The sequence below is a fragment of the Orcinus orca genome, chromosome 1, assembly GCF_937001465.1.
Source record: "Orcinus orca chromosome 1, mOrcOrc1.1, whole genome shotgun sequence".
Taxonomy (NCBI): domain Eukaryota; kingdom Metazoa; phylum Chordata; class Mammalia; order Artiodactyla; family Delphinidae; genus Orcinus; species Orcinus orca.
Window position 1 is genome coordinate 133,880,378 of NC_064559.1, and position 288,358 is coordinate 134,168,735.

General features: G+C 41.0%; 2 protein-coding genes and 1 long non-coding RNA gene across 5 annotated transcripts; 1 reads left to right on the top strand and 2 right to left on the bottom strand.

Annotated features, from left to right (window-relative positions):
* The first annotated feature begins 11,455 nt into the window (after nucleotides 1–11,455).
* LOC117202292 (uncharacterized) lies at nucleotides 11,456–64,093 on the top strand. Its single transcript, XR_007479075.1, has 5 exons — nucleotides 11,456–11,533; nucleotides 45,363–45,466; nucleotides 52,083–52,906; nucleotides 53,730–53,942; nucleotides 60,023–64,093. It is a non-coding gene; the product is annotated as an uncharacterized LOC117202292 (long non-coding RNA).
* Nucleotides 64,094–65,255: 1,162 nt separating this feature from the next.
* Nucleotides 65,256–156,159, bottom strand: LRRC8C (leucine rich repeat containing 8 VRAC subunit C). Its single transcript, XM_004263004.3, has 3 exons — nucleotides 155,925–156,159; nucleotides 98,814–98,955; nucleotides 65,256–71,815 (listed from the first exon to the last, which is right to left on the bottom strand). The coding sequence occupies exons 2-3, from the start codon at nucleotides 98,949–98,951 to the stop codon at nucleotides 69,545–69,547; spliced, it is 2,409 nt and encodes an 802-aa protein (XP_004263052.1). The 5' UTR covers nucleotides 98,952–98,955; nucleotides 155,925–156,159; the 3' UTR covers nucleotides 65,256–69,544.
* A 31,366-nt stretch (nucleotides 156,160–187,525) lies between these two features.
* Nucleotides 187,526–262,443, bottom strand: LRRC8B (leucine rich repeat containing 8 VRAC subunit B). 3 transcript variants are annotated; one of them, XM_004263003.3, is made up of 6 exons: nucleotides 262,273–262,439; nucleotides 227,524–227,632; nucleotides 222,515–222,570; nucleotides 211,952–212,054; nucleotides 207,294–209,458; nucleotides 187,526–191,739 (listed from the first exon to the last, which is right to left on the bottom strand). In XM_004263003.3, exons 5-6 carry the CDS (start codon nucleotides 209,430–209,432, stop codon nucleotides 191,467–191,469), a joined length of 2,412 nt encoding a protein of 803 aa, XP_004263051.1. In that variant the 5' UTR covers nucleotides 209,433–209,458; nucleotides 211,952–212,054; nucleotides 222,515–222,570; nucleotides 227,524–227,632; nucleotides 262,273–262,439; the 3' UTR covers nucleotides 187,526–191,466. The 3 variants fall into 3 exon arrangements, with proteins under 3 accessions (XP_004263051.1, XP_033288196.1, XP_033288199.1); XM_033432305.2 differs by lacking the exon at nucleotides 187,526–191,739 and adding an exon at nucleotides 191,746–193,326 and having other exon boundaries at nucleotides 262,273–262,443; XM_033432308.2 differs by lacking the exons at nucleotides 187,526–191,739; nucleotides 227,524–227,632 and adding an exon at nucleotides 191,746–193,326 and having other exon boundaries at nucleotides 262,273–262,443.
* Nucleotides 262,444–288,358: the final 25,915 nt, after the last annotated feature.

Below are 288,358 nucleotides of genomic sequence, written 5' to 3' on the forward strand. Positions count from 1 at the left end.
GGCTGGAATGGAAGGGCAAGATTGTAGAATAACAAAGATTTAGCTAAACAATTTCTAAGGAATTCTGCAAATGAAAGACATTTAATTAAACAATAGGACATTATTATTAAATGGTCTTCAGCAGGAAACGCCCCACTGCGGTGGAAATGCTACTGCAAGGATGGTTAATAGTAAAATACTTTTGCATTTATGACTTTGGACATCTCACTTACTTTCACTGAAACTCGATTTCTTCATCTATAAAGTAGAGATAGTAATACCTACCTTTCAGGGTTGTGAGGATTGTATGTGACAAATCAATCCTATTCTGGACCAGGGCTATATTGAAACAATAACGAAAACTAAAACCAAACACACACAACTCTTATTAATCCATTGTTGTCGCTTATGATGTCTGATCCCATGATAATTACTGTAGCTGTTCACTGTTTATTTCCTCTCTTCTTGTGTGTTGTATGCTCGTCTCTAGCTGCTCAGGTCTTTCTGGGAATCCATATAGCTAGCCTTCTCGTGGTGCGCCCTCTAGTGCTGGATTCTGTAATGACAGTCTTAGAACTGAGGATAAAGTCGTCTAATCTTACAATAAACTGTTCCTTAAAGCTAATATAACCTACATAAAAATACATCTTTAGTAGGATGCTTCGCACTGACGCCAAAGTAAAATTACTTTGTAATTTTATGGCTGTAATATCAACGACCGATTAAGGATTTTCTGCTCAAAACAAAATCTCTTAGCAAATACTGCGGAGTTGAAGATAGAACCAAAGATACAAAATTTCTCCATCCTGAGGCTTCCCCTTCATGCTTCCAAAGCAACGGAAAAACCTTTCCTTCAAATACGTCTTCTACTGATTATTTTACTTAAAAAGTTTCCTTTTTTGAAAGAGTGGAAATATCACTAACTTGGGAACATCAGCAGTCTGACGTGTCATGCTGATTCTGTTGTTGGCTAACTGGGTGACCTTGGCTAAGCAACTCTCCTTCTCTGGATCTTAGCTTCTGCAAATGTAAAATGAGAGATGTAGACTCCACTATCCCTCAGGGCTCTCCTAGCATGTGGCTCTTTGCCTATGTAGAGAGGCTGTGCAGGGAGTGGATATCGCGCAGGCTAGGAGTCAGAGACCTACGTTCTATCCCTGTTCCAGGATTTACCAGCTCTAGGACCTGGGCCAACCATTTAACCTGTCTGGACCTCTTTACCACACTGGACCCTGTTGCTCCCAGAGCTGGCACCAGTTTGCCCAGCACTGAAAAGCAAAATGTTAGGACTAGTGGCAGGACAGATACTGCTTATCATGGGGTCCTTGGCCCAGACTGTGGTCACCATATTGTGTCCTTTAACAAAACAAAGACAAAACTGGAATCCCAGTGAAAGACTATAAGCCCACCACCAGGACAAAAAGCTGTGGGCTCTGGCAGGTACTTCTGGGGCCAAGTGATGATGCTTAATTTTTTTTTTTTTTTTTTTTTTGCGGTACGTGGGCCTCTCACTGCTGTGGCCTCTCCCATTGTGGAGCACAGGCTCTGGATGCGCAGGCTCAGCGGCCATGGCTCACGGGCCCAGCCGCTCCGCGGCATGTGGGATCTTCCCGGACTGGGGCACGAACCCGTGTTCCCTGCATCGGCAGGAGGACTCTCAACCACTGCGCCACCAGGGAAGCCCAAATTTTTTATTTTTTTTAACATCTTTATCAGAGTATAATTGCTTTACAATGGTGTGTTAGTTTCTGCTTTATAACAAAGGATGATGCTTTAAATAGGCTTGTTCTCTGATTTCTCCAGCCATCTTGGGTAGAGGAGATTTACGTAAACCACCTAGGAAAATGCCTCGTGGGAGCTAGCTGGCCTTATTTGTCAACAGTATTCAGAGGGCTGAAGGGAGAGGCGCCTTCCACATCAACGAGGCAGCTTCACGTCAGCATTATTTCCCTGAATTTTGAAAAACAGCTTCTGTCTTCAGGCTGTGTGACCGAAAGGGAGATGCCAGGTTGCAAAACAATTCTGATAAGAGAGGCTCCGTGCCTCCCTCCACTTCCTCTGGGGCACCATCGCCCCCCTGGCTACCGAGGAGTCCCAGGAAGGCAGCGGGGAGCACGTGGGCAGACAGGTGCGGAGAGTCTGCTAGTGCTGAGGGAGCTGGCTCATTCCTCCCACATTGCTCTTGTTTTAAAAATTGAGACTCCTGCCAGCAATATATTTAGCATGATGTGCATAGCCACGCAGCTGTAAAGTTGACACCCCGTGGGATGAGGAAGCGGAAAAGCCATGGCTAGGCTTTCCCTCAGTGCCCTCCCTTCACAAAGGAAATCAGGGCTTCTTTGCACACTGCCCCAGATAAGTCAATTGAAGTGGGCACGTCTGCTTTCTGCAACGCTCCTCGCTTTGTTTGCAGTATCCCAGGAGATGGGTTGGAGAGAATGGGGAAAGGAGATTGTCACTGAAAGGGCCCTCGTTCTGCATTTCTAAGTCCCTTGCTCCTATGATTAGGAAATCAAACACTTTATAACAATTCAGTGCCTACCAAAATCTTATTTCTCAAAAATAAGAAAGAAGCCCCTTCATTAAAGAGTCCATGTTTTCTGCAGAGACAGACTGAAATCAGAAAACCTAGATTAAAGCCCACCTCAGTCACTTATTAGCTGTGCAAGCTGGGGCAAATCCTTAAGGGCTATAAATAAAGAAAATATATCCTATCTTCACTATTGAGCTCAGAGAGTGGTTATAAGAATGAAAATTAAAACGTGAGGGCTTCCCTGGTGGCACAGTGGTTGAGAGTCCGCCTGCCGATGCAGGGGACACGGGTTTGTGCCCCAGTCCGGGAAGATCCCACATGCCGCGGAGCGGCTGGGCCCGTGAGCCATGGCCGCTGAGCCTGCGCATCCAGAGCCTGTGCTCCACAATGGGAGAGGCCACAGCAGTGAGAGGCCCACGTACCGCAAAAAAAAAAAAAAAGAAAAAAAGAAAAACCTGATAAGGTTTACACAAAGGATCTGGCAACTGGAAGGGATATTTAGGTGTGCCTGCCTGGCCCCTGGTTCATACTCATAAAATACCTGTGGAATTGGCTGCTAGAGGGAGATATGTGGGATGTCAGGTATGAAGCAAGCAAAACTGATGGGGGGAGGTATTTGGGGCTTTGTCTTGGCTTACTCCCTTCAGTCCTTTATTTAGTCTGTCCACACATGAAAATGGCTTCAACTCCCTTCAGCCGTACTATCCCCACCAAACAGCTATCCACAAATGGTACACAGTGGACCTGATTCTCCAGTCCCATCGCAGCAGCCTGGGCCCATCCACATGTGACTGACCATGTGCCCCATGGCTCGTTTGTAATGTCACTCAACATCTATTTTCATACACTAGGAGGCCAGTGCAACAGCCTCCTATAGACCTAAAGGAAAAGAATATCCAGGTGCATATAATCACCTCACTGGGTCCCTTCTAGGCCACAGCTGGATTACGTTTACCGAACTCGAGTAGAGCTGCTCAGATGTGCATGGAAACACCTGGGGAGCTTGCACAATGTGAATCTGATCCAGAAGGTCTGGAGCGGGAACTGCCAATCAGCCCTCAGGGGGTGCTGGTGCTGGTAGCCCTCAGAGCAGACTTGGACTGTCGAGGACGTAGAGGACTATCAAGGACAGAATCATCTCTGCCTCACAACCCTGTTTGCTGCGGTTGACCCACAGTTGTAAGCCTACCCTCTTGAATTCAACCCCAATAAGACGTGGGGCTTCCTCTCCTCCAGCTCAGTGGCCGGTGCCCTCTGTCATGGGCAGGTGTTCTCTTGCCCATGGACTCTTTCTCATATGGGCTGCTCTGAGACTCTTTGGAGACCCAGTTCCTGGGTTCTCTCACTTGCACTTTCTGAATTCCATGACCTACTCACAGATTGGCTGCTTGAAGCTCCCCTTTTAGCCTCTGTTCTTGGGAGTTGAACTCTGTTGGAATTCCTTTAGGAATGGCCCTTTGGGGCAAAATCTCTTTAAGGAGGTTCCAGGTCAGCTCACAATGCACACTCCCAAACTGCACTTCTCTTTCAAGGTAAACACGCACCTTTGCCCTGTTGTCCGTGGAGTGAACTTGCTGCCCAGACGGCACCCTCTGCACTGTTGCCACAGGCAGCCTCCCTCAGACGCCTGCCCTTCCTTTTAGATTTCTCAGGCCTGGGGCAGTTACCCGTCCACGCCCCACCTCCAGGGACACATTTCAATTGCTTCAGAAGGTCTCCCTGAAGCCCGCCATCTCTTCTGCATTGTGGGGATTTGGGGTGAACCACACACCATCCACTGACCAAATCCTCCTCCTGCACTTCCCAGCTTCGCTCTCAGACCCCCCAGCCTCTCTCAGGCTGAGGCTGGGTAGTCAGCTAAGGTCTCAAACCAGTTCTTACCTCCTTCTTTGCAAGTCCTGCACAGTTGAGCTAGCAACCCACTCTGGAAAAGGGGAGCACTTGCCACCTACTCTCCTGTGTCCTCAAAGGCCAACCCAGGACTCTCTGCGACTGTGGCCTTTGATACTCTGACAGTCATGGAAGGAGGGTTTGGGACCCCAAAGCGTTGTTTTTGACAGAATAAAATGCAGTCCTTGCTCCCTAAGCTCCATAGGTGTTTGAAAATTATCTGTTCAAGTTCTTCTCCAAGCTATTTGACATAGCTTGACTGGGTCACTCCACTCACTTCCCAGCTTGGGAGAAGCTGAGGGAGCCCTGGGTGGGGGGGGCAGTGGGCAGCATCTCTGAAAGTTAGACTATAAGAGCCCCAAGGGCAGGGACTCATCTGTCCCCTTCATGGTGCCAGTGCCCTGTCTGGCACATACGGGTGCTCATGGAATATCTGGGGAATGAATGACTGGTCACTAGGAATGTTGGTGGCCAGGTCAACCCATTTCTCTGTGATGATGGTCCTTCCTGGGTCCTGGATTTTTTAGAGCAGTTCCTAATTAAAATATGTCCAAATTTGGGATTTGGAAATTATGGTGACTATTTCAGGAAGGGACATGTTCAGCTTGGATCCTCTTTGAGCCCTCCTATGAAGGTACCACTCCACCCCCCTGGAAGGCAGTGTAGCCCAGGAAGCCCTGGGCCTTAGACAGCAGGAGGGGCTCTGGGGACATTCAGAAGTTGGTCTCTACCGGACACAGTGGCTGAATGGGTGTTGAGTGAAACAGAGGGCGGAGTCCATGACTATTATAATTATTTTGTAAACTGTACCAGGTATTAGTCCCAATGCATTTTGATGGCTTTTGAAATGATTAATGAAAGAACCGGCTTCTACATTTATAAATTTATTTCACCAAAATATCAGGAAAAATCTAAAAGTGAATTGTATGACTTGATGCCAATTTGCCTCTTTTGTCTGGGGTCTGGGATAATGAATGCTTGGTGAGATTACCTATTTCCCCCCTCACCCCCAGAAATCACGCATCCAAAATTCATTAAGAAGAGATGTGTTGGGCTTCCCTGGTGGCGCAGTGGTTGAGAGTCTGCCTGCCGATGCAGGGGACACGGGTTCGTGCCCCGGTCCGGGAAGATCCCACGTGCTGCGGAGCCGCCGGGCCTGTGAGCCATGGCCACTGAGCCTGCGCGTCCGGAGCCTGTGCTCCGCAGTGAGAGAGGCCACAGCAGTGAGAGGCCTGCATATCGCAAAAAAAAAGAAGAGATGTGTTTATAGGCATCACCGACTCTAACCCTGTAAAAAACTAGGGAGAATTAACTAATTTCCATGGAATTAACCTACTCACCAGGGGAGATTGGCCGACTGTTCTAGCATACTGTAACACCTACCAAGCCCTGTATAGGTAACATACCTATCGTATCCAGCTATTTCTATCAGCTATTTGTGCTGCAAACCCAAAATTTAGTGGCTCAAAACAGCGAGCATTTATTATCTCAGTTTCCATAGGTCGCAAACTGGGAGTGACTTACCAAGGGGGTTCTGGCACATGTCATGTCTTATGAGGCAGACCTGATGTCTACCAGGGCTGCGGTTACCTGGAGGTCTAATTGAGGCTGGAGGATTTACTTGCATGTTCACCTCGGTTGCCAGCTGGCTACTGACTGGAGGCCCTTTGTAATGATTAAAATGTAATATTTACAGTTTTATTATATTTGTAGATAATTTTATCCCACTAGGTACTTCTCTTTCCTAAAGTCTAGAATTACTGTCATATGGGAGACTGTGACATTTTTTAACATTAAAAAAGAATTTTTGTACTGAAGTTCCTGGCACATAATAGATGCTCGCTAAATATTTGTTTGACCGGATTAAATCAAATGTAGGGCACCACCGAATAAGACGATCAATTTGGTCTCTGCCCACTCTAAAAACTTATGCATTCTTTACTTTAACTCTGAGGCAATTTACCAGTTTGAGTTTTACTGTAACCCATCACCCCTCCATAATTAAAACCGGCTCTGGTCCACCGCATCATTTCCTAAATACTGGGAGACTTTCTGTTTCACATACACATAATGGCACTGCCCTCTTAGTATTCATATCTTCAAAATCCCTTACTGGAAATAATCTTCCCCTTTTGTATAAATGAAGTAGGTGGAATTTACACTCTACCCTTTGAAGGTTTTGCATTATAAATTCATTCAGGAACACGGATTATGTATACTTGTGAGGGTAAAATTAGGAGACAATGTGGCACATCCCCAGAAGGGGGGTGGGGATTTCCAAGGTTCTTCACAAACCCCCCAACCTTTATTATTTTATGCTGTATAAGGTTATTAAGTTCTAAAATTTTTTATCAAAAATATGAAACAAAATATGTTGCTGGTAGGGTAAAGAAGCTTCTGGTGCTCCCCTCATCCATCTGAGATCAGTCCCGGGAGGAGGGATGTTTCTATAGATTGGTCACGTTCCTGTCCAACTTGCAGAGATATTCTTGAGCCACGCTTTCGAAGGCTCAGGGCATGGGAGGCGGAGCTAAAGTAAGACTTCCGTCTTTGGGGATGGTTTTCCTCCGGAGGGGAAAGGAAGAAGGAGGCGTTGTGGCTGCTTCATATCATTCTCTGTTGTTTCTTCCCTCTCCGTCTTTCCCCTCTGTCTGGGTAAGTCAGAAGGGCAGGGCTGAGTTCATCTGAGGGCTGGGGCTGGCTGCCCGGAACGACTCTGTTCCGGGCATTGGTACCCACGCAGGCTCACAGCTTTCTTCTTCTTGGCCCTCTTTCCTGATTGTCGTGGCTTAGTTTTGCCCTACCACCCAGTGCTGGGATGGAGGGGCTGAGGCTCGGGTGGTGCCTAGACTAGGAGGGTCAAATAGGCTGTGGGACCAGTTTTATTTCTAGGCTCTGGGCCACTTGACCTGGCTCCGCCCAGCCTGTTAGCGGAGTACAAAGCCGAGTTTCCAAGCCATGTACATGTCGGCCTCCAGAACTTCTCACAGGGTTAGCAACAAGCGGAGGATGAGATCGAAGTGTTCTGATCTTGTCTCCAGGCCGTCTGTTTTTGTTTACAACAATATGTCATGTTATTTAAGAGGAGAATTTTAGGTAGAGAACATGGGAAATGGACATTAATTCAGACTGTTCTGACTTTGCGTTTATAATACAGGAGGTTGTTCTGAAATGTAACAAACCACAAATTTAAAGTTAGAACACTGGGGTTCAAACCCCACTACATCCTATTGGCTAAGATATTTAGCCTCTGTTTTCTTGGAAGTGTGTGTGTTATATATACAACTTATAGGAGAGTTAGGAGTGAATGGGCTATCATATATATGTTACACAAATAGTAGTAGATGCTTGGTAAACACTTCTTGAATTTCTGTGATAGTTCAAATACATTTTACTGAATTTAAAATTTTGAGATTATTTCTTCTGAGTGTTTTCAAAGACTTACTTGCTAAATTCATAGCATTCTTTTATTTTCAAAGCAAGGGATAAAAAACTTATGCTTCTCAATATGCAGTCTATTTTGGGAATCAGCAATTACTTCTTTTTTTTTTTTCTTGCGGTATGCGGGCCTCTCACCGCTGTGACCTCTCCCCTTGCGGAGCACAGGCTCCGGACGCGCAGACCCAGTGGCTATACTCCGGACGCGCAGGCCCAGTGGCCGTGGCCCACGGGCCCAGCCGCTCCGCGGCATGTGGGATCTTCCCGGACCGGGGCACAAGCCCGCGTCGCCTGCATCGGCAGACGGACTCTCAACCACTGTGCCACCAGGGAAGTCCCAGCAATTACTTCTTATATTCAAAGACTTGTATGCTTCTGACACACTACTATTTTGAACTATAGCTTTTGTCATTTAATTAGTCTCATTTAATTTATTACATTATGTTGATGCTAATTATGCATATTTTACCTAAAAGGATTAAAAACACTTCACAAAAATATTTCCCACATTTTGTGCTTTCATTCTACAAATAGATATTAGTGACTTTAACCTAGTTTTCTCTATTATTCTCATTGAGGGACATTTTCTTACACAGAATCAACTTAGTATGTAGCCAAGTTTTAAAATAAACAATTGAGAATTTTATTTTGTTCTTGCAGTAACGTAATGGCAACACCACAGGCAAAATGAGTCAGATCCAGTGATTTGTCCAAGGGCACACAGTTAATAAGTGGGAGAAAGTTAGTAGCCAAATCTGGGCAGCCTGACCTTAAAGCCTGAACTCTGACCAGCACACGACTCAGTCTCCTAATTGATGTCTTAGCCACAGTGATCGCCATGAACCCGAAGTGTCTTCAGAGGTCCCGGCTTCAACTACTCTGTCTCTTTAGTTCATGATGATGCTCTAACTTGTCAAACTGTGTGTTCCATATTCTGGTAAAATTTTAACATAGGTGGCAACCACGTGTTTATTGAACAGACACTTACGTTGTGCTTACTAGTCTAACCGCTCTGTTAAAATTAACTTAATCCTTATCACAGCTGTATAAGCTATTACCATGTCACCTCCATTTTATACATGAGGCAGTTGAAGAACAGAGAGGTTAAGCAACTTAAGCGAGGTTGCAGAACTAATAAATGGTAAATGGTAGACCTGGGATTCAAACCCAGGCCACCTGGCTAGTAACCATTATGCCACATTGCCTCTACACTTGCGATAACAGTCAATGGAACACTGCTCATATGCTCAGCACTCAATTAGGGAGATATAGACAAAGACTTTACCCTTCAGTTGCACACAAATTACAATAATAAATAGTTGTTCAGAGAAGGGTAAAGTTCAGGCAGGCTAGAGCAGGCTCTGAATGTATGGCAGACGCTGCTATTGTCTATGTTATCTTCAGGCTCTTCCTCTTCCTTTCTAACCAAAGGCCAGTTTTGTTTAGGATAACAATGTGCCCAGTAAGAGGTGGCCATGCAATCAAGTTCTGGCCAATGAGATGACAGAGGAAGTCTGCTGGGTGGGGCTTCCTGGAAAGCTATTATTTTCTGGATACAAAGGTTCAGATTCAGCTGACAGGCACCTTTGACTTTTTGCCCTTGTCCTTGCCCTTTCTTTTTCCCTGGGACCCAAATACAATACCTGGAGTGGAGCAGCTATCCTACAACCATGAGGACTAAAGCCAAGTGCTAAGGATGGCAGACAAGGAAGTTAGAAGCAGCTTGCTCCTTGATTTCTTTAAGCAGCTGTAGCAGTCCTGGACTTCTTGATGTGTGAGAAAAAAATAAACCCTTACATGATTAAAGCAATATAGTCGAGTTTCTGTTACAAGCAATTGAATGAAATCCTAACTTATACAGAAAACTTCAGGAATAGAAGAGTATCCATTTAAGCTTTGACGGTCAGGAATATTCAGCTAGGTTGGGGAAAAAAAGAAGCGTACCAGGTGTGGAGTGTGTCCTACCCAATGACAAGGAAGCAGAACCAGCACAGTGGGTTCAGGGGAAGGTGGGAAACCAGCAGGTCTGGGAAGAGCATGGCTAACACATCTCTGTAGCACCTGAAGAAGATCAAGAATGGTAAAGGAGCTGATGTATGAAATAGCATGGAAGGGGCTGAGACTCAGTGAGAGATGAGCGTTGGGCCACGTCATGGATTTGGAACTAAGAGTTTGGACCTTATGAATACAGAAGTGGGAAGCATCGGAGTTTGGGGCAAGGATATGATATTAAAGAGCCTGCATACATGTGTTCTATAAATGCTATTGGATCTTCGCACAGTCAGTCCACAAATAGTTTTGAGCATTCTACTATGTGCCAGTCACTGTTCTAAGCCCAGGGTGAGAGATCAAGATTCTGGAAGATGATGTAAGTTCAATTTCTGGGTCCCTAAACAAATATTTTAGAAAAGGGGTCCCATTATTCCTTTTTGTTTTGTTTTGTTTTGTTTTAATTAATTAATTTTTTTTCTTATTAGTCATCCATTTTATACACATCAGTGTATGCATGTCAATCCCAATCGCCCAATTCATCACACCACCACCACCACCACCCCCCGCTGCTTTCCCCTCTTGGTGTCCGTACATTTGTTCTCTACTTCTGTGTCTCAATTTCTGCTCTGCAAACTGGTTCATCTGTACCATTTTCTAGGTTCCACATATATGCGTTACCATCATTCCTTCTTAAAATGATAAAACATGGAGTGTTTTGAGTGGGACTGGCTGAGTTCAAATCCTGGCTTTGTCACTTGACATCTCTGTGCCTCAGTTTCCTCAGCTGCATTATGCATCTAATAAAAGTACTTGCCACTTTGCTTAATTATGAGGATTCCATGAGGCAGGACTGACTCAGTGCTCCCTGTCTAAAGGCTGTCCTAGCTTCCCATTGTTCAGTCCCCCAGTCATGGAGCATCCCTGACTCCTCTTCTTGCATCAGCAAATTCTATTGGATTTAACTTCAAAATATCTCCAGAATCCCATTGTGTCGTAGCACGTTCACTGCTGTCACCTGGTCGTGGCCACCTTCATCTCTGCAGTGGTTACTTGGTGCCCGTTCTTTCCAGATGTCCTCTTTAGGACTAGCGTGCCCATCCTCCACCCGCTGGTTATCGGTTGTTGAAAGCACAACCTGCTTCACTCAAAACTTACACACTCTTCCAAGGGGCAGCACTGGGAATACATTAGTGTTACATGGCAAGGGGGAAGACGGGTCACTAATCAACTGACCTTCAGATGGGGAGATCACCCTGATCATTCAGGTGGACCCAGTGTAATCACAAGGGTCCCTATAAATGAAAGAGGGGGAGAAGTCAGTCATTGAAGGAGATGCGACAACAGGAATAGAGGTAGGAGTGATGGGATTGCTGGAATTGGATTCTCCCCTAGAGCCTCCAGAAGGGTGGCAGGCTGTGAGATAATAAATTTGTCTTGTCTTAAGTCACTGTGTTTGTAGTACATGTTACCGCAGGCACAGGAAATTCATGTGATTTTGGACAACTCTGAAGGGCCATCCCAGCTCCAAGAGCTTCCCCTAGGAGTGGCTGAAGCCTCAGTTGCCACCATCTTGCAGGCTGGCTTCTCCCTCTGCCCTTATCTGCCTTCTTTGTGTCTTTACAGGTGTATTTCCCAAGCACACACCCCGAAAGCCTTCTGCATGCAATTCTCCATCTCAGATTTGTGTCCAAGGAACCCAAGGTAAGACAGTCTCTCACATGAATTGTTGTAATGCTCCCTGCATGGTCTCCATGCTTATACCCTTAACTCTCTGCTGCAGGCTCTTCTCAACATAGTAGACACAATGACTCTGTGAAAACATAAATTAGATCAAGACACTCCATGGCTTTCCTTTTCTCTGGGAGTAGAGGTCAGATCCCGTGAAGTAACCGAAAGGTCCTTTCATAATCTTCCCAACCATCCTGACAATTCCTCCTCTGCGTCATCTCCCATGACTCTCCCCCTTGTTCACTCCACTCCAGCCACACGGGCATCCTTGCTCTTTTTGAACCTGCCGGGCAAACTCCTGCCCTAAGACTTCTGCATTAACTCTTTTCTCTGCTCAATGCCACTTTTCCAGTGGGGCCCCTGATCACTCTATTTAAAATAGCAGTTGCCCTTCATCCTACTCTGGTACTCCCTATCCCTCTTACCTGCATTATTTTCTCTCTGGGCCCTAGAACTTTCTAATGTACTATATAATTTATTTATTTTTGTTTATTGTTTTTGTCCTCCTGCTAGACTATACCATCTATGAAGACGAGTATTTTGTTTATTTACTGTTATGTCCCCAGTGCTCAGGACTGTGGCTGGCAAATAGCGGTCACTCATAAAAATCTGTTTGATGAATAAATGAATAAATGCAGGTACCGTATTTAGAACAGTGTCTGGCACATAGTAAATGCTTAATAAGTATTAGCTATTACTTTTTGCTGGTAGAGAAGGGGTCATGAGATTCCTGGCATTTCAGAGACAACTTATACTGGTATTTGATCCTATGATCCTGCAGGAAGAGGAAGATAAATCACATACACATGTTGATCAGGACCTTCATTTCCTTGCTTCTATGTGTGTGATCTAACCCCGGGCTGAGCTGTAGTCTCTTTAGAATAGACTTGAAAGCAAAAGTCTGAGTCTCTCACGTGGACGGAGGAGGTGACCAAGGATGCGAGAAAAAGGTGTGGGCTGGAGTTCTTTTTGGAACCACAATTTGGGCCCAGGGAACAGAGGTCAGGAGAAGTCTCATCTGGCTTGAGGTCAGGCCTGATCCATCCCAGGACCTCTTTGGGAAATGGTGAAAGTTCCGCAGTTATACTGAGACAGGAAGGCTGACGGCAGTTTATACTGATTCTAAACTATTTATTGGAAGGACTGCCCTGTTTTAATGAGATTTCTGTGAAGAAAGAGTCCAAAGGTCTATTTCATATCCTTGTTCATGAGCCTTATCCTTTCTTGAACTGTGTGCTGTCAGCCCAAGGTACTAGCCAAAGGTGAGGTCCTTTCTTTTCGTAGGTTTTGGGGAAAGAGGCTCAGAAATGTACTTTGAGATGGGAAGGAGCCAGAGTATATGCATGTAAATGTGTAAGATATCCTGAATCCTAGGGAAATACACACTCACCTTTAAAAAATATCTATTCTGCTTCATATATAGATTTGTATTAAACTATAGAAGAACAGCATAGTTAATTCTGCCATCTGTTGGTTGAGCATTTCGAAGAAAAGCTCTTGTGTATGAGGTACTTAAAATCGTTGAGTCCTTGACTCCAAAATACAAATAATGCCTAAACTCTCAGGGACAGGAGGGGATTTGTCCTATTTTAAAGATCTTGTGCGATAGACGCTATAACTTTTGTTGCTGGTTCAATCTCAAATTAGACAATGTCTTGGAATGTCTTAATAGCATTGAAGCTCATTTAAATGCTATTTTGATCCCTATTGATCATATTAGCACCTAATCAGTTGCTAACCCTGGAAATTGCATGTTTGAGATATATATGAAGGAACTCCTGTAATTTTTTTTCCAAAATAAGGTTAATTCCTAATTCTTTAATAGTCTTTTTTTTTTAAAGAGATGGGATGGGGGAGCTTTCCTGATATTCGTATCATGTTCAAATCATGTCAAAGTGCTTCAGGTTTCCACACCTATCACACAGTGCTTGCTTATTAAAAGTTGAATTCCTAATTCCTTTAAAAATTAACCCATCTTTAAATATCTCTTCTAAATATTCAGAGGGCAAAACATGATATAGACAATAATATGCACATAGAGGATTCCTTTTAGCCCTTGAATAACATACATCTTTGTTGTATTTCTGTTGATGGGAAGTATGAGCTCTATCTCACATCCTTGTGTCTTGAAAACTTTTGAAATAACACACATTGTTGAGGTAAGGTTTTCACTTAGAAAGTTATCGTTCTTTTTTCATTGCACTTTTATTTAGTGATTTATTTTCCATCTTGTCTCAGGACAAGATGAATTGGACCAAATATGCAACCTCATACCTCCATTCTTACTGTATGTATTTCATCTTGGTTTTGGTAGGCCACATTATTAACCTAATTTTGAATGAAAGCCTAATCTTCTAAGGTGTGATGGTCCTGTCCAGGGCTGCCTGCCCATACTACCTGCCTGTCACACTTCACCCTTGTAGTCATGGCTCATTATGTCCCTGCTCTGTTGACATGGACAGATGATTGATATTTCTAGCCATCTGAGTCCACATCTAAATGATTTTTAAAATCTAATTTCTTCAAACGTCATGTATTATAGAGCTGTGTCCACATCTTCAGATACTTTGCTGAAAGGAATAGTCAGTGAACAAATTGCAGTCAAGTGCTCTCCCTTCCTGCCTTCTCAAGTTCACCCCCGAGTCCGCGTTAACGTGACGCATGCTTGAACTTCCACTCGTATTTTTAAAAAATTCTGCATCATCCTTTTCAATCCTGCTTCTTGGTATCTAAAGTGTCTCAGCAACATCTTCAAGCAATAATCAAGGGCATAGTTTCCCAAAACTATAGCATTCAAAGCATCCTGCTTGGTTGTTTGCTGATTTTTTCCAGGTAACCTCTTTTTATTTTATTTTATTTTTATTAATTAATTTATTTTTTTGGTACACGGGCCTCTCACTGTTGTGGCCTCGCCCGTTGTGGAGCACAGGGTCCAGACGCGCAGGCTCAGCGGCCATGGCTCACGGGCCCAGCCGCTCCGCGGCATGTGGGATCTTCCCGGACCGGGGCATGAATCCGTGTCCCCTGCATCGGCAGGCGGACTCTCAACCACTGTGCCACCAGGGAATCCCCTCTTTTTATTTTAGGAATATAACAGGAATCCAGAGCTAATGATTTATTGCCCTTCTATCTTCAACATAACACTTCCTACCATAAGCACATTTCTAAGACTCTGTGACAGTCTTAAGGAGCCTCTATTTGCTGCGGATACTCTATCAGCTATTGTTTTTAAGCTTCCCAAAGAAGGCAGAGCATTTCTGAGAGTTAATTCAGACCATGTCCTGATGGGAAACACCACCAAGATCATGTACTAACATGAACCCTGTGAACCTATTAGCCAGAGATTGAATTTTTTAAATTGAGGTATAACATACAAACAGTAAAGTGCAAGAGTCTTGTATAAAGTTGATGAATTATACACGCTCACACCCGATGTAGCCACTGCCTAGATCAAGACATAGATTTGTTCCAACATCCCAGGAGGTTTTCTTGTCTTCTTCAGCCCTCCCTCTTCCCAGTTAATACCCCACTCCGGGTAACCATGCATCTGACTTCCATCACCATAGATTAGTTTTGTCTGTCCTCTAACTGCATAATAAATGGAGCCACACAGTATATGTGCTTTAGTGTCTGGCTTCTTCCTCATCAGTATATCAGTGAGATCATTCATGCAGTGGGACTGCATTTTTCTTTCTTTCTTTTTTTTCCTATTGCTGTGTCTTATTCTGCTGTATCAATGTTCCACAGTTTGTCCATTCTACTACTGATGGACATTTGGATTGTTTACAGCTTTGGATGATTGCGAATAAAGCTGCTTAGTCGGGCTTCCCTGGTGGTGCAGTGGTTGAGAGTCCGCCTGCCGATGCAGGGGACACGGGTTTGTGCCCCGGTCCGGGAAGATCCCACATGCCGCGGAGCGGCTGGGCCCGTGAGCCATGGCCGCTGAGCCTGCGTGTCTGGAGCCTGTGCTCCGCAATGGGAGAGGCCACAAAGTGAGAGGCCCACGTACTGCAAAAACAAAAAAACAAACAACAAAAAAAAGCTGCTTAGTCAGAGATTTTTTACATGTAAAAGAACACTTAGCCACACACAAATTCTGGTATTTGGACACTCCTTTATGTGATGATAGACACTGAGAAGAAAACCAGATCAAGAACCCTAGGATGCTTTTTGTAAGACACTGAAAATCTATGTGTCATTCAGGTTGAAATCAACTGTAAGAGCGCAGGCAACAAAAGGAAAAAAAAGATAAATTGGACTCTATCAGCTTCATGGACATTTGTGCACCAAAAGGTACATCAAGAAAGCAAAAATGCAACCTACTGAATGGGAGTAAAATATTTGCAAATCATTTATCAGGTGAGATTAATATCTAGAATATATAAAGAATACCAAAATCTCAACAACAAATAAATAACTCAATTCAAAAAATGAGCAAAAATATTTGAATAGACATTTCTCCAAAGAAGATACACAAATGGCCAATAAGCCCATGAAAAAATGTTCAACATCATTAGACATCAGAGAAATGCAAATCAAAACCCCACTGAGATACCACTTCACAACTACTTGGATAGCTGTAATTTTATTTAAAAAGAAAAGAAAAAAAAGGAAAATGGAGAAAATGGAAACCTCATGCACTACTGGTACAAATGTAAAAATGATGCAGCTGCTGTGGCAAACACTTTGACAGTTTCTTGAAAGGATGAACATAGAACTATCATATGACCCAGCAATTTCAGTCCTAGGTAAAACACCCCAAAGAATTTAAAGCAGGGACTTGCACAGCTATTTGTACAACAATGTTCATAGGAGTGTTATTGACAATAAGCAAAAGGTGAAAACAACCAAAGTGTCCGTCGACAGATGAATGGCTAAACACATATGGTATATACATAAAATGGAATATTGCTCAGCCATAAAAAGAATTGAATTTTGATATATACTACAACATGGATGAAACTTGAAAACATTATGATTAATGAAATAAGCCAGACACAGAAGGACATCTATTGTACGATTCCACTTATGAGGTACTTAGAATGGGCAAATTCACAGAGACAGAAAGTATTATTAGAGGTTACTAACAACCTCTAACAGGTTAGGCAGAAAGGAGAAGTTATTGTTTACTGAGTAGAGAGATGTTTTTGGAGGGGGGGATGATTAGAAACTCTTGGCTGTAGATAGTGGATGGTTATTCAACGTTGTGAATGAATTTAACTCCACCCAACTGTATACTTAAAAATCGTTAAAATGATAAATAATACATTACGTATATTTTACCACAATAAATAAATCAACTGTAAGTATAAACAGTATTTCTTTGGTATTCAATCATTCGACACATTCTTATTAGAGAGTATTAGTGTTAGGCACTTGCAGAAAGAAAGATGAATCAGACATAATGTATTAGCTTCCCATTGCTGTTGTAGCAAATTGCCACAAACTTAGTGGCTTAAAGCAACATACATTTATTATCTTACAGTTCTGTAGGTCAGAAACTCAAAATGAGTCTCAGTGGGAATAAAATCAAGGTACAGCAGAGCTGTGTTCCTTCTGAAGGCTCTAGTGGAGAACCAGTTTCCTTGCTGTTTCCAACTACTGGAGGCTGCCTGTGTTCCTTGGCTACGGGTCCCCTTCCAGCTTCAATGAAAAGCAATTGCAGCACTTTAACGCTGCTTTTGTTATCACACCTTCTCTGTCTCTGACTGTCCTGCCTCCCTCTTTCATTTATGTGGATCCTTGTGCTTACATTGGGCCCATCTCCGTCTCTACAGCTGATTAGCAACCTTAGTTCCATGTGCAGCTTTAATTCTCCCTTTCCATGTAGCCTATCGTATTCATAGATTACAGGGATGGGGGACTGGGATTGTCATCTTTGGGGGGTCGTTATTCTGCTCACCGCACATACCTTCCTGACTGCAAAGATTAGCAGGGGAGATACAACAGTAAAATAAGTCATGAATGGTGCAGCCGAAGTGCTCTGAATTTAGGGTGAGAAAGATTATTCCAGCTGAGAGAGAGAATCTATAAACTCTTCTTAGAGACTATATAGAAATAATACCAGGGTGCCCTCTATGTCAAGGACTTTGGGGTTCGCACAGCTTCGTGGCATATGTGAGCTACATTCCACATCTAACGGCCAGGCACGATCATAAGAAAGCAGCTGGTCAGTCAATGCCAGAGGGTGATCCGCAGTGGCCACCCAGCGGCAGGATTCAGGTGGGTCAGCTGGGGGACAGGACAGCTGTGTTGCCGCTGCTTGACAAGCAAGGCTGCCGGGACCATTAAGTCTCAGTGTGATCCACAAGTGACTCTTGCCCATGGTACCTGCTGGTAAGCCAGAAACTCAGAGAAATGTGAATTCTGGCACTAGTGTCAAAAGTAAGTGTGAGACAGACATAGAGAACAGACTTGTGGTTGCCAAGGGGGAGAGGGTTGGGGAGGGATGGAGTGGGAGTTTGGGATCAGCAGATGCAAGCTATTATATACAGAATGGATAAATAACAAAGTCCTACTATATAGCACAGGGAACTATATTCAATATCCTGTGATAAACCATAATGGAAAAGAATTTTATAAAATGTATATATATATATATATATATATATGTATAACTGAATCACTTTTCTGTACAGCAGAAATTAACACAACATTGTAAACCTATACTTTAATTAAAAAAAATATGGCTAGGTTAGGTGGGCCAATCTAACCAAATGCTTTTATATCTCAAAAAAAAAAAAAAATCAATGTGAGAGACCTAGAAATAAACGGCAGCCTGGCCCTGTGATTCTCTTACACACAGTGTGGCTACAATTTGGGTTGCATACCAGTGTTTGCATTTGCTCTGGATTAGCCACGAAGTGACCTCACCAGCATTTTCATATAAATGGCTGCAAATAGAAGTCAGCAAGACCCACTGTATCTTTTTGTTTGTTTGTTTTGTTTGTTTTTGCTGTATGCGGGCCTCTCACTGTTGTGGCCTCTCCCATTGCAGAGCACAGGCTCCGGACACCCAGGCCCAGCGGCCGTGGCTCACGGGCCCAGCCGCTCTGCGGCATGTGGGATCTTCCCGGCCCGGGGCACGAACCCGTGTCCCCTGCAGCAGCAGGCGGACTCTCAACCACTACGCCACCAGGGAAGCCCCACTCTATCTTTTGATGTAGGATTTTTCTTAAAAATGACATCTTTGTATCCTCACAGTAGCACCCAAAAAGCACTTTAAACTCACAGGGAGGTGGGCTGGGAAACACTTCTCTCTCCAGGTGCAAAAGTGACGCATTCTGTGCCCCCAAGACACAGCATCACAGAACAACTCTACTAAACATCCAGGCATATAGAGCTGTGGCCACTACAGGATCCCTTCCCAACCAGTGTGCTTCGGTTTTGTCCTCCATGTTTGTCAGGGAATAAATTAATCCACCGGAGGCATAATATGTGCTCAATAAATGTTTAATAAATGCATGAAATGGGAATAAGCAAGTGACTTCAAGTACCTAAAATTCTTAACCCAGATCTAGGTTGTGGTTCTGAAGGATCACACCTCTGTGATCATACCCATTTCCTTGCAATGACCTCATGTCTACACACATCGTTGTTTAGTCAGTTTAACAGACTTTGTTGCCAGTCTGTGTGAACTCCAATTAGAAAATCACATTTAAGGATATTAGAAAAAAATGTATTTAAAGTTTGTCTTATAAAAACAAGAAAATTTTCATTAGCCTCTTTGCCTTGGTTAAAGGAAAACATTGTTGGACCTCTGCAGCCTTGCTTGTATCCTACCTCCAAGGGCACATCTGACCCACCAGATGAAGCTGGCTGCCCAGGGCCCAGGAGTTTTTGCCCTTTCTCTCCTCTACTCAGTGACATCAAGGAATAATAATAACCTGTTTCATCTGTGTGCCTCAAGGTCTGCAAGGCCCAGAGTATTTCACTGTTTACCGTGAGAGGATGTTTGGGAGAGTTGCTTGTGAATCTCTAGACATGGCCAAGGTGCCACCCCAGACTCATGATCCCCTTATAACTGGAATGTATTCAAGGATGCGTGAAGTCCTCAGGAAATCAGATGCCCCATCTTTGTTTAGCTCTGGCATAACCTTTTATGTCACTTTCTCTTTCTTTTTTCTTCTATCTCCTTCCTTCCATGTATTTATTAATTCAACAACTATTATTGAGCACCTACAGTGTGCAAGGGGGTGATTAGGAACTGAAGATTCAGCTGGGAATAAGACAATGGTCTTTGCTTTCATGGTTTTAACGTACTAGCGAGAGGGTAGGGTCATGAACAAGGGAACTGATTAATTAATGAATGAAATATGCTCAGATTATAGGTATTAGGAAGGCAGTTAAAGAGGGTGCTGTGATAGAGAATCATGTGGGGAAAGTGTGTTCTTTCTTATGTATTGAAATGTGTGTAAATAGACAATTGTCTGCAAGTGTGTGAATAACACTGAACCAGCCTTTTTGTGGCAGCTCCTAGGGGAGAAAGCTTAGGTTAGTCCTCCTGGTAAAGGAAGAAAATGAAAACTTAAAAGGCCAGGGCAATTCATCTTGTGAGGAACTCAGAGAGTAAGGGACATCCATCTTGTTTATCATAGTGTGTCCAGTGTACAGCAGCATGCTGGCATACAGAAAATGCTCCAAAAAAGTAATAATTGGTGGAAAAACCAACCGACCCTGCAAAACATATGTTTATAAGACCAGTTCTTTCTTTTGTCCTAGGTAGAAGGAAATCCAGCAGTCTTGAGTGATTTCCAGACACCTGTCCATACATGGCAGACTTTGATGGCTTTAGGCAGGACCTTCTGGGAAGGCACTTAGTGAAAAGTACCATACGTTCAGGGATGCATGGAGAACTTTCTTCACAGCCTCATACAGGAGGTCAAACCATAGGAGGACACCTCCTGGAATTATCAAGACATTGATGCTGGCAGATTGGATGTTTGGATAAGGATTATCTCTTGGGACCAGATTGCTATTTACCAGAAGAAAATGAACACTCTTGGCCCACTCTGGGAAGGGTTCATTAGGAAAACACAATACCCAATTCTAGCATTTACCCTCTAGTAATTTATTTAATTGCGCACACATCAGTTTCTCACTCCAATAGACCATAAACTTCTCTTGTGGCAAACTAAAAAGTCTGACAGGAAGAAGGGCTCAAGTCTTGTCTTGAAGCTGTATTTTCATAATAAGCATGTGTTTTGAGATTACAGGTTTTACATGAATAAAAATAGCATTTTCACTCTTTTCATTAGATTTCACACTTTTTTTTTACTATCATCGTCATCGCGTGACTCGGTAGCTTTGAGGTGACTGCTGAAGATTATGGTCAGGCCAACTCCTGGTGCCCCCTACGTATAACTTATTTTATTTATTTATTTTTGGCTGTGTTGGGTCTTCGTTGCTGCACGTGGGCTTTCTTTAGTTGTGGCGAGCGGGGGCTACTCTTCGCTGTGGTGCGCGGACTTCTCATTGCGGTGGCTTCTCTTGTTGCCGAGCACGGGCTCTAGGCACCCAGGCTTCAGTAGTTGTGGCTCGCGGGCTCTAGAGCACAGGCTCAGTAGTTGTGGCACACAGGCTTAGTTGCTCCGCAGCATGTGGCATCTTCCTGGACCAGGGCTCGAACCTGCGTCCCCTGCATTGGCAAGCGGATTCTTAACCACTGCGCCACCAGGGAAGCCCCCCACAAGTCTTTTTCTTGTTGATTTCTTAAATCCCCAATGTTTAGCATATAGTAAATAATTGTTGCCTTGAGCTTAAACAGAATAAAGAAGAGAGAATAAAGAAGTAATTTAAAAAAAAGAAAACATAGTTATACAAGTGTTAATCTTATTCCTCAATACTTGTATTTGAATGTGTTTCCCATCATTAGTTATTTTTGGCATTCCCAATGTGATCTACAAGAAGCTGCAACAGGATAATCATACTGAATTCAAAAAAATTCACCTCATGCCGTCTCCAATAGAGTGTACTGGAGACCACAGGGGAGAGTAGAGAGGCATATTGTCTTAGAACATTTAAATTTAATATTTAAATATTCATTTAAGTGTGTGAACAACAAAGATACCCTACCGGCTGGACGCACGTCAGACATTTATACCTACTGTCCCAATCCTCCCTCTCCCACCCAAACCGATTGACCCCCCGAAAGCCCCCGAGCCCGGGGAATCTCTAGAGATAAACTGTCATGAAAACCCCATAAGCTTTCCTTCCCCAGGACATGGCATTAGCGAAGTGATCTCAGCTAAAACAATTATCACTGGGCTACTGCCAACAGAGAATATTGTATTCCCGGCTTAATAATAATACAAAAAAGAAAATGTAAGTTGAATCCAAATGAAATATAATTCTATCTGCTTTTTATCCAAGTGATTTCGGTGGACAGAGAGTAGGGGCTCTGCTGAGAGCAAATTAAATGAGTCCTGGGATACATCACAGTGGCTTTTAGAGGGAAGGAAGGTCACACCCCCTCCCCAAAGGCAAGTCTCTGAATGTCTGAAAAGAGAGGGAGGTGAGGGTGGATTGAAGCCCTGCCTTACTGATATTCCTCCCCAGAGGAGTTGTTCTTCCCTTGGAAAATCACTGCTGTAAGCAATGGGGAGCGACAGAAGATTCTTGAGTAGGTGAGTGGCAGGACCAAAGTAGCATTTAGGAAGCTGAATAAATATTAGTTGAATGAATGAATGATTCAGATTAAGGGCAAGACAGAGACATGAATTTGGCTACTTCTGAATATGGATTTTAATAAAGGATTTAGAAAAAAGGATTAGAAAATAATAGCCAATCAATACCATAATTATAGTTTTAGGTTACTTGTAGCTTTCTATCTGCTTATTCTTAGGTTAATGTAACAAAGGTGTTAAAACAGATCTGACTTGTGGAGGTGCTAAAATGCAGCTCTACTTTTGTTTTTACTGATGACGTTTATTTGGTGTGGCCCTCTTTTCCTGTCCTGGATAAACACGATTCACCTATAGGTGATAGACTGTCAGTCCTGTGGTCATTTTAAGTCACAAACACGGCCTAAGACACATGAGAACACACAGCTCTGGGAATAATTAAAACCCTGAATTCTATTTAATGTCAAATCTTGCTTTCCCTGGCCCACATTTGGCTGGCAGCCCACATTTCCCCTTTATTTCTCTTTTCTTTCTTCTCCTTCCTCATTAGGCATACTCCTAGGGTTGGAACACAGAGAAAGGGAAGATGAGAACAGGAAATGATCTTCTGCTGTATCTGCAGTTCCTTGGCTTTGTGCTGAGTTAGGCTCATGTTTAAAGCTGACATTCTCTTGAGGGCACTTTCGGATTCTCTGGAGATGTGTTTGTTGATGCCCCTTTTTCAGCTGGATGCCCACCCTCTTCTCTGAGGACCCATCCACACACTGCTGGGGTCCCATTGCCCTTTCTAGGATGGCAGACTCTTGATCCTGGGGACTCTGCACTGGGAAAACACTTGTACTACTGCTGGAGGGGGTTGAAGTAATTTCCTAGACAAAGTGGCTAGTTGCCTTGACGCCATCATCCCCAACACACTTTCTCTCCTACCCTTCATATTTTCTGGGGCAGAAGTTAGCCCTCAGCTCACTGTGTCTCCCAAGTTTCAGACAACACCTGCCAGACTCTCAAAGTGGCCATGTTGAACACCTCCAAGGCTTGACCTCCTTTATTTCTTCAGGGGATGAGAGGTTTTGAGGTTCTTAGGACAAATTTCTCCAAAGTAATCCTTCTCTCTAGAATCTTTCCTCTTGCTTCCCATTCTCCCAAAACCTTTTATACTTTTGAAATGCAAAAGAAGCCCCTGCATAAATATCCTGAATTTTTAAATCAAACCTCAGATTTCTTTTAAGAGTCTTCTTGTGGCAGTCTGTGTCATATATACCTTGGTACCTGAGAGCTATAACATCAGTCCCGCTGGAGAAATTGAGGTGAGAATTGTTCTATTTAATATCAAGTTACATTCACATTCTATACAGCAGCTTTAATTCCACTCACTTAATAGTCTTGTCCTTTCAAAGTCTGAAGTTGAAAGAACTTCCAGAGTACTCAGACAAACTGGTAAATGATATCTGCAATCTTTTTTCATTCGTAATTCATTAATTTATTAAACATAAAAATTAAAAGCAGAGTGGGCTGCTACTTTTCACCTAATAGGTTAATAAATATTAAAAAGTATGGTAAAACTTAGTAATGATGTGAAAAAACGTTCACAAACTGTTAGTGGGAGTAAACACTAACGCAAAATTTTGGAAGGTAATTTATTAACATACATCCAAATTTAAAATGCAATCTCTATTGATTGCAACCATTGCCTGACCTTCAGAGACAGCTCTGGGTTGTGTAGAAGATTTTACAATTTGAGGGGCACTCTTTAAGAAAGAGAATGAAAAATGAGGAATACAAAATTGGATATGAAAGCAAATATTTAGTTAGAATGGGAAAAAAATTTACAACGAATTACAAATTTTAAAATGCTGACTGATACCAGAAACAAAAAAATCCAGAAAAATTACATGATGCTTTTGTGAATAAATTATCTTATACATATACTTCTAGAATTTCTTTTGAATTTTGATATGATTCAAGAATTCTGAATAAATATAGAAAATGATCTGAAATTAAGGCATGCACAGGAATAATTAAAATGTGTTAAAACACTTCTACATTGCATTATGCTACTTGATTATATAATCACATTATTTTTATATTACATACATTGATTTGTTTATAAATATGTATAGTGATTTTGTCCCTGGGTTGTCTCTTTAAGTTCTTAATCTCCATCAATGGAAAATTTTTCATCTCTTTTTGTCTAAAAGTGCTGATTCTCTTCAGGATGTGATGTGATCCAATATGTTGGATGTATAAAATATGTAACCAAACAAATAGACATGGTCACCATGGGATTCGCACTGGTTTGTACCCTACAAACCCAGGAATTCTGATAACTTCTATTTTATAAGATTTACACCAAAAAAGAAAAAATATATTGTGGGTTTATAATTGCATACATTGCTTATCAAGTATATTCATGGCAGGACAGAACTTTTGCCTAGCCATCTGTGAGAATCAAATACTCTGCTTATAATTGTACATATCTGAAGATTGGCAGAACTTTCTCAGACTAGCTTCTGCTTCACACTTTTGAAAACTCGTTTCTCCATCAATACCTACATACTTCCAATGCCTGGTGAATAGATCACATGCATGTCCCAGTATGGCCTCTGGCATTGCCAAAGTAGGCAGTGGGGATATTGCCTGAAGCCATCCCTGCACCAGAGTAGCTAGCAATAACTTAACTAGATATGAAAGTGAACCGCATAAATATAACCTTCTTAACATAAACCCTATGTGTCTTCAACTCAACTTCCCCTTAGCTGAATCCCAAGCAGCCTGTGGTCTAACACCAACCTACAGAAGAGCGAGTGTAACAGAGGGTAAGTTGGAGAGGAAAGAGACTGAGGCCCTAAATGACTGTGGCTAAAATAACTTTCACATTTTACAAAAGCATGTGATCATGTGAACACATTGCTTGGGCCCCAAACAGGGCCTAGAAAGGGGCCTGAGCCCATGAGGGGCCTAGATAACTTCAAGGTCAATCTGCCTTGCCAACCAGGAAGTTACCCTTTTTGGATGAGCCTTCTATTCACAGCACACTTAAATTTACAAGGTTGGTGCACCAGGGTGTTTGTCGCAAATGCAGGTTAGTTAGGTTTACAGTTGGCTAACCTCCAACAAGAGTCAGCAATTGAGTAGAATTTTCCTAAGTCTTTATTTCCTAGCCTCAAGGGCTGAGGCAAGTTACTGACCTCATTATGGTGATCATATACCATTGAAAGGTGTTTGACTTAGAAAATGAAGGTATTGATATTTTGGTAGACTAGCAAGAAGGAGGCTCATGGAAGGACCATGAAAGGGGTGGGTTGTGCTCAGACACTGGGAAAATTAAAGAGAGCGTGGGAAGATGCCTTGATGATCGGTTTAAGGACTCTCTTTTGTACCCTTTATAAGGGAATAGTCAGGAGTGATTTCAGCTGGAAGTAACAGAATAAACTAACAGCGGCTTAAATAATCAAGATGCTTAATTAACTCTTAGAATAAAAAATCTGAAGATAGGTGACCTTATAATTCTGCTATTTTGGGACTCTGGGTCATTGTCTCTGTGATTCTCATGGTCAAAATATGGTTGTCACAGCTCCATGAATCATTCATCCAAAGGCAGAAAACTGGGGACAGCGAGAGAGAGTGTGTGCGTTTCTCCTTTTAGCAAGGAGGAAAAATCTTTCTAAACAGTTTCCCATCAGAATTCCTCTTTAGGTCTCATTGGCCAAAAATGGGCACATGGGCACCTCTGGGAGAAGAGGGAATTGGGAAAGTGGGTGTCTGGCAAAGGGTCATGGGAGTTCCATGTTTGACTTAGTCATGCTTCATCTTTCTGGGCTGAACATATGGTTTCCCTGAACAAAAATATGGATTCTAGTAGGAAGAAAATGGGAATTTCTATTTGGAGAAAATTAATGTTACATGCAGTTGGAACTTTTGTGTTGAGTATCATAAAACTATCCTTTGCTTAATAATTATTAAACTAACATGAATTGAGAACGTAACATGAATACAAACTATCAGTTATTTAGTCAATACTCTGTGCCAGGAATGGGCGCTAGCTGTTAGATATATGTTATCTGCAACTAGCCCAGCCCTGCAAGATGAATATTTTTATTATTATTTTCAGAGAGATTAGGTTACCTCCCCATTGGGGAAATAAGTAGCTCTATTTGACCTTTATCATTAAAGTCCTTGCCTTTCTTGAACTTCAAACGAATTAAATCATATAAAATGTTCTCTTTTGTTTCTGATTTCTCCTGCTCAATATTAGGCTTGCAATTCATTCATGTTGGAAAGGGTATCAGTAATTCATATTTTTATTACTGTGTATTATTCCATTATTTGAAAATATCACAATTTATTTACCCATTGTACTGTAGATAGATATTTGGGTTGTTTCTAGTTTGGAGATATTCTGAATAAAGTTGCTATTAACGTTCTTAATGTGTGTCTTTTGGAAAGCCCTCCTTTCTGTTGGATTTATATCCAGGAGTAGCACAGGGTATTTTTAGCTTTAGTAGATACTCTTTAAATCTTTAAAAGATTTCCAAAGTGGTCGTACCAGGTTACACTCCCACAGCAATTGATGAGAGAACCATCTACCAGTGTTTGTTTGGTTTTGTTATATAGAAGGTGGTAAGAGGAAAAGTTGGGCAAGATAAAGGGGATTGTTGGCACTGGGGGAAGTGGGGCAGTTTGAAATTTTAAATACAGTGGTTAGGATAAGCTTTCTTTTTTCTTTTTCTTTCCTTTTTGAGAAGGTGATGTTCGAGAAAAGTCACAAAGGAGGTAAGGGAGTGATCAATGCAGGCATATGGAAAATGTCCTGGACAGAGGGAAGAGCAAGTGCAAAGGCTGTAAATAAATGCCTGGTGCCTGCAAGTCAAAGCAACAGGTCAATGTGGAAGAAGCCAAGTGAGTGAGGGGGAAAGCAGTAGAAGGTAATATAAGCGAGGCGGATAGAGCCAGAGCCGGCAGGGTCTAGTAGAAATAGGGAGGACTTGGGCTTTTACTCTGAGTGAAATGGGGAGTCACAACAGGGTTTTGAGCAGATGAGTGACATAACTGACTTACATTTTGAAGAGATTGTTCTGACTGCTGGGTTGAGAATAGACTGTAGGGTGGGAGCAGTAAGCTGTTGCAGGAGGTGACAGTGGCCTGGACCAGATGGTGACAAAGACATGTCAAAACTGGTCACATTCTGGATATATTTTGAAGGTAGAGCCATTGTTATTCTTGGCATCACCAGCTTTAGTATTAGCAATGCTATGATAATAATAATAATCATTTTCAGCCTCTTACTATGTCCCTACTCTCTGTTTTATTATCCTCATAAACTAAAGCTCGAAGACATTAAGCAACACCCCTAAGAACACACATTTCATAAGAGATAGTCCAGGGGTTCAGTCTTAGCTCTAGCAGATTTCAAAGCTCTTAAAACTGCTTTATCACCTGTTTCTGGTTTCCTTTCTGCCTAGCCCACTCAGTGCCTTATACATAATAGGTGATCAGTATCTTTATATTGAATTAATTAATGACACCATTCACTTTTTCCTTTACTTGCTGAGATTAAACTATACGTTTGCTTCTGAGGTTTTTTAAAAAATGTTGTTTTACATTATATTTATGTACAGTATGTTTTGGTATATAGTTCTATGAGTTTTCACACATGCATAGATTTGTACAACCACTACCACAATCAGGATATTTCCATCACCCCTCCCCGTAAATTCTCTTATGCTGCATCTTAGTCAAACCCTACCCTCACTCCTAATTCCTGGCAAACGCTGATCTCTTCTTTGTCTTTATAGACTATAAACATTAGGGCACAGGTTTTTGTATGAGTGGTAGTGTGCATTTTGCATTTTTCTAGGGTAAAAACCTAGGCTGGGGCTTCCCTGGTGGCGCAGTGGTTGCGAGTCCACCTGCCGATGCAGGGGACACGGTTTCGTGCCCCGGTCCGGGAGGATCCTACATGCCGCGGAGCAGCTGGGCCCGTGAGCCATGGCCGCTGAGCCTGCGTGTCCGGAGCCTGTGCTCCGCAACGGGAGAGGCTACAATAGTGAGAGGCCCGTGTACCGCAAAGCAAACAAACAAACAAACAACCTAGGCTGGGTTTGTTGGTTCATACGCTTATTGTTTGTTTAACTTTTTTTTTTTTTGCGGTATGTGGGCCTCTCACTGTTGTGGCCTCTCCTGTTGCGGAGCACAGGCTCCGGACGTGCAGGCTCAACCGCCATGGCTCACGGGCCCAGCTGCTCCGCGGCATGTAGGATCCTCCCGGACCGGGGCGAACCCGTGTCCCCTGCATCGGCAGGTGGACTCTCAACCACTGCGCCACCAGGGAAGCCCTGTTTGTTTAACTTTATAAGAAACCGCCAAACTGTTTTCTAAAGTGGCTGTACCAGCATTTTAGTTGTGAATAAGCACGGCATAAGCATACTTTAAAAAAATTTACCCCCTGCCCTTCTAGACCCAGATAGCTTTACGTTTGGAGACTGTGTTATTGTGATGTAACTTAAATATAAATTTAAAAACTTGCTTGCAGGATTTTGTGGCCAACAAGGAATTCCTTATGAAAGAGGCCTAAGCTTTACTTTTCTTTCAGGGATGTTGTAGAAGTTAGACAATCATCATGAGATGATGAATGGAAAATTGCCTCAAGATATAAGAACATACATTAATATTATTACTAAAGATGCCGTCACTCAATTAAATGAAGGCAGTGTTTACTAAGTAGCTAATATAGTGAAGGTATTATGTTAGAAATGGTCTATGGAGAATATAAGTATAAAACAGAGGTCTTATCCTCATGGCATTTATACTCTGGTTAAGGAGACAAGTAAAATGTAAAAGAATTTTAAATAACTGATTCCAGTAACACAAGAGTATGCATTACAAGGATTTATTTAACTTTTCAAAATGGTTGTACAGACAATAAAAATATCATACTTATCTATTAAACATCCATATGTATATTTATGTATATGGTGAACTGTTGCAAAGTATATAAGTTTCCTCTTACAGTACATATTGTGTGAGGTTGACAGGTCCAATACTATCGTATCCGTACCTAAGCAGGTGAGGAGATTTGAGCTGGGTTTGGGAGAACAGTGGAGTCTTGGTATTAGAGAGGAGGGAGAGGACGTTCCAGACAAATCGAGTGTCAAGAGCCAAAGTGCAGAGTTAAAAAGCGCAAGGCATGTGCGGGCCCCGTAAGTGAACCAGTTGGCTTGTTAGCAGGTGAGTGGTAATTGAACACTCACTATGTGCCAATCACTGGGCTGAATCCGATACACGGGCTATCTCACTTAAATAGCTCCTCAACAGCTTCGTAAAGAAACAAAGAATTTAGATCCTTTTATACAGTTACAAAGCTAATAAGTTGTAGACTTGGGGCTCTAACCCAGATAGTCTGATTCTAATTCTTCACCTCGACATTATGCTGTAGCTTAAGGCTAGAAAGGAAAGTCGAGGCCAGATTATGGAGGGCTGAGATGTTGGAACTTTATACCCGGAGGACTTGTGACTCTCCATCTTTTCGCCACTTCTGTACGTTTGAGGGATAGGACACCTGGAGGCACTGCTCCTCAGTAAGTGGTTCAGTAGGAGCACGGTTTGGGGGAAGAGCATCCACGTCGCCAGCCTCCGTGTGGACTTGCTACTCACCTGTCCTGAGAGGGTGAGATGCCTCTCCAGGAAGGGCATCTCCCTTTTGAGGATCAGCGCTTTGGACAATGGGGAGGCGAGGAAGACTCTCAAACACAGAACACAGAAGGTAGCAGTGAACGTCTGGAAAAAGAATTTGGCAGCAAGGTGTGTAAAGAATTAGACACAAGCAACGGAGGCAGAGAATCCAGGGAAGAGACTACTGCAGCATGATTCAGCCTGCGTGATGAGGCCACAGCTGGGCTGGAGGCACGGGAGAGCTGTTGGGAAGGGCAGACTGATAGGACTTGGTGCCCAGGGGGATTTGAGGGCGATGGAGATGGAGGAGGTAGGCTCTAAACATTTTATTACTGTGCTTCCTTCCTGTGTCTTCCAGGAGAGCTGACTAGCCTCGGCACAGAGTCCCTGGGCCCTCAAAGACTATTGCCACATCGGCCATGGCCACTAGAGGGCTACCCGGCCTCGTCTGCTTTCACCCAGGGAGGGCAGCTCTGCTGTTTAAAATCCAAGCTAGGCTGGCCCCAGAATGCTTCGGGGGAGCTGGGGTTTAGAGCAGTTGATCTCCATTGACACAGAAACTTGGAAGGTCTCCCACTCGATTGACAATGGCTGGAAACTGGGCCTAAGATGTAGCGATGAATTACAGAGCGCAGGCTCTTCGGGACCAGGAGGCGGGGAGGAGGAAACAGCTGCCTACAAAACCCCGGCTGGGCTGCAGCCCTTGGCTTGTCCTGGCCCCAGGGGCCTGAGGCTCCAGAGATTCTGAATCCCTGCCTGCCGTGGTCTCTCAACTGGGCCAGCAGTTGTTATGTTCCTCTCCTTATCCCAGGTTTGAAGTGTGTGTGAGTGTGTACACGTGTGGATGCATATGCATGCGTGTGTGTATATAAGTGAGTACGTGTGTGCATGTGTGTACACATGTGGGTGCAGATATGTGAGTGTACGTCTGTATATGCTTGTGAGAGTGGGTGCCTGTGAGCGTGCTTGCATGTGTGCCTGCCCTGCAGGCGGAATGTTAATGTCCGTTGCTTGGCTTTAGCCCAAAAGAGAAACAAATAATGAGGTGAATGGAAGTAAGCTGGAGTCTGGGCTTCAGCACTAATTAGCTGCTATCAGTTTTGACAAAGAGGGCAGACAATAGCCACACATGAGCAAAGGATGGAAAACGCAGGGACCAGGGTTGTACAGGGGGCTGGGAGGCCACCCAGCAGTCTCCTTGGGCAGGCAAGGCCGTCTCAGAAGGCCAGGTGGCTGGGTCAGGCGGGTGGATCCTTCCTGCCCTTCGGTGCAGATAAGTGCGTGACCCCAGCATCTCTTCCGGCTGGTCTTGCTCTTACTAAGTGCCACTTCACTTTCTGATGGGCTGACAGTTACCCACGTCACCCTCCCCTGGGCGGTTTTCTCCTTCTCTTTGTCAAGCTGGCCCCTGTCCACATTTCCCAGAGATGTGGTCACAGCCTTCTTACTCACCAGCTGCTTAGATGGCCCTGGCTTTGACCTGTGTCTGCACCTAGTCATGTTGTTTTGTCCTTAGGCTCCCTGTGGAGGGTTGGAAGCAGAATGGTAAAGGCAGAAGCGCAGACTATTTAGTCGATTGCTGAGAAGTCGATTGCTCCTTAATTTCTAGACCTGCGTATGTGCTTATGTGCAAGTGGGTGGGAAAAACGGTGGTAGAAGGTGACGTCAGACCCCCACCCCACAGGCAAGTCTTCACTCGTCAGCAATAGCTGGGGGCCCTGTCCGTGGGTTTCCCACAGGCCCAACTCCCATGGGCTTCAAAGACACGGGTTCAGCTGGGGGATGAGTGTCCCCCAGGTTGCCAAAGTGCCTGCCCTGCCTTCAGAGAACAAGGTCTCTCCTGGGCCCTCACAAGCCCATGTCTCAGGGGATACCAGGCCCCTTGAGCGGGACTACGAGAAATTTTTCCAAATCTCTCCATACACAGCAAGTTCTCCTCACACTTGTACACTTGAGTGTGTGTGTGGTGGTGAGGAAGGGGTGACTGGGAGGGTACACATCATCATTTCATTCACACCCTAGTAAATCTAGAGAGCTCGCTTCTTAGAAATTATTCATAACACCTCTGTTTGTTGTTTGTCTTCAAATATTCCCTGTTCTTTGTTTGGCCTCTTCAGGGCACAAGTGGCCCAGTCCCAGTCGGTTTTCTTTCTAATGTGATTCTTCCTTTATAGTTTGCTAGAACGAACAGCAGTGGGAATTCTCAAATTATAGTAAGAAAAAAAAAAAATCTCCTGAAGAGATTGTTTTAAATGCAGCTTTCTCAGGCCCTGTCCAAATCTATAGAATCAGGCTCAGGAATTTGCATTTTACCAAGCTCTCCCCTGTTACTCCCTACCCCAAGATCCAAAGTCCGGTGGTCCACAGAACATATGCTGTAAAACATGATGCTGGGGTTTCCCTGGTAGCCCAGTGGTTAAGAATCCGCCTGCCAATGCAGGGTTTGAGCCCTGGTCTGGGAAGATCCCACATGCTGCAGAGCAACTAAGCTCATGTGCCACAACTACTGAGCCTGCACTCTAGAGCCCACGAGCCACAACTACTGAGCCCGCAAGCCACAACTACTGAGCCCATGAACCACAACTACTGAGCCCACCTGCCACAGCTACTGAAGCCCATGCGCCTAGAGCCTGTGCTGCACAAGAAGAGAAGCCACCGCAGTGAGAAGCCCATGCACCGCAATGAAGAGTAGCCCCTGCTCACCGTAGCTAGAGAAGGCCCGCATGCAGCAGTGAAGATCCAACACAGCCAAAAATAAATAAATTAATAAATTAATTAAAACAAAACAAAACAACAACAAAAAAACATGGTGCTGAAGGATGTACCTTTTTTTTCCTAAATGTTGAGTTTTGAGAGTTCTATATATATTCTAGACCCAAAGCCTTTGTCAGATATGTTTTTTCCCAGGCCGTAATTTGTCTTTTCATTCTTTTTATAGGATCTTTCGCAGAACAAAATTTAAAATTTTTATTAAGTCCAATTTATACATTTTTCCTATTATGGATCATGCTTTGGTGTCAAGTCTAAAAATTCTGCCTAGTCCTAGGTCAAGAAGATATTCTTCTGTGTTCTTTTCTAGAAGTCTTATAGTTTTGTGTTTATATCTAAGACCATGATCAATTTTGAGTTAATTTTGTATAAGGTGTGAGGTTTAAGCCCAATCGCTCCTGCACTGCTTACTGAAAAGGCTATTTCTCCTCCAATGGATTGCTTTTACTCCTTTGTCAAAAATTAATGGGGGATATTTGTGTGGATCTATATCTGGATTCTCTATTCTGTTCCACTGATGTATGTGCCTCTTCCTTCCACTAGCAATACATTGTCTCCATACTGCAGTTATATATCAGACCCTAACATTGAGAAGAGTGATTCTCCCACTTTATTCTTGTTTTTCAAAATTGCTTTGGCTATTCTAGGCCCTTTCTCTTTTTCTTTCCTATATAAATTTTAGAAGAAACTCATCTAGGCCTATAAGGAAACTTGCTGAGATTTAGATAGGAATTGCATTAATATCGATCAGTTTTAAAATGGGACTATTTTTTTTCTTGCAGCAGAAGATTTTTAAAAAGCAGCTCTAAAGTCTTACCTGGTTAAAGTTATATTTTTACTTCCAGGCAATACAATCTATTTTTTTGGTTACAGAGAAGAAACTCTATGTGGAAAAGTTGGGGGGCTGTAGTTGGTATAAGATTTGCTATTAAACGGTGTTCTATCCTAGAATCCTGGAAGCTAAGCAGACTAGTAAGTGTTCAGAATGAGCTTCCCCGAAATGTGTCACTTTTATGTGAGAATCATTTTGTGCTCAAGGCAATTGAGACCCTGGTAGTTCAAGAGAAACCACTACCCCTCCCTTAGCTACCTAGAAGAATTTAAATTGGGGATGTTCCCCAGAAAAGAGTCATTACCAGAGATAAATTTTATTGACGTGGCGCCATCTGTGTGGCAGAGCAAATATCTAATTACCAAACATCTGCTCTTCCTCCTATTGTCCTTTGAATAACCTTCCTGTCCTTGGAAGCACCAGGCCCCTATCCCATTCCTTAGCTCAGGATGACATACATACCTCATTTTGTCTTTCTGTCTTCGAACCTCTTAAAGTACGTGAGGTTTCTGACCCTGCCATGTAGGTGGGGTTCCCATACATATGAAATTAAGTTTTTCTCTTGTTAATCTGCCTCATGTCACTTTAATTCTTAGACCAGCCAGAAGAACCTAGAAGGGTAGAGGGAAGATTTCTTCCTCCTCAACAGACTCAATGCTTTCAATTGGCTTCTTCAGGGCCCATTGTAGCTTAATTCATACATTGTTTTAGGAAAACAGAATAGAGATGTCTGAAGAGAAGTGGGTTATACTTCTTGAGTCTGTGAGAACCAAGTGTTTCCTTCCGCAAAATTGATCCTCCTCTCTACTTTGCCAGAGAAGGAAGATTGAGTGGACTTGAGGGATTATTGGAAGTAAACCTCCTACCAGCACCATCAGGAGCTGTTCTGAGGGCAGGGGAAGAAGTCGTGGTGGTGCACTAAAGGGAAGCTTTGTTGAAGGCCTTCCAACCTCCCCTCACTGCTCTTGTCTCCTCTTGTGTTTTCTTCATACTTCTTATCCATGAGGGAACCAGCTCTCAGCAACAGATCCTCCTGTCTTTACACCCTTTTCTTCAGTGTTAACACATCCTCCTAGTCACAACTTTAGTTCTCCAATCTGTTGTCTTATTTTTAGGCAGTGACCCAGATACTTGGCATGTTAACCTTCATTTTAGTTAACACCAGATGAAGCAATCTCAGTTCCCCTTCTGTCCTCATCCAAAAGTTGGCCCCAAACTAGTTCAACAAAATCTCTGATGTCTTTCTGGGCTGGGCTAAGCAATGTGTGCTCCTTTCGTGATATGATTTATACTGGCTCTGTGATGGGCACCACATCACATAGCTGCAAGCATTGCTAGGGAAGCATTTGATAAGAATGACTACTTATTCAAAATTTGCCCTCAGATTGTGGGAATGACTACGGATGACAGTTTTGGGGCATCCGCAGATGCTTTAAGGGGTTCTTTAACTCTGAATTTTATAGAGGCAATCAAAAGATTTGTTGAGAATGACTAACCTTACATGTGAAATGAGAACTGTATCCAGTTAACTGAACAGTTAATTATATCAGTTAATATTTAAATGTGGTATCAACACAATAAGCTTCAGGTGGCATCAGGTATGTTGTAACTTAAAATGCCTCTATCTTAGGGAATTAATGACAGCTTTAGATCTGGCTAAAGGAATGACTTTATCCGAGCTCGAAGACCTCTTTCCCTGCTCCTTCCCCCATTATCCTTATTCTATATTGCTTACCCATCCTCTCATATGTCCTCTGCCATGTTCCATTGGAATGGTTCTTTTTGGATGCAAACTGTAGCTGATGTGGTCATTGGGTCCAGTGTCCCCCAAGAGCTCACTCATGGTGACAGGCATGTCCAGGGCCTGAGGGCTGGAACCCAAAGGAGACAAGGGTGGAGTGTTGCTGAGCTAACCAAGCATCTATGTCCTCTCTATTTTCTCTCCTTGGACCGTGAGAGCACACAGCTGCCTTGCTTGGGACTACAAGCTCTGGTGCAGGGCCTGGGGCTATGGAAACAATAACACCCACGGGACTAAGCCATCACTTCTTTTCTTTGCTACGTTCACTTCCATCACCAGAGCAAAAACCACAGTCATCCTCTTCCCCCACCATTTCTGCCCAATCAATCACCTCTTCCTAGGCTCACCACACTCTCTCTCCTTACTTGCCCAAGGAAGAGGGGGTCTCTGTTGGGATGCACAGAGGGTCCTGAGTTTCTAGTGACACTACTCTGTCCTTCCTTGCCCCAAGCTCCTTCTGCTGATTGCAGAGAGTTCTCAGTTTGCAGGGGCTGTTTCTTTCAGTTCTGCTCTCTGCAGAAACTGGCCCAGCTGCTATTTGGGGGATGGTATCTCCCGCTGAGGTCTGCATGGACTCTGTCCCTGTAGGCTACAGGGATGAGAGTGATTTTTTTGTTTTTTTTAACATCTTTATTGGAGTATAATTGCTTTACAATGGTGTGTTAGTTTCTGCTTTATAACAAAGTGAATCAGTTATACATATACATATGTTCCCATATCTCTTCCCTCTTGTATCTCCCTCCCTCCCACCCTCCCTATCCCACCCCTCCAGGTGGTCACAAAGCACCGAGCTGACCTCCCTGTGCTGTGCGGCTGCTTCCCACTAGCTATCTATTTTACGTTTGAGAGTGGTTTTTAAGTCCTTGGCTTTTTGGTAGGAAGTGAGACGCTTTCACATTGAGTATAAGCTAAAACAGGTTTTCCCCCTCTGAACTGAGATCCTTGATACTTCCTGTGTTTGCAATAACAAACAGCCCTCCTAGCTGCTCCCGGAAATGGATTTGACTGTTTAACCCCTTCAGGCTCACCACGCAGGTGGGGCTCGGAGAGTGGGAGCTGGGGTGCTACCCTTTCAAGTAGGCTCCATCTACAGAGCACTTCCTATAACTCCCTTCCTGCTTTTGTAATCTTGGCAGGACAGAGCTGCCACCATTGCTCTTTGCCAAGCACTGTCTCTGCTCAGCGCCTCCTGTGCCCTCTCTACTTTCCCTCTTCCTTATAAAATCCTGCTGCCTGTTGAGGCTTCTCTCCCTGTATTTACAGCTGTCTGATCAGCTGGTAATTTACTTTCAATCAGTGCCAGATTGCGTTTCTCAGATTTGTATCTCTTTCATTTAGTGAGGAGCTTATTGCCTTTTTCCTTTTTACCATTCGTTTTACGTATTAGCTGCCATGTTGTGCTGATTAACAGTCCCTTAAGTATGAAGGTATATCCTGCCAGTTCAAGGGCACATTTGTCCAAAGCTAGGTCAGACTTACATCACAGCAGGTTCAGATGCCTGGGAATGGAGTAGAGTCTTTCCTAACCAGTCTTATGGCTCATGCCTTAAATCTTTCAGTTATCAGTGTCAAATCTAGATTTCTAGAAGCTTTCTATTATTTAATTCCAGCCAGGAATCATTTTCCTTGCAGGCTGCCTGTCAGGACCATCCTGAATCCTTAGAGGTGGGGGAAGGATGGTGGAGCCGTGTCTAGGTGTTCTGTCCCTAAGACTTGAGCCATACCCGGTTATAGAGGCTGCCTGATAAAGTCTGAAAAACTGTAGGCCAATAGCAAGGAGATTATTCTTGTGGCTCGTGAAGCTGGCTGAGTCAAGCGGAAGAGGAACTGGGGCAGGTGAGGGCAGATAGTCAACTGAGTGAAGGACAGATGGGCTGAGGGTCAACTGAGTCCCATCCACCCAGACTTTCCCCTGAAGCGCACCTTGGGCTGCTTCACTGGACAGGGGATGTGTCCTTAAATGACTGACATTAGTAATCTGTTGGTCTTTCTGCTTTTCTGAGAAAGACTCGCTTACTGGGACAGGATCAGGGCTGGAGCCCTTGACCCCTGCCCACCCTTAGCACTCCCTCCCTTTGTTTGACTCATCCCCAAGGGTATTCTAGGATTTCTCTAGAAGAGGGGCTTGCTGGTGACCATCTGCTTGAAGCAGGTAGGTAGGGTGATGGTTGATAGGAAACCTGTTACAAAGCTGCCCGGCATGGTGGGCAAACTTCTTATCCTTGTGAGAAAGGGTGGGAGAAAAGAGCAGCTCTGGAGGCAGACTGCCCAAGTTCAAGTCCCAGGAGCGCCACTTAGCTCTGTGATCCTGGACAAGGGTCGTAACCTTTATGTGCCTCAGTTTCCCCCCATATGAATGAAGGATAATAATTTGGGAGATCTGTCACTGGACTAGGGCCTGGAGAGGGGAAGGACTGGCAAAGGTGTGAGGGAAGAGCAGGCCCCCACCTAGATCTGTTCAGGGAAGGGGCACCTGGGGACACCAGGCAGCACAGGAGCCCACTGGGGGCCCTGGATCCTGGCTGAGGTTAGCAGCAGATGTGGGTCTGTCAGTTCTCGAGTGTTGTGCTAAGGCCCTGGGGCCAGGAAGGAGACTAAACTATACAAAGTGAGTTAGGCCCTCCCTGCTTCTCATGCCTCAGGATTACCTCTATGGCTTCATGAAAGTCAGATCTGAGGCCCCATCTTGGAGTTACTGAGATGAACATATCTGGAGGTTAACCTTCAATCTGAAGATCTTTACTGGGATGACCACAGGCTCTGATGGGAGGAGCTAGAGTCAGCAGAACCAGGGGAAATGAGGTGGAGCTCACGTTGGAATCAGCCTGCAAACTCTCACATCTCTGGACTGATTCTGACTGTATTCGTTTGCTAGGGCTGCTGTAACAAATTCGCACCAACTGGGTGACTTAACACAGTAGAAATTTGTTGTCTAACGGTTCTGGAGGCTAGAAGTCTACGATCAAGGTGTGGACAGGCTTGGTTCCTCCTGAGGCCTGGGAGGAAGACTCTGTCTCATGCCTCTTCCTTGATCCTGGTGCTTTGCTCCCAATCTTTGGTGTTCATGGGCTTGTGATATATCGCCCCATCTCTGCTTTCATGTTCACGTAGTGTTCTCTCTGTTGTGTGTCTGTCTCTGGGTCCAAACTTCTCCTCTTTATTGGAGTTAAAGATGCCATCATTATAGATTATGACCTCCTTTTTTTTTGGCCGCAGCATGCGGTGTGTGGGATCTTAGCTCCCCGACCAGCGGAACCCTTGCCCCCTGCATTGAGAGCATGGAGTCCCAACCACTGGACCTCCAGGGAAGTCCCATATGACCTCATTTTAACTTGATTTTCTCTATAAAGACCTTATTTCCAAAAAATATTACATTCTCAGGTACTGGGGCTTAGGGCTTCAGCACATCTTTTTTGGGGGAGAAAGAATTCAACCCATGATACTGACCAGGTGGGAACTGGATGGAGGATAGTAGAAGGTGAGTGGGAATCGTCTGAGAGCCCAAAATTGCTCAGGAAGGACATCTTGGCTCCTTCTGACATGCTTTCAAAACTCAAAATAACACTTGAAAATTTTTGAAAAAGAGAAAGAAAAACTCACAGTTATATCAAGAGATCCAATCTTGAGAGATAAGTAACTTTCAAAAAAAATTCTGATAACACAAGTGGAGGTGATCCTGAAGAAAGGAATGATTGTGTCTGCAAAGAGAGCTCTTTGGTGAGTTCTTATTGTAAAGGGTCGTGGGCAGAGGAGCACATAATCGAGAACAGATATAACCCGCAAAAGAAAACTGAGAGTGAAATGCATCTTACAAAAATACTTAGGGTGTTAAAATGGACTTTGTTACACAGGTGTAGAGCAAGGAGAACAAATGAGGCAGAGGTGATGGATGGTAACTAAACTTACTGTGATCATTTCACTACATATATATATATCCAATTATTGTGTTGTGTACCTTAAACTTATATAATGTTCTATGTCAAGTGTATCAATAAAACTGGAAAAGAAAAGAAAATGTTAATTGAGTAACTTAAAAAATGAGAAAGTGATTTTTGTTTTCAATAAATGAACTTTATCACAAAAAGTACCAAATGTAGAAGAGACACTGCATGGGGCAGAGGATATATGTCAGCAGATGATAATAGGCAGGTGTCTATTTTGTTCTGAATTCTTTAATAGAAAGAATACATCTGAAATTGTAAAGGCAGTTCAAAGATGGGCAAAAGGAAACATCCAAATATAGATGAGCTGACAGAAAGAAATCACATAGCTGTCTTAAATGAGTTCAAAAATTTACCCTAGACTAGGGGTTGGCAAATTTTCTTCTGTAAACGTGATATTTTAGGCTTCGTGGGCCATGTGGTCTAGGTTGCAATTACTCAAGTCTGCTTTTGTAGTGTGAAAGCAGCCACCGATAATTTGGAAATGAATAGGTGTGGCTGTGTTCTAATGAGACTTTATTTATAAAAACAGGCAGCTAGCCAGAATTGGGCTGGGCTGTAGTTTGTAGATCCCTGCACTGAAGCAATGACAACCCCAGAAAATGAAAAGAATTATTGTAGGTCATCTCTGAGGAAGCTTAAGGAAAGAGGAATCATCCAGAATCTGGAGAAGGGCCGAAAACAAAAAGGGGAGATTATTTTTCTTTTTAATTGAAGTATAGTTGATTTATAATGTTGTGTTAATTTCCGCTGTACAGAAAAGCGATTCAGTGATATATATATATATATATATATATATATACACACACACACACATTTTTTAAAAAAATTTTAATTAATTAATTAATTTATTTTTGCTGTGTTGGGTCTTCATTTCTGTGCATGGGTTTTCTCTAGTTGGGGCAAGTGGGGACCACTCCTCATCGCGGTGCACGGGCCTCTCACTATCGCGACCTCTCTTGTTGCGGAGCACAGGCTCCAGACGCACAGGCTCAGTAATAGTGGCTCACGGGGCTAGCTGCTCCGCAGCATGTGAGATCTTCCCAGACCAGAGCTCGAACCCATGTCCCCTGCATTGGCAGGCAGATTCTCAACCACTGCGCCACCAGGGAAGCCCCACACTCTTTTTAATACTCTTTCCCATTATTGTTTATCACAGGATATTGAATATAGTTCCCTGTGCTGTACAGTAGGACTTTGTTGTTTGTCCATCCTGTATATAATAGTTTGCATCTGCTGACCCCAAACTCCCAGTCCATCCCTCCCCCACCCGCACTCCCCCTTGGCCACCACATGTCTGTGCTCTATTTCTGTGAGTCTTTTTCTGTTTCATAGGTAGCTTCATTTGTGTCATATTTTAGATTCCACATATATGTGATATCATATGGTATTTATGTTTCTCTTTCTGACTTACTTCACATAGTATGATAATCTCTAGTCCCATCCATGTTGCTGCAAATGGCATTCTTTCTTTCTTTTTTTATGGCTGAGTAATATTCCATTGTATATATGTACCACATCTTCTTTATGCATTCCTCTGTTGATGGACATTTGGGTTATTTCCATGTCTTGGCTATTGTGAATAGCACTGCTGTGAACACAGGGGTGCATGTATCTTTTTGAATTAGAGTTCTGTCTGGATATATGCCCAGGAGTGGGATTGCTGAATCATATGATAATTCTATTTTTAGGTTTTTTGAGGAACCCCCATACTGTTTTCCATAGTGGCTGCACCAACTTACATTCCCACACCAACAGTGTAGGAGGGTTAAGGGGAGATTTAAAACCTGCGATCCACTTAGCGTCACACTTACTTCTGACACATTTTCAGAACAAATTATTAGATAATCCTATTCAACAAATGTTATTTGAACACCTACTTTGCACTGTTCTAAGTTCTCAGGGATAAACACAACAGGCATGGTTTTTGCCCTCAAAGAATTTTTTTAGTCTCAAAAAGAGAGAAAGTGCTTTTGTAAGAAGTGATTGCCGGGGTATTGAATGTCCTGAAAGGGGAAGAGCAAAGGGCAAATGGTTTAAGTGAGGGGATCTAACTTGGTTTAGGGGGTCAGGGGAGGCCTCCCTGAGAAAATTGAAATTTAAAGTTTGAGGAATTAGCCAGGAAAAGGGGACAAAGTAAGAAAGCATTCTAAACATAAGAAGGAGCTTGTGCAAAAGCCCAGCTTTGGAAAGAGTCCTCAAGGCAGTGAAGGAAACCAAAAGGGGTACAAGTGGCCAGAGGACCGATGAGAGAGAATGGGCAGGACCAGCCAGAGTGGTACGCAAGAGCAGGTTCAGGGCTATGGATTTGGTCATTTCCCTGGTACACCAGTCTAGCAACACTGGCAAATGTGGAAATGAAGTGATTATGACAGAACTGTGCTTTTCTTCAGCTCATAGTGGCTCCCAAAATCATCACCCCCTTTCCAGATGCCCTTGAGCCAGCCTCTTAGCTGTTCTTCCCACTTCCGGTCTCAGTTCCCTCCAGTTCGCTCCCCATTAGATACATCTCTAAAATTCAAATCTGATTATATCACAGCCACGCTTAAAAACCTTCAGTGGATTAACTACCATGGTCCTTGGGACTTTAGTGTAGATGGATATAATGACATTTAATTTACTCTTTTTAATGTCTTTGGGTGATAAATCCAATTTGTAGTTGGATGTAGAGTCTTTAATGGAATTCACATAAGCTCCCCCTGTAGTTATGACATCTAGAACTTGTGGCCTACAAGGTCTCTGTGTCAGGGGAACGTAAGAATAAAAGAATCATACTGGCTCTTAAATGACTTGGCCCAGAAGTGACATCACCTTCATTCACAGTCCATTGGCCACAGGAAGTCACATGGCCCCAACCCAATTACAAAAGAGTCTGGGAAAAGCAGGGGAGTACATGGCATATTTGGTGAGAACTGTCTTTGCCACAGTGTGTTATTGAGTTTATATCTGTCATAAAACATGGATGGTTAGGTAATATGCCTGATAAGAGAATTAATATTCAAAAATATCTCAACTGGGTAGAAGGATAAATCTAAACTAACAAAAAGATATTTAGGAGGATTCAGTATAAAATCTTATACCTAGGTGAAAGGTTGGACTTGATGACCACTAATATCCCCTTCTATGTCCAGATTCTATGACTGTCTCATTTATATATGTCACTGTTCACAGGATGAGCAATAACTAGAAAGTTTTAAATGATTCTTTTCAATGGTAATGCTCATCTAAGAATGCCACCATTCAATAAGCCACATGTATGTATCGATGTTTCTGCTCCTTGATTTTGTCCCTGAACTACCTTCAGCAGAGCATGGGTGGCTCTTGGAGCAGTGGAGATGAACTAATGCTTCTTCATTTACCTTCTTTTGTCTGGTGTCCCATATGACCAAAGGGAGCCTGTGAAGTATACAGCCAGATATAGAGAGGAAGAGGGAAGCAGCATTCATCATGCAATGATGCAGTGCTGATGGCCCATGTGGCCAAACCGTGGCTTTGGCCTCTTTGGCCCTCTGAGTGAACCAAGATTCAATGCTGTTTGAGGGCTTGCAGGGAGGAGAATAGGGCCACAGTTGTGTTGACCCCCAAATAATTCAATTCCAGTGGAAAATAGCAGAAGACTAGGACCCTGGCCCACAGAAATTCCTCCATGGTGATCTTATTTTTTAAAAAAAACCCATATCTGACCACATCACTCCACCAATACTCTCCAACTGTCCTTATAATAATATCCAAACTCTAGATCATGGCTTAAATGGTCTGATTCTTGCCCCTCACTCCAACTTCATCTCATATACTTGTTCTAATATTTATTTCTTGAGGGTAGAAACCTTTTCTTGTGCCCTGTTGCATCGACAATGTTGAGAACAGCACTTGGCATATACTTTAATAACTATCTGTTAAATAAATGAATCCAGATTTGACTTCCAAAGAACTTGACTGAATTCATGTAATGGAACCTCTCATCACTAAATTCTTAAGAATAATCCTTTTTTAGAAATTCCATCCCCATATCTGCATCATGCTTTGGAAATGAAAAGCATTAGTTTAATGAATGAGGGGATAGCTGAAGGAGTGAAGAATAATATTGAATATCATGTCCAGTTCAAACTCCTTGGGGGAATTTGGTTGGGAGGATGGAATTACCCAAGTTGGACTGTGCCCAGTGCACCAGGCTTAAGTTATTGGATAAGAGTACATTAGAAAAATGAATTTTGGCAGCCAACAAAATATTCTCTTTATGTGGAAGTAAGTGACCTTGGATTTAGTTTCTTTTAAAGACTGGTTTTCTCTGGCAGGGGCAAGAGATGATACCTTGAAGGAGCCAGGATTCTGTAATGACAGGGGCAGTACCAGGAAACTTGGGGGTGGTTGTCCTGCGTCCATTTCTCAGCATCCATGAGAGTAGGAATGTGATGGTCCAAATCTGCTTCTTGTTTTGCCAGTATTTGGTCTCTTCATCTGGAGAATCACCCATGATTGTAGCTGACTGTATTCCAAGATTCGTGAACCGTGGCACCTGAATCAGATACCTATGGATAAAAAGAAACCATTTATTTATTCCTTTCTTCTTTCTCTCTTCTTACTGCCCTGTTTAACTGTCCCAAATTGTCAGCAAATGAGTCAAGTGTTCAGCGTTTTTTTTCACAGAGACTGAGTTTGGAAAAGCTGATACAGTCCATCATACTGTTTCTCAGCGAGTTTACCGTGACATTCTGGGATTTTGAAAAGACATCTTTTCTGTGTCAAGCCATCCTAGGGTAGCTTATACTCCTTTGTTCATTTTTGGCAAGACAGATGGAGGACAGGGCAGTAACACAGCAGGATGAAAGGGAGAGAGTGGCGGGATGAAGGGTGTAGACACGGACGTTGGCAGTGGAGGGTGCGGATGAGGCAGAGGGTAAAACAGCAGGGAGGGCTGAGCGACCTCCTTGTCTGAACTGCTCCATATTCCGGCATGTCCCTAAAACTGGAAAAGAACTTAAACAGTGGAGGCCTTCTCTGAGGTATTTACAGTCTTTGCTAATAATGTCATAAATAATCACCTTTATCGTGAAACTAAATAGAGTATGTAATGCCAGTCATGGTGGGGTTTGGAGGAAAACACCCCAAAACACCTCCCCTACCAGCCTGGTCTGGTGCCTACAAGCTCTGCTCCCATCCTTTCTTTGCGCAAAAGCCCTGTCTCTCAAAGCCCCTGTGAAAATGCTGGCATTCTTCCTGGGAGGGGAGGGAGGTCAGCTGACTGGAATGGGGTCGGTGTTATTTGGCTGTCGGCTAAGAATTCAAGAGATTGTAGCTAGAGAGTTTGGAATGGGGGCGGGGAGGTGGGGTGGCAGCTGCAATTGCTTTCACACTGGAGAGCTCTGGGGTGGCAAGAGCAACAATAAAAGACACCTGTTTGGGGCCAACAAGGTGAGTCAGAAGATTAGTGGCAACAGGTGTGAGCTACAAGAGGCCCATTGCTTTGCTTCTCCCCTTCAGATCTCCCACAAGAATATCTCCTGTGGCCACTCTGATGGGACACGTGCAGGGAAGGGAACTCTGGGAAATGCAGTTCTGCCTCACCAAGTGGACACTTATCAAGTCAGCCCGCCAGGCCAGCTGCTTCCACATCCTGCAGACTTTCCATGACACCACATCGCCCCTCTCCAAATGGCCTTCTAAGTTATTTGTTCATTCTTCCTAGTTCAGCCTGGTTTAAGTATTGATACCACAGGCCTCGAGCAGGGTTAGTGCTGGGGGCAGCATGGAGGCGAAAGACTCGGAGGTTAGTGTCTTCTCGGGGAGATCCAAGCACAGATGAAACTCCAGCTGCAAAGGAAAAGGGTCTCATCCTTGGGGTGCATAGAGTAGGGGTCAGGCATTTTGTTTTTCATTACCCCTAGCCCTCCAATACCTCCTTCTCACATAGCCAGCCACCAGGTGCACTTATGCAGTTTCTGTCCTGCACAAAAATGTCCGACCAAGGAGGAATATAGCCCTACTTCTCTCATTGTGTTCACAAGTGCTTCAGCCTTGAGGGATAAAAAATGTTTCCGATCCAAGGCCCTGAAGGAGGCACATTTTTACAGTTTGCACAAAGGCACTGGATGTGTAGCTGCGCCCCTTGAGTCACCTGCCTGTAGCTGTCTCACATTTTTTTTTTTTTTCTTTTCATTTGGGAAAGCCGAGCCAGTGTGGTGCGCCTGGACTTCACAGATTGCCCTCATCAGATGAGCTCAGCTCCTGGCCTTCCTGTCTGGAGCCTGAGTGCACCTCCAGGTGAGGAAGGTAAGAACTGAGAGGAGGAAAGTCCTCCCAAAGCATCGGTACAATGATACCTTCATTATGATTTTGAAGAGTTTCTCCTTTTCTTTTTGAGGATCAGCAGAGCATTTCAATCAGAAACTGAGCTTGATAGAGGAGGATTTGGGGTGTGTGTGTGTGTAGGAAGTGAGGCGATAGAAGCACATTTTCAAAGAACCAACTTCCCATCAAGATGAGGGGCAGACTGTTGACTGATTTTAGCTACATACAGTCTGTGAGCTCATAGAATAGGAATGTGCCTTATCAGGATAGCTTAGTACCTGATAGCTTAGTATCTACTGAGGATGCTTCTTTCTTTCCTGCTGCCTGTCATGGCTCAGACCCACCTGCTTTAGCACTTCCAGCCTTTTGCTCTGATGTCCCTCTGAGCTTTTGCTTTGGCCCTTATAGCCTGGCACACTCCTGGTGGTGCTATTATGGGATGGCTAACTGGAGCTGGTTTTGGACAAGTCTTCATATTTCCTTTTAAGCATCAAATGAAATACTGAAAGTATGTAATGCTTGTGATTAAAATTGTAGTGGAAAGTACAACTGGCCCACAGCAGATTCTGCTCTAAGAATCTAAAAGAGATAAAGTAGTCGGCTAAAGAGCAGACGTACATTGTTCTCGAGGCTTTCTGATGTAGACGCATGAATCATCATTACGTGGTGGGCACTTTGTGCTATTTAGGGGTCCAGGTCTGGAGCCATTCACATACTCGCATCTGTAGACCCAACCCCAAGTAAAACTATGCCATTTAGGAAGTCTGTTCTTCTGTTCCTGGAATTCTTTTTATCTGCATCCCTTTCTATCCTCTCTGGAACTTCATAATTCTTTACTCTTTTTTGCAACGTGGAAAAATACAAATAATCATAGTTAGTTAATGTGTGTCACATACTTGGCATGTACAAGGCATTGTGCTAGCACTTTACATAAATTGAATGCTATTATCCAATAAATATTTATATAGGACTTATTATATATTAGAAGATGTTCCAGGTGCTCGGGATATGGAATAAAGCAGACAAAAATCCCTTCTGGGGCTTCCCTGGTGGCTCAGTGGTTGAGAGTCCGCCTGCCGATGCAGGGGACACGGGTTCATGCCCTGGTCCGGGAAGATCCCACATGCCGCGGAGCGGCTGTGCCCGTGAGCCATGGCCGCTGAGCCTGCGCGTCCGGAGTGCGTGCTCTGCAACGGGAGAGGCCACAGCAGTGAGATGCCCGTGTACCGCAAAAAAAGAAAAAATCCCTTCTGTATGGAATTTACATTCCAAAGGGAGATAAAGAGAATTTAAAGAGGAAACTATATGATAAAGGTGATGATAAATGCATTGTAGAAAAATAAAATGAGGAAGCGTACTAGGAAGTGTCGGTGAGCGTTGGGGAGCAGACAGTGTGGCTATTTTAAGTAGGGCGGATGGCAACACTAAAAGCTGATCTGCGTGACAGCTCTGTAAGACAGATAATACTGCTATCCTCATTTCACAGATGACACTGAGGCTTAGAATATAAAAACTTTTTCTCAAGAGTAGATCTACCCGCTCTTCTTCCGCCAGAGTCTATCTCTCCCAGAAGCATTTGCTATAACTTCCTTCCTAGCTGTAGAATGCAAAGCAATTGTACACAGTTGAGGAATTATATCAGCAGCGGCTATGCCAAAAGTGTGAGAAAGAGATGTTCCGTTTCTTGTGGCTCCTACAATCACGATGGTTTAGCTGACTTGCTTACCTTGTCTCCCTCTTGAGATAGAACAGACCTCTCTGCGTGATGCTCGGCAGGGTTCTATGGCCATAGAACTAAGACTTCAAAAACAAAAAAATCTCAGCCAATTTTAAAAAATAGACTTTCTTATTTAGAGCAGTTTTAGGTTTGCAGCAAAATTGAGCGGAAAGTACGGAGAGTTCCCACACCCTGCCCCCATTCCCACCCTGCCAGCCTCCCCCACTATTGACATCTGCCTAGTCTTTTATTTACAAGGGTAACTTCTTCCCTGTCCTGTTCCTTTCTCATGTATTGAATCTTGGCTGCAGGTTCAAATACTATCACTCACTGGGTGCCGAGGCCCCGATTCACACCTGGGCTGCCCCATGCATCAGGGGCCAGCTGTTCTCTCTCTTCGCAAGGAGGACGCAGTGCAGGCAGAGGAGGTCAGAAGGACATGCAGGAAACGCGGACGGACAGATGGCTGCGTTCCTGAGTGCTTGCAGGGCCGCGAGCTGCTGCAGGTCTGAGGCCATCCCCGCCTCATAGCCCTGTCAGTTCCACCAACCTTCTCCTCCCCGGCCAAGGTTGTGCAATTTTCTAGGAATTTCTCAGCCCTGGGTTTCCCCTTTTGCTTTTCAGTTTCTCATTGTGAGTCAGCTCATCTTGCCCTCCAGACTTGCCTAAAAACTCCATATTGGATGTTGAGCGGTGAATAAATTCCTGCCTGCTGCCACGTGCTGAGTCACCAGGGACTCCTTACTGACTCCTGGCTGCCTTTTGGGCTGGGGGGCTTGCCCTAGGGCTGAGAGGAAGCAGCGGGCAGCCGGATAACCACACCTTCAGGCAGAGGCACTTCTGAGACGCCCTCCTCCATCCTCCGGGTGAAAATGTGTCATCAGCCAGGCGGGTGGGAGAGGTGCGTGGGCTGGCGTCGGGGGGGTGGGGGTGGGGTGGGGGTGGTGGGGGTGGTGGGGGGGTAGGGTGGGGGGGGGTGACATCATGCCCGATCTTTCCTGCCAGATTGGAGGGGAGGTCATGCGTAAGCTTGACTTTTGAGGGAAAAGGAGGTGGAGTCATTGATGAGTTTCTGTACTTGAGAGTCAAGGGATGAGGTCACATCTGGGTTTGTCTTCTTTGGAAGAGTGAGGTCATGCTGCTGTTTCCCCTATTTTGGGTCCTGGAGTGAGGAGACAGGGTACACTGTGCTAGGATTTGCCTTCTTTAAGAGGCTGGGGAGGTTAGGAAGCTGCAGTGCCTTCACAGGGAAGAGCTTGCTTCTCTCTGGGAAGGTGCCTGAGGAAGCAGCCCTCTGGGGCAGCACAGTGTTGGAGAGCTCTGCTGTTCTGCTCGGGAACACCCAAGGCCACACTATGATTTTCATAGGCCCCTTCCTCCATGAAAAAGAAATTAAGAATTTTCTTTTATGAGTGTGTTGGTGTAGAGATGAATAGAATCCAGACTGGAATCATTATCACATATGCCTTATATTCATTTTCTTCTGATTTTAAAAGAAAATGAAAACATTCTCGTGGGTCTCTAAAAGGTTTCATGGGCCTTAGGCTCTCTCTGCCTAATGGATAAATTAGCCCTGAGGTTAGGGGTCTCCTCTTCTTCAGAAAGGAATCTGGGGCTGGAGCAAAACACACAGGGCACCGTCAGCTCCCCACCCTCACTTTGCCTGACTGAGATGCTCTGCCGGGACCTGGGCTATGAGACCGCACAGAACGCAGCCTGTCTTCTTGTGCAGACAGGGACTGAGCAGAAGCAGAGTGGTCCACCAGGCAACAGGCTTGCTTAAGAGGACTGACGTCCAGTGAACTGCCCTTACGCTAAGTACATAATTCATCCAAGAGCAGATACTAGTCATCTCCTCAGGCAAAGGCAGAGATCCACGGGGGCAGGATTTGGAAATTCGTGTCAGGTGATCAGTGTTGAGGAAGCCATGTAAGGTAGGAGTGATCACATACTGTATTCACATTCATTCATTCAACAAATGTTTATTGAACATCAGCTATGTGCTAAGCATGAGGCCTTGGGGGTTACAAGTTCTGACACTCATGGAACTTTCATAAATATTATACCCTGTACATTCTCCAAGGCATCTATTATAGCCACAGATAAGTGGGGATAAAGGGGAGGGAGAAAACCATTAAGTTGTGAGAAGCCATGTCACCTACTACCTGCCAGCGGCCTGATGTGCGTTGTCCCTTGATCCTCCTCACCACCCCATGAAGCACAAACGTAAAGGTACGTGCATGCCTCTGGTTGAGATACGTGCAGCGTCACTATGGGTGCCACACCTGAAGTGTGATTGCCTGCCCCAGACACACTCAGCAACTGGGCACAGCAGCCAGTAGAACATGGAATGAGAGGTCTGCTGGGCAGGAAAGTTCTGCAAATGGAAGTCAAGTTTCAAGGAGCAAACCTAGCTGGGGTCAAAATCCTGGGATGTACAGAACAGGAATCTCAGATCAGCCAGTCTCCTTCAGGCGGGCACCAATGATCTGGGCACACGCAGTTCTGGAAGCAGGGAGTCAGAAACCACGGCCCTGGAGGCCTGGACCCAAGCGAGGTGAACACCAGTCCTACAGAGGGAGCTGTCTGCTCCTGACTTGTTTTTGCCATGTGCTGGTGTGTGTGTGTGTGTGTGTGTGTGTGTGTGTGTGTGTGAACATCAACTGGGGCACAGGGAACTGGATTCCAGGTATTCACAGGAGCCAGGAATCTAGCAGTTTCTGGATGAACCCTGTTGCCTCCTGAGGCAGGGTTAGATTATTGTGTTGACCTCTCAAAAATGTGAAATTGCTCGTTCGTTTTACACTGCCATAGCATCTACTGATTGAAATGATCGAAAATGTACTTAAAAATAATACAAACAGGTATTTTCCTTCACAGGCTTCTTCTACTGTCCTTGTTTTTCTCTTATATACTGAGACTCACGTATAACCCAGTCCTGCCCCACCTAGGCTTGGTCACATAATAGTAACTCAACGGAATAATATGCTGAGACCCATAGTTGCTATCATCTGTCCATTAACTAACCTCTATTTCTGCTTCTAAGCCCAAACCCCATTACCCACCCAAGTCACTTTAGAAATAGATTATTTTTTCTTCTTTCCCCTCTAAGTATCTGACCAAACCAAGAGCATGTGAGTCTTTGGATGAGATCCAGTCTTCCCAATCTGTATGGTCTTCCCTCCCTCCCTCTCTCCCTCCCTTCATTCCTCCTTCCTTCCTTCCTCCCTCCCTCCCACCCTTCCCCCCTTCCTTCCTTCCTTCCCTCCTTTCCTCCCTTCCTTCAGAGTAGTAAGTAGAGTACATAGAACGTAATTTAATCTGTTTTAGTTGATAACGAAAATCCTTCTGGAAATTCAGATTCACCATTAGGAATTATTTTCATTGGATAGAATGGTGAATATTCATGTATGAAGCCTATAGACTAGTCTGAATTGATAAATCCTTGAGAAATGTCCTGAAAGTTGGTGATGAGCAACCCTCAATTTATAGTCACTTTTTTTGTGATTTCCCATTTTCTCCTAAAAATCAAAGGCAGACGAATTTCTGATTAACTGAAGTTTCTGGTTATTTGGTCTCTGGTTAAAGCTTTCTTTGCCACTTTCTTCTTGTCTTTTCCTGATACATCTGGGTTAAAATATTAGGAAGACCCTAACAAAGGAAAAGCCCTGCTCTTTATAAACCATCCACATATTTGTCTGCAAGATCATCTTCATGTTCATAATTATCTCTAGTTGAAAACATTTTATCTTGATTAATTAAAGCACTTCTGCTGCTACCAACAGCAGGGAAGAGTCTCTGGAAAGGACTACAAAGTCACTTGGCCTCTCTAAAACCTCTACTGTCCACAAGTCTAGACAAGCACGTGTCTACCACCACTTTAATATTTTATCTAGCATAGCAGAATTGTGGCAATTACATACTTTCAATTGCTTCTGTCTCACTTGAACTCTACCCACATAATTAACAACCTCAACTTTTAAAAAATGCTTTTCTGTTTTAAATTCCATATATTTTCATTGTAGAAAATTATAAAATACAGAGAAACATAAAGAAAAGTACAAAGATCACCCTTAATCATACTACTAAGTGATAAACATTAACATTTTGGTGAATACCCCTCAAGTATTTTTTTTATTGACACAATTTTTTATATTCAACTTAAATCTTACATTTTAATAGGGATTTGTTATTTTTCCACTAAAAAATATATCACAGATATTTGTTCCATGAAGGTAAGTATTCATATACAACGTGACGTTTAATGGCTATGTAGTGTCCAGTTGTGTAGATGTATCATGATTTAGTTAATAAATCTATTGGGAACCACAATTAGGTTGTTGTCATTTGTTTTTTTCACTGTTGTATGTAATAGAGACATAGACAGCCTTGTACATAGATCTTTGCAAGAAATCCCAATTACTTCCTTATGGCAAATTCCCAGAAATGGAAGAGTTGGCTGACAGGGCTTAAACATTTTCAAGTCTTTTGCTAAAATACTGCCAACCTTGTCTGCAGAAAGAATGTACCAATACTAGTGAGGCTGAACACTGTTTTACATGTTTAATTGGCCATTTGTATGCGAGCCTTAGGGAATGGTTCATTAATGCCATCTACTCAATTTCCTAATGTGATGGCTATCTTTTACTTATTGGTTTGTAGGTGAGCTAATTGTTATGTAGTTTCCACTGTCAGATCATTTCCAAAAATAAATTTTATGGCAATGTTTGTTTTATACACTTCTTTTTTGTCACCTTCTCTAAGAAGGTTATGGAAAGTGAATGCATGTTAAAAACCCGCCAGATTACTTTGCTTCCAAATTTGCAAGTAATGTTTCTCCTAAGTCTACGCATATAATTATTCTGTTTTGAAATTTTGCAGTGACTCCTTTTCACCTTCAGGATGAAAATGAAACTCACCAGAAAAAAGCAACATACCTGATCTAGCAGCAGATTTCTTCTGGAGCTGTGCTGTTCAATACACACTAGATCTGATGTTAAGCATTCTCATCACACACAAAAAAGAATAACAGAGTGCAGGAGGAAACTATTAGAGATGATTGATATGTCTGTGGCATAGACTGTGGTGATGAGTTCACAGCTATACACTTATCTCCAAACTTATCAAGCTGTATACATCAATTATGCACAGCTTTTTGTATGTCAATCATACCTTAATAAAGTGGTTTAAAAACACAGTAGCCACTAGCCACATGTGGCTACTTAAATTTTAAAAATGAAACAAAATTAAAATTTCTGTTCCTCACCTGCTCGACAGCCACACATAGTGAGTGGCTAACTTTTTGAATAGCGCCGATATAAAACTTTTCCATCACCACAAATGGTTCTGGACACAACTGATCAACAGTTTTAGCTTTTTCCAGTTCCTGTATCTGCTCTCTTCTATACCTCCTAGCCTCAACGTAGAATGCCCTTCTCCTTTTCTTTGTCTGATTCCCACATACCCTGCAGATCAACTTTCACCTACTCTGGAGAAGTGTCTCCTAACCACTCATGTCTCCAGCCTGGATTGCATGCCCTTCTGTGGCCCATTGGAGCCCTGGGCATAGAATGCCCACTACAGTCAACTGCAGATGTCGGTTCACTGGTCCTTGTCCTCTAGCAGCTCGCCGAAGGAAGAGTATGTCTTCAACTTCTGATTCCCCAGGACCCAGCTTTGTTTCTGAAAAATGGACAAAGCTTAGTGTATGTTGAATAAATGGTCTGCCCATCATTTGCCCCCATCCTGTACAAATGCAGTGGTTTATTCTTAAAAATTCTCAAGAACTAAAACGTATACCAAAAGAAGTAGTTAAGGAACAATGTATTTATTTTAGGAATACAGTTATTAACTGTAATAAAGTAATGAAATCCATGGGCATGCTTTATGAACCGCTTCATAAAAGATAGTTACAATAGCAATACTATAACCTTTCTCCTGATAGAGATATAGACATATTACCTTTATACTTCAACAAATATACATCATTGGAATAATTACAAACCATTTCCTCTTAATAATTCTCATAAAACATAAAAGCTTTTCTGTTATCCTTAGTCTTCCCGAATCTCTCTGGGTTCTTCATCTCCTGTTCCTTCTAAAGTGACAGAATATTGCTTGAGAATGTACATTTGTGAGCACCAGGTCCAGTGTACTTTTTAATCTTTTAATTTAAAAAATCACAATTCATATATATTTCTTAGAGAAAAAAATAAAGTACTGATACAGGTAAAAACTAAAGGATAACTCACTCATAATCCCATCACCAGATGACAACCTCTGCTTGCATCTGACATATAATTTCCTTTGCTTTTTCTCTATGAACAGATTGGTTTTTGTTTCTTGCAAAAGTGAGATCATACTGACCTTAGATTTTAATTTTTTCAATTAACACATCATAAATAAGTTTATCAAGAAATATGTCTGTAACATTATTTTAAATGTCTATCTAGTATTTAAAATAACACTGTCCGCTTTTGGGAAGCTTAGATCGTTTCCAATCTTTTTTTTTTTTCTTCTTGTTAATAGTGCTGTGACGGCTCTCCTTCTGACTAAATGCTTTCCAGGGATCTATAGATCTGAATGTGTTCTCCTCCAAGGCAGAAACGAGGAAGGACCTTCTTTTGGGGCTGTAGAGAGAAGAGGTGATTACAAACCCGCCCAGGCCAACCCAGAAACAAACCAACCAAATTAATGGGTCAGTGGACCACTGTTGGTGGATTCCCTAGAAAACCGTCTGAGGTAAAGCTTACCTGCTAATGCTTCTCTGGGAGGTGCAATGGCAAGGTCGTGAAAATGAGGGAAAAAGAAAAGCAAGGCAGGGAAGGAGGAAAGCAAGTACTTGCTAACGAGTTGGTCACAGCTTCATGGTAAAGCACAGCTGGCTTCTTGGTGACATGGGACAGCTCTGGCAGGGCATAACAAACAACCGAGCCTCGGAATGGTCCATAGCAGGGAGGATCCCTGGGTCTCCTTTCTCTCTTTGGTTCAAGTAAACCCCGCCGGCATGAACTCCCCCTCACTTCCAGGTTCTGTCACCTGGTCAGCTCTGGACAGCGGTCACTATGGGGCGGTGTTTCCTCTAGGTCTGAAAGTGGTTGGACGAGCAAGGGACTCCCTGGGTGTAGTCAGGGTGAGCATGGGTTACAGAGATGCTTCCACCATGGCAGGCTCACGGGGTCCTGGCAGAACCTGAGCCTCACCCTGAGAGAGGCAGGAAGTGCAAATAAACTAAGAAGTGGTACCAGCAGAGGAGGCGGATAACCTCTGGCTTTTCAACCTGTAGCTTTCCCAGTAGGCCTATGGTTTTGAGAAAAAAGGGATTCTGCAGAGAGCTAGCCACGTGAAACACCAAGTCCCATTCCCCCCAGGAGGTAGGACAGGAATGCAGCATTGTGAAGAATGGGGAAAGGAAATTCAATTCTGTGGGCAGGAAAGCTCCACCTTTCCTCTGGGGACAGAAAAAGAGCAAGAGGTCAGACGGGGACACTCGGCTGAGTCCAACCACGTTCTCCTCTGCATCTTCTGGTCTGGACCATCCAGCCCACGTGACTCAAGCCAGCAGCCAGGCTCAGCCAGGAGCCGGCTTCGGAGAGGGTGGGCAGATGCAAACTGTACACCTTGTTGTGCCCTGAGACCCACAGCACCTCCAAATGAGCAACCCCAAACCACAAGGGGCAGAGGCAGAGGGGGGAGGTTTTGACTCGAGAATGACACTAAGAGTTCAGTTTAATTGAGTGGTTTCCTTTATGACTTTCCAGACTCTAAACAAGGCAAGTTTCCCACAATCAGCTGGTCTATTAAAAAAATGGCAGCAAAGGAAGAAACTAGGGTGTGAAAGAAGAGGAAGAGGCAGGGACAAAGGAGAATGAGTCTGGGTGGTTTTCCTGAGGTCTCCCATGCCAAGGACAAGTTAAAGCAACACATTACTGTTTATGAGTCTCATTATGCAAGGCCAAGTTTGCTCTGGGCATTGTCAGTCTGCCCACACTTGGCTTCTCCTTGCAGCCTTTGGTTTTCTTCAAGACCAACCAGATGGTAGTTTTTTCTTTTTACAAGGATTTGAAAACAGAGAGGAAGGTCTCAGACAGCCTCTGTAAGATTATCCAGGCTTGGAAAGTAACTGAGGATAGGCTTAAATTCCTTCCTGTTTCCCACTGCCTGAAGGATAAACCAAAGAGCTCTCTGGTGTTGGTGGCATATCCAAGGCACCCTCAAGCTGATCTATCCATCCTCACTTCCCATGCATTTCAATGGCTCTTGATCCTTCCCTGCCCCTAAGACCTCCAATGACAACATGGGCCTCTCAGGCCTCTGTGCCCGCTCAAAAAATCTCTTTCCCCACAGTGCTATCAATTCTTCCTGGGCGTCACCTGCATCAGGACTCGGCTCAGGTTCACCTCCTGAAACCCTTCCTGTCATCAGGTGAGTCTGACTGCATCCTCCCTGTGCCCATGTGTAGTGTGAATGGACATCTAGGTGAGCTCTTGGAACACACTGTAGCTATTGGAGACACGGCTGTCATTTCCTACTACATTATGAACTATTTAAACACAGGAATCATATTCATTTTTGAACTTTCAGCATCTAGAACAGTGTCTGGCACCTGGAATGTGCTCAGAAAATGCTGGTTGGTGGAGAAAGCGCCTGTGTTTCCAGCGTAGTACAGTTGGTCCTGTGGATACAGAGGGCTGACTGTTCTACACTATTTTATATAAGGGACTTGAGCGTCCATGGATTTTGGTAACTGCACAGGAGTCCTGGAGCTGTGATAGGAAAATCAAAATGGCACCAGTGTTGCTAAGAGAACTCTCTAAATGGAGCTGGGAGGCCACTAAGGAAGTGTGACTTGTACACATCTCGCCCGCATAGAATCTGAACTTTTGACCACTTATTGTCTTAAATGCAGGCACCCAGAACAACTGCCAGAAACTCACGATGCTTACCCGACCCTTACCTTAAAACAACTGGTGACAGCCTAGCCTTAAGGACAAATATTTCTTTTCTTTTGTCAGAGTACAGCCTCATGGCTTTTGCCTTTATAAGCCCCTGACTCTTTCTTTTCCCTGGAACACTTTTTTGGCTTTACCTGAATCTGTCTCCCAAAATGCAATTTTTCAGACCCCAAATCAACATTTTTCCTATTTGTAGCCTTCTGGGCTTTTTTGGTCCACAGAACCAGTCCCCTACAGATATCTAGGGACGACTTAACTGCATTTACACGTCTGCTACACCACTCATCATGCTGCCCAATGGTAACTGCTTACCTGTGGCTCTTCCTGGGATGCTTCAGCTCCTTGAGGGCAAAGATAATGCCTTTGAGACGATGCCTAGCACATTCTAGGTACTAAATAAGTGTTGACTTTAGGAAAATGTGCAGTATTGTAGGCTACTTTTTACATTATCCAGAGCTCAGTACATAGTCATAATAACACCAGCAAATTTCTTGAGTGCAAGCATTGAGCTAAGCACGTCTTACACATTACACAACTAATCATCACAACAGCCTTTAAGATGGGTACCCCTCCCCCACCACCCTCCATTGTATGATGAGGAGACTATGACTCAAGGAACTAAGTGATTTGCTCTAATATACACATCCGGACAGTGGCAGAGATGAGATGTAAACTCTGGTTTGAATTCAGATGCTATGAGGCAGCCAGCATTTGGGCTCTAGCCCTTCCTCTCCATATCTCCAGTTACCTTTCAGCACCTGAACTTCCAAGAAAAGGGAACAAGCCTTCCTTCCCGAATTCTACCCACTTCTCCTCACAGCCCCCACTAACTGCTCTCCATATAGCTAACCAGCCACTTGGTTGATTGCATTATTACTACATTGTCATTCCATTTTACTTTCTGGCTATCAAACTTTAGGTTGTATCATAGAGACGTTGAAAATAGCTATGACTTGTGGCTGAGGGTGCAAGAATGGAATACTATGCAGCCATAAAAAGGAATGAAATAATGCCATTTGCAGCAACATGGTTGGACCTAGAGATTATCACACTAAGTGAAGTAAGTCAGCCAGAGAAAGACAAATACCATATGATATCACTTATATGTGGAATCTAAAATATGACACAAATGAACATATTTACAAAACAGAAACAGGCTCGCAGATATAAAGAACAGACTTGTGGTTGCCAAGGGGGAGGGGGAGTTGGGGAGGGATGAATTGGGAGTCTGGGATGAGCAGATGCAAATTACTATATACAGAATGGATAAACAACAAGGTCCTACCGTACAGCACAGGGAACTATAGTCAATATCTTGTGATAAACCATCCTGTGATGAAAGAACATGAAAAAGAATGTATATATATGCATAACTGAATCACTTTGCTGTATAGCAGAAATTAACAAAACATTATAAATCAGCTATACTTCAATAAAATAAAGAAAAAGAAGAAATTTACAACTAGTAAGGACAGACTTGGTACCAGCATTAGGATATATAACATCTTAGTACTTCCTGAGAAGCGCCAAAATATGGATATCTTTAACATACGCAGAGGCCAGAGAGTTTACATTAACTTTCCCAAAGTCATACATCAGGTAAATGGTGAGTGAGGATTTGAATTCACGTTGGATTCCAGGGCCTGTATTGGAAATGCAGGTCAGGCCTAGATTGTGGTAGATCTTGAAAGGAAGTCTAAGACTGTATTAAGAAGACAGCGAGAAGGTTTTTGAACAGAGGAGCAATAAGATCAGAGCTACACTTTGGAAAACTAGTCTAGTAATGGAGAAAAGAAAGTGAGGGTGGAGGGACCAGAGGTCTGTGGGGAGACCGTTTAGGAGGCTGTTGCCACCACTAGTTATGCTTAGATGAGCTTTGCTCTCAGACACATTAAGGTGTGTCTTGAGATGACAGGACAAGTGGAAATGCCCAGAAGCTAGCTGGAGGTGAGAGGCAGAAGAGAAGTGGTAATCAGAGGCGGAGATCTGGGAGTGGCTACAGAAAGGCTGCAGACAAAGCCCTGAAAGTGAATGAGGTCACTCGTGGCTGGGCTAAGAAGGAAGGGGGCCAGAGGAGTGAGGATTAAGCTTGGAGATTTGGCATTTTCAGAGCGAAGGAGAAAGGCAGGATATTTTGAAGACAGGAGGAACAGTCAGAGAGGTGCAGCTCAGAGCAACGACTTGTAACAAACTGGCTGATAAGACAACTTAACAGACATGAGAACTCCTCTTACGGGATGGAAGTGTGTTGAGAAAAACTGTGATAAGCTGCCAGGGTGACAGGGGTGAGAGCGAGGATGTAGATAGCGGGAGAACGTTAAACTACCCGGTGCTGGAAGTGAGGAACTTGAGATTAGGGCTGTGGTGGAGCAAAGACCAGAGGGCTGGGGAGAGGGAACGATGGGTGTGGGGAGGGGGGAGGGGGAGGGGTGATAAGGGAGGTAGAGGGGATGGCCAAATCTCTTCGTAGACCGGCTGAAGGGCTGTTACAAAATTAGGGCCCTAAAGTGGCTTTCATGAATGCTCTGCATCTCTCCAAACCTTCGTTAAAATCTGAAATGCACCAAAGCCTGGTGTGTGCACTGGGGGAAATAAAGGAAAGTGCAGATTGTCTTTCAGGGATAGAACAGGGATCAAACAGGGGGAACAGTGAGTATGAGTGGAAGACATTCTATAGAAACAGAGGTTCAGAGCCAGTGGCCTGAATCCATAACCATACCAGAAATTTGTGAACTTTGGGGAGGACACTGGACTTCCAAAGGGCATGGAATGGGGGAATAGCCAATTTCATCTAAATCTTGAGACATTCAGACTCCAGCTGACACCTGTGGTACAACCTTATGGTGGAAGACATGCCCTTCAATAGTTATTCCTTCTGAATGAACTAAATATGCTGGTGGATTTTAGAGAGTGAACATGAGCGAGGAGAGCCCTCAGGGAACTGGTTTGGAGATTAAGTAGGATGCAGGGAGAACACAGATCTTAAGGCAGCATTACATAGACAGCTCACATCAGCTGTAGCAGGCAGGCTGCCCAGCTGTGAGTCATTAGTTTAAATTGTCTGCTGGAGAACATCTCTGGGACTTTTCTGGTCCATTTGCTCATGAGTAATTGTTTCCTAGAAAACTTTTCCAGCCCCCAAATGTTCTTCCTGAGCTAGAAGGATAGGACCTAACAGATAAGGCTGCTGCAAGCAAGGGGTCAGAGGCTTCAGAGATCTGTTCTTGCTGCCTGTCCTGCAGTCACTGTGAGGGTTTGTCAGGAAGGGAGCTAGGGAAGGAGATAGCTTCTGTGCCTGGAAAAAACGGAAGCTGAGGAACTTGGCTAAGGGACCACGCAGGGCTCTGCACTTTTCCCCACAGACACTGATAAGACTTTTCCTCTTATTAATCTGTGTAAGTAACAGACCCAGGGTGTATGCCTGTTTGTGTCCACATGCATCCCTGAGCAACTGAGGAAATTTTGGCTAACACTGGGAGAAACATATGATAATCAAATAAAATTTCTGAAAGCACCTTACTTATACCCTGTCAAAAAGTTGACGATTTTTAAGATGTGATTCAATAAAATGATATGATGGCTTTCTTCCAGTTATTTCATAATAGTTATTCTACCAGGCTCTCCCAGCTTGCCCAAAGAAATTAGGAACAAAAGGAGTGAAGAAAAGACTAGCTTTCTCAATTCTCTGGTTTTTTACAGTAATCACCAGATATGCTGAAAGATTGTATGAAGTTTGTGAGTGTACTTGGCCTTTATGGATTTTGTGTTTCTTAGCTACAATTGCTCGTGAACATCAGTTATGGAGAGGTGCTGCCCAGTGGTTGAAGAGGATGGTGTATATAGTGTGACAGATGATATTTTTCACAGGTGCCTCAACACTATCTCCGGCTCCACATATGCTTCTTACAATGTGACACGGACACTCGTCCCATTGAAAGGTGGGGGTCCGTGTCCCCTCTCCTCTGCCCTTGAACTGGACAAGATTTATGGCTATTTCAACCAATGGCAGAAGTGATATCATAAAGTGTGAGGCAGTGTACTTTCTGGCTGTTGGAATAGTCGCTTCGGAACCCTAAGCTATCATCTAAGATCTCTGACTACCCTGAAGCTGACATCCTGTGAGGAAGCCCAGGCCGTATGGAGAGGCCCATCTGAGGTTCCAGCCAACAGCGAGAATCAAATGCCAGACATGGGAGTGAAGATGTCTCCAGAAGATTCTAGCTTCCAGTCACCGAGTCTTCCCAACTGAGGTCCCAGACATCATGGAGCAGAGATAAGCTGCCTTTGCTGTGCCCTTTCCGAATTCCCTATCCACAGAATCTGGGAGTGTAATAAAATAATTGTTTCACCCTATTAAGTTTGGGGTGGTTTGTTACAAGGCAATAGTAATTGGTACAGATATGAAACCAGGAGCCCTATGTGGTCCCCAAGTCCTCCTGAGATAGAGATCTGGGAGTGGCTACTTTGTGGAAGAGTTAGAGCTTCTTGGAATACTATTTGAAAACCTCTGGACTAACCAAGGGCTCCAAATTCTGTGTTTCTAAGAAACCTGGAATTTAATAGCTTTATCAAGAAAGAGAATTGTCTCGTTCAGTGTTATGAACTGAATTGTGTCCCCCCAAAAGATGAAGTCCTAACCCCCAGTACCTGTGAATGTGAACTTATTTGGAAATAAGGTATTTGCAGACTATCGACTTAAGATGGCAGCATCAGGGTGAGCTCTGATCCAATATTCTGTATCCTTATAAAAAGGAGAAGTTTGGACACAGAGACAACACACACAGAGATAACGCCATATGAAGATGAAGGTAGAGATTGGGTGCTGCATCTATCAGCCAACGATTACCAAAGATTGCCAACAAACCATAGACTATGGAACAGATTCTCCCTCACAGCCCTCAGAAGGAACCAACCCTGCTTTCACTTTGATCTACAACTGTGAGACAATAATTTTGTTTGTTTAAGCCACCCAGTATGTGGTAGTTTGTCACGGCAGCTCTGGGAAAATAATACATTCGAGAACCAGTTTGAACAGGAGTGATAGCCCTTTATAGCTCCAAGGTCCTCAGCTAATGCAAGTTAGGCCTCTTGATTCATTCAGCAATATCTTTTCAAGGTCCATCTCATAGAAGTCACAATGGGAAGCACTTTAGAAAAATACAAAGATAAATTAAGTCTTGGTTTCCACAATCATTGGAACACCAACTCTGGAAGGAGAGATATGGTAAGTCCTAAAATAACCATAGTACAAGTGATAAGGGCCCTAGATAATGAGGCATGTAGAAAGTGTTAAGAGAAATTCTAAATAAGCCTTAAAATTCTTTTAAAAAGTCTCAGTGATCTTAGTATAAGTAGAGCCAAAATTAGATTTGGATGGACAGAGTTGAAGGTAGAAGGGGCATTTCTATGAATGTCTAACACTCAGTGGGTCCCTGGCTAATTGATTAAAGTACATAGGTAAAGTATAACTCCTTTATTGTCAGGTCTATTTAAAGCATTTATAGAGTCCTAGATACATTTTTGGATAATGATTGTTTCCTCCCTGTACACATAAGAAAAAAATGTGTATGAGTCTAAACATTTTAAAACAACCTAGAATGCAACTTCTGTCTTACAAGCATTTACTACAAGGTTTTAGAGTCAACTTTCAGGCATTTTTGATGCAAGTTCTTTTTTTTTTTTTTTTTTAGTTTTTATTGGAGTATAGTTGATTTACAATGTTGTGTTAGTTTCAAGTGTACAGCAAAGTGACTCAGTTATACATATATCCACTCTTTTATTTAGATTCTTTTCCCATATAGGTCATTACAGAATACTGAGTTGAGTTCCCTGTGCTGTACAGTAGGTTCTTATTAGTTATCTATTTTATATATAACAGTGTGTATATGTCAATCCCAATCTCCCAATTTATCCCTTCCTCCATCTATCCCCTGATGCAAGTTCTTGATCAGATTTATAATTAAAGCTCTCAATAGTCACTACTAGTGTCTTTTTAAAAAATTATTTTTGTTTTATTATATCAGTTTCTGAGTTAGGAAAAGTTATTTGAAAATAATGGTCTAGTTAGTTTTCCATACTTGAGATTTGATTGTTTTCACATTGTTGGTAGAACTGAAGGGCAACAAATCAGCCTGAAGTTTAGAAAGTGCACTGAGCATCCTTTATCAGGAGGTTCCCCGTTGACTCACACCTCTACTCCCCATACTACCCCACAAGAAACAAAAGCCTTATGTAATATAAATCAGGTATTTAATCCCTCTGACATTTTTCATATTTCCCATTTGAAACCAATTCAGTTTCTTTAAGAGGTTATCTGGACTTAAACTATTTATGTAGCTAAATGTTTTGACTGAGTAGTTTTGACTGAAGCTGAATCTCTAGTTTTCAATTTCACAAGCAGAAACTCATTTTAAACACTTCCTCACTTCTCGTAATAACCTAGAATGGAAAATAATCTTAAATTTATATATATATATATAAATTACTTTCCTGTACACATGAAGCTAACACTACAACGTAAATCAACTATACTTCAATTAAAAAAAAAGCAAAGGGGAAAAATACTAAAGTTAGGGCAGTCAACATCCTGTTTTTGTTTCTGGATGCATAAAACAACCAAACCTGTTAGCCTGCTGATACTGTTAAGGCTTAGAATGTGACTCCCAAGAAAATATGCAAGTTGCATCACCAGAGGCTAGAACCTGGGGAGAATTAAGAAGAAACCCTGAATAAATAATAAGTCCTGAATAAAGTCTTCCTTACCATTCTAACAAGTATCAGATTAATTTTTTCTTTAACACCACTTAGAGGTCATTAAGGTACATGGCCTCAGGTTTTTGTTGAGATTGGCTACATCATAAAGTATTTTTCATAGAGCAATTTAAATCATTAAGAAATATAATTTATACATACAACTCAATGGGCATAAATGGAACACATCAACTATTTCATAAACTTGTGGACATTTATTTCTCAAACTTACAATGATTGTAGCTTCACATTTTGCATTGATTTTATCTATACTTGGACTGAATCAGCCTGAGATGTTGAAAGCTGTTCAAATGTTACTTAGAGTTTTTTTTTTTTTTTTTTTGCGGTATGCGGGCCTCTCACTGTTGTGGCCTCTCCCGTTGCGGAGCACAGGCTCCGGACGCACAGGCTCAGCGGCCATGGCTCACGGGCCCAGCCGCTCCGCAGCATGTGGGATCTTCCCGGACCGGGGCACGAACCCGTGTCCCCTGCATCGGCAGGCGGACTCTCAACCACTGCGCCACCAGGGAAGCCCCTAGAGTATGATTTTAACAAACTTATTCCACATAATCTATGTGAAATTAAAATGGAATCCCAAGAACCTTGTAATTCAGATTGAAGAAATGCAGTTTTTTCCTATACCAAAATCTCTGCTGAATAGTTGATTTTTTTTTCTTAGAAGAACTATGGAGGAGATATAAAATGCAAAACTTGCATGTTGCCTCTTTGTGTCACTTTCCCCAAGATCTGTATTACATGAAACTAATAAGAATGGAACTAAATACTTTTTTAATGGTGCTGTCTAAATGTAACCTGAGTTGAAATAAAATTAATTCCACAACAAGGACCTACTGTATAGCACAGAGAATTATATTCAATATCTTGTAATAACCTATAACATAAAAGAATCTGAAAAAGAATATATCTGTATATATTTATATCTGTATATCTGAATCACTTTGCTATATACCTGAAACTATCACATTGTATATTAACTATTCTTCAATTAAAAAAATTAATTCCATAAGTGTTTAAAAAAATAAAGTCCATCTTCTAATTGTTCCCAAACTTTACAAAAGAAGAATCCCTGAATCAAAATAATCAGAATGGTCATTTCCGTTCAGATGTTTGGTAGTAAAATCTTTGTCTAATGTTGTGTTTTTTATGCAAAATCTCCAAACTCTGAAAATACTTCATCACTTATGGTATGCCTGATCACAAAAATGTTTACTTGTACCTTGCTTTGTTCAAAAATGTTTAAATATGAGATCTAAAGTATAGCCTGTATTCAAAGATTTACACACAAAAATAATGTAGCTTGTGAAGAGCTTTTCACTTTTTCCTACGTGGATATTTAGGATTACATTCAAATGTACATTCAGAAATACGCACGCCTTATGCTATGGCTATTTAAGTATCCCACTGAGTCTAAAATTGGTTTTAGTGACTACCCTCTTCATATACTTCTCCATCCAAATCAAAGTGCTTATCTTATATCTTGCTAGGCAACAATAATGAATAACTGAATCAATCTAGTTAATTTCAGTGTTTATCTCAATATTCTGTACAAATGAAAGGACTGGAAGATGGGGCAGTAGAAGGTGGCAGTGGACAAGAGACTTTTTCTTATGTGCATATTACACTGAAATCACCAGATGTCTCTAATCTGCTGCCCATCTCAGTTCTTGTCTCCATAGTTTCTCCAGAGCTCTCACATACTCCCTCCTAAGTTTCTGATACACACATTCGCAAGGCCTCTCTCACCACACTCACAATCTTTCCTCAACAGTTCTTCTCCAAAGGATTATCAGTAAAATAACTGAGTCACAAATAACTATGGAAAAATATGTAAAGTGACAATTTAGCTTCGAAATTTACCCATCACAATTTTCTTATGCATAAGTGGTACATAAAGTTTTCTTATAAAGGGCTTCCCTAAGCCTGGGGTGTATGTGTTTAACTAGGGGAGGCCTTCTGGTTGTACAGAACCATTCTGATTTCTTTAATGACAATCATTACCATAAAAGTATTTACTGAAAGCTGGGCTGGACAGCCATTGTACAATCTGATTTGGCAAATGCACAGAAACTGCACTCCAGATTACACAGCAAGGCACTAATTACCCAAATGAAACTCCAGGGGCACCTTGGGGAGATGCAGTACAGAGAATTAAGGAAGGAAATAATTAGTCACAATTGCAGAAACTAGCTAAATACAAAGTGAAAGAATGCATGCAGCCTATTTCCTGCAGAGTACAGGAAGCCTTAATAACAGAATATGCAAAAATACAAGAGAAATCCAAAAGAGAAACATGATTTCTACAAATGAATAAGAAAGGGACCAATCTCAATTTTAAATTACAAAAATGACTTTATTTTCTGTTCCTATGTACTACATAGCCAAATAACCTTAAGACATTGTATCATGAGTTTACACTGTGACAAATCAACTTTCAAGCATTTTCTTGACAGTCTTAGAGGTTTTGCCAGCATTTGACACAATCTGAACACATAAAGCGAGAGAAAACAAGCAGTAGAAGGAAAACTAAGTGACCACGTAAGGCATTGAGTTTCAACCCTAGTAAAAATGTTCATTAAACAGGCAGAATCGTATGGGAGAGGGAATGGTATTCAGCAGAAAGCAAATTTATTCCACATCCGAAACCACACATAGGGACTGTTATTTAACATGGCCGAGAAATTAAGTTGTTCGAAGTTATATACCCCTTTTTAAGGTCTTCTAAATAAAAAAAATTCCTTGGGGTGGGAGGCGACCCTCTTCCCTCACCCCAAAAGGAATTCAAGGATGTTACCTTTATCAGTGAAAGGCTCTGGGAAGATGGAGTAAGAGTGGACAGCTAGTTTGGAAGGATGGTATGTAATTGTATTAGAAGCATGTCACTGAGGCCTAAATCTGAAAAATCAATGGCACGTCTGGTCGAGACTGTCCAGGCTTTCTTACAATGTATCTGAATAGACAAGAAAAAAAGTGAGAAAATCTTACCGACCCTTGAGGCATTCCCCTCACTAATAACTGTGCTGTTTTGCTATGGAACCCTATGTACCCTGAGTTCTTGAGATCCTACCAAAAATGTGAATTGCTTGAATGGCATTATCACATTCAGGATTTATAGGAGAATGTAAATTGAATCTTACTTTAGTCTCTAAACACAAATGGAAATTGTTTTGAGGTTTATCTTATCTATTCACTACTACATATTGCTGACAGTTTTCATAAAGATGGATCATGAGTGTTCACTGTTTTAGTAAATATATCATTACTACTGATCAGGTGTTTGGTATGAAATTAGATTAGAGAGTAAAATACTCCTTAAAAAATGGACTTTTCTTAGAATTAGGAACATAAACAACAGCAAAACCCTTGGGGGAAATGATAACAAGAGATGTAAAGATTTTTTCTTCTCTTTCTTATAACAGAAATCATAAGATAGCATATTGCAGAAATGTGGACTTTCCTCATCCCAAGTAACCCAAGGAAGATTCCAGGTTGCTTAAGCCCCTCTCTATAAAGATGGCTTCAGAGGCAGATAAGGAGGCACCTCTAAATGACCAAAGTATTCACAGCAGGCTCATGTCCCAAGCCTTTCTGAAAAAGCAGTGCCTGCACACAGGATGCCATGGAAATTGTTAGAACTCATTACAATAGCTACATCGGAAACCTAAGGCAGAGAAAGTGGGTGAATGAACAATCAGAAAATTTACCAGTGTAAATAACAGGTTTCACTGTATCAAGAACATTTATATTAAAAGTGTTGTATTAAAAACAAAACAAAGTGAAAACCCAACATATAACTAGTTTTCTGAGATGTGGTCTTCTTAGGTGAGTTCCACTGGGATATACTTAGATGCTCTGTTTCAACCAGATCATCTCCGGACAACTGTCTGTTCTACACTTAACCATTAAAACTAACCAAAAAGCATACTCACTATGGGTGTCCAATAGCCATAGGATTTAAGAGTACATATGATGCTTTTATATTTACATAAGCTGTTTCTCATGAGTCTTATAGAAGTTGGAGAAATAGAGCTAGTTGTTCCTTTTTAGCAAGAGCACTTGTAAAAATACGAAAAGGATTGGGTTAATACCCCTTTTAACACTGAGTTGATTCATTAAAGAACTTTAGAAAAGTCAGCAGTTCATTTACCTGAGTTTCCCAGTTAAAGGCTAAAGAGTAATTTAATGCTTTTCACTTAAGAATGTGAACAAAAATATACAATATTAAAAAGGGTCAGGGTCAGAAAATTTAGACTCAAGATGAAGTTTGAACATTTTGAATTTTTATAAAATCTAACAGAAACATCTATGAATTTTCCTTCCTAGTTAAACCATAAAGTCATAGAACTATACTGATTTACTGGATGTTATTTAGAACTTAGGTTAGGGGTCAGCCTGTGAAATCATTAAGAAAGCGAATCAAATTCTTTTGGCATTTTGAGCAAATTGTCACAAAGACTAATTATTAGTTACTTCAGTTATGAACACATATGAGATTATGCGTTAACACCAGATAAAGATTTCAGCATAAATATGATTTTTAACCTGAATAGGTCCCTTTTAAGGGGGATACAGAAAACAACTATAAATTTTATCCAGAAAAATAGTGCACCTAGTGTTTTACCAGTAGTTATCAAAGCTCACCTTGCAACAGGGTCATGCTCAGCCATGGACAACCTTCCAGGTTTGTTTGTTTGTTTAAAACAGGTAGCGCTATGTTTCTAAATATAACACATCATTCATAATCAGGATCCTACCAACATTCTAGAATTGAATATTTTATCCTACAAGAAATATAACCATGTTACTATTTTAAACATTTTGTTTCAATTCCAGGGCAAAATAAACCAGCTATACAAAATCACCATTGTAACACTTAAACACAGAGCAGAGACAGCAAAGCATTTTGGTCTACATGATTCAATTATTAAATAAATGAAAAGCATCTCTTCCCCAAATCCTTTACCCCACGAAGTATCATAACATTTAAAACACAGTTGAGGTACATATATCTGCTGAGTAGTTCCCATAGCTGTGTTCCATGTATGACTCAAAGTAGCATTAAACAAAGTCACCAGGATCAAGGGGTAGATTTTAAAAGCAGCATCTTGAAACCCCAAACCATCTTTCTATTTTTCTTCGTTAAGTCACAAAACTTCCTTAGGTCAGACTAGGGTTCCGAAAACAGTGTGAATTTGGAGCATAAAACAAAATTCCCATGATAGGTAGCACTGGTCCTGGATTGAGGGCACAAATAGTGCTTTCATTTTCCTGTTCTATACAGCTTAATAGTCAGTGAAAACTTGTGCCCAAGACCCATACTATGTTGGATGTTTAAGTACAGAGATAAATAAAACTTGGCTAACCACCAGGCAAAAATTATTTCTATCTACTTAGCAATTTATTCACACTTAAAAAAGAAAAAAAAAAGGAACAGAACCATTTTAGATGAGATACTTTTTTTTAAGCCAAAGAGAGCAGACTTTCTGTGCTTGCATCACCAGCATTTGCAGCAAGGACAGGCTTGAGGGAGATAGATTTATATACGTACATATACGTGGATTATTTCGTGTAACAGGCAGAATTTGAACAGAGATCCCCACTTCCACACTACCCAGAGGAACCAGCGTGCCTGCCTGGAGTGCATCAGCTCTTTAGCAGAGTGCTTTAGTAGCACATTTTTTTTTCTTCCATCGGATGTATTCACATATCAAGATATCAAAGATGATTAAGTTACTAAAAAACAGGCTTCTGATTTTTAAATTTAATTACCTATTTTAATTAAAATAAATTAGCATTTCTAAGGTTGTTCACCAGTACTACATACAATATTGATATTAAACGGGAGGAACCTCTGTATTTCCTTTTCAATGATATTTTTTAAATGTTGGTAAAAATGTAAATCAGTTAAATTATAAATGACCAATTCAAGCAAGCTGACCACGGGAGATTATTGTCTTTACTCACTTACAAAATCCTTGCCTAAGGATAAATAACTGTCAGGTATGTGAAAGAACAGAATTTAGGGTTCTGTTGGAGGCAAGGGGAAATTTCGCAAATAATAGTCTATGACAATGCCCTTATGTGAGTTTACACTCCAGAGAAGTGTTTTCTATAGAATGAAATACTTGGCCAATGGAGAAGGCAGCTGGAATTAAAATAACTAGCACAGATTCCTTGGTACACATACAATGAAAACAAAAATAAGGACCCTGTACAGGTGTAAACAAGCTAAAAATGACCTTGGCAAAATATCTTCATGGATTTAAAAAACACCAAAAGCATGCAACTTAAAGTTCCCTTCCCTTCACAAGAATGAACTGAAAAACCAAAACAAACAAAACAACCAAAACAAAAAAACAGACGGAACCATCTGTTTCTGTCAGTAGAAAACAGTAATAGATACATTAGGTTCCAGGACAAATAAAACTTTAAAATATTAATATTGAAAAAATACAATTAACTTTTTATTAAAAATACATACTCCTTACTCAGTCTTTGTGTACATTTTGTTTTGTGTGAAAAAGAAGAAAATAATAAAATAGGAAAGGCATTAAGACTACCTAATTATTTATACTGTATTTGGTAGAAGCATGTTTCAGTCAAACTTTAAACAAAAATAAGTTATTCTGTTTTCATTTGCTCCCGGACATCAGAAGGCAGGGTTTCAAACAGAGCATCTTCTACAACTAAACCAGCTCGCTTCAGAGCCCGACAGTCGCCCAGTTCGGGAGGGAGAATTTCAAAGTGATTGCCTTTGACATCTAAATAGGAGAGAAATAGTAAATTTCCAATTTTTGGTGAAAGTACTGATAGGCTGTTTTTCCCAATCTTCAGAGTTTTGAGTTTCTTACAGAAATAGAGTTCATCTGGAAGGCTCTCCACTTTGTTACAAGTGATGGAAAAATACTGTAAACTTTGTAGAACTCCGATCTCAGGCGGGATAAATCTAATGTCATTGTAGGACAAGTCCAGGTATCGGATCTTGTTGCATAGGAAGAGGTGGGAAGGCAGCACCTCTATTTTATTGTGACTAAAGAAGAGGCGCTCCAGGCTGGTGAGTTTCTTTATGTGCTCTGGGATGTAGGTGATGCTGTTATGCCACAGTTTTAGCACTGTCAACTTTCTCAAGTGCTGGAAGCTAATGATCTCCTCTATAGATTTCAGATTATTTTCCTTGAGGTCCAATTCCTGGAGGCTCAGCAGGCTGAACACGGCGTGAGGAATGCGCTCCAGGTCACAGTGGACCAGCTCCAGCTCTGTCAGGTTGGTCATCTTCTTCAGATTGTTAAGCATCACCAGCTTGGTGCCATCGTTGTGTATGCACATCTTCTGGAGATGGCTGGAAACATCAACCACTGCCTGTGGGATTTTGGAAACATTGCTTTTGATAGAGAGAATTTTAAGGCTTTTGAGATCCCGCAGAGACTCAAGGGTGATATTTTTGGAAATATCGTGACTTAGAGAGCCAACCAGGTAGAGCTCCTCCAGGTTCCGGAGGCCATACATCCAGGGGGGCAGCTCCCTCATATCATCAAACTTGACGCTCAAGACCTTGAGGTTCTCCTTCAGGAAGGAGAGCGCCGCGCTGTGGATTTTGACCGAGCACTGGTGCAGAGAGAGCTCCTGGAGATTGTCTAGCTGTGCGATGGTGGCTGGTATCATGACATTCTTAATGATTTCAAGTTTTAGAGACTGCAACTCCGTGATTTCAAAAACAGTGTCTGGAAGGCCAGAGAGCATGATGAGAGGCAATTCCAGGCGGTTATGGGCATTCGTCTGCAGCTTCTGCCTCAGTTTATCCGGAGTCCACTCGTTGTTTAAGTTCAGCTGCTTTAATTTGTTTTCACTCACTTCAGATAGGAACACTGCAAATCTCTTGGAATACAGAGGGTCGTACTGATCTATCATATGAAGCATAAAAGCAAAGTCATTTTTCACGTCTGGAATATCATCAATTCCAGTTTCCTGCCGGACGTACTCAAAAGAGTACTCCCTCAGAGAACGGTAGAACAGCCAGTATAAGGTATAAAGGCACGTCAATCCGTAGATACTTACAAAGCACAAGTAGCAAAAGGAGAGTTTCGAGAACAAGTGTGCCATGGTGTGATTGCAGGAAAAGTTCTTATATCCAGTCATGTCCTGAATGTCAACATTGCAGTCCACTGTAAATTGGACTTTGGAAACCAGGGCGCTATTATATGCAATGATGATTAGGAATTTTATAACCTTAAGTACAGTCTGACGAACATACATGGCGTATAATATATCACCTTCTTCTACGTGCAGCCTGAACTTCTTCACCTTCTCAAATAAAGCCTTCGCTTGCTCACCCTCCTTCTTATCTAGAGCCCCTGCAGTGGATTTGTCAACCACAAACTTCTCAGGAATTGACTTTAAAGACTGAGAGTTGACCAGGCCGCCTTCCGGACCAGACGGGGTGGCGTTGGACCTGCTCACGTTCTTCCTGTTGTCCTTTTCTTCTGAGTCCTCCCCAGACACTTCAGATAAAGCCCGTGTGGTCCAGGGAGAGTCAAAACACTTCCCCAGGATCGAGATGAAATGTTCTATTTTGGAGCTGGAACCGGGGAATTTGAACCAAAAGTTGCTACAGAGCATGAAGACCAGGGTATGGATGAGGACAAGGTAAGGGAAATACTTGGCGTACCAGTGGAGGGCTCGCTCATAGCACATCTGGTTAATGAAGCTGTACTGCTGAAGGTCCAAATCTGTCTTCAGTCCTTTCATTTCCACAGTGACTGGGTTAGTGGGAGACGGTTTCGGTGGAGGCAGTGGGGTGGTACTGGCCACTGCTTGAGAGACATTCGAAACGGAAGACTGGTTCTGAGAAGCCTGCACTCTTTTTGGAAGGCAGATTATCTTGTCTTGCATGACCTGAAACAAAGAAAGAATATTTTCAAATTATATTACTCAAAGAGCTTTCATAATGTCATTAGTGCGAAGAAAGCAGCAATACCATCCAATAAATGTCCATTTCCTTTGCCTGGAGAATACAATGTTCAATTCCAGCACCGAGATTTTTATTCTTAGCCCACATGTTGGAAAAATGAATTGTATCGATATATCTTTGTTCACCATGTCTAACTCAGGACACAAAACGCAGCAGTTTTTTAGGACACAGAACGATTCAAAACAAAATAAATAGTTAAAGAACATTCATGTATTTAAAAAAATTTGCATTTCTTCTCTCACTGAAGCCTGGGAGAATCAGTCATTGGTCTGGGAAATACATCTTCTTATCAGACTCAGTCTTGAATTGGATGGCTCCCAAGACTGATATTAGTTTCTGTACGAGAAGCATTAAAAGGAGGAAATACGGGAGAAATTCCCGTCTTTATTGTTTCCTCTTTTCTTTCTATCCATATCTTAGACATGCATAGATGAACGTGAATGGCTTTAATAAAATGGGAATTTACTAAGCTTTTGTAAAAACTATTTCTTCAGAGAGAGATGAAAAAACACAGAAATGTTCGATAGTAAAATAGTTATGTCTAAACTTGCTGCTTTTCACACAAAATATTACATCAACTTCTATCCCTCTACCAATGCTTCAATTTGTTGAAAAGAATATTAAGCCCTAAGAATGTCCAGTAGTCTCATAAGATTGCAGTTTGGGTAAGAGAGAACACATTCTTTCTGAAGATGAGGGAGGATGAGGCAAAATACTCCTTGAATCAACCTGGAGGAATCATCCCCAGGAAGAAGTACACGTAAGTGGAATCATCTGGACAATAAGCAAACAGTTCAGAGAAAGAATAATAACCAAGAAATTGATGGTAATAACATGGAACTGATAATGCAGGGGAAGTCTATTTGTACCTTATTAGGTCAAATGGCTGAAAATCCATAGAGTATCATGATTTTGCAACAGCAAAGCTCTTTATGTTGATTCTAGAAGTAGAAACTGACTCTATTACAAAGTAGACTGCTATGGCATAAGAATATGACCATAACCTGGTGACATGGGAGATATAGCCCCATAGAGAAAAGTATTTACAAGGTTTGACAATGCAGTGGAGCACCCAACCCTTAGTTGAGTGTCTGATACATAGGAGACCATCAGTATTTGCTGAGAAAGTGAATGAATCTAGAACTGACACTAGTCCTTCCAATTCAGAGTTGCATAGGTCTGGGTGTAGATCACACGTCTCCTAGGGATGAAGATAAGGATGGTGATTATAGTGATGACAGCAACAAACTTTCTGTTGTATTTAATATGCAATCCTGTTCCAATAATGTCATGGGTATTAATTATTTTAATTGTCACCTTCACCTGATAAGGCAGGCACTCCTTTTATCCCAATTTCACAGATGAGGAGACCAAGCCACAGAAAGGTTAAGTAACTCGCTTAATGTTATCAAGCCCAGGCCACCTGGACCCAGAGCCCACATTCTTATTTTATTTTATTGAATTTCTAGGATTAAACCAAAAAGATCTCAATTTGACTTTATCCTAAGTAACAAATTACCTTATATAAATTATACATATTTTAGGGAAAAGCTTATCTCTCCCCATATCCTATGCAGATAACAATGAAAGAATGAGGTTAGGGGAAGAGAGGAAGTTTCATTTATAAAGATTTATAAAGGCTCCAGCCTAAAAGATATAGCAGGGGGCTACTACTTACTATGTAAATCAAAAGAAGGCAGGGAAGAAAAACAAATGTAATTGCATTCAGAGGGTTCAGTGGCTACAGAGGTGTGAGAATGTTTGAGAATGCCTTCAAACATTTTAATCACTTACCTGATGTTAAACATGCCCACGTTTGTGGGCATATATATGTCTACTTATAATTATACCCATAAAGTATTGCCAATCCATATGTCAAATATTAGAAAACTTAATTATTTTTCCTTTAAGTTTAAAATAAACATAAAGCTTTCATTTTAATCTCATCTCAATGGGGCATCCTTTATATTTCTTGGAGGTCAAGCACTCTACCTTGGTAGTAAATAGTAAGAGAATAGTAAGAGAAAGTCTTGACAGATGCCGGATTATCCTGAAGAAATATCAAAGAGAAAAAGTAAGAAAGTCAGTGTTTGGGGCCATATTCTAGATGTTTTCTCATTCGTGGTCTCATTTAATGCCCCCAATAATCTGTGAAGTAGGCATAAGGTAGGGGCTAGAGACCAGCATGGAAAGAAATGCTTCCCCAGCACCTTCTCCAAGAGTGACACCTTTGAGCTAGTATGTTAATATGACATTGTTAATGGTGTGATGAAAATAGAGACGAGCTAGAAGGTAAAAAGGCAGGCACCTTCTGGAGGTGCTACATCCCTGCCAAGCAACCAGGTGGCCCCATTACTGCCCCCTGCCCAGCCCTTCTCCAGGCTTGCTCCTCATGGGGAAAGACGATAAACCTCTGGAGCTTGGCTGCTACAGAGGATTTCAGGTTATGTCCTGCACCAGGGTGCCCAGCTGAGGGGCAAGTGTGGGCTGAAATCCTGCTTCTGCCCCCCTCGGTCAGTTGTTCACCCTCATGGGATGTCTTTTTATATTCTGCACAAAGGTACCTGACTGGCTCCAATCTGCCACGCTAGAGAGGTAGGTCATCTTCTCCCCATTCTACAGAAGAACCCAACTAAAGTTCAGAGAAGTTCAATCACTTGCCCACGTTCACGTAGCTAGGAAACAGCAGAGCAGACTAGTATATTTCCACCATTCCAGATAGTCTCCGCATTCCTCCGAGTTTCTGCTACGATGGCTTTAAGAGAACAGCCCAACGTAGGAGGGGAACACGTAGACAATCTCCAGAAGTTCCTCTCCGCCTTCTGATGTCATATTTCTTTCAATCTTCACAAAGATGTAATTTTTAAAATGTGCCTATTTAAATCCCAGGAAGGTAGAGACAGTGCTCTATTTTCCAGAAGCTGTTAACTACTCAGAAATGGGCACAGAGTAGAAAAAGATGCTGGAATTTAGTCACCACGAACAATTGCTGCTCATGCTGCCAAGAGAACACATCCTAAGAAGACTCCAGCAGAGACACAGCTCATAGTTGAAGTCCCAAAGAATGTGATGGCCGGTTGTCTATCCAGGACTACGAAAAGGAAGAGGGCAGGTTACGGAGTCCAACAGTAAAGAGTGTGAGGACTTAAACAGTGAAATAGCCACAGGAGAGAGGAAGGAAGTTATCTTCCATGGTTAATAGAAACTTTGCAACACTGAGAAGAACTGGGAGAAACATCAATATTTTCAAAGGTAGAGTAAAAAAGAGAAAGAAGACAGAAAAAAATAAGGCAGATAGGTTTCTTTTAAAAAAAGAAAAGGGTAAAGGGTGTTTCTGGGGGATATCTGTAAATAGCAGCTTGTAAGAACCTGAAAGTTTCTGCTTCACCTTTTCTGCTCTTTTGAGAAGCTTGTCTAATTAAACCTATACCTCACTTCTTTTTGCCTTTACCCAGAAATTTAAAGATTAAAGTACAAAACAAGCCTTAAGGAAAGGCTGCAAAACAAATTGCAAAGGCATAATGGTAGGGTTCCAGGCTGCCGGTGCAGGGCTAAAGGAGAATGCTTGGGGTAAGACCAGGGAGAAAGCCGCCGCCCACATCCCATCCTACAAACCATCGAGGCTCAGACCATCACCACCAGCTCATACACACACATGTCATTATGACGAGGAATCCCATCCTTTTCTTCTAGGGACAGCCCTCAGACTGCCTTTGGACGAAAAAGCATTGAGACTAGAGATACACAGAGTCTTTATATAGGGGGAGGGCGAGAAAGAGGGGAAAGAAATGAGGGTAGGGGGAAGAGAAAAAAATTTAAAAAGCAAGATGAACAAGAGAATCTGATCCACAACATAGCAAGGTGAGAACGTTACTCTCCTAAAAGCAGATACGAGAATAATTCTTTAAAAAAAATTTTTTTTTTTTTGATGTGGACCATTTTTAAAGTCTTTATTGAATTTGTTACAACATTGCTTCTGTTTTATGTTTTGGTTTTTTGGCCACTGAGGCATGTGGGATCTTAGCTCCCCAACCAGGTGTCAAACCCACAGCCCCTGCATTGGAAGGCGAAGTCTTAACCACTGGACCACCAGGGAAGTCCTCCATGAGAATAATTCTTGAACGAAATCATCTACTTTAAAGAAAATATCTCAGTTTGGGAATGAGGAAGATAGGGATATAGAAGGAGGTGAGTCACTGAGGGCAAAGGTCAGGTGAAGCCAGGCAACAAAGATGCTAACCGCCCCCCACCCCCACCCCGCGCTGTATTGGGATGAACAGGCTTGGAGGTAGGAGGAGTGAGTCAGCAGAGCAGAGAGGGGCTAGAATCGAAGGAAATAGCTCAAGCAACATGGTAGGAGGCTGGGGTGTACACTCATTATTTCTATTTTGAGATGTAAATACCTTTCACTCTTCCCTAAACCTTTGGTAAAATCTGCTAAATGCACACATACACCTATTATGAATGAATTTTGTGGAAATCACAGCAAAAAAAGGACTAAATTTCATGCTTGGATCAAAACTGAACAGACAAGGAGAGTTTGCCTGGGATGCTAAAAATCTATAAACTGTTTCCATGGAAGCAGGAACTGGGACCATGAGAACCTAATTCTTCTATGAGTCCGTCAGAACTTAGGCCACGGACTGGAATTTGATCCAATATCCTCTAGGTCCTACGGAGCAGCTGACATCCAGTAACATAAGTATATAAAATGCTCCTCAAGACTTTACAGTGAAAGTTCCTAGAGGAATAAAAAATATACATGTAAAATTGTTCCATGTCTGTCATAATATCTAGGTAATATCTCTGGAAAAGAAACACAAGGGTTGCAGTGATTGGAGAAATGGGCTCACTAAAGTTGGATTCATGAATTCCCATTTGCAAATTATTTTGAGATAACACCACAGCTGTTTTTGAAAAAAAATTCTAAGGTCAATGAAATCAACTGAATTTCTTGCTTTTACTTTCTACAGGGGGATGTCTTTCAAGAGAAACGAAGTAAAATTCAAACTTCTTTAAAAAAGGAAGCAACCCATCCAAACGATGCCCTGAAACGCTGCTCAGATCTAGGAAAAGAAATCAAATATTTTAAATTGTAATTATCACATTTATACTAGCAAAGAGATGCATTTTTAAGTAGAGTATGTACACTCTTGATCACATATTGAAATACCTCGCATGGTCAATGTAAACTTAGGGCCTTTTAATAGTAATCGTCACAGTTTTAAATCATTAATGTTCGTCTACATCTTTGATTGTTTATCTTTGATGATGGTTATTTGATTCTCAGTCCCTTTGTTAGAATCATAACACCCATTATTATAAGGGAAAACTAAGATCTACTTAATTTAGGCAGTTTCCAGAAAAGGACTGCGGTGAGAAGCAGCAGGGAACAGTGGTAACATGTTGAAACAGTTTCACATTTGCATGAATGAGACACCAAAGGGCTGAGGTTCAAACCAAGCCAAACCAAACCAAACCACTTAGCTTCAGAGAAACGGCTTGATATAACAAAAAGAGAGCAACATAAATAAAGGCCAGCTTATCTGTTACATGAGGGAGACATAAATGACATCGATGGCGGTGGTGTAGGATGTGTAGAACACAAGTGCTGAGTAGTTCTGCGTGTGCCTCAGGAAAAGTCAACCATTGTGGAGGCTCTGCTGTACGTCAGATATGTTAGAGATACCAAGAGCAATGTGCCCTTCCAGGTCAAGCACAGGAGAAAGACAACTGAATCAGTCATGAGTGTTGCAAGTGCTCAAATTCATGCTCGTCTTTCACAATGAACTTTATAATCAACTTTATAGTCTAGATCCAGAAAAAAAAAAACAAACTTGGTGGTATTTTTATTGGGATTACATTACATTTATAAATTAATTTAAGAAGCACTGACATCTTTATGGTGTTGATTCTTCCTCTCCATGGTGTGTGTTTCCACTTGTTCAATCTAATTTTCTGTTTCCCAAGAGTGTTTCATAGCTTTCCCCAAATAGATTTTGGACATTTATTGTTAAGTTATGCTTAAACATTTTATTTTTTGCTATTATAAATCTTTTTTAAAAAACACATGTTTAGCACAGAAGGGAGCATCCTCCCTTCACCTTTCCTACTCCCTTGCCATTCCTTAGGAAGCCCTGATAAGCTTCGTGCGCACTCTTCTGGATCTATATCTGTGCATTTACAGAAACATGACATATAAACACATGGGATCTTCCTACATGAGTTGTTCTTGCACCTTGAGTTTTTCACTCTCATAGTATGTCTTGGAGACCTTAACACATCGGCACATAGGGATCTACTTCATTCTAAGGGCCATATTATTACATGGTGTGGATGTGCTATAATTTATTAAAAACATTCCAACGACGATGTGCATTTAGGCAATTTATTAAAAACATTCCAACAACAGTGCCAGTCTCAAAAAAGTACATGCTGCCTGATTTTACATGGCATTCTGCAAATCAGGCCAGAGAACAGATCAGTGGTTGCCAGAGGTTCACTGCAAAGGTTCAGAACCAGGGAATTCCTTGGGGTGTTGAGATTCTTTTGTATCCTGCGTGGTGTTACAAGAATTTATGCATGTTTTAAAATTTAAATAGATACCTTGTTTTGATAAAGAGTGCATTTTAGAAATGCTGTCTAATATTAACAGAGCTCCACTGGCTTTTTTCTGTTTTTTAAATATCCTTCTTTAATCTCTATTTTGCACCTTTGTCTGTGATTTTGTTTTATTTTTTTAGGTGTCTGTTTTATGTATTTTTAAAAAAATCTAAACGAATCACCTCTTTCTCTTACAACTGAATTTAATCTATTACATTATTTTGCTAACCTCACTCATATTGGGATATTTACTGATATTTGGATTTATTTCCATAATTTTATTTTATTTTATTTTTTAACATGTTCATTGGAGTATAATTGCTTTACCATGGTGTGCTGTATAACAAAGTGAATCAGCTATACATATACATATATCCCCATATCCCCTCCCTCTTGCGCCTCCCTCTCCATATTTTTATTTCTATATATACCATTTCTTCCTTCTTCCTGTTTTCTGTTGCATTGATAACATCTTCCACATCTCCTGTTTTCCATCCTGCTTCAGTTGGTTGGGAAGGTGAAGATTAAATTTCTGTAATAAAGGTTATCTATAATTTCTCAAAACATATACACTTAAAGCTTTTCAGAATCCCTACCTCCCCTTCCAAGCATGTTTTAACTAGCCGCTGAACCATCCCGTTTTGTTGCTCCCAGAGTTTGTTTTAGCTTTCCTTTGAAACACACAATTAAAAAAAAATAATCTGTAGTTGCTTGTGATTATTTACATATTTATCATGTGCTCACCAATTTTCTTAGATCCTTTATCTTGCCCCTGGGTTCCTTTTCCTTTTGATTAAAGTATCTCCCTTAATAATTCTCTAGGGTAGCTTTGAAGATTTTACCTTTAACCCCAGATCTTCTATAGTTTCACTTTAATTTTAAGTGTATGTAGATGAACACTGCTTGGTATCTGTAGCTAAGGATTTGACTTTCTTCAATTTTGGAAAACTTTAGCAAAATCTCCTTAAATAATTGTTTCAAAACTTGCTTCATCATTTCTTCCATTTGTTTCTGCAATTCCTATTAGATGTACGTTAGAGTCTCTCAACTGATCTTCCACGGGTGTGTGTTTGTGCTTTTTAATACCTGTCTCTCTCTGTGCTGGCCTCTGGGTAACTCGGAACTCTTATCTAATTCATTACATCTTTCTACAACTGAGTACAGTGTCATTATTCTACCTATTGATATTTTAAAGTTCAGTGGCTTTTTTATTTCCATGATTTCTAAATTTTTTATATCCATTTGATCTTATGTCATATCTACCTACTTTTTAATGTTATTTCTTTGACCACTCTAAATCTATTTTTTCTGCTTTTTATTTTATTTTTTTTTGAACTTTTTTTTTTTTTTTTGGTACGCGGGCCTCTCACTGTTGTGACCTCTCCCGTTGCGGAGCACGGGCTCCGGACGCGCAGGCCCAGCGGCCATGGCTCACGGGCCCAGCCGCTCCGCGGCATGTGTGATCTTCCCGGACCGGGGCATGAACCCGTGTCCCCTGCATCGGCAGGCGGACTCTCAACCACTGCGCCACCAGGGAAGCCCTTTTCTGAACTTTTTAAAGTAAATGTATTTATTTTAACTTCACTGCTTGTTTTAAAACTTAGTTTCATCTCAAGTGGAGAGTATCAATATTCCAACTGTCAGTTTTGCTGAGAGTTTCTTAGCATAATTTTCTTCACGTGTTCTGGGTGGTAGGCTTGTTCTGAGATTGTTTTCTCTTGCGCACTCTTTTGTGGTTTCCTGCACCCAGCTCCCCAGTCCACCATTAGGGCTCGTCATGGTGTTTTGATGTTCTACTGTGATATCAGGATCTCACAGTTCCAGTCAGGGAGACATGGGCAGGCTGACTCAGTTCCTGGTTGGGAGGCACCCCAGATGCACGGTTTCCTCTGAAGTACCAGATCCAGCGGCCAGTTAATTGCCATTCTTTTTAGCTTCCTTTTGGGAGTGAGGACCTTTGGCTCCAAACAGTGACCAGGCTCCGGTCTCTTATCTTGCTTGGTGCATTTTTAGTTCCTTTACTGGCAGGAGCTGAGCTCCTGGCCGCTACTGCCTGCGTTTGGATGACAGCCCAGCTGTTGCTTCAGCCCCACTCAGTATTCCATTTGTGCTCCACAGAAGTGTTTATCTTGTTTTTGAGTCCATGTATGCATTTTTGGTACCTCCTTTTATATTTTATCATGGCTATACCCGTTGAACACGGGGAGTGTTTTCAAGCATAACTCTTGCTTTACTATCTTTTCATAAGAGAGAGACAGTGTGCTGTAATATAAAACTAGTCTCAAGACTACCATTATGAAGAATCAACATTGCTTGGGTAGCGCCAAACAAGGCAAACCTGCAATGTCAAATTCCTCTCCCCACAAGAAAAGGCTGGATTTCTTTATACATCTCCCCCTAACAGCATATGAGAGTACTTATTTTCCTACAACCTCAACAATTAAGTACAATATTTTTTCTATGAACTGTAACCCCCAAATTATTTCTCTGGTTTAGACTTTAAATCTTAGTTATGACTCTATTATCACTGAAAGGAGTGAGAAAACTTGCTGCATATGGTGAAACAGCAGGCGTCGTTCCAATATGTTAATGTGTGACCCAGGGGTATTCTTTAGATTGTGATCTGTTCGTTTAAAAGATGGTGCTTTAACTTGGTTATGGCAAGTTGGATACAGACATGTAGACTGGAGCCACAAAGTGGCAGGTGGGCCAACAGGAAGGTGATTATCTTTTACCCTCCCTCCACTCCATAGATTCAAATACAACTGGTTCCAAAGGGTTGCACCCTGAAGCTGATTGTCCAGATTTGTCCCCAGTCTGATAGAACAAAACAAGCTATCTCTGCTGATCTGAGAGTGACCTAGCAAGAAACAGATCCCAAAGACCTATTCCCCAGGGCTTGTTCGGAGAGATACTAAGGACAGACTATCCATATAGTCTAAAACTATAAGGACAGTTTATAACTTATTGAATATCTACTTTATGCTAACCATTATAGGAAAATCAAGGAGGCATAACTAACGTTCTAAAACTTACTGAATATCTACTTTATTGAATGTCTACTAAAACTTATTGAATATTTACTTTATGCTAACCATTATAGGAAAATCAAGGAGGCATAACTAAAAGCACTTACAGTCTCGTTGGAGAGACATAAATAGCCACATGAAAAGTCAAACAACAGTGCATGCAAGGCTGTATATATACCATGTGAATGATGTGGTAAATGAAATAAAAGCTAAGGCTTGCAGTGAGCAGAGAAGGATTCATGCAGTAGGAGCAACTTCATTTGGGCCTTGAAGCTGCTGGACTTGGATAGGTTTTGCGGGGAGGGTAAGGTCAGAACCTTGTGGGTTCCAGAGACAGGAGGCAAAGGGCTGCATTTGGGAAGAACAAGGAATAAGATTAAAAAGATGGGACCTCCCTGGCTGTCCAGTGGTTAGGATTCCGAGCTTCCACTGCAGAGGGTGCAGGTTCGACCCTTGGAAGGGGAACTAGGATCCTGCATACTGCACAGCGTGGCCAAAAAATTTTTTTTTAAATAAATAAATAAAAAGATGGACTGTTGCTCTTCCTTTCTGAGGTAGACCCATTTCTCCTGGGAAAAGAGATGGAGATACAAGGGAAGGGAATTAACTTTCATGTCACTAAGTTATCAGTTAATGTACAAACTAATTATGTTCTCTCAGAAATAAGATGCTAGAAGACAAAGCATCTATCCTCAAGAGATGTGAGATTTACCTTCATCAGTGATAGGATTAACTCTGAGAATGCAGAATCTGTTTTAAGGCTAACTACTGAAAATATTTTAAGTACCAAGAAATCTTGTTGAGAAAGAAGGAACTGAAAAGGCAGGGAAGATGGTTTTAAAAGGGCGAAGATTTAAGTGATTTCATTCTCAGCAAATGTCATATTCAAAAGGCTTACTATTCTCCAAGTCCAATACATGTGTATTTGGGGGCAATCACCACTGGAGCGCAAAAACAGGCATCCATGATCACCACACACACTGCATCACTCTCACTAACACAAACGAGTCCTTGTCTCCAGGGGAAATGGAAAAGCATAACTGCAAGGGTGTGGCATCATTTCCTGCCTGCTGTGCACATGGTATCTTTCTTCTTTAATGACAATGTTTAAAACTCATGTGTTGGTCAGGAAATAACACCCTGCGTATGGAGGAAGTTTAGACCCAGAGAGTAAAGAGAGAAAGAGAGCGAGCAGTCTAGAGATAATTGACAAACTTTCAGATGTTTATTAATAAACACAAGGGCTGAGTAAAAAGTCTGTTTTTATTGGTTGCTCATTTCCTCAATAGCAACAGGAAAAGGAGAGGCACAAGATCATACCCTGGCACCTCTGGGGCATGAAGGCAATGTCCTAGGGAAAAAAATCGAAGGGGTTGGAGGGGTGAGCTGATTAAAACTTAGATTTTTGAATTAACGAATTCTCTTGGTGATAAGGTATAACAACACTACACTTGCTATAGGATTCATCTGTACATGATTAAAAACCAGACATCAAGCAAATCTTCTCTAGTGAAGCATCATCAGAAATTTCTCTGCTTGAGGAACATAAAATGCCACCAGTCTGGTGGAAGAATTAAACATTGAAAAAGTTAAAGCATAATTACCCGAGTCATTACTATACATTAACAGAACAAAAGTATACAGTTAACTGGAGCAGTTTTTAAGTACTGATTTTCCCTCTATCGTAGTACCTGTGGAAACACAGTGTAATTGGCTATTATCATTTTACCTCCTAGACCAATAAGCTCTCTAAAGGCAAGCTCCAACCTTGTTGACGTTGCCGGGCACAAAGTAAGTATGTACTAAATATGAGGTGAATAAACACACACTGTGCCCCCTCCCCAAAGGAAAACAAACGACAACAACGGCAAGTACACACATGTATAAAATCAGATGCCAGTGGACATCTGGAAAAATTTGCCTTAGCTACCTTCCTCTGAGATGAAACAGCTCACTTCACACAACCTCCAAATTGCCAAGTGACGTCAGCCTAGTGATTCCTAAAGCCGGAGCTAAGTGCTGACTCATTGAAGGTACACAAAGAGAGTGCCAGATTTGGGAGGCACAACCTATTCATTTCATTTCCAAGTGAAAGAAGAAACCATCACACCTACTTTAGGATCCTGTGTGCATTTTGATACCTCTCTTAATAAAGGCAATTCTCCTACCACTATGAATATACAGACACTGACTTTTCGAGGGTAAGGATGACTATACATACTATGAATGTTCATTTTTTTTAAACCCTTGGTTAGCCTGAGACTTTCCAGCCATCAAGGATGCTTTCGTTTCCTGTAGCTTGTATTTTAGTTGTATCTATGTTATGTTTTCTTCCCCTTTCTTTTGAGAAAAGCTTCTCCAGGACACAAAAAAAGAAAAATGAGGGAGTGGATGAGATTCAAAACTGTTTTCATTTTGCTTCATGGCATTTTCCCATAAGCCAAGTAGACTAATGAATTATTTAATCCATGGCAATTTTTTTTTTTTTTTTTTTGCGGTACGCGGGCCTCTCACTGTTGTGGCCTCTCCCGTTGTGGACCACAGGCTCCGGACACGCAGGCCCAGCGGCCATGGCTCACGGGCCCAGCCGCTCCGCGGCATGTGGGATCTTCCCGCACCGGGGCACGAACCCGTGTCCCCTGCATCGGCAGGCGGACTCTCAACCACTGCGCCACCAGGGAAGCCCAATCCATGGCAATATAAGATCTAAGTGGAAAGCATCCATTTCAAAGTCAAACCATGCAAGAAAATTCAGTGCATATACAAAAACTATGGATAAACATTAGGAACATATTGTTAGTGATTCATAACCAAGACAATTTGTTTCTGGTGCTTAAAATTTTGAAATATTTATAATTATGCTCTTGAAATAAGAAAAAGCTCTGAAGCAACCCCCAGGGACTGAAACCATAGTTCTGTACTCAACTGACTTATCTCTGGACACCCTGCAGTTCACTGATAAATCTGTGAGCAGTAGTAAGATAAAAGAAATTGGGAGAGTCCCGGAGAAACATAAATCCTCTGGACTATCCACACCAATGTACAAACAGCACAAAGATACAGAATTCTAACCCTGGAATCATACAAATAAAAAAGTATCAAAAGAATCTTTTTAAAAAAAGATCATTTATTTTAGAAATTTTCTATAGTAATCAAAGAATAATTTGCTCTAGTACTCGGCAAGTGAATGATGTCAACTGCCAGGTTGTGGTAGCTGTACCTTGTTATGACAAGAAGACTTGTAGGAAAGGTAAGAGTCATGACAATTTGTCATTTAGGTGTGGTGGACGGTAGGAGAATTTTTTTCCCAGCCATTATGCTTTTTGGAAGTTAAGCTATCCTGGACTGCAGAAATACCATTAATTTGGTTCCACACATTCCAAGCGAACAGATCTTTTACCATATAAGGTGAATTTCAGTTATGGATTTTTCCTTTTTTCTGACTCATCTAGATGGCTGATCTCTGGGCAGGACTCAAGACTCTTCTTTGTTCCTCCTTACTTCTTTCTAGAAGGAGGGCTAGTAGACATGGCAACATTTAAGGAGTAGTATTAAACCTTGGTGCTCATAAGGGGTTAAGGCTCTGAGTTCAAGCAGGGGATCTCTTGGGATTAGTTTGTTTGGAGTCTCTTTTTAGAGCTCCTCTTAGAAGCCATCACTTTGAAGTCTCTCTTCTTCCTTGAAGTTGATGTGATAGGGTGGGTCTGGAGCTGCCCCTCTCTTGGAAGTGGATTATACCCTCGGAGGGCCAGGGGAGGATAGCTCACATAAGCTCTCCTCTTGGCTTTAGGGAGAATCAATAGTCAATTTCCTCCTCCCCACCCCTTCCTCACCCTGTCTCTTCCTTGCCCAGGTTCCCCTTTTCTTCATCTGGGCAAACAGAGATTAAAGTACAGGGAAAGAGGGTAAGGAGGCTTCCTGTGCTTCCTCCAGCTTCTGGTCCAGGTCTTGAGCACTTAGGCAGAGGAAGTCCTTGTGACTTAACCGAGTTCTGGCCTAGCTCACCAGGAGAGTGATCGTGAGGTTTGGGGCCAGAGCTTAGTTTTCATTAAATGTGCTTTTGCCTGTCTTGTCCTCTGTCTATATAGCTCCTGCAGATCCTCGGGGAGAGGAAGGCAGATAGCTGTGGGAGGGAAGAATTGGGCATGTGGACCTTGATCTCAGACTTCTCTCAATCAGAGGCCCAACTCATCACACCTGTGACATATGGAAATGCCCCAGATGAAGAGAAGGCATTTGAAGTCTGTAGTTTAAAAGACTAAAAATAATAAATTTCTATTTTACCATCATTTTTTTTTCTTATCTGTGAAGTGGAAATGATGCCAAGCCTCCTCCTTTAATAAAACTGGCTCAGAAAGGCCATGTATTTTACCCAAAATCACATGGCAGAGTCCATGCTTTCTGCTTGAAGCTCTGGGGAAAGATTTAACTCTTCTCTTTAATTTACTTGACCTAGCTGAAGTTATAAAAATTAACCAAGATTTTATATTTCCGCTGAGCATATGAGGTTCCTTACAAGGTAAAATGATGATGTAGCTGATGGCCTGCTTATTAGACAAAGATTTGTGGCGGATACTGCAGAATTTCTAAAAATATTAAGTTAAGAAACTGACCAGTACAATGATACACAAAAGTGATTCAGAAAGGGATCTCTACAACATTGTCTCGTCATGCATTAGGTATTTTCTGAGTCCAGTATCCAGCACCAACATTTTAAAACTTAACATCAACATCCCAAAACATAAGCTAATGTATTGGAATTTAAGATTACACAGCCTTAGCTTTAGGTATCGGTGCAAAGAATCTCACTAGCTCTTAAGACTAATATACCTTGAGTAGGGAGATGCCAACTCAAATTTAAAGTAGCTAACTCTAATATTGCCAGTTAACATAGTTTATTTCTTAGGAGGGCTAAAGATTTAAACTTGCTATTACATGATGAACAGTCATGTGTACATTTAAAAGCCTTTACTCCTTTATTCTTAGAAATAAAGTGCTGTTACATCTAAAAAGCTGAAAGTCTTATTTGCTAGACACGTCCATGTGGACATTTGCCCCACAAGTCTTATTCTTTGTAACACACCACAACACATTTTTTTTTTCAGGAATATAATTTAAACCATCCTACCTAGAATATCAAGAAACGTGATTTCCCCAGGTAGACTTAACTATCCTTCCTCTTTTGCAGCTATTGCAATATATGGTCATTGCAATATGAACACACACACACACACACACACACACACACACACACACACACCCCGCAGCAATTATCTTCTGTTTTAGAAGGATGTATGTGAATGTCCATCTTTGCAACAGTTTAAACAACTTCAGGTCCAAGACCAAGTTTTGTGTTGTCAGAACTTAGCACAGTGCCTATAACATCGCATACTGAATAAACTGGTACAATGAATGAATGTGTTATTTTGCTTCTCCAACTATTCCTTAAGCTCCTTTGGGGCAGAGATGGAGCCTTAAATTATTTTTTATTCCCAATAATACCTAACAGTGCTGGGAACCTAGTCAACATTCAATAAATATGCACTGATTTATCTGCAGTTTCATAGCAAAAATTTCATTAAACAGAACACTTCTTGCTATCACCAAATACACTCAAGTAGAAACTAGATATTAATCCATCAAGGAACTATAAAAGATTTCTATACTGGATGAGAACTTATACTAAATCACCTCTAAATTCTTTTCCAATTCTGAAATTCTATTATTTTTATTTTTAAAAGACATTTAACTAGTGCAGGATTATAACCTTCTTAGATTAGAATAAACAAATATCATGAAAATATCACCATGACTCAGAAACCACTAAATTTTAAACGAATTTTTAAAAATCTCCAAAAGACTAAAGTATACTAAATAGTTAATGAACATTAGCAAGCCCTCAAAAGTTCATTTGAAAACTCATTGTTTAGAAAGAAGAAACCATTTTCCCACAAAACAACATGGAGGTTTTTAGACTCTCAGGGCAGTACATAAAATCTATTCCATGGGTACAAGATCAAGTACTAATACTGTTACAGAACTCAATCAACACTCATAATGTGGTTTATTTGGGGATGCCCGAAATATTCTTCTCCATACGACATCTGTATGAATGGGCAATCATCTGGGTAAGAAAAACCTGGTTTTCACCATGGCATTCAACTTTATTATAAAACAACCACATATGGCCAAAACATAAATTCTCAGTTCTGTAAAAATATACTTCATTGGTCTCACTGAAATGATTCTGTAACTTGCTCTACTGAGGTGCCTCAATGTCTATCGTTTCTTAAGTTTCTCTGTCACAACAGCATGATTTTTTTTTATACACAGATTTTGGCTGTAGTTTTCTAACATGTGAGGGCATATAACATATACAAGTCAGGAATTGTTGATCTATTATTGGCACATTTTTGCGGTACATCCTCAAAGGACTTTTTCTTTCAAGTTTATTGCTCAAGCATAAGGGCCTGTCTCCCTTCTCTGGCACTAGGTTTATGCTAATTATTCTAGAGAGGATGCTCCTAGTATTCCTGTCCAGCTCTGCAGAGTGCTGTGGTTAATCTCTGATGCTACTAAAGAGAGATCATTTGCTGCTGGCCGCTTTTTCTACTTTTTGCAGGGGAGATCTGATTTTTATCACCTTGTCGTTAATTATCCCACACAAAGCTTTCCTCCATCAGTTTATGATCCAGTTTTAAATGACAGTTTGTACAATTGTTTTTATTATTAAAAGAGTCAATGAATTCTTAGAGCTGCTGAAGCACATTGATGCATTCACTCAACACACATTTCTTGAGCGTTAGGTCTAAGACATAAAGGTGGGTACAAAGATGTCTCACACACAGATCCTGCCTTTTAGCAACCTGAAGTCTTGAATGGGCCATGAGATATGTTCTTAACATTTGCTTCCACACACTGTGGTTAGTTAAGTGTCAACAAAGAGGTAATACTAATTGTTTTGGTAGTTCATAAGGTCCCAGGTTCCAGATACCGCAGGATTAAATTCTTTTTCTTAACTCTGGCAAGTCTGAAGCTTAAATCTCAGAAGGCTGACATTTGCAGTAATGCTCAATTTAGGTCAATACTGACTTCAAGTCTTACACAGTGGATCCTAGCAAGAAAACACTGCAAGGGGCTACACTCCCCCGTGCTGTCTCTATATCTGCCACACTGGCCTCTTGTGATTCCTTTGCCTGGAATGTTCTTCTCCCAGATACCCACATACCTCCCTCTCTCAGTTCCTTTAGTTCTGCTCCAATGTGACTTTTTCAGAGAGGACAACCCTACTTAAAGTAGGACCCCTGTCCCTCTCTCTCCTTACACTGCTTTTTCCTTACAAAGCACTTACATCTGACATTATATTTTAAATGTATCTTTATTTTTTTGGCAGGGCCTTGTCATTTTTATCACTGCCTAACCCCATTGCCTGGAACTATTTATTATATGTTAAAGACAAATGCACATGGTTCTCTCTGAGGACACAGGGATTCTCCTTGTAGCCTCCCCTCCACCAGGCTATTCACTCTCTACAATGGGCATCTGCAATAATAGGAATCTCACTACCTAACATGACATTTTCAGAAAGTTGTTAACTTTTTGAAAGTTGAGTTTGTATTGAGCGAAAATCTTCTTTCCTAAAACTTCTGCTGTTGGTTCTATTTGGTGTTCTAGGACACGTGGAATCAGTTTAAAACATCTACACTTTCCACATGGCGGCTCTCTGAGCATCTCCTGTCTGTTCTCATAGTCCCATCAATCTTCTCAACTTTAGGCTATATATACCTTCAGCCAGGTCTCATATAAGGGTTTCTGGTCTCTCTTTTATGCTGGTCACAATCTCTTAAGTTATGGTGTAAAATACCCAGAAATTAGCACAGTATCTTTGTAATTCAAAGGTCTCAGTCCCTTTCCACAGCCGTTAAATGCTCACTGTACATTAGCACATGCCAAAAATGTCTCATCCACTTTTCCTCACTCACTCATCCCTTCATTCCACAGAATGAACTCTGGTGAGCACTTACACATGACCCACAGGACTGCTATTGTCTTTCATTCTGGGGATGTGGGAATGAACCCTACAGACGAGGCCTGGCCTTATAAAGTTTCTATCCCTAACAATTAGAGGTAATTCTTCCAACTAGAGGTTTGTTTTTGAAACAGAGGGATGCTAAATCTTAGAGCTAACAATTTACCCACTTGTGAAATCTAGAGTTAGGAAATTTCCTGCTTGTGAAATAGAATATTTGCACAGAGATTTATAAATTTACAACAGGAAAAGGGATGAGAATTAGATGGAGCTTCTGAAGAAATTAGTTCATATAGTCAAAGTGTTTTGTTGTGTGTGCGGTGGGATTGGGGACCCTCGGGGCAGAGGGCTGAACTCTCCATATTTCTCAAGGTACAGTATGTTATCAGGTCCTGCAAAGCCCCTCCCTCCCCATCTCCTTCATCTCCTCTTCCTCCTCTCTGTTTCTTTTCTTTCCTTTTATCACCTTACACCATTCTATTCCTCTTCACCACCATAAGTGAGCACTCTTCAAATAAATTTTGGTATATGTTCACCAAGTTGCTTTTTCTTAAAAAAAAATCTAACTAGACTTTTCTTAATATTGCTTTGAATTTATAAACTAATTTGTGAGGACTGAACATCTTTGTAATATCAAGTTTGTGCCATCCAAAGACATACAATGTCTTTCCATTTATTCAAATTGTCTTATATGTCATTGACTAGGCATTTAAAAGTTTTTAAGTTCTTGTGTATTCTTTTTTTTTTTTTTACTTTATAAACTTATTTATTTATTTATTTTTGGCTGCGTTGGGTCTTTGTTGCTGTGCACGGGCTTTCTCTACTTGCGGTGAGCGGGGGCTACTCTTCGTTGTGTGCGCGGGCTTCTCACTGCGGTGGTTTCTCTTGTTGCGGAGAGTGGGCTCTAGGTGCGTGGGCTTCAGTAGTTGGGGTGCGCAGGCTCAGTAGCTGTGGCCCGTGGGCTCTAGAGCTCAGGCTCAGTAGCTGTGGCACACAGGCTTAGTTGCTCCACGGCATGTGGGATCTTCTCAGACCAGGGCTCGAACCCGTGTCCCCTGCATTGGCAGGGGGATTCTTAACCACTGTGCCACCAGGGAAGTCTTTGTGTATTCTTGATTAGCTTAATTCCTAGGTATCTGATAGTTTTTGTTGCCATTCTGAGTGGTATCTTATTTTTTGTTAAATCTTTTAGTGGGTATGTATCTTTCTAGTAGGGAGTGTTTTATTTCATAGTTTAAAAATTAGACACAAAACAATAACACTAGATTTAAAGAAAAACTATATGAAGGCCAGATGTCCCAAAACAATAGGAATTATAAAATAATAAAAATGCAGGATTTTACAAGAAAACAGTAGTATAGGGGACAAAGGAGCAGCACTCATTATTTATATTAAATAGAAGACTCCAGATATAACCTAGAAACTTACTAGCCTTGTAATTAAAATGTAGAACCAGTGTTGGCCTAATCCTTAGCACAGGGTCACTGTATGGCTGGGAGGATCCAGATGTGGTCAGTGTTCTCAGTGAAATGGGAAAGAAGGGCCGTGGAGAGGAACCAGGCGAGGACAGAAGAATCCAAGTGGATCTGTTCGCCTGATAGGATGAGAGGATCGGGGAGGGTCTCCAAATCAGGGGTCCTGATTAGAAATACAAGATTATCTCCCTCCATATCATGATAAACCCACTTAATAGAGATTTTTAAACATGGATTTTGGTACAGGATCCACAACAGAGACTAAATATACAGTAAATCTCATTTGCTTCACATAGGAAAAAAATCCAGTACTCTGTCAGTGCTTTATTATTGGAGGGAAAAGATGTATTATTAAACAATCAATGGCAACATGGTCATAACAATCCATAACAGTGAAATAAAAGGAAATGTTCCCCATTCACTGACTGGCATTGGACGGCATCCGATGATCTAAGAAAAGCATTTAGATTCATGCCCTGTGTTAAACCCAAGCAAGTGAGGTGAAAGGCACTCATATATTATTCTTGTGGCCAGGAATTCACTGCACATTAAGTTGTCAAGGTGATAGATGACAAGAAATAAAGTTCTAGGGAAGAAAAAAGTATTAGTTTGAATAAACCACCATAACAAGGAAGTCCTAACTGAGGCATATTTTTGTTACTAGATGTAACAGGGATTCTGAAGTAGTGTTTCTCTCACAGCATCTACCGCCATCCCTACAGAGATGCGAAAGGTTTTCTTTAAAATTATGTTCACCATCAAATGATTTTTGTTTCATATTCTCCAAAGACTGAAGTAGAATATTGACATGTCGTGGGTACACAGAAACTTTATAAAACATATCGTAGACGAGGTCTTCATTTTGAGCCTACCCATTGGTGCTATCTGCTGTTTCATTAGCATTCTGAATTTCACCTTAAACAATAGGCTAATCTAATTACGAATTTCTGAGTCTCCATCTGTAAATTCAGATATGGCTAAAGAAAAAGATCTACTAGAGATCCCGGTTAGTATGGGACAGAGGACTGGGGGAGAGAGGTATTATAGAAGCAAGGATTCAGGGTACATTATCAAAATGAACTACTCTGAAATCCCTCTGCGGTCTATAATTTTTACCACCTGTGCTTTCCAGTGAACTGCCTGTGAGCATTATCGGCTGAAGGCCATGTGCCATGGCGTTGATGCTGATGGTTCTAAATCAGAGAAGCAGTTGAGTATGTACCAAAAATAAAAGTGGGGATTAACTCCAACCAAGCAGCTCAGATGCACCAACTCTTGTCCAGTGTGATCCTGCTGGTGCCAGCCAGTTTGCTCCTGGTGACTGGCTTAGTCCACAAGGAATTTTTTTTTTGGTAGGTGGTTTCAAGTCATTGAAATCATTCCCTTGGCTTGCCCCCCCTCCCCACCCAATTCAGAAAGCAGGAAATGTCTTTCCTGTGTAGCAGTCACAGAGCAGTCCCCTAGGGTTTTCAGGGGGCTTGTCTTCCAGTTCCTGCTTCTGGTTTCTAACTGTTAACTCTATATTTGGTAATGGCCTGACGATGGGCTGTTGTGGATTTGGTCATCATAAGATAACCTGGAGTCACGGAGCAGAGATCTAAAGCAATCTTATTTTTCCAGGAAGCAACGTGTTGACCTTTCAGGATTTCGTCTATTTTATTGAGTGTTTTGAGTAGTTGAATAATGTTGTTTATTTATAGCACAAGATTGGGTGTTTACGCTATGGGTCCTTGAGGGTCTGTGACTGTACAGAAATAGGATACGTACACTCTCCTGGTTTACAATGAGTTTATATTTGTTTCTTTGTTTCTTTCTGATGTAATCTAAGGAATGCTCTTTATGCATGCTCTTATCCCATGGCAGCCTTGAAAATAGCTACTTGCTCAGAAACGAATAAATATTTGTCAGATGAGTAAGACAAGTGTTGACTTTAATCATTTTACATCAGGGCAAGAAAGAATCAACATCCCATTGATAGTCGATGACTTCCTCCTTCCCCCAGTATCTTTAAAGCTACATAGTGTTAAACCTATAGGCACACAATCTTTTAGGAATAAAGAGATAATGAAATAGTGTTTGCCATTGGAAGAAGCCATTTAGAAAATAGTCCAAAACGATTGGATTCCTAGTTTACCACCAGAGTGCTCTTCTAACCCTACTTAGATTTTGCTTTGTCGTGTTTTCAAACCCCAAGCGTTAACTTGTTTTGTAAGTAAGATCAGAATGACTGCACTTTCATTTCACAAAAGGAAAATCAAGGCATAAAAACATATTTTGATTATTGTAAGATCACCTTTGAAATGGGAAAGGATTTTGAGCTTCACAGAGAACCTTTTGTTTATGAAGTTATCAGTCATTAAACCAATTTCAGAGGATTATCATAAGAGAGCTAAAATAAGAGATTAAATTCTCCCCCTTGGAAACATTACTTTCATTTGTAATATGAATACTGAGTGGTTTTACTTTCTTCAGTAATTTATATCTTATTTCTTTTCTCTTCAATGTTCACTATAGGTTGGAAGTTTTTTTTTTTAATAGCAGGTGTATAGTGAATAATCTTTTAGAGAATCTAAGCTGTAATTCAGAAAATCAATTCTTTTTATAACTTTCTATTTTAGTCATTTTGCACTTGTTTTTATACTTAAAATCCTGTTTTATGAGCCAAAATTTGGCCACAGGATCTGTGCAACTGTAATGATTCCATAATATCCCACAGCAGGGTGCACAGGGGTGAAAGCCACATGCTGGAGAACTGACCTGAGATCTGAACCCTCGCTGCATCCCTCTTGGCTTTGGGGGCATTACGTAACCTTTCAGACGAGAATTCTCACCTGAAAGATGGGACTAACCTACTCCCCAAGGGTCCTTCTGGGAGCTAAATAAAGTACATAAGGATTCTACACACAGGTAGCACAGGTTCCTTACCAGTATCACTCGATGCGAGTGCTATTAGCATCCTGGATTCTGTGGGAATGCCCCACCCAGTGCAGGATGCCCCCGAAAATGCCATGAGGACCCATAATGAGGGCTTTGTGAAATGATCACACTAAATCTATTGCTTATGCTGATTTTTTCTTCCATTCCTCTTTTTTAAAAATGTATATTTTGGAGTTGTATACTCATTCTTTGAGAATTAGCTCAAATTCACCTCCTGAAGTCCCTAACTTCCAGTAGCTGAGATGACATCATATTTAATGCTCTTGAAATCTATCACCATAAAAGCGCTTACACACCAAATGGCACTGCTTCTGTATTTGTACAGTCTGTAGACTATTAGCAGTCTGACGGCAGGGGCTGTACTGTATTTCTCTTTCAGTGTTTCGAGCACCCCACATAATGCCTGACATATCTCGGGTGCTTAGGGATGTTTGTTGAACAAATGGTCCATCCCATATGAATTCTGAGCCTGGTAACCTTCATGTTCTGATGGAATCTTCCTTTGGGGTATTTCACATTTTTTAGAATCCTGACATCTCAGACTACACTTCCTGTACCCAACTGGCGTCCATATTCTTCTTAAAGGCTGTAAGGATAAAACAGGCCTGTGTGTGAAGTGTCCAGATTAGGTCACCCATCTGAGGAGCAGGTACTCAGCGTGCTGGGCAGGGTGCTAAGTGGGATGCTTCTGTGCAGCAGAGAGACATGACGGGGGCTGTGCTCCAGGAAGAGGGTTCTGACCAGGGCTCAGGAAGAGATGCTTAAGTTGTTCTTGAATCCCCTTCTGAACTCACTGTGGCCACATCCCTAAATGATGTTCATCATAGACATTTCCATAGGTCCACACTACCATTGTCATTTATTTTGTTCCAAGTTAGCTACTAGTTCTTATAGATACTCTGTGTGGTTTCTCTTTTCTGCATTTCATCCTGCTATGAAATAAGTAAACAAGAGAAACGACTACATACTCCAATATAAAATTAAAAATTAAAAAAAAAAAAAGGAGAAACGACTCCTGTGCTTGTTCATAAGCAAGTCCTGTGGCAGTGCTGGTGCTGTGCGTGGCACAGTAATAAAGACAGACATAGAGTTCTCCTGCAGATCTATGTCACCTCCCTCTGCTATTTCCCAAACTTACCACTCCAAAATTCGCCCTTCTCTACTACCTACCTTGTTGCCACATCCTGCTACCTCCCTTACCTCACAATCGCTCAGCAGATGTGTCACTTACTATTTCACAGAAGCTACAAGGCACACACTCCCATCTTACTGTGCCTCTCCTCTCCTGCAATAAAATGCATCTGTAGCCATCGTTACTATTCTTGTGGAAGGTACACCCTCCACCCAAATCAAGGATAATCCCACCTGGATCCTGGATCCATCACATCCTTCCTCCTGACCATTCTTCTCTTACCCTGGACTACCGGGTCTTATATCCAACTGCTCACTTCTCCACTTGGATATCTAACATATTTCAAACTCAACAGGCTCAAAAACAAACTTTTTCCAAGTGGCTCAGGCCCCAAAATCTTAAGAGTCATTCTTGATTTCTCTTTTTCTCTCATACATATCACTCACGCTCAGTTCAATCTTCTAGCAAGTCTTAATGTTTTTTCCTTCCAAATATATCCAGAACCACGGCTTCAGTCCTGGTCCAAGCCATCTGATTCATATCTTCCCTGGATTATTGCACTAGCCTTCTCAGTAATCTCCCTGCTTCAGCTCTTGCCCCCCCCCCCATACTGTATTCTCAACACCTAGAGTGGTCTTGTCAAAACCTAAGTCAGATAATGCCAACCCTCCAAACATGTCCCACCCTTGTCAGAGCAAGGACAGAACCTTTACAGGGGCCTCCAGGCCCTACATGATCCGGCAGCTGTTACCTCTCAGGCCTCATTCTTCTACCACTCTTCTCCTCACTCTGCTGTAGCCCACTGGCCACCTGGCTTTTCCCTCAACATGCGAGGAATACCCATGCTTCAGGCCTGCGACATCACCAGGGGTCTTCCTAGGATCATCTCAACATTCAAACTTATAGTATTATCATAAACCTCATTTGGTAACAGAATCATTGGAAAGAAACAGGATTGGAGTCACAGCTTGTCAGCCAGGCAGCATCAGACTCTCTCCCTTTGGGGGAATCTTCACAACTGCCTGTGTGGTGGTCCACACCGCTGCCCAGGAGCTAGTCTCTCCCTAAGCTTCTCCACGATCGTCTCAGATGCAAGAAAAAGAGATCCACTGTAGGCAGATTCCGGATTTACTCTGGCTTTGATGCCTTATGCTCCAAAGGAGCCAATAGCTCTTGTAACTCAGTAGATACACCTTCCATATATCAAGGGACATGCCCAGTTACAAGTGTCACCACAGTCACAGAAATCCCATCTATGGCTTCCTACCAGGCGCTTATCATTCTCCCAGCCCAGATGCAGTTGACCAATCAGCAGCCATTTATGCCATAAGCAATGTTGCCTAGTAACACAGTTAACATTCTACCTTTATCAGGCTCCCAGGGAAGCTGAGCTAGAAAGCTGAGAAAGCCAAATGTCAAATTCTCCTGCAGAAGGGGAGGGGTCCTGTGACTGCTTTGTTCATCGTGTCTCTTACTCTTTCTGTTCCCTCTGTCTGGATGGCTCCTCCTGGGACATCTGCAAGGCCCGCTTCCGTGACATCTGCAAGGCCCGCTGCCGCACCGACTTCAGTTCCCTCCTCAAAAGTCACCTCCCAGTGAGGCCACCCTATTTGAGAACCACAACTCTTAATCTCACCTGCTGTGATCTCCTACCATCCTCGTATGCTTTATTTTCTTTTTCATTGTCCTTATTACCTTCTAACATATATAATTTACCAACTGATTTTGCTTATTTTGCTTGTTTTTTCCCCCACAGAATTTAAGTTCTTTAAGGCTGGGGTATTTGTCTTTTATTTCTTTCCTCCGGCACTGATAATGCTTGGCCCCTAGAACAGTGCCTGGCACACAGTAGATTCTTCAACAACTATTTGTTTTATTTATGAATGAATTAATGCCCTTTCTCTCTTTCAAACTCTAGTTTTTCATTGGCATCCTTTTGTTTGGTGGGGGGAGGAGGGCAAGATATTTTCAGCCCACAAATAAAAAGCAGCATGGTGTTAGGGATTAAGGATAGGGACTTTGGGGCCAAACTGCTTGGACTTCAGTAAGGGTTTTGCTACTCACCTTGGAAGTTTCTCTAATCTCTCTGTGCCTTAGTTTTGCATCTATAAACGGGGATGATAATAGTATATCCTAGGGTTGGCATGAGGATGAAATGATTTAAAACATGTGTAAAGTGTTCAGAAGAGTGCCTGACACGTAGGAAGCACTAGATGTTAACTATTATTAAAATCAACATTAAAAAGGTCTTTATTTCTCCTCTGCACCACTTCTAGCTATTTCCCTCTCTCCTGGCTCTCCTTCCTCTCAGATGATCTACTTGAAAGTTCCATAAGCCTTTAACTCCAATTCACTTTTCCAACCAGTGACACTAAGATTTCTAATGCCCTATTTACTGCTTTTCTCCCCTTAGCCCGTGAGTTAGTTGAACCACCTGCCATCACTGACCACACCTGAGCCCCTCCTCTCTCTTGGTTTCCCCCCATCCTTATGGCTGCCCCTACTCAGCCTTCTCCAGAGGAGTCTCCTTTTCATTCATTCACTCTTTACTGTTATTCCTGACATCATCTCACCAACCACATTCTCCTGGGGTGACTCCATTCCCGGGCATGGCTTCAACTCTCATGCTGATGACACCCAAAGGGTGTCAATCCTAATGACTGTTTCCTAGAGACGTCATGTCCTTTCTCATAACCATGACTTGGAGCTTTCCTTCCTCTTCCTGGCACTTTCTTCATCCCCAGCTCCCTTTTCCTGACTGGTTCTCAAGTTTTAATATACCATTTCTCTTGTTCCTCTCCTTTGGACTTGCATAGAGCTTTTCAGAAAAAAAAAAAAAAACAACTCTAGCACAGTATAACCTTTTCTGTTGTTTGTTTATTTAGTTTCCCCCTAGAAATGAACTGCTTACAGGTATATATGTCCTCAAAGTATGGTGCCTGATACATAGGTTTGCAAAAAATCTGGATTCAATATATGAATATACAGTATCTATATAGAACAATTTATGATTCAGGTACAATTTAACTCAGAACTAAGCATTGGGTAAGATAATATCTCATCAAAATGTCAGTCCTCCCAGAAAATCTTATCAGGGGTAAATATAAGAGATAAAGAAAAACATTCCATTTTAACAATATAAATGGCACTCTGGCTATACATAATATATTTTGCTATATTCTATATTTTGCTGTGGGTATAAAACCAACTTTGAAAGATAAAGGGCTCCCTTTGATGTTTGTGACATCAAATATTACTTGACTATAGTCAACTGCTCTTTGAGCTCTGTTAAATCTTACAAGTACCGTATTTATCTAATTAGGAAAGTTTGGGAAATCAGGCTTCAGGCTCCCTGCCATGATTACAAACACCATGCATAAGTACAGAAGAGCAACTAATACATACATGGTTAAAAATCACACACTCTTTTTAAAGAGGTTTCAACGGCTTAGAGACTTGCTCTGGCTCTGTTTTTTTTTTTTTTTTTTTTTTCGGTACGCGGGCCTCTCACTGTTGTGGCCTCTCCCGTTGCGGAGCACAGGCTCCGGACACGCAGGCTCAGCGGCCATGGTTCACGGGCCCAGCCAATCCGCGGCATGTGGGATCTTCCCGGACCGGGGCACGAACTCGCGTCCCCTGCATCGGCAGGCGGACTCTCAACCACTGCGCCACCAGGGAAGCCCCTGGCTCTGTTTTGACATGAGTCTAGGGACCTACCTGCAAAGTGCATCCGAACACACCGATCATCAGCATGGCCACGGACAAGTAATCGGTAAATACATCCCACCATGGCTTCAGAACCCGGAAGGCAGGCTGCTGCTCAGAGAACTGCCGGAACTCTGTCACCGGAATCATGTTTCTGAGAAAAGAGAGATTACTGGTGAATTAATTTATCCTTATGCACAACATACTGCATTGTTAACAGCATTTGAAATTCTGCTTCAACTCGTCGGATTCAGTGGTCGGAATCAGTCCAGGAGCTGTCACAGCACCTCAGAGTTTGAACAAGCTATTGAGAAATCCACCAATTGAGGATAAGGAGCCCCATGTCGAAAAATCAAGTACCTTTGCTAACTCTTGTCTAACCAGTGGGTGCCCTTTAGCTCCACATGGACCAGAGAGAGCATGACCAGAGCCACCCGTTATTTCCTGGTCTCCCTTCCCCTAAACGGAGCACAAAGATGGCAGAAAGAGCAGAGCCCATCCTTTAAAATGTTTCTGCTATTTATCTTATCATCTTGGGTTTTTGCTTCAAACTATTTTTTTAAGTGTATCCTCAGCATTGGTTTGTATTAATTATTTACTAAGCCCTATTTGTGAAGCCTTTTGCTTGCTCCCTGGGGAAGGCAAACGACTTTGCCACTGGTCCTCTTCTTGTAAAAGGGACAATCTCATTGTGGGGAGGAGGTGTTGGGGAGAACTTCAATTTTTTTTTTTGCCCTCCCTCTTTTTTTGGTTCCTGTGCTTTTGACTTGATTTTTTTCTCTATTTCCTAAATTTCACTGTGAACCTCAAACTTATCCTCTGACAGTTTTCTCTGGAAACACCAACTCTATCTAAATGACAGAGGATAAATGAATAAGGTGCACTGAGGCTCTGGGAAAAGGGGAAAAGAGACACATCCTTTTCTTAGCCTGTGTTGTCCTTTCTTATCGCTCAGTCCCACTGCCTGTATTATGATCTAAGACTTGAAGGTAACCATCCAGCTACAGGGAGAAGGAATATTCTTTCCTTATCTCATGGCAAGGAATAAGGGTGGCCAGTGAGGGCCAAAAAGACAGTTTCTCTCCCTTTTGCCATCTTTGGATCCAATAATCTTGCTCTTTCCACCTGCCCTTGTTATTTAGTCTGATTAAAGGCAGGGAAAAGCTACATTTGGTGCTCATTCTTCCAAGCCTTTTTGTTTCCTGGATCTTCTCTTCCCTAATAGTGAATTAAAGGCTGTACAATAAACAGCCTAAAGAAAACCAGAGCCTCTTCTTTGAGTTCACTGCTGTTTATCTTTGGAAACTATTATAATGTGTTCCATTCCATCTCACTGCTTTATCTGACTTTTTCTTAAGCAGTCTTCCTTAACATGACGTTGAAAATTCAACCGCTTCATGCTGCTTTCACCTATGACCTACCTACTCGACATCTTTGCAGCATTTGATATGATTGCCTCATTTTATTGAAACACAACTTTCCTTTTCTTCTTTTTTTTTTTAATGTTTATTTATTTTTGGCTGCGCCAGGTCTTAGTTGTGGCACTCGGGCTTTTCGTTGTTGTGGCATGAGGACTTCTTAGTTGTGGCACGCAAACTCTTAGTTGCAGCATGCACGCAGGATCTAGTTCTCCAACCAGGGATGGAACCAGGGTCCCCTGCATTGGGAGTGCGGAGTCCTACCCACTGGACCACCATGAAAAGTCCCAAAACACAACTTTCTTAACTCTACTTTGTTACCACCACTGGGCTGGAAGTTTCTTGAAGGGGGAAAACCTATATGTTATGCATATGTGTGTTCTCAAAACATATGTTGCAGGCAAGCCACCCAAGCTAAATGAAAAACTTCACTTATTCCTAGTGTTATTAGCATTTCAGACTAGTCCAAAGTTTGATTTTCCTGACCTTTCACGACCTTTTTCTTCTCAATGGATCATTATAATCTCATGGCCCCAAATGTTTTCTCGTCACAGCTATCCAGTGGCGGTCACAGACAGGCACGAACTCATCTTAACTTCCACATTCTGCCTAAAAGCTACTGTCTTGTTCTATTTTGCACCTCTACCACTTACCACAGTGCCTGGAAAACAAGAGGCCCTGAACAACTGTCTGTTAAATTGATGGGTGAATTCGGATGCTTGTTCGTGGAGCAATGCTCACTCAATCAGATTGGGGGGGGACCCTAGCCAGCTACAGTGACAGCACTAACAAGTATGGTGCCTGTGCTGTAGTCTACATCCTTTGATAGATTTAGTTATTGTCTCCTTCATGATAACTTCCTGTACATCTTGGAGGGAATTGGGCTTGTTCTTTGAAGCAAGGAACAATTTCAGGAATAAAATATACCAATGTGTATTTTATTGAGAGCTGCGTTCTCAAACTTTTTGACCTCAGGATCCTTTCATGTTCTAAAATGTAGTGAGGAGGACCTCAAAGAGCACTTTTTAGGTGGGTGATACCTATCAATACTGGCCACATGAGAAATTAAAACCAAGAAATTTCAAAAATATATATTAACTCACTTAAAAATAACAAAACCATTACAAGTTAACATAAATTGTTATTACAAAAAATAACTATATTCTCCAACACAAAAACAATTAATGAGAATAATAGCATTGTTTTATATTTTTGTAAATCTCTTTAAAAGCTGGCTTAATAGAATATAGCTGGATTCTCATATCTGCTTATTCAATCTGCTGAGATTTTTTTTTTTTTTTTTTTGCTGTACGCGGGCCTCTCACTGTTGTGGCTTCTCCCGTTGTGCAGCACAGGATCCAGACGCGCAGGCTCAGCGGCCATGGCTCACGGGCCCAGCCGCTCCGCGGCATGTGGGATCTTCCCGGACCGAGGCACGAACCCGTGTCCTCTGTATCAGCAGGTGGACTCTCAACCACTGCGTCACCAGGGAAGCCCGAGATATGTTGTTTTGATTGAAATTTATGAATCAAATATATGTGCAGTTAGCAAAAGGAGGACTTTCTTAACAGACTTTTTATATAATTGGGGATATTAACTTTTGATAATATATCAAACTAACCTGGTTAGTTGCAATATGGAATCTGAAAACTATATCAATGAACTTTTCAAACTCCTTGATGTTAAAACTCATTCGTCAGGGAGGACCTTCAAGATGGTGGAGAAGTAAGACATGGAGATCACCTTCCCCCCCACAACTACATCAAAAATACATCTACATGTGGAACCACTCCTATAGAACACCTACTGAACGCTGGCAGAAGACCTCAGACTTCCCAAAAGGCAAGAAACTCCACAAGTACCTGGGTACGGAAAAAGAAAAAAGGAAAAACAGAGACAAAAAATAGGGACAGGACCTGCACCAGTGGGAAGGAGCTGTGAAGAAGGAAAGGTTTCCACACACTAGGAAGCTCCTTCGCGGGCGGAGACTGCGGGTGGCGGAGGGGGACAGCTTCGGAGCCACGGAGGAGAGCACAGCAACAGGGGTGCGGAGGGCAAAGCGAAGAGATTCCCGCACAGAGGATCGGTGCCGACCGGCACTCACCAGCCTGAGAGGCTTGTCTGCTCACCCGCCGGGGTGGGCGGGGCTGGGAGCTGAGGCTCGGGCTTCGGTTGGAGCGCAGGGAGAGGGCTGGGGTTGGCAGCGTAAACACAGCCTGCAGGGGGCTAGTGCGCTACAGCTAGCAGGGAGGGAGTCCGGGAGAAAGTCTGGACTTACAGAAGAGGCAAGAGACCATTGTTTCCGGGTTCGCGAGGAGAGGGGATTAAAAGCGCCACTTGAAGGCGCAACAGAAACGGGTGCGAGCCGCGGCTAGCAGCCGGGACCCCACAGACGGGCATGAGATGCTAAGGCCGCTGCTGCCGCCACCAAGAAGCCTGTGTGCGAGCACAGGTCACTATCCACACCTCCCCTCCTGGGAGCCTGTGCAGCCCGCCACTGCAGGGTCCCGTGATCCAGGGACAACTTCCCCGGGAGAACGCACGGCGCGCCTCAGGCTGGTGCAACGTCACAGTGGCCTCTGCCGCCGCAGGCCCGCCCCGCAATCCGTACCCCTCCCTCCCCCCGGCTTGAGTGAGCCAGAGCCCCCGAATCAGCGGCTCCTTTAACTCCGTCCTGTCTGAGCGAAGAACAGACGCCCTCAGGCGACCTACACGCAGAGGCGTGGCCAAATCCAAAGCTGAGCCCCAGGAGCTGTGCGGAAAAAGAAGAGAAAGGGAAATCTCTCCCAGCAGCCTCAGAAGCAGCGGATTAAATCTCCACAATCAGCTTCATGTACCCTGCATCTGTGGAATACCTGAATAGACAACGAATCATCCCAAATTGAGGAGGTGGACTTTGGGAGCAACTGTAGACTTGGGGTTTGCTGTCTGCGACTTATTTGTTTCTAATTTTTATGTTTATCTCAGTATAGATTTTAGCACTTGTTATCATTGGTGGATTTGTTTATTGGTTTGGTTGTTCTCTTCTTTTTTTTATTTATTTAAATAATTTTTTCATCTATTATTATTCTCTTTTTCATTCTTTTTTTCTCCCTTTTTTCTGAGCCGTGTGGCTGACAGGGTCTTGGTGCTCTGACCTGGTGTCAGGCCTGAGCCTCTGAGGTGGGAGAGCTGAGTTAATGACATTGGACCACCAGTGACCTCCCAGCGCCACGTAATATAAATCAGCGAGAGCTCTCGCACAGATCTCCATCTCAATGGTAAGACCAAGCTCCACCCAACTGCCAGCAAGCTCCAGTGCTGGACGCCCCACGCCAATCAACTAGCAAGACAGGAGCACAACCCTGCCCATTAGCAGAGAGGCTGCCTAAAGCCATACTCAGTTCACAGACACCCCGAAACACACCACCGGATGCGGCCCTGCCCACAAGAAAGACAAGATCCAGCCCTACCCACCAGAACAGAGGCACCAGTCCCCTCTACCAGGAAGCCTACACAAGCCACTGAACCAACCTCAGCCACTGGGGGGCAGACACCAAAAACAACGGAAACTAGGAACCTGCAGCCTGCGAAAAGGAGACCCCAAACACAGGAAATTAAACGAAATGAGAAAACAGAGAAATATGCAGCAGACGAAGGAGCAAGGTAAAAACCCACCAGACCAAACAAATGAAGAGGCAATAGGCAGTTTACCTGAAAAAGAATTCAGAATAATGGTAGTAAAGATGATCCAAATTCTTGGAAATAGAATAGACAAAATGCAAGAAACATTCAACAAGGACCTAGAAGAGCTAAAGAGGAAACAAGCAACAATGAACAACACAATAAATGAAATTAAAAATACTCTAGATGGGATCAATACCAGAATAACTGAGGCAGAAGAATGGATAAGTGACCTGGAAGATAAAATAATGGAAATAACTATTGCAGAGCAGAATAAAGAAAAAAGAATGAAAAGAATTGAGAACAGTCTCAGAACTCTGGGACAACATTAAATGCACCAACATTCAAATTATAGGGGTCCCAGAAGAAGAAGAGAAAAAGAAAGGGTCTGAGAAAATATTTGAAGAGATTATGGTTGAAAACTTCCCTAACATGGGAAAGGAAATAGTCAATCAAGCCCAAGAAGGGCAAAGAGTCCCATACAGGATAAACACAAAGAGAAACATAACAAGACACATATTAATCAAACTATCAAAAATTAAATAAAAGAAAAAATATTAAAAGCAGCAAGGGAAAAGCAACAAATAACATACAGGGGAAACCCCATAAGGTTAACAGCTGATCTTTCAGCAGAAACTCTGCAAGCTAGAAGGGAGTGGCAGGACATATTTAAAGTGATGAAAGGGAAAAACATACAACCAAGATTACTCTACCCAGCAAGGATCTCATTCAGATTCGATGGAGAAATTAAAACCTTTACAGACAAGCAAAAGCTAAGAGAATTCAGCACCACCAAACCAGCTTTACAACAAATGCTAAAGGAACTTCTCTAAGCAGGAAACACAAGAGAAGGAAGAGACATACAAAAACAAACTCAAAACAATTAAGAAAATGGTAATAGGAACATACAAATTGATAATTACTTAAATGTAAATGGATTAAATGCTGCAACCACATGACACAGACTGGCTGAATGGATACAAAAACAAGACCCGTATATATGCTGTCTACAAGAGACCCACTTCAGACCTAGGGACACATACAGACTGAAAGTGATGGGATGGAGAAAGATATTCCATGCAAATGGAAATCAGAAGAAAGCTGGAGTAGCAATTCTCGTATCAGACAAAATAGACTATAAGATAAAGACTATTACAAGAGACAAAGAAGGACACTACATAATGATCAAGGGATCAATCCAGAAGAAGATAGAACAATGGTAAATATTTATGCACCCAACATAGGAGCACCACAATACATAAGGCAAATGCTAACAGCCATAAAAGGGGAAATCGACAGTAACACAATCATAATAGGGGACTTTAACACCCCACTTTCACCAATGGACAGATCATCCAAAATGGAAATAAATAAGGAAACACAAGCTTTAAATGATACATTAAACAAGATGGAGCTAATTGATATTTATAGGACATTCCATCCAAAAACAACAGAATACACATTTTTCTGAAGTGCTCATGGAACATTCTCCAGGATAGATCATATCCTGAGTCACAAATCAAGCCTTGGTAAATTTAAGAAAATTGAAATCGTATCAAGTATCTTTTCTGACCACAACGCTGTGAGACTAGATATCAATTACAGGAAAAAACTGTAAAAAATACAAACACATGGAGGCTAAACAATATGCTACTAAATAACCAAGAGATCACTGAAGAAATTAAAGAGGAAATAAAAAAATACCTCGAAACAATAACAATGAAAACACGATGACTCAAAACCTATGGGATGCAGCAAAAGCAGTTCTAAGAGGGAAGTTTAGAGCAAAACAATCCTACCTCAAGAAACAAGAAACATCTCAAATCAACAACCTAACCTTACACCTAAAGCAATCAGAGAAAGAAGAACAAAAAAAACCCGAAGTTAGCAGAAGGAAAGAAATCATAAAGATCAGATCAGAAATAAATGAAACAGAAATGAAGGAAGCAATAGCAAAGATCAGTAAAACTAAAAGCTGGTTCTTTGAGAAGTTAAACAAAATTGATAAACCATTAGCCAGACTTACCAAGAAATAAAAGCGAGAAAACTCAAATCAACAGAATTAGAAATGAAAAAGGAGAAGTAAAAACTGACACTGCAGAAATACAAAGGATCATGAGATATTACTATAAGCAACTATATGCCAATAAAATGGACAACGTGGAAGAAATGGATAAATTCTTAGAAAATCAAAACCTTCCAAGACTGAACCAAGAAGATATAGAAAATATAAACAGACAAATCACAAGCACTGAAGTTGAAAGTGTGATTAAAAATCTTCCAACAAACAAAAGCCCAGGAGCAGACAGATTCACAGGCGAATTCTATCAAACATTTAGAGAGGAGCTAACACCTATCTTTCTCAAACTCATGCAAAATATAGCAGAGGGAGGAACATTCCCAAACTCATTCTACAAGGCCACGATCACCCTGATATCAAAACCAGACTAAGATGTCACAAAAAAAGAAAATTACAGGCCAATATCACTGATGAACATAGATGTAAAAATCCTCAACAAAGTACTAGAAAACAGAATCCAACAGCACATTAAAAGGATCCTACACCATGATCAAGTGAGGTTTATCCCAGGAATGCAAGGTTTCTTCAAGATATGCAAGTCAATCAATGTGATACACCATATTAACAAATTGAAGGATAGAAACCATATGATAATCTGAATAGATGCAGAAAAAGCTTTCGACAAATTTCAACACCCATTTATGATAAAAACCCTCCAGAAAGTAGGCATAGAGGGAACTTACCTCAACATAATAAAGACTATATATGAGAAACCCACAGCCAACATCGTTCTCAATGGGGAAAAAAACCATTTCTAAGATCAAGGAAAAGACAAGGTTGCCCACTCTCACTGCTGTTATTCAACATATTTCTGGAAGTTTTAGCCACAGCAATCAAAGGAGAAAGAGAAATAAAAGGAATCCAAATCAGAAAAGAAGAAGTAAAATTGTCATTGTTTGCAGATGACATGATACTATACATAGAGAATGGTAAAGATGCTACCAGAAAACTACTAGAGCTAATCGATGTATTTGGTAAAGTAGCAGCATACTAAATTAATGCACAGAAATGTCTTGCATTCCTATACACTAATGATGAAAAATTTGAAAGAGAAATTAAGGAAACACTCCCATTTACCACTGCAACAAAAAGAATAAAATACCTAGGAATAAACCTACCTAAGGAGACAAACTACCCGTACACAGAAAACTATAAGACAGTGATGAAGAAATTAGAAACGACACAAACATGTTCTTGGATTGGAAGAATCAACATTGTGAAAATGATTATACTACACAAAACAATCTACATATTCAATGCAATCTCTATCAAACTACCAATGGCATTCTTCACAGAACTAGAACAAAAAATTGCACAATTTTTATGGAAACACAAAAGACCCCGAATAGCCAAAGCAATCTTAAGAAAGAAAAACGGAGCTGGAGGAATCAGGCTCCCAGACTTCAGACTATACTACAAAGCTACAGTAATCAACACAGTATGGTACTGGCACAAAAACTGAAATATAGATCAATGGAACAGGATAGAAAGCCCAGATAAACCCACACACATATGGTCACCGTATCTTTGATAAACGATGCAAGAATATACAATGGAGAAAAGACAGCCTCTTCAATAAGTGGTGCTGGGAAAATTGGACAGCTACCTGTGAAAGAATGAAATTAGAACACTCCCTAACATAGTATACAAAAATAAACTCAAAATGGATAAAGACCTAAATGTAAGGCCAGACACTATCAAAGTCTTAGAGGAAAACATAGGCAGAACACTTTATTACATAAATCAGAGCAAAATCCCTTTTACCCACCTCCTAGAGTAATGGAAATAACAACAAAAATAAACAAATGGGACCTAATGAAACTTAAAAGCCTTTGCACAGCAAAGGAAACCATAAACAAGATGGAAAGACAACCTTCAGAATGGGAGAAAATATTTGCAAATGAAGCAACTGCCAAAGGATTAATCTCCAAAATATACAAGCAGCTCATGCAGCTCAATATCAAAAAAACAAATAACCCAATCCAAAAATGGGCAGAAGACCTAAATAGACATTTCTCCAAAGAAGATATACAGATTGCCAACAAACATAAGAAAGGATGTTCAACATCACTAATCATTAGAGAAATGCAAATCAAAACTACAATGAGGTATCACCTCACACCAATCAGTATGGCCATCATCAAAAAATCTACAAACAGGGGGCTTCCCTGGTGGCGCAGTGGTTGAGAGTCTGCCTCCCGATGCAGGGGACATGGGTTCGTGCCCCGGTCGGGGAAGATCCCACATGCCGCGGAGCGGCTAGGCCCGTGAGCCATGGCCGCTGAGCCTGTGCGTCCGGAGCCTGTGCTCTGCAACGGGAGAGCCCACAACAGTGAGAGGCCCGCGTACTGCAAAAAAAAAAAAAAGTCTACAAACAATAAATGCTGGAGAGGGTGTGGAGAAAAGGGAACCCTCTGGCACTGTTGGTGGGAATGTTAATTGATACAGCCACTATGGAGAACAGTATGGAGGTTCCTTAAAAAACTAAAAATAGAACTACCATACGACCCAGCAATCCCACTCCTGGGTATATACCCTGAGAAAACCATAATTCAAAAGGAATCATGTACCACAATGTTCATTGCAGCTCTATTTACAGTAGCCAGGATATGGAAGCAACCTAAGTGTCCATCGACAGATGAATGGATAAAGAAGATGGGTCACATATATACTATGGAATATTACTTAGCCATAAAAAAAAACCGAAATTGAACTATTTGCAGTGAGGTGGAAGGACCTAGAGTCTGTCATACAGGGTGAAGTAAGTCAGAAAAACAAATACCATATGCTAACACCTATATATGGAATCTAAAAAAAAGGTTCTCATGAACCTAGGGGCAGGACAGTAATAAAGACGGAGACCTAGAAAATGGACTTGAGGACATGGGGAGAGGGAAGGGTAAGCTGGGACGAAGTGAGAGAGTAGCATTGACATATATACACTACCAAATGTAAAACAAATAGCTAGTGGGAAGCAGCTGCATAGCACAAAGAGATCAGTTCGGTGCTTTGTGACCACCTAGAGGGGTGGGATAGGGAGAGTGGGAGGGAGATGCAAGAGGGAGGGGATATGGGGATATATGTATACATATGGCTGATTCACTGTTATACAGCAGAAGCTAACAGAACATTGTAAAGCAATGATACTCCAATAAGGATGTTAAAAAAAAAAAACTCATTCGTCTATCTTTCACTTTGAATGGATCTTTTATCTGTACATGATTTGGTAAAAACATGTGTTGGTCATCTGGAAAATACTGGATCACTTAGTTATGGAGATCTTCCAAATGTTACAAATCATACCTAAAAATCACATTCATTAATATCACTACTGCTTTCATCAGAAAATTTTTTAAGTAATTGGAGGCTATCCAACTCATGGTGGTGGACACAAATTTTCCAAAATTCTATTCCTCACTTGAAAGTTTGAATTTTATTTGTGGCAGCAAATATTATCAGTTGTTTGCCTTGAGATGTCAAGTTCGCTTCAATCATTTTGAGAAAGTATCTTCCACATAGTCAAGTCTGAATAATCAGTTGTTTTATTCAATTAAAAATGGTATGTTATGATAAAGTGGCTAATTCAACTTTCAACTCCAATAAGGATTTCCCTTGAGACACCCACTGTACTTTGAATTCAGCAGAAGTGCTTTATGTATTCTTCCCTTTCATCACACTGTATATTATTACAATACGTAGTCAAAGGTCGAGAGCTATTAAAATAATAATTTTTACTGATTCAATGAGGACATTAGATGAAATTGGCTTTTTTCTTCCTTTAAGTTGTAAAAGTGTGCCAATGAAGAATACTGTACAGTAGAATTTGGTGCCTCTATTTTGATTCACGCTAAGATGACTTACCCACCATTGTTTTTGTACCATCAGTGAAAAAGGCAAAAAAATATCTTAGCATTAAAAATTAGTTTTGATCTTGTGGACCCCCTAAAAATGTTTAGGTGACTGGTGTTCCATGAGTCACACTTTGAGAACCACTGAGGTAGAGGCTCACTGTTCCTTCCTTTATCTATGGCTCACCTTGAAAAAGCAAAGGCCTGGGCACTTAATCATGAGATTCTCCGAGTCCTTGGCTGAGTTGTTTCATTGGCATCATTCTCTTAATATGGAAAATAAGGACAAACTGAGGAATCTAAGAAACTTAAGTATTATCTACTGCTTCCTAATACTGGTACAGCCTAGTTAAGACGGACTGTCAGAGAAACAAACAGTCAAGATGAAACAGACTTTCAGCATTATAACTCTACTCAATGTACTTAACCTCTTTTGGGTAAGTGTGTGTATGTGCTCGTGTATGTACATGCCCTTATATGTAGGTACATATATAATACATATAAATGTATGCAGACATACGTATAATACACACACAGATGTATAATACACATACACATAGACTTTATTGTTTTTACATATCACAAGGCTCAAAGCCAATATCCAGCGCAGATTTAATCCTTGGAATTATTTTTGATGCAAAAAAAAAAGGAGGAAGTAAAGGAGAAGTTGACTTAAAAACGCCAAAACTAAACAGAGGGTAGATGAACCTCGTGCTTGCTTAATTGAAAAACAATTTTGTGTTCTTTCACAAATTTCAGCATCTCTTAAAGTTGTGTATTACAGCGATGACACAATTTCTCTTTCACTATCATTGCAGTTTCCACACGATTTGTGACCATTTCAAGCTGAAGAAGCCACTTCTGAATAAACTGCTGAGTTTATAGTTTTTTCCCCTAAAGATCAATTAGGATAATTATACATATATTTAATTTTTTTTCTATTTTAGAAATATAAATGGTTATCTTTATATTTCTTCCAGCTCTAATTTCCAAGCATTATGTAAGATTTTAGCTTACCTAATAATGTCTTTGGAAACATGGCATTTCACATTCAATCAAGAGATTCTGGTATCCTATACCAAGGTGAGGGGGGGCTAGGATGAATTGGTAGATTGGGATTGACATATATACACTATTGATACTCTGTATAAAATTGAAAACTAATGAGAACCTACTGTATACCACAGGGAACTCAACACTCTGTGGTGACCTAAATGCGAAGGAAATCCAAAAAAGAGGGGATATATGTATACGTATAGCTGATTCACTTTGCTGAACAGTAGAAACTAAGACAACATTGTAAAGCAACTATACTCCAATAAAAATTTTTTTAAAAATTTTTAAAAAAGAAATTCTGGTATCCTAATTAAAAATATATAAACTTTTATATTATGTTATATATTTGCCTCTGTATCCTTTTGCAGAAATCTATTTGCATTACTTTTATTAAAAATACTTATTACCAAAAGTCATTTTAATGGCTTCATTGTCTATAAAATTTTACCTCTCAAAAATATCACATAATATAATCCTTTGGTAAAGAATATTGGTAAAGTTAGTTGCAAACTCAGAGTTTTTTATTTCTTTCATTTATCTGGTTCTTCCTGAAACAATCTGTCTTCCTCCCTCTCAGGAGAAGTTTAATATCTTCTCCAGAATTAATTACAGAACAAATTCTACTCTATTTGTTAACCCATGACTTTAAGAATACCAAACATATTCTACTTTGATTAAAATTTGATTGCTAACACTGTTTTCCAACGGCTATCAGGTGGGTATATATGGCTAACAGTGCTTTGTTCCACATTTTTCTGGCAGATGGAGAATGGCATCACCTTTAGACAGTACAATCATATACCACTCAAGGAAACAAGGGCCAATTCCAAGTGATAATAGTAATCATATCAGTAACATAGTGAGTGTCCCCTTACAAAAATGAATTTTAAAAATTCAGTAATTCCTGAGCATCAAGTGTGAATTCTACAGGAAAGAAACCCACATATATTATTCATCTACGTGGCTAAATCTAATGGTCAATTCTCAGCCCTCACCTTACCTGCTCTATCTTCAGCATTTGGCATAAAGTGACCATTCTCTACTTGGCTTTCAGGATGTCACAGCCCTTAGGTTTTCCTCCTGTTTTCCATGCTGTTCCTTCTTTAACTACTTGTCTGTTACCTCATCTTCCCCCTGACCTCTGACTTTGGTGTGCCCAACGCTTAGGCTTCGATGCACTTCTCTCCCCTAACTCACTCCCCTGTGAGCATAGTGCTTTAAATGGCAGACCCAACTGCCTACTCGGTATCTCCATCTGGACATCCAGCAGGCACATGAAACTCACTACGTGCCACACTAACTCCAGTTCCATTCCCTTATCTCCACCTCTCCCATCCCTGGCAAAGCCCTGTTGCTCTTGCAACTTTTCCCCCTTGATGGCAACTCCATCTTTCCAGGTGCTCAGACCAACGTTTCTGGAGTTATCCGTGAGTCTTCTTTGTCTCTTACATCCCACATCCCATCTGTCAAAAAATACTTATATTCCTTATTGTCTGTCTCCCCTAAAAGAATGAAAGTTTCTTGAGGACAGGAACTTTCTTTTCAATTCTATTTTGTATTTTGACGTGTCCCTGTACCTAGAAAATAATGCTTGGCATATAGTAGGCACTCAATATTTGCTGAATAAATCAGTGAATAACTAGTAATTTTAATAAAGATAGGGGGTGCAATTGCCTTTCATTTTGGAAATAATGATTATGAAAGCAAAGCGTGTGTCTGAGTAATGTCATGGGAGGAAGATCCCACAGTGCAGGGCCGGGACATTGGCAGAGCCAAGGCCAGTGCAGAAAAGCAGTGTAAAAGAGGAAGGGCACAGAAATACCATGATTTATTTATGGGTCCTTCTCAGTGGTACCAATCAAAATAAAGTCATCAGAACATGCTCCAAACATCAATTATAAAACAAATTACGTTTCCTCTAGCAGCGCCAAAGATGGAAATAAAAAACAGGACAAAAGCCGAAGTTTCTAATTTTATAAAAATATCTTTCTTTCTTAGGAGAGTGTGACTCTGGATTGTGTTTTACTCTGTAGTTGTGGTATATGTGACAAAATTTTTTTTAGAAAAATCCACTAGAGAAGACCATAATTATATGGGTCTATAGACATATACTTAATTTAAAGAAACTCATAAATGGGTTATAACAGTTCGGAACCCGAAAGGCACTTTCAGAAGTCATCCACTCATAACTCTCATTTTATGAGTGAACAACCTGAACCAAGAGAGATTATGTGACTTACCCAAGGAACACAGCTAGCGGTGAGCCTTGACTTCTGGTCAAATCTTACCTCTTACTATACAGCTCCTAGTTAACTACATCATGCTGATCTGAATGTACAGAATCTAAAATATACTAGGAAACAAATGGTTTAAATAGAATTTCTCTTTTCATGTCCCTCTTTGAAAATAAAATGAAAAATAAACTATTATTAATACATTTAAATGATTCTTAAGCTATAGTGCTCTTATAGTCCCATAAATGAGAACTTTAGAGTCAGAAGGAATCATGAGGCAAGTTGAACTTGCAACCCAGTGGATACTTCTGTACTATCATCTCCTTGAATATTTCCGCTATGCCGTGTGTTAAATTAATGGCCCAAGCACATTATTTGAGAAGTATTCAAAATGAACTTAACCTGTTTTTCTGAGACAGGTGGGGAACAAAAATTATGCCTACCTGGCAATTTTACTTACCTTTTAATCAGTAAAGATAGAATATCTCTTTCTCATTATACCCTTCCCATATTTAAAGAAAGCCCCTTTAGTCACCGTGCTTCAGGTCACACATCTCAAGGCTGCTGCTTTACATACTAGTTTCCACAGTTATCTTTAACATAGTCATAAGCTTTTTTTAAAAAATTAATTTAATTTTTTATACGGCAGGTTCTTATTAGTTATCTATTTTATACATATTAGTGTATAGATGTCAATCCCAATCTCCCAATTCATCCCACCACCACCAAAAATTTGTTATGTACTATTATCAGTAGCTGATTTTTCTCTCTCACAAGCATAATTCATTTACTCATGCACTTGCTATAAATAATTATAGCATTATAATAAATATGTATTAAAATGTATATTAAAATGTACATTAAAAATATAAATTTTAAGATATGCCACGCACCATGCTAGGTGCTGGTGGAATGGAAGTGAACAAAATAGACAAAGTGCCTGCCTCACCCCTGTGTACTCTACTAGGAGAATGTGCCTGAAACAAATTCCTATAAAAGCATGAATTGTAACTGCTCTTCTTTGTACATGTGATTGATTATTGTTTCTGGTGCCAATGGTGCATTTAAAGAGGTTGTTGTTTTCATTTCATTGAGGACAAGGTTTATATCTTGTTTAACTTTGTATCTTCTAGAAAATAGCACAATGCCTTAGAATAGACCCTCAATACATATTTGTTAAATTCAAAGAGGCCTAAACATACACACACCCAATTGAGCATTTTGTAGTAAAGACCAAATTCTTCTATTATGTTATTATCCTCTGTTATAGTTTGATACTACAATAAATAAGAGAGTAACTATTATCACACAGCTTCACACTGTAAATAGTGATTATTCAAAGAACATCCACTACTGAAGAGACAGTTTGAGAAGAGGACAAGAGTCAGGAATAATTTATAATTTCAAAGTTAAGGGTCATTGAAATTTTTTTTTTTTTTTTTTTTTGCGGTATGCGGGCCTCTCACTGCTGTGGCCTCTCCCATTGCGGAGCACAGGCTCCGGACGCGCAGGCTCAGCGGCCATGGCTCACGGGCCCAGCCGCTCTGTGGCATGTGGGATCTTCCCGGACTGGGGCACGAACCCGTGTCCCCTGCATCGGCAGGTGGACTCTCAACCACTGCACAACCAGGGAAGCCCGGGTCACTGAAATTTTAATGTACAATGTCTGTCACCAGTTATAAAAAGGGTGTGTCATTCGATGACGACTTCTTAGGCACCAACCTGTACCCAATGGCCACATTTTGTGACTCCCTTATCAAAACATTACCCTATTAAGAAACAAGTGGCAGAAAACAGATCCAAACAAAGAAGTGTTATTTATAATATAATGGTCTGGAATACTGCATTTATAAATCTTAGTGAGATCTTGATTTCTTTAGAATTTTTGTCAAAGAGCTTCAGCTACATGTATATGACACTAATAATTACATAATGCTTATTCTATACATTTTAAGTAAATTTCAACTCAGAAATCTTTTTGAGAATGAGGCTAAATTGTGATCTAATCGTTTTTTAAACCCTGACCATAAAAGATTATCATAAAATCATAAAATGTTACTCATTCCCTCAGCTCTCTGTACCCCACTGGTCTTCTTGGTCACCTCTTCATTCCACACTGTTTCTACCTCCTTTAAACCGGGAACAATCTTCCAGGAATTAGTGTATACTCAACCCCCCGCCCCCCAACCCCATACGATTCTAAACTCTTGAAAAGACTGTGTGTTTCCCCTTACGTGATTTAGACGAGGTTTCGGTTCTTACCAGTCTTCACATCCAAAAACTAAGTCTAGATTTCAATTTAGTAAATCTGTAATGATTGTTTTGAAGATGATTTATTTCTTCCTTTAATGGACAAAAAAAGACTGAGGCTTATCTTTAGTCCAGTTTTCCCCCTTGAACAAAGAGAGCATAATAGTTCTAAGCAGCTGACACACCATGAATATACAGTGCAGGCCGGAAGATTTAAACAAGTGCAGGAAGCCATCTACCTGGAAGGCAACTTTCTTTCTGAGGAAGGGACAGGGAGGAGAGGTAGGTGGAGAAGATGGGAATATTCCTGCTCTCTAGAACATTAAAACTAAAAAGTTTTTGTGTTTTTTTTTGCGGTACGCAGGCCTCTCACTGTTGTGGCCTCTCCCGTTGCGGAGCACAGGCTCCGGATGCGCAGGCTCAGCAGCCATGGCTCACGGGACCAGCCGCTCCGCGGCATGTGGGATCATCCTGGACCAGGAGAAGAACCCGTGTCCCCTGCATTGGCAGGCGGACTCTCAACTACTGCGCCACCAGGGAAGCCCTAAAAAGTTTTTTGTTTATTTTTCACAAAATAGAGCAGTCTGAAAAGGCAGGGATCACCTTTTCTTTCATATTGCATGCTATGGGGCCTAAAATGCTCAATAGTTTGTTGAATCAAATTCCTAATGATTCTGTGGGGGGAATGTTGCCTTTTCTGTTCCAACAGAAAGTTTGGTGTGTTTTACAAACACCTTTTCACACACATAAGTAGACTGGTATGTATGAAAACAGAGCACCAACCAAAAGAGTGACAGGGAAGTTAAAGCAACTTGTTATCAAAACTTTGCTACTAAGCTTTCTTTTTCAATGGGGTAAAATTTCAAATTTCCAGCCATGTTAAATACAGTAGGAGACAAAAGTAACCCTCCTCAGGAAACAAGAGATTGGCGGTTAAAGTGAGAGATTGAAAGACTAATGGATTTATAGTATGACCATTTTTATCATCCTTTAACTCATCTTTATAAGAATCTGACATTCACAATTTCTCTTTTAAGATCAGGGACCATGGTAGGGTTGTTAACAGCAGAAAAATATTAAATGCTGAATAAATTTCTTTGGGGCTTTTCAAGGTTATTCTCAAGAAGTTAGCTCTTGGTCTGTCTTTTCTGTTGGCTGTGCTCAGTAAAATCCATGATGGAAGGAAGAAGTTCAGATCCTCCAGTCTCCAAGAAAAAAAAAAAAACTACAGGAGAAAATCAACAATGACCAGAATTTTACTGTCAGAATATTAAAACTGACATGAATGTACCTGAAAATTGGAATATTAGGTTTTTGTCCATCCAACCAATAAATATTTAATGCAAGTCTTTGTGCCTAAAAGAAAAATATTTGTTGGGTTTGGCTCTAAAGTTAACATATTGATTTAATGGCCCATCTCTTCCAAGTTAGACATTATATGAGCTCCCTCTTCCAACTCTTATTTTCTCACAGCAAAGCTAAATAAAATCTAACATGATGATATTCAGTTCTCCTAGAGTCTCACATCCTAAAGGCTGGCAAAGGGCATGAGAAGCTTCTGTATATGAAGGCTCCAGGAGAACATGGTCAAAGCCTACTTGCCTCTCACACCTAGACTGTGCCAAGAATCTAAATGAAAAAATCCTTGGAAAATATAAATCAATTCATTAAAATACATCTGTTTCTGAAGATAATTATTCTTTTCCAAAAACACATAATAAGACCCTATTTCCCGCCCTCCAGAAAAAGGAAAGAAACTAGGTGATGTACATGATTGCAAAGGTTGAGTGATCTCTGGGGCTCTCAAAAAGTCACTGCAAAGGAGATACAAGCAATAGTAGCAGGTCCTTGTGGTGCTAACCCTACGATAGGAATGTTCTTTCAATCTCTCCTCACTTTTCAGACTCCTATGTATCCTGCAGAGCTTGGCTCTAGTACCACTTACTCAGAGAAGCTGTCCTTGATCTCACTGACTAGGGCAAATCCAACACTGCAGGCTCTCACAGCACTGTGGACCTCTCTTGGTTGTCCCTGTCATAGACACCATTTTCCATTCGTTTGTGTGGTTCTGGATGAATGTTGGTCTCCATTGTCTTCCCAACACCTAACAGTCTTGGCACATAACAGGTGCTCAATATATATTAATTGAACAAATTAATAATTCATTAAAAACAAAGTTCCAAGAACAGTTCCAAAAACAATTCCAAGTGTGAGATCTCAGACTTATTAATTTGAATACTTTGTCAGCAAGAAGAAAATAGAGGGAAAAATTTAGAGCCCATCAGCTAACTTGGAATAAGACCCCAAACAGTGCCATCTTTATAGACAAACTGTATAGGAATATTTTGAAATTGTTTACTTGCAGTTGCTATTATTAGTAAGAAAGATGGCTTGGGGCCAGATGAGGTCTTCCTGAGAAAACTATTTCAAAGATATTGAGCTCTGCCAAATGTATTTTTAAATGGTTCAAAGACCTAGAAGACAAGATACTAAAGCCCAGTAATATATCAACTTGCATGGTGACATCCAGTTATCTAAAGCAGTTTTATTCAACAGCTTCATCAGTAGGATGAAAAGGCAGATTGAGGATGCTTGAAAGGAATAAAACTGATTCAAGAGTTGTTAAATTGGGAGGTTTTAATTATTAATCACAAATACTGAAAAACTATGCAGAAAGGTCACAGACATTTAAAAACAGATTTAGAAGGAAAAAGTGAGGAAAAAACAAGTAAAATTTCTTTTTAAAAGTCGAACACTTCAAAGCTGAGAGATCCTTGGAAGTTCTGAAGTAAAATGGGATTTAGGAATGAGTGAATAATCTTTTGGGTGGCTTAGGGCCAAGGGAAAAGACAAGGTTTACGGAGCAACTGTGGGGATTTATTTGTTTTTACTTATCCTGTAATGTTTAATCCTATTTCAGATGACCCATGTTAAAAACTTAACAGACCAATGTTGTAGGGCCCTAAAAAATGGTTATACAGACATAAGTTAAAATTGTTTCTGGAAAAACAAAGTAAATGTCTACTCAACAAAGGGATAGAAATTGGTAAGAGATAAGTTGGTTCATTTCTACTCAATGTTCTCAGATATGAAAAGTGTTGGTATTCTTGTGGGAAAGAAGTGTAACCTAGGGAAATGAGGTCTAGAAGGCCAGGATTTTGATTCATCCTTGGTCTTTCCTTTCTGGAGGCTGAGAGAGGGATATATTATCATTAGAGATAGCTACTCTAGAGGCACAAAGTTTTTCAAGGATAGATTCGGTGCCATTGAAAAGCTCTATATTCCTAGCACCTACCACGGTGCCTGGCAGCTTTATTCATTCTTTCTACAAGTACTAGAGTAGCTTTTATCTGCAAGGTATTGAGCTCACTAATGTGGATATACCAATGATTAAGACAGATATAACTCCTGTCCTTATGAACCTTATATCATGATGAAAAGACATAGTAAATAACGACACACAACCATTTAATCACAATTGTGACAGGTGTGATGAAGTGGAAGTTTTGGGTACTCTGGTAGTATACTGTAAGTCCCCTACATACGAACCTTCAGGTTGCAAACTTTCAAAGATACAAACGTGTTTGCATGTCCAATCACGTAAGTTAGTTCACGTGTCTGGCGTACACTGTCACGTGCGTGCATCCTCTACAAGTGGTTGTGTTTTTGTTTACTTACATTGTGTAGCTTACTGATGAAGACCTGATGGAATTGGAAGCCCAGAAAAAGGACGAAGAGAGACAAGAGGCAGAAGTAGTAACTGAAGAACTGAAGAGATTCACGATGCAGGAGATGGCAAGGGGATTTTCTTTATTTGAGAAGGTACTGTTAGTTTTTGAGGCACAGGACCCGAACGTAGAACGGTACACGAAGGTTGCGGCAGCCGTTCGGAATGCAATCCAGTGCTACCGTGTCATCCATGATGAGATAAAAAGAGCTCCTACCCAGATATCACTGGGTCGTTTTTTCAAGAGGGTAGATAGAACTGAATCCAGCAAGGAACCAGAACCTGCGCCATCAACGTCAAGCATGAGTGAAATTGCAGCTTGCCCTCCGTCCCCTATTGCTGATGATCCTTCAGCTCTACCACCTCCCACCTCCTCTCCCTCCTCCAGTCAGTAACTCTTCTTGCCTGTTCACTCGATGCCAGATGCTGTACTGTACTACTGTACTTTTCAAGGAACTGTACTGTAAGATTAAAAATGTTTTATTTTTTGTGTTTGTTTTTTTATGTATTACTTGTGTGAAAAGTATTATAAACCTATTACAGCACAGTACCATATAGCCGATTGTGTTAGTTGGGGACCCTGGCTAACTTTGTTGGACTTACCAACAAACTGGACTTATGAATGTGCTCTCAGAACAGAACTCGTTCGTATGTAGGGGACTTACTATACTGAGGTACAGGGGGTTTAGGAAGTGATCCTACATGAAAATAGGAAGTATAGGTAGGAATAGTTACTTTGATAAAGTTGGAGCCCAGGACCAGGAGAACATTCTGGGCAGAATGAAAGGGCTGAAATGTGACGGCTTTTGGTTCCCCCTTTGAGACATATCATTTTGCCCTCCATCACTCATTAGAAAGGTTTTGGTTCTGTTTATTCGAATAAGGTTGGACTTGATATCTTCTGTCTCTGGAGACATGAGGGAAGGGGTAGCCTGAGCTCGTTCAGATTCCATGAGACAGAGGGTGCCCCAGGTTACATGTTCTTAGACTGAAAGGACAAAAAGTCACCGGGACTCACCAGCAGTCTTTTTCTAAGGTGGCAGCTATGAGGGCCAAAGGCTGCTCTTCTCTCCTGCAACCGTCCAAATGTGTACCAGCCTGCGGAGTAGTCATCTCACTCAGAATCTGTCTAGAATTCCTCCTTCGGAACTGACTTCTGAGTTACACACAGGAAATTCAGTCTTTGGTCAGAGGACAGTCTCCTTTAGTCTGCTTTATTTATGTTTTTTTCTTTTCCTCCCTTGGGTAGAACCTTCTTCCTTCCATTTCTTTCTTCATCTTTCCCTTCCTTTTTCCTCCATCCCTCCCATTCTTCCTCTTTCAACATTTGTTATCCAACCACTCTGTGTCAAGTACTGGGGATAAAAGATAAATAAAAAGCGATAGTTGACTATGTGGGCAACAGATCTATAAGCAAGGAGACTCAAAATGTGTTATCCCTTCTTTTTGCTTCTCATCTATTTGTATGGATTCAAACCCAAAGGGTTTATGTGAGCCAGACCAGCACTAGGAAAGAAGCACACCAACTAGCCCTTTAACCTCTGCAGGCAGTTTGCCAAGAGCCCTGTCAGAGAAGGACAGAGATATAAAAGCAAGCATGAAATTGTCCTGGGATGAAGTAAAAATAAAAATGGAAATAGGGGCTTCCTTGGTGGCGCAGTGGTTAAGAATCTGCCTGCCAATGCAGCGGACACGGGTTCGAGCCCTCGTCTGGGAAGATCCCACATGCTGCAGAGCAACTAAGCCCATGCTCCATGACTACTGAGCCTGTGCACCGCAACGAAGAGTAGCCCCTGCTCGCCGTAACTAGAGAAAGCCTGTGCGCAGCAACAAAGACCCAAATGCAGCCAAAAATAAAATAAATAAAATAAAATAAAAAATAGAAATAAATAGGTACCTTAACTTTCACAATCTGAACTGGAATAGACTGGGATAGATTTTTTGTTACACAAACTCTTGCAACTTGCTATTCAAAACCCAAGAACCAAATAAATTTGGATAAGAGAGACGATTTATTCAGCATTTCCATCCATTATTTCTTTTTGTAATTGAGATATAACTGACATATAACATTGTATTATTTTTAACTGTACAACATAATGATTTGACATACTATATATTGTGAAATGATTACCAGAACAAGTTTAGTTAATATCCATCACCACACAGTTACAAATTTTTTTTCTTATGATGAGAACTTTTAAGATCTACTCTCTTAGCAACTTTCTAATATACAATACAGCATTGTTAACTATAGTCATCATGTTGTCCATTACATCCCCAGAATTCATTTATCTTATAACTGGAAGTTTGTACCTTTCAACCGCCTTCACCCATTTCAGCCACGACCCCCATGCCCACCCCCCGCCCAGCCTCTGGTAACCACCAGTCTCTTCTCTGTATCTATGAGTTTTTTTGTTTGTTTGTTTTAAGATTCCACATACAAGTGAGATCACATAGTATTTGTCTTTCTCTGTCTCACTTATTTTACCTAGCATAATGCCCTCAAAGTCCATCCATGTTGTTGAAAATGGCAGGATTTCCTCCTTTTTCATGACTCAGTAATATTCCATTGTATAAAGACACCACGTTTACTTTATTCATTCATCCATCAGAGGACACTTCAGTTGTTTCTATGTTTTGGCTGTTGTAAATAATGCTGCAATGAACATGGGGGTGCACACATCTTTTCCAGTTAGTGTTTTTGTTTCCTTTGGATAAATGCACAGAAGTGGAATTGCTAGATCATATGGTAGTTCTATGTTTAATTTTTTGAGGAAACACCACACTGTTTTCTATAGTGGCTACACCAATTTACATTCCTACCAACAGTGCACAAGGGTTCCCCTTTTTCCATATCCTCACCAACACTTGTTATTTCTTCTTTTTGATGATAGCCATTGATTTGCATTTCCCTGATGATTAGTGACGTTGAGCACATTTTCATGTGCTTGTTGGTGATTTGTATGTCTTCTTTGGAAAAATATCTATTCAAATCCTCTGCCTATTTTTAAAAATTGGATTGTTTGGGTTTTTTATTTTCCTATTGAGTTGCATGAGTTCTTCATATTTTTTCGATATTAACCATTTATCAGATATATGACTTGCAAATAATTTCTCCCATACCATATGTTACCTTTTCATTTCCTTGATGGTTTCCCTTCCTGTACAGAAGCTTTTTAGTTTGATTTAATCCCACTTGTTTATTTTTGATTTTGTTGCCTTTGTTTTGGGTCTCAAGAGCTCGCTGCTAAAAACACTGTCAATGATCTTACCCTCTATGTTTTCTTCTAGGAGTTTTATGGTTTCAGTTCTTTAACTCATTTTGAATGGATTTTTGTGTATGGTATATGATAGTGTTCCAGTTTCATTCTTTTGCATGTGGTTGTCCAGTTTTCCCAGCACCATTTATTAAAGAGACAATCCTTTCCCCATTGTATATTCATCCTTTTTTCTTAAACTGGTGCTTCTTTCTGGTGAGAAAGTCCATAGCTCTTTTCTAATCCTCAGTGGGATTTGTAATCCCCCAAATACTTAACCACCACACTGCAGTACATCAGCTGTTATGACTACAGAAGAGCAGAAAAACGTGTGTGGAAAGAAAGTAGCTGCAGGAATTAAACTAGAAAAAAGTGGTAAGAACATGAATGAGTCAGCATAAGGGTATAAGAGCTTTAAAAGGTATCAACTTCAAAGAGAAAATGAAATTATTTGGGTTGCCCTAGTAACACCAAGATAAAAATGTGGAAATGAAAATGCAGGATTTAACACTAGGAAAACCTTTGGCACCAAGATCACTCATATCATGGAATGAGCTTTACCATGGCAACAGGCAAAAAACATGTAAACGGATTAAAGAAAAAATATCCAAGGGAGTGGAAGCACGGTAATAAAGACAAAGCTGATCTAATAAATAAACTGTACCTTTCTTTTCTTTCAATTCACAGAATTAAATAGGGGGAAGGCAAAGGGTCTGCAGGGATCAAATGAGACTTTCCTCAGTGACATGTGGTCTTAAATGATTTTAAAAGTTCAGCTTAATGTGTTATTTTCACACACTTATTTTTCCCCAAATGGTATAGAATCTCTACTCAGTCTAGACCTCTGGTTTTATTATAGGAAAAGGCAAAAGAAATAAAAACAGAAGGAATAGGTTAAATTTTCCATGCCCAATCTCTACTTTTTTGGAGGAGTTATGTCCCTGGCGATTAAGGCAAGAAGAGACATTCATATTAATGTACTACTGCAGTATTAAAGGATTACTCTAGTATTATAGTATTCAGGACACGGCACTGAAGTCAAAGCGTCCAGGTCTGAATCCTGGCTCTGCCACTTGTGAGCTGGGTGACCATGAACAGGTTACTCAATCCTTCTGTTTCCTCATTTTTAAAATGGGGAAAAGGATGGTATCTTCCTTCACTGGGTTTCTGGGAAGTGTATAAGAGGTAATTCTGGCAAACACTAATTGCTGTACTAGGTAGGAAATTAGCACTCATATATGACAACTACTAATATTATCAATAGAGCTAACAATCCAATTTGATAAGTATGATAGGGAGTTTACTATTAAGAATAAGAATTTCTTGGTGTTTAGGGCCTTCAGCTCTAACTTGAGGTATCAAACTAAAAACAATTCTTTTTTAAAACAAAAGAAACAAGCTTTGAAAGATCGTTTTTGTTAAAAGGGAGAGGAAAGATCTAACAATGAATATTTAATATTATTATACCTACTAAATACCAGGCATTAAACAAGTTATCTGTTGAGCTTCCACATGAAACCCATGAGGCAGGTATGATCTTAGCTCTTCAGAAGAAGAAATGTACAAGAGAGACGAATGATTTCTCCAAGGTTACAAAGCCTGTGACTGGCACACCAAAACTTCCCACTCCGCTCTGTCAGATTCCAATGCTCAAACTCATTCTACTTCATGAGAGAAATTATTTTAGTCTCTAACAACCTCCTTTATGGGAAATTCAGCCTTGTCATCCATTGGCCAAAAAGCCTATTTGGGGAGTTAGCTATCTGAGGACTGAATTCAGGGCAATCAAATCTCTAGCCTAAAATCTGGCACTGAGAGAGAAATCCAGTCTGAGGAAAGATCTTTTAAAAGTTTACAAAGGACTCAGCTTCTCTCCACGAGGGGGTAACTGGTATCGCACTTACACGTCTCTTGTAAGTAGAGAGAAAAACACAATTTTACCAGAACCACAGAATATCTTTTATGTTATACTCTTGGTTACACCTATTTTTCGTTTGATGGTAAACCCTTGGGTGGAGAATGCAATCCCCCAATTTCACACTGTTCCAATCTCCTTTAGGGGGATCTGCACGTGACTTTCAGGAACTCAGTGCAGCAAAACAGCGAGAACCTTCTGTACTGAGAATTTGAATACTGGGAAACATATACCAAATGAAAATAGAAGGACAGTGACTACTTACTTCCTTTACATTTTTCTTATTCAAGTTAATTTGGTCAAGACACTTAACTATTAACCATCTCTTGCCCCTAGAAAATTATCAGATCCTCCCTTTCTTGATGTTTCAGCAGTGTTTTGCTTTATTGCAGATATGTCTACAGAGGATTTGTTTTTCTAAAAAATGGTTCAAATGTTCATTGTCTTTTTTTTCAAATTAATTAATTAATTAATTTTTGCGGGGGCTGTGTTGGGTCTTCGTTTCTGTGGGAGGGCTTTCTCTAGTTGCGGCAAGCGGGGGCCACTCTTCATCGCGGTGCGCGGGACTCTCACTATCGCGGCCTCTCTTGCTGCGGAGCACAGGCTCCAGACGCGCAGGCTCAGTAGTTGTGGCTCACGGGCCTAGTTGCTCCGCGGCATGTGGGATCTTCCCAGACCAGGGCTCGAACCCGTGTCCCCTGCATTGGCAGGCAGACTCTCAACCACTGCACCACCAAGGAAGCCCCATTGTCTTTTTAAAATTATGATTCTCAATTTCTTGCTTCCAGTTTCAGATCACACAATGTTTCCAGAAGCAGGGGACAGAAAATGCTTCAGGTGCACTTTACGTAAAAAATTCCCATAGGTACCTGAAGTCTCTTCCCAATCCCTGGGTTGATTGGGAAGAACTAAGGTTGGCAGCCTTAGTTCTGCCAACTAATTCTTTTTTTTTTTTTTTAATCTTTATTGGAGTACAATTGCTCTACAATGGTGTGTTAGTTTCTGCTTTATATCAAAGTGAATCTGCTATACATATACATATATCCCCATATCTCCTCCCTCTTGCGTCTCCCTCCCACCCTCCCTATCCCACCCCTCTAGGTGGTCACAAAGCACCGAGCTGATCTCCCTGTGCTATGCAGCTGCTTCCCACTAGCTATCTATTTTACATTTGGTAGTGTACATATGTCTATGCCACTCTCTCACTTTGTCCCAGCTTACCCTTCCCCCTCCCCGTGTCCTCAAGTACATTCTCTACATTTGCGTCTTTATTCCTGTCCTGCCCCTAGGTTCTTCAGAACCATTTTTTTTTTTTATATTCCATATATATGTGTTAGCATACGGTATTTGTTTTTCTCTTTCTGACTTACTTCACTCTGTATGACAGACTCTAGGTCCACCCATCTCACTACAAATAACTCAATTTTGTTTCTTTATATGGCTGAGTGATATTCCATTGCATATATGTGCCATATCTTTATCCATTCATCTGTTGATGGACACTTAGGTTGCTTCCATGTCCTGGTTATTGCAATTAGAGCTGCAATGAACATTGTGGTACATGACTCTTTTTGAATTATGGTTTTCTCAGGGTATATGTCCATCAGTGGGATTGCTGGGTCAATATGGTGGTTCTATTTTTAGTTTTTTAAGGAACCTCCATACTGTTCTCCCTAGTGGCTGTATCAATTTACATTCCCACCAACAGTGCAAGAGGGCTCCCTTTTCTCCACACCCTCTCCAGCATTTATTGTTTGTAGACTTTTTTTTTTTTTTTCAGTACGCGGGCCTCTCACTGTTGTGGCCTCTCCCGTTGCGGAGCACAGGCTCTGGACTTGTAGGCTCAGCGGCCATGGCTCACGTGCCCAGCTGCTCCGCGGCATGTGGGATCTTCCCAAACAGGGGCACGAACCTGTGTCCCCTGCATCGGCAGGCGGACTCATAACCACTGCGCCACCAGGGAAGCCCTGTTTGTAGATTTTTTGATGACGGCCATTCTGACTGGTGTGAGGTGATACCTCATTGTAGTTTTGATTTGCATTTCTCTAATGATTAGTGATGTTGAGCATCCTTTCATGTGTTTGCTGGCAATCTGTATATCTTCTTTGGAGAAATGTCTATTTAGGTCTTCAGCTCATGCAGCTCAATACGAAAAAGACAAACAACTAATTCTTGATGTTAAGACATACCCAAACATGTAGACCATTCTGAAATTGTAGCTCTTTCAGGGGAATCTGACTTACGATATGATTTCACGTCAACCTGAGTTCTAGGGTGCATGTTCCCTTAGCTTCAATTTTTCTTCATATCATCAAATACAACCTGCAGATACTTCTATTAGTGCTCTGCTTTCTATTTATATTTAACCTTAATGTTTTCATCCCAACTCCCCAAGTTTCCTCCTTTTCTTGTTTTCCCCAATATAAGTGACTCATGATGTATCTAATGGATCAGATGTATGGTTTGAGAGAGAAGAAGATGACACCAAGATTTTTGACTTGAGGAACAGAAAGGATGGAGGTGACATTTTCTGAAGGGAGAAGGAAACGACAGAAAGAGCAAATTTGGGGAGGGGGGGATGAGGAATTTGGTTAGAGACATGTTAAATATGAGACATCTATTAAGACGAACAAGTGGAGGGACTCCAGAAACAGTTGGATATAGTAGGCTAGCGTTAGGAAAGATATGGGCTGGAGATATAAATTTGGGGGTCATCAGGGTATAGGAAGTGATTAAAGCCATGGGACAGTATGAAGTCACTTTGGAAGTATACAGAGAGAAGAAAACTACCTAAGGACTTCTACAGCAAGGAGCATTTTCCCACCAGATGTGGGATTGAATTACTCTCTCACTTGTTTAGGTTACCGTGAAAATGTCGTATTATCATTAACATGATAATGGAACACTGTCTCTGGTGACCCTCTTTAAAATATTAATACTAACTTGTCACCACCAGTGGCACACTATCCAATCATTCCAGTTTTTCATTCTCCTAAGTGACTTTTATCAACAGCATTATCTTTATCAGATGTACTACATACGTGTCTACTAGTGTTTTTGTCTGTCTCCTGCATTATAAGGTACATTCCATAAGAAACAGGGACTTTGTTTTGTTCACTCGTACCTCCCAGTGTGCAGAACAGTGCCTGGCACATAAAAAGGACTCGGTAAATAGTTGCTGAATGAATGAATGATGAAGAATGAGTATACACGTATTCTGAAATTCTCTCAGTTGTTAAAAATGAATAACTATTATACCTGTTTTATTGCTCTTCACAAATTGAAGGTTTGTGGCCACCCTACATTGTCAGATAATGGTTAACATTTTTTAGCAATAAAGTACTTTAAAATTAAGGTATGTACATTGTTTTTTAAATATAATGCTATTATTGCACACAATAGACTACAGTGTACTATAAACATAACTTCTATATGCACTGGGAAACCAAAATTTGGTGTGATTTGATTTATTGAAATATTTGCTTTATTGTGGTGGTCTGGAATCAAACACACAACACCTGTGAGGTATGCCTGTATAACAGAAATATTTCTGTAAATACCAGAATTTAGAGTTAGGTGCACTTAGTTTTGAAGAAGAGAACCACCAGATTTGTTTTTGCAACACTCTGCATCTTCTCATGATACCCACACTCTGCTTCAGGGCAGAGGAGAAGCAAAGAAGGTATAAAAGGCCACCTGCGAGATTTATGCGGAGGTTGAAAAGGAAAATCTTTCTCTGCCTTGTTCAGGGAGTTGGGAGAGGGAAGATAGGAGAGGAGTGGGAAAAGAGAGGTTCTCGGCCTGATTTATTTTGAACTTGGGCTCCTAGATAATAACTGTAGCAGTATCATATTCTTTCCTCTACTTCCATTGCCTGTCTAAATCACCTTCCAGGGACCTACCATAGAATAAGGTAAAGACTGCAAGAAGGGAAGGACAGGTACTTACTAAGCAATGGCAGGCAAGAGTGATCATTGATAGTTTGGGTCAGAATTCTCAATGGTAAATGACTGGCAAAGCACAAGTGCAGGAGGATGGGAGAGTCAGGACTGTGGGAAGCCATGGTGAATCTACCATCATTCTGCAAAAAACATGATACTAAACTGGTGGTAAGAAGAGCCTGTAAGTCAGCCTTTTGCTATAACTAGCATTATTCAGTCCCTTACTGGAGTCTGAGTTCCATCTTTCAAGAGGAATGTGGAAAAATATTAGATAGACAGTTATTTAAGAGCAAGATTGTCAGATTTGGACACTATTTTGTCCCTAATGTCCAGGAGAGTGTCTGGCCCATATTTGTCATTCAGTAGGTATTTTTTGATTGAAAGAATAAAGCAACAGAAACAGAATTTAAGGAGACAGGTTACCTAAATCGAGACAAGCAAAGGAATATATAAGTCTAACAGATGATTCAAGAACCTAGAAGTATATGGGTAGACTAAGGTACCGACTACAAAGTGCTTCAATTTCAGACGTAAAAACAGGCCCTCAAACGGCGGCATGAGAGATTTAGGGTAGACAGGAAGAACCTGTTGTTATATTATTCAATAGACGGTTCTAGAACAAAACCTGTGGGTTGGTCATGCCACTGAGATGTGAAAAATGGGTGCGACTTGCTCTCTGGGGGTGGAGTGCTAGCTGAGAAAGCCCACCGCTGCTCTGCTCGGAGCCTAAGGTGAGTATTTCCCCAGGAGCCAACATCACTTACTGAAACAGCAGAGAGTGCCATGTGCTTCCAAAGGGGAAACACATGTACTGGTGCTCAATCAGGAATTACCCACTGCAAAACCTGTTGACAGAATCTGGGCTGAGCCGGGCTCCTGAAATTTATTAGAAAATCTTGGGGGAAACAAAACGCAGGGGACATAGAGTGGTGGCTCTCAATGTGTGGAATCAGCTGGAAAGTTTTAAAAATACTAATACCCGGGTCCAGTTAAATCAGAACATACCCCAGGCATGAAGTGTCTTCTTTAAAGGTGCCCAGGTGATTCCAACATGCAGCTGAGGTGGAGATCTATCTCCCTAGAAACCTCGTACTTCCTCTTTTTGTGATTAAAAAGTAACCCTATGAACCAGGTGATGTCTTAAGGAAAAACTGGAGCTTTTTCTGTGCCTACCAAAGCAGAGTTCACTTACTTAACATGCTTTCAGTACTCCATGAACTCATATTTTCGTATCATGTCTGTAGTTAATAGGTACCTCACCTCTCCCCCGATCACCACATCAGAATGACAGGCTTCCCCAGGTGGCCCACCCTCCTGTGGGAAGAGGGTGACGTTTGACGGGGTCATGACCACAACTGCAGTGTCCTATTTTGGAAGGCTGTGGCTGGGTGTCTTCACAGGCAGTCCAAGATCAACACTCTCCCTACCTGCTCTGTTCACTCCTTCACTCCCCGGGGTTATTTATATATGAATCCATCTCCCCGCCCACACTATAAATTCTGTAAGGGCAGACGCTGCCTTGCGCATTTTGGCACTCCCAGCCTCTGACCTCGTTGTCTGAGGAATAATGACAAGGAGCTCCACAGGCACGGCAATGATGTACCCCTCCAGGACATTTTCTAATGTGGACGATGCATCGAACACTAGAACTGTAGTTTTGATGGGGTCCATTTTTACTTTACAGGTGTTTTATTTTAGAATAACAGTGAGTGTGGGTCTTACCAGCAAAGATCTCTTTATGAATAAAGAAAAATCCCATCTCCACCACAACATGAGCTAAGGTTTACTACGTGCCTAGACAGTGTCAGGCACGTCACATGTATCATATTATTTAATCCCCGAACATCCCTAGGCTCTAGGTACCCTTACGGAAGAAACTGAGACCTTGGAAGGTTAAACGTCCTGCCCAGGGTTACACAGCAGTAAGTAGAAGAGCCTGGATGCAACCAAGGTGATCTGGTTTTAGAGCCAATTATTCTAAGTACGTCACTAAACCTAACATTTCATGGATAACAGAATTGAAAATTGAATTTCTTCCTGATGTAATTTAGGAATTAGTTGGCAGGAAAGGGTGTTTTCCCTTACTCTAAAGAAGGGTTTCTTAAAAACTGGGAGTGCTACTACTTAACATGTCCTATTAACTTACATTATAATATCAGAGATGCTTTCTTTTAAATTCATATTATATTCAGAGTATAACATATTAAGAGATGTTATCTTTAAACTTTCTGTTTGCTTTTCCATTGGTGCTGACTCCTAACTTTTTGGCTTTAAATCTCTTAGCTCTTCAGTCTCTTGGTCAAGCACTTAATAATTTTAAAGAATTTTAAGAGTAGAATCTAATCTCATCGCATAGCTAAATGAGAGTACAGCTAGTCTATTTTCCTGTTGTACATCCATATTTTTAATAAAAATTTATAGTTTATTACTTGATAATGAAAGATAATACACAGTTTCAATTTTTATGTCAAATACTTAGTTTAGGAAAGATAATGAAGATTTCTTTAACCTTCTTCATAGGTGATTCTAATATAAAAATACTGACGATGCTTAGGTAGCGTTTCTGCTACTCTCCCCACTTTCACTAAATAAATTAGTTGGAGTGTGCGATGCTGAGAGATTGGGAATGACTCTCTTAAAATGTCATAGGGATGAAAAATTTTCTCTTTCTCAGATTATAGTCTAAAAACAAACATATTTTAAAACAGGCTTCATTCCAGGTTTCCAAGCAAACACACCCAAATAGATTAACTAATATATCAGAGCCTTAGACTGTTTTCAAATGCTATACCTACACTGCTTATGATGTCATACAAATAATTTTGATTCAGTTTGAATGTGTCAACAGGAAGAGGTCTGGCAGAAACAAAATTCTAAGCAAACTAATTATGAGACTCAAGCAATTCCATTACCAGAAATGCTAGTTAAACCAAACAGTAGTGCGGCCAAAGAACATCAAGGAACACCACTGTTTTCAAGACTTGTGGTTTCCTCATATAAGGGACCTATTCTGCTCTTATTTGGATGTGGCACAAGGGGGCTTTTTGAAAGCATGGTATATTTCAATCTAATAAAAAAAATCTCAATACAGCTGAGTGAACGTAAAGTTGCTCGCAGTCAGACACTCACATTCCTCAGTCTCTATAAATATGTCTGCCGCTTAACATCAATAACACACCTTGTTGCCTCACCTAAAACATTCTTGTTTTTGCATATCAAATATTCTAATGTGATCCGGTCCTTTGTGCACGGCTCCAGTTTGGGTCTAATATTCTCTTCCCTTCTATTGAAGAATAGGTCTCCTGAAAATTTTGTAGAAACAGACTGTCGTCATACTAAGCATCTTTCTTCCAAACCACAATGGCCACTGCTGACTGAGCTTACTAGGCAAAATCATTCATAAAGGTGGGCTATGTTCCTTCTTATGGCATCAGTGAGATATTAATAGCATTTTAATACAAAACCTCAGGGTAATTTGTGCAAATTCTTTTCTCTATGAAGTGATTCTAGTTTTGTACATTTAGGCTGATACGAAATCCTTAGTCCAAAGCAATATATGCCAACAGTAAAATAAAAGTATTCCTGTTATTGCCTTATGGGTATATGTTACGTCATTGAACATCTGTATTCTGAGAACTCTAAGTTTAGTCATAAGCAGCCACATTAAACTAAAAATGGAAGTAAGTTATCTCTACTTACCATTTTGTTCAACATAACATAATGCAGTGGTTAAAATGCAAATTTTACAGCCAGAAAGACCTAGGTTTGAAATCTAGGTCTGTGGCAATCTCTTTAAATTATGCACACTTAGAAAAATGCTTGGCAGTAAATATGACAACTATCAACCTCATTATTTAATTAAGAAAATATTAGCTAGGCTTCTCTCCTGGGAAGCTTCTGAATTCTGAAAATCCCACTTACTGTATGTTTCTCTATATCTACTGTTCATGGAATATGCCTAAAAGTACCCCCAAACTGTGGTGTCCTCTAAAACATCTGGTAATTTTTTCCACTTACCTCAAGATAGGCCAGTTTCTTCAAATCAACCACCTCTAATTTACCTGTTTTACCTGTCTTTGCTGCATGGATATACTGAAACAAAAACCCATGAACATGCCAACCTACCCCAACTCTTGAACTAGATATCTGGAAATTTAGAGGTCCCAGATATGCAAATCTGTTAGATCCTCCCCACCCCATTCCTGACTATGTGGTTCCTGAAGCTTCCTCGGCACCTAGCATCCCTGGAGCATGACCCAAAGCTTTAAGGAAACCTCAATAGCTAAGACTAGTAAAGATAAGGCCAATGGAGCAGTTCCTAAGAACAAGTTCCCATCCCTACCCCCCACCTTCAGGTGGTTAGACCTGCCAGCATGAAAATCACACCACCGTGGAAAGGCAGTTCCTCTGACTGCTGCCATCCAAGAACACCGCTGCCTTTCTGGGGTGTACAGGATGGCCAGCAGCTGCAGCTGCAGGACTGATCCGTCCCCTTACAGGAGACTTCCTGGAAGCTGAGTCACTATTTCCAGGAGTAGTCACTGAAAGAGCCTTCATGTTGAATCTTCCTTGCAAGGTGCTAACATGGCCCTGTGCTCTTTGTGGCCTGAGCTATAAGATGGCAACACCACGGTAGGAAAGATCACTTATTGTCTCCTGGTATCCAGTGTCTCCTTTTTACAAGATAATTTTTATGTGCCTGTTCCAGCCCCCTTGCAGGCAGGTGTGACCATGTGACTTAGTCTTAGCCAGTGAAATAGAAAAGATATCTTTGATTCTGAGTTGTGTCCTTAAAGGAAAGGAGCTTGCCCTCAACATACCCTCATCCTCACTTCGGAGGAGGGTATGTCACTTCAATCAGACCAACAAGGGATACATGATAGCAACGGTGGAGCATCAAGACATAAGGAGGCTGAACCCTTGCCATTATATACCCCCATGATCATGTTCCTACTGGTATGGGAAAGAAAGAATGACTTTCTTGTTTAAGCCACTATTAGGAGGAGGGGGTGGGTATCTCTGACATCATTTGAACTCAAAACTCTTAGCCACATATGGCAGTGCTCACACTGGGGTAGGTGAATGCATCCACGTGGGGAGTGTGAGAAGCCATAAGATATACATGTGTATTCTCTAGGTACATAGACTTTACTCAAAGATTCTGGATTAAAAGTGTTATACTGAAACCAACGGGGACATGGTTTTATATGTTTTTGAAAGTTAAAATACAAGATAATAAATGAAATTTGGTGCTGCAGACAGAATATTTCTAGCTCTATTCCAGGTTCCTGAAATAAGCAGAAAATCTCTTCTATCCTGAGGGAGGCTCTGATGGAAAGTAGGAGGTGTATAAGTTGTAGAAAGGATATTTAACTACAAGTCCAAGGTTCTAGACTCAACTCCACTTCTGACTATACTATATGAGACAAGTCCTGCTGCTGCTCTGTGCTTTTAGGTTTATGAAACAGAGCCACATGTCTATGTGTCCAGTCAACACACTGCCATATATATATATATATATATATATACACATACACACACACACTCTTGGGTTGCATGGGGGATAAAGATGACTTAGACATGATCTTGGAAGGCAATGAGATGCTAGGAGTTGTAATCCAGGAATAATGACATCCAAGTGGAAGCCTTCCCAAAAAAGGCCACTCACTACCTGGGCAACCTATTGTGAAGTTGTTTAGTGGAAAAATTCTACAATTTGCACAGAACTCCCAAACAACTTTCTATGGTTCACTATTAAATGAGAAGACAATTATAAATTACCTGCTACTTAGGGAATGCCTCCACATATAAATGCCTTTATAAGAGAGATATAAAGAAGACAAATACACAATGAAAGGAGCAAATGAACACAGACAAAAGCCTAAAGCAGGAGAAACATGCAAAGCAAAGAGCAAATCACTTAAAAAAAACTCTAAACTATAATTAATCTTTTCAGGAAGCTAGCAGAAGATATTGTGTCCATAAACATATCAGAAAAAGCTTGGAAATTAAAAATAAGATAATTAAAATGTCAACATCAGGGTTAGATTATAATGTTGAGAAAATTCATCTTGAAGTAGAACAAAAAGGCAAATGGGGAAGAAACAATAGATATACAGATTACAGATCCAATATCTGAAAAACAAAAATTTCATAAAGATTATAAAGAGGAAGTGAGTAGAGAAATTACACAGAAAATACTGCAAGAAAATCTTCTCAAATTGCAGAATATGAGACTCAATATTTTTAAAAAGGATGACCAAAGTGTCCAGCATGAGGAATAACTAAAGCCCCATACCATCATGAGGTGTTGGACCGTCAAGGATAAAGAGAAGATCCTGAAAGCTTCTGGGAGATAAAGGGGGTTAGAGGGCATATATGAAGAAACAAAATTCAGAACCACTGATATTGTTAGACTTCTCAATAACAGTACTTACTGGATGCTAAAAAAAAAAGGTTTAGAAAAAAAGCCTTTTGGGCTTCCTTGGTGGCGCAGTGGTTGAGAGTCCGCCTGCCGATGCAGGCGACGCGGGTTCGTGCCCCGGTCCGGGAAGATCACACATGCCGCGGAGCGGCTGGGCCCGTGAGCCATGGCCGCTGAGCCTGCGCGTCCAGAGCCTGCGCTCCGCAACGGGAGAGGCCACAACAGTGAGAGGCTCGCGTACCGCAAAAAAAAAAAAAAAAAAAAAATCCTTTAAAATTCTTAGTGAAAGTAGTTGTCAATTTAGAGTTCAATACCCAGCCAAAAATAACTTTCAAATCTGAGGGTAGAATGAATAATATATTTCAGACACTGAAAGACTCAGAAAACTCACCTTTATGCATTCTTTCTTTTAAAACTACTGAGGGATGTAAAGGCAACAAAAAGTCCCTCCCTTGAAATGCAGACATACGTCCAGCTGCTGACTTGACATTTACAATTAGATGTTGAATAGGCATTTCAAAATTAGTGAGTCCAAAACACAGTTCTTTATTTCAACCCCAAATCTGCTATTCCCACAATATTCTACATTACAGTTCCTCTGGTTTAAAACTTTGGAGTTAATTTTGACCTCTTTATCTTGCACCCAGGTCTATTCTGTCAGCAAAGCCTAGTGGCTCAACTTTTAAAATATATCTAGAATCTGACCATTTCTAATTAATTATACTGCTACATCCCAACCACCAGCATGTCGCATGTGGTTTACTGCAACAGGTTCATAACTAGTCTCCATGCTTCCATCCTTCTCACCTACAGTCTAGTCTCTACCATTTGTTTCCTCAAAGTGTGCCTTTTTTAGAAAGTCAGTGAGGTCAAAACTATTTTCATAAGAATACTACACATGATTTGCCTTTTTAACTCACATTCTCTGGTGAATGGACAGAGGAATTTTCTGGAGGTTACATGATGTTAGTGAACAGACTGAATGCCAGGCATTAAAGAAATATGTAAAAATTTAAAACAATGTCATTGTCTTTCTTTGGGGGAAAATATAGTTATTTTCATAAAAAATATATTATTTGTGTTAACATGTTTTCTTATTATTTTAAAATAAGTTAATACTTAACAGTTTAAAATTTCTAATATGGTAAATATCTACAAATATAACCCACATAAAGCTCTTTGGGAGTCTTCAATAATTTTTTAAGATTACAAAGGCCCTGAGGCCAAAAAGTTTGGCTAATGGCTTCTCTATACTGCAGCCAGAGTGATCCTTTTAAAACTCAAGTCATACTATGACCCTCATTTGCTTAAAACCTTCTAATGGCTCCACTCAGAGTAGAGGAGGACAAGACACTTCATGAGCCTACAGTACCTTCTCCTAATAACTACTATTCTCTCCTCGCTCAGTGCCTTCCACCCTCATTGGCCTTCTTGCTGTTGCCCCATCATGCCAGGGATATGCCTTTGTATTTGCTGTTCTCTCCTCAGATATGGATGGCTCCCTCCCTTCCTCCAGGTCTTTGCCTTATGAGCCATATTTTTTGTTGTTTCTCTTTCCAGATATTTAAATACTTGCAAATATTTCCCTATTCTTCTATGGTAGTGCTACCTCTTATCTTTGCCACACATATATTTGTTTACCCTACCCCACCTGTCACAGAGTATGTCCCGAGGACAGTGGCTGGGTTTTAATCTCCTCAAAGGAGAGCAGATCTGGTGGTGGTTTGCACCCAGTTATGGTCCTGAACTGAAAACACATGGCTGAACTCAAGGGATTATCCGGCTAGACCTTCAGAAAAGAATATACTCAACGCAGGGCAGAGAGCCCCAACTCTATTCAAATTTTGAAAACAAAGACCCAGGCTCTGTGAACATTTGTGGAAAGTCTGATGACTTGGTGTCAGAAAATTCTTTTTAAATTCATATGCTGCAGGAGAGACCTTCAAGATGGCAGAGGAGTTAGATGTGGAGATCACCTTCCTCCCCACAAATACATCAGAAATACATCTACACGTGTAACAACTCCTACAGAACACCTACTGAACGCTGGCAAAAGACCTCAGACTTCCCAAAAGGCAAGAAACTCCCCATGTACCTGGGTGGGGCAAAAGAAAAAAGAATAAACAGAGACAAAAGCATAGCGATGGGACCTGCACCAGTGGGAGGGAGCCGTGAAGAAGGAAAGGTTTCCACACACTAGGAAGCCCCTTCGCGGGCGGAGACTGCGGGTGGAGGAGGGGGAAGCTTCGGAGCCACGGAAGAGAGCGCAGCAACAGCGGCGCAGAGGGCAAAGCGGAGAGATTCCTGCACAGAGGATCGGTGCCGACCGGCACTCACCAGCCTGAGAGGCTTGTCTGCTCACCCACCGGGGCGGGCGGGGCTGCGAGCTGAGGCTCGGGCTTCGGTTGGAGCGCAGGGAGAGGACTGGGGTTGGCGGCGTGAACACAGCCTGAAGGAGGCTAGTGCACCACATCTAGCTGGGAGGGAGTCCGGGAAAAACTCTGGAGCTGCTGAAGAGGCAAGAGACCACTGCTTTGGGGTGCGCGAGGAGAGGGGATTCAGAGCACCGCTTAAACAAGCTCCAGAGACGGGAGCGAGCCGCGGCTATCAGCGCGGACCCCAGAGACGGGCATGGGACGTTTAGGCTGCTGCTGCCGCCACCAAGAAGCCTGTGTGCGAGCACAGGTCACTATCCACACCTCCCTTCCGGGGAGCCTGTGCAGCCCGCCACTGCCAGCGTCCTGTGATCCAGGGACAACTTCCCCGGGAGAACGCACGGCGCGCCTCAGGCTGGTGCAACGTCACGTGGGCCTCTGCCGCCGCAGGCCCGCCCCGCATCCGTGCCCCTCCCTCCCCCCGGCCTGAGTGAGCCAGAGCCCCCGAATCAGCGGCTCCTTTAACCCTGTCCTGTCTGAGCGAAGAACAGACACCCTCAGGTGACCTACACGCAGGGGCGGGGCCAAATCCAAAGCTGAACCCCAGGAGCTGTGTGAACAAAGAAGAGAAAGGGAAATCTCTCCCAGCAGCCTCAGGAGCAGCGGATTAAATCTCCACATCAACTTCATGTACCCTGCATCTGTGGAATACCTGAATAGACGAAAAATCATCCCAAAATTGAGGCGGTGAACTTTGGGAGCAACTGTAGACTTGGGGTTTGCTTGCTGCATCTAAGTTGTTCCTGGCTTTATGTTTATCTTAGTTTAGTATTTAGAGTTTATTATCATTGGTAGATTTGTTTATTGATTTGGTTGTTCTCATCCTCCTTTTTTAAAATATATATATATATTTTTTTCCTTTTTCTCTTTTTATGAGTGTATATGTGTATGCCTCTTTCTATGATTTTGTCTGTAGACCTTTCCTTTTACCATTTGTCCTAGGGTTCTGTCTGTCCGTTTTTTGGTTTTTTTTACTATAGTTTTTAGCGCTTGTTAACATTGGTGGATTTGTTTTTTGGTGTGGTTACTATCTTCTTTCCCTCTTTCTTTTTAAATTACTTTTTAATATTTTTATTTTTAATAATTATTTTTTAATAACTATTTTATTCTTTATTTCTTTTTCTCTCCCTTTTCTTCTGAGCCGTGTGGCTGACAGGGTCTTGGTGCTCTGGCCGTGTGTCAGGCCTGTGCCGCTGAGGTGGGAAAGCTGAGTTCAGCACACTAGTCCACGGGAGACCTCACGGCTGCATGTAATATCAAACGGTGAAAGCTCTCCCAGAGATCTCCATCTCAACGCTAAGACACAGCTCCACTCAACGACCAGCAAGCTACAGTGTTGGACATCCTATGCCAATCAACTAGCAAGACAGGAACACTACCCCACCCATTAGCAGACAGGCTGCCTAAAATTATAATAAGGTCACAGACACCCCAAAACACACCACCGGAGGCGGTCCTACCCACAAGAAAGACAAGATCCAGACTCATCCACTAGACCACAGGCACTAGTCCCCTCCACCAGGAAGCCTACACAACCCACTAAACCAACATTAACCACCAGGGGAAGATACCAAAAACAATGGGAACTACGAACCTGCAGCCTGCAAAAAGGAGACTCCAAACACAGTAAGTTAAGCAAAATGAGAGGACAGAGAAACACACAGCAGATGAAGGAGCAAGGTAAAAACCCACCAGGCCAAACAAATGAAGAGGAAATAGGCAGTCTACCTGAAAAAGCATTCAGAGTAATGATAGTAAAGATGTTCCTAAACCTTGCAAGTAGAATGGAGAAAATATAAGAAACGTTTAACAAGGACCTAGAAGAACTAAAGACCAAACAAACAATCATGAACAGCACAATAAATGAAATTAAAAGTTCTCTAGAAGGAATCAATAGCAGAAAAACTGAGGCAGAAGACCGCATAACTGACCTGGAAGATAAAATAGTGGAAATAACTACTCCAGAGCAGAATAAAGAAAAAAGAATGAAAAGAAATCAGGACAGTCTTAGAGACCTCTGGGACAACATTAAACGCACCAACCTTCAAATTATAGGGGTCCCAGAAGAAGAAGGGAAAAAGAAAGGGACTGAGAAAATATTTGAAGAAATTATAGTTGAAAACTTCCCCAATATGGGAAAGGAAATAGTCAGTCAAATCCAGGAAGGCAGAGAGTCCCATACAGGATAAATCCAATGAGAAACATGCCAAGACACATATTAATAAAACTATCAAAAATTAAATACAAAGAAAAAATATTAAAAGCAGCAAGGGAAAAACAACAAATAACATACAAGGGAATCGCCATAAGGTTAACAGCTGACCTTTCAGCAGAAACTCTGCAAGCCAGAAGGGAGTGGCAGGACATATTTAAAATGATGAAGGGGAAAAACCTACAACCAAGATTACCCAGCAAGGATCTCATTCAGATCTGACGGAGAAATTAAAACCTTTACAGACAAGCAAAAGCTAAGAGAATTCAGCACCACCAAACCAGCTTTACAACAAATGCTAAAGGAACTTCTCTAGGCAGGAAACACAAGAGAAGGAAAAGATCTACAATAACAAACCCAAAACAATTAAGAAAATGAAAATAGGAACATACATGTCGATAATTACCTTAAATGTAAATGGATTAAATGCTCCCACCAAAAGACACAGACTGGCTGAATGGATACAAAAACAGGACCCATATATATGCTGTCTACAAGAGACCCATTTCAGACCTAGGGACACATACAGACTGAAAGTGAGGGGATGGAAAAAGATATTCCATGCAAATGGAAATCAGAAGAAAGCTGGAGTAGCAATTCTCATATCAGACAAAACAGACTTTAAAATAAAGACTATTACAAGAGACAAAGAAGGACACTACGTAATGATTAAGGGATCAATCCAAGAAGTAGATATAACAATTGTAAATATTTATGCAACCAACATAGGAGCACCTCAACACATAAGGAAAATGCTAAAAGACATAAATGGGGAAATCGACAGTAACACAATCATAGTAGGGGACTTTAACACCCCACTTTCACCAATGGATAGATCATCCAAAATGAAAATAAATAAGGAAACACAAGCTTTAAATGATACATTAAACAAGATGGACTTAATTGATATTTATAGGACATTCCATGCAAAAACAACAGAATACACTTTCTTCTCAAGTGCTCATGGAACATTCTCCAGGACAGATCATATCCTGAGTCACAAATCAAGCCTTGGTAAATTTAAGAAAATTGAAATCGTATCAAGTATCTTTTCTGACCACAACGCTGTGAGACTAGATATCAATTACAGGAAAAAATCTGTAAAAAATACAAGCACGTGGAGGCTAAGCAATACACTACTAAATAACCAAGGGATCACTGAAGAAATTAAATAGGAAATCAAAAAATACCGAGAAACAAATGACAATGAAAACATGATGACCCGAAACCTATGGGTTGCAGCAAAAGCAGTTCTAAGAGGGAAGTTTACAGCAATACACTCCAACCTCAAGAAACAAGAAACAATTCAAATAAACAACCTAACCTTACACCGAAAGCAATTAGAGAAAGAAGAACAAAAAAACCCCCAAAGTTGGGCTTCCCTGGTGGCGCAGTGGTTGAGAGTCCGCCTGCCGATGCAGGGGACATGGGTTCGTGCCCTGGTCTGGGAAGATCCCACATGCCGTGGAACAGCTGGGCCCATGAGCCATGGCCGCTGAGCCTGTGCATGCAGAGCCTGTGCTCCGCAACGGGAGAGGCCACAACAGTGAGAGGCCCGCATAACGCAATAAATAAATAAATATATAAATAAATAAATAAAACCCAAAGTTAGCAGAAGGAAAGAAATCATCAAATGAGATCAGCAATAAATGAAAAAGAAATAAAGGAAACAATAGCAAAGATCAATAAAACTAAAATCTGTTTTTTTGTGAAGATAAACAAAATTGATAAACCATTAGCCAGACTCATCAAGAAAAAAAGGGAGAAGACTCAAATCAATTGAAGTAGAAATGAAAAAGGAGAAGTAAAAACTGACACTGCAGAAATACAAAGGATCATGAGATATTACTACAAGCAACTATATGCCAATAAAATGGACAATCTGGCAGAAAATCACAAATTCTTAGGAAAGCACATCCTTGTGAGACTGAACCAGGAAGAAATAGAAAATATAAACAGACCAATCACAGGCACTGAAATTGAAACTGTGATTCAAAATCTTCCAACAAACAAAAGCACAGGACCAGATGGCTTCACAGGTGAATTCTATCAAACATTTAGAGAAGAGCTAACACCTATCCTTCTCAAACTCTTCCAAAATATAGCAGAGGGAGGAACACTCCCAAACTCATTCTACAAGGCCACGATCACCCTGATATCAAAACCAGACAAAGATGTCACAAAGAAAGAAAACTACAGGCCAATATCACTGATGAACATAGATGTAAAAATCCCTAACAAATTACTAGCAAACAGAAACCAACAGCACATTAAAAGGATCATATACCATGATCAAGTGGGGTTTATCCCAGGGATGCAAGGATTCTTCAATATACGCAAATCAATCAACGTGATAAACCATCTTAACAAACTGAAGGAGGAAAACCATATGATTATCTGAATAGATGCAGAAAAAGCTTTCGACAAAGTTCAACACACATTTATGATAAAAACCCTCCAGAAAGTAGGCATAGAGGGAACTTACCTCAACATAATAAAGGACATATATGACAAACCCACAGCCAACATCGTCCTCAATGGTGAAAAACTGAAACCATTTCCTCTAAGATCAGGAATAAGACAAGGTTGTTCACTGTCACCACTATTATTCAACATGGTTTTGGAAGTTTTAGCCACAGCAATCAGAGAAGAAAAGGAAATAAAAGGAATCCAAGTCAGAAAAGAAGAAGTAAAGCTGTCACTGTTTGCAGATGACATGATACTATACATAGAGAATCCTAAAGATGCTACCAGCAAACTACTAGAGCTAATCAACGAATTTGGTAAAGTAGCAGGATACAAAATTAATGCACAGAAATCTCTTGCATTCCTATACATTAATGATGAAGAATCTGAAAGAGAAATTAAGGAAACACTCCCATTTACCACTGCAACAAAAAGAATAAAATACCTAGGAATAAAGCTACCTAAGGAGACAAACTACCTGTATACAGAAAACTATAAGACCCTGATGAAAGAAATTAAAGACGACACAAACAGATGGAGAGATATACCACGTTCTTGGATTGGAAGAATCAACATTGTGAAAATGACTATACTACCCAAAGCAATCTACAGATTCCATGCAATCCCTATCAAACTACCACTGGCATTTTTCACAGAACTAGAACAAAAAATTTCAAAATTCATATGGAAACACAGAAGACCCCAAATAGCCAAAGCAATCTTGAGAAAGAAAAACGGAGCTGGAGGAATCAGGCTCCTGGACTTCAGACTATACTACAAAGCTACAGTAATCAAGACAGTATGGTACTGGCACAAAAACAGAAATATAGATCAATGGAACAGGATAGAAAGCCCAGAGATTAACCCACGCATATATGGTCACCTTATTTTTGATAAAGGAGACAAGAATATACAATGGAGAAAAGACAGCCTCTTCAGTAAGTGGTGCTGGGAAAACTGGACAGCTACATGTAAAAGAATGAAATTAGAACGCTCCCTAACACCATACACAAAAATAAACTCAAAATGGATTAAAGACCTAAATGTAAGGCCAGACACTATCAAACTCTTAGAGGAAAACATAGTCAGAACACCCTATGACATAAATCACAGCAAGATCCTTTTTGACCCCCCCCAGAGAAATGGAAATAAAAACAAAAATAAACAAATGGGACCTAATGAAACTTAAAAGTTTGCAGAGCAAAGGAAACCATAACCAAGATGAAAAGACAACCCTCAGAATGGGAGAAAATATTTGCAAATGAAGCAACTGACAAAGGATTAACCTCCAAAATTTACAAGCAGCTCATGCTACTCAATATCAAAGAAACAAACAACCCAATCCAAAAATGGGCAGAAGACCTTAATAGACATTTCTCCAAAGATATACAGATTGCCAAGAAACACATGAAATGATGCTCAACATCACTAATCATTAGAGAAACGCAAATCAAAACTATGAGGTATCACCTAACACAGAACTGCCATCATCAAAAAATCTACAAACAATAAATGCTGGAGAGGGTGTGGAGAAAAGGGAACCCTCTTGCACTGTTGGTGGGAATGTAAATTGATAACAGCCACTATGGAGAACAGTATGGAGGCTCCTTAAAAAACTAAAAATAGAACTACCATACGACCCAGCAATCCCACTACTGGGCATATACCCCGAGAAAACCATAATTCAAAAAGAGTCATGTACCAAAATGTTCATTGCAGCTCTATTTACAATAGCCAGGATATGGAAGCAACTTAAGTGTCCACTGACAGATGAATGGATAATGAAGATGTGGCACATATATACAATGGAATATTACTCAGTCATAAAAAGAAATTAAATTGAGCTATTTGTAGTGAGGTGGATGGACCTAGAGTCTGTCATACAGAGTGATGTAAGTCAGAAAGAGGAAAACAAATACCATATGCTAAAACATATATATAGAATCTAAAAAAAAAAAATTCATATGCTGTAAGTTAAACTTCTATCTCCTTTCAGAAGATATATACAATCACTCTAGATTCCATTGGAGATCCCTTCACATCACTGAAAGTAATTCAATTTTTGCTTGTCTTCCTTGTCTTAGCTGAAATATCCCGGTTCCTTTCATTTATTCCACATAGATTCAGTTTTTCAATGCTGTAACCCTCTTTGTCATGGTCTTTTGACTCTTTTCCAAGTTTTTCATCTTCCTATTTATTTGTGTAGTCGTAAATTAAAGTGTAATAGTGTGACATCAAAAGAACCCAAATCTACTTTTCTTTTATTATAACGTACTGTATGCTTTTAATACATACTAATACGTTGCCTTATAAAAAACAAATTTCCAAATCTGTTTGTGTAATAGAACTTGCAACCTCCTTCCAGAAATTAATGTTCCTGATACAATGCTTAATTAATTGATTCTCATGAACTTTAATGACATTAAGAAATTCTGGGAATTTAGTTACCACCCAAGCAGTTGATAAACTGTCAACCAAGAGTTTAGTAGCCTTTATCCAAATATTATTTTATTTTGATGTTGAATCTAACACTTTTCTAACCATTTTCTTTTCCTATAAAATGTCCCTACCAAGTGCAAATCTTTGAATTAGCCTACTAGAGAGCTTTTTTTTTTTTTTAAAACAGGAAATCTATTGTGACTCTTTGATACATGCTAAGTACAAAGTTTTTTGTTTTTTGTTTTTCAAATGCAGGGATCAATAAACTTATTCTATATAAGGAGAGACAGTAAATATTTAGGCCTTATAGGTCACATCTGGTCTATGTTGCATATTCTTTAAATTTTTTAAACAACCCTTCAAAAATGTAAAAACCAATCTCAGCAAGTGGGCCATAGAAAAACAGGTTGCAGACCCAAACTATGCAGGCCACAGTTTGCCGATTTCTGTTGTAATGGTTCTTGGAGGTCCCATGGATATTTGCTCATCTCAAAAGAGCAGCCGCTGGATCAAGGAACTTCATGGCATGTACGCTATTGAGATCCTTTGCTTCTCTTCCTGAGCCTGGGATATTTTGCTGATCTACGGCAATTTGAGCCCTTGAATGTCAAAGTCTAGTGGCTATCTGAAAGCACTCCTGTTCTACTGGGCTTATGGTGATTTACTATCTAAGTTGAGAGCTTGGAGAGTAGGCTGGGCCATAAGAATTGGTTAAACTTGGGGTTGGAGTTAAAGCAGAACTCCTCCCCAGGATGAGATCAGAGAGGTATTTTGATACCTGAATGAAATAAAGAACTCCCAAGAAGGGAAGTCAAGGGTAGAACCCAGAGTTTCCAACCCATATTTTAAATTTGAGAACTTCCATGGCCAGTGTTTTGAATTTGACTCATTCAATGGCCAAATGTCTGTTATTATACTAAGAAAAACAAAAGCCCTTATAAAGTAAGTTTAGGATGAGCAACTATGCATTTTTAGCGAAAAAGGTATCTAAAACTTGGAAGTGAGGCAAAGGGAGGGCAGAATATCCTTTTATTATTATCTTGAAGAACTGTTTAACTGGCCTACGCAAGGATAATTTAGGGAAATACTTTTTTTTTTTGACTTGCTAATTACTACTCATTACATTCCAGACTTGCAGATTTTTGTTCAGTAGAAAAGAAAACATATGTTTTTTATTGCCCTGAAGGATGTTACCTAGTTTTGTATCTAACCTAGCAATGTTATTCTAACATTCCTTTTTTTTTTGTTTGTTTGTTTTTTGCGGTACGCAGGCCTCTCACTGCCGTGGCCTCTCCCGCTGAGGAGCACAGGCTCCGGACGCGCAGGCTCAGCGGCCATGGCTCACGGGCCCAGCCGCTCCACGGCATGTGGGACCTTCCCGGACCGGGGCATGAACCCGTGTCCCCTGAATCGGCAGGCGGACTCTCAACCACTGCGCCACCAGGGAAGCCCTAACATTCCTTTTTAAAATAGTTCCTGGAATGCTCTTTAAACCAAACGCTTTGCCATCTTGCCAGCTCCTTCATTAAGGAGTTGAATAAATCTTTGACATGTTCGTTCTATATTTGAGTCATGTTTAACTTTTCGAAAATTACCCCTTGACAACATTCACAGAAGTCTTATTGTGTTTTGCTTATAGTAGGTTTGTGTATATACTTGCACTTGTATTTGCATTTGTCTAACTTAAAAATGTACGTAGGAATTGGTTCAGAGGTTTTCTGTATATTTGCCTGTTTCTGTAAGTGGTTATTTATAGTGCTCTGTTTTTTTGTGGTCAGTGATTTCTTCGGGCACCTACTAGACGTATAGCTTCTTCCTTGCTTCGAATACCTCTAAGAATGAAAGTTAAGTGGTCACAGAAGTTTGTCCTGTGTGTGCTAGGAAAACACCTCCTTAACAAATAGATTCACTTTGAAATGAAGGGAGAAGGGGAAATCTGCCTGGGTGATTTCATAAGAGTGTGTAGGAAAGAGTTAAGGGAAATTTCTCCTAGGTCTGATAGTGAATTAAAAGAGTAGTTCTAATAGACCAAAACAGATAGAATCTACAGTTTAAAAAGATAGTCCCTCTATCACCATCCTGGGCAAAAGAGTAGTGCCTGAAAGAATGTTAGCCAATGAAAGGTGTTTTACTTTTAAAAGTGCCTTTACCTCTTTCCAGAGGGAAATTAACAAGACTGTAAAGACTCAAAGGAATGAATTCACATATTCCAAGCAGGAGATAATAAACATGTATATCTAGAATAAGAGAATATGAAAAATATTCACCACTGTCCCACAACAAAAAGAAGAAAAATGCACAAAAGGGAAGTTTGGAGGTAGTGGTGGTATCCAGGTCACTAATGATAAGGAACTAAAAAAATATGCAAATAGTTTTCTGGTCAGCCTTCAGTAGCTCTTTCTATATTTCTCAATCAGAACTTTTAATTCAAAGAGATTCAGTAGTACTTTAACAGTACTTCACAAACTATGACTGAATTATATAAAATTCAAAGTTCAATTAATATTCCTTACAATGAGTACTGGGACAAGTTAAACTATTTTGTTAAATTTCATTTAAAAGACAGTTAAATGTCTTAGCCCTGATTTTATTCTAGTTTGGGAGATGATGAAAAAATTATACTTCATTTATATCAAAATGTTAAACACAGAGACACCATATGACCCAGCAATTCCACTTCTGCACATATCTATCCAAGAGAAATGAAAACAAATGCCCACACAAAACCTTGTATATGAATGTTCACAGAAGCATTACTCCTCATAACTCCAAAGTAGAAACAACCTGAATGTCTATCAATTGATGAATGGAAAAAGAAAATACAGTATACCCATATAATGGAATATTATTTGGCAACTCAAAGTGATGGTGTAATGATACATGCTACAACTCGGATGAATCTTAAATATATGCTAAGTAAAAGAAGCCAGTCACAAAAGACTACATATTATGTGATACCATCTACATGAAATGTCCAGAATAGGTAATCCATAGAGACAGAGGATAGATTAGGGGCTGCCTAGAGCTTGGGAGAAGAAGTGGGGGTATGGTGGGGAGTAATAGCTAATGCTTACAGGCTTTTTTGGGGGGTGATGAGAATGTCCTAAGATAGATTACGGTAATGGTTGTACAATTCTGTAATTATTCTAAAAACCACTGAATTGTATACTTTAAACAAATAAATTTTATAGAAGGTAGGTTATACCTCAATAAAGCTGTTAAAATGTATTTTAGTTCATGCATGACTGATCTGTCCTCTGATAGGATGCCTATTTAATTGCAAGTTACTAACTTCTTGATATTTGTCTCATAGGTCAGATCATTTTGTTGTTGTTGAATTATGTTTTATTTGGCAGATAAAACTGAGGACACAGCATCTCAGATAGTTCTAAGAGACTGCTCCCTAGATCATTATTTACACTAAAGATTTAAGTCTTTGTAGATATGTTCAACAACACTGAATTATAACTAGTGCCAATTTATTTAATGTTTGTTATACTCCTGCAGTAATATGAAACCATGGAATGTCATATTTCCCAGATACATTTTTAATATGAACTGTGATTATATCATTTTTAAGTGGCAATGTAAATTGTAATTAAACATAATTAATATTAAGACCTGGGACTAATATTATAATTAGATAATGAATAACCTTTGGCAAATACTATCATATGATGGTTTTAACCTATGTATCATATCTATACATAAATATAATTTGTTATTCATAACATTTAAATAATAATACGATAATTGTCTTATATAACATGCTTTATAAAATTAATTTTATCTTAAAAACCAAAGCATAACACATTAAATGCTGTCATCCACCATGTTTTTAGTTTATGTGATTTATATGATAAATAACACATATTGAGATAAAATTATTTTTAATTAGCTTAATAGAATAGGTAACTGGTAACTGAGGAAAAAAAATTTCTCAATATGAAGCTGTAAAATTATTTACTTACCATATAGTCTACCTAGTTGCTAAAAGATATTTTTTCACTCACCCAAACCAAATGTGTTCTTTCAGAAGGGGCAATTAGCTTTCCTGCTTTTGTGCTGATTTTTGATAATTCAAAATTATAAATAACTGAAAACAAACAAGCGGAATAATAAAGAGATTCCTGGCCTCTAGAGAAATTAAAATTCTGAGATTTCTTAAACACTTTCTTAGTTGTAGTTAATAAGCCAGCCATCAATATGGCCTTCTTTTATCATTGGGCATCTACATTCTTATCTGGCAACATTTTAAAATGTTGCTTTGAGATTGTTTCAAATTTGGAGCAATAGAAAAAGGAGCAGTTTTTTAATATTCAAAACATGTTTGAGACACACTAGACAGCCTCTAGGGAGCACCAAAGGTGTGCTCCCTCTCCTATAATCCAGGATGTGGCACTCATAAGTAAAAAAGATGCTGGAAATAATTTGTTGTAATTGATTTGCTCCTTAAATTCCTTAATTAGGTCAACAGTAGGCTGTTCTGCTTATTGAAGTACATTAGGGGAAAGCTGTCAAGTAAAAAAAAAGTTAGATAAAATGTTAGTGATGTGATTATGTTATCAGATACCCTTTCAGGATAAGTAAAATCATCTTCAAGTTCAGGTACAAGGGCTGACTGAAACAGTCACTGTCAACAGATTTACTTCAAAGATTTTGTTTGTAAATTTTAAATACCCACATGTCCGTTAGAGATTAGTGGGGCATTTATCTTTATTTGTTGCTTTGTAGATTCCTTGGGATATGGAATCCTGATTTCAAACACAAAGTCTGTAAGGAGAGATACTTTTACTTCTTCCTTTCCAATCTTTATGTCTTTAGTTTTTTTCATCCTTATTGCACTGGCTAGCCTCCTGCATGATCTTGAATGGGGATAAGACTTGTCCTTGGAAACCAGCTAAAGAGGTAATCAGTTAACTGTCAACTGTTAGGCAAGAGTCTAATGACCTTGAACCCACATTTTTTTAATCTAACCTAACAATGATACCTAACCAGTCATATGCTTATAAAATGTCCCTAGTCAGGATGAATTTTAAAACTGACCTACCAGAAATCTTTTCTCTTATATGTAAGACTAAAGTAAAACTTTAACACATAGTCATAAATGATTTGTCCAAAAAGTGTTTTCTAACAGTCTATTCAGTCGTACAGTTATCTATCACCATCTCCTTAGGATTAATTTTACTTTTGCCCTAATGGCACGTAGCTAGTCTTTCTCCATCTTGCATTTCATTCATGTAGTCATTCAACAAATATTTACTGGTCCTTTGCTAACATATACTGTTCTAAATACTGGTGATACAAAAATGAACATAACAAAACAAACAAAAATCTAGTATATTTGTATGGTTGGTTTATTTAGTTTTCTTCAAGTTACAATTCTATACTTTCTTTAAATGAATTTCACTGCTCAGTTTTGACTGTTTCCTTTCATTTTTATTTTATTTTGCCAAGCTCATTTCCAGTCTTTCCTTCAACACTGTACTTCTCTATCCACTGTGGAGCCACTCACAGAAATATAACACGTTATGTTATCCAGATCCTTAGATAAAATGCTTAAACACTCAACACACATCCAAACCCTAGACACACCTCCAGCTGCTACCTCCTCAACTTTAACCATTTTCTGGTTACAGGGATCCACATAGCTGTGCATTAACTAGAAAGGTTTTTTGTATGCTGTACAGTATTTCCTAACTTTGCTGACTTTAAGAACATTATCCTGGACCTTGCTAATTTCTGTACAGTATTCCCTAACTTTGCTGACTTTAAGAACATTATCCTGGACCTTGCTAATTTCAAGGGCGATAATACAAATTAGCTTGCTGGTTTTTCCTAGCGAAGCTATCCTCATAGTTATTTTTAAAAATCAAGGTGTTATTAGCTAAAAAATCCCCTATTGTATTTTTCCAGGAGTTGGATTTATAGGTTATATCTTTCCCATTTAAAAAAAAAGATATTTGAACCTGTTTCTAATTTTTATAAATCTCTAAGGTATATGAGGAAGAGTAGTTAGTAATTTTTATTGATTTGACAAGTTCTTCATATATACAGGGAGAACACAGGACCCAAAAGCTTTCATCTATTTAGCTTATTTAGTGACTTTTATCTAGGATTGGTTTTGATGTTCTGACTTCATATTTTATATAGTACTCCAAATTTCCAATTACATATAGAAATATTTCTGTATACATATTTCATGACCCTATTGAGAAGAATAACTTCTAATTACACTCTCAAATTTCATTTCTAGAATTTAAAATAATAGAAAGGGAAATGGATACACTCTAAGATGTTAGAAACTTTACTGTAAAATGTACTGTTAAATATTTATTCCACAACTGTTTCTTGAGCAGCTCTGTCCCAGGCACTGTACAGGTGCTGTGGATACAGAAGTGAGCAAGACAGAAATGGCCTATATGGCCTCTGCCCCCGTGGGACTTTCAGTGCAGCTCCAAAAATCAAACAGAGAAAAGAGGTTGAAAAACAAGGATGTTTCTGGAGGTTTGAGGGGAAAGGAGAGGGAAAAGAACAATATGGTTAAAATAGAAGCTGAAGAAGAGGATCAGCTGTTGTCGGGGAAGGAGCATGCAAAGGCTGAGAGCCTCCAAATGTTGAAAGAAGCCAAGCTCCTCTAACCCTAACAGTTCTGAGGTTCCACAACAAAAGCCCAGGCTCATGCTCCCCAGGGACCCAAAGCAAGGAACTGAACATGAAAAAGCTGAGTGACTTCAGAAGCCCCACCCCTACCCCCAAATAGCTAATTGTTATGAGTTAAAATCTCTTAGATAGAGAACATAGTATTTCATAATAATAAATAACTACTGTAAAATGCAAATGCTCTAATAAATACAAACTAATTTATACTCATGTGTAATTGACCAGTCACAAGAATGAATGTTTAGTATCAGAGCCTTCCCGGCATAATAGAAGTAAGTAAATAAAAGATGCTGAGTATTTAAAGTTTGGGGAGGGCTTCCCACCCAGAAACAAAACAACACAGGTAGAGGTGGTTTTGGAAGATAACTTAATGAATTTAATAATTTTGCCAAGATGAAACTGGGACAATTGGAAGACATATTTTTACAAACATATTTCAGCTTGAGAGCCAATAAAGTATACCTCTTTATAAAGGAAAAAAAATGTATATGTATATACTATTCTTCATGTCTTTTAGTTCCATATGGCTCTTTTATGGTTTTCAAACATAATCCAGAATCATGCTCTACCATGTGTTCTCAACAGGGGGGCAATCCTGTCCCTGTCAAAAATTGGGTCTGTGGGGCAGGGTAAACGAATCTTCAGGTTTGTAGCCTGCCAACAGGCCACAGTACATAAATGGGTATACCAGTGTATCTGTGGCATTACAATGTATCTAAAAAAAAACTCTGGAGGGAGGGTAGTAATGAACTAAAGATTGAGAAATGCTTCCCTAAGAGCTTCCTTATTCTCTCTTGTGCTTCCAGCCCTCGGGCAGTGTTTGGGTTTAGCCAAACTAATTTTCTTCCTTGCTCTTCCGACGGACCCCTCTCCAGTAAGGGCAGAGCTTGGGTTCTTCTGAGTTCTTAGAAGGGTTCTTTAAAGAACATATAGTTCTCCTGGATGCCTTTGACCCCAAATACTTCAGTCATCTGGAACACTTTCAGTTGTTTCTCTAAGCTTTACAGCATTTTTCTTAAAATTGTTTTTTGAATTTCGCCGATTTCCTCTTTTCTTTTTTTAACTCTGTTCATTTTCTAAATATTACCATGTCTCTACCAACTGCCACTCACAGACTATAGAATATTTTAAAACGACACCCATCCAACGCTAGAAAGGGATCCTAAATTCACTCCCAGAACTTATGACAGTGTGTTACAGTTCTAAGTAAAGAGCCCAAGTTATTTTTTGTTTCATGCCTGATATTGGAAATGAGTTCAGTTATTCTCTATCTTTTAATATGTTTAGGAAATTTTCAATATACCTGCCAAACTATCTACTTTAAGAAAAGCTCTGAGATTACCCTCTTGCCCTTCTGTGCCAGCGCTGGGAGCAAATGGGAGTATATTAATGTTCTAGATGTTCAAGGCCACACAGGAGAGGCAGAAAACAGGATAGTGCATTTGCCAAAAAATACAAATTCCATCCCATTGAAATATGGCTAGTAATGTTCTAAAAAATGTGCAGAGTGAGCAAAGGAAAAACTACATAAGGTGAGTAAATGTTTATAAGTCAAGATTACAAAAAAAGGATATGGGGGCTTCCCTGGTGGCGCAGTGGTTGAGAGTCCGCCTGCTAATGCGGGGGACACGGGTTCGAGCCCTGGTCCGGGAGGATCCCATATGCCGCGGAGCGGCTGGGCCCGTGCGCCACAACTACTGAGCCTGCGCATCTGGAGCCTGTGCTCCGCAACAAGAGAGGCCACGATAGTGAGAGAGAGGCCCGCGCACCGCGATGAGGAGTGGCCCCCGCTCGCCGCAAATGGAGAAAGCCCTCGCACAGAAACGAAGACCCAACACAGCCAAAAATAAATATAAAATAAATAAATAAATTTAAAAAAATTAAAAAAAAAAAAGGATATGACACAAAAGTTAAAGATGCTAAAAACCAGATAAGGTCTTTATACAAAAGAGTGAATCACTGACCACATCGACTAATCGCTATATGCACATAAAATACACAAATGCAAAATAAAGCAGAAATTTCGATCCATGCTAGAATACAGTAACCCCTACTATTTACTAAGCATCTACTAGGTGGACAGGAGCTGTCCTTCACAGATACTGTTACATTTAATCTACACAGTGACCCAGCTAGGTAGGCTTTATTAATAACCCCATTACACACAAAGAATATGGGGCTCAGAGAAGCTCAATAATGTGAGTTAGTTGGCACTTGTATTGTGCAATAGCGCCAGAATTTGTATCAGCTTTTCCTATCTTGAGGCCATGCCCTTTAACCTATGCCAGTCTAGAATGATTTACATTTTAAGAGAAATTAAGCGAATTCGAGGTGCATAGTGATGTCACCTCACATATTGGTTGCAATATGCTTTCATGAGTGTTCTGGGGCTAGAGATATAGCCAGCACTCCAGGGACTGAGTATAAAGTCTTTGGGAGTGTGTTGCAGCCCATGAGGCCATCATTATCTGTGGATGAGAAGAGCTGATGAGCAGGAGTGAAATGTTCATTAGGTTAAGCTCTAAATCAGTCATTTAATAGAAATCAGTGGCAAGAACAGGGATTTGGGAAACAGATGGCCCTGATTCCAAATTCGAATTCTGCTGTATACAAGTTACATGGAAAACCCTGGACAGGTGACTTAAACTTCCTTGATCTCCATTTCCTCATACAGTCATTATGGTAAGTTAACAAAAATTTATGTAGGAAAAAGAAAAAGAGGCAGCTTTGGATAAAAAAGTAAATCATTAAGACTAGAGGCTTTGGATATACGTATTCGTATAACAGATTTACTTTGCTGTACACCTGAAACTAACACAACATTGTAAATCAATTATACCCCAATAAAACTTTTAAAAAATATACTAGAGGCTTGGCTTCGTTCAAGCATTAACTTAGCTGTAGAGTCTTGGGTAAGTCACAAACTCTGAGCCTTTTTCTTCTGTGAAATGTGAATGGCCATCTACCTTAAGGGTTTGTTGTCAGATTCTGAGATAATGTGTCAGACACCTACAGCAACTAGACCGTATTATAGTGGTGCTCCATATTAAATTATTAACACAACACTTGGCAAAATAAGTGTGTGTTTCCACTCTATTTCTTTTTAAACTTGGGCTTTATTATAAAGTCATTGGTGACTACAACTTAAAAATACTACAGACTATTAAGAATCATTAAAAATTTGGTAAAAATTAGATACCTTAGAAGTTAAAAATATTGCTAACTTTGTAGTTTTTTAAAAGATAAACTTCCTATAAGTGGAAAACTATTCATTCTTTTCTCTTACAGTTCCTCATACTTTTTACTTTTACTAAAAGCATTCCCTTCTAAACACACACTTCATTAGGTAAGTGCCTAGTCAATCTGAGAAATAAGAGATTAGTACCATTAACAAAGGCTTTGATAATTTTATTAATAATAAAGTTGTTAAACATGGGTGCTATCTCTGATATGGTTGTTGGGTTAGTGGGCCTTATCTGTGGTCAGTCTATTATGTGAACCATGAAAAACATCCATCCTTGCAAAGCTGCTTCCCACCTCTCCCTCAAAAGCAAACACACTGACCTAAAGAGTATATAATCACTCGAAAGTAAAGCAAATCAGGGTCACTTCCAGGGTCTTCCCTATTTAAGCAAGTCACAAGAAATGCAAATATCACAGATAAGAGTTGTATACATCTAATCTGTTATCTATGTCCACACACCCAACACATGGTTTATGAATCTGAGCAAATTTTGGGAAGTTCGGCTTACCTTTGGGGCTTACATAAATCATTAAAAAATAGAGAGAAAAACACATAAAGCTGATTGGCTCTGACGATTCTGCAGTATTGTGCCGAGAGGGTTAAGACCACTTGTCCTCATCTCTCATCTGGATGGCATTTTAATGACTTGTCCATGAAGAAACCTCAGGTATGCCTTAGGAAACCACTACATACCTGTCCGGAAATGTGACCGTTGGTTAAGGCTACATTTCTTACACTATCGATGGCTTGTAAGAAGCGTGTGACTAAAATAGGGCTGCCATTTCCTTTACCTATTCCTCCCCCATAAGGCTGCATGAAATAGTCATTCAAGTCTCCCTCTGCCCAACACCGGCACTCCCACACAGGTTGATCGGGTCTTACTTTTTACTTTAAGGTGGATGGGGACTTGAAAGTGTTTCCTAACTGGTTTGCTGGGAGTTTAAAATGCTTAAAAAGAATTCGAAAGTGAAGTTTGGCCCTAACCCTCTGAAATATCCGTCCTGGGATGTGGGCTAGGTGTCCGTGGCATTCAAAGCTAGGTACAGAGCGAGGTTTTGAAGGGACTGGAATCTGATGTACCCCGGCAGGCGTGGGTGGGGGAGGGAAGAACTGGCGGAGGGAGAGAAGAAGGAATTAGGGTCTACAGAGCACATCCTAAGGTTGCTGAGTTGCTAACTCCATCCCTCACCATCTCGTCGTTGAGAACCAGCTGGAAAGGGCAAGACCGGCGAGCCTGGGTTTGGGTCGAAGGCAGCGGTCCTGGCCTCGACCGCCGGCCTAGACACCTGGCTTCTGGGGCCCGCGCGATCCGGCGAAACCCTCTCTCCCCTAGGGTCCTGCTGGGGAGCAGACATCACGCTCTCGTTCCCTTCGGAGACCTTCTAATTCCTCTCTCTCTCCGAAAGTGCTAACTTCAGGGTTCGGGGGCGGCAAGGGAAGAGCAGACCAGAAGGGGCAGGCCCTGGGGTCTCAGGAGTTTTTAAGGTAGAACGACGATCGCTCCCAGCGTGGCCCCGTTTTCTCCTGGTCCCCTGGCCCCATCCCCCCAAGTCCGCAGAACCTGCCGCGCTGCGCTTGGCGCCAGGCTGGGGTCTCTCGCCCGACGCTGGGGCTGGCGTGGGGAAGGGTGGGGAAGGGGTTGGCGGGTCCCCGAGCCCCAGCAGCGTATGGCTCCAGGGACCACACGCTGGGCAGGAGACTACAGTCTGCCCTCCCGAGAGCCGGGGAAAGGCAGGGACGCGAGCGAGGCGGGGCGAGTCGTGGCCCCAGCGCACCTAGCGGACTGAGCCGCCGGTCCTCGGCGGGCCGTCCCTCTCCATCCCATCCCTCGGCGGTCCCCGCCCTTACCTCTAGGCGAGAGGGTGCCGTCTGCAAAGGGTGCTGGGGAGCGGCGAGCCGTCCCCCGGCCGGGCTCAGCGGCGGCCAGCGACAGCGGGGTCGCTCGCGGGGCCGCTGCTCATGGCTCGTCGCGCTCGGAGCACTGCGGCTGCGGCCACGGAGGCGCCTTCCTCCTAGTCCTCTTCGCGGGCTCCGAGCCGGGACGCAGCTAACGCCCCAGCCTCGCAGCCCTCCGCCCCTCCGCCTCCCCGGCCGCGGATGGAGCCGCCTCCAGCGCCGCCCTGCAAGCAGCCGGGCCAGCGGCAGCCAGCGCCCCCCAGCGCCCGGCCCCGGGGTCGCCGCGCCGCCCACCGGTCGGCTCCGCCGTCCCAGCCCGCTGTGACGCAGGCCACCGGGCCCGGGAACTTCCTCCCCCGCGGAGACCACCCCAAGCCCGGGCCGGCCGCCAAGGGGACTTCTTTCAGAACACGGAAGAAAATCTCCCGCCTTTTCCCGGCGGGGCCACTGCGGCCTTTATGACGCCCACCTGGCGGCCAGTGCCGGGGAAATCGGCTGGGGCTAATACCTTCCGCCATCCCTAACAATCCGCGGAAAACCCGAGGCTTCCCTGCGCTCGGCGCTCGCTCCACAACCGCAGCTCCTCCCCTGGGTAAGTTAGAGGGGAGCAGCTACCCCTAAAAATAGCCCTTCTGGGAACTCCTCGGACGGACCGGGGTCAGGATAGAGATAATCCCTCTTCATTATCATCCTCCCCGCACAGAAGAACAGAACGGTGAGAAGGGGTGGTGGGACGCACCGAAGGAGACAGAGGACAAAGGCAAAAACCAGTTTTTCTGGACCATAAAGCCCATGAGCCGGTCGCTTGACACCTGAGCTTCCTGTCCAGCAGGAACCCCCAAGTTCCCGGACCTTAACAACAGGGCGCCTGGATCTCTCAGCCGCAGGTTCCAGGGACGCTGAAATTGAACGCTCTGCCTACAGTTTCGTGCTGTGCATGAAGGAGTTGACCAGGCACGTCAAAACCACCTGTTGTCTAAAGAGTATGGGGGAGAGGTTTTCCCTTTTTTTTTTTCTTTTAAATTGATCTGAACAATTTTTTTCTCCACCTTTCCCTACCCAATTTCAGGATGAAAAGCGAACTCTGCCTTCTTGAAAGTTGACAGTTATCTGTATGGAAAATCTGCCCAGTGGAAAAGTGTCCAGAAAAGATTACTAAGTAATATAGGGTCTTCTGGGATGCATTACCAATACGAGCTTTTCTAAGAGCACCAAAAATTAAACTATTGCTTTGTCCTGGCATTCAGGGAAAGACAGGTGTATGCCGAAAGAGGAATTCATAGACAACTAGTCCTCTTTCACTAGTTGGTTGGTTTTTACACAGTTGGTTGGTTGGTTCTTAAGAAAGCAGGCACCTCCTTTTACCCCATGCCAAAATTAAAATGTGTCCAAAAGTTGTTCTTTTAGGCTTTTTACTGATTTCTCCATGTTCCTCTGGCAAACTCCCACATTTTTTCCAATTCCAGTACTGTGGTTGGGTGTCTTCCCCAGAAGACAACCTGAAACCCTCTCAGGCCTTAGGAGATGGCCCGAATACTAGCCTTAATTAACCTAGATCAACACAAAATTCTAGAGTGGAGCCATCCTCCTAGGTAGCAGGCAGAAAAATTCTTGAAAGTTTCCTGGGGAAAAGACAGAGACTGACTAGCAATTTGCTAAAAAGTACTGAGTACCTTGCAGGCCACCAGGTACTAGCTGAGGTAGTTCCAGCTCTTCAATGCCTTGCCGGGATTTAAATGCTCAGTGAGGTGAGTACTAAGGGCACTAATGTCCTGTGGAGGGCTTTATTCTCCAAGGGCTTTCTGAGTGCACCTCTATCTTCCTTGTGCCACTGGCACCCTAAACTCAAGCTTAGTCATCCCTGAAATGCTCCCACACTACCCGGTGTCAAGGAACCACAATTCTAGACTTTGGACACAGGTGAACCAGGAGGAAATCCCTACTCTTCTTGTGTAAATGTAAGGAAGTTACTGCTACTTTTTTTTCCATCAACAATATTAGTACTATAGGGTGCTGTGAGAATTAAATAACATGGCTTAAATCACCAAGAACAGGGCCAAGCACTTTATAAGTACTCAGTAAATGGTAGCTGTTGTATTTACTATAGTTCATTGCCCTGAGAACAAAAGGACCAGAAACAGAAAGGAGGTTTGGAGATGGATTTGAATCCCTGCAAGTTGAGTTCCCCCACCCCATCCCCGACAGTTGCTTAATTGTGATACTTTTGTCTACTCTGTGCCTGCTTTCTAGTAGGGTGAACTGGACAGTTCTGCGTGTAGTCAGGTGATTCCCGTGCACACTAAAGTCTGAGAGGCGCTAGTCTGAAAGCCGCTATGTTGTACTGCTTAGGTGTCCTTATTTTACAGAATGTAAGCTGTAAGTCTAGTCACCTCACTTCAGTCAACCTACTGGAAGTCAACACACACACTTATCAAGCCTTCTGTCAAACACTAGATGAATCAGCAATCAGCCAACTTTTGTGAAGGCTGAACCCTGAGGGTCTCAAAGAAGTGTAAGTCTTATTCCCTGACTTCAAGGTGTTCACAGAGCATGAGAGGGAATCTGGCATGCATATAAGTCAAAATAAACCATTTTTAACTAAATGTGGTTGGAGTTTAGAGAAAGGAGAGGGAACTGTGGGCCAGAGCCACCATCTTGATCTTTCACTGAATACCCAATTCTTTAGGCCAAAATTTGACATTCCAAATGGGCTTCCAGAGTGAGTTTCCATACTTAGACTCCACACAGAAGTTAACTATGTACTGGTTGACAAATAGGGAGCAGAAGTAGACCTTTCTGAGCAATGCATGACCATGATAAGAAATTTGGAATGATGTAGATCTGGGCTCAAATCCTGTGTCCACCACTAACGAGCTATGTGACCCTGAGCTTCATAATCTTTGAACCCCAGTTTCCCCATCTGTCTCTTAGAATAGCAATACCTTCTTTTGAAGGTTCTAGTGAGGCTTAGAATATCTGCAATCGCTCTGGTGGATTGTATGGAAATGTGATTATATTACATTGTCTTGTTAGCTACAAGAAAAAGCAGGCTGGACTATATCATTCCTTAAATCACATTTCAAAAGCCGCCTTCTCTGTGGAGCTCTGCAGGCTCCAGCCAAGTGTAATTCTCACTTCCTTATGCTCCCACAGCACTTATTTTTGAACCTCTGTTTCAGAACTTAACTGGTGTCCTGCCATTTATTTCTTTATGTTTTGCTTCTCTACTGTATATTCATCTCTACATCAACACCTAGCAGAGAGCCTGGCATTAAATTTTGAAAGAACAAGTTTAAAAATGTTTCAATTTCTTGTACTGGTTCTGACTTTCACTATAATTTGTATTAAACTGCAGGCTCTAAAACCTGAACCCTTTTGCTCATAGTTTATACTAAAATTATGTATTTTGAACATGTATCTGCTTAAAGCTTGATTTTTCAATGCTGGGCTTATTCTTTAAGACCAACCTGCTATGCTTGTTTTGTTTTGTGATGTCAGTTGATCCTTCCCAGTAATAGTGAAAGTAAAATCTAAATTCTAAACCAAAACCACCAGCAGGATTTTACTCAGCATTCTCTGCCCACTCTGTGCACATCTGCTCCCCAGACCTTTTCTGAGCTTTGTGGGAAAGATCCTGAGCTAACAGGAAACATGGTTGTTTTAAGTTTCAGCTGTTAACATTGTTGCAACCATTACCACTTTCTAATTAATAGCTGCAAGATAAAACCCACCTTTAGCAACAGTTTTGAAATCCTTGACTCTATGCCAATAAAAATGCTAGGGAAACCTTCCCTAGAAAAAGTCGTGTGAGCAGGAAGTTGCCCAAGAGGTAATGTGGTCAAATGTGGTCTTGACCCTAAAAAGGCAGAAGAACTTGTGCCAGAGGAGAGGGTGGTGTCATTGAGGACTTAAAAATAGGATTCTAGAAAACTTTGGGTCAAATTCTTCTAAAATCAGCCCTGTATAATTTATACACCTCCCTCCACACACATGCACACGCGTTGGAAGTGGTTGGTACCACTAACTTGTGGGATATTCTTTGAAAATAATAATAATGAATAAGCACTTACTAGGTACATGGTATGTGCTAAGTACTAACTTTATATGTATTGTCTCATTTAGTCGCTGTCATCATCCACTAGTAGGCAGTGTTATTTTCTGCTATTGAGAGAGGGGAAAACTGAGGCACTTTGTAATCAAGTAACTAGCCAAAGGTCACATGACCAATGAGTGGACGAGTTAGGATTTGGACCCAGGTGAGTCTAATTTCAGAGTTCTCAGGCTTAACCACTACTCAATCCATGGAAAAGGAATATTTATTTTTAAAGTGAATCCATGAAGTATATTCAGTAAGGTTAACAATGTAGTTTTTCAGTAGTTTTTGAAATTGCATTCATTTGTACTTTTCTCAGTCAGGTATTCATATCCTAAATGTGCCTTCCTGGGGTGATTTCACAGCTTACTCTTTAATTGAAAAGCATTTTATGACTGAAAGCAAACTTAATGAAAGATCATGAAGTGTCTGTGGTTCTGAGTTTAGGCAATATGAAAGATACCAGGCAGAGAGCCTCATTCTTAGAATTATTGTTTATATGGGCCAATGATGAATAACTTTCACATGATAGATATGTAGTATAAGTTTAAAGTAAAAAATGAGTTTGACATTCTCAGGAGTGACTTTTTTGTACCCAAATATCACTGCTATCACTGCATTACTAAATAATATTTGCTTGTTTCTATTTATTAATCATGTACAGCCACTGATCTAAGAACCTTATATGTATTAACTCATTAATTAAATCTACAAATGACTGGCTCTGTCCATGAAGTAAATTATTTAAAGATAATGAAACACTCTTAAGGGGTTTAGAACTTCCTTAGTTATTAAACAAAATACATTAGGATTTACCTCTTATGGAAGGAAACTCATTTTTCTCCCAGGACTCAACATTTTCAGCCTTTTCTCAATACCGTATCACATTATGCACATAGAATGTACCTTAGAACATCTCAGATCACATTTTAACATCAACTTGCTTCAAATTTCAGTGACATCAGCCCTGACAAAGCACCTAATTTCAGGCCTAAGGAATTGCTTCTTTCCTTTGACTAAAAAGCCTCTCTTTCTCTCTCTCTCTCTCTGAGGCATGAAGATCCATGGCTCAAGACACCTTATCAGGGTAGTGAAATTGAAGATGCCCTTGTTACTCACATAAACATGACTCTCTCTTTGGAAAAGTATCATGGACTGTGCTTTGTTTACTTAGAAGATGCTACAAGCGTGCCTGGATGCTCTCTTCTTAAAGCTTCCACCCATACTGACACAAGATACATTTTCTTGAGCCTTTTTTCAGTTCATTTATTAATTTCCTGAATTTACTCATGTTGTTTACCTCTCTGGGAAAAAATCAACAAGAAAGCCTGGTTAGCTTTCTCAGTATCAATGATAATGATCATTTATGATCACGTTTATTGCTAGTAGTGAAAAGAGCGTAAACCGAGATTAAGAGACCGGAGTCCAGGTGTGGTTCTGTCATTGACTAACTTTGTGACTTAGGACAAGCCTATTAATATCTTTGGATCTTTGCTCTCTTGATCTGAAGTGAAGGGGTTGGAATAGGTGATTTTTTAGGATTTATTCAGTGCTAGAACTTTTCACATTGATCTTAAAATGGTACATATTTATCCTCCCTAGATTTCAGTCAGTAATGCATATAATCACCAATATGTAACCAAAAATCCAAGAAGGCATCCAGTGCTGTTATCTATGGGAAATATGTCTAGAGCAGGGCAGACCAATCAGGCAACATCTTCTCAAAGCACCTCTGTCTTCCACCAGTGAGACAGAGCCATTCCTCTACTGAGGCATTTCCAAGTAGCATTCTGTAGAACCTTTGAGTACCCTGAGAAATAGGCGTCTGTGGTCAAAGTCGTTTGGGCAACACTATATTCCTCTTGGAGATTCACAATGCATATTAACATGCTTAGGGCTCTGAGAAGTCCTGCATTAAAAATACTTGTTGACTTTGCTGAACCTAGCATGTCTCTAACTTCATTTACCATGGAACTATTTCCTTGGTCATATCTATCAACATTCCAAGAAGAATAAACTCTCTCAGAATAGAATATTTGAATTGTTATTCTAGAGTTAAAGACTTCAGAATGGTCGTAAGATTTTCCCCCTTTGGAAAGAGAAGGGAATTATAGGCCGTGTTAACTAATTTAATGAATGCCTACAAAGATGAGCCCTCTTGATAGATGCGATCTGCAGGCATTTTCCTTACAAACAGCCACAATAAAGTGCCTGTTGTCTTCAATAGGACAAAGAGCCCCCATTCTCACTGGTAATAGTGTAACCTTGTTCCTTTACACTGAGGAATATTCCCTTGCCTTTATACGTTTGTACTGGCTTCCAGGTTCTTTGACATTCTTTTAGAAATAGTTGAAAGTGGTATAAGACAAACACATTCATTCTGTGCACTCGAAGAGGTATCATAGAATAGTTTATCAATGACCACTGGGAGACAACTCTCCATGGGTCTCTAGTATTTCTGTACATCTTATGAGCAAGACACTCACTGCCCTTTCTTCCAGACTAGATTTTCAAGGATATTTGTATAGTGAACAGCCTTTAAAGATGGTGATAATGTCTGCCTCTAGAGCAAAGGGCATGCATACTTACTGTCCAGTATAATAAAGGTAATGTCTCTCTCCAGAGCAAAGGATGGGCAGACACACTCGTTATAAAGGGTTCACGTTCTCTGAGCTCATGGTCCCTCTCTTATAACACAACCTACTGTTAATGTGTTAGAGCTCAAGGAACGGACCCATAAAAAATGCTGATACTTCTGGCTACTGCTGTTGCTATGAGGGATGAACATGTTTCCATCTCTGATCCAGGAGCTTCATGTCTTCTACCAGAATCCAAGAAACTGGAGCAGGCTGATTTTTTAGCTTGCAAATAATAAAAGTCTCAGGCTTTTCACAGTCCTTAACAGTAACTGGCTTTTTCCTTCTTATGAATTGGACAGTGGTGGAATAACTTCATGTCTTTAGGTGTTCTCCCTCCCTGGTGCTGTAAACATACTCTCCTATGAGTGCTTCTCTAGGCCTGTTGTAACATTAATAGCTGTCCAGCCCACTTTCTGAGGAACTGTCCAGCCCACTTTCTGAGGAACATTCAGTAGAGGGCTGATAGAAGTGATGTGCTCTGATTATGGGATATCAAAGAAAGGCACAATGAATTTCTGTCCGGCATGATAATATTTCATTAAAATGATTAGAAACTATCTTACTTTCTATCTTATTTTAAAGGAATTTAAAAATTAATCCTCAGTGAAAAGGAAGTACCATCTTACAGTAAAGAATGGAAAAGTATGTGTCTGAGGGTGGGAGGGGTGGATACTTCTGAGTTAACTGCACTGACTTCTTCCAAAAGCAATGTAGATAAAGGAAAAGACTAGAGTTTGGGACTTCCCTGGTGGTGCAGTGGTTATGAATCCGCCTGCCAATGCAGGGGACACGGGTTCGAGCCCTGGTCTGGGAGGATCCCACATGCTGCGGAGCAACTAAGCTCGTGCACCACAACTACTGAGCCTGCGCTCTAGAGCCCTCGAGCCACAGCTACTGGGCCCACGTGCCACAACTACTGAGCCCGCGTGCCACAACTACTGAAGCTCGCATGCCTAGAGCCCGTGCCCCACAACAAGAGAAGCCACTGCAATGAGACCCCACGCACCGCAGCGAAGAGTAGCCCCTGCTCGCCACGACTAGGGAAAGCGTGCGCAGCAACAAAGACCCAATGCAGCCATAAATAAATAAATAAATTTATAAAAAAAAAAAAGACTAGAGTTTGGATAAGATAAATTGCTTCATGTGGCCAAAGGCAGCATGATTTTACCATAACATGAAAATAACAGTGACCAAGTTTAAGAAACTGAAAACATCCAGATTTCTTGAATGTCAACAACATTCTTCAGTTTGTACGATACTCCCTACAACAGTCTATTTACACCTTATCTGATGTCATTTCATATTAACTGTTGATTTCATTGGCTAAACCAGAACTCAAAATTATGAGTTCTGTAATTATGCTTTTGACCAGTTGCTTTGAAACAAATATTTTCTGATCAAAAGGGTTTCAGGAACTTTAGAACATAACAATAATAGGTTTGTGAGCAACCTGGTCTGGAATTTTTAAGAGGTAGTCTGATAACTTGCTACAGTGATTTGAATGCCACAAATAGGGTGGTAAATTAACATTTGTTAAGTGCTCTCTGCCAGGCAGGGTCTAAAGCATTTTACATGTATGATTTCATTTCTCCATGTAACAACACTATGAAGTAGGTACTATCACTGTCCCCATTTCACAGATGGGGAACCTGGGGGCACAGGTAGGTAATGTGACTTGCCCAAGGTCGTGCTCCTAGTAGGTGGCAGAGCCAGGAATAGAATCAAGGCGCCTACAATGGAATCAAGCCTACACTCTTACTCTACTCTTGTACTTCCTTTCTGCCTTATAACATAAGAATTTTTTAAACTTCTAGAAAATGTGATTTTTTTTCCTGTAATGCTTAAGGGAAATAAACATCAATTTCCTTGCTTCTTTGGAGTTTTATCTGTAGATTATCTTCCCAGATATAATGTTTTGTTCTTCATTTCTCCGTAATGGATATATGTCAGGACCACCACTGAGGATGAATTATGTCCAACATCAGCCCATGTTGACTGAGAAGAGAGATATTGTGTAGCTCATTTTGAGCAGGGACACACTCCAATTAAGCCACCTTGAAATGTTCCATTTTGATGCACCTTAAACTCCTGATACAAGAAGCATTCGAAAAATCTTTTAATAATCTAAAACAAATACAAAATTTTGAGTGTTTGTCTTTCAGTTTGTATCCAGAGAAGGAAGAAAAAGTAACAATACTTTTAAAGTTACCAGTTCTTTACTTGGGCAAACTAATTTTTCATGATCAGGAGTGGTGCTACTACCAGTCCCCAAATCACCCACAGTTGCCACAGTCCCCAGATGGACACATTGTGACCCTGTCTAGGCTAACAATCACATCACATCACAGTGCTTTTCTTCAAATCAGACTGTCAGCTTATCCCAGCTAATCTACCAAGGAGAATGGAGGTGGGCAATAATAGGGGACTTCTAAGTGCTTTAAGGGGAAAGGAATTTTAAAAATCTTGGCTGACTACTACTTAGATTGATGAGATCATTTAATATACAGCATTTGTAGATTGCTGGCCAGCCTCTGGAACTCCAAAATGATTTCTGAAAATTTGTGATAGGAAGGTTTCACGTGAAACTCTCTGCAAGGTTAGATCTGTTCAGTGTCTGGCTAATGAAGACAAATGGTGTGGCACAAATTTCAGCCGCAAGAACAAGATCCACTTCTGCATCTCCTGCCACCATTTTCAGAAGAAAATGCAGGAGTCATCATGGTCTTTGTGGAATGACTTTTGTGGAGATTGGTCGGTATTTTTCTTTCTGTCAAGGACTGGAAGAAGTTTCAAATCTGGAGTGAATCTAGAAGTTTAAGAGGAGTGAGTTGATGGTTCACAAAGCTCCTTGGGAGCTTCCTGGTTGTGATCTGCTGCTGGTTTCCTTACTGGGAGGGCAGGGAGAGACAGAAGAAAGAGGCAGACCACTCCAGATTGGTAGGTGGCAGGCTTCATACGGAGATTTACTTACAAGGCTTGTCTTGTGCAGATGCAGGACAAGTAGATTTCTGCACCTGCCCGCTGGAATCTAAGAGTTTATATTGAGGTCTTAACTGGGTTCAATCGCGTACACAGTCTAGATAGTCTCATCACCACGTTATTATTTGAAGGCTTCATTCTTGGGGCAGCTTCTGGGAATGGCGGAAGCAAGTGGAGCACATATTCCAAGGACAGGGGAGCGGTGGGATTCCTCCAACTGCTCGGGTCCAGCTTGCAGGTCAAACCAGTGGTCACGTCTTCTCAGTGACCTCCCCCAACACAAGTGTGGTTCCATCTCCTGACCTCTGTGAGACCTCAAGTAGCTGCACAGAAATAGTGTAATCCCTTAACTAAAAGGATTTGGATTTATCTGGATTTTAATCTGCATTGTGTGTTTTTGTAACTAATATGATAACTGAATGTCTATGGATCCAACATTTTTTGGCCTAATCACCTTCGGAAGTGTTGCAGTTGTTTGCTCTGAGGGGACACTCTCATCCCATTGGCACATGCCTTTGTAACTCTTTACTACCACCTTGATTTTGTACAGGTCTTCACACTACCTTCTGCTTTCTCTCATTTCTCTTTTCTCATCTCTCCACTCTCCTCCAAATTTTGTCAGCCTTTTAAAATGTCCTATTCAAATTCTCTCTCCATAAAGTTTTTTTAAAAAACACTTTTTCTGTAAACTCTTACAGTAATGAATCATCTTTTTATCTTCCATAGCTGTGAGAACTTGGATAAGCTGCTTAACCTCTCTGAGTTTCAGGCATAGTTTAACAGGGATAGTTATAGTATTTAATTTATAGTGTGTCTGTGATGATTAGATTAGCACAGTGCCTGACACATTGTAAACATTCAATAAATGTTAACTTTCATTAATATTCAACAGCTAATTACATCTTCTTTTTTGACACTTTACATTTTTTTTCTGTTTCCCACATAGTTGATGTTCAAAAATTACTTGTTCACTTAATTATTTTAATAAAATGTCAAAGGAGGAGTCTTTCTGTCAAGTTTTTTTTTTAAGTATATTGACAAACATGAAGAGTTGCCAGTTGCCAATTTTCTTAAAAGTCAACTTGATATATAATAAAAAAATTTTAAAGTAAGCATAATGAGTGCTTACTGCCTGAGTAAACTATATATAATTTTTACTATTTCATTTCTATTTCAGTGTAACATATCACCCATGATACATTAAAATAATCATCATATCCCTTCACCCCCAAATTTAAATCCATTAAATTTATTTTTGAAAAATTCTTATCTAAAATATCTGTCATATTGCAGTACTTCCTCAGATATGAGCGATTCACTGTTTTAATAATTAGTGTGGAAAGAAAGTACACACTGAGAATTTTGAAATATTACTTTTATTGTTTACTTAAATCTGTATGCAGGAAGAAATAGCTGGTTTTTCACACAACAATATTACAGGTTCTCTTTTATACATGATTTATACAGGGATACATCATGAATTTGTGATCTACAAGGAGAGGAAGGACCTTGAACTCAGAAGTGAACACATTTCAGAAAGTTGTTTGAAAGGTAAAAACTGACAGTATTCATTTTAGAACAGAAACAGTCTTCCATTTGAAGACAAGAGGAGTCCACATATTTTGTTCAGAAGAATGAATGGGAATATGGCATTAAAGATCAGGACAGAGGTCCTGAAATTTGTTCAAGAAGTGAAGCATTAAGATCTTTAATGTTAGTTGAATTTTTTTTAACTTTTTATTTTATATTGGAGTATAGCCGATTAACAATGTTGTGATTGTTTCAGGTACACAGCAAAGCAACTCAGCCACGCATATACACGTATCTATTCTCTCCCAGACTCCCTTTCCATCCAGGCTGCCACATAACATTAAGAAGAGTTCCCTGTGCTGTACAGTAGGTCCTTGTTGGTTATCCTTTTTAAATATAGCAGTGTGTACAGTTGAATTTTTAATGTTTAGAATACAAAGTTCTGTTAATCACAGAGGACCCACTTTGTCAATATTACTTGGATATCTTTAGAAGATAGTTTAACTCTTCAAGTAGTTCTAACTTCTCAGTCCATTGTGTAGCCTCTTATAATGGAGACAAAACTTTAAATGATAAGTCGAAAGCTTCCTTCAAAATCTCTCTCAACTCCTCGCTTTCCTCCATTTCCATTTGCAGTTCTGCTCTGCCAGTTTAGCTCTCACCACTTCGTGGCTACACAGCGGCCACTGCCTCTTTCCCAGTTTTCCCGTCTTAGCTTCAGCCAGACCACTGTCCATGCAATCGCCCGATTTATTGCCCAAAGATACTGCTCTCAGCACATACTATGAATGGCTGGCCATAGTAGCTGCTCAATACATGATAACTTCAACTTGCTTTAAGTAAGTCTCCACTGCACAAAGGAAAAAGTTTAAACTCAAAGCCCTGATGGTTTGTAAATAATAAAAGACTGTGGTATAATAAAGAATATATTTGGTATTTGTCTATTCCTGGTACAGAGCTTCTGAAACCTTTGGAATTCCCTGAGTGATGAAGTGCCTTTGTGAAGTTAATGAGGTGACTCATCTGGGCCTCTAGATAGTTTCAGAATAGGGGCTGGACGTCCGAAGGACCAACCATGTAATTCGAGTGTTGGAACTTTGGGCCAGGCTGACCTCTGGGATTGGGGGTGCCTGGAGATTGAGTTCAATCATGAGTCTGATGATTTAATCAATTATGTCTATGCAATGAAACCCCAATAAAAACCCTGGACACTGGAGCTCAGTGGAGCTTCCCAGTTAATGAACTCACAGATGTGCCTGGAGAGTGACATGCCCTGACTCCATGGGGAGAGGACGCTGAAGCTGTGTGCTCTCTCCTAGACCTCATCCTATGCATCTCATTTGGCTGCTCTTGGTTGTATCCAATAAAGTTGTAATCATTGAGCTCAGTGAGTCATTCTAGTGAATTTTCAAAATGAAGGGAGTCATGGAACCCCCAAATTTGTAGCCAGTTGGGTAGAAGAGTGGGTGGCCCAGCGAGCTCCCAAGACTCATGGCTGGCATCTGAAGTGAGGGCGGTCCTGCGGGGGACTTTGCCCTTAACCTGTGGAGTCTGTACCAACTCTGGGTGGTCAGTGTCAGAACTGGGTTGGGGTAGAAAGAGAGCCCACAGTACTGAGAAGCTATTACTGGAAACCTATGGAAACAGATCAAGTTACCAGAGCATGATTTTGTACATCCTAGGTGTAATGGAAAGACTGATTTACTAAAGGCCTCCCCAGGACCACAAAATGATAACTCTGCTTCCTCTAATCTGGCTTACCTGGCACCTGTTAGGATGGCCTCATGGTAGAGAATCATGCCTGTGAGTCATTTAAAGAGAAGAGGAGTCCAAATATTTTGACCAGCCTAGGGCAAGGCATTTGGAATGCATTGTGATCTATGGTCTTAATTCCACAAGGTCCTACCAATGGTTTATTTTGGCAGAAGACAACATAAGTGTCCTTTTCCACTTAGTGTCTCTGAGAAATATTCCACCTAGGCGAGACAACCAAGCCTGGCTGATGAGTTACAAGTAAATAGGGGTGTTATGTACAAGGATCTGGAATTCTCTGTAGTGTCTGCATCCCCAGTAGTAATTCTGAGAAGAATCGAGCTGCTAGTGCTGGTAGTAATAGTTATGGGAGGAGGGAAGGCATTGCCTATTTATTGTTCAACAAGGTATCTGTTTCCAATTTTGCCAGAAAATATAGCAACAAAGGGAAAGAAAAAGAGAAGCCACAGGCACTGAGCACCTATTGCCTACCAGGCTCAGGATGAGTGCTTTCACTTAAGTTAGCTTATTTCATCCTGGTAACCTCGCTGAGGAGGAGGTATCGTCATCTCCACTCTACAGACTCTCAAACTATGGCTCTGAGCTCCCTGAGGTCTCCCAGCTAGTGAGTTAGTAAGCCGACTGGATGCAAATTTAAACTCTACACTCAACTCTACTGCCAAGTTTCCAGCTTTGGGCCTCACCCTGGCAGCCTGAGTTACACTATGGTTTAGGAAAGCAGAGAAAGGTTATCTTTTCACCCTCAACTTGCCTGGAGGTTGGAGAAGAGTGGAGGTGGTTTAATCAATCCTCAACTTAGGCTAGAGTAAGCACCTGAGCCAGTTTTCCCCAGATAAGTCAAAGATTGCCACTGGCAAGCAACACTGAAATCTTTTAGCAACCTTTTCTCTCAGCATTCTCTCTTTTAGGCAAATTGGTGCTAATTCTGGGACAGGTGGCAGCAAGCAACCATCACAGCCTCCTAGAGACATCCTTGGTGCAGCTGCCCAGGGACCCCTTCTTGTGTTTAGAACACACCCCCCTCTTCCCCAGATTAACTCTGCCTACTTGTGAGTAGCCAGCAGTGAGTCTGCAAGCAAGAATCCTTGAGGGTGCATCCCTCTGTCCACCAGAAGACCTGCTAGTGGGCTCAACACATGCTGAAACCACAGTGGGAGGATGAGGCTAAGGTTTCGGCACTGTTCAGTGTCTATTTGTCGTTAGGAAGGGGCCCTACCTAGTATGGTTGGCTCAGGATCTAACACTGCAGGGCCTGGAGTAGAGTGCCCAGTCCACTGGTGGCAGAGGCTCAAAGGAGTCAGACAAGACACACTGATCTTCACGGTGGCACTTGGCCACAATCAGGGCAAGTAGCCTAGGACAGCATCTCACCTGTCCAAAATTGTGAACAGACTGGACTGGAGCCTAGGCAGAGTGTAGCCACTCCCAGACAGCACCTAGAGCTGAACAGTCTCCCTCCCGTTTCCTAAGGTTTCACAGCAGTTGATTTCCCATGGAAACAAGCAGAAATCTGTTGTAATCATCGGGCATTTTTAGTTTCCTAATTTGTATGGGAACCTGGAGATACAGACATATGGTACATTCATCATCCCAGAAAGCTACAGCTGAAAGAAAAGCAGTTAAAGCCAGTCTTAAAACTGGAAAGCTTCAGCATATGCCTTCAAATGACTTTCCTTAATCTCAGAGACTGTCAACGGTGCTGCCAAAAGACTTGGTTCTGTTTCAGCTCAGTCCTTCCAGCAGGATTTGCGTTTGAACCTTGGTGTGTGCTTCCCCTGCAGCACAGCACAGCCGGCCAGCTCTTGCGGTTCGATGGGGAGCCCCCTTTCAGTTGCTGAACCAGATTGAGAGGGTGAAATGAGCGCTGGCTGAATTCTAATTCTGACCCTGGCACAGACTAGTCCTGTGACCTTAAAACTGAGCTTCTCTGTGCCTCGTTATCCTGCTCTGAGAATTTCATTCAATCATTAGCAAATACTGAATACTTACTGAACATCTGTGGCAGGTACTGTTCTAAGAACTGGGAAGACAGCAGTGAACAAAATAGGGTCCCCACCTTTGTGGAGTTTAGATTCTATTGTGGCGAGATAAACAATAAAAGAGTAGGAGGCATAATATAAGGGTGATAAGGGTTATAATAAAGCAGGGGAAGGGAGTATCTGGGCTGAGCAATTACCAGTTTAAAGTATGTGGGTCAAGGAAGTGCTCACTGGAGAGGAAGCAGCTGAGGAAAGGCTTGAAGGAGGAGTGAGAATGAGCCACGTTGATATCGGAGCATTTGGGTGGAGGCCTTGAGAAGGAGATTACCTGCTGTTGTTGAGGAGTAGCAAGAAGTCCAGGGTGACCACCCAGCCTATGGTGTTTTGTTATAGCAGCCTGAGTGGACTGACACATAGGCTAGAGTTGGAAAGAGGGTATTTGTGACTAAGGGTGTCAAGAAAGATCATGGGGAAGAGAATATCTGTGCACGTATCGGTTTGGAGAAGCTTTCTGGGCCTCCAAACAGAGAAGACTGTGAAGCTAGAGTTGAGTTGTGCAGTGGAAATTATATCTAGCTTGCAAGGGTGCCCAGGACCTCAAGTAGGACCCAGTGAAACTTACTTCCTTTATCTTAAGGACAAGAACTCTGTATTGTTAATCTTTGTATTCTTAATATGTGCACAATAAATTTACTTGTTTCTAGATTTGAATTTAGTCACTTTATATAGTTCTAAGGTACTAAGGTACTGGAGACTTAAGGGTCAGGTCAGCGTAAAGTTCAGACTTCTGTCTAGAGCAGTTCTACCGAGTAGAAACGTAATGTGAGCCACACAGGTAATTTTAAGTTTTCTAGTATCCACGTTTTACAAAATAAAAAGAAAGCAATGAAGTTGATTTTAATTACATTATTTAACCCTAAACACTCAACTTATAGCCTTTCAACATGTAATCAATATAAAACTATTGGTATGTTTTATTGTTTTTCACTAATATTTTGAAATCCAGCATATATTTTATACCTAGAGAACATTTCAATTCAAAGTAGCCCCATTTCAAGAGCTTAGTGGCCACATGTGGCTGGTGGCTGTCATACTGGACAGGGTAGTTCTGGTGGCAAAATGGAGGGATTTTCCTCTCTTGCTTTATATTTTTATGAGCCTGGCATTTGACTGTAGAAACGTGGTGTATTTTGTCAGTCAGACTCAGATATTACTTGTTCCTTTGCTTTATATAGCAGGCAGTTATGTGGTTCCCTCTCCTCTACATGTTGCAAACAGGATCTCAAAGTGTCTTTATGCCTTAACCACTTGGAACAGCAAATTGCCCTGCAAGTCTCCTGCTTCACTTGTTCTTACCTCCCACAGGTAGGAACACACCCCAATCAAAACCACGAAGGAAGATCCAATCACAAAGCTTCTGCTGGTGTGGGTGGTCATCCTAATGGCTACATTTAAAAATACTGCCTTTCTCTGATTTTATGTTAAAAATCTCTGTGATGAAAAACATAAAAATGCTGGAGGCGGGCACAAATAACTTAAAATTTATGGCAGGAGATCTTCTAGGCAATGGCATACATAGGAAATAAAAACAAAGGGAAAACTATCCTGAATAACATAGAGCTCACAGAATAAATGGGACTTTAACTTACATTTCAGTTTATAAAAACGACTTCATGTACTTTTGCTGACTTGTTCATGTTTCCAACTTACAGAATTCCTCCCTGACTCCAGAATGTTAATATTGGCGCTTAATGGGGAGGAATACTACAAGGAATCCTGTTCTAAGCACTTTGAATGTATTAATTAATTTAATCCTTATAACAGTCCAATGCCCCTTATCATAAACCTGCAACAGGTTTGACCTATACAAACAAACAAAAACCAAAATAAAATGGTGGTTAGAGGATCAGGGGTGGGGGGATAAGATTGATGGTGTTTCAGGGTACAGACTTGTAATGAGCAGTGGATTTGCCATAGAGATCTAATGTACAGTTCATGAATAGAGACAGTAATACTGTACTATAAGTATGTAATGTGATAAATAAATATCACCTTAAATTTACAAAATGTTATCTGTCAAATTTATCCAGTAAATAATAATAAAAAAAAGAAACATTAGAAAACCTCTAACAGGTTTGAATCTCAGCTCTGTCATTTGCTAGTTAGCAAACTCCCTGAGACTCAACTTTCTACTTTGTAAAATATGAATAACAATGTCTCAATTCACAAGACTGTTGTGCAGATTCACACAGATTAACAAGATTGTTGTGAGGTAGTGTGTGAAATGTACGCAGAACAGTGCTTGACAGTGTAAGGTCTCAATAAACATTACTACTATTATTGGTGACAAATGATTACTTTACAGATCTTGAGGAGAGAGGTTACAGATGTTCTAAGGGAAAGAGGCCGCAGGATTAGACTCTTCTTCTAGCCTTTAACAGGCTATTATTAGACAGTGGTTTTCAGCTTCAAGAACCACAATTTCCCCTGTCCATATATTAGAAAGTTTTGGAGTCTATACTAACATTCAAGGCATTGGAGAACTCTTTCTAGAGTATCTAAGCCAAGAATGTATTCCAACATCACTGACATTTTAAAAGTAATTTTAAATAGGTATTACATGTACATGATGCAAAATTAAAAGAAAATACAAAAAGATATGCAGAGAAAAGGGTATACAGTGTTATCATTTGTGTGTGTGTGTATCCACCAGAGATACTGTGAATATCCAAGCTTACACACTCTGTCTTTCAAACATTCAATCAGCAAATGTACTCAACTGAGTCTATTGTTTTTACTGAGATACAGTATTGATTAGTGTTTCCCAAGGACACTTTCTTACAGGTGCACAATAGCTACTGACTCTTGGTGATCAGTCTCACCAAAGGCCTCAGAGAGGTGTCAGTAATCAGGTAAAAGAAGCAAGCAGGGGGTAAGACGAGAGCTCAAGGGAGGAGGGTGAAGCTGGTGAGTGACCCTGGCTGACAGACGTGGCTCTAAGGATTTTAAATGTACTGTCTTACTGAATTTTCCCAACCAGTTATTCTGTCCCATCTTGCAGATGAGAAAATGGAGGTGTGGAAAGGTTAAGCGACTTGACCAAGGTAACACAGCTAGAAAGTTGGGAACGCAAGATTCAGACTTAAGTCTGGCAGGTTTCAAAGCCCCAAGCCCAAGGACTTCCACCCTAGGGGGAGGACAAAGGGATCAGGTACCCAGGAGGGTGGGGAGGGGCTGGATTGCCAGTTGTTTTAAATGCAGGGAGGGGGACTTCCCTGATGGTACAATGGTTAAGAATCCACCTGCCAATGCAGGGGACACGGGTTCGAGCCCCGATTTGGGAAGATCCTACACGCCGTGGAGCAACTAAGCCCGTGTGCCACAACTACTGAGCCTGCGCTCTAGAGCCCACGAGCCACAACTACTGAGCCCATGTGCCACAACTACTGAAGCCTGTGTGCCTAGAGCCTGTGCTCTGCAGCAAGAGAAGTCACCGCAATGAGAAGCCCACGCACCGCAACGAAGAGTCGCCCCTGCTCGCCTCAACTAGAGAAAGCCCGCGTGCAGCAATGAAGACCCAACACAGCCAAAAATAAATAAATAAATAAATATAAATAAAATAAAATAAAAATAAATGCAGGGAGGGGTTGGGAGGTGAGATTTGAGAAACCTAACAATTATAACATCAAAACAACACGCAATAGGAAGAGACCATAGTCAACAACCCTTCTCTGTCTCAGCACCTCTTCAGACCTGTGGACTTTAAATGTTCACAGAGGTCAGGTCTAAGACAAGCACCCAATAATGGTGACATTTTGTTGGAGAAGACAGACGGTTTATCCTCGGTGCTGCCTTACTCCATCCCCAGAATCTTCACTTCAGAGGCTAAGTGGAAATCAGTTATCATCACTTGAGCACATAACCAAGATTTCTGTAAGTGAAAATTCCTGAAAAAAAATAAGATCTGTTCTTCAGTTCTGGTGGTGGTGCTGCTATAACAAAATGTCACGGACTGGGTGGCTTAAACAACAGACATTTATTTCTCACAGTACCAGAGGCCAGAAGTCCAAGGTCAACATGTCACCAATTCAATTCTCATTAAGGGTCCTCTTCCTGGCTTGTAGACAGCTGAATTAAGATGGGGAGAGGGAAAGGGAGCTCCACACTCTCCCATCTTATAAGGACACTAATCCCATTGTGGAGGCTCGACCCTCATGACCTCATCTAAACCTAATTACTGCCCAAGGCCCCACCTCCTGACATCATCCCATTGGGGGTTAGGGTTTCAACATCTGCATTCTGGAGGGGATGCTTACATTGAGTCCATAATATTAACGATGACACATTGAGTCCATAATATTAACGATGACACAATAATGCATGCATACAGAGTTTGGCAGTTGGCACAGAAATTTCACATATATCACCTCATTTACACCTCACATATGTTACTGGTAAGTTAGTTTTTATTTTTCTTGTTTTAGGGATGAGGAAGCTGAGTTGAGAAGGATTCAGTGATTTCCCCGAGGTCACCCAACTAGTAAGTGGCAGCAGTGGGGTGCAAACTCAGGTCTTCTAATTCCAAATCCCGTGTTCTTTCAGGTGCATGAGGAATCAGGCCACTCTGCCTCAAGTATTAACAACAGCAACAGTGAAGCAGGAACAACAACTGACGTTTATTTAGTGCCCTACTAAGTGTCATTCTCTTTGAAAACAGGACAGGTACAATTATTCTATTTTACATCCATGAGAAAACCTAAAATTATCAAGATTAAGTCACTTTCCAAGATCACACAGCTACTGCATGACAGAACAAGTATTTGAACCAGGTCTGGTTGAATCTAAAGATTATGTTCTTACTAAATGCTCTGCACTAGTGGCCTTTGAAATGCTCTTTGAAAAACAGTATGTAAGATGAAAATATTCTGTTAGACATATTTATGGAGATTTTAGTCAAAAATGGATTTCTTGCCCTTTAATAGCATTGGAGTCCTACAATGTACTCTATTGAAAGTCCTAGTTTTTAGACACCACAGATGGAGGACAGATGTTTCTTTATGCTCTGAAAGGTCCACTCTATGTAGCTGACCATAATGAGATTGTATCTTTTTCTGAATGTTTCAGAAAAAATGGCATCGGACAGATCATTCCAAATGAAAGCCAAATCAAAGGAGCGACGGCATAGATTTGATGAAAACAACAACACAATGTTATTCAGTGGTTTGGGTGGGAACTTTTCATTTCAGAGTTCATTCTGAACCACACAGACATTTTCAGAGGCGCTCTACCCTAAAATTCAGCCTGAAGGCAGAGAAGTGCGCGTATGTCTGATGGAGACTTATGTGATGGGGTGGGGTGCCGCAGGTCCGGGTAGTGTGATGCTGAACTTTCTTTCAGTATGATACAGAATTACAGGTAGAATAAAGGCCCTAATCCGTGGAGAGTGAGAGAAAACTTTGCTGTGAGTTAAGTATGACTATTCATGTCAATGGATGCTTTCTGTGAATTCAAGAGTCATACTTCAGTGCCTGGGCATATTTTAAATGCCCACTCGGGAAGAATAATTAAACCTTTAAGATAATACTTAGGGTAATATGTCATAGCCTTTGTTGTGTTTTGGAGTCACGATTGCAAACTGTGAAAGTCTTTCAGGGCCAATAAATGAGTGCACTTACGGGTTTTTTAAAAATTTTTATTTAATTAAATTAATTAATTTATTTTTGGCTGTGTTGGGTCTTCGTTTCTGTGCGAGGGCTTTCTCTAGCTGCCGCGAGCAGGGGCCACTCTTCATCACGGTGCGCGGACCTCTCACTGTCTCGGCCTCTCTTGTTGCGGAGCACAGGCTCCAGACGCGCAGGCTCAGTAGTTGTGGCTCACGGGCCTAGTTGCTCCGCGGCATGTGGGATCTTCCCTGACCAGAGCTCGAACCAGTGTCCCCTGCATTGGCAGGCAGATTCTCAACCACTGCGCCACCAGGGAAGCCCTGCACTACATTTTGACCATGCTGATTTCCAGGTTAGGAAGTCCATTTGTATTCCACAGAGAATCATAACATTTCAGAGACTAAAATTGGCCTTAACAGTCACCTAGCTCAATGCTCCTCATTTTACCGAAGAGGAAACCGAAGTGGGCCTAGTCAGGGTTAGTGACATTCTGGAGTCACTTAACAAGCTGGGAGAATGTTCCCTGAAGACCTCAAGGACACTAGGTCCAGGTTGCGGTTGTAGCCTTGGTTGAGTTTTTGCATAGTATCTAAGAACACAAACTCTGAAATCAGATCTGGATTCTAAACCAGATATTTTTGTTTACTAACTGTGTGTGTTTTTGTAAAACATTTAACAAAGCCTCAGTTCTCTCATCTGTAGAATGAACATAAGATTTTTATGCTATAACCTCATCATACCCATTATACCCTCAAATCATGTACCCAAAGTTCCACTGAAACTTCCTCAGGCTTGCCCACAAGCCTCCGACAACTTATTGTTTTCACAGTCTGTCCACAGAAGTACCCACTAGCAGTTTCTGGCACATACACTTGTCCTTAAGCTTTCTGGCTGACCCACTGGCCCTGGGATGAGGTTTGCCAATGCCTGGCTTTCTGCTTTTCATTCATTCTGTACCTACAATGTGCTAGGCACTGTACTAGTTGAAGGGGATACAAAGACGAACAAGATTTGGTTTCTGTTGTCAATTTACTGAGGAAGAAATCTATAAATAACTTCACTACGTTATTATAAAGTTCAGGAATAAAAGCACTGAACTTCAGCTTGGGGGAAGGAAGGTGGTCAGAGACAAAATATTTTGTCTTAGTCTTAAAGAATGAATGGAAGTTTGACAGGTAGATAGGTAGGTAGGTAGGTAGGTAGGTAGATAGATGATAGACAGTCTTCCAAATTTATACTGAAGGAAGGGACATCTGATTTAGAGAGCAGCATGGGCAAAGGCATGGAGGTTTGGAAAGGCCTGGCACAGAGGACTGCCACGCCGTTCCCTGTGCTGGGCCTGTAGGAATGCACATGGGAAGTCCAGCACTGCCCCGAGGATTTGGAATCTGGCCAAAAGCAAACCACTGGAGTCAGGTCACATGGCTGCTTTGTTAAATCCCACAGTGCACCAAAGGGCAAGAACATTAATATTTCCAGTGAGTCACATGTAAATGACTGCCTCTTTCTCAAGGTACTTAAGTGGGGGTGGGGGGCTTCTTCCATACTGGGCTACAGAGTAAAGAGTCAACACAGTTACATCTCTGATGCTGACGTCATTCCCGTCATGTGGCCTTGGATTTCATTTTCTCAAACTTCTTCTCTCTACAGTTACAAGAGGCAAGACTTCGTTTTTTTTTTTTTTTTGTGGTACGCGGGCCACTCACTGTTGTGGCCTCTCCCGCTGCGGAGCACAGGTTCCGGACGCGCAGGCTCAGCGGCCATGGCTCACTGCCCATCCGCTCTGCGGCATGTGGGATCTTCCCAGACCGGGGCACGAACTTGTGTCCCCTGCATCGGCAGACGGACTCCCAACCACTGCGCCACCAGGGAATCCCCAAGACTTCTTTTAATCGCGCTGCCTGGCTGTGAGAGAACAGACAAGAGTGTGACTTAACCAGGGAAGGGGGGATATGTGAGGAGCAGGGCCTTTCCCAGTCCCCCTGTGGTCTGTCCACAGGCCTTCTCTCTATCCCCCCTCCAAGCTTCCCCACACCCTGGTCCTCTCCCCATCAGAAATGGCCCTACTGGGAGGGGAAGACAGAACCCCTAACAGGGCACGGGTGCTGACTTGTCCGAGTGCTGGCCAGGCACCCTGGTTGCCCAGGGCAAAGTGAAAAAAAAGGACAAGGTTTAACGAGCTATGCAATCTTTCTCCAAAACCCACAGCTGGGCTGCACCCGACCCTGCCTGTTCCTTCTCCCCCTACCCTTCCCCATGTGAAGCTGTGTGAACAGTGGGTCCAAGGGCTCTGTCTGTGTCTCTGTCCAGGTGCTGAGCACCACCGCATCTGCCCTCCCCAGTGATGTGGAATCCTCACTGGGGTGTGCTGTCCACAGATTTGTGAACTCCTGGTACAGTAAAACACTTTCATGTCAAAAAAAAAAAAAAAAAGCGTGACTTGACTTCTCAAAGAAGATTCTGACTGCCCTGTTCTCAGCAGTGCCCTCAGTGCTGGTGGATAAATGCTTCTTACCAATGGGAAACCCAACATGCCTTCCTTTGCACCGTAACTTGTTCACCTGTTTGTTCCCAGGGAGATTAGGATGCTTCCCAGGGCATGGTTTTCTCAGCCATCTCTTGGTTGCCCCTCCTCTTCGTATTAGAAGAGAGAAGAAAGGGAGGAAAGAAAGGGCCCATGTGCTCCTGATGGGTCAGATTCTTCTTGTCCTGGTCTGGGGTACTTTTCTCATTTGGAGGAGAACATGCCCTTCACACATGTCAGCCAGTAGGATGGTCAGACATTCACGGAGAATCTCAAAGCCCTGTGCTGAGGCTCAGGTAGCCATGGACGCTGTCTACACCAGGTTTACAGTCTAGTCAGGAACACAGATGTTAAACAAGTAGTAGTTACCAAGGTAATGGTATCTAGTATTACCAAGGTAATACTGTCTCAAAGTAGAGTGCCAGTTGCCATGAGAACGCACAATGGGGGAACATATATCTGGTCAGGCAGGTGCTTCCGTGAGGAAGTGAGCATTTAATTGGAGAAGTGGGTGAACCCGAGTTAGTGCAACAAATGGAGCATGGAAGAGCCTTCCAGGCAGAAAGAAATACATGTGTAAAGAGCAAGGTGGAAAAGAGCGTATTTTAAAAGATTTTTTACCACCTTTGGAGGAAAACTCATTAGAGCTAACATGAAGTGAGCACCCACTGGGGATCAGACAAAATGCTAAGCATTGTACATAATTTCCTGGGATACTCCTGAGACCGAGAGGTTTGTTTCCATGATGGTGGGACCCTGTTTGTCTTGTTCCCATTGATCCCACTGTATCCTCAATACCTAAGGCAGGCCCTGGTTAGGAGCAGACACTAAATATTTGTAGAATAGAGTCTGCATTTTACAGATGAGGAAACTGAAGCTCAGAGAGATAAGGTTACCCAAATCTTACTGGTAGAGATGAGACACCAGCCCAGGGTGCAGCTGAGAGCCTTCCTGGCAGCTGGCTGACAGCCCAGCTCTAAGACAGTGGACTTGCTTTCTCCTCTTCTTCTAGACACAGCAGAGCCAGGTCGAGGCCTGGAGAAGTCCTGAGCTGGGCACCAGAGCACAGAACAGGTTCACAGCACACAGCTCCAGGACAGCCCACCATGGGTCTGGTCAGCCTGATGGGCACACAGTCTGCCCTTGAGCTGGTACCCAATTGGGACTTTACCCTAAACTCAGGGAGGAGCTGACATCTCTCAGTACACCCAAGCCTGGAGGTGTGTCTCTCCAACTGGGAACCTATTAGCTGACCAAACACTTAGGCCCAGAGTCCCATGAAACAGAAACCCAAAACTGAAAACTTGGAGGCATCTGTTGGTCCCAGATCAGCCTCAGATTTCACACTTCGCTGTTAAAGCCCAAGAGAACCTCCCAGGTCACCTTTGTACCTGTGCAACCTGAGGCCGTTTCTCCTAGTAAGGGAAATGTAGCCAGAGCTGATGAAGGCCCTCCTGGGAATGCTCCTATCTGCCCTGCCCTACGTGGCTCCTCTTCACCGCACACCTGGCTCTCCTGGTGGGGTGCTTGGCAGAGCAACACTTGAAAACCATCCCATCCTCCTTCACTGGCTATTATGCTTTAAGTTCTCCAGCTAATAAAAGACTTGTTCATATGTCATAAAACTGAGTCATTTACAAAGCTAAAAAATAAATGTAGGACATGCTCAAGCTCTTAAGAAAATTACTCATTATTAACCCTCATCGACACTTCCCACTCACTGAGCATCTTACATAGATCCGAATACTGGAGTTGGAAGGCACACCAGGGAACACCTAAGCTCATCCTCTCATTAGCCTCTGTTAGACGGGGACCCTGAGCACATTGGCGTCTCCAGATCACACTGGAAACGGCAGCAGCAAGGGCCAATGCCGAATCCTAGAAGTCACAAGGACCCCATATTCTCTCCCATTATGAGCTGGCCTCTGGCATCCTCAGCATCTCCAAACTCCCGAGCCACAGCTCACCCCAAGAAGCTGATTTCCTGCAGCCCCTCCGGTCAGGAGCTCAGCTGGGGCCTCTGCTGATTATCTGAGGCAGCACCCCAGCCATCTGGCTCATTTCCAGTCTTACAAAAATAATTTTCTGTGGGCGGTCTTTTCTAAGCTGGAGGAGTTAGACTCACCACCAGAAAGAAAAAGGGAGGCGGGCCAGTTTCTTTCATCTTCTAGAAGAATATAAAAAGCAGCTAATGTAATGGCGCGAAGTCACTTGGTAAGTCATCTTTTCTTCCTGAGACAAGCTTGGTGAAGGGGTGGAGTGTCATGTGAGAGCTGCAGTCCCACTGTGTGAAGGGCCTTGGAGGCGGCTGATCTGGGCAGCTCACAGTGGGTCTGACATGCCCCTTGTCTTGAAGGGCAGGCATTTTGAAAAAAACAAGGGGGAATGCCAAGTGAACCAGTGCTTCAGGGAGTGGGTTCTTAGAGCTTGAGGTGAGGCTTTCTCCATGCTTAGCAGTGTGTGTTCAGCTAATAGGCAGAGCCAGGGAGGGACACACCATCAGCTTAGGGTGAGGAGCACAGCTTCTTATCTGTAGCACAGGAGGAATTCAATAAGGACAGCATCACCCGTCCCTCCTCCTCACTCTCCAAACGTCTACATCAGCAGAACGAATTTAGAACCAATTTAGCCTGAACTGTGATTGGTAGTCATTTTGCAAGTCTAAAATGTCTGCCAGCCTCTCCCTATAATAGATCAAGACTCTCAGGGAGTTAAACGAGAACTGCAATTCTGCATAAAACCCAAACCGACTGGGAGCCCCATCTGTACCTTGAAGCAAAACCCAAAATGTTGACAACTCTTTTGAACAGGACGAGGTCTTCTTCATCCATCGTCTCCCACAGGGTCTGAAGTTCAGAATGGCACTCTGTTCTTCTAATGAGAGCACATGTGCTCATAGTTTAGGTTAGGACATTGAAATAAAAACTCTGCTGCTTCAAAAATAACCATGAAGTTTAAAATTACATTAGTCCTTTGGATGAAATTGTTATATTTATACTAAAGGGTGTTTAAAACTGTGTGTTTGTGTATATGTATGTATCTGCATGCATATCAATCTTTTCCCAGAGTGCCTTGCACAGTCTAAAGGGCAGAATACTGCATTAGATGTCGAAACCCTAGGCTGTTCTCACGCCACCATCATTTGCTTGTCATATGACCTTGGCCGCGTACACTATACAAAAAGCAGAAACTTGGTGGTACAGAGTCTCCAGTTCAAACCTGGGTCTGCCACATCCTACCTATATAATCTAACATATAACCCAATATGTCACTTAACCATCCTGGACCAATTTCTTTTTTCTATAAAATGGAGCGTTTTAAACATTCGTGATGTTACTATGACAAATGCTTTCGTAGTTCTCAGTAATGGTAACTACTGATGGTTCCTTTCAGAGTCTAGTTTTCTTACAAGTGAAATGGGGAAAGAAGCCTCACGTGCTTTGAGCCCAGTACTGCATGGGCACAGGAAGGGTTATTATCAGGATGCAGGACGTAACTAAAATGAATGCACCTTGTTAGAGAAGGCACAGGACCTGCAGTTAGGGAGAAGGCCTGGGCTCTTCCACTAGGCTTTGCTTATAGACTATCTGTGCTCCTGAGAGCCAGACCAGAGAGTGGAAAGAGCACTAAACAGGGGGACATGCAGACTTAGGTAGCACCTCCCTCAGACAGTGGGTTTGTGATCTCGGACAAGCCATTTAGGCTTTCCTCTTCGGAAAAAGTCTCCATGGTTTCTTCCAATTGGAAAGTCCCACAATTCTAGAATTACATTAGGAGATGAAGGGGGAAAATAAAAAGGATAGGAGGTGACTCTTTGGCTCAGGAGAAGGCAAACTAGGATAGACATGGAATAGGAGGAAGCGCTGGGCGTAAAGGTGATAGGAGACCAGTGAGCTCTGAAAACCAGAGCATGATCTGTGAGCCTTCAAACACCCAGGTGGGTGAGAGGGGGTAAAGTGCTAATCTTGGGTGCTGTTTACCTAAACCTCCAAAGAAACGGCTTTGCAGACCTGTAGGTTAAACAGGATTCCTCTCTGAACAGTCATGAGATGTTGAGAAAGTTATTTTTTTTTAATTTTTTAATTTTATTTTTTTGCGTTACGTGGGCCTCTCACTGTTGCGGCCTCTCCCGCTGCGGAGCACAGGCTCCGCTGGACCGGACGCGCAGGCTCAGCAGCCATGGCTCACGGGCCCAGCCGCTCCGCGGCACGTGGGATCCTCCCGGACCGGGGCATGAACCCGTGTCCCCCGCAACTGCAGGCGCACTTTCAACCACTACACCACCAGGGAAGCCCGAGAAAGTTATTTTTTCATTTGTTTTCTCATCTGTAAAATGGGAATAACACACCAAATAAAACCTTGTTGGATGGATTGAGACAGCACGCATGAATAACCTGGGGGAGCACCTGGCCCGTAGCAGGAGGTAAATAATGTTACTGTTGTAATGGATTTCCCCCGATATGACGTTTCTCCCGAGGTGACAGACTCCAAGCTGAAGCAGCAGGGGTGAAATGATTAGATTTTTATCTTTCCTCAGTTTGAAGCCATTAATGAGGCTTATGATGTATTGTTCTGCCCAGGTATCACAGGTCCAGCAAATTTCCCTCAGGCCTCTTAATGCAGACTGAATCAATGCTCCTTCACTTGGCTACTTCTTCAGGATTTCCCTTTTCACAGAGCAGTTGCCTGAGACTGGTTCAGACTATTACGAAAAGAGTGACAGAATGGCTCTTTTCTCCCCATAATGATCTGAGTAGTTCCTTTATGAAATACTATAGAGGCAATAAGACAAGGATGTGAATCCTAACCCAGTTCAAGGAAAGACTAGAAGGAAACTCTCTTCACATAGGTGGTCCCCCCCAGTGTTTAAACATTTGCCTGGGTACTAATTTACAAGAAGCACCAAATATTATTGGAATAATTGGTAATAGGTCAGGACCAGTTAACGCGGGTTTTCACATGCCATTCATTAGGTTACCAGCCTAAGGAATGCAAATTGGTCCTACTTCCATTCAGCACAGTGAATAAGTCTGTTATTTGGAATTTGAAAATTGTGACAGGAAACCACCTTGAAGGAAGGGAGAATCTTGATAACTGAAAGACATTTATTTTTTCAAATACATTCCGACTTTATTCAGCATGTTATATGCAATGGTCCAAATCGATTATTCCTCTTCTGATAAAGTTACCACAAACTGAGGTAACTGAGAAACCATCCTTTCCCTACTAGAATCCCATTGCCTCAGGTCCTAAGGTTGCAAGCACACCTCGCCAGCTGACAATCACATTCCCCTGGACACTGTGATTTGTAAGACATTTAGTTTTTATTTTTTTTAAGATATTTTTTGATGTGGACCACTTTTTAAAAGTCTTTATTGAATCTGTTACAGTATTGCTTCTGTTTTATGTTTTGGTTTTTTGGCCGCGAGGCGTGTGGGATCTTAGCTCCCTGACCAGGGATCGAACCCGTACCCCCTGCACTGGAAGCACCCCCTGCACTGGAAGGTGAAGTCTTAACGACTGGACTGCCAGGGCAGTCCCCTTGAAAGACATCTATTTTGATGAGTACAAACTAAAACATCTCCCTTGATATGATGGGCATTTAATACTCTCAAAGTTGGGATTTAGTAAAGGGTGATCTGTGTAAGCTTGGAATATGTGGTTAGGACAATGCTAAACAGCCCAGTCAGAGAGAGAGACTGGAGGGTGTAGGGCCTGAGATCTGGGAAGGGCCAAAAGAGTAGGACGCTCTGAGGGGGAAAAAGAGAGGGGAGACCCAGCAGCTGAGAGGCCTGCTCATGAGGCCTGGGAAAAGAGACTGTCTACTGGGAGTGTTTGACAGAAATGCTATGAGGACCCCTACCTCCACCTGTCTCTCTGCTCAATCATCTTTAAGCTCTACCTTACTCTTGTGAGAGTTTTGCTTTTGGAGAAGGATATAGACAGCTGACATAAAGGTTCATGATTTTTACTAATAGAAAAGCAGTTTCCCGCATCTCTACCAAGTACATATTGAATGAATATTCAAAGCATGTTTAAAGGGGTGACAAATTGTTACCTGCCCAGGGCACCTGCATGTCTGGTCTGGTCCGGCACACTGCATGGGGTTTTCTAAGTGCATCTCATTTGAGATGGAGTCACTGAGATTCAGTGAGGGCCACTGAATTCTCAAGATCTTACCTTGGGGGGGCTGGGGGCTGCATTTTATAAAGGCAGGGCAAGGACAAACTGAATAAAAGGGGAGGAAATAGGAACCAGGAGAACTTCTATTTGATTTCTTCTCATCTCAGCGGCAGAGGGAGGCAGAGAGTAAAAAACGATGTGCCTGAGCCCTAAATGAATAAACAACAGGCCTGTGTAAAAAGGCAAACAAAATTTAAGGTATTTGTTATAAGAAATAATTTGAAAAGCTTCTCAGCAGCACACAGGCAGTTCTACAGAATCATTGGTATTTAGGAGGCAAGACTTAGAACTCTTGTCTAAATCATGATGAGACAACACAGGGTGAAGAGAGACTTGTATTTTCCAAGTCGAAAAATGACTGCATTTTTCGCATGTTGAAAAATGACTTTTTTCTGATCCTTCGTTGGCATATTAGATACATATCCCTCTGTAAATATGGGGCTGAGTTCAAGGTCTGGCTTTGTGCTTTTGGATAAACTGCTTTCCTCTGACCTCGGAGATGAAAGGGACACAGAAAACAAGCTAGGAACCTGGATTTCAGAGAATCCACTCATGTCAGAAACTCAAACACGAGCTGCATCTCCAGAGCATCAAACGGTGGCCTCAACAGCACCGACACAGCCTCTGTCTGCACAGCCAGGCCCCCTTCACCGCATGTTTGGAGAGTGATTTTGGAAAGTGGAGGCGAGTGCTGAACAATGTGGAGCCACCCTTGTCCCCATGCTCATGGGGGCAGGTGACTGCCCCGTGGCCTGTTAGGACCCAGCGCCCAAAGCACCTTGCAGTGACGCCTTAGGTCAGGCACTGGCTTCGTTCCCTCAACATATTCCCATTCCTGAGGCATTTAGGGTGAGGGAAAGCCTTGCCTGAGGTATGCATTTCCTGGGAAAAATAGGACCATCTGGTTTCCTTCATCGTCTGGTTCAGTCTATAACGAGTTCTGTCCTCCAGCAGAGAAAAGTTACTATCTGCTTTCTAATGTGTTTCCGAAACTGTGTATGTGGTTGAGAGAGTCTTCTATCCAAAAGTTCAAACTATTATGTGCCTAATTTACTCGATAATTCGAGTGTTTTCTCCCTTTACTAAACCTTCACAACATTTCTTGTCTTGTAGGTTTTTACTTTTTATTTACCTGGTCCACTATTCAATGTTAGTGCGAAACTAACAGTAGATGGAGAAACAGGAGCCAGGAAGAGAGGGAAAGAGATGGGTTGGCTTGTGCACATCAGTCCCCAAGGATGAACACTATTCGACAGATGGACTTATTAGGAGTGACTGATTCCACACCCTCAACGCTCCCCCACAGTGCATTCTAGGATCAATTCAACAGTTTTCAGGGACTTGATAATTTGTGGCCATTGTAGTGTACATTGAAAACTCCTACTACTGTTATGAGATTCGTATGTAAATCTAAACTCCATCATTTGGTGAATATAACAGTACAACTGCACAGGAAACCCTGAGAAGGGGAAGGAATCACTTCTGGAAACTTGGGCACCGATACGTGTATACAGGTAAAATTAGTCCAGTCGACTTCTTCCAACACTGAATCTGTTTTTATTTGCCATTTATTATAAAAATTGAATCTTTATTTTACACAAAAGTTATTTTAAAAACAGTAAAGTTTACCAAAACCTACTGAATCTCAGGCAGAGGGATTTACCACCAAAATGCAGATTTACATGGTAAACCTGAGGGCCAAAATCATTCAACTCAAAACAATCTCACATTTTCTAGTAATCCGTTATCAGAAGCGAAAACCAATTATGTACATGTTTCAGAACATGTGACAAAGACAACAAAAACAAATGCTAGCCTTCACTGTGAAGCTAACCAAAGAAAATGTCTCTACTCAGGTTTGGCCCATTATTTTGCTGAGAGTGAAACATTTGAAGAGTTTTTAAAATATTTAAGCATAAATATTTAGGTTTATATACAACACATATATACACAAACACATCCATTCTAATTCCATGCCCCTTTGTATTTTTTAAATTGCACCGTCTCTGTTAGAGATAATATATAACATGCAGGAGGCATTCCTAATTGTTTTTTCTCAGCAGCAGTGTTCTATACAAGTCAAATGCAAAATTTAAATATGAATTAATTTCAACCAGAAGCCAGCTCAACTCAGTACTTTGGCTCATATGTTCTATGTTAATGCTTTAGGGTTGACGAAATTGTTCATATAAAAAAAAAAAGTTGAAGAGAATGTAGTCCATTACCAAAGGTACTTAGTAGATAGTTCCCAGTGGATGTAGAAGTGATGGACCAGAAACAGGAAGAAACCAATTAAAAGGACTGCAGTTTTTTCACTGCTTCAGCTTTCATATCCAGCTGAAGATAAGAAATAATTATATCCAGGGCATTTTGCAACAGTTACTAGTTTAGGCCATTTCATGTATATAATGTCTTCATAATTCAAACCAGGATGCAAAATAACTCCTCCCCTCTCCCACCAGCCTTCCTCTTGTTTCCAGAAAGAAATAAACACAGATTCTGATGCAATATACAGTTCCTGAAAACAAAGTGGATTTACAGTTATATTCTCATGCTGCTGGTACAGATGAGGGATCATTGGATCAGCTCTAAACACTGCAGGGATGGGTCAAGTAGAACTATTCAATTAGGCATAATTACAGGCTCTGGCTTCCCCCCAAATAAATACATGCTCAAGTAGTATCGCAAGTTCTCTAGCACAAATATATTTTGTTACTATATAAATTTAAGGAGATGGGTGAGTGGAGAGGGAAAACAAAATACCTTATGTGGATGGGACAATGCTAAGAGAAAGTGACGATGGGAAGAGCATTTGATTGAAAATACAAGGAAATAAAGCTATAAATCCACAGAATAATTGTTTGATTATTTTAATGGTTTCTGAACCCATCAATATTATGCAATACTTTAATTCAACATACAAAATTTGAATCATGAGACACCTGAAGAACAGAAACAAATATTTTCACTATCAAACAATAATGTTATGCAGATAACTCACTGCAGCTCACCACAGCACACACGTTGGAGCTATGCCACAACAATGAGACCTTGAGGATCTCTATTTACCCTGTTTAACACAAACATTTGCTAAGTGACAGTGAAACATGGTGATATCAGAGGAACAATGAAGACTGAGGATGAAGAATGAAAACACCGTGTCTATGTGCCACACAGATATACCCTGATGTATGTTAGTGAAGGAACACCACACCTTACAAGGAATGCTCAAAACCACTTAGGTCGCTGACCAAGTTTGAGCATTTAGTTTTAACATTACAACTAAGAGAACAGAATACTCCATGATTACAAGTAAGGAATAAAAAAGAATTAATATCCTAGCATTAACCTACAACCTCTTACAACTTTGGAGAAATATTAAACATATCCAAAACTAATAAATTACATTTTGTATACATGGGGCGTGTGTGTGTCTGTGTGTGTGTGCAAGCTCATCATTGTGTATCTGTGTGTGTGTATGTAAATAAAATGAACCAATGCTAGCATACGCCTTCAACTTTGTTCTGAATAACATCCATATTTATTTTTTGGAAAATGCACTACACATTCTTGGAAATCAACTAAAGTCTTAAAATTATAATTGAATAAACTTAATTTTCTTCATTTAAAATCCTCTTCCAAATTGAATATCTGCTCCAACATTGCAGTAAAGGTGGCATCAAACATCACAATTTTGTGTGTTAAGTGGTGGTCTCAGCGTTCATGGCCTCAGTGCTACATCATTTCAAAAGTTACCTAAACACTGGAGTGTAGGATTGAAATAAAAAAGTAAACCTAAAAACTCTGGCATGAAGAACAACAGAGTTTGCATTAGTAACCAAACCCTAGTGTTTGGAAAGAAGCTTAAAAAACTCATTATTGATCCTGATAGTAACTTGCTTCCAGAAATTTAGAAGGGTGATAAGGAAGGTTTGGCTAGTGACTTCTGCAGGTGAACAGAACTGGTGACTAGCGGGGAGGAGTTGTAGTTTGTCAGGGGAATAGTAGCAAATCTGAAATTTGTTTTAAAAACTCTTCCTTATAGAAGGGGGTAAGATCTTTCATACACATTATGGCTAATTATATGGCCCAAAACATTTAAACATATTTCCATGTATCATATTTCCATGTATCATATTCATGTTCCAAACATAAGATAATCCTATCCAACACAATCCTATCGGTACACATGACAATTCTATTGTGCAACAGAGATGTGAAACATTAAAATGACAAAGAACTCAACATTCAAAAGATTGAAAATAACATAAAACCCTAGATATGGTCAGAACCTGTTTTCTGAAATCCTACAAGAAAGTTTCATCAGTTATGCCTGGCTCCCTGAGAACTTGAATGTTCTGACTAAAGGCAAGTTTTGGTAAGAATTGCATTTTTACACTGTTCTTTGTCATTCAGAATAAACAATAATGTTTTAGGCAGCCTTTGGTGTTTTCTATTTTTTATAGCTATTACTCAAATTTCATTTGATGTGAACAACTCTTTTCTCTGAATGTTAGTCCAGGGGTGTGTGGCAGGTGAGGGAAGCTACATTTTGCCATCATTTAGACTTTCATCTTTCTGGAAGGGACAAAGCAAGAAAAAACATACCATACAACACAATTCCATGTTTACAGTACTCTTTACCCATAGTGTTTTCCAGTTTTGTCTAGGTGCAGTTAATAGATTACTTCATAGTTACATCCAAAATGAGACAGCATCACAATGCCTAGACCCATTAGAGAAAAACACATTGAAAATGTACGTTTCCCCAAAATGAGTCAGTCGATTTTATTCATTTTACAATATGTATGATAATAAAAAGCCAAACACAAAGCTCTTTATAAAAAAGAGCAAAATGTATTCCAGAAAAGTTAGACAAAGGCATGAGATGAATTTCAGTTAACCAGATCTATTTCTTTGTGAGCTCTGAGAACTCATTTTAAGCACTGAATTTTAAGCTGAGTGTTTTACATTATAATCCTATCTAGAGATCATGCAGATGGAGAAGAAAGTATTTTGCTTAACTCTTACTTAATTTCTACAGAATGCTTTAAAATCAGTTTTAAAGATTCAAATCTGCACCTCTCCCCTCCATCACAGTTTTTGAAGTAATTAAGAATTGTACCCGTACAATAGCACAGCACTAGGGAAGAGAGAGGTAGATGATGTGGCCATCCTCTTACAAGGAAACCCCCCAAATATTTTAGGGCATGAAACACAAGGCTTTTGTTATCCAAAAGTAATTAGTTGCAGAGTACAAAAACATTTTGGAACAGAATGTGCACAAATATGAGAATCATACGCAGCCAAAACCAAGTATATTAATAGTAAATTCTTAAAGAAAAGGATGTGTTTCTCTGTACCTTACAAAAATTATTCTCACAGATTTTGAATCCAAGATTATACAATAAAAATATTTGTATGTTTTATATTTAATATAAAAATGATTAGCAAATAAAAAAGGCTTTGATGATATACAAGAAAAAATTTGAGTATACATTAATTTTTAGGATGCCCCGAGGGTGACATGTCCTAAGTACCCTGCTCCTGTTCTATGCAAAGGCCAAAGGCAGGCACTTTCTCAGGGTTCATCATTGTTGTTAAGAGAAAATCAGATGGAGGAAGACTCAAAACAAGCTGGGACAGGAAGTAAAAATTAAGCCAGAAGGAATTCTGCCTAGCACAATGTACCCTGCCTAAAAATATTTAAGACCATAAATCAAAGACAGTGCTCAGTGTACACATCAAGGGAATTTATGTTGATGAGTTTATGGTCTAGGTGATAAATATCAAAACAGGAAGTCAGTTAAAACAAGTATGCAAATAAGTAATACCTAATCTTCAAAAGATACAAACTGCAATGTAGAGATTCAATAATTTCTTGTCCCCATTCCACCCTCCAAGCGTACTTCTTATATTTCCATAAGTTAAAGATCAATTATTCACAAAACTTTAGTTCAGTGTTAATACTTTTTACCTGTTTAATTTAGGGATAGACACTGAGTTGCTTTAATAAGACATTTGGTTATAGTTAGTCATAATTATCCATTGTTCATCTTTATAACTTAGGTAAATTGAGTTCTCAGATAAAGCCCTGGAGTGTACTTTTAAAAATTATTTTCCTCTTTAGGTCAACATTTATCTAAGCATGTCTGCAAACGTTCTGTTACAGGGGGAGGAAGAGTATTGAGCAAATTCTCCTCAACAATCAGACAGCTCCGTTTGAGGGACTGACATCCTTCCAGTTCAGGAGGAAGTGTTTCCAGGTAATTACCAATGAGCTCCAGATGAGTAAGGTTCGACAGCTCACCCACGTGAGGGGACAAGCTCATCAGGCTATTTTTCCCCAAAAGTAAACACTGCAGTTTTTTGCACTGAAACAGCCCATCTGGTAGCATCTCAATCTGGAAAGGGAAAAAAAGAAGCCAGTAAAACTGTTTTTTGATGGCCTACCATAATACATCTATTTATCTATACCCCTACCTTTTCCCAAAAACATTTCTAGACATTTTACAGAGGTACATATAATAATGATGATACACTTGAAGTAGATGGGAAAGATAAAGGAAAAATACGGACATCCTGACATGGAGTCAGGATTGAGGCTACCTTGAACTTCTATAAACCCCTGCTGCATATGTGTGGGCAACAGATTTGGTTCTGAACATTCTAACAAGCAACTCTCAATTCTCAAAGGAAACCTAATCGGTTACATACTCATTGTCCCTGAGATAAAAAACACATCAGTGGGCTTCCCTGGTGGTGCAGTGGTTGAGAATCTGCCTGCCAATGCAGGGAACACGGGTTCAAGCCCTGGTATGGGAGAATCCCACATGCCGCGGAGCAACTGGGCCCGTGAGCCACAACTATTGAGCCTGCGCGTCTGGAGCCTGTGCTCCGCAACAAGAGAGGCCGCGATAATGAGTGGCCTGCGCACCGCGACGAAGAGTGGCCCCCACTTGCCACAACTAGAGAAAGCCCTCGCACAGAAACGAAGACCCAACACAGCAAAAATAAATAAATTATTTAATAAACTCCTACCCCCAACATCTAAAAAAAACAAAACAAAACAGTGACTGAGGAGAAGTGTAATTATTCTTGAGTCCTAGTCAGAAATCAGGGATCTCAAGAGTCCTCATAACGAGTTTACTGTGTGGGATAATGAGCTATACTCTCAAGAACATCCCGAGAACAGACACAAGGCTATTTTTTAGGGTTACACAGTAGAGACTGAAAACTTTATTCTGTTAAAAAAAAAAAAAAGCTGACAGGAGTAGAGACAAGAAGATATGACAGACAATCTACACAATCTATACAGGATATGACAATCTATAGATATAGATATACAATCTATAGATATACAATAGATATAGATACACAATCTATAGATATACAATCCATGCAAGATATGACAATCTATACATGCACATTTCATTCCCCTCTACATACACACTCACGAGTATTTACTCTTCTTCCTGCTCTCTGAGAGTTTCGATTAAGTCATACGGCACAGAGAAATCATTTAAAATACGATAAAGAGCCTGCAATTAGGTCAACTCCTACAACTGCTCAACTGAACTGCTCCCCTATTTGGTGGGAAGGTTGCACTGGAGTTTCTAATGGAGCCACAGTATGTATATGAAATAGGGTTTATTGGGGAAAGACACCCAGAGAAGGGCTGAGCACACTCAATGTCCTCAGCGCTCATCCTGCCACTGAGGGGCAAGTGCGCTCCAGGAAGAGGTGGATTGCATGCACCCCACCCTGTAACGTTCCCCATATTTATACAGGCCTGGACCAGGCATCTTTGCAACTATGAAACAATGTAGGCTCCTTTGTTCCAGAAGTGGCTTTGTTAGAAACAGGGATGAAAGGGGCGCTCCAGATTTCAATCTGTTCCTCTGATGGGCTAGTGTAGCCCCACTGAGCCAGTTCTCTGCTGGAACTTCCGGGGCCTTCCAGAACTGTCTCTTCAAAAGGATAAACATTCCCTATACAGCATAAAAAATTGGTCAAATTGCATTCAAAAATGCTCATTATGTTGGAAATTGCCTTCTCCTCCATCACCCACATATACTCTCAGTAATGGCTATCCTTGAAAATAAATCTAGTGATCACTGTTGCTAAGTAGGCCATGCATTATAGCTCATCATTCTACACCAAAATACTAGGTATAAGCAAAGGAAAATATCTACCCTTTTATTTCATTCCTTCTTAAGAATGCAGATGAAAAACCATAGATATGTCAATTTCAGTATAGAGATATGAGAGAGATGAGAGACAGAAGAAATGTAACCTCCTTCTGATTAGAGATTATCTGCAGCTCAAAAGTAGTGTCAGTGACGTACAAGTAGAGGGAATGATCAGTCCTGTGCAGTGTGCTCAGGGTTGAGAGTACCTGCTGGTGCGAAAGGAGTGACTTAGGCAAAGAGGCTGGGAAGAGGGAAGACTTGGCTCACCTGTATTCAGTGAATGCCCGCTGGGAGCCTCATTTTGTGCCAGGTTCCCAGCTAGGTGTTGGGGATAAAGTAGTGAGCAAGACAGATGGGTCTCTCAACCTTGGCATTGTTGACATTTGGGGTGGGATAATTCTTTTTGTGGGGCTGTCCTGTGCATTGTGGAATGTTTTAGCAGCATCCCTGGCCTCTACCTACTAGATGCCAGCGCCACTCCCCTCTCTAGTTGTGACGACTAAAAATGTCTCTTGACTAATGTCTTCCACAGCGTAAAACTGCCCCCATTTGAGAAGCACCGGTCTAAAGGGGGAGAGAAATATGAAACAATTATAGAAATCATTAGTCTACAACGGCTGCTAGGAAGAAGAGTGCCTTAACCAGGGCTGCATCAAGGAATCCCAATCTCCCTTCCTCATTCAGCTTCCAGGCCCCCAGCAGGTGCCTTGTTTGATTGTACTGATTTCCTACTGAATGAAGACCCTAAAGCCGTTGTCCTCATTCTCCTTCTGTCTGGCTGTCAACACTATCATGTCTCACCCATCTTCTTTCATCTCTCTCAATTTGTGATTTTAGCTTCTTCTCAGCCCCCAGAGTACAGGCGAGGGATTTCACCAGGCAATGAGAGCGAGCCTCTGGGGTTGGCCCCTCAGTTGTGTCGTAAAAGTGAGTTAAGGACTGTGGTTAGCAGCACACTTCCTGAGGGGGAAGTATCCGTCTCAGGGGCTTTCTCCCAGCATCATCACGCAGCTCAAGCACAGGGCCTTAACTCACGAGGCTGGGGAGCTGTGTTAGAGACTCAAGACTTTCTTTCAAGTCAGCAGTTTTATCTTGAAAAATCGACTTACAAATTTTGCCTGAGCCAATAAATTAAAAAAAAATGTTTAGATAGCATTTATTTATACTGAATTCATTTAGCATGCTCTTTCTTAAACCATATAATACATGAGCCAGAAAGGAAAAAAATTCCCCAGTGGACCACTGATTTCTTCTCAAAAATCAAAAGAAATGTTTACAGACTATCAGATGATAAACTATATAAACAGAATGGTTTTATAGAATAAACTGTATTACATATATTTAATAAACTATGAAATAAACTGAAAAAAAAACTCACTATGGTTACATTATCACTCTATATCCTAGAATTTTCTGGCAACCAAATACTTTCAACAAAATGTATTGAAACCCCCAGAACATCAAAGGAAGGATGGTTCTCATCCTATATTCATGGCTGACATTGATAATTAAATATTCCACTGTTTCTCAGAGGCTGGGACCTCATTTCAGAATTCTTTTCAGTGTCAGATTTCCTATTTTTCTGCCCATTGACACATGCTATCTCAGAACATGTCAACCTGAATCTATAAAATCCAATCATTTCAAGAAGCAAAGCTGAATACTTCCATATCTAAGTGGTAATATCAAAACCAACAAGGAGCACTGCTACATAAATGATCTGCAGAAGGAATTTCTACATTATTCACCTTCTGGCTAAAGTCTTTGAGTTGCATTAAATGCTGAAATGGAGAAACTGGAAGACCTAGGTGTAAATTGGAGTGGTTTTTAAGATTTGAGGGAGGTTATTAAATCCTCCCCCTTTCCTGTGCTTCTCCATCACATTCAACACCATCATAATCCAGTTACACTTTGGCACTGGATAGAGGTGGATGCTGCCTCTTCCTCTCCCATCATCTACACACACCACTCCTTCCCGTGGAACATCATGTGGACTGATGCATCTGAGCTGTAGGAGAAAGAGCACTAGAGCAGGAGTGGGAACATGGGTTCCATCCCAGATCCATCGCTGGGAAGCTTTGGACCTCAGTCAAATTGCTCTGAGCCTCAGTTTCAGTATCAGTAAAGTGAAAGCGGTGGACTAGAACAGAGATTGGCAAAGTTTTTCTCTAAAGGAGCGGAACAGTAAATATTTTAGGTTTTGCAGGGCAAGTGGCAAAACTGAAAATATTCTGTAGGTACTTACAATAACAAAAGAGAAAACATTTCATACATTTAAGTGATGTAATTAAAAATACAATAACACAATTGAGTACAATTTCTTTGTAATACAGGCCCACTAAGGAGAACAATGCAACTTATTCATGGACACTGAAATTTGAATTTCATATAATTTTCATATGTGATGAAATATTATTATTATTCTTTTGATTTTTTTCCCCAACCACTTAAAAATTTAAAAACCATTCTTAGGTCAGGCTGTGGGAGGATCTGGCTCCCAGGCTGTAGCTTGCTGACCTCAGGACCAATGACCCACAGTGTTCCTTTCAGATACAAGAGTCTCTTAATCTATCTATATTCCTACTTCTAAATCATAATGATTAAACCTTTCCACTGGGTTTTGTTTCTTGATTGTCCTCTCCCAACCCTTGTGTATGCTACAACCAGAGCCTCCTTTGAAGGTACTGATTCAGGCTAACTGGCACTTTCAGGCTCAAGCCTCACCTCAGCTACTATCCAGTGACTCAAACCTGAACTAGACTAGTAGAATTCAAGGCACTCTCCACCCTGACCCACCTTCTAAAGGCTCCATCTCTTATTACATCTGCCGATGCCTGTTGCAATCCTCTGGGCATGATCTCTATAGTCCTTTCACATTTCCCCAGTCAATGTTCTCAGGAACACTCTTCTCAAGAATTACCATGGAAAAGAACGCCTTGCTCAACTATGTGTGGCAAACGTTGCACACCGTATCTCCCTCTTGGAGAAGCACGATGCATGTTCATATGTTGACGTCTCTGAGGAATCCTGCAGCAAAAATATGCTCAAAAATGTTTAATGTTTTTTTGTGATAAAACTTATTACTATTCAGTGGAGTAAACTCTGGAGTGCCCTCTCAGTGAATGTCTGTCATTTGGGGGGCTGCCCCACATCTTCTATGTCCTGAGAATTCCCTACCTTATCTTGGTGGGACTCTTGGTGGGAAGCAGAGCCCACTTCCAACTAGAGGAACTGCAAACACAAGATCCTTGTGTTCCCAGATAACTTACAGCTCAAGTGTGAGCATTCTTAAGCTCTATCAGGTGCTCAGATGTGGGCCTTGTGTCACAAAGCAGCAGAAACCATGAAGAACCGATTTTGTGGGAGGGCAAGGGCCACAGAAGCAGCAGCATCGTTTTCAGGATAGCATTGGTGTGCAGTGCTGGTATGGTCAGTGTCAAGGTATCTTCCTCATTTGACTTTTGTACTATGATTTGGGCTGCATTTCTTTCGCTATCTAACTTTGTGCTTGATTGTTTTCCAAGCTTCATTCTTCAGCCTTTTCAGTGATGAGATACGTGACAGCCTTTCAATAAATGTCTTTTCTGCGTAACCCCAGAGTTAGTATTTGTGGCCTCCATCTATAAACCTGACACACTGCCCAAGTCTTTAAAAAAGAAGAGTCTTATATACACACTACCAAATGTAAAATAGATAGCTAGTGGGAAGCAGCCGCATAGCACAGAGAGATCAGCTCCGTGCTTTGTGACCCCCTAGAGGGGTGGGATAGGGAGGGTGGGAGGGAGGAAGACTCAAGAGGGAGGAGATATGGGGATATATGTATATGTATAGCTGATTCACTTTGTTATAAAGCAGAAACTAACACAGCACTGTAAAGCAATTATACTCCAATAAAGTTGTTTAAAAAAAAAAAAGAAGTCTTTAAAAACTGTTCTTTCAGGAATCTTTACCAACTTCCATTCCAAATGGAGGAATCAACTCACGTTTCTGAGTATATGCACATCTAAGTATTTATGCAGCAGGTTTGATGTTTTATTTTCTAATTTTTATACATATTTTGGTCTACTTCATAGACTCATGAGAACCTTAAGGTTTCAAGAAGGAACCTTGAAATTAGTTAAATCCCTATATGAAACACGAATCCTTAAATCCCTTTAACAATATTCCTACCAAGTGGTTGACAATTTATATCTGGACAGTTTTATTAATAAGAAAATCACTTCTCCCTTCTCAAATGTTCATTCAGTCTTTGGACAGCTTTCTGGGGAAAGATGAGAAATCTCCTGCTTGTCCAAGCTCTAACACTTACAGCTACTCCCAATAAGCTTTCTTTCCTATGTAAGGTCTTCCAAATATTCGAAGACCAATATTGTGGACTATTCTCTCTCCCTTCCCTCCCCAGTACTTCCTATAATTAGGATACACTATACCATCAGAGAGGAACGTTTCATCTGTCTGGTCACTGTCTTCTGAGTTCCAGTTTCTCCACATCCTTAGCAGGTAAGTCTCTTCATAGCTCTGATGAAGTGATCCTAACCCATTCAAAGGTGTCACAGTCATCGTTATGGCCTGGAGGGCGCTCCACAACTGCTGGCTAGCCCACTTCTGAGACAACACAGCCAAAGACACCGTTGTACTTTGGCCATAAACTTTCTTCAGCATAAGACTTTTCATATGCTACAAAGTACCCTTCAAGACAAAATGTGTCTGATACTAACACCTAGTCTCCCTTTTAGCCACAATCAAGAAGTCAGTAAACTTGGTGTCAAAGGTACCGATGATCTTAAAGTTAACATTGAACTACAGAAAGCCGTTAACCTGCTTATACATTTAGATAATTCACGGCCCGCTGACAATTTAACCAGCCACGACTTTCAAAAATGTATGGAATGGTCAGGAGGAGCTTCAAGATGGCGGAAGAGTAAGACGCGGAGATCGCCTTCCTCCCCACACATACATCAGAAATACATCTACACGTGGAACAACTCCTACAGAACACCTACTGAACGCTGGCAGAAGACCTCAGACTTCCCAAAAGGCAAGAAACTCCCCACGTACCTGGGTAGGGCAAAAGAAAAAAGGATAAACAGAGACAAAAAAATAGGGATGGGACCTGTGCCAGTGGGAGGAAGCTGTGAAGGAGGAAGGGTTTCCACACACTAGAAGCCCCTTCGCGGGCGGAGACTGTGGGTGGCAGAGGGGGAAAGCTTCGGGGCCGCAGAGGAGAGCGCAGCCACAGGGGTGCAGAGGGCAAAGCGGAGAGATTCCCGCACAGAGGATCTGTGCCAACCGGCACTCACCAGCCCGAGAGGCTTGTCTGCTCACCCGCCGGGCGGGCGGGGCTGGGAGCTGAGGCTCTGGCTTCGGTCGGAGCGCCGAGAGAGGACTGGGGTTGGCGGCGTGAACACAGCCTGCAGGGCGTTAGTGCACCGTGGCTAGCCGGGAGGGAGTCCGGGGAAAAGTCTGGACCTGCTGAGAGCTCCAGAGACGGGCACGAGCCACGGCTATCAGCGCAGACCCCAGAGATGGGCATGAGACGCTAAGGCTGCTGCGGTCGCCACTAAGAAGCCTGTGTGCGAGCACAGGTCACTATCCACACCCCCCTTCCGGGGAGCCTGTGCAGCCCGTCACTGCCAGGATCCTGTGATCCAGGGACAACTTCCCCGGGAGAACGCACAGCACGCCTCAGGCTGGTGCAACGTCACAGTGGCCTCTGCCACCGCAGGCTCGCCCCGCATCCGTACCCCTCCCTCCCCCCCGGCCTGAGTGAGCCAGAGCCCCCAAATCAGCTGCTACTTTAACCCCGTTCTGTCTGAGTGAAGAACAGACACCCTCAGGTGACCTACATGAAGAAGCTGGTCCAAATCCAAAGCTGAGCCCCAGGAGCTGTGTGAACAAAAAAGAGAAAGGGAAATCTCTCCCGGCAGCCTCAGAAGCAGCGGATTAAATCTCCACAATTAACTTCATGTACCCTGCATCTGTGGAATACCGGATGAGACAATGAATCATCCCAAATTGAGGAGGTGGACTTTGGGAGCAATATGTATACATATATATATTTTTTTTTTTTCCCCTTTTTGTGAGTGTATATGTATATGCTTCTGTGTGTGATTTTGTCTGTATAGCTTTGCTTTTACCATTTGTCCTAGGGTTCTGTCTGTCCGTTTTTTTTTTAGTATATATATTTTTTTCTGCGGTACACGGGCCTCTCACTGTTGTGGCCTCTCTCCCGTTGCAGAGCACAGGCTCTGGACGCACAGGCTCAGCGGCCATGGCTCACGGGCGTAGCCGCTGCATGGCATGTGGGATCTTCCCAGACCGGGGCACGAACCCATGTCCCCTGGATTGGCAGGAGGACTCTCAACCAGTGCGCCACCAGGGAAGCCCTTTAGTATAGTTTTTAGTGCTTATTATCCTTGGTGGATTTGTTTTTTGGTTTGGTTGCTCTCTTCTTTCTTTCTTTTTTTTTTTTTGATTACTTAAAATTTTTTTATTATTATTTTTATTTTAATAACTTTATTTTATCTTCTTCTTTCTTTCTTTCCTTCTTCTTTTTCCTCCCTTTTTCCTGAGCCGTGTGGATGACAGGCTCTTGGAGGTCCAGCCAGGAGTCAGGGCTGTGCCTCTGAGGTGGGAGAGCCAAGTTTAGGACATTGGTCCACAAGAGACCTCTTATTAGCTCCACGTAATATCAAACGGGGAAAATCTCCCAGAGATCTCCATCTCAACGCCAAGACCCAGCTCCGCTCAACGACCAGCAAGTTCCAGTGCTGGACACCTTATGCCAAACGACTAGCAAGACAGGAACACAACCCCACCCGTTAGCAGAGAGGCTGCCTAAAATCATAATACAGTCACAGACACCCCAAAACACACCACTGGACATGGACCCGCCCACCAGAAAGACAAGATCCAGCCTCATCCACTAGAACACAGGCACTAGTCCCCTCCCCAAGGAAGCCTACACAACCCACTGAAACACCTTAGTCACTGGGGGCAGACACCAAAAACAATGGGAACTACGAACCTGCAGCCTGCGAAAAGGAGACCCCAAACACAGTAAGTTAAGCAAAATGAGAAGACAGAGAAACACACAGCAGATAAAGGAGCAAAAAAACCCACCAGACCTAACAAATGAAGAGGAAATAGACAGTCTACCTGAAAAAGAATTCAGAATAATGATAGTAAAGATGATCCAAAATCTTGGAAATAGAATGGAGAAAATACAAAAAAAAGTTTAACAAGGACCTAGAAGAACTAAAGAGCCAATAAACAATGATGAACAACACAATAAATAAAATTAAAAATTCTCTAGAAGGGATCAATAGCAGAATAACTGAGGCAGAAAAACAGGTAAGTGACCAGGAAGATAAAATAGTGGAAATAACTACTACAGAGCAGAATAAAGAAAGAAGAATGAAAAGAATCGAGGACAGTCTCAGGGACCTCTGGGACAACATTAAACGCACCAACATTCGAATTATAGGGGTCCCAGAAGAAGAAGAGAAAAAGAAAGGGACTGAGAAAATATTTGAAGAGATTATAGTTGAAAACTTCCCTAATATGAGAAAGGAAATAGTTAATCAAGTCCAGGAAGCACAGAGAGTCCCATAGAGGATAAATCCAATGAGAAACATGCCAAGACACATATTAATAAAACTATCAAAAATTAAATACAAGGAAAAAATATTAAAAGCAGCAAGGGAAAAACAACAAATAACATACAAGGGAATCGCCATAAGGTTAACAGCTGACCTTTCAGCAGAAACTCTGCAAGCCAGAAGGGAGTGGCAGGACATATTTAAAGTGATGAAGGGGAAAAACCTACAACCAAGATTACTCTACCCAGCAAGGATCTCATTCAGATTTGGCGGAGAAATTAAAACCATTACAGACAAGCAAAAGCTAAGAGAATTCAGCACCACCAAACCAGCTTTACAACAAATGCTAAAGGAACTTCTCTAGGCAGGAAACACAAGAGAAGGAAAAGACCTACAATAACAAACCCAAAACAATTAAGACAATGGTAATATGAACATACATATCAATAATTACCTTAAATGTAAATGGATTAAATGCTCCAACCAAAAGACACAGACTGGCTGAATGGATAAAAAACAAGACCTGTATACATGCTGTCTAAAGAAACCCACTTCAGACCTAGGGACACATACAGACTGAAAGTGAGGGTACAGAAAAAGATATTCCATGCAAATGAAAGTCAAAAGAAAGCTGGAGCAGCAATTCTCATATCAGACAAAATAGACTTTGAAACAAAGACTATTACAAGAGACAAAAAAGGACACTACATAATGATCAAGGGATCAATCCAAGAAGATATATAGCAATTGTAAATATTTATGTACCCAACATAGAAGCACCTCAATACATAAGGCAAATGCAGCCATAAAAGGGGAGATTGACAGTAACACAATCATAGTAGGGGATTTTAACACCCCACTTTCACCAATGGACAGATCATACAAAATGAAAATAAATAAGGAAACACAAGCTTTAAATGATACATTAAACAAGATGGACTTAATTGATATTTATAGGACATTCCATCCAAAACAACAGAATACACTTTCTTCTCAAGTGCTCATGGAACATTCTGCAGGATAGATCATATCTTGGGTCACAAATCAAGCCTTGGTAAATTTAAGAAAATTGAAATCGTATCAAGTATCTTTTCAGACCACAACGCTATGAGACTAGATATCAATTACAGGAAAAAATCTGTAAAAAATACAAACACATGGAGGATAAACAATACACTACTTAATAACCAAGAGATCACTGAAGAATTCAAAGAGAAAATCAAAAAATACCTAGAAACAAATGACAATGAAAACATGACGACCCAAAACCTACGGGACGCAGCAAAAGCAGTTCTAAGAGGGAAGTTTATAGCAATACAATCCTACCTTAAGAAACAAAAAAAATCTCAAATAAACAACGTAACCTTACACGTAAAGCAATCATAGAAAGAAGAACAAAAAACCCCCCAAGTTAGCAGAAGGAAAGAAATCATAAAGATCAGATCAGAAATAAATGAAAAAGAAATGAAGGAAACTATAGCAAAGATAAATAAAACTAAAAGCTGGTTCTTTGAGAAGATAAACAAAACTGATAAACCATTAGCCAGACTCATCAAGAAAAAAAGGGAGAAGACTCAAATCAATAGAATTAGAAATGAAAAAGAAGTAACAACTGACACTGCAGAAATACAAAGGATCATGAGAGATTACTACAAGCAACTATACGCCAATAAAATGGATAACCTGGAAGAAATGGATAAATCCTTAGAAATGCACAACCTTCTCAGACTGAACCAGGAAGAAATAGAAAATATGAACAGACCAATCAAAAGCACTGAAATTGAAACTGTGATTAAAAATCTTCCAACAAACAAAAGCCAAGGACCAGATGGATTCAGAGGCAAATTCTATGAAACATTTAGAGAAGAGCTAACACCTATCCTTCTCAAACTCTTCCAAAATATAGCAGAGGGAGGAACACTCCCAAACTCATTCTACGAGGCCACCATCACCCTGATACCAAAATCAGACAAAGATGTCACAAAGAAAGAAAACTACAGGCCAATATCACTGATGAACATAGATGCAAAAATCCTCAAAAAAATACTAGCAAAAAGAATCCAACAGCACATTAAAAGGATCATAAACCATGATCAAGTGGGGTTTATCCCAGGAATGCAAGGATTCTTCAATATACACAAATCAATCAGTGTGATACACCATATTAACAAAGTGAAGGAGAAAAACCATATGATCATCTCAATAGATGCAGAGAAAGCTTTTGACAAAATTCAACACCCATTTGTGATAAAAAGCCTCTAGAAAGTAGGCACTGAGGGAACTTACCTCAACATAATAAAGGCCATATATGACAAACCCACAGCCAACATCGTCTTCAATGGTGAAAAACTGAAACCATTTCCATTAAGATCAGGAACAAGAAAAGGTTGTCCACTGTCACCACTATTATTCAACATAGTTTTGGAAGTTTTAGCCACAGCAATCAGAGAAGAAAAAGAAATAAAAGGAATCCAAATCGGAAAAGAAGAAGTAAAGCTGTCACTGTTTGCAGATGACATGATACTATACATAGAGAATCCTAAAGATGCTACCAGAAAACTACTAGAGCTAATCAACGAATTTGGTAAAGTAGCAGGATACAAAATTAATGCACGGAAATCTCTTGTATTCCAATACATTATTGATGAAGAACCTGAAAGAGAAATTAAGGAAACACTCCCATTTACCACTACAACAAAAAGAATAAAATACCTAGGAATAAACCTACCTAAGGAGACAAACTACATGTATACAGAAAACTATAAGACCCTGATGAAAGAAATTAAAGACGACACAAACAGATGGAGAGATATACCACGTTCTTGGATTGGAAGAATCAACATTGTGAAAATGACTATACTACCCAAAGCAATCTACAGATTCCATGCAATCCCTATCAAACTACCAATGGCGTTTTTCACAGAACTAGAACAAAAAATTTCAAAATTCGTATGGAAACACAAAAGACCCCGAATAGCCAAAGCAATCTTGAGAAAGAAAAATGGAGCTGGAGGAATCAGGCTCCTGGACTTCAGACTATACTACAAAGCTACAGTAATCAAGATAGTATGGTACTGGCACAAAAACAGAAATATAGATCAATGGAACAGGATAGAAAGCCCAGAGATTAACCCACGCACATATGGTTACCTTATATTTGATAAAGGAGGCTAGAATATACAATGGAGAAAAGACAGCCTCTTCACTAAGTGGTGCTGGGAAAACTGGACAGCTACATGTATAAGAATGAAATTAGAACATTCCCTAACACCATACACAAAAATAAACTCAAAATGGATTAAAGACCTAAGGGTAAGGCCAGACACTATCAAACTTTTAGAGGAAAACAGGCAGAACACTCTATGACATAAATCACAGCAATATCCTTTTTGACCCACCTCCTAGAGAAATGAAAATAAAAACAAAAATAAACAAATGGGAGCTAATGAAACTTAAAAGTTTGCATAGCAAAGGAAACCATCACCAAGTCGAAAAGACAACGCTCGGAATGGGAGAAAATATTTGCAAATGAAGCAACTGACAAAGTATTAACCTCCAAAATTTACGAGCAGCTCATGCAACTCAATATCAAAAAAACAAACAACCAAATCCAAAAATGGGCAGAAGGTCTTAATAGACATTTCTCCAAAGAAGATAAACAGATTGCCAAGAAACACATGAAAGGATGCTCAAAATCACTAATCATTAGAGAAACGCAAATCAAAACTATGAGGTACCACCTCACACCAGTCAGAATGGCTATCATCAAAAAATCTACAAACAATAAATGCTGAAGTGGGTGTGGAGGAAAAGGAACCCTCTTGCACTGTTGGTGGGAATGTAAATTGATACAGACACTATGGAGAACAGTATGGAGGTTCCTTAAAAAACTAAAAATAGAACTACGATACGACCCAGCAATCCCACTACTGGGGCATATGCCCTGAGAAAACCGAAATTCAAAAAGAGTCATGTACCAAAATGTTCATTGCAGCTCTATTTACAATAGCCAGGACATGGAAGCAACCTAAGTGTCCATCGACAGATGAATGGATAAAGAAGATGTGGCACATATATACAATGGAATATCACTCAGCCATAAAAAAAATGAAATTGAGTTATTTGTAGTGAGGTGGGTGGACGTAGAATGTGTCATACAGAGTGAAGTAAGTCAGAAAGAGAAAAATAAATACCATATGCTCACACATATATATGGAATCTAAAAAAAAAAAAAAAAAGGTTCTGACGAACCTAGGGGCAGGACAGGAATAAAGACACAGATGTAGAGAATGGACTTGAGGACTCGGAGTGGGAAGGGTAAGCTGGGACGAAGTGCGAGAGTGGCATGGACATATATACACTACCCAATGTAAAATAGATAGCTAGTGGGAAGCAGCCGCATAGCACAGGGAAATCAGCTGGGTGCTCTGTGACCAACCAACTAGAGGGGTGGGATAGGGAGGGTGGGAGGGAGGGAGACGCAAGAGGGAGGAGATATGGGGATATATGTATATGTATAACTGATTCACTTTGTTATAAAAAAAGAATGGGTTGTTCCCTCATGGAGTAACCCTAAGCAGCAGAACTGAAGGGTCTTGGGGTATTATTCTTCCTACATATATTCAGAGATTGCTTAATAAAAGCGTGTTAATCTGTTCACACTGGAAGAAAAAAAAAATTATGGAGTGATTTAACTGTACAGCAACTTGGTGAAAGCAATGCCTTTCAAAGCATTATTTATACTTTTTATTAAAGGTTTAACAACAGAAAAAGTATAACCAAAATACTAATATTAATCAACTGCATAATTAAACAACACTTATGATAAATCTCTAGACCTGTAGTTTTCAAAGTATGGTCACCAGAGCAGCAGCACCAACTTCACCTGAGATTTTTAGAACTGCAAACTGCAGACCTACTTACTGAATCAGAACTGTGGAGTGGGGCTCAGCAATCTGTTTTAACAGGCCCTTCAGGTAACGCTGATGTAAACTGCTAATCTAGATCAACCTTAAAGGAGTTTTAAAACCTCATAATCCTTTAAGACATGAAGATGTTTTGTTTATTGTATAATGGGTTCTATCCTTTTACATATGAGTAAAATCATAGAATTCTAAAAGTCAGTATGAATTGTGCCTCATTCCCCACCTCTCTGGTATTTTTCCAACAATCCATGGTTTCTGAAAATACTGTCTGGTGATTAACATGTTTACTAGCCAACACCATGCTGGTAGTTATATTTAGCATGAAATATGAATTATAAAAAGTCCAGGAGATAGTACCTTTTTGGGTAGAGCAGAAGAAAACAGTTCCCATTTTTAACTAGAGGAGGATCACTTTCATCTTTTGGCAGACCTGATTTCTGACAGGTTTTTTTTCCTTCTTCCCATATGGATATTACCGTCATTCTCTTGCCCTTTCAGCCAGCATGATTTTTTGTCTTTTTCCTCCTCCTTCACATTTTAACCTAGGAAACTGCTCATTTATTTTGTTTTTTCTTGTTTCAGCAAAGTTAACTTTTCCTTAACTTGGCTTTACTGTTGCAAATTATGGTTCATTTTTAAAGCACAGATGCTGGAAAAAGCTTCTAAGGAGCCCTAGTGTTGCATTATAGAACCAGGCCTTTCATTTTGAATTGTCTTTCTAGACATGCATGGACATTTCAAGTCTTTCTTACTGTATCACAAAAAAGACTTATGAATAATTCATGATCACAGTATTTTTAACAAAAAGTTCTCCTATGACAGATTTGGAAAGCTGAAAAGTTTTATGAAACTTTCTAAATACTTAAGACTTTTCCAAAATGAAAGCAAGCCCTGCCATAACTAATTAATTAGTTTAAAACACTTCAATTGTAACGTTTATGTAAAACGCAGAGAAAGAGGATAAAGAGAACACTTGTTGAGTACCTACTATGTGCCACGAACTGTGCCAAATGTTTATATATTTTTTCATAAAATCTCCATGACAACTTGTAAATTAGATGAAAAACTGATGCTCAGTGTTTTGATAATTGGTCCATGGTCACGTGTCTAGAAGTGGTAGTCAGGCCGAGCTCAGGATGCTTAGTATGACTTAAAGTCCATTATCTTTAACTACATCACACACTGCAACAGCAGATGCTCAAATGACTGGCCAAATAAAGGGCAAAATGGATTTACTTACATTGTTGTTGGTCACAGCAAAGTACTGCAAGTTACTCAGATACTGGATTTCTTCTGGAATGAAGGTCAGGTGGTTATAGCTTAGATCCAAATAATGTAGTTTGGTGCATAGGAAAAGCTGCAGGGGCAGATTCTCAATGTTATTATGGTCCAAAGAGAGTTGCTCTAGATTAGATAATGCCCCAATCTGGGCCGGAATATAAGCTATGTTATTGTGCCACAACTTTAAGCAGGAAAGATTCTGGAGATGCTGAAAGCTAATGATCTCTTCCACAGTTTTAAGGTTATTTTCTTTGAGGTTTAACTCATGCAAATTGTTCAGACTGAAAATGGAGTGCGGAATGCGTTCCAGGTCGCAGCTGATCAGCTCCAGGCTTTTCAGTTTGACCATCTTTTTCAAGTTGTTCAATACAACCAGCTTGCTCCCCTCGTTATCGAGGGACAACTTCTGCAGCGAAGGCAGGAGGTCTGTAATGACTTGTGGGATCCGGGAGATGCTGCTCTTCAAGTAGAGGGTCCTCAGGTTTTTCAAGTCCTGAAAGCCCTCCAACTGCATGGTACTCACCTGCTCAGGTAGAACACAGCCTGACAGGTAAAGCTCCTTGAGATTCTTCAGATGAAATACCCAGCGTGGAATTTTCCCCATTTCAGTAAATTTCAGGCGGAGGATTTTTAAATTCTCCTCTAGAAAGGCCAGGGCAGGATGGTCGACCACCAGAGACGAATGGTACACGTGGAGCTCCTTGAGGTTGACCAGCTGCGAGACCGCAGAAGGCAGCTTGACCTCAGGGATCAGCTCCAGGCTTAGCACTTCAATTTCTGTCAGCTCAAAGACATTGTCTGGAAGACCGTTTAGCATGAAAAGATGCAGTTCTATCTTGTCCTGGGAATTTTTCACAAGCTTGCTTTTCAGTTTCTCGACCGTCCATTCGTTGTTGAGGTTGATCTGTTTCAGTTTGTTCTCACTGACCTCCGACAGGAATATGGAGAAGCGTTTGGAGTAAAGAGGATCGTACTGATCAGCCAGATGCAGAATGAAGGCGAAGTCATTCTTGACATCCGGGATGTCACTGTAGTTGCTTTTTTCTCTCAGCGCCTCAAAAGAATATTGCTTCAGAGAACTCCGCAGCATCCACCACAAGCTGTAGGAGGAGGTAAGACCATAAAGTATAACCAAGATGACATAAAATGAAGCCAGGACCTTAAATATTTCTGCCAAGGAGTAGACACACTGGTAGCGCTTATATCCAGTAAAAGCCTGCACATCCACTGAACAGTCAATTTCAAGAGTAATGTAGGTTAAAAAATACGGAACGTAAGTTATGATGAGGACAAACAAAATGACTTTGACTATTATCTGCTTCAGATACACTCTATAAATGATATCCTTCTGTTCCACGTGCATGCGGAACCTTTTCACTTTTTCAAAGATGGCTTTGGCCTGTTCGCCCTCCTTCTTGTCCAGGACGCTAGAAGTTGGGCTTTCTATGCCAGCTGACTCTAAGCCAGGCTGCGGGTAGGGCAATGACTGCTTGTTGGAATCAACCTCAGCTGAGCACCCTGAGGAAGAAAGCAAAGCCTTGGACTTGGAGAGTGTCAGGGGCCTCACTGACTGCTCAGCCACCGTCTCTGACAGGGCACGGGTGGTCCACGGAGAATCGAAGCACTTGTGAAGGATGGCCACAAAATGCTCGAGCCTGGAACTGGTACTGGGGTAGTGCAGCCAAAAGTTGCTGCAGGCTGCGAAGATGAGCGTGTGCAAGAGCACCAGGTAGGGAAAGAACTTTGCGAACCAGTGGAGCTGCTTCTCATAACAGACGGCGTCGATGTAGGAGTACTGCTGTCGGTGGAGGTCGTTCTGGATTCTGAGGGGGAGCGGAAGCGGCGTCCCGGGATCGGAAGACGTGTTCACGCTGGCTTTCAGGATGTCCCAAGGCACGGCGCAGTGATTGTCGAATTCCACCTTACACGGAAGACAGCACAGAACCCTGCTCTGTGTGAGCTGGAGGGCTCCAGCCAGCACGGCCACCAGCAGCATGATCAGGGTGATGTAATACCAAAAGACGTCCCACCACGGTTTTAGGATGTGATAAGACGACTGGGCGTCTGCTAAACATTTTAGCTCTGTTAGTGTAATCATGACTTTCCCTTGTAGGAGGACAGAAACTGGAGGAGGAAAATAAAAGAAAAACCACTGAAGCAAGTACCCCAAATAAGCTTAAACTCTAAGGCTTGTACATAACCAAGTAGGATTTAACTCAGGGGCAAAACCTGGGAAGCAGGGCTGATGATCAAAAGGTATCAAAGTTTCCTGGTTTCATTCAAAACCTTAGGCTATGCCAACTGAGCACTGTAAAGTCCCTTAGATGAGAGACCATTTGGTGACAGCCAGATTGGATCTGTAAAGGTATTTATTTGGTGCAGGACGTGAAGCAACTATCTAGTTTCCTCCTGCATCTTCACTTCATGCTAAGCTACTAAAAACCAGAAGCCGAATTTTCTTCAATCAACATTAGGAAAACTTGTTCTTATGCTACTAATTTCTAACAGCCACATGTTGTACCTTCCAAATGGTCTGAATAAGCTCTCTTTCACATTCCACTCCCCAGTCTGGAGCATCGGGTACAACCTAAAAGAGTTGTGTTTCAACCATGACAAGGAACTTCCTTTGAGCAAGCACTGCTTTATAAAATTATCCCTTAGGATTAGAGGGATGTACCAATTCTATTTTCAGAACAAACTGTGATTTAATACATTATCTCCTTTCCCCCCAAGCTCTTGCTTTGTAACTTACGTTTGCATCCAACTTAGAATATTTAAAAGCTGGCACAAAATGGTAATGGCTTAAAAAATGGATGGGGAAGGAAGCCCCAGTTACAACACTGTGGAAGGGACTCTCTCTCATGTTTAATGTTTTAATGGCAAAGTACTAATAGTATAAATGATTAAGGGCACATGCTATTATTATTTTTGCCTTCAGAAAAACAAGGTGGATTTTGCATTTTCATATTGAAAGTATTCAGACAATGCTCTTTACAGAAATGATTTATGTAGTATTCAGCCTTACCTAAATCGTTTAAAAAATTGTTAACTAGTAAAATCCAGACCACCTATAAGACGGCACAGAGTAAGACAGATAAAAGGAAATATTTGGATTTATAACAATTCTGGTTAAAAAAAATCACAGTAGCATCTTTGCTGGTGGTTCAGCTGCAACCTTCATCCATGGACTTCTCTTACACTTTTTTGAGTCTTAAGTCTTATCTTTCCTGGGTCTGAGTTTCTCTTTCTAGATACCCTAGTACTGGTAGCACCCCCAAGAAAAACTGTTTTGCTCTCATTAGTCTTCCTTCAAGGGAATGGTACCCTGCCTTGAACCCCAGAATCCCATTACAGAGGCTCTGATACCTATGAATAACTGTCTTTTCTTTTGCTGGTCAGCCCTAACATATTCCTAACCATCTGACCCTGAACCCTATACCTTCATGCTCTCCCCCTTGCTAAGGCATCCCAGGATCCTTGATTTTAACTACTAACCTGGAGCACCACTTTCCACCTGCATCCTCTCTGGCCATCATCATATTATATGGATTCAACTTTCTCTTAGGACCTATGGCTTGATAAATAATTTTCCAGAGTTTCCCTCCCTTACTCTAGTTTAGTGGGTCTATTTCTAACTCTCAACTCCTCCCCTTCTGCTTCAATCCACTGCAGTTAATCATAACTGTGTGTCAAGACAAGACAAAAACCAAAAACAAGAGGATTATATGCGACAGAAAGTCTGGGCTTAGACCCCAAAATAGCATCAACATGATGGGAGGAAAGGAGGGCAGAAATCACTGCTGGATGAACATGTGAAAAATACCTAAGGATTTTAGTTGACATGAATGCACGCATTAAGCTAATTGTGTCATAGCTATTATGCAAAATATAGCTATATGCTATCTTTATGCTAAATATAGCCATAATATGACTATAATCTGTGGCCATATTAAATCATGAACCCAGATAAAGGGGCAACAATCCTTCTGTGTCTGCCTGGTAAGATCACACCTGGAACCCAACGTTCAGTCATAGGTTAAAAACTAATTGGGCAACAAAATAATCAGGAGCTACTTGTCTACGAACCATTTCCTATGGAGGAACACAGGTAACTGATGATACTCAGCTGAGATAAAAGATGACTAGGGGAACCTGAGAATTTATCTTTACATTTTCGCAGGACTACCTCTTGGATTAAAGAATAAGTGGATTTGTTCCAGAGGCAGAACTAGGTGGGTGCACATTTTAGAAAGTGACATTTTGATTTAATCGGTAGTAGAACATCCATAGAAATAGTTCAGGCCCTTCTCCTACCTGGGCTGACCTGAATAAGATGACCATCCGTCAAGGATGTTGCAAAGGAATTTCTTGTAATGGATAAAGAAAGTGAATGAGATCATCTCTAAGGGCTCTGCCAACTCAAAGTCTATGGCTTTATTTGTCCCCTCAAAGATGCTGGGAGTTATATTCATTTCAGATACACAACTGAAATTGTAGAAGAATGTAAACACAAACAGCTCTAACGATGAGGGTATTTGACAGACAGCAAATATTTATTCAACAAAGAGCACAAGTCAACATTGGCCAAAACAATATACTTTAAATATTTATACTTACTATAATGAAAAAAAATGAATCCAATAAGTTGACTGTGCTTCAGTCAGGAGGCCTACACCTTTTGAAATTTCTTAGACACACCATCTCTGTGATTGTCTTCATTCTGTGAGAAAGTATAGATATCTTGAAATAGCTGTGGTCATACAAACAAACAAAATTGGAGATACTGTCGTTAGAGACCCTCTCCATCATAAAACATTACATGGCAAGTGGATTTTCATAGACCAGTTTACTTTTCACACTGGGAGACATTCTGGCAAAGCTATTTATATAAGACCCCATCCACATACCAGATTGCACTCAGCCTCTGAAACTTCCTTAACTTACAGAGAAGTTTCTACAGAAATTTAGATGTTAACATATTTTAAAATGCTGTATCTACAACACTTAGATGAACACTTAGCTTCTTCCAAGCAGTCTGCATATGCTAATTTCGCTCATTCAATCCTCATACACAGTTGGTCTTATTTGCATTCATCAGATGGCCTGTCAAACCATATAATTTCTGCACTTTATGATACATCTATCCAAATGAGACTCAGTGCTCTTAAAATTTAGCCTACTGATTCATTAAATACAGTTACAAGTCAATAACTTTTTAAGACACAGCTCAGAAATATGACTGAAATTCTCACATTATTAAATGTAGCTACCTTTTATATTAAAACCTATTGGTTTTTGTTTCTCACCTTATAGATTAATATAAGTCATTTTTAGCATCTACTTCAATCATTTGCAATAGCTTAAATTACATATAGACTGATTAGTTTGAAATGTGAGAACATTCTAAAACACACAAAATTTTTTTAGTTGGGTGTGAAAATTGCATTTTTTAGTGCCTATGTATCCTCTGAAAACTTGTTGAGAAGGTTTATATATTTGCCTGGAAAACACAATCCTTTTTTGGTTTATTAAGTACTCAAAATCCGGCTCAGAGTACTGACCCCAAATTGTATTTAAGGTATTTTTAGCAATACTCTTGCAACCTTGTCATTTTCAAACATCAAAGAGTTAGCATGTCTGAAATTTACTTTGGTTTTACCAATCCATGTGTAAAGCCTTCTTTATAATTACTACTGAAGATCAAATTATTTTGCAGGCCAGAAAGCACAGTTAGTGTGTGACAACTCAGCATGTATTAATTCATACTTAGCACCACTGGAATATGAGTTTCTTATTCACAATTCATTTTTAAAAGACTGACAACATACGATACACAACTGCATTTATGTGTAGTTAAGCACAATAAAGACATTTGATCTTTGAAACATTTTACATATTCTTCTACTGCATTGCATCTGTAATGTGCCAGGAAAGAATTTATTGCATAACTCCAGAATGCTACCCAGCTGTCATGATACTTCCTGCACAATACAGTTTCCTTTAGATGTTGCAAATATATTTTCTACTTTAAGCACAAAAAGAAAGAAAGTCACAAACCTCCAACTACAGTAATATTTTAAAATAATCAGAATGAGAAACTACTATAACTAACCTGTTAGCAAACCACAACTGACGACAAGTTTGCCATATTTATTCTTTTTCTTATTTTATTTATTTAATTATTATTATTTTTTATTTGGCTGCGTTGGGTCTTCGTTGCTGTGTGTGGGCTTTTCTCTGGTTGCGGTAAGCAGGGCCTACTCTTCATTGCATTGCAGGGGCTTCTCCTGTTGTGGAGCACGGGCTCTAGGCGTGCGGGCTTCAGTAGTTGTGGTACGCAGGCTCAATAGTTGTGGCTCATGGGCTCTAGAGCACTGGCTCTGTAGTTGTGGCGCATGGGCTTAGTTGCTCCACAGCACGTGGGATCTTCCTTGGACCAGGGCTTGAACCCGTGTCCCCTGCATTGGCAGGTGGATTCTTAACCACTGCACCACCAGGGAAGCCCTGCCATATTTATTCTAACTGAGAACTATTTGTAAAGAATTTTTCCTGTTCATCTTTTTAAGAATTATAAACTTTTCCTCTAATCATCTAATTCAGATTTCCTTTGATGACTTCCTCGTCAATCAGAGAACAAATAAAAATCTGTTATTAATAATCTAATATCTGTTTTCCTACTTTCAAAGCACTTTCATTTACATTAATTTGTTTCATACCTACAACAAACCATTAAGATAAATATTTTTCTTCACATTTTATTAACATGGAAAATAAGGCAGGCCCAAAGGAGTTATCTCGTCCAAGGTGACGAAACTGGCAAGAAATAGTAACAACTAGAACCCAGGTCCTCAGGCTAAAATCTTAGGGCTTGTCCACACCAGACCACACTGTCCAGACCATTTAATCCAATTAAGCCAGTCTGAGTTTTTTCAAAAGCTAAAAAAAAGTTGAATATTTAACTCCCTTACCTAACTGCAACGGACTGAATGTTTGTGTCCCTGAAAAATACATATTTTGAAATCCTAATCCCTCAATGTCATAGTATGAGGAGGTGGTGCCTTGGGAGGTGATTAGGTCATGAGGGTGGAGCCCTCGTGAATGGGATTAGTGCCCTTATAAAGGGGACCCCAGAGAGCTCTCCTGCCCCTTCCACTATGTGAGGAAACAGCAAGAACATGGCCATCTATGAACTAGGAAGTGAGTTCTCATCAGACACAATCTGCTGGTGCCATGATCTTAGACTTCCCAGCCTCCAGAAACTGTGAGAAATAAATGTTTGTTGTTTAAGTTATCCAGTCTGTGGTAGTTTGCTATAGCAGCCTGAAGGGACTAAGACATCAACTTACCCCAACATCTGCATTATAACTGGGTTCCATTTTAATCTTTGAAAGACAAGGATACAAAGGATATAGCTTTCCACAATGTCTCCATTTACATACTATATAATCTGCTTTCTCAGCTAGACTTTTTCTACTGAACATTTTCCACTGAACAATTTAAGACTTTATATAAATATATAGCATCTGGATTTAATGATGTATGAAAAGTCTCAAGCATTCCTATATGTTAAATGATGTTAATTTTTCTAATTGAAGTGCTTAACTGGAGAGTTAGAGCATAGCTGCCCTTTGTCGTTACAAAATTTAATACTGTTTGTGTGTCCAGGAAATTTTTTCCAGACCGGATTTTTGCAAACAATGAGGATCCAATCCAAATCAGATCTCTATTTCTAATATACAAATGCACTAAATCAGTTCAAAGAAACAATGTTAAAAGTAAAGGATTTTATGGTCCTAATCCCATTCCTTTAGCTTTTAAACCTCGTTAAAAAAATCATAAAAGCTTTTCAAAGCACATGAATTCATCTGACAATCTCACCCCAAAGTCTCTAAGACTGGAACAACAACACTCAAGTTAGCCAGTCTTTACTTCCCACTAGTCCTTGTTTTACTTTGAAAGCATTTCCAAAACAACCAGTGAAAAAATAAACAAATGATGATCAGATGGTATTTAGAGTCATTGTATGATGAGAACTGGATGCTACTTCAAAGCTCTCTGTCTCTGGCCCCAGGCAGGGACACAGCCAAACAATACAGAATGGGGTTTCTCTATACTACTCTCACTGAAAATTGATTTTAAAATCGCCTTACATCCTTTCAAAATGCTTAGTCCTACTTCTCATCAAGATGTTTCTTGGGTCTGGGCTTCCCTGGTGGCGTAGTGGTTAAGAATCCACCTGCCAAAGCAGAGGACACAGGTTCGAGCCCTGGTCCGGGAAGATCCCACATGACGCAGAGCAACTAAGCCCGTGCACCACAACTACTGAGCCTGTGCTCTAGAGCCCACGAGCCACAACTACTGAGCCCGCGTGCCACAACTACTGACGCCCATGTGCCTAGAGCCTGTGCTCTGCAACAAGAGAAGCCACTGCAATGAGAAGCCCGTGCACCACAACAAAGAGTAGCCCCTGCTCGCCGCAACTAGAGAAAGCCCGCACGCAGCAACAAAAGACCCAATGCAGCCAAAATTAAATAAATAAAAATAAATAAATTTATTGAAAAAAAAAGATGTTTCTTGGTTCTAACATATATCTAACTGCAATTTTTTTTGTCTTTCTTTTTTTTGTTTAACATCTTTATTGGAGTATAATTGCTTTACAATGGTGTCTTAGTTTCTGCTTTATAACAAAATAAATCAGCTATACATACACATATATCTCCATATCTCCTCCCTCTTGCGTCTCCCTCCCACCCTCCCCATCCCACCCCTCTAGGTGGTCACAAAGCACCGAGCTCTTTGAGTTCTCTCTCTGAGAAACGATGCGTCAGTATCCAGGATTAATTTGCTCCTTTGCTTTATACTATTATAAATAACCCCCTGAACCACTCTTCAGAGAACTGATGACAATTACTTAGCATTTTTCAAGCACTTAAATGATCACTAGCCAGACACTAGTTTTGAGATCTAGAAGGGAACTAGGATTCATCTAGTAAAGTGTTTCTCTAACATCAATGTTCATAAATCACTGGAGAGCTTATGAAATCACAATGTGATAGGTCCCACCCTCGGAGTTTCTGATTCATTAGGTCTGCATTAGGCCGCAAGAATGTGTATTTCTAACAAATTCCTAGTTGATGTTGCTGGTGCAGAGACCACTTTTTGAGAATCACAAATCTAAGACAGTGGTTCTCAACTTTGGCTTCACATTAGAATCACCTGGGGTACTTTTATAAGAAACTTAAACCCAGGGCCACTCTTAAAGAACACTTTAGTTGATCTAGGTGAGGCCAGCAATTTTTTTTTTTTTTTCAAATCTCCCAGGAGGAGAAAGCTCACAAGATAGATTGGCAATGAAATATCTGGGGAAAATGCCTACCTTTTAAGTCTTCCTGAAGTTTCAGATGTCTAGAGTGCTCCCCACAAACTACAAAGTAACAGCTACCATCAACTACAGGAACCTTCAGAGATTCAGGTGTAAGGTGGGGGAATACTGAGTCACTGAACTAGAGAGATTTGCAGGATGGATTTGAGGAGAAGGATTAGAAACAAGGGGCTTGAAAGGCTATTTCAATCACGTGGGCCAGAAATAATATGGAAAACTTTTGTAATATATTTGAGAAGAAGGCAGTGAATGAAATAGTCACTGTAAATGAAAATTCAATGCCACTTAGCAACATCAAATGTCCTAAGAGAGGTCCATGGAGAAACGGGGTCAAAGGATTCGGATTCTGATCCTGTGGTATTATAGGATCTTCCACAGTTTATAGCACATAGTGTACAGTAAGTATTTGTACAATAAATAACTGAACGTACAAAAATGCAGAAGGCCGAAGAATATTACGTTCACATGTTAGGCAGGGTGTATCTAAGGTGATTAAGCCTTTCCACAGAGAGGCTAGAACTTGGAAGCATATAGATGGGAAGGATTTGGCTAACTATTCTGCATATTCCAAACCTTAATAGCTTAAAATAGTTTTATTTCTTGTGATTCTGTGGGTGGTTCTTTTATTTCCTGGTGTTGGCTGGCACAAAGATGGCTGGAAGGTCCAAAATGTCCTCATTCATCAGGTTGGTAGTTGGTGCTGACTGCTGGCTGGTACTTTGTGTGAGACTTCTTGTGGCTGTTTGAGTGTCCTCGCATAGCTTGGTGGTTGGGTTCTAAAATAGTGCATTCCAAGCAAAGAGATAAAACCTGCAGTTCTTTTATGGGATAGCTCTCAAAGCTACACGGTGTCATGTCCACTATATTCTGTTGGTCAGAGGAGTCAGGTACCAGCCCAGATTCAAGGAGGCAAATGCCTCCTCTCAGTGGGAAAAGTGGCAAAGAATGTGCAGCCGTGCTTAATCCACTGCAGTCTACTCTCTGCCCACAAATGATTTACATTCCTCCCACATGAAAGCCTCACCCTCTGCCAAGTCCCCCAGAAGTTTCATTCTGCTACGGCATCAAGTTCAGGCTTGAAGTCTAGGATCTTGTCCTCTAAATCATGTCCAGGATGCTATGGGACAACACCCTTAAGATTCTTAGAAGCCTTTCTATCTAGCTGAGAAGACGCACTGCCTTAAATCTTTTTGAAGTCTTAATACAGGGTCCTATACCTGTGCCCTGGCTTCTATTTGCACCTTAAGACCAAGTTTTACTGCACTAGTGCTACTCTGGATCTGATCTTTCAACCTGAGGCCATTTCTTACTTTGAAAGAAACAGTTTTATTCACGACCCCAGAAAATTCTGGATTGGAAATATGTCCTCTAAAGTCTACTTAAAATCTGAATCATTTCTTCTATAATTAATCTCTCTCTTACAATACTTTGGTCATAAGTGGTTTAAAAAAGTCAACTGGTACTTCCAATATTCTGCTGGGAAATCTAAGCTAGATCCACAAATCAGTTAGGTTCATTTTTATCTTCCATGTTACTGTGTCAATCTTGTTAATTTTTTTGTCAATACATAACAAAGGTACCGTTTTATATCCTCCAATAGCAATTTCCTCACTGCTCTTCGAGCCACCATTAAGAATCTTCTTTTTTAAAAACTTTTATTTATTTATTTATTTATGGCTGCATTGGGTCTTCATTGCTGCGTGCAGCCTTTCTCTAGTTGCGGTGAGTGGGGGCTACTCTTCATTGCAGTGCACAGGCTTCTCTTTGCAGTGGCTTCTCTTATTTTGGAGCACAGGCTCTAGGCACACGGGCTTCAGTAGTTGTGGCACACGGGCTCAGTAGTTGTGGCTCACGGGCTCTAGAGCACAGGCTCAGTAGTTGTGGCGCACGGGCTTAGTTGCTCCACGGCATGTGGGATCATCCCAGACCAGGGCTCGAACCCGTGTTCCCTGCATTGGCAGGTGGATTCTTAACCATTGTGCCACCAGGGAAGTCCAATAATCTTCTTACTTCCCCTTCAGGTTCACTGCTACCTGGTCTCAAAGCCAATGCCAGATGTTTTCTTGTGGCAACACCTTCCTTCTGGGTACCAATTTTTGTTTTGGTTCCTTACTGCTATGTAACAAACCATCCCCAAACTTAGCAGCTGAAATAACCATTCATCATTTCTGATGAATCTGTGGGATGAGGCAGTTCTGTTTCACATGGTGTTGGCTGGAACGCTGTGATGGCTGGAAGGTCCAAAATGCCTCAGTCACAGGGCTGGCATTTTGGCTGGCTGCTGGTCTGGAGCTCAGCGTGAGCTAATGACCAGGGGCTTTGCCACTCCTCCACATGGCTGTTTAGGCTGCCTCGGAGCAAGGTGACTAAGTTCTAAGTAGGAACGTTACAAGCACACAAAAGCAGAAGCTACAAATCTCCTCAAGGTCCAGCCTTAGAAATTACTCCACACCATTTCTTCCTTTTGATGGGGAGAAAAGGAAACAGATCCAGCCCAGATTCAAAAGGAAGGGAAATAGACTCCATCTCTTGATGGGAAAAATCACAAAGTATTTGCAGCCATCTTTAATCCACTATAGGAAGTTGAGAGCATTTAAGTAGTAGATGGTGCCGCAGAAATGAACTAATTCTTTGAAAGCATTTAGTGAGTGAAGAATAGAATCTCTCTCCCCTTTATAACATATCAGATGAGCAAGGACTATCAGACAAGGAACAGTAAAGGGGGATAGAATAGCAGGGTCAGTGAGGTGAAAAAGCAGCACAGTGTTTCTGGAGCACAGAAGTCAAAGGGTTTGACATCATAGTCAAAACAGAGAAACCAAAGGAGAATAGTGATGTAACTATCATTCTGCAGCTTCTAACACAAAGCCGTAGAGTGGAAATGGATCTGAGAAACAATCAAATAATATGCTAAATATTAGAAAAATTACCCATATCACCTGAAGTCCCAGGAGAAAGTGACTGCATACGACAATTAAGAGCATGTGAACAGCTCCAGAAATCCTAATTAAATCGGAGTTGTTGAACTTTAAGGAACATTGTTTCACTATTCCTTGTTTCTGATGGTTATGAAATACATCGTGCATTTAATTTAGATGGTAATTGTGTTTTTAGAGAAAGACCTCTCAATTCTTTGATGCTTTAAGTAAGCTACCAAATTATCTAGAATACATTTAAAATGAAGAGAAGCTGCAGTCCCATTACTGTAATATTAACACTAGAGCATAAGCCACCAGTGGCTACATAATTCCTAGAATGTGTAAACAGACAGCAATCTCAAACCCTTCTCCACCATCTTCATTGTTTATAAAACCGTTTTCCTGACCCCCTCCCATCACCCTAGAGTCGCAAGCCATAAAGTCGAGCCAAACCCAGTCCCTGTGCAGTCCCTGGGGCATCACACATGCCTCCTTTCAAATGACTAGCTGACAGCACTGATCATCAGCCCATTTGCTTCTACAGTGATTCTTCCACAGGTGACCTACCTTCACAGGAGCAGAATCCATATGGACTATTTAACCCAAGAAGAAACTGCAGAGATCAGAGTCTAACTCTTCACAAATAAGGAAACTAAATTTCAAAGATGTTCAAGCAGCTTCTCTAGGGTCACAGGGTGGTAGAACATGGGCTCAAGGCCACCTTGCCTAATTTGAAAAGAACTGGGAGGCTGAGAGCATTGCTTCTGGTCACCTAGCCTAAGTAATAATAGGCCAAATAAAACAGGGTTTTGGAACATGAAGTTGCAAAAATAGTCCAGGACATTTCTGTGTTATAATTTTTTTAAAACTATAAATCAAAATGAGATTTTTTTTTTTAGCTCTGGGACACACAAACCAGTGTATTCTAGAAATACTTAAACATATGATTAAGCCACTAGTCTTAACCCTTTCTCTAAAGTTAACATTTATATACATTCAATTATGGAGGTTAGGACTACAAAGGCATACCAAGGAAATATGAGGCCTTGTTTCTGCTTTCATGGGATTTACAATCCTATTGTGGAGAGAAGACATGCATAGTTGAGAGTTAGCAGCACCATCTTATACTGTCATTTCAGTGCCAAAATGAGTGGGATGATGGCCAAAAGTAAGCAGTGCATTCGGTTCTACACAAACAAAATATCCAAAGAGAATGGGTGAAACATTACTGAGAATGGTAAAGCAGTACTTGTCAAACAAAGGTCAGGATTTAGTCTGTTCATGCAACAAATATTTAGAATGTTTACTATGTGCCAGGCAGAGTTCTAAGTGTTAGGGAAATATAGATGTGCAAGACACAAGATCCCTGCTCTCAGGGACCTTACTGTGTAGTAAGGAAAGAGAGAAAATCAAATCCACACACATGATAAAATCAGAAATGTTACGAAGAATACATAGCTACTTCAGACTGGGGAGTGAGGAAAGGCCTCTTTAGAGGGACTACCATTAGAACACAGATCTAAATGGAGCCTACCAGATGATGATACTGGGGAAGATCATTCCAGGGAGAAGGAGCAAGAAGCTTAGGATGCGTGCAGATCAGAAGGGAGGACACCTGGCTGGAATGTCAGAAGCCTGGGGAAAGTACAGTAACAGAGGGCCTGCAGTCAAGATAAAGAGTTTGGATAGTAAGTAGTATAGGAATGGTGGAAAAGCCACTGAAGAGTCATAAGGAGAAAAGTAGCTGATCTGTTACTAGCTTTTAAGAATTCACAGTCAACTCAATGAATCAGCAGGGAAATGCGGATATACTCGAGAAGTCCAAGTATCTACCTTCATCTGTAAGAAGAATGGTGTTCAGAATACGGCAGGGGATAGATCTACTGTCCTCACCACTGCTTTACCTGGACTATATGTTCAGAGCTGGGTGACACAGCTTTAAGACATATGTCATATTCACAACACTGGAGAGCCACGCAATTTAATACAGTGTACAAATTAATCATTCATCATGTTAAAGTCAAAAGCTCTGCCACAGAGCTAATTCAAGATTAAACTTCCACAACTGTAAAAGATGAATGATGTTTGCAGGAAGCAACAGGATATAGAACTTGTTTATTTCTGACTTACCTACTCTAGGAAAGCATGGCCATGTTTTCATTACCGAAACATGGCAAACCAATTCTATACATTAAAAATGCTACCCTAGGGACTTCCCTGGTGGCGCAGTGGTTAAGAATCCGCCTGCCACTGCAGGGGACATGGGTTCGAGCCCTGGTCTGGGAAGATCCCACATGCCATGGAGCAAATAAGCCCGTGCACCACAACTACTGAGCCTGCATGCCACAACTACTGAAGCCCACAAGCCCAGAGCCCATGCTCCGCAACAAGGGACGCCACTGCAATGAGAAGCGTGCACCGCAACGAAGAGTAACCCCCGCCCGCCGCAACTAGAGGAAGCCCATGCGCAGCAATGAAGACCCAATGCAGCCAAATTAATTAATTAATTAATTTTAAAAAATGCTACCTTAAACAAAGATCAGAAAAATATAGACATGGAGTCTAAGTCTCTCATAGACATTTATTATATTCCTTAGATCTTTAATGTTAAAAAAAATGACAAATATCAAACACATACACATATCCTTTCCTACATACAAAACTAACAAAGGATAGGAAGATGACATTTTACCAAAATGTATACAGATTTAATTTTCTGTTTAATTGGTTTAAAAACATCAAAAGGACTTTACTCAAAACATCTGTAAGAATAGTAATCTCTTTTTACACACTAAGTATTCAGTACTTATTTGCCCCAAGCTACCAGTGTAATAGTAATTATCTTTACCATGTGTTCACAATTCAGAATATTAATCTTACCCTATGAATGCCTGGTCAACCGGAAACTCTGCAATTAGTTTCTATTTGAAAAATTCCTAAAGAGAAATCATAAACATATTGTTATATTTTATGCATCATAGGACTGCAAGACAATTTATCCACTTATGTGGTTCTAAAGTTTCAAACATCTATAATAACTTTATGAAACATATAAAAGATAACTTTTTTAAAAAGTCACTGCTGTTAAAGAGATCACTTTCTGACCTCTTACAAAAAGTGTCAACTAAAACCCAGGGAGACAAACAAAATCACTGTCACAAGCTACACATTTAATCCCATCACCATGGCAATTTACAAGGCATAAAATATGAACTTTAAATTTTTAATGAAGAAAGAGGTAAGCATTATGAGGCACCACTCATTTTATAAATAAAAGATAGAAAAACTCATTGAAAATATCTACGCTTCTTACAGAAAATAGGGAAACATGGGGAAAAAACAACTTAATGTTTAGGATCGTTTTCCCCTTCCAGTTTTGTTTTTGTTTTTGCTGGCCTGCTAGTTTTACAGAACTATGCCATTATAAAATTCAGTGTTATGATATTGAGATCTCTTTTTGCCTCATCATTTCTCATAGGCTTTCTCGATGTTGTTGTAGTTTCTCGAAACATCATTTTTGAAGCACAATAGTTCATACATGGCTATGTCATAGGTTACAAAATCATTTCCCTACTGAACCTTATGTTTTCCCTTTTTATTACTAATAATGCTGTAAACATCTCTAACTCTGTTCATATGATTTCCTTTGCATAGACCTCCAAAAGTAAGAGTAATAGATCAAAGAGCATGAACAGTTTAAGGCTTCTGATATATAACATCAAATTACTTCCCAAGAGGATTATACTAATTTTCTCTCCTATAAACAATATGAGTAGGACTCTCACCAGATGTGGGAATCATCATTAAAAATAAAAGTCTTCGCTAATTCCACATATGAAAAGGATCTTGTTGCTTTATTGTGCATTTCTCTGAATTGGGTTGAATGCTTCCCAACATGTTTTAACAATGAGTTTCTTTCCTCCTTTCTGTTTCACATTTACCTAAACCAGAGTAATATTTTGCTGAGAAGATATAAATGCAGAACTTAATGAAAGCTCTCTCATAATGACAACTTGTCATCTCAGAGTGCAGCCATTGCTGCCACATAAAAAAACAAAATGTAGCTCAGTTTCTTTATCCAGCTTAAAATCACTCAAACTAATTTTGGAAACAACAGCAAACATTATCACCTTTCTTCCTCCCCAGCAGCGAACCAAAGTATAAGTTGCAAGAATGAAATGTGAAAGTACTAAATGGCAACGCTTCTAAGAATAGAAATAAACAGTCCATATTAGGCAAGATCAAAACAGGACTTGGACTGTCACAGTACTTGTGACAGACCCAGCTGCTGAGGAAGCATCAGTGGGCTCCCCAGCTAGCTATGCTGGATGGGTGTTATAAAACCGGCTTTACCTACCCTCTGAAAAACATTTACTCTCCCCAGGGGCAAGACACAAGATCTGTATTTTCACTGAAAAATTCAATTCCAAGATAACCTAAAAAAATATATCCTGGAAGGTTTGGAGATGACAAGCCTAGCACTGAGAGCTCCCTTTCTCAAATAAGAGCTCCTTTCAGAAGGTTCCCAGTGAGGGACACAGAAGGGAATGCTCCCAAGTGACTGTGGATTAAGGAGCAATAGGGGATAATCAGCTTTCTGATAGAAAAACAAAAGGCTAAAAGGCTTTTACTTTGAAAACTGAGAAGTCTGGGTGCTCTTATTTCCTTCTGGTCAGTGGAGACAGTGGAGACTGACAAAACAAACTCCTTTGTAGTAAAAGCAAAGGCCTACTATAAAATTTTAGAATCTGAGAAAGGCTTTCCATTTGGGAGAATTTGTCTTTCAGTGATAGATTCCTTTTTTATTTTTATTTTTATTTTTATTTTTATTTTTGCGGTACGCGGGCCTCTCGCTGTTGTGGCCTCTCCCGTTGCGGAGCACAGGCTCCAGATGCGCAGGCTCAGCGGTCATGGCTCAGGGGCCCAGCCACTCCGCGGCATGCGGGATCTTCCCGGACCGGGGCACGAACCCCTGTACCCTGCATCGGCAGGCGGACTCTCAACCACTGCGCCACCAGGGAAGCCCTAGATTCCTTTTAAGATTTAGCAAGAAGTCAAGAATCTTTGCAGATCAATATGGCAAGAATCCCTGCAATGTCACACTTATTCAACCTGCCTTGTGCAATTCCATAAGATTAAGGCTTTAGGTTGCGTAAAATTAAAGTATCCTATTTTCATCAATTTGAAAGGTTCAAACTCTGAATACCAGATTTACTTAAGAGAGGGACATTTCACTTCACCATCCGTCCCACCCTAGGATCACTCCATGAATCACCGCCATAAGCCACGCTGACCTCCACAGGCTGCGTTCACTGCTCTTCCATCTGCTTTCTTGGAATACTTTATCAATAGTTCTCTCACACTGTTTTATGACATGTAATAAGCTACTGCCTCAAGTTCCTTGAGGACTGGGGCAGAATCTTATTTACCTATATTCTCAGGATCTAACCCAGTATCTCTTTCCGAGGCTAGGTTAAGCGCCTCGATATTACGGCAGCTTCCCTGTACCAATTCATCAATGGGGTGTTGAAACATCTTTGGAAAGTTAGCTAAATTAAACTAAAATAGTATCTACCAGACTTTTCTCAGGGGTTGTTCAGAATGTGGTTGGAAGGAAAGACAAAGAGACTTCTGGTCAGTTGAGATCCTGGGAACTGGCAGAAGGGGGAACTAGAGGGGCTCTTTGGCTACCCTCCTCCCTCTCATACAGCTCCTGGCTTCTCTTCAAAATGTTGTGGGGCTTCCCTGGTGGCGCAGTGGTTGAGAGTCCGCCTGCCAATGCAGGGGACACGGGTTCGTGCCCCGGTCCGGGAAGATCCCACATGCCACGGAGCGGCTGGGCCTGTGAGCCATGGCCGCTGAGCCTGCGCGTCCGGAGCCTGGGCTCTGCAACGGGAGAGGCCACAAGAGTGAGAGGCCCGCGTACTGCAAAAAAAAAAAAAAAAAAAAAAACACAAAAAATGTTGTGAACAAATATTTAAAGAATAGCAGTCTGAAGTGACATCAAATCGTTAGCCTGCCCAGAGTGACAAGTTAATAGCCCACCTAGGGGGCTCCCATGTCTCAGTCCTGCCCCTGCGCTCATCGTGAATATTGAGTAAGCAATTATTGAGTGAACCAATAATACCAGATCAGGTTTCCCCACCCAGTTAGGAACCAAGGGTATGGAGGAGCAGGCCTGGCTCTCTGGAAGACCTGTACACACATCTGCTGTACAGACACGGTGGGCCTGGAAGGGTGATAAGCAAAGCAGTGGGGACAGAGCCTCAGGCGTTGCCACCTGCTGAGATTCAGAGGCAGAGGCTAAGCCTTCACCCTTCAGAAAGAAAGGAGAAAATTTCATATGTGCCAGCTTACTCACCAAACATGACATCTCACAAGTCTGAATGCAGAAGTGCTGCCAAACCCAGCCTGACCGGCTACATTATAATGACAGTGAGTCAACGTGAATCAGTGACGGACCAACGCATAAATGCCACAGCAGTCTTAAATGACCTTAATATCATATCAAATTATGATTTCAAAATTCTTCTTTTGTACAAATTAACAGTATAATGCAACAGGAATAAAGCTGGGACTGGCAGAAGCGTCAAGATACCACCCAACAAGGATACTGTGTACCATGCTGTTCTGTGCCCATTTCTTGCCCAGTCCACCTTCCTCCAAGACCACAGGCTCTGGGAAGGTAAGGACTTTGTCATCCAGGGCCTGCCACATATGAGATGCTCCCTAAGTGTCGTAGTTCTGCAACCCTGTATGCTATTATCAAGCTAACAATATTTCAGGTACAGGGATGGTTTCAGTCTCATAAAACCAATAACTTCTGATCGTGATCACTATAAGGAATGCTATATCTGCTCTACCACATTGCTAACCCAACGACAAAAATCAAATTGCCATGCATTGCAAATCAGACTAGTGTTTACATCAAGCTCATTTCTAACCACAAAACACAAAAGTTTAAGGTTCACCAAGTACTGAATGACCGTTAAACACAAAAGATGTTTAAAATAAACACTGCTACTCACTCAACCCCCTCCCCCCACCCCCAACAAGTAGTTATTCCATACCTGGTGCTTCTTTGGCATCGAGGGAATGGTGAGTGCTCTACCATTTCTATTAAACTGCATCACAAATAGCTGGTCAGATGCCTCCCTGCCTCTCACTATGAGCTCTTAGAAGAGTTCAGTGTGCAAGACAGGAGCTAACACACAAGAAGTTCTCAGTAATTGTCTGTTGAATGGAGAAAGGTGGTGGGAGGTGGAAAAGGGAAAGCTACCATTTTACTGTGCACTTAGTGAGGTACATATTATGACCTCAACTCAACGGTAGGAAGGGTGAGGATGGGAGGAACTAAGAAGCTTGCTCAGGCTCAAGCTCACAAAGGAGAAGAATTCACACCATCTGCTACACCACCTCTCCAATAAGCTATGTTAAAAGGAGTTTTACATAGAATGTGACATCGCTTAAAAAAACACCGACAATATCTTTTAGAGAAACTGAAAGGCACAATCTAAAAATCAGATCTATATAGTTTCCCTGTTCATTACTCAGTATTCCATCTAGTGAAACAGAATCAACAACTGCTCCCTCCATCCTGCTTGCCTCTATTAAGTAATGAAGATCAGCGTGAACAGAAGTGCATCCTACTGGCACAACCTCTTACAGAGAAACATTCACCCACCCCGTAACGACAAGAGGAATAACCCAAGTTTAATCTGTATTTAAATGATCTTTTCCATGGGTTTTCTTCCTGGCCTTCCTATTAAAATGTGGTTAAACTAAATTTATGCCACATCACCTAAATAGGACCTTCTTTCTGAATGACTTAATAAAGAAGTATCGCATGTTTTCAATCTGTTAGTTACTTTGTTAGGCTTAGTTCTTACCTGACACTCTTAGGAGGAAGGGAGTATAGCAGGATGGTTAAGATCAAGTTCTGACTGTGTCATTTACCATCTGCTTGATCTTAGGTAAACTCAGTATCAATTTTCTCATCTGTAAAATAGAGATAATAATGGAGTTGTTTCAAGAATTAAATGAGATAATTATAAATCTAATGTTTAGCATAGCAGGAGGTACAAAGTAAATGCTCAAAAATGACAATTTATTAACTGAGTAGTAGGTTTATTTAAAGTGAATTCTTTAAAGGTTGGCTTTAAATTATCCTGTAAAGAGAAACCAGACTGGATATTAGGGGGGTTGGTTTTCCACCCAAGCTAGAGATTTCCATGCCATGTTTTGCAATGTATCACATGACTCCAGTTACTAGAAAGTGTTGTGCAATATAAATATAAATGTAATTTACCTCAATTATTTAATATATGACACACAGGGAAGACCAAGTATCGTGAAGCCAAAACAATACAAGGTGATGCAACATTTTTAAAAAGTTAACCTGTGCAAGTACCCTCTACTTTTTGATGCAATGCCTGTCTTCCCAATCAAGATTCATGCTGCAGACAAGTCCGATATAGCCAGTGTCACCCAAGGCCATGTTTTAAAATCTATAATCACAGATGCACAACAATGTGAATGTGCTTCATGCCACAGAACTGTACACTTCAAAATGGTTAAAATCGTAAATTTTATATTACATATATTTTACCACACAAAAAAAATCTATCATGTAAAACAGGAAGACTGTTCTGACTGCTTTAAAATGAACACAAAGGGATTACACAAAATAAATATACAGCGGGCCCCCATGTACTAGAAAACATACCAACACATACAAATATTATTTTACTGTGTCAAATTTGCTTTGTCCATAATTCATAGGTTATTAGAATAAATACTAAATATTTCACTATCAATTTTTTTTACCTTTAATTGGAAGGATTTGGGTGGGGGAGATATGTTCTCACTAATTTGCCTAGAAAAGGTGTGGGTCTCTTTTATACTAGATAAACAGCCATATATGAAGCTAACACATTCAAATATCTTCTAGTGACTAGCTAGGTAAACACACACATGAGATCTTTTTTTTCTCCTAAAATAACCACTGAAGCACCCACATGTTTACAGCAATCAATAATAACTTGGGATGAATTTGCAAAGTATTTGATCCTCTTGTTAATCTTTTATTTAGAGGTCAATTCAGCAGAAAGCATCTAGGACAGCCTTACAGGGTGCGAGTGGGGTGAGGGAGAGGTTGGTGGTAAGGCAGAGAGATTGTGTGTGTGTGTGTGTGTGTGTGTGTGTGTGTAAGTGGTTAGAGAAGAGACATCATAATCCTTTACCTTAGTCATAGCAGACATACTTATCAGGCACTTACACTAGTCAATCAATCAATCCCGGAGGCTTTCACAATAACACGTATTTTTGTAGGACTGCCTTGTTACTTCCTTGGTCTCTGGATTATGTGTGGTAGAAATGTCCATTCAAGGCACGAGTGAATAAAGGTAGTGATCCATATCAAATGAGAGACAATTTAATAGCAATAGCTGCTCTGCCTCTCTATAGGGCTATACTGAAGAAGGATGAGGGAATGTAGTAATGAAACAGGATGTTTAAATGAAGGAAAGTAACCATCACCATGGCACACAGAAGACGACTATGAGGCATCACACCCTAACAGAAAGAACCCTGACTAGGTGTCAGGAGACCCGATTTCTACTCTCTACTTTACATCTAACTGACAGTATAGTGTTGGGCAAGTCATCTCACATCATCTGACCTGACTTCCCTCACTTGTCGTGTTCGAGAGACAGACAAATGGTAGCTGGACCCTCCACTTCCTGCAATCCACTATCCTGCGAGTTGATTAATTGCTGCTGGAGCTAAGGGAGACCCAATCTGAAGAAACTCCTATGGAGTGGTGAGAATCAAGAAGGGCTTTGAAAGAAGAAGGTGACAGCACCAGGAAAAGCATTAACCCGAAGATGGCTGCTGCATGTTTCCTTAGAAAGAGAGCACACTGAATGATCTGCAATTGGAAACTAATAAATTGGGCTTGCCAAAAAGAGTAAAAGTGGGTCATAGCAAGAAAAGAAGGTCATCAGGTCAAGCATATGAGGAAAGCATTGATCTTAATTGAAGGGAAAAAGGTAAGAGGGAACCTTGGAAGGGTCCTAATACTACCATCTCTCAGGCAGCGGGATTCGCCAGGATTCAGTCACTGACCAGTAGCTTCTCTGCTCATGCACATGCTCTCCTGGGATGACATCCTCTATTCTTAAGAATTATCCAGGGCTTCCCTGGTGGCGCAGTGGTTAAGAATCTGACTGGCAATGCAGGGGACATGGGTTCAAGCCCTGGTCCGGGAAGATCCCACATGCCTCGGAGCAACTAAGTCCGTGCGCCACAACTACCGAGCCTGCGCTCTAGAGCTCGCAAGCCACAATTACTGAAGCCCTCACACCTAGAGCCCGTGCTCTGCAACAAGAGAAGCACTGCAATGAGAATCCTGTGCACCCCAACGAAGAGTAGGCCCCGCTCCCTGCAACTAGAGTAAGCCCATGCGCGGCAACAAAGACCCAACGCAGCCAAAAATAAATAAATTTAATAAATTTAACAAAAAAGAAGATAAAGGAATTATCCACCACCTCCCTGTAGATGATTCCCCAAAATTATATGACAAGCCCAGCTCCCTGATCCTAAACTGCAGAATCATCTCCCCGCTATCTTCCCAGCTATACACTGAGATGTGTAGAAAACAAACTCAGCATGTCCCAAACTGAACCTGCCATTTCTTCTCACACCCACACCAAACCTGCTCTTCCTGAGTGCCTGAGTATTGGAAGCAACATTAACACTGAGAGCTGAATGATGTTGAAGGTTGACAGCAACATCAAGAGCTCAGGCACCTAACCCCAAACCTTCTTTTCCTCTATTTTCTGAAATCAATTGGTTCTTTTCTTAAACTACTCCCTTCTTTTGCATCCCTGCTACCACTGCCTTGGGTGGAGGCTGCCTCATCTTTGAGGAAGACAGCTGAAATATTCTCCTCTCTTCCCTTCCTTCGTCCCATTTCCATGTTGCAGCCAGAGAGCTCTTTCTAAAACACATCACCTCCTGATGTGGTTATTTGTTATTATAAGGACAATGTCTCAGGGAGGTGGTGGGGGGCAGCAGCTGGCACTGGAACATGACGGAAACGAGTGCTATCCAGCTTCTCTTGTGGTTTTATTAGCTCTTGCTATTTCCTTCCCAGGAATGCTAGTGTCTGACCACAAAAGGCTGGGCAGACTGGACATATTCTGTGATCACTCACTTGAGGACAGCTGGAATAGGAAGAACCACATGGCCACATGGCTCACCCTGGGCACGCACACAACCTCACAAGTTGGATATGGCTGCCTTTAACTTCAGCTCATGCTGCCCGCGTCATGGATTCTGATACAGTTTGGACTACTGCTGTGAGAGGAAGGAATTTTTAAAGCCTCTGGCTCTGTTTTCATCTACATGTTACTAGTGTCTATGCTCCCAGAGATCAGGCATTTTTACAGAAGTTTTATTCTGCTTCCTGGACAGCAGCAGTCATTGCTAGGGCAGTCAATTCTGGAAGCATAGAGCCATGATCACTCCTCCTGCTGAGATGTTGCTCTGTGGATGTCCTGGAGCTGCTTTAGGTAACTGCTAACTGCCCACTTTTTATTTATCTTCATATCTTTTGTTCCCCTAACTCTCCACTCCCCCCACAAGTGAGGGTAAGAGGTAGGGGCTGGTTTTCTCTGCTCCCGGTGTGGAAAATATGCACTGGAACGATTCCCAGGCCCGTCTCCACCGCCATCTGCATGGGCTAAAGCAAACCACTCGCCCAAGTCCAGACCGCCATGTCCTCGACTTCAAAACGTGGCCAATCATACTGGCCCTAAGCTGACAGTAGTGGTAAAAGAAATACTGTGGAAGCATTCTGAAATCATTAAAGGTGCACATAAATGTAAAGGGGAACTCATTAGAGAAAACCTTTTTTTTTTTTTTTTTTTGCCAGTAATTTTAGAAGAGGATGTTTTGGGCCTTGGAGCATTATCCTAAACTGAAACAAAACAACCCATGGGGGCCTCCCTGGTGGCGCAGCGATTGCGAGTCCGCCTGCCAATGCAGGAGACACGGGTTCGTGCCCCGGTCTGGGAGGATCCCACATGCCGCGGAGCAGCTGGGCCCGTAAGCCATGGCCACTGAGCCTGCGCGTCCGGAGCCTGTGCTCCGCAACGGGAGAGGCCACAACAGTGAGAGGCCCGCATACCGCAAAAAAAAACAAAACAAAACAAAAAACAAAACAAAGAAAAACAACCCATGAAGTGAGTCTTATTTACACCATCTCGGTTCCAAGGAAACAAAACGGCAAGTGTTACAAGGTCACTGACACCCCCTCACACTTAAGTCCTACTACAAAGTCAGAAAGAATTTTTTTAAAAGGCACAGGGGTCCAGGTAGAAATATGTGACCAAAACACAAAACTGGCTGTAGTCTCCTCACTGTGAGAAGATAATAACGCGAGCAGAAAGTTCTTCTCCAAATCCACCTTGCAATGATGGACTGAAAATGGACCATTCACACTATCAACTAGGGATTTAAAAAAGAAAGAAAAAAACAACACCTGCAACCTCTGGCTCACAGTGCCAATGAACTGCAGCCATGCCTGTCTGCCCAACCCAGAGAGGACTTTGAAAACATCAAGGTCAGCCAAGACTGCTTATCTCTTCCAGCTCCTATTTTCGCTGGAAGAAGGTGTGGGAAGTAAAGGATTGAGCAAGAGAATTAAGAGAGAAATAGGTCAGTTTCGAAAAAACCAGCTCTTGTGTCATCGGTGTTTCAGGTAAAAAGTCCACTTTCACCTCGGTGTTAAATCAGTGCTTCATGTTTGCAACTTGGTTAATGGCTGCTGGTGGTCAAAAACATTGGTTTTCATTTGCTCCTCTGCTGGAGCAGAAAAATGTCTGGTCTCCATTTAGGATAAACATAGTGAGCTGTCTCTTTTTCCGACATTACCTTCTCTGACACCACCTGGGTGTCCTGCGATGCAATCCTATCCTGATACTTAAGTTAGTGCAAGATTCCACAGGTCTAAGTGCTCAGTCCCACAAGACTGCCCCCACTTTAGATGCCAGTCTCAAGTCCCAGTTACTCAGATTACCCACACTTTTGTTCAACTTAATTACAAATTCAGGGGCTCCCACAACCCCCTCCTCAAGGTTGATAATTCACTAGAATGACTCACAGAACTCAGGAAAACGCTTTAGGTTTACAGGTTTATGGTAAAGGATACAACTCTGCACCCGTCAAACGGAAGGGATGCACAGGGAAAGGTATTTGGTGGTGTGTGTGGGGAGGGTGAGCGGTGGGTGTGGAGCTTTCATGCGCCGTCTGAGTACGCCACCCTCCCAGAACCTCGGTATGTTCACTCACCTGGAAGCTCCCACCCTCTGTCATTTAGGGGTGTTTCTGGAAGTTTCATTACATAGGCATCATTGATTAAATCACAGGCCATTGGAGACTGAAAATCTCTAGCCCTTCCCCCGTCCTCAGAGGTCAGGGGGTAGACTGAAAGTTCTAACCCTCTAGTCACCTGGCTGGTCCCTCTGGCAGCCAGTCCTCATCCTGAAGCTCCCTAGGGGCCCATCCAGAGTCACCCCATTAGCATAAAGCCAGGTAGGGCTGAAAGCATAAAAGATGCTCCTGCCAGGAAATTCCAAGGGTTTTAGGAGCTCTGTGTCAGAAACTGAGGGCAAAGACCAAATATATATGTATTTCTTATACCACTCATAGACTCCCACTGCGTGAGAATAGTCTTACAGGAGGGCTAATTCTTATTCAAACTAGCTGCAATTTGAAACAGTGCCAAGTAGTCCACTTAGAAGGCCAAGCTCACCTGCAAGGGCCAAATAGAGCAGGCAGTCATTTAAGCCACGGATGTCCTGAGTTAATGACTTAGAGAAGTTACTTCTTAAGGGACCCCTTCTCTGACCAGGCCCTTCACAATGTGTTCTTTTAGTTCTCTATTCCTTGTTTTCACAGCACTTAGCACACACCTTCGTGTAATTGTTCGATTAAGGTTTACTTCTCTCCCACTAAAGTATAAGCTCTATACTTTAGAGACAGATACATGTCTCATGCTCATCATTGTATCCCCAGGGCTTAGTAGGCAGAAGCTGCTAGTAAATATTAAATGAACATTAAAAGAATTAAAATTAGAACCCCCTCCCCCCCCTTGCTTGGAGCAAAGACCAGAACAACTTCCTATAGTGACCACAGTATCTTATCTCCAAATCACCTAATTCCACATGACATGCAAAGGCCACTGAATCCTTTAGGAGATAAAGTCTCTATTCCAGCCCTATCAAAAAGAGAAAAGAGATTTAGCTTAGCCATGGCCTTAAGAATAATTTGAGGCAGCTCTGGGGATACTGAAGTGATCAGAGTAAGGTCAGGCTTCTAAAAGAACCCACAAAGAACTAATAAGAATCAGGTAGATTGTCCACATTCCAAAGAAGGTGAGTGGTAGGGTTTCTGCACATTGGGTTGGCCTTGGGCTTTAGAATTCAGAGGACTCTGCAGCTTCACTTGGTGTTAGCAAAGAAGAGAAGCCACGTTCTCTCTGGAACTGTGATGGCTTCCCAGGAAACAAAAGCCACATTCCCAGTCTGGAAGTTTAACACATGACTTCTAAACGAGGCTGGGGCTTGGTGTGGCTCAGGGACAAATCCAGCTGCACAGCCTGCATCATCTCCTGTCAGTGACCGAGTTTTCTCCTTTGTGCACAGCAAATGAATCTACGGTTATTTCTTAGCAACAGACTTGAAGGTAGAAGGATTGCAGCAAGAAAGCTAATGGTGTCTTTTCTTCCTGTCTCCATTTTTTTCCCCTAACCCCTACACAAGAAATAACATTTTTCTATTTACATTTGACAACATCTTGTGTTTCCATTGTGGGAAGTCTTATTCACTGAAGGAAGGCAACAACTTAGTCACTGTTAGTTGAACAGAGATAGAAATGAAGAGGGCCCTATGTGCCACCAACTTGTGTCATGGCCAGAGATGGGGTACCGAGAGAGTATAGGAGGACTGTCACATCTTGCATCCACTAAGTGTCCTCAACAATCATGACCTAGCTTCTGCTGGGTGCGAAGCATCATCATCCCAGATTTTGAAAGGGACAGAAAGGTGTCAAACTCAAACATGAACTTCAAAAAGACCTTATGCTTTGGTAAATAAAGCGTGAATACAAGAAAGATCAAACAAATGGATTACACAGTTATGTTTTAAGGCAATATATGCCAAAGAAATAATAGTCATTGCACAGGTGTTACGAGTTGGACCAAGAAAAATGCATAGGATTTATATAAATGGGAGGTGAAGGGATGAGGGGTAGAAGGGAGGATTAATATTTTTTGTGAAGGAATGAGGAACAAATAAAGAAGGTAGGAGGAAGCCAGGGTGAATTTAAGGAGTTAGTGAAGAGACATGTGTGGGTGGAATGGAAGTTTTGAGACATGGAGATAAGAGTGGAAAGTAGATTTGGGTCAAATAAAGTCTAGAATGTCAGGCTAAGAAGTTTTCAAGACACAGCTCAGCCCTTAGCATATAACAGGCACCTGAGAAATAACTGTTTTGAAATAAAAATATCACTTGTTGAATTAACAGTCATATATTTTTATGAGAGCAGAAAGGAATTTAGATTTGATCATACAAGCAGTAGGGAATCACTGATGGTATCTGAGCAGAGGAATGATGGAAAAAAATACATGTAAGGACATATTAGTGTATATTAGGGAAATTAATTTGTAAGCATCAGGAAGAATTCATTGAAAGGGATTTGAGAATGAGAGCAGGAAGCCTAATTCTATATACAGAATTATATAGAATATAGAATATATTCTATATAGAATATAGAATATATAGAATATAGAATATATTCTATATAGAATATATAGAATATAGAATATATTCTATATAGAATATATTCTATATAGAATATAGAATTCTATATAGAATATATAGAATATATATATAGAATTAGGGTATATATCAGATCACCTTGTGAAATAAAACATAAAGGACTTCATAATTAAAATATCAAGTAGAAAAGTAGTTATGCTTAAAAAAATTACGCTTTCAGATTAGCCAGTAAAATGATGCAACTGGACAAAACAATTAGATTTTGAGGGAGCAGACTTTTCCTAAAAGTCTTAATTGATGTTTTCAAAAGAGAAGTGGATTTGATTAGGTTTTCTACACTAGATGGTACTTGAAAACTTTGGTAGAAATTAGATGCATTGGGATAAAAATATCAGTTTTAGAATTAGTAGCCAAATATTTCATGCAATGTTATAACACATAAGAACAGTCATTTAAAACACACACACACACACACACACACACACACACACACACACACACACACACACACACACACACACACACACACACACCAAATGGTGCCTGATACACTAGTGGCCATGTTAGATACACCCTAAGCAAGCCATCAGCCCAAGAGTATACCGGGCCTTTCTTTTGGAAAAATCATTAGGCATTATGTCACTCACCATGCAATCAAACCTCTGTTTAAAATCAAGTTACAATTACTCTAATTATGGGCCTACATTTCACTTGATTCACAGCTGGTGCCTAATCAAACAGTTCTGTAGGCTTCAACACAAGGTAACTTAATTAAATTCAGTGGAAAAAGTTTTTTTTTTTTCCCCTTAAGTTTTCTTTAAGCAACTGACTTACCAATTTAGGCATCAGAAATCTTATTTCTATAAAAATTACTACATGAACTAAATCTAAATCAAACCAAAATGCATCTATTAAAAAACAATACTCATGTCTCATAAACACTTTGTTTAAATATTTCCCAGCAACAGCCTTGTGTGGACAAACCGGGAAGTGAAACCAAATATGATCATATTGTGAAAGCAGAGTAAAATGAAAGAGTACATTTGGAATTAGCTGAAGCACTATTAAGATTTCATTTAAAAACTCATCCCTTGGAAACATCAATTTAATTAAAGCAGTAATAAGAGGAATTGCAAAAGCAGAAGTCTTCATTTTGTTGTCTGGCCATTTCCCTCAATGCGAATGCCTTTTCCTGTGGCCAGGTTGGCTCATCTGAAATGCTAGCGCTTACCCGGTAAATGCAGAACAGGGTTAAGCTATCATTTTCATGCTACTAAGTCAGCCCTGCAACAAAAAAATCACAGTCTTTAATGACTTACTTTGGAGAAATGTACCTTTTGCTTCTAAGGTAACAAGCAAATCCCACTTCTCCTAATTGTTTTGCTGGGATTACTGTCATTTCCTGTATTTTACTTTAAATTATAAACTCCTTAAAAACAGGAACCATATTTTACAGTTGGATTAGATTGTTTTTTAACTGAGTATGAAGACTCAGTGACCCAGACATAGCAAGAGTTATAAATATATAACGATTATTCTTATTATTATTCTTATTCTTATTGTTCAAGGATAGTGTCATCAAACAAGACTTGTCACAGTTCATATTTTCCTTCTAGTCAGAATCATAAATCCCTGCACTCCACCACCATATCCCTCATTCCTAGAAGGATGCCTGGGGAAGAGGCAGCTAGAAGATACCTGTGCAAAAACAGAATGAAGTCTCACTATTATTTTTTATTCTTATTTTTGATTTTAAGCAGGATTTGAGTAAGCTTAATATGAGAAATAATGCAATATTTGTACGGGTATTTCTTAGCAATCTAAATAAGGTAGTTCCTAAACTACTTATGACTTCAGCAAGTAATCAGGTACCCCCTGTCAGACACTGCACAAACACAACGCCAATGCGAACATCAGTGCTACTCTGCAGACAAAGCAGACACACTGCTGCTACACACGAGGATGAAATTTAAAGGGAAAAAAACCTATGTAAGTAGTGACATTCATTGGCATGTATATGGGCCTGTATAAACATGTGTGTGTGCATAATAGTATACATAATCATGCGGGTAGGGAATTCGATAAACATTTGCTAGCCTACTCTGTGCAAGAAGTGTATTACCCCTAAGAAGATGAGGCAATTCTATTGCCATCGCGTAAACAGATTGAAGAGACTGCCTCTGGGTCTAACGAGCTCGGCTATGAACCCATAAGTCAGTATGGAGGCAGGCCAGCTGCCTAGGCCGTCTCCTTCCCTCTGCTCACCTCATTTTCTCCTGGTTACCCTCTCACTCCCTGTACTTTCACTCTAGTGCCTGATACTTTATGCTTGTAATTACTGGATTCTCTTGACGGGGGAGAATTTGTTGAACATTTGCTGTGGTGTGGGCTAAATAGGACAAGAAGGAATGACAGTCACTAAATGACAATTTATTTTACTTCTGCATTTCACCTCATATCTACCCTTAAAATACTCAAAGTTAGGGAGACGGGAAACATACACAAAATGAATAGGGAACAGGAATACATATAATCAAGAATTAAACAGCATAGTTGAGACAACAATGAGATACATCTGCATAATGCTTTCAAGTTTATGGAGCATTTTTTTCCCATAAGTCATTTAAATCACTCACCTGACTTTACGATAAGGATACCAGCTCAGAGAGAAAAAAATAAGCTGCCTAAGTCAGATGTCTGGTGAACAAGAGCTTGATCCCATAACTGACACCAAATATCGTGTTGTTCTCACCATCAGAAGCTGCCTCTCACAAAGGCCAACAATTATAGTTCAGGGAATGGAGAAAGCAGCACAGCTGATGTGCGTCTGAGCCTTTCGGGATATGCAGGAGCTAGATCAGGAAGGGCAAGAGCAGGGAGTCTTGAGTGGGGAAGAGCAATGAGGCAGCAGGTCCCACTGGGGAGGGAATCTTCATAGCCAGAGATGACTTCACAAATAAGTGAGGCACTTAGGACAGTTAGGACTTAAGATTCCAGAATGAAGAGTATGGCTTGACCTGACTCACAAAAGAGAACCATTATAGATTCTAAAACAGAATGCAAGCAATGTTTTAGGAGAAGTAACCTAGTGGGGCATGGGAGATACACTGGGGCAGGAGAAGGGAGGGGAGGCAGAATGGAGGCAAGGGTACCAGGTAGGATCCTACTGCAGTAATTCAATAACTGAGTAGTCAGGACCTGAACAGGGGAGTGTCAGTGAAAATGACAGGAGTGAATTTAAGTAGCAGTAACAGAAAAAATCGGACACTATTGGCTGATGGGAGAGATGAGGAAAGGAAATAGGAATAAAGTTGGGTGAAAGGCTTGATCATAAAGTGTGAGTTAATATTCCAATATTCATTGGAAGATCAATGAGCAATCTGGTGAATTTGCTCTTTCACTATGAATCAAGGATAATTTACTAACATAATTAAGGTTTTATACCTTTATTAGGGATTTGGTGTAGCTAAGTTTTGACCAAGTACTGCTCTTGGGAGTGAACCCCATGGAAAAGTTGAAGAAGGTGAGGTAAAAAGGCCATTTAGGTTCAGATCATAAAGAGACTTGGGTACCATGCTATGGAATCCATGAAGGTTTTTATACAAGGAAGTGAAATGATCTGGTGTCAAATTTCAAATTTAGAAATTGAGTATTTGCTGCTTTGATAGCAGCATGGAGGGTTCATTAGAAGGGGGAATGTACGATATAGGTTAGGAGACCAGATCAATAGTCCAAGGGATAAAAACAAGAAAGAAGGCTTGAACTAAGATGTGACTAAGCATGAGGAGAAGGGGGGATAAAAGCAAATACTTTTAAGCACTTTTAAGTACCATCATTCTTTAGTACTTTCAAGCAGGTACTCTGCTAAATAGTTTATGGGCATGGATTCTAGAGTTACTCAGGTGTTGGTCAGGACTGGTGGCAGACTAGATATTAAGCCAAGGCTCAAGGACAAGAGACCACCCTGGTTTTGGCCACAAGGTCAATGGTGAAAATTGGTCAGTGGAGGCTGATGAATGTGGTTTCTAAAAACACTGAGTTTGCAGTACCTGTGGGTCATTTAGGTGGTGAGGTCTAGTAGGCAGCTGGAAATAACCTGAGCCCTGGGGAGAGGAGAACATATGTGTTTGTTAGACTGTTCGTTTTTGCTGCTGACCTTGGCCAATGTTGGATTTAAAGGCTTGCCCTTGGTAATTTGGAATAGAGAAGTAAATGTAGACTGAGTCCATCTCCTGCATAGAGGAGTTAGTTCACTTAATACTTGCCTTTGTGAATATTTCTATTTAAAGATGAGACAATTTAATTTTTTATGAAGGCAATCAAGTTGACTAAAACATGTCTATATGTTATAAAACACACACACACACACACCACACACACACACACACACATCTCTTTGTGTGGCTTCTACTTGTCTGTCCAACAGGACTGGAAGATTTTTTTTTTTGCAGTACGCGGGCCTCTCGCTGTTGTGGCCTCTCCCGTTGCAGAGCACAGGCTCTGGACGCGCAGGCTCAGCGGCCATGGCTCACGGGCCCAGCCGCTCCGCGGCATGTGGGATCCGCCCGGACCGGGGCACGAACCCGTGTCCCCTGCATCGGCAGGCGGACTCTCAACCACTGCGCCACCAGGGAAGCCCAGGACTGGAAGATTTTAAATAACTTCCAGGCTCCCTGTTGTAGGTGCTCACTACCATCCTGATCATGAATGGCCAACTCTCTAACAAAATGTGTAAGGGCATATTTTTCATTGTACTTCAGTGTAAAAAAGCTGCTCTCCCATGCTACTTAAACTTCATTTTGTGCTTTAAACCTGCTGGTTGGTTGTAGGAACAGTGAATATATTTAGCTCATCAACAGAGTTTATAGAAACAGGAAGGAATTTCAGATGTGGTATGTTTTGTATTTTTATAAATATCAATCTTTCCTTTGCTAGCTTTGATAGAATTGGGAAATGTATCCTTGGGGAATCCAATTCTGAAGAATACTTCTTGTTTTGTTCTTCTCTATGTAATTTATCTCTGTTTAATGTACTATATAATTATTTTGTCTATTTTCTGTGTCTACCCACCAGGCAGTAAGCTCCAAGAGCACAGACCTTTTATCTGTAAGGTTCAGTGATGTATCCCCAGCTTTTGACTCAGATAATAGGAGCTCAATAAATAACTGCTGAGTGAATACATCACAGTCCTGTGATTACTGTACTTCAAGAACTTGACGTGTTTTTCCTTAGCAATCATGACTCAATTTCCATGTTCCAACTTCATCTTGAACCATGCTTTCTATTTACATACTCCAGAGAAATTCTTTTAGGACCTGTATCATGGTGGGATCCTGCAGGGCATTGAAGGTTATTGGTACAAAGAAATGAACATGGGGAAAACTGTAGCCAAGTGTCAAAACCTCCTAGGTTCTCCAGGTGATTGCTCTGCGTAGTTCTGTCTTATAAGGAAGAGTTATGATTCTTCTACCCTCCTACCCTGACTTCTGGTTTCCTGATCTCAATTCCTGTTTTCAGCATCTGCTTCAAGCTAGACTTCCTTTTGGTATTCTGACCCCAGCTTACCTGAGTTTGACATCTGTTATTTTCATTGCTCGACATTTTGATTTTGTGGGGGGGGGGCGGGGGGGGTTAAACCTAGAGAATGGTCTAAGCCTGTATTTCTTACACAGCCTAGAAACTCACATAACTTAAAATTATAAGATATTATAGACTACTTTCCCCTCAAGGTTCTTATTGCCCTTCCCTGTCCCCCTTATAAATCTAATAATTTCCGCACCACTCTGTCTGATGGGCTAATCACCGTGACCGCTTGCATTCCTTATTCTATATAAATTTTTTTTCTGGTCAACTACATTTGGTAAGTAGGAATTATTATACAATCAAAGACACGAAGAAAACTACTACCATTCTCCAGATGCATATTACGAATGAAATTTAAAAGGACTTCAAACTTAGAAAAAAAGAGATGTATTCTAAGCTACAAATTTATGCTACAAATTATCCATTTGATGTCTAGATATATACTAGAAAAACTACTGTACTTCTGCACTTTTTTGTGAGATGTAGTCAGTATACAACCTAGGCTATGTGCTTTAAGTCATTGGATTGGGTCTAATTTAATTCATAGGCCAACAATTCCAAACGCATCAATTCTACCAGCAAGCCAATGTTTAGAAAGGCTCTCTTCATCTGCAGAGAAGACAATTCACTTGACAGCACTCCTTTCTTGAGAAATGACTCAAATCAGTTAGACTGAAAATAAATCTAGAGGGTACACAGCTGTCATACAGCCCAAAGTAGTCCTCTGAGCAATAACTTGATTCATTTTTCCCTAACTGTACAACTGGTTCTGCAAACAGGATTGCAATCCAACAATGCATTTTTGCCCCACTGTGAAGAGAGAGCTTTTCAGTGCCCGTGTTGGATTCCTTATACTTACAGGTATGGTAAACTGCACATAGTGATTCCTTGATTTTATTTAATGAGAAACAGACATTTAAGCTCAATGATCTATGTCCAACCAGTTACAAATAAGGTCTCTAAAATTAGAGAATAATATTTTATCAATGTTAGCATCAAAGTCTGAGGGACAGACAGGTACCAGATTGCCTCCTGGGTATAGGCAACTTATTTATTTATATTGTAACATTCCCTAATTATTAACTTTTTATTATGGAAAATTTAAAACATACATAAAAGTAGAGAGAGTAGTAGTATAATGAAGCCCATGTGCCCATCACTCTGATACAACAGTCATGATACCCACTCTAACTGGATTATTTGAAACAAATTCTAGACATTATATTTTATCTGGCTTATTTCAGTATGCATCTCCAAAAGGTAAAGAGTTTAAAAAATATAACCACAATATCATAATCATACCCAGTAGTGTGCTGGTAGGTATTTTACAACCAGTTCTCTGGCCAGGGGGGCGGGGAGGGAGGAGGGGGATGGCCCTTATTTGTAGTCTTTGCCAATTTCCGTGGGGTTGATAATAAATGTGCAGCACACATTCAGTACCTCGACTATGCAGAGACATTAGCTATAAATAACCTTAAGAGCACAGATAACAGCAAATTATAGAAAAATTAGTAGGAAGTGATAAATTTTGGGTGTTACTTTTATTTTAATACTTCAAATTTGTGTAATTTTTTAATGCTTGTGTTTAACAACTGGCTTGCAAAATTCCTGAAAACATAACAAACGTCTCTCGTCAACTCTAGCATACCACTGAATCACATCCAAATAATTAATAATTCCTTAATATTACCAACTATCCAAATTTCTCTCCTATTTTTCCTCAGCAATAGAGAAACATTTTAAGCAGGAAGGAAGAGGGAACTTTGCTTCAGAAAGCTACAGCAAAGAGTTAGGCTTTCTAAACGGTTGGGTGCTTCTGTGTGTAACTGTCTGCTGTTAAAGGCTGTTTCCAGGAGGTTAAATTAGGTGCCATCATGCATATGTGCCTCTATATTACTGGACAATCAGCAGTGTTTTTATTTCGCTTTTACTGCCCATTCTCAGGCACACGAGAGAGAGAGTTTGAAAAGGAGTAGAGAAGGAACTTGGCAGATGGGAAAATAAGTCTTTTCCAGGTAAACAACCATAAAATGGAGTGTTCTACAAGAAAGATTCCTAAGATGTGACACCTTCTGTCACACCACTGTTGAAACTCAGTTTGTAAAAGCCCTCTTTAAATGTGCCTTCCAGAACTGAATACGGCATGTCAGGTGTGGTGGCGTCTAAGACACCCCCTAAGTGGGTCTGCTGTCATCCCTGATGAGGATGCCAGGCTGCACTGTGACCCCACCTTCAGCTCATAGTCAAGTCCAACTTAAGTCTCGTAAATGAACTAGTGTCTACCGGCACTCACCCAGACTCCAGAGTGTACATTCATGAACTCCCTCCCACCACCAAATGCGTTTCCAAACTATCTTTCCAACATCATTTCCCACTGCGCCTTTGAACAAACCCTTTATTCCAGATAGGCCAGCCTACCCACCGTCCAAAAATATTACGTACCATTTTTATATTTTAAACTTTTTATTATGAAAACTCCCTAATACAAAAGTATAAATAATAGTATAAGGAAGCCCCATGTACCCTTCACTCAGCTTCAACAATTATCAACTCATATCACACCCATGCCCAGGATTACTTTGAAGCAAATCCTGGACGTATCATTTCACAATTATTTCAGTACTGCATACATTCTGTCCCGTACGTCTCTGCTCAGATATTTCCCTTCCACCCCCTTCACCTTTCCAAATTCTATCTCATCCTGCCAGGCTCAGTTTGGGTCTCACTTCCTACATTGTTTCCACTGAACTTGTCACTTAGTTATATGTCTCCTTGGGCATCTCTCTTATTGCTGTCCTGCTGTTCTGTACCTCCTAAGCTGTATACTCACAATGTCATTAGCCTGGAAAGCAGGAAACTGCTCTCACTACACAGACAGTGCAATGATAATGCTTAGTAGGAAGAGTACTAAAGAATAACAACCTGGTTTTAGAAAGTTTATTAAAATTTGGTACACCAATTTCACACAGCATATTGACTCAATTGCTTATATGGCAAATGTCTCATGGCATAGAACAGGGTGTGCCCACAAAGTATGACAGGCCAGAAAGAACACTAGACATGAAGCTAAAAGAACTAGCTCTTCTCCTAGTCCTTCTGTTTGTGTGTCATGTTGGGTTATATTGAGTGACTTCTCAAAGTTCACCTATAAAATAGGAATTAACTGTAGCCATTCTCTATCTCTCTCTCTCTCTCTCTCTCTCTCACTGGACTGTCAGAGTCAAATGCGATTATGTATGTAAAGATGGCCTTGTAATTACAAAGCATGTTGTTGATACACATCATTACCAGTAAATGCAGAAACGGCTGGCCATCTGATTTGATAATAAGAAAAACTATTGCTTTGGATCCTGAATATATGAGAATAAATTTAAGCTCTCAACAGGGAAAATGGGAATGTGAAAGATAGTACAGAGATCAGATGGGATTTAGAACCAACAAAATTAACCCTAGAGGAATTCAGGAGCATACCTGGATTCTAGTTCAAACACCACTGCCTTATAATTAAAACAGACCAATTAAAGGACCCCGAAAAAGAGACTGCAAAGGAAGCAAGATATACTGTCAGCTATTTAAGAAAAATTCCTGTTACGTTACTTAAATGAAAAGGCAAAATTCAACATCTGATGCCCTCCTTCAAATAAAACTGCAGAATTATCCCCCAAAATGGCTATAATTCTGAATTTATTTTCTCCTAGGACATTTTCAAAGTCTTTGACTTCTCAACTTTTCCTTTTGCTTTGTCAAAGAACAATCATTACTATCACTCTGCAAACATTTATCATATTATACTAAACACTACTTAAATTACAATAGAATTGAGGTCTCTCCTTCCTCCAGCAGAAAAGAGGATAGATGGCTTTATCAAAAAAATGCTGTTCTGCAACTGACACTGCTAGCTGTCATTGGAGTCCTGTGAGAGACAGGTTCAGCCTATCTAAACCATCCATTAGAATATTAATATTATACGTTTTCTTGCAAGTAAACGAAAATTACAAGGGGTGAGGAAAAGGCTTAAATTTTTTAAAACTCTGGATAATCTAGGCCAATGTAGAAAAAAGGGTTTTTCAACTTTGGACATTAACAGAATTTAGCAATAGTTGGTAAAAACAACAGCTGCTAAGCCTGGTAAACCCACATGAGATTATTAGGTCAAAAATCACAGAAATACAGAGAACATTTCAAAACTCCCAGCACACTGACAACAAAGCACCAAAGTGAAATCTCATTAGGAAAGGAAATGGTTTTAGAAAGAACTTTTTTTTTATAAGACTGCTGCACCATGTGTAACATCTCTGAGGACTTCACTAGAGAGGAAAAACACAGAATCAAGAGTGAACTACAGAACAGTTTCCTTCCTCTGTTCCCTTTCCCCTCTCATCATTCTCCAATGCACACACCAGGCAACTCTCTGCATCCTTACAACTCATTCTCCATTCACAAAAACACTGATACAGAGATTTTAAAAAAAAATCATCATTTTTCAAAAATGAGATCATATTGTTAGAATAAACTTTCTCTCGTCTAGATCACTTTAAGATAAGGAAACTACCAGTCACTGATTCAGTCACCTTCATGCAGAACAGGAAAAGAAACAAAGGAGCTCCAAGGCTTCTAACAGATAAAAATGAGAATTTTATGCTCTCTAGATTTATGTGGCTTCTGAGTATTGTTACCCATGCCGATCAATTATCATGAAAGACTTTTCAAAGTTAAAGTCTACACATCGCAAAATATGCATTAAAAATGTGAAGGACCATACGTTTTTTACTTGTTCATTTGCTGAATAATTCAAGGTTGAATTTCAGAGAATGTGAAGATTGAACAAATTTCAGGTTATAACAAAAACTTAGAGGCTTTTCCAATCTGGTCCTGGGACAGCTATAATTTCTTCTAATTTGTAGTGTTCCTGTACAATCAATAACTATATAAAAGCCTAATTTTCCAGCATTAGGTACTTTGACTCTAAAAATAACCAGGAAAAAGTCCATTTAAGCCTAGTTAACTGAAACAACAAATTATAAATCATCAAAAGACAAATCAAGTGGAACCTACCCTAATAGTTCTTCCTAGGTAGATAAGACAAAACAAGCCCAGTGTTTTGTGAGGCCCTTACAAGTAGCTGATGTGAGGATGAAGTAGTCAAGTTCGCTCAGTATATTGTAACACTCAGTTGTGGAAGCTAATGCTCACTCACCACAAGATAACCAACCACATGTAAATATTCTTCTAAGCCCTTTATATCCATTAACTAATTTATGCTCCCAACAACTCCATGAGGTTATCTCCACTTTACAGATGAGGCAACTGAGACAGAGTTATGGGATTTATCTATGCCTGCACAACCAGTAAACTCGTAAGACTGGCAAGAATGTGAATAATCTTCAAAGACATCTCTGAGGGGAATAAAAAGTAGCTCAGCTCAATAAAATGAACAGCACACTAAACGTACATTCGTTCATTCACCCCTTCCTTCAGTCATGGGTGTAGCAGGAGGAGTCAGCAAAATGACTAAGGAGAGTGAACTCTTATCCTGACTAACATCTACTTTATTTGCGAGCTAAGCTACACAGTCTCTCAGAACACCAGCTTAATCGTAAAAATAGACATAGCTCTACCTGGCCTTTCTCCCTTCACATTGATGATAACATCAAATGCAATGGATACTCCTTTCGCCCAGGAGGCTTCAGAAAACAACTGCCCATGAAGGAGGAAACTCCTGGCAAATACAAGCCCTGCTCCCCCCATAAAACCTACCCAACGTGCCCACAGTTTTCAAGCCTTCTGGGAAACAAGGAACTGTCCTGTGTGGAGTGATTACCTGCTTTCCACAGACTTCTCCTGTGCAAAAAGAGTCATTATTCTTCCCACAGAACACACACTACTTCTCCCAAGTCTTCTCTCATTTCTAGTAAGACACTCATGTTTAGAAGCTGTCTTAATCCATTCGGGCTGCTATCACAAACTCCCATAGACTGGGTGGCTCAATCAACAACATTTATTTCTCACAGTTCTAGAACCTGAGAAGTCCAGTACCAAGGTGCCAGAAGATTCAGTGTCTGGTGAGAGCTCACTTGCTGGTTCACAGAAGGACCTCTTCTCGTTGTGTCCACACATGGTTGGAAGGGCAAGGAGCTCTCGGAGTCTCTTTCATAAGGGCACTAATCCTATTCTTGAAGGCTCTACCCCCATGACTTAATTACCTCCCAAAGACACCCTCCCCAATACCGTCACCTTAAGGGTTAGGTTTTAACATATGAATTTTGCGGGGGACATACTCAGCCTATAGCAAAGCTATGATTTTTAAAGTTGTGCTAATATAAGTACATTCACTGGTAACCTGAAATTTGAGGATTTGGGGGACTCCATAAATAATCAGAAGGAACTTAGTCCCTTCCTTCTACAAAAAACTGAAAAGTTATAAATTATAGTAAAACTAGTAAAACTTCAGTAAGCATAGATGGACTTATGTAATTACCATGGGATGCTTGTGATGAAAGAAAATGAGAATATGTACTCCTATGACCTCTTCCTCAAGTTTTTTTCATATGAGCCTCCTCTGCTCCATCCCCACTGCCCTTCTGGGTCTCCCAACATGACCTCTCACATCTCCAACACATCCTCCACATAACGGCCAGCATCACTTCCCAAAACAAATCTGATGTTACCTTCTGCTTCAAAACCTTCCTTGTGGCTCCTGTGCTCCTCCTGATGAAGCTGAGTGCTGCTTATGGGGTTAAAAATGTATCTCTAAGGCCACCCCAGGCAGAGGCTGAGCCAGAATCAGCACTGGGAGTTCCAACTCCCACTCTAGTCTCCAGTGTTCTCATTCTTGCATTCATGACACAAAGGGCAATAGCTGACTTTGGCAGGGAGGGCTACACTGGGTATATATTTAAAAAACTCAAAGTGTGAGATTGATTCCAAGCATATTTTCACATCAGTGTAAGAGACATTATAGCAGATAAAACTGGCAAAATACTATTTCATCAGGCAAAAAGAAAGGAGCCACATGGCCAAAGAAACAAGATTTTAGAGCCAAAAAGAACTTCAGGCCCTCATGCCACAATGCAACAGACACATAGAATGTTCACCTACTTTAGCTCCAAAAATTTGATTCACATCCCATGACTTTACATACTAAAACATTGTGCTAAAAACTATTTTCCCTCTACATAAAACACAAACATAAAACATAAGTGATGCATAAGTGTTTTATAAGTGATTATAAAACATAATATTCGGGGCTTCCCTGGTGGCGCAGTGGTTGAGATTCCGCCTGCCAATGCAGGGGACGCGGGTTCGTGTCCCAGTCCGGGAGGATCCCACATGCCGCAGAGCGGCTGGGCCCGTGAGCCATGGCTGCTGAGCCTGCGCGTCCAGAGCCTGTGCTCCGCAACGGGAGAGGCCACAACAGTGAGAGGCCCGCGTACCGCAAAAGAAAAATAAATTAATAATAATAATATTCAATTTAAAAATAAGTGTCTGGAAATTGGAATTGGTTTATTGGAATATTTTATTTAATCTTTGGGTATTTCATTATGGGTGTCTAAGAACCTGATACTTGAAGATGTAATATATGAAAGAATGAACATACATGTGGGAAGGTTAAAAACTACCTGTGGGCACCTTCACCCAGATTTTATGGAAAACACTAATTTCCATAATATAGAGAGAATATTTAATTGTAATTCTAAAACAAGCACAAAATAAGTGCACATTAGTTTAACCACTTATTTTTAAAAATTCAATGGATGGGAGCAAATACTGCAAGCTATCAGTAATCAAGACAGATTTGTATTTAATTTTTTAAAAAGTCTAATACTGATAAATACTTTGAAGGGAGGAAAACCTAAGCTGGCAAATCTCCTCTACTGAATGATTAAGTTGAACAATACTAACTCAAGCATAGGATTAACAACTGGTAAACCATAAAACCAGCCCAAGATTCCTCCCATGTAATATGCTCCAGTAGATTTGTCTTTTGCAGTGGGGTGACTCTGTGGCATTTATTTCTGTACTACATCCCCTCCACAGGCTCCTAATGCTCTTTGCTCACCTTCATGATTATGGGTAAAGAAAGGTCTGGTGAAGTGTAGAACAATGGGAAAAGTAGGGCCTGAATCAGCTCATAACCCCAGTGCCCCCTCCCAGTTGGGTTGGTCCAGTTCTACCACCAATAAAGAACCACCCATGCCTGAAAAAACCCAGATCCCTTTTTAGCATTGTGAACCATGTAGGAGATGCTTATTATATCTGCTTTGTTCTCTATTTCTACGGTGCCCATCACCATAGCAACAAGGCACACAGATGGAAAAGTAGGCTAGAAATACCTAGAAATGGGGGTGGGGATGGGGACTATGGAAGAAAGGGCCTTTCACTGGTTAAGAGAGAAAAAGGCTAGAACTCTTCTATCAACACAACACTACGGGGCACTTCTAATGGAAAAAGTAGGTCTTCTTTGCAACAACAGAAAGCAGCCTAAAAACTCAATAAATATCAGTGCTTGTAGGAGGTAGAGTGGCTAACTTTTGGAGGTTTTAAAGCCAGGTCTATTTTATTAGAAAATCTTTTGTGCAAATCAAAACCTTTACACAGCATCCAATTTTGGAAATTACACATTAGTTCCGCAGCGTGTATGATTACTACTTAAAATTTTTGGTTATTTTGTTGTACTAAAGGTTGAGACATCTGTTAAGGAAGTGTGGCTGGGAAGATAAGTTGATACAATGAACATTTTCCTGAAAGTGACAAGTTTATCTTCCAAGTTTTTGTACAAAATATCCCCAGAGGAAATCACTGGGTGGAGTGGTGAGGGTGACTGTTGTTTCACCCTAGGGAGTCCCTGTCCCCGTCAAAACTGGGACAAGGTCTTTCCCACCTCCAGGCCCTCTGCTGTCTGTAAGAACATCTTCACACTCCAAGGTCTCTATTTTGGTTTTTGTTTGTCTTTTCCTTTTCTACTGCCAGCCTGAGTCCTCCTTGTTCATAATTTTCTAGGACATTTGGAATGCTTGGGATATTATTTATATTGTTACTGGTCAGGAAATAGAACAAGGAGCCACACTGGCCACATAAGCTACTTGGGGAGGTTTTCTACGTAAATAAAAATGGTGTATATATTAAAAAACAAGAGATGATTTATGGACCAAATTGAGAGAGTTTAACACTAGCAACTTAGAGAGTTTAGCAGAAAAAGCAATGGACAACTTTATGGGAATCTTAGGTCCTTGACTCAGCCGCTAACTAGCTGTGACACTGGATGATTTTTACTTTCCCTTTTTCAACCTTAATGTCTTATCAGTAAAAAGAAAAACTGAGATGGAACAGGGATATGAACTTGAGGTGTTCTAAGGATGATTTCAAGGCATGTTAAAATGTTATGCATATGTGTGTAGTATTCTGGGAAAGACCCTCAAGGATACCTATAATATAAAAAGGTTAAAAATCGATACTCTGTAAGATCTCTTCCACACAACTCTAGAATACCCTGACTTGAATCAACTTACCCAAATAAACTCAAGGCTTTGAGCTCAGACTCAGGTGAGTGTAATACTCAGGGCTTCTCAAAAGTCCTCACCCAAGGGACGCTCTCCCTGACCACCCTGTGTCACCAACCACTACCAGCCGCCAACCGCTCTCTAGCCCTGTACGCTGCTTCATTGTTCATCAGAGCACTCAGTACATGATATTATATGTTGGATTTGCTTATCGTCTATCTTCCCTCCTCTAGGATGTACGCTCCATGCTGTTTTCTTCATTGTTGGATTTATTCTCAGTGCCTGGCAAATATTAAGTGCTCAAAAAATATTGAATAAGTTTTTTCTTAATCCATAAAATGAAGCATGGCAGACCCAAAATTCAAATACATTTTTTTTCTTTTAAAAAATCTGGTGGGGGGGAGCTTCCCTGGTGGCGCAGTGGTTGAGAGTCCGTCTGCCGATGCAGGGGACGCGGGTTCGTGCCCCGGTCCGGGAAGATCCCACATGCTGCAAGAGCGGCTGGGCCCGTGAGCCATGGCCACTGAGCCTGCGCGTCCGGAGCCTGTGCTCCGTAACGGGAGAGGCCACAACAGTGAGAGGCCCGTGTACCGCAAAATAAAAAAAAAAAAAAATCTGGGGGCCTGCTAAGAGCAATGTACTCTACTAAGCATTTTGTGAGCGTATCTGTCTTACTTAATCTTCATATGATCACATTAAGGCAAGCTTTTCAATTTTTAGAGCCTTCTATAAAGTAACACATCTGGGAAAAGGAGGCAGGCAACATACTGTAGAAAAAGTTGTTTCATCAGGTACCAGATCTACAGCTAATTTGCAGAGTCTGCTGAGACAAGCCACAATCCCCTTATAAACTCAGTATCCACATTTGTACCCATCTCCCACAGGTCATCAGGAGAATAAACGTGCATATAAATGCTTCAGTATGTTAGAAGTGATGTACAAATGTATAATAGAGTAAGCAATGTGGTGGGGGGTCCCTGTAAAGTGTTTCAGTAGGATCTGCTACAAGCTGCTGGGAGAAGGCAAGAGCACAGGGGACATCTGTACAGTGTCCTTACATACAGGGTGTCAAGAGCATCCAGGATCCAGGAGGACCCAATAAAGACTTACTATTCAATGGGAATGATAGCCAGGCTCAACTCCTCTCCCTTCAGAATGCATTACTCTGTAAAGAAAAAAATGTCCCAAACCTAGCCTGGGACCAAACCTTTTTGCATGTAATTCACAACCTCCGCTTGGAAAGAAATTAGCATTCCTGATAAAACACTGCAGAAAACTTTTTTTCAATGGGATTAAGACTTGCTCTTAGAAATCAGTCACCCACTGACCTAGGTGACTGTCAGTCAAGCACCTGGTGATCCTTACCAACATTCTATTTGTATATAGTCTAACAATGCGTATAAAAAATTATGTATTATTTCTAAATATTCTAGGAGAGTTTGAGTGTACATTCCTAAAATGGATAATGGTGATTCTATCACTTTGGTATCAAATTAGCTTCCATCAAATCTTTTTAAAAGAGTGATAAGCTCTAACCATGCTCTTTCCCTTTTGAATGTTTTTGTCCACCAAGAAGAAATCTTTAAATTGGCCTATTGGGGCCTTTTTCCTTAGAGTTGATAGCGAATTTGACTGAAAAGTTTTCTTTAGCACCCAAACCAGTTGATCTTCAAAGTGGGGTAAGGGGTTTGGGGGCTTTTTGTTTTTGGAAAGGAGGAGCACTCTGGTAGAATCTACTTCCAGATCACCAATTAACCCTCGTCTAAAAGTATGTGCTTCAGAACACCTGATGTCCAGCTGGTTCCTTCTGGCCATCTCCCTTTTTTCCCTTTTCACAGTCATCCGCTCCCCACGTTCCACAAGAAAGGTAAACATCTCATTTCTCAGGAGTCTGCTTGTGGTGCATTGCCTTGGGGAGTAAAAATCTCCAGGGCTCCAAGCTGAGGGTCATTTGAAATACCTGTAGGGTTATAGATGTTAAGAAAGTGATTGACTTTCAAGACTGAGAAATCCTTTTGGGAGTTGGGGTAAGTATCCATTTCTTTGCTTCAAACAACACTGGAGGGAAACCCAATCAAGTTGTTAAGACAACAGAACATGGAAAATCATTTTTGTGATCAATCACTAGGTAACTTTTGTCATACAGCTCAGGAGTTTAAAAAATAGAGTGGAATTATACTGCCTTCATTCCCATACACTTACATATGTGGTAAGGTGTCTTAAGCATTGACACTTAAAAAGAAGCCTTGATTATGAAGCCTATCTTATTTTAGCAATAAGTTTTACTTATGCATAAGTAAACTCTTTTTAAGCCCCAGGCATCTCACTGAGAAGTTATTTTCCATAAAATTTTACCTATGCTTAATACTTATTCATCAAAATTCTAATATACTTGTTCTGGTCAATTGTATATTAGTCAAAATCATAAAAACTCAATCCAAGTGAAATTTTGTTTAACATTTAGAGGCTTATTGTCACAAGAACTTAAAAAATATATAGTGTGTATATATGTGCATCACAAGAGTATGATAAGGTAATCAATGAAAGATTTTCAAACATAAGACTGTCAAATGGGGATTAGGTTATATAGAAGAAGAATGAAATGAGTTCCACAAGGGAAACAACTATGTAAAAATTCCCAGCTTTTCTAGACCAGCTTGTTTGTGTGTTTTTTAAATGGATGACACGGTAGATATGAAATCACTGTGGTATTTAATTTAGCTTCCACTGGGTACATTAAAAAGAGTGTTTTTTTAAATCAATATTTATAATATCAGAAGTGCCATTTTTTACAACTATAAAAAAATTTAGACATTAACTTTTAAAATGTATGAGGAGAGGACACAGTGTTTCAAAATCCTTTTAGGGGGTACTGGACAAAAATCATTATCAGACACTTGATTCTAAACTCCTTTATTCTAAGGACTTCCCTGGTGGTCCAGCAGTTAAGACACCACGCTCCCAATGCAGGGGGCCTGGGTTCAATCCCTGGTCAGGGAACTAGAGCCCACATATCACAACTAAGACCCCATGCAGCCAGATTAAAAAAAAAAAAAAGGGCTTCCCTGGTGGCGCAGTGGTTGAGAGTCCGCCTGCCGATGCAGGGGACACGGGTTCGTGCCCCAGTCCGGGGAGATCCCACATGCTGCGGAGCGGCTAGGCCCGTGAGCCACGGCCGCTGAGCCTGCGCGTCCGGAGCCTGTGCTCCGCAACGGGAGAGGCCACAACAGTGAGAGCCCCGCGTACCACCAAAAAAAAAAAAAAAGTTGCTTCTATCTTGCTGTCCTCTGTGCCCAAGTTTAGTCCCCAAAGCCTGGAATTGAAAGCACCCTTGGGGATCCTAAACTGCCTGTAAGCCAAGAACCTGTGCTGACCATCTAAACTTTTGACTTCTAATAGAAAGAGCCAGAATTATTTCAGTAAAGTCCAAAATCTGAGTCAAGCATCCCCTGCAAATGGCCAAATCCAGAACTCTAAACACAGTAAACGTTCAGTAAACACTAGCTCATTAACAAAATATTTTGGTCATTCAACTGATACCTATTGACAGCATATATACAATAACTCTTCTTCCTACTTCTAACCTTCAAGGAAATCTTTCAGATTTCCAAATACCAGTCAAAAGTACATTATTGAAACAAAGCCCTGGACTAGATAATAAGTATACTGAACTTTATTGCCTAATTCTTTCCCACATATCAGTTTACATGCCAGGTATAATGCCTGGCTCAGGAAGCTCACTCGGGAGATGAACAAAATTCATCCTTTATCATGAAGGAGCACCTAGGAGGAGGCAGAGGCATTCTCTGGCAGAGGGAATATAACAGATGCACAAGCATCAGAGGTGACACAGGGAAGGGATTCAGGAGCTCCTACGAGTGGTAGGCAGAGGGAAGGGTCTGGAATGGTCTTTCACAATAGGTATGCTTGAACTGACTCTTGAAAGATGGGTAGGTGTTTGACAAGGGGATATGAACACAGAGAGAGAAAAGGAAAAAAAAGCCACGGAGTGAAGCCATCTGGCCACCTTGTACCTTCCTCTGCACTGCAGACAGTTTAGGATGGCTGGTGCATGGGGGTGTTATTGCGCACGCTGTGTCCATGGTGCACGCGTTGGTGATTTAGAAATGACGGGGGTGGGGGGAGTGGGGGGCAGTGAGAGGTGAAGCTGGAGAGTTGTAGAAGCAGACGGAGGAAGACTGTATTATATGGCTCTCCAAGGCATTTGGAATCCATCCTTTGGCAAAGCAAGTCATTAAAGGATTATTAAACCAGGTAGTCGTGGTATGAAATTTGCCTTTCACAATGATTATTTTCCTGTTGTGTGAACAGCCAATTTTGTGGGGGGAAGATAGGAAAGACTACAAACTGAACTACCATTTGGAGGCAATTAGCAGCAGTCCTGGAAAAGACTCAAGGCAGTCAAGAGACTGTAAAGGAAGGGCACTGTTGGGAGGTACCTTAAGGGTGTGGCCTCTGGACAAACTGGTTACCATCCTTTAAGGAGCAGTTAAGGGGGGAACAAAGCAAAGAGAAGCCCAGAGTGAATTCTACGCATTTTAGGGTTATGTAATTGGGTAAATGGTATTGCTATTTGCAAAAATATGGAATCTAAAGATGATTAGCAAGTTTTGGTGGGGGAAAAGGTATCTTTGGTACACTAACTCCAGGCACTTACTGTTCTATAAGGCAGGTAGCACCGGTGATATCATCCCCATTTTAAGTTCAAAGGGGTAATTTTTTTTTTTGCCCCAAATCACATGTAGCAGTTTGGGGAGTCCACGACACACCAGGCTTAAGGGCAGATATACAAGCGAGCCAAGATCCATGCTTTCCCGTAACTTGTATTCTGGCGTGGGCGGGGAGGGAAACAGAAGATAAACAAGGCAGCAAACAATAAACCAAAGCCTGAAAGGCTAGGACGGAGAATGGCAAGGGTACTTTATCTGAGGTGATCAGGGAAACTATACCTGAGGTCATTGGAGCTGACCTTCCATTGAGAAGGAAGCAGCTACGCAGATTCATAAGAGAAGAGCGTCCAGGCAGAGAGCAGCAACTGAGAAGCCCCAGAGGTAGGAACAAGGTTGGTGTGCCCTGGAGGAGGAATTCCAAATACTGGCATGTGGTGAGCGACAGGAAGCCCCAGCTCCAAAGGCATTCCTGGGAGGGCGGAGGTGAAAGCCTTGAGCCCCCTTAGGGCAGTGCTAGCAGAGCATAAATACTCTGGGAACCTGCCCACCAAGCACAGCATTGTGCATCCAGAAACTGCATCATGACTCACACTTTTCGAAGACAAGTCATTGCTCAGTTGCCTATTTCGGCATTGAAATAGGGCCAGGAACAAACTCACTTAGTTTTGCCTAGAGAGATGAACTTTAAAATCTTCAGATGAACAGAATTCATCTGCTCAGAGCAAGAAATAACCTGCAGTCCAATGGCAGGCGATTCTGCCCCCAAGGCTCCGTCATGTCCTCACATGTTACACGGGAGCAGAGCCTCCCAGCCACCCTCCAAGGCCCTCAAAGGGACTAGAAAGGTAACATTTTCCCCAAAGGATGCCCCATGAGCTCAGCTGGAGAGGATAAGGAGAAATGGTACCCCAGTGCCAAGGTGCCAAGCTGGGTCCTGTCAATGAGAGCCTGAAAGCCTTGGAGAGACCGGATGTTCGGCTGCCTGCTGGCTCTGAGACGCGCCATCCCAAGCACAGCAGTCCAGCCAGCTCTCTGGCACACACTGCCTACGCCTCCCCTCCTGTGGTCATCTTCCACTGCTGCTTTGTGGTCTACCTATTCTGCTAACATTCCTTCATGCGCCCCCATTCAGTCAAATGCCTTCAAATTCCCCTCGCTAAGGGTGATGCAGATCAACCCTCTGACCCTCTTTGAAAAGATCCCACTTTACAGCCAGTTTTCTCAGATGCATCTGCTTGGTGTATCCAAAAGAAAAAGTAGCTGAATTTAAAGTCTGTCAATATAGCATGAATAAATTAGAAAAGAATTAAATTGTTCCTGAATTAGGTGACCCCTTTCAGAGGATCACATAGAGAAGTTATATATTATGAATACTTAAAGATGACTCCAAACATTACGGCTGCTTTGGAACGGTGCTGGAAACCTGTGGCACACTCTGATCCCTGCTTAAGGCAGGCTCATCTCGTGTCCAAGCTCATTTCAAGCCACACTTCCACAACATCTCTGCTCCCGCTCCCTGGCCAATTTTTGTTCCTAAAGTCACCATACAACCTCCAACCATAAGACGCTTGCACATACTTTCACGATACCTGTATATCTCCTTCTTAATAATGTTGGTAGTAGCAATTTTTCATGTATTTGCAGTGATTGATTCTCCTGTCTCCCCCAGTAACCTGTAACCTCCATGGTGGTATGGACCACGTGCATTTTTGCTTACTGTTGTGTCCCTAGAACCCGGCACGGTGTCTGGCACACAGTAGGTGCTTAACAAATAGCTGCTGGAAAAAAATACTATGAAATATACTCACTGGTGGAACGTTTCTGCTTCTGAGAGTGCATGTGGCAAAAAATCATTCAAATCAAGGCTGGAAAAGGTTAAGGCTGAGCTATTCTGGTTTTTATTTATATAGATATATATACACACACAGGAAAGACTTTGCTAGGTTTAAACTGATTTTGGGGACAATTCTCAAAAAGTCTGACTAACAATTTAACAATACTCATTTGGATATGTATGGAGGTGACCAATTTTAAAACTTTTTTTTAATGGAATAAGAGCTCATTTTCAAAAAGGTTCATCTAGATTAGGCCAAATTAAAAAAGAAAAGCTACCACTTACTTCATCAGGCACAGTTTATTAGGTAATCTACATACATTTTTTTCATTTACTCCTCATATCTGAATCTTACCCCCAGGTTACAGATTAGGAAATTGAGGATGCAAGAGGCATACTGAGTAAGTGGGAGAGCCAGGATTCATACCCAGATCTTTTTGATTCCAAGAGCTATATCTTAAATCTAAGCCACACTATAAGCTAAGAAATAGGTGTGACATTGAGTAATAAGGCGTTGCTCCCTCCCATGATAAGGTACAAGACTACAGTCTAGTACCATCGATTGGGGCCAGTATTTAAAATAGGATTTGGATGCCAACGATGTGGTAGTAGAGAAATGAGACAATTCATGAAAAAGGAATAAGGAGGAATATGAACTAACATTTACTGAAAGCTTGTTTTATGCTAGATACTGGATACTGGATTAGATGCTGTCATGTTACTAGTTCTTTTAATCCTAAGAATCCTGTGAGATGGATAACAATAGTCAAGAAAAAAAAAAGGTGTAGAATAACAGTGGTGTTCGACTACTCCAATGTTCCTTTCCCCCATCTTACTAAGGATGTGAAAATCCCACGTTTTAGCTGGGCATAAGGTTGTCTACAGTAAGGACAATATTCCCCAGTCTCTATTCCAGCTAGATGAGGTCATATTGCTAAAGTCTGGTCAATGAGATTTAACAAGAAATGTATGACAGTCTCCAGGAAATTTCCTTAAGAGACCCTGAGCTCTTGCTTTTCCCCATCTTCTTCCCTTCCTTCCATCCTCCCTTCTACACTTGGAACCTGGATGTGATGGCTGAAGCTCCTCTTAGGACCATGAGATTGAGGGCCTCATTTGATGTTTGCTAGTTCTAAAAGGTGGAACCAGCCTAGGTCTCAGAGGACCTGTAAAGTCATAATACCAGCTCTGGACTGTCTCTCTATAAGCTTTTTTTTTTAATGTAAAAGAGAAACAAACATCACTTTGTTTAAGCAATTTTTCTTTGAGGTCTCTGTAACTGACAGCTAATCTTAACTAATCCAGCAACTCATCCAAAGTGATAGCGTAGGGTTCAAACCCAGGCTCATCAGTCTGCACAGTTCACGCTCTTAGGCAGAAGCCTGAAGAACTCCTGATTATAATCTGCAGTAGACTTGAGGGGGAGATGTAAAAATGCTGAAAAAAATTTGAAAGAAGAAAAGAAGGAAGGGTTGAATATGCTTTCAAATCTGCATACCTGAGACAATCAAAGGGAATATGCTACTCGACAGTAAAAAATTTATAGTCTCCATCGTAGATGGGCTGAGGAAGATCTCAGTCACCCGCATGGAGCTGGAAAGAGAAGAGAAATAGAAGCTGTGTAGCTGATAATGTCTCTGAAAGATGCTGTTGACCGAGGAGTGGGCATTGTAGAATAGAGCCCTGAAAATGGCCACAGGATGAAACAAACAACAAAGAATTACAAGGAATCCTGAAACTGAAGAAGCAGGAGATGAAGTTCAAAGATACACAGTCTGGAAAGAAACAAGCAGAATCATATGACCCATATCAAGCAGAATCACATGACCCATATCAAGACCAAAAAGGCCAAAGTAAAGGTCAAGGTTGAAGCTCTGACAACTCATTTTAATTCATTTCCTTTACATGGGTTCACAACAGCATTGCAGAAGTGAATTTAAATTGTGTTGCAATTGAGTAGAATCCTAAATAAGAGGAAGTCATAGAACAGGGAGTTTATTATCACCCTTTGTTCTATTTCTAAATGAACAGCACTGAAAAGAACTTAGCAGAGAGATACAGTGATTGGAGTTAGGTCTAATTTTATTTAAGATCAATCTTAATGATCCAGAAAAGGAAAAATAAGTTGTTATGTCTGCCAAAGACATTATTTTAAACACGAGAAAAAAACCTAAGTCATAATAAAGATGTGTAGGAAGTTTCGAAAATATAGATAGGGAATAAAATGCAAGTGGGCAATAGCAATAAAAGAAAAGGCAGCAATATGAAAACAGACATGACAGAAATTAGAATGCATTTTACAACTGGTTAAAGAAATTCTATACTATAATTGGGCCTCCCAAATTCGTATGAGTGGTCGCGGGTCTGTACTGTTTGCAGAGTAAGCAATACTCCCTGCGTCAGGAGAGCAGCGAGGGACATGCTATATAGAAGGCAATGAAAACCATGCCACTGAGTCTGGAGTTAACACGACAGATTCAGCATACATTTGTTTCTGATAATATCAGTGTAAGCTAGAAGGATGCTGGAAAGAGAAGCAAAAAATAAATTTGGAAATTCAACTTGAGAAACACTAAATGAACATCAGATATTAAATAGGCTATTTTTTATGGGCAGTAAAAAATCAAAAAGGAACATAAAAATACTTGGATACCATCAAAAAAGATTTTAAAATTACAAAAACTTTTTTATAAATAAAAATTTTGGCTCAAGCAAGAATCTTCTACATATTATTTCCAACCTTCAACTCCAGAAAACAAGACAAAAAATCACAAATTTCAAACCACTGCAGGAAAATACCCACACAGCCTAAAAAAATGTGGAGGGATAACGGAATATTATTCAGTACTAAAAAGAAAAATTATCAAGCCATGAAAAGACATGGAGGAAACTTAAATGCATAATACTAAGTGCAAGAAGCCAATGTGAAAAGGCTACAGACTGATTCCAACTATAAGACATTTTGGAAAAGGGAAAACTGTGGACACAGTGAAAATATCAGTGGTTGCCAGGGGTTGGGGGGGCAGGAGGGATGAATAGGAAGATCACAGAGGAGTTTTAGGGCAGTGATAATATGATATAGTATCATACTCTGATGATATTATAATGGTAGATACATGTTGTTATATATTTGGCCAAACCCATAGCATGTACGACACCAAGAGTGACCCCTAATCTAAACTATGGTCTTTGGGTGATAATGATGTCTCAGTGTAGGTTTATCTATTGTATCAAGTGTACTGACTCTGGTGGGGGATGTTGATAATGGGGGAGGCTATGCATGAATGGGAGCAGGGGGTACATGGGAACTCTCTGCAGTTACTCTCAATTCTGCTCTAAAAAATAAATTCTATTTAAAAAAAAAAAAAACTTGAAAGACCTGGTACCCTTTTCCAGTGATATTGATTAGGGCCCTTTTCATTTTAATTAACGTTGGTGCTTTCATTCTGAGGATTCGGAGGAATGAAACAGCAATGGGGAGGGGAATGGTCTTTAAAAAGCAAATCTTAACTAGTCAAATGAAAACACTCCCAATGTGAGAATCTTCCTGTTAGGCTGGACATGTTGGAACACTTTTCCAATTTAAGAAAAAAAGAACGTTTCAAAGAATAGTAAATTTAATTCTAACATGTAGTAGATGGATAGTAGGTGTCATGACTCAACTGTACACTCAGCAACAACACTGTCCCCCTCATTACCTGAACTAAGAGTAACGTCTGATATGTTAGGGGCCCAGTCACTTGTAGGATTGGCTGTCATTTTATATTCCTTCAAGGGTGAAGCTGTTGACTATGGAAGCCAGGGGCAAAAGAAAGTCACCTTGGCACTCACAAATCAAAGAGCACTTTCGGTTCTCAGGAGGTGGAAACTCAGCACGTGGAGGGTACTGGAATTTTTAAACAATTATACTGCAGTTTGATTGCTTCTGTGTACTACAACCTGACACTTAGGTTTTAGGAGACCTAACAGTCTGATAAAGGCACATACCATTTCATTTCCTCTTAGAAAGCAGTGTACACTTTGCCTATTTTAAGTTGGTTAACTATTTGCAATTTAAAAATTTCAGGGCTTCCCTGGTGGCGCAGTGGTTGAGAGTCCGCCTGCCGATGCAGGGGACACGGGTTCGTGCCCCGGTCTGGGAAGATCCCACATGCCGCGGAGCGGCTGGGCCCGTGAGCCATGGCCTCTGGGCCTGCGCGTCCGGAGCCTGCGCTCCGCAACGGGAGAGGCCACGGCAGTGAGAGGCCCGCGTACCGCAAAAAAAAATCAATAAAAATAAATAAATAAAATTTTCATACCGATATCTTTTTACGGACTTAAAAAAAAAGTTTTTGGCAAGGCGAATTTATTCAAGGAAGTTCACAGGTAGGTTTTCGTTTTTAAATCAGGTTTATCCTTTTTTTGGGGGGGGGTGGGAAGGGGGCTGCTGAGAGGGAGTCTTTCTGACCACAAAGAAGTCTTCCACAAATGTCATCTGACTAAAGGCAACCTATGGACTTTGGGAAGTCAGGTGAGGACACAGAGTGATGAGCCAACACCCAGCCTCCCCCCTTCTGACCTCTCAGCACCTGCTCAACTGCAGCCCAGTAAGGGGAAACTCTTAGCTACTCCCTCGAAATGGGTATAGGTTGCTCCCTTCTCCTTCAAACAAACGAATGCCAACACCACCGTTAAACTGTAGGCGAACAATTGTAGATTTCCCACGAGCAGAAAATGTTTGCCAACCAACAGCGCCAGGGCAGGGGGCAAAGGAGAGCGACCCAAGCGCGGACGCCCTCCGGAGAGGTCTGCTCATCTAGGGAGGGCGAGACTCCAGCCCAGGAAACCAGAACCCGGTTTCCGCACCACCCTGAGGACTCACACTCAGGTGCGGCACCGTGACTGCTGGGGGAGACATGCGACCGCACCGTCGCGCCGCCCACTCCTCCTGCCCCGAATGATCCCAGCACCCAGAAGTCCCTCGGGGGTATCACTTCTAGCCCAGAGACGAGGGAGTGGCAAAACCGCGCCTCATCTCTCTAGCCCAGCCACCTGCCCGCAGGCCCGGCTCGCAGGTGAGGCGCGGACAGGTAACCGCACCTGCTCGGCCACCCCCACCTGCTGCGTCCCCTCACCCGGTCCTCCGCCCCCACCAACTGGGTCGGCTCGGCTCCTCCTCGGTGACCAGGGGCGTCTCGCCCCGACCTACCTGCGTGCCTCCGGCCCCGGGATCCGGCGCTCCCCGCGGGGTGCGCCCCGCGCCGCTCCGGGCGCGCCGGCGGCGGCCCCGCGCCCGCACTTCCTTGCTGCCGGCTGCTGCGGGCTCAGCGGGAAGCCCCAGCGCTGCCAGGCTCACCGCCTCCAACCGGCTCCATTGTGACGCGGCGTGTTCCGCCGGCCAATCGGGGCGCGGCGGCGCGAACCGCTGACTAAGTTCGCGGGGGGAGAAGGAGGGGACTGGGCGGAGGCAGGAGGCGGAGGCGTTGGCCGTGCGGCGGCGGTGGCGGCTGAGGAGAAGGAGGAAGGGGAGAAGAGGGCAGCAGCTGCTTCGGTAGTTGCTCCTGCTGTTAAATTTGCAGCAGCCTCGGCCCGAGTGTTTGCCCAGCTTAGGGACTGCGGGGGCCTGTGACTCACCCCTTGCTGATGGAAACAAAGCGCGGCTGCCATCACCCCGGGAGCGCGCCATGTGGCCGCCCGGCCCGCTCGGCTGGGGCTAGAAAAGCGGGGGGCTGTTTTCAAGAGACGGCAGAGGGGCTTAGGGCTATCCAGGTGCACATGCAAGGGACTTTGGAAGTACATTTATGTGTCGGACCACTGCCTTCTCACATGTGCACCCAGAGTAACTTGTTATTTACATAACGTGTTTTGAACCTGAAGGGAAGGCTCGGGTGGAGCTGCGGGAAATCCCTTTACCTTTCCTTATACTGCGTACTTAAGATGCAGGGCCGAGCCGCTGTGTGGCAGTTTACAGTTGTACCAAACTAAGCGGCTTAAGATTCTGGGCCTCCAATAGCATCCGTCTCTCTCAATATGTCGTTATCCTCGGGATGCGGAGGAAACAACGTGATAGAGGGGTCTCGCTTTACTCATAACTAGGCTTTTACTGCTAAGAAACTGCCGGTCTACCCTATCTACTGACCCGCCCTTCTCCCTCTACAGTTAAGTGGGAAAAGTTACAATGTGCCTTACAGAACAAACGAAAAAGTAATCCAAACCCAGGAATTCGGGGGACAAAATTTTTATCATCCTCATTCACCCCCTACTCTCATCCCCACCCCAGATTTAAGTCAGTCTTTTTGCAGACTATCATCCTCAACACTGCGATTCAATTAGGCAACATTTATATCTTTGAGTTGCTATGGCAATCACATTACCATTAAAAACAAATGTATGGGAACCTCCGAAAGGAATAAAATAAAGACTATAAAAGGCTCAGCATTTGGAGCATATCTGATCGTTTTGTATAAATGGGAGTAAAGAAAATGGAACGACTGAGTTATATGAGACCAAGTGGTGTCAGACAGAGACTGTTGAGATTAGGACTACAATTTAAATTACCCCAAAAGGGAATAAGAGGGTTGTCTTTGTGACACCACTGCTCTATTCTCTCCTTGTCCACTCCATTCTGGGTTGGCGGCTGTCTTGGAGGAAAGGCTGAAAGAGCATTTCTTCATTTAGTCATTGATAGAGTCTTTATCGAACTTCTGAGGGTGAGACACTGTGTATGTACAGATCTGTTAAGCTAATTTAGATTTGAATTTGGTCCTCAAACTGCTTACAACCTGGAGAGGAAGATAGAAAGTATTCAGAATTAAATATGAAACAAGGAAAATGAGTGCTATGAGAAATATTGGTTGTAAAGTCATGGCATTAAAAATTTTAAATGTCTAATTTTCCATATGTGTCTTTGAATGTTTGGAAAGGCATATTGTCTCCCCTTCCAAAACCGCGAACAGAGAATCCATTCTTCTATCACAGCAATATCACTACTTGTGTGACCTGGAGTAGTAACTTAACATCCTTGGGACTCAGCCTCTTCATCTATAAAATAAGAGATTAAAAACTAGATGATCTGTTAAGATTCCAATTCCAATGAGGGTATGAATAAAAAAGTGACTCCCATGCTTGGTAACCCAAGTCACCATTAGCAGGAAGTTAAAGTGCTCAAGTTCATTAAAACTGTATTAGCTCTGGGTTCATCTCAGATATGTGGCTTATGAATGTATTTATTCCAATTCTCATTACCAAAATCACCCTCCATGGTGACAACATTTATTACTGACACTGAAGAAATTGGGCTTCTGAATTTGTGATATATTGCTTCTGGGAATCCTCCTCTGAAACTGTAGCATCAAACAGGTGTTTCTCTTGTTTCTTCTTCCTTCTGTTTCACTTCATATAAGCTCCTGCTTATATCACAGGAGAAAAATGAATGACCTCAAATGCTGTTCTCATAGAACTTTAATACTCTGCACATGATTCAAGCTCATAAAGAAGAGTATTTAGTAGTAACTAGAAATTATTGGCCCTGGGTAGGCCTTTTAATGAGAAATAAAAATACTGTTTGACTTTTTATGCCTGTGCCCAGTTTTTCTACTACACTGTAATCTCTTTGAAAGCAGGACGAATGGAGTCTTGAAATATGCTGTCCTTAGAGGAGTATCTGAAATTCTCTAAGGGACTCTGATCAATTATTTTGATCAGAGAAAGTCATTTATTCTGATCCAAGGAAATTCTAAAAGACTCAGTCACTATTTCCACAGCCAAATTCGTTGAAGTCTAAAATAGTGTTTAAAAGTCCCAGCACAGATATTAAGCACTTATGTCACCATCAATATGCTAGACATCGTGGACAATACCAAAAAAGCATCAAACTTTGTCCCTGACCTCAGCAGCTCCTAAGTTAGATGAACACATAGAAAACAATCAAGTGCTACTTATGCCCCAATGAAGAGAGGGATCAGTGCACATGGTAATAGACAAAGTCTCATGAAGAAAGGGAAACTTTAAGTATTGAAAGAGAAGCAAAATTTAGAAAGACTAAATCCTATACCTTTGTCTTATCTACCCCAAATATTGTCTTAAAATGACCAATCAGGGCTCAGTCAATCTCTTTCTGGTAAGCCGAGACTGTCTAGAAGAAGAAGTAGAAATACTCTATTTTCTACAACATCCCATTGAGTAGAATAGCTAGTGGTAGGTTGATCACATTCATATGAAAAAGAGGATGACTATGGACAGCACATGTGGCTGGTTCCTCTGTCGAATGACACAAATAATAGAAATAAAAGGATCACTGCAATTTGGTCATCTGGTTGTTGAACTGCATGACCCACATGAAATAATCAACTAACTCCTGGGTTTGGCAGGTCCCTTTTGAGCTGATTCCCTGAAAAAAATAATCTGAGTGACATCAGCATTAAGCTATGCTCCATGCGGCTGCCTTGATAAGGGTTCCATTTTCTCTTTGTCTTGAGAATTTTTATGATTAATGGAAGGCAGAATATGATCCAGTATTAACAGTTCTTTTCTAATTCTAAACTGATTTCTGATCATGAAAAATCCTCTATTTCTTTAAATTAATTAAACATTGAATGTCTGCAGTGTATAAAAGAAAGCACTGGACATCTGACAGAGGTGAGGGAGAATACCAAGATAAATATGATAATTCCCTAAAGATATGTACTCTAGTGGAGAAGATTTATCTAGATAGCATATAGCATCTTAAAGGGGAGATGAGGTTGGTGGGCTATGTAGGGTTGGAGGAGAATCATATGAACTTGGGTCTGAAGAAGTTTGGCTAGCTTTAAGGTTCTAAATTGAAATATTACTTTTAACTATTTTCTGAGCATTATGGTTCAAGTTTGTTAGTTCTACCAAGACATCAAATCAGAAGAAAAGAACAAGAGCAAGAATGCATTCAGGGTTTTGCATTCTCAGAACGTTTTCCAGAATCCTCCTGGTTCAGCTGTGTATGACTGAGCATATTGTCACTGATAAAGAATTTTTATTTATTTTTGACCAAACACTTCACCATGTTTTCCCAACCTTTTCAATCTCCTGGTTGTAGAGGTTTAACATGAGCTTTCCTTGGGCCTGCGGAAAATTCTGAGAATGACACCTGAGAATGAGCTCAGTAGTGAGAATTCCAAAGATAGGATGAGTAGGACATTGCACATGTTTTTGGAATAAGGTAGCTTGACTAGAAACTAATTGCGCAGGGCCGGCTGTGCACTTCTGTGTGAGTTGATCCTTTATCATGGTCCCAGTATGGAATATTCATGACTAGTTACTCTGTGTTCTTACTACCCACTGTGCTGATTGCCCCCTCTGCCTTAAGTATACACTGCCCTTTCCTTATGAGACAGGGGCTAGGAAGATGACTTTCCAGCCTCTTCTCCAAAGGAAAAACAAGAATTCCTGCAGCAGGATGCCCAACATTCCCAGTTGATCTGTCTTCTGGGAAGATGCCCAAATATTTCTTTGGAAGCTTCCTACGCATCCCATTTAAAGACTTTGTACTGTCATCTGGGTCACATATTGGAATCCACCACACAGCAACCAGCGAATTATTGACTCTTGTCCCTTTCCCATCCATAAAAAGAAGACTTCTAAGAAAATATTTGCAAGTGAAGCCAGACTGAAAGCTTAGAATTAAAGCAGAGCTGGTGCCCCTCAGCTCCTGCAAAGTGGTCTAAAAAAAGCCTGGAGGAGTTCTGCTAGTGGCTGAGACAATGCTTGCTGAGATCCCTGTGAGGATTCAATCTGTGTTCTCTAAACCATGTTGAAATCTGGTCAAAAAGTTTCCTGGTACTGTAAAAGCAGCTGGTATCTGAGGGTCCCCAGGTCTAACACCAGCCAGCCAGTGACTCTCTCCACCAACTCCCACCCTTTTTATCTCAACAGCTGTCTGTGTATGTACTCTGTGTGTGTGTGCTTCTTGGCCTAATATAAGGCCATCTGTTAATTATAATACACATCAAACACTAGCCTTCAATTCTCATATAAAATGATTCTGTAAGAGTAGGAGCTAATATATATATATATATATATATATATGTGGTTTATTAAGAATTTTAAAAAATAAATTGTAAAAGAACAAGATTCAGAGCATTTTAGAGATGGAGAAGAAAGAGATATATGCCAGAAAGAACACAGAACCTGGTGTCTTGGGTTCTACTGGTGGCTCTTCTGGCCATGAGGCCTAGGGCAAGCCACTAACAGTCTAGGCAGGAGTTTCTAATTTCCAATGTGTTTAATATATCTATCCTGGACTGTATAAGGAAAGAAGATAAGTATAGTTCACATTTCAGATATCTCAGATTTCATTTCATTTTAATCATTTACCATCCAACAAATATTTATTCTGTGCCTACTACATGCAAAACACTATACTGGTTTTTGGGGATACACTGGTCCATGTGATAGATGTGATCTTTGCCCTCCTGGGGTCTATAGACTCCCAGCACGCCTCCAGGGAATATAAGACTGGACATGATAAATCAGTGAGGACTGACTAACCAAACTCTAGTGTGTCCCCACAGCACCATACTCTCTGGCTTTATCTCCTGAACTCTATGTACCCAAATGCAGACACACCTTTGAATTATCTGCTTCTTCTTCTACTAACTTCTCTCTGCAGACTTCTTTACATGCAATTCACCATCTGCATGAAATTGCTGTTTTTGGAGCATAATAGAGCAAAAAGACATGTGCCCTGAAGAAGCTTAAAGTTTTTAAAACTTAAAAAAATAGAGGCAAATAGGTAGCTGGTTATATGAGCAAATATGGGGCCAAGTAGGATCTCCTAATACAGGATATTATCATGGTTCAGAACCTACAACTCAAATACACTTTATAATAGCTGTATATAACTAGGTTACCTTATGAAAAAGAATAGTAAGATAATAAACCAGGTGTCCTTTATCTCATTACAAAATTGAAGGGCAAAGGTAGTCAGGTCTTACACTGGTAGAGGAAAGAGTGGGTTAAAGTAGGGAAGACTTCTCAGAGAAGTTCAGACCTAATGGGTAAATTACTTAGGGCTCAAAGGAAGCCTGTTGTTTTGATGAGCAGAACAGCTTTTGGTGGCTGACAAAGGCCTCTGTGTAGGTGGGGGAGTTACAGACAGTTTGATTACAAGTAAAGATGAGGCAGAAGCAAACTGAAGGATGAAAACAGATATATGGGTGGGTGGAAATTTATAATTTTATCTCCTTTGAGTGAACTCAATTGTCAAATGAAATTCCTAGATTTCCTTAACTTACTTACCAATTCAATAAGCAGATATAATATTTTGTTCTCTAGGGTCCTCAAGGACAAAATATAATTATAATACAAATAATTTCTATTTATGGACTATTTTATAGTTCATGCAAATTACTCAAATAGTGTATTACAGGCATTTCTAAACAATATGCTCTTACCTCTATAGTCTGTATACCTAAGAGTGATGGCATCTATTAGCAGTTTCTAGCCTTGCTGAGTCACTCTGTTAATCCTCCTGCAGCTCAGTCATCATTCAGAGGCCCAAAAGGTTGAAAGTTGACAACTGCTTAACTACAGATCCCTAACATCCTCTGGAGGAATGCTGCGAGACTGTGGAACTCAGGAGGGCAAAGGTCACATCCATCACATGGACTAGTGCATCCTCAGAAACAGGTTCAGTGTTTTGAACATAGTAGGCACAAAACAAGTATTTGCTGGGTGATAAATGAAAGAGTGAAATGAAAGGAAGTCGGAGACTTCTGAAATGCACATCTTCTCTATCTTGTGTATTCTAGGGTCATCTCAGGATTTAACCCCTAGCTCTGTCCACTTTAGTTCTCATATTTTAACATGTTCTTACTTGATTGAAAAATCAACAAATTTAAAAGACCAGGATCTGGAAGTGGGAAGGAGTATATGGGGGTGAGTCAAGAAGACAAGGGAATGATATACAGGTGGCAACATTCATCAAAGTTAGCTAAAAAAATTACTTATTACAAGATTACTTATTTTATTTCTCATGGCTGTATACGTCTCATCTCTTCCTCCTGGTAACATATATATCCACATTGAATTGGGCCACTTTTTCTAACTTGAGTGTCTTGTGACTTTAAAGTGCTATAATATCTTAAGATTTCTTTGATAATTTTTGACCAAAGGATTGGCTTTAGAGATGCTGGAAACCATTTTGCTAGCATAAAGTAACAAGACAGTATAAAGACATGAGTCAGAAAGTCATGACTACCTTTGGAAACAGTTACTTGAATACAGCATAGTGTAAAAGCAGGGATTCTGGATTAAGACTACTTGGATTCAAATCGTGGCTTTGCCCTTATGAGCTGCTTGACGTTTGTCATTACTTAATTTCTCTGTGCCTTAGTTTTCTTGGAAAATGGGTTGTGAAGATTAAATGAATAGTATGGTTAGAGTAGCTCCAAGCACATAGTAAATCCCATATTAATCTTAGCTTTCATCATGATCTTGGGGAAGTAACTTACTGGGTTTAGAGTTTCCATGTATAAAATGAGAGGCTTTGACTAGATTATCTCTAAGGCCCTCCTGTACTTACTGTTTTCAAGTGAAGACAGTCCAGGCATTTTTCTACCATATATGTATGTGGTTAGAGATGGGGAAGTGCATGAGTAGTTAGTAAATGCTTTCCTTGACTGATGGAAGACGGGGCTATTGGGAGATTGAGATAAGTTTCTTCACTAGACTCTAAATTCCTTGAGGTTAAGAAGTATATCTTTTCCTCTTCAGGATCCCAAGGACTAACATGGTACCTGAGGGGAGTGAGTGCTCTACCGTTAATGAATGTGGAATAAATGTCTGTGTCTTATGTTCCCAGGTGTGTGGGAATGGAAAAGGGCCATGACTGCTTCCTAAGCCTTTTCTAGCTTAAAGCTACTTACACAAAATATTCAAGAAACATTAGTGCTCTCTACTGGAGATATTCATAGTGCAGGAATTCATGATAGATTGGATTTTTGATGGCAGATTCTGATTTGAGTTCAGAAGTCTTGGATTTTAGAAATGGAATATAGCAGGTAGACATATTTTGCTGTGTTGCAAGTACAGATTTGGTGTTATGGCATTGAGAATGGCGTGATTTGCACTAAAACCCAAGACTCTTTTCCTTGCCTTGCATTTCTGCCCTTTCTCCAGAGCACTTGTATCTACACATTTGTACAAATGTTGTGTTCTTTCTCATTCATTTTAAATAAAAACAGAGGCGTAGCATTAAATATAATATTAATGTTAAGAAAGTGAAAAGACAACCCACAGAATAGTAGAAAACATTCACAAATTGTATATTTGATAAGAGGCTTGTATTCAGAGTATATAAAAACAAAACTCAGCAATAAAAAGAAAAATAACCCAATTTTAAAATGGCAAAGTATTTGAATCAACATTTCTTGGGAAAAAAAAAAAAAGATACTGATGGACAATAAGCACATGAAAAGACGCTCAATATCATTAGTCGTTAGGGAAATGTAAATCAAAATCACAAGGAGATACTACTTCAAACTCATTAGGATGACTAAAATAAAAAGAAAATGAGAGATCTCAGTAAGGATGTGGAGATACTGGAACCTTTATAACATTCCTGGTGGAATTGTAAATTGGTGTATCCACTTTGAAAAACAGCCTGGCAGTTTCTCAAAGTGTTGAACACAGAATAACTATATGACCCATCAATTCTACTCCTAGGAATATATTCAAGAGAATTGAAAACACATGGTCACAAAAAAACCTGTACATGAATGTTCATAGTAGCATTATTCATAATAACCAAAAGGTAGAAACAGTCCAAATGTCTACCAACTGATGAGTGAATAAACAAATTGTGGTATATCCATACAATGGAATATTTTGTGACCATAAAAATAATGAAATATTGATATCTGCTACAACATAAATGAACCTTGGAAACATTATGCTAAATGAAAGAAACCAGTCATGAAATGTTACATAATATGGGATTCATTTATATGAAATGTCCAGTATAGGTAAATCCACATACACACAAAAGAAGGTTAGTGGTTGCCAGAGGTTGGGGGAGAAGGGACAGAAGGTGACTGCTAATGGGTACAGGGTTTCTTTTGGGGGTGATGAAAATGTTCTGATATTAGATAGTTATGATTGTTGCATAACTCTGTGACTATATGAAAAAACAGCGAATTGTACACTTTAAAAAGGTGAATTTTGTGAATTGCATCTCAGTATACCTGCTGTTAAACAAAATCAATGTCCTCTAAATATACACAATTCTAGTAACCATAGGACAAAATTTCAGGCTTTGGTGGATCTTTTGAATCTGGACATTGCCCTATAAAGATTTCCTGTAGGGCTACGCCTGTCAAGGGATTTCTGGGGTTTTTTGTTTGCTTTTTTTTAACCAAAGAAATAATCTGAGATTGTGTCTTTTTAATGCCAAAAGAACTGATTAAGAAGTAACAAAAGCAATCTACAGCTTATTTTGGTTTTATCAAATTTAAACTTTTTGCCTTTTATTAAGCAAACTATTAGTTATATTAATTTTTAAAAATAAAAACTATAAAAGAATGAATCCTCTCTCAAGTATTCCCCAAACTGCATTTGGGGTCTTATAATAAATGCTGGCCAGGGCTTAAGGATGATGTGATAGGGGGAACTTTATGTAAACACACTCACCCCTCTGTATCCACAGGTTCTGCATCTGTGGATTGAATTTTAATTGGCTGTTGATTGAATTCACAAATGCAGAACCTGCAGATATGGAGGACCGACTGTACTATACCATTTTATATAAGGGATTTGAGCATCCATAGATTTTGATATCCATGGCAAGTCCTGGAACTAATACCCTGTGGATACTGAAGGACGACTATATATTTCTCTTTTCATTTCTGTCAGTTTTTGTTTCATATCTTTTGTGCTCTATTGTTAGGTGCACATATGTTTATAGTTGTTATATCTTACTGATGGATTGATAGTTTTAGCATAATAAAATGTCCCTCCAGCTTTATGCATGGTGCATATGTTTTCATTATTTTACTTTCAATCTATTTGTAATTCTGACAATAACCTGTGCCTCTTGTAGACGGCATATATTTGGATCCTTTTTTTTAACCCAGTCTGACAATCTCTGCTTTTTGATTGGATTGTTTTGTCCATTCACATTTGTTATTAATATAATTGAATTTAAACTTCCCATTTAAGTTGTTGTTTTTCTATGTCTCACCTTTATTTTTTTTTGCATTAATGCCTTCTTTTTCATTAATTGAATATTTTCTAATATTGCGTTTGAATATCTTTAATGATTTTTTTGCTATATATGTTTAGTTGTTTCCTTTAGGGCTTAAGATATACATCTTAACTTATCAAAAAAGGCTTCAGAATTATACCAGCAATTCCAAGGCAACGTAGAAACATCATTCCCATATAGCTCCATTCTCTTTTCTCTCTTATTGTGGTATTACTGTTATAGGTATTACCTCTATACTGTTATAAACCCAACAATACATTGTTATAATTATTATTACTTTACATAATTTTATGTCTTTTAAAGAAGCTGAGAGAAGAAAGGAGAGCAAGTATATATGTATAGCTTTTGTTATATCAGCCTTCTTATTTATCATTTTAGGTTCTCTGCATTTGTTCCTATGGATTCAAGTTAAGTATCTGATGTCAATTCTTAACCCAGTATGGCTTTATTCTCACCAAACTCCTGTGCTGTTATTGGCAAATATATTAAATTTCTGTATGTTATAGGCCCATCATACAATTAAATATACATTGCTTTACGCTTTTTAAGTGATTAAGAGAAGAAATGATAAGAAACAGGCATTTATACTCTTTTATAATTACATCATTACCTTTATCAGTTCTCTTTGTTGTGTGTGTGCGCGCGCATGTGTGTGTGTGTGTGTGTGTGAGCTTGTGTACGCTCACGCACGTTGTATGTGTTCAAATAAGTGTCTGAGGTCACTCCCTTTCAGTCTGAAGGACTTACTTTAGTATTTCTTGTAAGGCAGGTCTGCTAGCAACAGATTATTTCAGTTTTTGTTTATCCTAATATCTTTATTTCACCTTCATTTTTTTGAATGATAAATTTGCTGGATATGGGATTCTTGATTAGCAGTTTTTTAAATCTGAGGACTTAGAATATGTAATCCCATTGCCTCCAGCCCTCTATAGTTTCTGATAAGTCAACTGTTAATCTTATTGGAGTTTCCTTATAAGTGAGGAGTCATTTTTCTGTTGCTGTTTTCAACATTTTCTTTGGAAATTTTACTATGATGTGTCTATTCATGGATCTTTTTTAGTTTATCCTATTTGTAGTTTTTTAACTTCCTGGTTACGTAGGTTTATATTTTTTCAGTAAATTTGGGAAGTTTTCAGCCATTAATTTTTCAAATATTTTTTCTGCCCCTTTCTCTCTCTTGTTCTTTTTCTGGTACTACCACTACATGTCTGTTGGTATACTTAATAGTGACCCACATTTCTCTGAGGCTTTGTTCATGTTCTCCTCTCTGTTCTTTGAATTACATAACTTCTATTGATCTATTTTCAAGTTCTTTAATTTCATCTTCTGCCAGTTTAAATTTACTACTGAGCCCATCTAGTGAATTTTAAAATTTCAGTTATTTTACTTTTCAACTCCAAAATTTCCATTAGGTTCTTTTAACTAATTGCTATCACTTTATTAATGTTCTCTATGTGATGTGACATTGTCATCATGCTTTCCTCTCTTCTAAAATCATTGTTTCCTTCAGTTCTTTGAACATATTTATAATGGCTTCTTTGAAGTCTTTATCTGATAAATCTGACATCTGGTCACTCTTACAGGCAGTTTTATTGCTTGCTTCTCTTCTGGTATACAGGTCATATTTTTCCTGTTTATTTTTCATGTCTCATAATATGTTTCTGAAAATGAACATTGTAGATAACATATTGCAGCAACTTTGGATACTGGCTCCACCTCTCCCCTCCTCTGGGGCTGGTTGCTGTTGTTAGCTTGTTTAGTTGTTTAGGAACTGACTGGGTTATTTTAGTGAAGTCTATTCCTTGCCCCTCCTCCTCTGCGCACTAAACACATATAAAGTCTGTGATGTTTTTCCTCGGGGGTTCATCCTTGGATGTGCCCAGTCACTCTGGGATAGCAAGGTTTTAGCGGGATTGTTTGTCTGATTACCTGACCATACCCACCTGTGAAACTCCACTAATGGCTGGTTAATTGCTCTATTGTTTGTAACAGTGCCCTGGGGAATAAATTGCTTTACACATTAATCCAATCAAATTCAGGCTCCTTTGAAGTGCTAGTTCCTGATAGTCAGTGTTTGAGGTTTATTCAGATTCTAGGAGGGTTCTTGCAGCTGTTTTCTTATTTTTCTCCAGCAACTATTTGTCTTATCATTTAGCCTACATATCCTCAAGTAATTTATCAATCTCCTTCCAATTGCCTCTAACCAACAATTCTACTGTTTTTTTGAAAGTACCCTTAGGCTTGAACTTCACATGCTGTTTCAGATAAAGTTGATTCCTTTGGGGAGAGAATTTGAGCTCTTTGTTCTATGACGGCCTTTATGACGGCCTTTTCTCCCAGGCAAAATCTCTGAGTCACAACTCTGGTGCTGGAGTAAGGAACTATAGCTCAATTCTCTCTAAGTGACACCCCAGATCAAAGAACTAAGTGCTCAGTGGATGTGGGGGCACAGCCCCAGATGTCCTTGTCTTGTTTCCCTTGGCATAAACCCCCTGTCCTCAGGGCTGAGGCAAGAGCAATTGGGACCTTGGTGTCCTACCATGCCCAAGGTAGAACCTTTGTCTCATGAGTGGGAGAAGGGAACCCCCACCTCTTGGCTGCACTTATCCAGAACTTCACCTCAGCAACATGTAGCTGGGGGCAGCATGAGAAATGCTGATGTCTTGTCCCTCCCAGGAAGATAGGCTTCCAATTGGGAGCTGGGGGGAGTCAGAACCTTGTGTTCTCAGCTGTACCAGTCTGGGTGGAGTTCCCATCTCATTGAGCTGGGAATGGTGAGGGATAGTATGGGTCTTGGTTCAAATACCACAGACTCTTGTAGTTTCATGGAGTTTTAGTAAATATACTTGAGTAAATATTTCCTCACGTGCTGTATGCCTATAGGGCCATTTCTATTTTTGTATGCCCACATGGCCAACTACTTTTAAATGGCTGTTTAAAAAATACTTTTCATCAGTTTTGCTGAGGAGTGAGTCTGAGTTGCACACTGTCATGCCAGAAGTGGAACCAAGAAGGAGAAACTGATCCAGTATAGATTAGCATTGTCTTTAGCTGAGTGCTTGAAGTATTTGTGGTTGCTAGTGGAAGGCCTAAGATATATTTGTAATACTACTACTACTACTACTACTACTAATTTTCTTAGGTTAGTATCCCAGAGGCAAAGCCTAAGATAGTAGTTCCTGTAGATGATTGGTTGATTGAGTCCTCTCAGAAGAAATCTTTAGAGAAGTGGTGACATGGGAGAATACAAGTTCCCAGGCATCCCTCAAGGGAGGTGGTGTGATCCTGTCTAGCAGCCAACACTCACAGCATCTAAGGATGGATACTGTGTAGTAAAGAGACTCAGAGTAGAGTTCAACAGCAGCTGCTGTAAGAATCTAAATCAACCTCATGAAAGTAATTGTAGTAATAGTAATAAAAATAATATAACAGCTACTTTTACTGGCCACTTTCTGTCTTTTAAGAAAGCTTACACTTACTATCTCTAATTCTCATGACTACACAGTAAATTAGATATGACTCTGTCATTTCTACAGATGAAGAGATCAGACCTGACCTGTTCGAGGTCACTCAGCTTGGTTGTAGATATTAGTCTCAGATGCAATGTGTCTGACTCCAAGGCCTGTCCTCTGTCCATTATCTATACGAAACTGTCCAAGAAGAGGTAAAGAAACAAGGAATGAAAGAAAAATAAAACGAAAAAACAGAGAAATAGTAAGCAAAAAAGCAGAGGCATGCCTGGGAGTGCATACCAACAGCCCCAGTAGCTATTCATTAGCACAAATACCCTTGGTTTTGGCCTAAGCCTTCTGGGGTCAGCCTTGTCAGGGCTCAACAATGCTGAAATCTCTTGGTTAATATCATCCAAGGAGTGAGAATTTTGGGGAGAATGTACATGGGCCCATTACCCACTCAACATGCTTAAATTATTTGGTTTAGCAAGGAGCAGAGCTATTTCTCTAAAACAAGAATCCCACATGGCAATATTTTCCTTCAAATTAATTGGCAGTGGAGAGACTTCAAGTGGCCCTACATACACCCTAAGCCCCGTTGTGGTTCAAGTGCTAAATGTTTAGGTGCTCTGTGAACATCAATTTAAACAGCATCCTGCAGCGATTTATTCCAAAGGAGCCAGATTTTTGTAAATAGAGGATACATGCACCTGGTCTCTTTTCAATAAGTGACAATGTGATATTTCTTAACAAGACTAATGTGAAAGAAGACTTACAGGTCGAGCCATACTCATTGTTAGGTGCAATAAATGCTTTCTTTTTACACTGAAGACGTTTCGTGAAGTAGATCGTAGAGATCATTTCAAAACCTTTCCTGTTTTAGGTTAGGTTAAAGAGAAATTGTCATTTGGTAAGAATACAATTCTACTTGAATGATAAGTTAGGCATCTAACTAAACTGATCTATGCCAGTGAACAGTGTAGTTGAAGTTAGAAATCACTTTCTCACCTTGTCTTGCTCATTTAAAACATATTAGCCTATAAGTAACTTTCTCAATAGCACCTGTGACTCCAAATGGTGTGCCATTTGAGTATCCCAGAAATATTGCAAAGTGGTGATTTTTATCTCGAAACAGGAACACTCCTAATCTCCTAAAACAGAAGTTATGCTTTCAGACCTAGAAACACCAATGCAAACTGACAAGTTAATAATTCCAACAACAAAATTACAAAGACTTCATTGGCATATGAATAGTGTGGAAGTTATAACAAACACATTTGAGAAAAATTTAGATTTATTATATTCAAACAAAATCCTTTCAAAGTTTAGTCTCACATCTGCTTTTTCAAAGCCAGCCATGATTGGTAACATGATTGAACCATATTTCTAATCCCTTGGGTTTCACATTGTTTTAATTTGTTATGCAAGAATATTTTTTAGCGTATGGCATTTCAATATTTTTTAAGGTTTCTTATAGCAGTTTCTAGGAGAGTTTAAAACTAAATTTTCCTTGGAAAATGATTCCTTATCTGTACCAGTAGAAATAGATTCAGAAATCACAGCTGGATTAGGCAGGATACATGAAGCAATGTTACTAATGACTGATATCTGTTGCTAGAGGACCACTTCTGATGTTTAGTTCCTTACAAAATCAGACTGATCTGTGATTCACTATTATTTATTATTATTATTTTGATTTTATGATACAACTAGAACAATGGACAGTACTTTAAGACATAATCCAAGAGGAAAATAACCTGTACTCTGCATACACCAATTTTTAATATTTCTATGTGTTTTCTCTCAGATGTATTCCATTTGCAGTGAATTTCTATCTTCAGTGGCCCTGTATTCGCCTTCAATGCCCCACAAGTCCAGACACTCGGTGGAGCGGATAAGACCTTCTCCGTGCTTTCAGTCTTATTTCTCCTCTTGCTAACCCTTAAAAGTCTGCCCCAGTTAAATCAATTCAAGAAGTGTCAGTGTCTGACAATAGCTTAATATTTGTTAAAATCAACAGTCACAAAAAGTCATTAAGCATCTACTATGTACTAGGTGAAGTATATGCTTATATTCCATGTTATAACTACACATGCTCATGCACACGCACACACAAACACACCTATCAGGCAGGTCCTTTCCATGGAAAACTAAAATGTAACAATGGCCCTATTATTCCAAAAAAAATCAAATATTATTCCTGACAAGAGTATGTTTTTATTTTTTTATTTTTATTTTTATTTAAAGGAACTCTTTATTTATTATTTATTTATGGCTGTGTTGGGTCTTCGTTTCTGTGCGAGGGCTTTCTCTAGTTACGGCAAGTGGGGGCCCCTCTTCATCGCGGTGTGCGGGCCTCTCACTATCGCGGCCTCTCTTGTTGCGGAGCACAGGCTCCAGACGCGCAGGCTCAGTAGTTGTGGCTCACGGGCCTAGTTGCTCCACAGCATGTGGGATCTTCCCGGACAGGGGCACGAACCCGTGTCCCCCGCGTTGGCAGGCAGATTCTCAACCACTGCTCCACCAGGGAAGCCCAAGAGTATGTTTTTAAATACAAAATATAATAAACATTATGCAATACTATTTTTCAAAGTGTATTGACATTGATGAGTAAATATATAATTATAGGCTTACAAAGAACTAAGAAGAGACATATCCCATTTTAGGCAAGATCTTCATATAGGATCCAGAAACCCAGAATTACAAAACAGATTAATTAGGGGTGATTATTTTTTCCAAGCAAGGGTGCCACCTCACATGATTCTTTTAAAGTATGAACTCTGATTTAAAATATTTAATATTTCGATTTTAAAACTTCATATTTGTGCACTAGCTTTACCTGTAATCATTTCAGAGGCATAGATTTACCTCTCTGAGCTACTTCCTGAAAAATATATCCATCTGGACAGAGAGCTAAATTTAGGTCAAATTACTTTTTAAAATTTAAAAACATTGTATTTGATTGTCTTGGAACATTGAAGGTAGAGAAGAAGCAGAGGTAACTAATATTTATTTAATATTTAATTTTTCCAGACTCTTTGCAAGGTGCTCTGTGTCCTGCTTAGCATCAACAGTTTTTGAGATGAGTGTTCCTATTCTTACTTTGTAAATCAGAAACAGAGGCCCACAAATAACCACGGTAATACAGCTAGTAAGGACTGAAAAGAAGTTTATAATCCAGAGCCATAGGACTCCATAGTGCATGCCTTAAAAACAAAAACAACCCAGTTTATCAACCATAAAAAAAAGCAACTTAAAAAAGATCCTTGATTCTGGAAGAAAATAGTATGAATATTTTTTGAGTACAAAGGCCCACATTGTTATACTCCAACAACATGTAAATTAACTTTTCTAGTTAGCTTGCTTTAAGGTAAAACAATTTAGGCCCTAGCGAATTGTGGATTTAACCTCTTGAAAAGTACTGAAAATTTACCAAGCATGAAGAAAACAATTCATAGCACACTGGCATATTAAATGCTCAGTTTTTATGAGCAAGCCATGCCAAATATAAGGTAATTTTAGCCATTGAAGTCTGTCTTTATGTAAATAGATGTCTGCTCTCACGGGTGCCACCCCGGCAATACAGATGGGCTATTTGTTGCCTGGTGCCAGGCTGTAGAAAGATCTTAGAGTACCACAGATTGGTCTGCTGTTTGAGTTGGAACTGAACCAACTACCATATGATAACTGCAGTCATCTATTTTGATAGTCAGTTCTCTTCATTAGTATTCATTTTTGCTCTGGGGATTCAGCTCTCACACTAAGGGTGGGTCCCTAAAAGCATCTGGTTTCCCCCTTCCATATCACTGGCTTTGGATATTTTATTAATTGCAGTGCGAGTTGGCATCATTTACTAGTTTCAAATACTCTTCAAATGCCATCAGTATAAATAATCCTTTGTTCCTTCTTTGTGAAAAAAAAAAATCACAGGGTTCCGAATCTCTGGCCCATTACGATGCTGTATTTTATTTCATTTTTGATATGGAGTGAGCATAGCCAATCTCTCAGAATGTGGTGAAAGATTTTTGCTACGTGACTACAACATTTTTCTTGTATGATTTCTTTCCATACTGACTTTCCTTTAATCCATCCTGTCTATTCTTGGAACTCCTTCTACTGCTTCTCTCCAACTTTCAACTCTTTTTCAAAGTGATAGATGTCACATCCATGCTACTTCAGAACTTTCATGTATCCATATTCAAGTAATGCCTTTCACCACCTTTACACTACTATATGAATATGAACCAAGAGGACTCAGGCAACTGAGGGATCTAGGTTATGAAATGCCTGGTTTATCGTTTTCTTGACTCACCCTATCTCCAGAGTAGGAGTAAAGCTTGGAAAAATACTCAAATTAGATTCATGAAAATTCTGAAGTGGCATAGAGGTGACATCTATTATTCTGAATGAATCCTATACATTAAAAGCATCAGAGTATCCTATAGCATGCCAGTGTGGCAGCATACTGAACCCTGCCTCAGAGTCTGCAAGACCTAGAAGCCCCATGAGATACAGAGAATGACAGGACTTCAGATGACACATCAGATGTCAGCACATATGCTGCCCTATCTTATGCAAGCAACTACATTCTGGGTCTTGAGATGGAAACACTAAGATTCATTTATTCCTTGTTCTACTCCTTTATTCACACAAACGTTTATTGATTGCCTACTATGTGCCAAGAACTCTGCTAGGAACAGAGCTCACAATCCTTTTCTTGGCATCATGGTGGTCTTTTCCCTCCTATCCCCACAAATCACAATGGTACCACAGTTAAGTATTTGCCAAGCAACTGTGCTGTGCTAGGCACTGTGCTGGTTATTTACATAGTATCTCTCATCATCATCATAATCTTGCATGGGAGATAGTAATATTCCCACTTTATAACTAAGGAAACTGAGACTCAGAAAGACTAGTTATCTTCTCAAAGTAAGCTGTGGAACCTAGAATCCAAGAACCCTAGTTTGGTTGGACTCCAAACAGCTGTACTACAGCTCTTTTCCCCAATAGGCTGTAGAAAACCCTCCTGCACTGAGAGCTAAGGTGCTCAGCGCGCCAGACCAGACATCTCCCGCAGCACTTTGGAGCAGTTCCAGCTCCTGTCCAATCAGGACTAAGTTCAGGCTTCCTTCCCTCTCTAGGGTTTTGGCAACTGCAGGCTCTTCTCCTGAAACCAGCCTTTTTCTCTTGTGTCTCTTGCCAATGGTTGTCTAGTTGCCTAGTTAGCAGATTCAACTCTTATTTTCCTCTTTATAGCCCTTCTCACCTGTGTATCAACAAATTTAAAGTCATTTGTTCTCACTTGTCTTTCCTTTTTCTAAAATGCACTTAGTCTTTTCCTCTATGTGGTTAAAGTTTTTCTGTCATTTCCTAGATCTATTTAATGCTTTATTTTCTGGTGAATGTATACATCCAATTATCAATTCTTCCCCCTCCTATCCTGTGCTGCTTCCTTGCAATCTTACTTAACTTATCAAGCCTGGTATCTGCTGCTTCTGAGCAAGAAATATTAGGCAAGTTGTCTCACCAGTATGTGCCTCAGTTTCCTCATTTGTACAAGGCAATAGTACCTACTTCATAGAGTTGTTGTAAGAAATAAATAAAATAATACAGTACTTCACAATGATTGGAACTTAGTAAGATATAAATGTTAACTGTTATTATCGTTGAGGTTTAGTAGCGCATGTCAATTCTTTTCATCAGAATAGGCTCATAGGAGGGACTAAGACCTGGCAATAAACCCACCCACAGGGGAGCTGGCACCTGAGGCATGTGCTGGGCTGGAGGTTTAAGCTGTTGGGTAAGCACATGCTTTCTGACTTTCTGAGGGCTGAGTCAGATTCAGTCAGGCAAATAGTTGGTAACAGAATTGACAATGATGTAGCAGGGAGTTCTGGCATTTGAGAAGATACAGCAGTGAAGACTTGAAGATTTGTCAAGTGAAATGAAGGCTAGGTTCTCCAGGCTGATTTCCAGGATAGGCCCCCAATCCTTTGGAAAGGACCTTTGAAAGAAGTCCTGGTAAGGAACTGGAATATAGGCGAGTAATCAAGAACTTGGAGATGGTCAGAAGCCCACTGTAAGCCACGGAGGTAGATATGGGACTTGGGAATGCAGTGAAGGTCCAGATATCAGACGTGGGGCCTCACACCAGAGTCAGATTCAGAATAGAATAGAATAGAATAGAATAGAACAGAATGAAATAGAACAGAGCAACATGGGGCTCTGGGACGAGGGGCTGGGGCAGTCCTAGGCCAGGACTAGGGACTCAGCCATCTGGTGAGGACTTGGATCCAGACCCAGCGATTCTGGGTAGGGATAGATATAGAGATGAGAAACCAGGCTGAGCTGGATCCTTTATAAATCTAATATTTTATTAGTCTATATTAGATATAGACACCCTGAGAGTTTAGATAAGTATGTATATGTAGGTATCTTAATTTGGTGTTAATTAACTTCTTATTCTGCTACTACTGCGAAGTATCATAGAAATAATGAAAAATAGATGTGAAGGTGATTTTTAAGTTTGCGGGCCCCTCACTGTTGTGGCCTTTCCTGTTGCGGAGCACGGGCTCCGGACGCGCAGGCTCAGCGGCCATGGCTCATGGGCCCAGCCGCTCTGTGGCATGTGGGATCTTCTCAGACCGGGGCACGAGCCCGCGTCCCCTGCATTGGCAGGCGGACTCTCAACCACTGCGCCACCAGGGAAGCCCAAGTTTTTTTTTTTTTTTAAAGCTTTTTAAATGTAAGGAATTGTGGCTGTTATTTATAATCATACATTTTCACAACAGCAATGAAATTTTCCATTTAATTCTTGTTATTCTTCATAATCTAGCCTGAATAATATTGCCATTAAAATAAAAACAACTGGTATATTGAATAAGCATAGTTTGAGGGATATAATAAGAAAAGCAATTTTATTTTTGTCTCCCACTGATACTTTAAAGTGTATTCAGTAAGATAAATGTTTTTCCTGCTACCGGATAAAAGCTCGAGGGGACTTAATGACAGAAAGTTCCATGGTTGCTTTAACTTGCAAAACAGAGCTTGATTCAAAAATTAGAATGTCTAGGCTAAATTTTAGTTTCATTTGTAGGCAAGAATTCCTTCCCCTTTCCTTCCGCCTCCCATCGCTAGCTGTCTCCTTGCAACCTTGTAAGGGAGGGATTATGGGTTGCTTGTCCCACCTAAGCAGCCTCAGGGACAGACAAGAAGAGGACCAGAAAGTTCTTGCTTAACTGGTACTTTCATTCTGTCTCTTTACTCTCTGGGCCTGGTTGATGTTTAAAGCTGACATTCTGTCTCTGGGGCCATTCTGAATTATTTGACAGCTCACCTGCTGGGCCTCTCTGACCTCCACTCCACAATGTGGGCCGTGCCCCTCGTTTGCTGACTACTGGCTCCCTCTTAGCTTCTAGATTTTCAGCAGTCCACTCAAGCCCAGATTCTGTTGGGATCTCTTGCCATCAGGCCAAAGCCCTGTTTGAACAGATGGGAGCACTTTTAAAATGATTCCAGGATGAGAGTCTACCTGTAGTCAGTCTCTGTTGATGAGCTAACAGCAGCCAATCTCTTGGATGTCTCTGTCCTGATACCTCAGGCCAGCAGCGATAGCATCCAGCCACAGTCCTCAGACTTGTCACACCCCAGTCCAGCTTGCTTCCACAAGTGCAGGGAACACAGATTGTCTCCCAGAGTCTCCTTCAGGATTTCCTCGCCTCATTTGAAGAAGGAAAAAGCTCTTTTCCATAGGTAAAACTCCGTTATAACTCCACCCTCTCAGTCTGCCCTCAACCATTTATATCATCGAAGTGGGTCACAGGTTTTAAAGGTACCAAAATTGGTTCTCATAATTTTCTTTGAAAATATATATATGGTCTGGCATCTCACTTTGGAATTCAATATCTATTGTATTGTCATGCATGAGACAAAATTTCCAGTTTGATATCCTACCATATAAACAAAAATGTATCAGTCAAAGAAGCTTCTCAACTATTTATGTATAGGATACAGGGAAATTAGAGTTCATTAGGCTATAGAATCACTGGGAAAAATAAGAATCCTTACTTATTCTAAGGATTCTAAGAACCCTTACTTATTCTTATACTTGGAGTTCCAAGTCCAAGTATCTCCTAATCATAAGAGAACACGGAAAGCACGCTTGCCCTTTGCTTCCAGTGTACTTGGTATATCATCACTATCATTGCTCTCACCATTGTACTTTTACATTTACTAGATTTAAAGATCCTGGAGAATAAGGACATGTACCTATTTTTCCTTGTATTTTTGGTACCTAGCATAGTATTTGGGATATTGAGGAAACTTAATAAAACTTTATTAAGCTAACGTAAAGAGATATGGATTTCTCCTTGGGCTCTGATGATAACTGGGTGAGTGGCATAGGAATGCGGTATTCCTGTTTCCTAGGCTCCTTATCAGTAAAATGGGGAAACTGCTGTTATGCTAATTAAAAAGACGAAAACTATTAAAAATGACCTAAAAACCATTCTGAAAACAAAGTGATTTATAAATGCTAGTAATTACTTCCATTATGCCCTATCTCTTGCTGCACCATTTCTACAGATGTGCTGTCAAAATGACCTAGAATCTCAGATTTTGCCAGGCTTGTTGGTCGAGGGGGTGACCTCTGTGTTCCTCTACAGGATTTCTTTCTTTCTTTTTTTTTAAAATTTTTTGGCCATGGCGCATGCAGCATGCGGGATCTTAGCTCTCCCACCAGGAATCAACCCATGCCCCCCTGCAGTGGGAACATGGAATCTTAACCACTGGACTGCCAGGGAAGTCCCAATATAGGATTTCTTGATTTCACGGTCCTTGGTAAGTCTTTATTTATTATGGATAAAATGAAAGAAGCTAAGGCAGCTTTTGAACTGAATTATACTTTTTGTTTTGTTAACCATGAAAGGTCATAGAGTGACATCAGAAGTGGTAGGAATAGCACATAGTCAATTTTTGAAACATCTTTTTTAGAAAAAAAAAAAACCTGGAAAACCAAGAGTCCCAGTCTGTTGTTCATTTATGCTTCTATGAAATAGGCCCATCCAATTCAGCATATGTCAATGTATTTCTCATCTAGTGTTATATAAAAAACTACCTCAAACCTTACCAGCTTAAAATAACAAACATATTTATTGTTTCACAGTTTCTGTGGGTCAGAAATCTGTGAAAGGCTTAAGTGGGTGGTGTTTCTCAAAGTTTCTCATGTGGCTTCAATCAAGGTGTCTGCCAGGGCTGGAGTCATCTGAATCTTAACTGGGTCTAGAGAATGTGTTTGGCTGACAGCTACAGCTGTTGGCAAGAGGCCTCAGTTACTCTCCTTACCGGTCCTCCATAGGATTGCTCATGACCTGGCTCCCCACACAGTGAGTGGTCTAAGAGAGAGAGAGAAAGAGAGGCAGGAAGTGTGGGTGGTGGGTGAGGAGACAGAGGAGAGAAAACAATTCCCAAAACAGAAGCTTTAATTCTTTACAATCTAGTTTTGGAAGGAACATACCATCACTTCTGCCATATGCTCTTGGTCACACAGACCAACCCTGGTACGGAATGGGAAGGCACTACCCAAAGGTCTGATACCAGGAGGTGGGGATCACTGGGATTCGAGGAAGCTGATTATGGTAGCGTGTCCTCTGGCCCCCACTGGTTCACTTCCTCTCCTACTCTCACCTCCTCCCATGGCCCCCATTGCAGTATCCAGAATCTCATCATTTAATCAGGTCCAGGTGTGGATGAAGCTCCTTGGGTGTATTTTCTAGATCTATATATTTGTGAACTAAAGAAACAAGGATCGGGCTTCCCTGGTGGCACAGTGGTTGAGAGTCTGCCTGCTGATGCAGGGGACACGGGTTCGTGCCCTGGTCCGGGAAGATCACACATGTCGCGGAGCGGCTGGGCCTGTGAGCCAGCCACAACAGTGAGAGGCCGGCGTACTGCAAAAAAAAAAAAAAAAAAAGAAAGAAAGAAACAAGGATCTGTCCCTCTCAATATTAGTCATAAAAAAGAATGAAATAGTGCCATTTGCAGTGACATGGATGGACCTAGAGATTGTCATACTGAGTGAAGTAAGTCAGACAGAGAAGAACAACTATTGTATGATATCGCTTATATGTGGAATCTGAAAAAAATGGTACAAATGAACTTATTTACAAAACAGAAACAGAATTACAGATGTAGAAAATATTCTTATGGTTACCAGGGGAGAAAAGGGGGTGGGGAGGGATACATTGGGAGATTGAGATTGACATATATGCACTACTGTATATATAATAGATAACTAACTAATAAGGACCTACTGTATAGCTCAGGGAACTCTACTCAGTACTCTGTAATGACCTATATGGGAAAAGAATCTAAAAAAGAGTGGATATATGTATATGTATAACTGATTCACTTTGCTGTACAGCAGAAAGTAACACAACATTGTAAATCAACTATACTCCAATAAAAATTAAAAAAAAAAAAAAGAATCTGTCCCTCTCAAAACACCCAGTGATCACTGGTGTGAAAAGCACAGGATAACTGCTATAGACATTTCTGTACAAAAAGGGGGAACTGGGAGTCACTGATCAGAGCAGTTATAAAATCCAGTCAGACATGGTAGAAGTTCTTGATTAGGTCTCCAGGCCTGGAAATACTTCATCATGGCTCTCTATGCCTTTCTCTGGCCTTCTGGCATTGCCCTCTGAGCAATGCTTCCTTTGTCATGAAAGATAGTGTGTGTTTACAGCTGAGCAGTTTTCTCAGCCTGCTTCCTTCCAGTGAAATTTTTGTAGTCCAAAGGCCACTTTTCATATTGTACTGATTCTGTCCCTCTCAGGCCAAGCTGATAAGGTTTCTGAATGTGTAATTCTTTTAAAAACATTGTGGATTTTCTGTGAATCTTATTAAGTTGAACCATTAGACAAAAGCCATACCTACAAATCCTTTCAATGGAGCCCTGGCTCATCCTTGGTTTTTTTCTGAGAAGGCTGAGGAACAATACCCTTAAGCTTTCCAGAGGCCCTATTGTTTGATTGAGAGCATCCGTGATACACACTGTAATTCTCCTCAGAGAGTCTTTTTCTGATTAAATCACACTCTGAGGAACCATCTTTGATGATCCTGAGGTCTAAACAAAAGACTTTTCAGTCTCTGGTTTCATATTTGACTCGTTTCCACCCCCGCCCCCAGCAGTGCTCTGGATTTGTTCTTTGCATAGAAGCTGTTTCTTAATCTTAGGATCATTTGCCATCGTGAAAAGCTAAGAACTTTCAAAATCATTGATTCCTGGCTCCTTTGTGTTTATCAATTCTTCCTTTAGTTTATACCTCTCCTCCTGCCTTCTACTTTAAGCAGCAAAAAGAAGGCAGGTAGCACTTTTAACACTGCTGTTGGAAATCTCTGTGTCACCCAGTTCATTAGTTACATTTTTTTCTTACATTTAACACTTTTCATATAACTATGTGCAACACTGTTTCTGAGCTTTCTGCTATTAAAATGCAAAGCTCTTCTTGATTCTATGTTCCAATAACAGTTGCTTCGCTTTCTTGTAAGCCCTCACTCACCGCCTTATCAAACACTACAAGGCATCTATTAACAGCTACTTCAAGGCACTTTAGGCTTTCATTAATGCTCTCTTCAATGCCCATTGCCCAGTTCCTAAGCCATTCCCACATTTTAGATTTTTGTTATTGCAGCATCCCATTTCCAGATACCAAAATCTATACTAGTTATCTATTGTGTACTAAACTACTCTCAAACATAACAACTTTAAATAACAAATATTTATTATCCCACTGTTTGCAAAGGAAGCTCGGAGCAGCTTAGCTGGATAGTTCTGACTCAGGATCTCTCACGTGGTTGTAGCTGAGCTATCAACTGGGCTGCAGTCTTTGGAGGCTCGGGCGGGGTTGGGGTTCATTTTCTAAGCTCATTCCAATGGCTTTTGGCAAGAGGCTTCTGTTCCTCCTCACATGGGCCTCTCCACAGGGCTCCTCATGACATGGCTTCTCCCAGAGTAAGTGATCCAGGAGAGAAAAAGCACATTTGCAAGGAAGAGGCTGCAGGTTTCTTATACTCTAATCTCAGAAGTGAATACCATCATATCTTCTGTATCCAAATCATTAGAAGTTAGTCATTAAAACTAACCTACACTTAAGTTTTACCTCCTGAAGGGAGAAGGTTCAAAGAATTTGTGGGCATACTTTTAAAACCACCACAGGCAACATGCTGACTGGGGAAGACAGTTTTAGATGGTTTTAATTTCTTTGATTCCCAGTAGTCTGATTTTAAGATATAAAATACCTTAAAGTAACCCAATCCCCTAAAAAAGAAGACTTAAGTAATATTAGCTATACATTAAAGGAATTGGTCATTAAATTTCACAATCTAGTTGAGGCAAAAAAGAAAAGGAAAAAGAAATCTTGCATGTGTGGCTAATTTGTAAAGCATTGACATCAATGAACTGAGCATATTGTATTAGCAGTGAAAATGGGCAACTCCTACTGATGACTTTATCTTGTGGTTCAGATTTGTGGTTAAATAATATGTGGTCAGAGGTCTTTCATCACCTACCTTGTCATTATATACACTTCCTCTTTGTTGACTTATAG

What these genes read in the sequence shown, in the direction of transcription:
- LRRC8C (XM_004263004.3), bottom strand. Translation starts at nt 98,951, where the DNA reads ATGATTCCGGTGACAGAGTTCCGGCAGTTCTCTGAGCAGCAGCCTGCC. An exon ending in TGTTCGGATGCACTTTGCAG is followed by an intron (nt 71,816 to 98,813) that starts GTAGGTCCCTAG and finishes TCTTTGTTTCAG; the next exon opens with GTCATGCAAGACAAGATAAT.
- LRRC8B (XM_033432308.2), bottom strand. Translation starts at nt 209,432, where the DNA reads ATGATTACACTAACAGAGCTAAAATGTTTAGCAGACGCCCAGTCGTCT. An exon ending in TTGCTGTGACCAACAACAAT is followed by an intron (nt 193,327 to 207,293) that starts GTAAGTAAATCC and finishes TATGCTGTATAG; the next exon opens with GGAATGTTTATCCTTTTGAA.